General features: G+C 39.0%; 12 protein-coding genes, 1 long non-coding RNA gene and 1 pseudogene across 28 annotated transcripts; 7 read left to right on the top strand and 7 right to left on the bottom strand.

Moving 5' to 3' along the window:
- Nucleotides 1-1,502: 1,502 nt before the first annotated feature.
- On the bottom strand, nt 1,503-24,512 carry LOC127422139 (ubiquitin conjugation factor E4 A-like). Its single transcript, XM_051665486.1, has 20 exons — nt 24,496-24,512; nt 23,225-23,355; nt 22,942-23,112; nt 18,702-18,814; nt 18,424-18,576; nt 17,301-17,460; nt 16,996-17,196; nt 16,605-16,798; nt 16,148-16,481; nt 15,930-16,056; nt 14,915-15,219; nt 12,231-12,363; nt 7,136-7,326; nt 6,950-7,050; nt 6,720-6,833; nt 6,353-6,527; nt 5,977-6,157; nt 5,743-5,890; nt 5,484-5,641; nt 1,503-3,733 (listed from the first exon to the last, which is right to left on the bottom strand). The coding sequence occupies exons 1-20, from the start codon at nt 24,510-24,512 to the stop codon at nt 3,598-3,600; spliced, it is 3,243 nt and encodes a 1,080-aa protein (XP_051521446.1). The 3' UTR covers nt 1,503-3,597.
- Nucleotides 24,513-24,637: 125 nt separating this feature from the next.
- LOC127422140 (5-phosphohydroxy-L-lysine phospho-lyase-like) lies at nt 24,638-35,625 on the top strand (annotated as a pseudogene).
- A 514-nt stretch (nt 35,626-36,139) lies between these two features.
- On the bottom strand, nt 36,140-50,570 carry nherf4a (NHERF family PDZ scaffold protein 4a). The gene is made up of 11 exons (XM_051664800.1): nt 50,408-50,570; nt 49,546-49,573; nt 48,693-48,757; nt 48,350-48,555; nt 46,740-46,944; nt 42,856-42,992; nt 42,353-42,557; nt 40,706-40,902; nt 40,130-40,324; nt 36,520-36,747; nt 36,140-36,443 (listed from the first exon to the last, which is right to left on the bottom strand). The coding sequence occupies exons 1-11, from the start codon at nt 50,469-50,471 to the stop codon at nt 36,411-36,413; spliced, it is 1,563 nt and encodes a 520-aa protein (XP_051520760.1). The 5' UTR covers nt 50,472-50,570; the 3' UTR covers nt 36,140-36,410.
- A 193-nt stretch (nt 50,571-50,763) lies between these two features.
- On the bottom strand, nt 50,764-69,164 carry nlrx1 (NLR family member X1). Its single transcript, XM_051664795.1, has 8 exons — nt 67,770-69,164; nt 67,586-67,655; nt 67,367-67,476; nt 62,419-63,041; nt 60,154-61,577; nt 57,226-57,312; nt 56,680-56,931; nt 50,764-52,210 (listed from the first exon to the last, which is right to left on the bottom strand). Exons 1-8 carry the CDS (start codon nt 67,864-67,866, stop codon nt 51,856-51,858), a joined length of 3,018 nt encoding a protein of 1,005 aa, XP_051520755.1. The 5' UTR covers nt 67,867-69,164; the 3' UTR covers nt 50,764-51,855.
- A 674-nt stretch (nt 69,165-69,838) lies between these two features.
- abcg4b (ATP-binding cassette, sub-family G (WHITE), member 4b) lies at nt 69,839-79,437 on the bottom strand. Its single transcript, XM_051665419.1, has 14 exons — nt 79,034-79,437; nt 77,672-77,789; nt 76,040-76,172; nt 75,810-75,860; nt 75,572-75,717; nt 75,043-75,166; nt 74,841-74,955; nt 74,604-74,746; nt 74,121-74,219; nt 72,687-72,855; nt 71,595-71,695; nt 71,287-71,445; nt 71,084-71,202; nt 69,839-70,996 (listed from the first exon to the last, which is right to left on the bottom strand). The coding sequence occupies exons 1-14, from the start codon at nt 79,263-79,265 to the stop codon at nt 70,771-70,773; spliced, it is 1,935 nt and encodes a 644-aa protein (XP_051521379.1). The 5' UTR covers nt 79,266-79,437; the 3' UTR covers nt 69,839-70,770.
- Nucleotides 79,438-84,844: 5,407 nt separating this feature from the next.
- Nucleotides 84,845-103,148, bottom strand: LOC127422507 (porphobilinogen deaminase-like). Of its 5 annotated transcripts, none has more exons than XM_051666094.1 (15): nt 103,131-103,148; nt 101,173-102,291; nt 95,661-95,714; nt 93,045-93,117; nt 92,827-92,876; nt 91,502-91,557; nt 91,240-91,317; nt 90,875-90,952; nt 90,710-90,785; nt 90,477-90,590; nt 90,229-90,267; nt 89,445-89,564; nt 89,259-89,312; nt 89,063-89,149; nt 84,845-86,780 (listed from the first exon to the last, which is right to left on the bottom strand). In XM_051666094.1, the coding sequence occupies exons 5-15, from the start codon at nt 92,869-92,871 to the stop codon at nt 86,601-86,603; spliced, it is 927 nt and encodes a 308-aa protein (XP_051522054.1). In that variant the 5' UTR covers nt 92,872-92,876; nt 93,045-93,117; nt 95,661-95,714; nt 101,173-102,291; nt 103,131-103,148; the 3' UTR covers nt 84,845-86,600. The 5 variants fall into 5 exon arrangements, with proteins under 5 accessions (XP_051522054.1, XP_051522053.1, XP_051522052.1 ...); XM_051666093.1 differs by lacking the exon at nt 103,131-103,148 and having other exon boundaries at nt 101,173-101,247; nt 102,242-102,441; XM_051666092.1 differs by lacking the exon at nt 103,131-103,148 and having other exon boundaries at nt 101,173-102,441.
- LOC127422502 (zinc finger protein 883-like) lies at nt 96,849-100,909 on the top strand. Its single transcript, XM_051666079.1, has 5 exons — nt 96,849-97,150; nt 97,817-97,970; nt 98,176-98,264; nt 98,382-98,430; nt 98,996-100,909. The coding sequence occupies exons 1-5, from the start codon at nt 96,998-97,000 to the stop codon at nt 100,417-100,419; spliced, it is 1,869 nt and encodes a 622-aa protein (XP_051522039.1). The 5' UTR covers nt 96,849-96,997; the 3' UTR covers nt 100,420-100,909.
- Nucleotides 103,149-103,512: 364 nt separating the features above from the next.
- LOC127422503 (zinc finger protein 883-like) lies at nt 103,513-120,981 on the top strand. Its single transcript, XM_051666080.1, has 6 exons — nt 103,513-103,808; nt 104,381-104,534; nt 104,740-104,837; nt 104,951-104,999; nt 113,699-118,067; nt 120,644-120,981. Exons 1-5 carry the CDS (start codon nt 103,656-103,658, stop codon nt 115,108-115,110), a joined length of 1,866 nt encoding a protein of 621 aa, XP_051522040.1. The 5' UTR covers nt 103,513-103,655; the 3' UTR covers nt 115,111-118,067; nt 120,644-120,981.
- An 834-nt stretch (nt 120,982-121,815) lies between these two features.
- LOC127422499 (uncharacterized) lies at nt 121,816-168,244 on the bottom strand. Of its 7 annotated transcripts, XM_051666070.1 has the most exons (10): nt 166,553-167,368; nt 159,210-159,242; nt 141,433-141,627; nt 133,083-133,687; nt 132,907-132,988; nt 130,423-130,609; nt 124,459-124,580; nt 124,141-124,369; nt 122,162-122,335; nt 121,816-122,044 (listed from the first exon to the last, which is right to left on the bottom strand). In XM_051666070.1, the coding sequence occupies exons 1-10, from the start codon at nt 166,853-166,855 to the stop codon at nt 121,911-121,913; spliced, it is 2,064 nt and encodes a 687-aa protein (XP_051522030.1). In that variant the 5' UTR covers nt 166,856-167,368; the 3' UTR covers nt 121,816-121,910. The 7 variants fall into 7 exon arrangements, with proteins under 7 accessions (XP_051522030.1, XP_051522029.1, XP_051522031.1 ...); XM_051666069.1 differs by lacking the exons at nt 159,210-159,242; nt 166,553-167,368 and adding an exon at nt 167,456-168,243 and having other exon boundaries at nt 141,433-141,660; XM_051666071.1 differs by lacking the exon at nt 159,210-159,242 and having other exon boundaries at nt 141,433-141,660.
- LOC127422509 (uncharacterized) lies at nt 148,907-150,274 on the top strand. Of its 2 annotated transcripts, none has more exons than XR_007894188.1 (3): nt 148,907-148,975; nt 149,132-149,218; nt 150,069-150,274. It is a non-coding gene; the product is annotated as an uncharacterized LOC127422509 (long non-coding RNA). The 2 variants fall into 2 exon arrangements; XR_007894187.1 differs by having other exon boundaries at nt 148,914-148,979.
- LOC127422504 (zinc finger protein 226-like) lies at nt 167,609-186,860 on the top strand. 4 transcript variants are annotated; one of them, XR_007894185.1, is made up of 5 exons: nt 167,609-167,747; nt 172,287-173,589; nt 176,398-176,855; nt 183,036-183,111; nt 184,581-186,860. XR_007894185.1 is itself a non-coding variant. In XM_051666084.1 (3 exons), exons 2-3 carry the CDS (start codon nt 173,191-173,193, stop codon nt 176,761-176,763), a joined length of 765 nt encoding a protein of 254 aa, XP_051522044.1. In that variant the 5' UTR covers nt 167,609-167,747; nt 172,287-173,190; the 3' UTR covers nt 176,764-177,685. The 4 variants fall into 4 exon arrangements, 3 of the variants coding, with proteins under 3 accessions (XP_051522044.1, XP_051522042.1, XP_051522043.1); XM_051666084.1 differs by lacking the exons at nt 183,036-183,111; nt 184,581-186,860 and having other exon boundaries at nt 176,398-177,685; XM_051666082.1 differs by lacking the exons at nt 167,609-167,747; nt 172,287-173,589; nt 176,398-176,855 and adding an exon at nt 181,112-181,894 and having other exon boundaries at nt 184,581-186,859.
- Nucleotides 168,505-170,160, top strand: LOC127422508 (uncharacterized). The gene is made up of 2 exons (XM_051666095.1): nt 168,505-169,006; nt 169,091-170,160. The coding sequence occupies exons 1-2, from the start codon at nt 168,956-168,958 to the stop codon at nt 169,655-169,657; spliced, it is 618 nt and encodes a 205-aa protein (XP_051522055.1). The 5' UTR covers nt 168,505-168,955; the 3' UTR covers nt 169,658-170,160.
- Nucleotides 186,861-194,640: 7,780 nt separating the features above from the next.
- si:dkey-182i3.10 (oocyte zinc finger protein XlCOF6) lies at nt 194,641-204,660 on the top strand. Its single transcript, XM_051666078.1, has 4 exons — nt 194,641-194,903; nt 195,944-196,202; nt 200,864-200,961; nt 201,075-204,660. Exons 1-4 carry the CDS (start codon nt 194,757-194,759, stop codon nt 202,479-202,481), a joined length of 1,911 nt encoding a protein of 636 aa, XP_051522038.1. The 5' UTR covers nt 194,641-194,756; the 3' UTR covers nt 202,482-204,660.
- Nucleotides 204,661-204,813: 153 nt separating this feature from the next.
- Nucleotides 204,814-207,729, bottom strand: LOC127422500 (insulin-like growth factor-binding protein complex acid labile subunit). Of its 2 annotated transcripts, none has more exons than XM_051666077.1 (2): nt 207,710-207,729; nt 204,814-207,324 (listed from the first exon to the last, which is right to left on the bottom strand). In XM_051666077.1, the coding sequence occupies exon 2, from the start codon at nt 207,299-207,301 to the stop codon at nt 205,235-205,237; it is 2,067 nt and encodes a 688-aa protein (XP_051522037.1). In that variant the 5' UTR covers nt 207,302-207,324; nt 207,710-207,729; the 3' UTR covers nt 204,814-205,234. The 2 variants fall into 2 exon arrangements, with proteins under 2 accessions (XP_051522037.1, XP_051522036.1); XM_051666076.1 differs by having other exon boundaries at nt 207,613-207,725.
- Between the last annotated feature and the right edge of the window lie 26,227 nt (nt 207,730-233,956).

The following is a 233,956-nucleotide window of genomic DNA, read 5'->3' on the forward strand; positions in this document are numbered from 1 at the left end:
TACAATTTAACTAGGAAGGCATTCAATATATTTTTATATAGGCCTATATTTAACGGTGCCTGGAATATAGAGTTTTTATAACTTAATTATACAAAATAAATTAGTTTTTAAACGTGTTTATTTATTAGTTTATGTTTAAAGGTGCACTCAGTATTTTTTAATCATTAAAAAAAAAAATGTTAGTCTTAAAGAACTAAAGAAATTAATTGTACTTTTGAAACATATGTTTAAAAAAAAAAATGTAAATGTAAAATCATGACCACCCACATGAGGTTAATGGTGCGTTCAAGTCATGAAGGAATGAACGCCACCACAAAGTCTTAACTAGGATTTTTTGGACTGTGCAATTTAGTTTGTATGCTTTTTTTTTTTTTTTGTACTGTTAATAAGAATAACGTTGAAACTTGCCATAAAATAAGACTCATTTAGCTGGTTCATGCAGCCACAAGCGAATGTAACAAAACTACATTTCCCATCATTATAAAATATAGATAGATGAAGCATTAATTACACACCTAATGCTCTTCATTTTGTTGAATTGGTGCTAAAAAAAAAAGCTTCCTGCCTTTGCTAGTAGGTGAAAAAGAGAGAAAGATGAAATTGCAAAACGCATCCATTCTTTCAGATTAAAATCAGGCATCATATTTACGATTTCCGTAGCCTACGAACTTCCCTGGGAGACTTGAACGCACCATAAGACTCCAGTCATATCTGTAAACTGATAAAAGCTGTTTTATTTACATGGAGAGGGTCCTCGCATGGGGGCTGCCATGTTTGGATCACATGACCAGCCAAATACTACTCGCTTATAGTGCATTAAATTCAATTGGAATTACTGCAATTATGAGATTCCCGCTTGTAAAAAGTGTTTACGTCTTCATAGAACTCATAATTACAAGTTGAAAACACTTAATTCTATAAGCTTCGACTTCGTGACCACGAAAAAGAGCCAATATAGCAGTGGCCTCAACAGTTAATGGTAGTGAACAGTGCTGGGCGGACTACTTGTGAATTGTAATAAGGTACTGATTACAAATTACATGACAAAAATTGCAATCAGTAACGTAATCTCATAGATTACATTTTTGGGGTAATCTAATCTGATTACTTTTGGATTACTTTCTACCTAATTCTATTTTATTTTATGTGACATGCATTTGAGAAGGATAATCATTTGATCATAAGAGGAAGAAAATGTATTCCATTCTTTATTACTAACAAAAAGAGCCTCACAAAAAGAGCTCCTTATGATATTTTTAAAAAAGTCCATTAAACATTATATATGAATGAAATAAACATTAAATCTAACAGCAATGGCTGTGCATGGCCAAAGTTTATCATTCAAAACACTGAGACATCAAGTTCATTTTAAGTGCATTAAATAATAGCAGCATTATGAACATTCATGACCATGAAATCAACATAAAATGATCGACAATTTATGACCATAAAATCAACAGCAACAACATCACCTAAGTCAAAGCTTTCATCTAACACTGAAACACTTTTAACCCTTACTGCTTACTGATAGTCCATCACCTATTCCAAAGCTGAGGTGCAAGATATTATCGTTTGAACAGCAAGAATATTCTAAAAGAGCAGAATATCTGAAAACAGCAGAGTTCCACCGAGTCACACAAGGAACAATTGTGTCAAGTTTTATGTCGTTTCATGCAGTGGACTCCACTGCATCAGCAGCAACAGTAGAGCGATGGGCTTTGTTCAATATTGCTGCACATACATTTAAAACATATCTAGTTCATTTTAAGTGCATAAAACAATAGAAATATTACATGAACAAACAGCAATGAACCTGAAATCGACAGCAATGACATTGCTAAGTCAAAGCTAACAGCTCAAAAGTCTGACACACTTTTAACCTTTACTACTTAGTAATAGTCCATCACCTGTTCCTTAGCTGAGGTGCATATCTTTCTGTTGTAACTTAAAAGGAGCACATGCTCAAAATGTTCATCCGGGAGACTACTGCACTTCAGGTTAAGAATATGATTGATATTGATATGAAAATGATCAATAAATTATTAACAATTTACTGCCGTTGCCTTGTTAATATGTAATCATGTAATCTATAAAAAAAAAGTAACTTTAGTCCTTAATCCAAGTTTTGCTATTATTTACAGTAGTTCAATTTAAGTTGGACCAAACATTTCAGGACAATCAATTAACTAAACCATTCATCCAGTCAGTTGAAGAACATAGTAGAACATCTGGTTGTTGTAAAATCAAGAGGAACATGTTAGCATGTATTTAAATGATAACCATCCATAAAATTATCCAAAACAAATCATTTTATTTTACAAAACTATGTCCAACACAAACATTGCAGTTAAATTAAATCAATGTTTAAAAGAGCCATTAAGGTATTTAAGTGTGCATATGGAAAACTCAACAGGCAGAAATACCACAACAGGCCCTGGAGCATTCTATTTTCTTTATGAATTCATGGGGTCAAATTCATTGTTTGAATTAAACCCAACCAATTCTCACTGAAATGAACCAGTTCAGACGTACTCTACCCCAACTGCTTTTTGATGGCTCAATCTAATGAAAAAGGGAGGACAGTGGCCAGCGTCTTATCAGTGTCATCTTTTAAGACATCCATTTCAGTAGCAAGGTCCAACCACCCAGGGCATGCAGTTTCGCAACTGTTAACAAAAGAGACATGATGTAATTCTAAATGAGAGTAGGTTACTGAGGCTTTGAGCTCTGACTCAGCATTCGAATAAGTCATAACTTGGGACATATTGCACTGTTAAAAAACACACAATGGATTCTTGTAAAATGTAAAGGGGTATTTCCCAACATTTCAACAAGAGCTCAGTATACGTAATGAGTCTCATAAAAATGTGTTATATTATATGTTAAGTTCCAAGCATAAAATGTTTCTAACAGAAGCATTTTGACAAATGGTACAGTTACCAACCAGCCCAAAAAACAAAACAAAAAAAAAATTATAAAAAAGCTGAAATTCTAAATATTTCCAAAAAGCCAAATAGTTTATGACAGTGCAGTCAACACTGGTTTGAATTCATTTTTCTAATCAATACTGCCACAACCCCTTCTTTATTTTCAAATGAGGCATCATGAACACACTGTTTATATTCTAACTTAAAACGTTTATGAATGAGCAATGCATATAAAATATTGTTAGCATATTAATTAAGTTAGAGGTGGGCAAATGCACTGAACAGATAAGCAAACCTAATAATATGTTTTCTGTCTATAAACCCACACAATCCTCATTTCTCACTGTGAACAACTTGAAAAGGCAAAATGTAACAGAAGAAGTGACTCCAATTGTTAGTGATTTAAGTTTTTCCTGCATAGACCTGAAACATTAGAAGATGCTCCAATGAGTTTGAAAGAGCAGATAGCATAATATGTTACTGTGATATGGCATTTGGAAATTTGCATTTGACCTTTGAGGAGAACACTAACACCATAAATGTAAACATGTTCCTCCACGTGTGGTTAAATTTTCACTTTCCAAAGCGCTATATGATAGAGGTCAGAAAAATCTGAATGGCTTAGTCATACAGAGCATGCCTGGGTGCTGGGGGAAGGGAGTAATATGGTTTAGCCACTAGGTCCCATTTGCTGGTTCCTTTGCTTATGCTCAGCAAGCCACTTCATGATCTGTTGCTTGAGCTCTTCATTAGGCCTGATCTGGTCCATGGTAAGTGGACTGCGGTTAAAAGGGTCTGTCTGGTCACTAAAGAAAAAAAGACATGACCATCACTTCTACGCAATCAAATAATCATCAATAAGGAGGCATTAAAGGGACAGTTTGCCCAAAATTTAAATTCTCTCATCCTTTATTCACCCTTATATTGATCCAAACCCATGACTTTTTTCTGAGGAATTACAATGAATAAAGATGGTTGTATTTAAGCTTTAAAAATGAAACAAAAGCACCATAAAAGTAGCCCATATATAACTTTTAGGGCTGGGTAAAAATATAGATTTTCCAATGTATCGCAATCTTCATTTGAAAGATTTAGATATTGGTTCTTATATCCTAAGATCGATCTCTCACACTCTGCACAACCCTCTACAATGTGAGTAAAGCACTTATATATGCAACCAAATTTCTTTCTATGCAACTAAAAATGTCTATGATTAGCCACTGGCTAGTAAATGTTCAGATTTCACTCACCAGTGTTTGAGTTATATAGAGGCAAAGAAGTTATTAGCAGCAAGATACTTTCACTGCGTGTTGAGAGTGAAAGTTTGGTTTAACTACAAAGACGAGATCCACAGATCCATTTGTCATTGAATAATGTCTCTTTTAATATTCTTTCTGTTCTTTACATTCAGATGTTGATTAAAAACAACAAAGAAAGAAACATTTAATTCTAATCACACATGGATGCACTAAAGAAATCAAGCATGTCCTCTCTCATTATTTGTGCTTGTCTTAAAGAGACAGATTTAGCATGTGATATACATCTCAATGTAAATACTTATATATACAAATATAGTACAAATTATGCAAGTAAACAATAAACATGTAACAAAAATATATATGCAACATAATATATGCATTTTCAAGACATTAAATGATGAAATAGACTGAATTTGAACACTATTCAAAAGCTCAAATGTGACCAATTTGATGAAAAACTAATGATAAAATATAATTTGTAAAATGTACCTAGAAGGGTTACCTAGAAGGTTCCTTTATAATTAAAAGCATTAGCTGAGAAAGAATTTCATTCATATGTAAGCAAAATGGACAATGTAATAGAAATGTACCCATATGAATCGATATCGAATCGGAATAGGAATGGATTTAGGAAATCTGTATCAATAATCAGCCCTAATAGCTTTGTGCAAGGAATAGACGGTTATTATTATTATTATTATGATTATTATCAGTTATTATTTACTGAAAATCTTGACAAACCACTAGCTCTCTTGAGTTCATGAGGGATTTAGCAATGAATAATTCAATGACAAATCGTTCTTTTGAGTCAGATCTTTTCGATGCATTCAGACAAAATCGGTCAGAATGATTTGTTCACGAATTGAACTGATCTGATTTTTTTAGTTAAACTCACTATCACTCAATGATCGGTCTGTTTCTCACCCAAAGCAATCATATGACTTCAGACAACTTGGAATATATTGCCTGAAAGCTGTAGTTCCCATTCATTGTAACTGCACAGAAATGGGTGATCAGTACATTCTTTACAATTACACAATGATGACTCTAAGACTTTATATATATATTACGGTTTCATTTTCTGTTAAAGCATGATTTTCTGTAAAGCTGCTTTGAAACAATGTGTCTTCTGAAAAGCGCTATACAAATAAAAATTACTTGAATTACATTCAAAATTTCTCCTTTTGCGAACCACAGAAGTCAGTCATATGGGTTTGGAAGAACATATGGGTGAGTAAATGACAGAATTACAAATTTTAGCTGAACTATTCCTTTTTTGTTTTAAATAACAAATCACCTTAGTAAGTGGCGTGCTATTGTTGAGCGGACCACTGTAACATTTGAAGAAGGTAGCAGCACTGGATCAAGCATCAAGGTAGACATGATAGGATGCAGAAATTCATCTGGAGCATCAGAGTAGGTCTCCTCCTCTTGCTGATGCCTGTCTGCCAAAAACTGAAGGACACAAACAAATCAAATCAACAACATTAACCCTTTGACATTCTTCTAAAGACAGACATGTATCTAGCATAAATAGGTATAGCAATTAGATTAACCTTAATTTTATCTGCTAGGAGACTGAAAGATACAATCATGTCACCGGGATTGTTGATCTTCTTGAGGACACGGACAGTTTGGCAGAAGAGAGTGGGAGAATATGACCTGCCATCTTTTGGGACAGTGGTGCAGAAATTTTCTTCATCCCTGTGGTGGAAACACCCCTACCCCCAGAAATATGTACTTAATATCTTCCATAAATTCAGAGTAAAGGTTATATATAAAGAGCCTACCTCAGGTTTAGGTAAATAGTACAAATGTCTGACACCAACTGCTGAGGCTTGAAGTCAAATTCACTGAAGTCTTTCACCTTCAGGGCACTCATTTTGGGGCCCACCAGGTGCTGCAAAAAGTAACTGAGCATTGAGATGATCCTCTCGGCAAGAAAAGGTTGAACAAAAAGACCTTTTATCTCTGGAGGGGGGAAAAAAATATATAAGAGTCAGTTTCAGTGTGATTTCGCATTTACAAGTATACTAAAAGCCAAGAGGTACACTGAACAATACATTCTATTCATGTCTTAGTCGGGTAGTATATGACCAAAAAAAAAAAATTTAATTCTGTGATGTGTTAATATTTAAGAGCACTTGGTTCTTTCACGTCTCTTACCAGATGTCAGGAAAGCCAAGGTGCCAATGGTCTCATTTGACATTATGTTGTGAAAGCAACCCAGCTGTCCCAACATCTGCAGACTAGATTCTTTCTCTCTGCGGGCATCAGGGGCCAGACTGTCCCACTCCCCGCAATCCCTCTCCAGCTGGAGGATTTTGATCTTACTTAGGTACTGGAAAAAAAAGATGCACATATGTTATGTCACATCTTCACTCATTCAACTAAATATTTCTTTATATTAACCACTCAGAAGTAATATGTTAATTCATGTTTTACATAAGTGTAACATTAGACAACCAAGATAAACTGAACAAAAAACATCTGTGTTAACAATGTAGACAGTTGGAGATAGACATGCAAAAACCTGTATAGCCTCATCAAGTAAGTAGATGGCATCATTCATGAGGAGGATCAAAAACCTCAGGAGGAGTGGTGGATTCATGGCCTCAAGGTTTTCAGATGCATAATCTGCCAGCCGCTGTAAGGTGTAAAAAAAGTGTAAAATGTTTTTTTAATTATTCAGAAAAGTTTGGTTTGGTGAAATTGCAATTCCCTTTAAAGAGCATGTATAACAATATTAGTCAAATATCTCACCTTAATGCTCTCCCTGTAATTCTCTTCTCCCCACATGTACTTCAGAATGGCATACATTGGCCTCCTGTAATTAAACTTCTGCTCAAACTGATGAGGATCGCCTAAGGGATAAGCCATAAATAAAATCTTATACAGGCAGTTACATTCAAATAATAGAAGCACTTCCAAACTACTTTAGACACTGACCAGTGAACTCTATATCCACAAACACTGTAATAAGGGCTTCAGCAAGCTGAGGTGCATGCCGATATGAGCTGAACAACCTTTGTCGCTGGAACATGATAGGCTGGGCAGTGCCAGATGAAACAGACTCCATATGGGGCATCACAGCCTCAAGAACCTCTGCCAGCTTTGCCCGCAAGTGAGGATTCTTCATTCTGTGGGCAAATAATTCAGAGTAAACAAGTCACCATGTAACCCTGGTTCTCTGATAACAGGAGTGAGTTATCTCACTATGGGAAAAGACTTGAGCGTGACCGATCATAAAAGCAATTAATAACACCATGTCTGACCAATGACAGACAAGTCACAGCAGTGACCAGGAAGCCCCACTTTGCCGATAACAGCCGCTGCCACCTGCCTTAATATCATTCACAGCTTATCTCTTCCCCATGCTGCAACAAGGAGGGAACTTTGGTGAGATACCACACTCTTGTTATCAGAGAACTGGGGTTACATACATAACCTAACATTCTATTTTTAGCACCTGTAAGGTATCTCCTGTATTGCAGATATGATGTCCGAAGCAGACCACTGGCTCAGAAATATTGTATACCAATAGTTTCAAACTAATTTGCCACCATAGAATAGTTATGGAATGAAATCTAACAAAGTTGATTAAGGCTAAGCCTGTATGTGTGTGCTTATACATCGAACCTACACTGCCTCGCCAAAAAAAAGTAGCAGTTTGGATTTATATAGGCAGATACTTAAGAGCCGATGACTGGATCATTATTGCAGTGATTAATATGTTTCAGCTGGCAACAATACTTTTAACCCTATCTGATGTAGTAAGTAGCTTCTCATTTCTCAAACAACCATGTCAGAAGACGTATCCCGTGGTCGTGGAAAAGAAGTTACTGTGTTTCAGAAGGGGCAAATTATTGGCCTGCATCAAGCAAAGAAAACAACAAAGGAGATTGCTGAAATCACTGAAAATAGTGCCCACTGTACAAGCCTCTGGAGGCAGTGTTATGATCTGGGGTTGCTTCAGTTGGTCAGGTCTAGGCTCAGCAATGTTATGCAGCAATAAAATGAAGTCAGCTGACTACCTGAATGTACTGAATGACCAGGTTATCCCATTAGTGGATTTTTTCTTCCCTGACAGCACAGGCATATTTTCCTGGACGACAATGCCTCTGCATTAATGCAACTCTGGACAGAAATAAATGTTGTTACATTGCATAAGGTTGTCGAAACAATGCCACTTCAAATGCACACCGTAATCAAAGCTGAAGGCGGTCCAACTAAATATTAGAGTATGCAACTTTTTTTTGGCCAGGAAGTGTATTTACACGAAGGACCGTGTGGGCCAGCAAAGACTCGTTTTCGTCCAGTCTGTAAAATCTTACAAACGTTTTAGGCTACATTCATCTTGCCACAGCACAAATGTCCTGGACTGCAATGCCCTTAAACGGCGCTGACGAGGTGGCCATGCCTTTAGTGGAATGAGCTCTCAAGCCCTCCAGAGGCTGCAGACAGGCACTATTATAACTTAATATAATAGCCTCCACCACCCAATGAGACAAATGCTGGTATTGTATACCAATAGTTTCAAATTAATTCACTACCAGAGAATAGTTATGGAATGAAATCTGACAAACTTGATTAAGACTAAGCCTGTATGTGTGTATTTATACATCAGTAATGGACCTTTTTAAGCGAAGGTCCATGTGTGCCAGCGAAGTCTCCTTTACATCCAGGCTGTAAAATCTCACAAACGTTTAAGGTGACGGCCATCTTGCCGCAGCACAAATGTCCTGGACTGCAATGCCCTTCAATGTCGCCGATGAGGTGGCCATGCCTTTTGTGGAATGAGCTCTCAAGCCCTCCAGAGACTGCAGACAGGCCCTATTATAACTTAATATAATAGCCTCCACCACCCAATGTGACAAATGATGGTGTGATATAGGTTTACCCTTATGGGAGTCAGACCATGATATAAAGACCTGGTTACTCTCTCAGCATCTGCGTCCTTTCCACATTCACACACAAGGCACACAGAGGGCAGAAACAATGAATCTTTCCTTCCTCTAATGAGGAAAACAGCGGCAGGCAAAAAGCCAATAAGTCAGGTGATTGGCCATTGAACCTGGGTTTGTCCTGAGGATCATTCTTGAAAACCCCAAAGCAAAACACATACAAGATTGTTGAACGACAAAGCATGTAGTTCACTCACACGCTTTGCAGTAGAGAGAGCTAACAGTAGTCTATAGTGAAAGATGCTTCATACGAATACTCTCTATGGGTTCCAAAGGGGACTGAGAGAGTGCGTTCAGAACCACGGACAGGTCCCACGGTGGAATCAGTGGTTTTGAACTCGAATGTAACCTCGGAGCACCCTTTATAAACATACATACCAGTGGGTGTTGACCCATTGTTCCTGAGTCAAGCCCGACATGCCATGATGATATTGCTGCAAGGTAAACCTTAACGGTGGAGAATGCTCTGTCCTTATCCAAAATGTCTTGCAGAAAACAGCACGTCCACCACTGAACATAAAAAAGTGGATGATATGTCTCTGTGCACACAACTGTTGAAACACACCACACTTTAAATCAAATAGCGAGCTCATCGAGGCAGCTCACGTGCTCTGAATCATTTCAATCACCCTCGGAGGCAACCCAGTGGCATTTAAATACATCCTGTCATGGGCCAAGCCCAGAGAGCTACCGGGCCGGGTAAGGGTGAAAAAAATCTCACCGTGCGCTTGTGAGAGGACATCTCTGCACAGGGGAAGAGGCCAGGGCTGATCATAAAGGAGCTGAATTATCTCTGCTTACCAAAGTTTCCCTGGCCAGTATGGGGCAATCAGAATTACAGAGTGACTGTGCTCTCTTACTCTTTTTAGTGTTGGGTCTATCAGAGGGGGTAATGTGTATAACAGCGCATTTGGCGATGGGAGTGCCAGTGCATCCACTCCACATCCATAGGTGTTTCTTCGCTCACCAGAGAAAAGAACAGAGGACAATGGGTGTGTTCGCGTGATACAAAAAGATCTAAAAGAAGCCTGCCTGAAAATCTATCACATCTGATTCACCACCTATGGGTGGAGTTTCCACTCCCCATACAGGGGTTTCCCACTGGACAGCAAATCTGCTGGACCGCTACTCTGGAAGTGCACAAATATAAATCTACGATCACGCAAATCTCCTCTTAAGGCCGTGACACACCAAACTGACGTCAAAGAACTAGCGCCAACTAAAGCAGACAGTGGAGTCAGCTCACATCGCCTGTGTCTGGGTCAAAAAGTTGCTCTTGAACACACCGCAAAGACGACACCCAATGGCCAACTAGCACGTCCGTTCTGCACCTGCGCGAGAGGAAATAACTTTCCATACCAGCAGGTGGCAGTAGTCTGTATTTGTTACTCAAAACAGAAAACCGGAAGGGCTAGTGACTGCTGGGATACAAAACATAAACAAAGCAGCACTTGCCTACCATTTTCACACAAATCTCGCTTACCACAGACAGAGTCGTGATATATCGGAAATGTCTGATAAGTTGCAAATGGCACTGGCGTTGTCAGCCCTTGGTCTTTCGCTTGTGGAAGAAGAAAGGAAGAAGCGAAAAATACGGAGAAACCGCACTAAATGGGTGAAATTGTGGATACTCCAGAGACAGGCTCAAAGGGCTCCCTCTTGACTTCGTTGTTTGCTTGCTTCGTCACTTCCATTTTTCTTCTTGTGCACTGGTTCGCTAAGCTGAACAGCCAATCAGAATGATCTGACTCACCAACGAGCTCCGCCGCCGATTCAACATGCTCAATCGGCCAAAAAAGGCAACGGGGACCGACTTCAGCCGATGGTGCGGAACACACCACAAAAACTAGCCCGACAGACGCTCACCGATGGCCCGACATTGGCCGACGGCCGACCGTTGGCTTGGTATGTCAGGGCATTTACAGAGCTGGATTTGGGGTCCCAGCATCAATATGATTCCTCAAGCATCCCAGCGGTGAAGAAGTGACATATATATATATATATATATATATATATATATATATATATATATATATATATATATATATATATATATATACACACATTTATTTTTTAGTCGGAAACTGCAAAGCGATCCATCTTTCCATGCAGAGAGGCCCCCGAGGATGAGAAAGCCGGTTAGGATGTAGGTGGTTTGCCACCAACAATTGTACAGGAGGAGGATCTGACATGCCTAACTCCTCCATGTTATGCATGTGAGAAACCCTTGATGGGCACTCGGTGTGAGAAAGGTTTATTTCAGAACCTCCTCATCTCCACTACACACGCCAGGGCCGCAGGGATGAGAATTTTGACAGAGGGGAGATGCAACGGCAGCCTATTACCATCATAAAGATCTCTCTCAGCCCCTGCCCCATCTGTTGAGATGGTCACTTGATGAACAGTCTGGCCGCTGCCCGTCTGCATAACAGATCAAATTCCACAGGTGTTGGGGAGGGGGTCCCTCCACTCTGTTCACTAGTGGATCTGGACAGCTGAGGTGGGAGAATAGCATCCTCCTCATCATCCTCCTGATCATCTCATCGTCCACCTCTCCCAACCCCGCAACAGAAATGTCAAAAAGAGGGAAAGCTTGGGCAAAGGCCTCCTCCACAATATCCCCCTAAAGTACGGGACTCTTGTTGTGAATTACAATAAAAATTATACTCCTTGAGTATCACCAGCTACGGCGAGTGAAAACTGGATGAAAAAAGACAGTCTCAATGCATTAGTATTACCAGTAAACAAAAGTATGCCTCCTGGATCCAATCATCGCATTTTGTGACTTACCTTTACGGCTTGTCTGTAAAACTGTTAACAAGAAAAAAAATTCCAAGAGCTGCTGAGGACAACTTCCGCAAATCTTCAAGGGAAAGATAGCGATAATAATGTGTAGGCAGGTGACAGTGGCTAATATTAGAAAGGCGGGGCTTCCTGGTCACTGCTGTGACTTGTCTGTCATTGGACAGACGTGGTAAATTATTAAAATGCTTCCATGATTGGTCACGCTCAAGGCGTGTCCTAAAGTGAGATACCGAACAGATGTTAGAAAGAGAACTCAGCATCACAGTGGCACACACCTCTCAGCGTTGCCCATGAACACAGTGATGAAGGTCAGGACATGTTCTAAGCTTTCAGCCGATGACTCCAAGACCTCTTCAGCGAAGCGCCGGAGAAATATGAAGAAATCACCCATGTTTTCTGCAAAGAACTCTGTGAAAAAGGAGACAGAATTTAACAACAGAATGCATTAAAGACCCCATGAAATGGCTTGACGAACGCAGTTTTCTCTCCTGTGCTGACGTACTTCCTACTGCAACAGGAAGTTTGGGTGGGACATATTGATTTTCTTTTCTAGTTTAGGCACAGTCATGAACCATTATTGCCACTTGCAGTCAGTAGTCATTCTAGAAAGCATTTGATTAGACAAAAATCTGAAAAATATTCATCAAAACTTTTGGTCCATTTTCTCGAAAGAGAAAGACATTAGTTGTGTCTAGGGCTGTCCCCTGATTGTCGACCAAACATTAGTCGATGAGAAGAGTCTTGGTCGACCAAGTTTTGATTGGTCGGTCGCAGAAAAAGCTCCACAGGAAACCGACGGACACCGGTATTACCGCTGGTTGGACGCTAGGTGATACTATGGGGTAATTTTCGTTAAGCAGGGTTAGGGTTAAGCCTACACAATAAAGCAAGACACCTTGATTTCAAATTTTGTATTTATTTTAACTAAAAAATCAAATGAAACTGGAAAAAAAAAAAAAAAATTAGTGCAATTAAAATGTGTGTTGTTCAACTTTTTGAAAGATGGTTTTACAACAGTCAACATCTCTCTGGCAAAGAACCAACTTCATCTGTGCATTCTCTACCGGACGGGTATTTCGTTGTTTGTGAAAATACATCATGTGTGTGAATAAACTTGTTTTGTTCCCTCCTTCACAGTATATATAAAAACGAAAAACTTAAATCAAATACATTTCTAAATTCAAATTGCACTCCAAACGAAACGAAAAAGCAATTAAAATAATGGTGATAAAATAATAATAATAATAATATATATATATATATATATATATATATATACACACACACACACACACATACACACACACACACACACCTTTCCATTTACCATCAGGCAAGTATCAGTCTAAACATGCAGGTGGAAAATTACTTACACAAATGAAGACATAAAAACATTATAAATGTAAAAATAATAATTATAATGATGATAATAAAGCACTGAAATATAAATCATGGTTGGAGGTGAATGTGTTTTTATATTATTTTATGTTTTAATCACAGATGTATAGGCTGCAGAGTTGGTCACAATAAACTGCTCTGTGGAAATAAAGTGAACTGAACTCAAAGCACCTCCTGAGCTGAGATGTCTGAGGTCATTTGCAGCACCCATAGATGATACTGTTCTTGCAAAAAAAAAAAATTTTTTTAAATCAGAAGACAGAAACAAAGAAAGAGTGAGAACGTTTTACATGCACGTGTTCCACGAGACTGCACGTCTCCATTCAAACACACATGCGCATAGGCGGCTTTTCTGTCATCTGTTCTTAATAATGTGTCTGTGTGTCTATGGGAAAATTATTTGTAATATTAATTTGATAATAATAGAGCCAAATATCGTCAAAGGCATCAGCTATTGGCGATCACTCTGACAATCATTGATCCCCAAGATCATCATCCATAGGCACAACCCTAATGTGCATTTCTCCCTATAAATTAACAAAATGTTCATTTTTTGAAGGTTTTTCCAACACATTCAGAATCATTACCGCTTTTGCCGGTGTTGCTGCCGCTTGCTTCTTGCGTGTGCTTGTAAAAATTTTATTTTAAAGGCTCATTATTACGGTTTAGTATTTCTCTATAATGTAGAACAGTGTTAGCAATGTTACTTATAACATTCTTTCTCAGCCCTGGAACTCAAACCATTTTCTGATGCCCCCCAAAAAATTATTTAAGTTAAATTAATATCATAAACGTGCGACTAGTCAACTAATGGCTTAAATTAACGCCTACTAGTCGACTATGAAAATCTTTGGTCGGGGGCAGCCCTAGTTGTGTCCGAAATTGCTTACTGTCTTAGTAAGTACTGCATTTGATTGTGGGCTCATTTCTCCCTTTTTTCTCCCCAATTTGGAATTCCCAATGCGCTCTAAGTCCTCGTGGTGACTCACCTCAATCAGTGTGGTGGAGGACGAATCTCAGTTGCCTCTGCGTCTGAGACTGTCAATCCACACATCTTATCACATGGCTTGTCGAGCACGTTACCGCGGAGACATAGTGCGTGTGGAGGCTTCACACTATTCTCCGCAGCATCCACGCACAACTCACCACGCGCCCCACGAGAGCGAGAATCACATTATAGCGACCACGAGGAGGTTACCCCATATGACTCTACCCTCCCTAGCAACCGGGCCAATTTGGTTGCTTAGGAGACCTGGCTGGAGTCACTCAGCATGCCCTGGATTTGAACTAGTGACTCCAGGGGTGGTAGTCAAAAAAAGTACGTTCTTAAGGTATGCAGGTGAGTAATAGAAGTAGATTCTAGATATAATTCATCTGGGAACGTGGGCATTGTCCCACTAAAGTTTAATTTTGTTACTTTAGGTGTATACTAGTTTATACCTGTAGATAACCTCAAAGCTATTAGACATGGATTAACAATCACAAAACTCATGATTTCATACGGTCTTTAGAGACCACTAAGGTGTGTACAGAAATGGAAAATAAAAACGTAGGTAAATACCAGGAACAAAGCATAGCAGACTGTTCTCTAGTGTGGGCAGGGGAAAGGAGACAGGGATGTGCTCAGGGCCCAGGTTGCCCAGGCTGAGCTGAACCAGCAGGGCAGCACAGGAGGCTTGGAGTTTGAGGCAGTTTTGTAGCATGGCAGGCTGCGTGGTTACAGCCTTAATGGAGAGATAGATTGTCATTAGGCATTCAAACAGCTCACGTAGCTCCGCTGCTGGGCCACCGCTGAGCTGTGTGTCCCGCCATGTTCCCTGCAACCGGTGCAGAGACTGATTCATCTTCACCATCTGATCATGAAATCTGACAAATAAAAGCATATTCAGGTTACCTCTAAGTGCTACTAGCAAGATAGAAAGTAGGATTAAAACGTCTACTTGTGGAAGTTATTTATTTTGCATGTTTATAATCTAACTTTTTCATTATAAATAATATTTTTAGCATAACAATTTAAGTGAAATATTGAACTGAAAAATTAACATGAACTTCAGCATTTCTAGTTATTTGTTATGTCCCCCCTTTTGCTTTAATGACAGCATGCACTCAAGTGTGGCATGGTCTTCACAAGTTTGTGCAAAGCCTGATGATCCATTCAGCATGACTTGAGAATGTTCCAGATCTTGTGTGCTTCAATGGAAGCAAGGAAATCTGACCTTTCATGCAAACATTAATGTCTTGAATTTGCTGATTTGAATAAAGACCTAGAAACAGTGATGAATCCTAACATCATAACGTTTCTTTGTTTAAAATTTTTGAAAATCCTGAAACTTTGTTTTTTCCAGGTTTAAATTAGATTTTGATTTCCATATTTTCAATGTGGAATTTTTTTTGAAGATTTTTAAACCTCACTGTAATTGCTGGAAAAAGATGACTAGTGTTCATTAGCATGCAGCTATTAAGTCAACTTTAATTTAGAATTGTGAGAGCTATAGTTGAAGAACAGGAAACAAGGAAGGTCTGGGGCAACAATACATCATGACTTATCCAACTTATGAGCCAAATCCAAATATTACCCATGGAAGCCCAGGTACATGGTAAGCTGTGTAAGGATGAGGTTTTCTGTGAGAAGGCTGTATGATTGGGCAAATTCAATTGTTTGTTGAGGGGGCACAGGTATCAGACATGTCTCCTTGTCCAGACCTGTAGACGGATGTGTAATTAATTTAGTTTATCACGCTTGAAAAGAAAACTAACAAAAGAGTTGCACTGCATGCTTGCACAGGTAGTTCACCTCTGGCATGCACATTTCTGTTCTGCCGCTCTTCTTCACTCAGTTCCTTCAGTAAGCAGTACATGGGGTTGAAGGTAAAGAGTTTGGGGGAGTAGGGGAGAGAAAAAGGCTGGCAGAGTTTGAGCAGTGCAGCTCCCAGATTTAGGAAGAATGCATCAGAAGCATACATTTGGAAGAATATCTCGGGCATCTGGTTTGCCCAGATTATGGTCCGCCCCATGTTGGCCTGCAGGCAGCCACCCAGCCATGAGAGCAGCAGGTGACGAGTCTTGCTGGACTGCTGGAGCAAGTTTTTCAGGATCTGATAGAGCTTCTCATGAAACTGCCCCACAAACTAGCACATGAAAGGAAAGGAAAAAAACAATAACTAAAGGGTTTAGAGGCCATCTTCATGTGATCAAGCTTGAAAACATGATATCACAGGACAATAAAGTATGATTCATGGAACTGTGCTCACCTGGTGTATATCTGACTCTTGAACCCTCATTTCCTGTGGACTGGAGCGAGAAGGATTGAGGAAAAACCCATGGTTATCAACCACTCTAGGGGTTTTCAGCATACAAGAAATATTCAGGATGGTTCCCTGAAGAGTTTTCTGATACTGAAGTCCATTGTTAGGATCTTTGGGTTGAATGTGCTCTATTAATACCTAGAGTCAGTATAGCATATTTGCATTATGCAAAATGCAACATTTTAAGGCATCATAGGCAGAATCCATACATGAAGGCTTTTCCAAAAGGTAGGCAACCCTATGTAGACAGTAGGCAACGAGGCAGTTCATGTAATAAAAGGAATTTACAGTATCCAAATGATTTTAGCATTACTAATAAAGAATCAGATTCTAAATTTAGCAATGTCCTTTTGCCGACTGAAATACAGGAGAATTTCCAGGTAGGAGTATAGCATCAGCTGACAAAGGTCTAAGTCTCTGACCCGGCCTTGGAAAATATCAAACACTGGCACCATCACCTCCCCGAAGGTCTGCACCTCTTGGTCAGCCAACAGACAAGCAATGAGCCCCTCCAAAAACTCCACCACTTCCTCAAACCCTGCAGAGACATAAACACAAACAGAACAAAGTCAAACAAATGGAATCAGTTCAGGATTTTTTAATAAATCTATGACCTCAAATATGATTCTGCAATGGACATACGGGCTCCTCTGACAGCCTCTAGCAACAGGTCCAAAAGTTGCTCATAAATGTTCTGACTGACGTAGATCTCTGGGGTCAGCAGCACCGTGCAGGCATGGGACACAGTCAGGTTTTTACAGCACACAGCATACGACAACAGCTTCTCTGGGACTTTAGTGATCTATGGTGTTTTGAACAATACCTATTTATTACATTCAGACTATTGTAAAGCATGCAGCGACCATGAACCATCAAGTTCCAAAAGGAAAAGTAGTCTTTTGTTTAGGTCTTTTTTGAAGCATGACAGTCCCTGATCACTGTATGCTTTTGCTGAATGGAAAACAGCAACAAACAAAATTTCCCTTTTTGTGTTCCACAGAAGGCAAAGTCATACAGGTTTGAAACGTCATAAGGATAAATACATTTCTTTTTAAGTGAACTATTCATTTAAAGATAAAGGGTACGTCTCAATCAGCTCCCTAGTTTAGTAATCATGGCACTGATCAGGAAGTCGGCCATTTCTAGGGCTGTCTCAATCGTAAAATCGTTCCAGTGCACTAAAATGTTTGCTCCCTAAAAATTCCCAGAATGCACTGTAAAAACAAGAGTGCATCATTTTTCACAGTATGTTCTCTTACCAGAAACACTGTCATATCTGCTGAAGTCTTACAAGTCGTTAAAAGTAAAATCCTTATTTTCACTTTAAAAGAAATGTTGTTTGTCTTTCATCCATAATGACCATGAATGGGAAACAATCTTTTAAATATTGGAGTAGTTAGAAGGTTAAAAATACACTCCTTTACATTTTTATGTAATTTACCTTTCACAATAACACTGTACGTTTGAATATCTACAATGAAAATGCACAACAGTGTCATTTATACAGCGATTATTGTTGATTAATACCAGCTGTGATTTAATGGGCAAACTTGTTATCGTGTCGCAGGTGACTGAATCATAAGTGTCCCAATGTTCAGTGGATGAACACCCTTGCCAGTGCCCAAATTTGTGTTCATGATATACTGATTCACAATATAGGGAGCTGATTGAGACGTACCAATAATCTCTAGTGAACATTACTGAGGCTACTGGTACAAACATACACAGGTCTCACAACAAAGTATAGAGTCTACAGACAGACCACCTCTTCTTTAGCTCTCTGGTAGCAGGCATAAAGGTAAGTTATGGCCCGTTTCTCCCCAGCATCACGATCTGCTGAGAGGTTCACTACACTGCAGGAGGTCATGTAAATTAGATGATTTTCTGGCTCCTGCAAAAGCAGTCTGTTGAACAAAGCCTGAAGGGAACACATTAAGGAATATTATTCTAATTAAAAGTTCATGTTATGCATGTGTCTATAGATTATCTAACATCATACAAATTTCTCATGAGACATCTTGAAAAACACTGAACATATTGTACCTTCCCAATGGTGTCCATGTTCAGCCAGTCCTGGCCATCAAGCTCGGCTGCCATTTCCTCTAGATAAACGCAACATGGTGGGATGCCATTACCACCTCGAAGACTGGGATCACCTGGAAGTTTGTCAACCAACACTAATGATTACTTAAAGTTCAATAGTTGTGTTTTCTGAAAAATGTAATAACACAATAATGACTACAGTGGCCCAAAAAGTATTTGGTCACTGAAGTTACACCTCAATAGATATGAATATCAGCATTATATAACAAAATATAAAACCAATTTGATATAAAGGTTGGCATTTTGAGTAAATGTGCAGTTGAGTACTCCAACACATAAGAATATGAGTAATCGATTACTTGAAATTTAGAATTTAAGTTCAACCTTTGAACCTGTTTTTCTTATATAAAAATGAGCACTATGCATAAACAACAACATCTATTGACAAAGAAACATACATTCCAAGTCTTCTAAAGCTATACAATCACTTTAAATAATGACAGAATTTTCTTTTTGGGTGAACTATTCCTTTAACAACATCATGCATCCACAGCTCCTACCAATGCATTGATTTGTAATGGCAAGATTTAGGAGAGAGAAGCAGTTCCGTTGCTGTCCATGGAAGGCAAATGCACATAGAAAAATCAAATTGCAATATACTAGTAATGCTTTTACTATTCAAATTATTAAAGCTGAATGAGTACTCAATAAATCGATTACTCATGCAAATCCCAACATATAAATATAGCACAAACACTCATTTCAAATAAGACATTTGACAAAAAGAAGTTTCTTAGGTTTAGAATGATAAAACAATAGATATATTTTAACACCTGTGGTTACTTTGCTGGACACCTGTGTGAACTTTATAGCGATATAATAAGTGTGGGTCAGAAACAGATAAATATTTAAGTCCTTTCTTACTATCAATCTCCACTTCCACATTCTTCTTCATCCACATTCTTTTTGTAAATTCACATTCTTGGTGCATACTGCCACCCACTGAGCAGGGAGGAGAATTTATAGTAAAAATGACTTAAATATTGATCAAATCGCCAAAAACAATTGAAGAATGTGAAAGTGAAAGTGGAGACTGCTAGTAAAAAAGGACTTAAATATTTATCTGTTTCTCATCCACACCTTTCATATTACTTCCAAAGACATGGTTTAAAACACTGGAGTCTTATGGATTATTTTATGCTAGCTTTATGTTCTTTTGGAGCTTAATTTTAGTACCCATTCACTTGCATTGTATGGACCTACAGAGCTGAGATATTCTTCTAAAAATCTTCATTTGTGTTCAGCAGTAGAAAGAAAGTCATACACATTTGGGATGGCATGAGGTTAAGTAAATGATGAGAGAACTTTAGTTTTTGGGTGAACTATCCCTTTAACATAGAGATACTAATGTTCATGTGGCTCAGCCTCAGGCATAACATTTTCAAAACTTTTATTTCAGTGTTTGATGTGCCCTGTGTTAAAGATTTGAATGGCAAACGGATCAGCGAGGTAGACAGTAGAAAGATGTGGAGGATAAAGACACACAAATGACAGCAACACAAATGACATAATGTGCCACACTACAGAGGATGAGGTCATCTGTAGTATTGCCGGGAAACTGAATAGCATCACGATATGATCATCTACACTGAGCTCATCAAGTAGGCAAGACATTGTTTATTGAAAATGACTAAATGAATGTGTCTTTCCCCTAAACTTTCATAAGTACATTTTAGGTAATGCATGAAATGAATCAATTCTGGGAAGTGTCGAGGAAATATATTTTCTATTCCTAAACATACACTCACTGAGCACTTTATTAGCAACACCTGTACAACTAATTATGTATGCGATTATCTAATCAGTCAATAGTGTGGCAGCAGTGCAATGCATAAAATCATGCAGATATGGGTCAGGAGCTTCAGTTAATTTTAACATCAACCATCAGAATGGGGAAAAAAATTTGATCTCAGTGATTTCGATCGTGGCATGATTGTTGGTGCTAGACGGGCTGGATTCAGTATTTCTGTAACTGCTGATCTCCTGGGATTTTCACGCACAACAGTCTCTAGAGTTTACTCAGAATGGTGTCAAAAACAAAAAACATCCAGTGAGTGTCAGTTCTGCATATGGAAACACCTTGTTGATGAGAGAGGTTAACCGAGAATGGCCAGACTGGTTCGAGCTGACAGAAAGGCTACAGTAACTCAGATAACCACTCTGTACAATTGTAGTGAGCAGAATAGCATCTCAGAATGCACAACACGTTGAACCTTGAGGCAGATGGGCTACAACAGCAGAAGACCACATTGGGCACTTTATGTGGGAATATGGGAAGTACAATGCAGTGACAAAAATGAAAAACAAACCAGAATTATCTTATATTTTAGCTTCTTCAAAGTAGCCAAACTTTGCTAGAATACAAAATCTGCACATTCTGTTCATTCTCTTAACCTATTTGATAAGGTGCAGTCTGGGATGCTTTTTAAAACAGTACTGATAGAGTTTCCATGTATGCTGGGCACTTGCTGGCTATTTAGTTTTGCAAAGAAAATCAGATGCAATGCAACATTTTCACCGATCAGCCACAACATTAAAACCACCTGCCTAATATTGTGTAGGTTCTCCTTGTGCCGCCAAAACAGCGCCAACCCGCATCTCAGAATAGCATTCTGAGATGATATTCTTTTCACCACAACTGTTCAGAGCAGTTATTTGAGTTACCGTAGAACTTTGTCTACGCCAGTCTGGCCATTGTCTGTTGACCTTTCACACACAACAGTCTCTAGAATTTACTCAAAATGGTGCCAAAAACAAAAAACATCCAGTGAGCTGCAGTTCTGTGGACGGAAATGCCTTGTTGATGAGAGAGGTCAACAGAGGATGTCCAGACTGGTTCGAACGGACAAAGTCTACGGTAACTCAAATAACCGCTCTGTACAATTGTGGTGAGAAGAATATCTGGTTGCCGCTGTTTTGGCGGCACAAGGAGGACCTACACAATATTAGGTAGGTGGTTTTAATGTTGTGGTTGATCAGTGTATATTTGTCTATTTTCAAGCATGCAAGCATAAGCCTTTAGATCAAAAGGTTTTAAAGATTATGAGAAACCTAAATTTAAAAGTGTCTTTTTTTATTTTATCCCCTTTTCTCCCCAGTTTGGTATGCCCAATTCTCACTACTTAGTAGGTCCTCATGGTGGCTCGGTTACTCACCTCAATCCGGGTGGCGGAGGACAAGTCACAGTTGCCTCCGCTTCTGAGACAGTCAATCCGCACCTCTTATCACGTGGCTCGCTGTGCATGACACCGCGGAGACTCACAGCATGTGGAGGCTCATGCTATTACCACACGCCCCATTGAGAGCGAGAACCACTAATCATGACCACAAGGAGGTTACCCCATGTGACTCTACCCTCCCCAGCAATCGGGCCAATTTGGTTAAGGATAAGTTTGTGGGCAATGGAGGAGTCAGGAGACAGCTAACAGTTGAGTGTTTATTCTCACATCAGCTTCACACACACGCACACACACACACAAAGTAAAAACGGCTCTTGGTAGCCAACTCAAAATAGCTTTCTCTCTCTCTTAATGATAGTCTGTGTTGCTCTGGGCCACTCTCTTTTCTTTTTTTTTTTCCTTTATTCTTTTTTCTATAGGGGAAAACGGCAGCGTGCCTCAGATCCTCGGCAGCCGGCAGTGACGTCTCCGTCCCCGGGCGGACGGCCGCAGCTGTTCCTCAGTTGGCTGGTAGTGGCGAGGACTCCACAACAGCACATCCCTCCTCCTTCCTGGGCTTCGGCACCAATGTAGCGAGGTTCACAATGGGAAAGGAGGAGGCGGGAACCAGCTGAACCGTCAAAATAATGGTTTAATGAAAACTTAAACAAAAAGACACAGAACACAAATGCACACACTGCATCTGCGTGTGGCTCTCTCTCTCCCGAACTGCTGCATTCCGCTGCACTTATCCCTCTCCTCGGCTGATTAGCCCGATTGGGGGCCGGGCGTGCGTAGTCACGGCCCGGCCCCGCCGTTCTCCTCATCACAGTTGCTTAAGAGACCTGGCTGGAGTCACTCAGCACACCCTGGATTTGAACTTGAAACTCCAGGGGTTGTAGTCAGCATCAATACTCACTGAGCTACCCAGGCCCCTAAGTGTTTTTTGAATGGTAGTGTTGATGTTAAATGTTGGTAACTGGATAGAACAATGTCATAACTGGTAGGTATTTAGCACTCACTGTTGTCTAGAGTGATGAGGAAGATCCTCTGGATCATGTGGTTGACATAGAGCTGCTCACAGAGCTCCTGTCGTGAGCGGAAAGATCGACTGATCTCTCCCACTGAGTCATCATTGTCATCAGTGCTGTCAGACACAGAGTTGTCTGACTCAGACTGGCTCCCCTGAGAATCTGCAGAAGCCACAGGGTATAATCAATTTCATAGTGCCATGAAAGGAATTTAATTCTGCCAGTTTTATTGATGGAACTGTAAGGCACAGTTTATTAATAATAACTTACTTACATTGTTGCTCAGCTTGATGTCGTTGCTTTTGGTCGGATGCAAACTGGTTGGCATCAGCGAGGGTACTGAAGAGAGCTGCAAACGGGTTTTGTGAGATGTTTTGATTGTTATTGCCCTGGTCTGTCAATTCCCTGGAGCACGTCCTCCATCAACAGGTGCTTTCACAGCCTACATGGAGAAGTGTGCGAATTTAAGGAATAGTTCACCCAAAAATTAAAATTCTTTCATCATTTACTCACCCTCATGCCATCCCAGATGCGTATGACTTTCTTCTGCTGAACACAAATAAAGATTTTTAGAATATTTCGGCTCTGTAAGTCCATATAATATAAGTGAATGGTAATCATAACTCTGAAGCTCCAAAAAGCACATAAATGCAGGAAGTGTAAAAGAGCTTGAAAGCATAATCATGCCATTGCCTACAGCAGTGGTTCTCAATTTTTTGATGCACACCCCCCTACTTCATTCCCTTACCCCCTGGTATCCTTTGAACACACCCGTTGAGTACCTCTGGCCTAGAGACTGCAATGGCAAGATGTACAGTGAAAAATGAGTTATTTTTGGTCTGTTCTCACCCAAAATCTCTGTTTGTGTTCTGCAGAAGAAAGAAAGTCATACACATCTGGGATGGCATGAGGATGAGTAAATGATGAGAGAATTTTCATTATCTTCAGCATACAATTCTCAACCAGTTGTAATCCATTTAGGTGTCTTGAATTATTTTGATCACCATGGGGTTTATTTACACCATATGAAATAAACACTGCACATAAGAGCAACTCTTCTGATGAGTATCATGAAGCAGGATAAATCGATTTTCCATTAGTGAGTCATTGGCAAGAGATTCAAACAATAGGCCAGCTAATAATAGGCGAAATTGAGGCTGATTGCCAAAGGTAACCTCACAAGAACCCAACATGACTTCAAATTAGGTTGTCCGGTATGCTAACTTTAAAATGTGTCATATATTTATCGCAGACTGAAATAAACAAGCAATAAGTGGTCTGAAAAGGCAATAAATGGTGTTTTGAGCTGTCAAAGACACTATGACAGATCTTCCTGCTTACCTGTTTAGTATCTCAAGCTAGATGAATGACTGACTAGCAACATGCTTAGAAACTTACAGCGAGCTGGTAATGTAGTTCAAAAACAGTAGCTGAAGGCAAAGTAAACTAAATAATAAGTCAGATTATAGCATTCGCTGAATGCCAAAACTTGTTTTTTGGTTGGTTTAATTGGGTGGTCTAATCTGAAGTTGTACCAGATCTTACTCAAAGTGTGACGTCATCAACAGAGGACGAGACACTGTTCACGGTTTCTTTCGTATTTTTATAAAGTTCAAAGTCTCTTGGTCTGTCAGATTTCTAGGATATAAACAGTTCTGTGTGTAGCAAAGGAAAGCTGACTGCTGACATGGCTGTAGAAGCTTTCCATTAAGATGAGACTTTTGAAATGTGCAGAAAGTTGATTGGTAAAGCTAGATAAAACGCGCTGTTATTATAAGGCCTAGCGCTGTTTTTAAGTGTAATATTTATAAAATTTCCAACGGTTGCGGCGGTGTGCGCGCACGAGGCCAATATCTGTATGATGAGAATGGAATGCAGTATTTAGATTGCATTAGTAATAAATCTGCAATTATGTTGTGAAATCGCTCCAAATCGCTAATTTAATATTGATATAAATTGAAAAATGTGCCTTTGGTGGGTAAAGGACCATTCGAAAAGTCCACAAATGGTGCTAAAAGTATCAGTAAGATCAAACAATGTATGAATACAACCACTGAGTAATAAAGACAAGTACAGGTGAAGGAAGAAAAAAATACGTATAAACCAACCAAAATGTATACATAAAGGAGACAAATAATCGAGATACACACTCTGTTCATTCTCCTAACCAATTAAAATAAATATATTTTAGATAAAAAAAATATATTTTTAACATAAAAGATGTATGTTTTTTTATAAGTCAGGGGTCAGGAAAGTTCTAATTTGAGCATATAAGGAAGAGTATACAATTTTTATTAATAACGCATATTAACGCATTTATTGCTAAAACTGTGGAGGATATGGTTAGAGACAATTGTTTACAGACAGATTGTTTCACTTTTAATTGACTATATCACAATTCCAGTGGGTCAGAAGTTTACATACACTAAGTTAACTGTGCCTTTAAGCAGCTTGGACAATTTAGGCAATTAGCCAATTTGCTTCTGATAGGAGGTGTACTGAACTGGAGGTGTACCTGTGGATGTATTTTAATGCCTACCTTCAAACTCAGTGCCTCTTTGCTTGACATCATGGGAAAATCTAAAGAAATCAGCCAAGACCTCAGAAAAAAAAAAAAAAGAAAAAAAAAAATTGTGGACCTCCAGAAGTCTGGTTCATCCTTGGGATCAATTTCCAAATGCCTGAATGTACCACGTTCATCTGTACAAACAATAGTACGCAAGTAAAAACACCATGGGACCACGCAGCCATCATACTGCTCAGGAAGGAGACGCATTCTGTCTCATAGAGGTGAATGTAGTTTGGTGCGAAAAGTGCAAATCAATCCCAGAACAACAGCAAAGAACCTTGTGAAGATGCTGGAGGAAACAGGTAGACAAATATCTAAACTCAGCAAAAAAAGAAATGTCCCTTTTTCAGGACACTGTATTTTAAAGATAATTTTGTAAAAATGCAAATAACTTTACAGATCTTTATTGTAAATTATTTAAACAATGTTTTCCATGCTTGTTCAATGAACCATAAACAATTAATGAACATGCACCTGTGGAATGGTCGTTAAGACACTAACAGCTTACAGACGGTAGGCAATTAAGGTCACAGTTATAAAAACTTAGGACACTAAAGAGACATCTCCTCCTAATGGACTGCACCAGATTTGCCAGTTCTTGCTGTGAGATGTTACCCCACTCTTCCACCAAGGCACTTGCAAGTTCCCGGATATTTCTGGGGGAATGGCCCTAGCCCTCACCCTCCAATCCAACAGGTCCCAGACGTACTCAATGGGATTGAGATCCGGGCTCTTTGCTGGCCATGGCAGAACACTGACATTCCTGTCTTGCAGGAAATCACACACAGAACGAGCAGTATGGCTGGTGGCATTGTCATTCTGGAGGGTCATGTCAGGATGAGCCTGCAGGAAGGGTACCACATGAGGGAGGAGGATGTCTTCCCTGTAACGCACAGCGTTGAGATTGGCTGCAATAACAACAAGCTCAGTCCGATGATGCTGTGACACACTGCCCCAGACCGTGACGGACCCTCCACCTCCAAATCGATCCCACTCCAGAGTACAGGTCTCGGTGTAACGCTCATTCCTTTGACGATGCGAGTCCGACCATCACCCCTGGTGAGACAAAACCGCGACTCGTCAGTGAAGAGCACTTTTTGCCAGTCCTGTCTGGTCCAGCGAAGGTGGGTTTGTGTCCATAGGCGATGTTGTTGTTGGTGATGTCTGGTAAGGATCTACCTTACAACAGGCCTACAAGCCCTCAGTCCAGCCTCTCTCAGCCTATTGCGGACAGTCTGAGCACTGATGGAGGGATCGTGCGTTCCTGGTGTAACTCGGGCAGTTGTTGTTGCCATCCTGTACCTGTCCCGCAGGTGTGATATTCGGATGTACCGATCCTGTGCAGGTGTTGTTACATGTGGTCTGCCACTGCGAGGACAATCAGCTGTCCTTTCTGTCTCCCTGTAGCGCTGTCTTATGCGTCTCACAGTACGGACATTACAATTTATTGCCCTGGCCATATCTGCAGTCCTCATGCCTCCATGCAGCATGCCTAAGGCACATTCACGCAGATGAGCAAGGACCCTGGGCATCTTTCTTTTGGTGTTTTTCAGAGTCAGTAGAAAGGTCTCTTCAGTGTCCTATGTTTTTATAACTGTGACCTTAATTGCCTACTGTCTGTAAGCTGTTAGTGTCTTAATGACCGTTCCACAGGTGCATGTTCATTAATTGTTTATGGTTCATTGAACAAGCATGGAAAACTTTGTTTAAACCCTTTACAATAAAGATCTGTAAAGTTATTTGGATTTTTACAAAATTATCTTTAAAATACAGTGTCCTGAAAAAGGGACATTTCTTTTTTTGCTGAGTTTATTTGGCTAAGGTGATTGTAAACTTCTGACTTCAACTGTACATACTTAAAGGACCTTAAATGCTTGAACCCCACTAATTGCTGCTTGCAGCTATATTTATTATTTTTTTATTTTATTTTATATTTATTTCTAGAAAATATGAAATCACACAAATCAGGGTTTTAAACTGTATTTCGATATGTTGTTATTACCATGGCTAGATCTGTGTGCTATGGTATTTGTTATAAAATAAATAGCAACCTAAGCACATTTAATTAGAATCTACAACTACCAACTGCCGTAGTTGTCATAAAAATGAGGTACCAATATATATTCCCTCATTCCCTTTACAGATTTAGTATAAATTGACAACATTTCTTCTACGTACTATAGTTACTACAGCTAGTGTTACTGTAGTTTAACCAAAGTTAATTTTCATTAAGGGGTAAAATCCCTTCTCATTAGTTAGTCCTTCCTCTAAATTTTAAATAGGCTTTTTAGAGGTCTCACAAGCAGTGTCAAATATTATAATTACAGATCACAGACCCATAATGATGTAGTTAATGCATCTTGTCTTTGCAGTGGGACACTGTCATCCCAGCATCACTCAGGCTGCTGCTGCTCAGATGAGACATATCTCTGCAGAACAAAAATGGGCTTTTCCCAATCAGCAGGCATTTTCAAACCATTGAGATTCCCTACTTTCATTGGTTAGTTTAGAAACGCCCATCGTGGTTTGGAAACGCCCACTGATTTCTCTGTGATTCCCTACTTTCATTGGTTAGTTTAGAAACGCCCATCCCGGTTTGAAAACGGCCACAGATTGAAAACACCCATCACTGTACTGCAGAGACCTATACTTTGCTCAGATGGATCTTCTTAATGCAAACACTAGATTCCTCCTTGATTATATAGTGCAATATGCAAATCGGCTGGCAGCCTCTCTGCCAAAAAAGCTTGGTGTCTTTTATTTTGTCAACTCATGGTAAGTATTAGGACATGTCAAGTTCTTTATTGTTATGTACACAGAGAAACAGGTTTACTGTACAAATAAAGTTTAACTCAGACACCTAATAGGTAATCAACAAATAGGAAAATATAAAAATGTGTAGAAGGAAAATATATAACTAAAATATTTTAGTATCTCTACAGGGCTCAACAATAAGGACGGCCCGCTGGCGCTGTGCCAGTGTGAGAGCGTTTCGAGCCACCTGACAGAACTGCCACTTGCCACATTGGGCCAGTGCTGTGTTAACAATATATGTTACAATTGTTGGTCTTGTAAATGTAAACGTTTGTATTTCTGTGATGTTTTTAAAATTTTTGTTACAGCGAGACACTTACAATGGAAGTGAATGGGCCCAATCCGCAAATGTTAAAATGCTCACTGTTTCTAAAGTATAGCCTCAAGACATTAGCATAATACTTGTTAACATGATTTTAGTGCAATGAAATCGCTTTCTGTGTAAATATGTTGTTTCATCCAATTTTACAACTTCGTTGCAATGACGACGTAACACCATGAACCCTAAAATCCTAAAATGATGTAAAATTATTTAAACAACTTTACAGCTCAAATAATACATACGTTTTTACAGAAGAATGAATGTAATTGCTTTTATAAAATTATAAGCTTCACATTTCTGACTTTAAACCCTCCAATAATTGGCCCCATTCACTCCCATCATAAGTGCCTCAATGCAACCTTGATTTTTGCTTCTTCAATTTTTAAAGAAAAGGAGGGATGAGTCAAAATTATTTTTGTGGTAATCAACATTATTAAGCTTAATTTGTATTTTAACGTTGAGCCCTGTCTCTATGTAAATATATACAAATACAGATAATGAGGTAATGGGGTATTGTATGATGTGAAAAATTTGCAATGTGCAAACAATATACATAGTCCTGGTATTTTTGTTCACAATGTTTAAATGAAGTGTTGGTCATTAAATTTAAAATTTTAAAAGTCTGATCATATGTTGTCTGGTGATCTAATACAGAAACATGGAAATGTATACATTTGTACAAATAATTATATAAAAGACTGTTAGTCTATTTCCAAAGTTCAGAAGCTAATGATCTTGCCTTGCGATTGGCCTTTCAAAATACCCAGTTTCAGGAAGTCGTTGTGCTGGATCAGTAAGCATTATGATTTATGATTCTAGTAACAGCTTCTAATAGAAAGCAATTCAGCTTTGAACCCCTTACTGTGGTAACTTCATTTTTATCTGCCTTTCAAATGCAAGTGCATATCATGGCCATCTCACCTCACTTATCAACATCAACCCGTACAAGTTCAGGAAACTGGAGGGTCAAAAAGAGTGGGTTCATGTGGTGTGTACAGGACATAGAAACAGAGTTTTTACCCTATACTTAAAGCTCTTTACTAAATATCACACTTTCTTGGTTATCTTCAGGCACCTCTCCCTGATACCTACTACGGCATTTACCGAGAGGACCATCCAAACCCAGCAAATGCTTATGTCGACACAGTGAAAATTCTTATTGAAGAGGTGCATAAGAAAGGCCACAAAGTATATAGAAGGAAAATGAAAAGTCAAAGTAATAAAAAAAAATAAAATAAAAAAAAAAAAAAAAACTGGCAGCTGTGGTTGCCAGAATAATTATGTAAAATAATACAGTAAAAATTTAAACAACTTTACAGAACAACCTGTACATTTTACAGTTTAAAACTGTTGTAATTTACATGACCACGATGGCACTGTAAAAAAAAACACTTCTGTTAAATTTACAGTAAAAAAAACTTCATAAACTTGATATTAACCTTCTGAAACTGTAAAAATCTACTTTTTACTTTATAATGTATTGTTAATCACTGTAAAAATTACAGACGAGCACATGACGACATGAAGTTCACCAACAGTGGCTCTTCCTGGAGCAATGACCAATAAACATGTAGAGACTCACACAAACACTAAACACCATCAGAGTAACACATGTGAACTTAAAATAATACAATAAACATGAACTGGACTACATTAAATATAAAACAGGACACCCCAATTTACATAACTGACATTAAAAATAAGAAGAAACATAACTATTCCCATAAAGTATAATGAAATATGATGGGTCATGCAGGGAATTGTGGGAACGCCTGATTATTGTGTTTTACTGTAATTTTAACAATAATTTACTGTAAAAAGTACATGTACTCTCTTGTTAAACAATGTTAATTTTTTAACATTAATTATACAGGAAAATCATACTTTTAACAAATAAATTTGTTTTATTGTAAAAACATACAAACTAAAAACTACAGTATTGTCTTAAAATATATTTTAAAAAAATGTACTGTATATTTTACAGTTAATATTCGTTAATCAAATAACGTTTTATTTCTGTAGCATTTTTACAGTCTTTTACTGTTAAAATTACAGAAATGTTTTACAGTGTACTTGTACATTGTAAATCATATACATAAAATGTACATTAAAAGGAAGAGTTCGCCCAAAAATGAAAATTCTCTCATCATTTACTTACCCTTATGCCATCCCAGATGTGTATGACTTTCTTTCTTCTGCAAAACACAAATTAAGATATTTAGAAGAATATCTCAGCTCTGTAAGTCCAAATGCAAGTGAATGCATCATGATCCTGCCATTTTGGTCTTGTTTTATTCTTGTTAAGGCAGGATTGTGGCAGTTTCCTCCACCCATCTCTTAGGTTGTCCCATGTGCTTGTGTTTTCCTCTCTCCCTGGCGTTTCCCCAGGTGCTGCTCAGCAGCAATCAGTGTTGCTATGGCAGCGCTGATTAGCGCTGCTTGTGCTTATGGGCAGCACCTGTTTTCAATCTTTCCTTTCACTTTATATTCTCTCCTTTGTCTTGTCTGTGCTGTCGGATTGTTTTCTTCCCTTGTTCAGCTGGGATTGGGTTTTTTTTTTCCCCTGTTTGTTGGCCTGATGAGTTTAATATTTTTCACTAGCAGCTGTTATAATCAAATGTTGGATAAGGCCTGTGTTCCAGTGAAGCTTGACTCAACCTTTGATGGGAAGCTAGCCCTCTGTTTTGTTCCTTCTAATGATGTCATTGCAGGAATTGTTTGGAGTTTTGAGCTGTACGCTTATGAGAAGAGCCCTCTTGATTCATGATTTACCTCCGACCCATATCAGCTTTTCCTAGGTCTCCAATAACTTAATATTGTTTACCTAGCTTTCACCTTTTCTGACACTCCATATTGTTGACACTCTGAGTTCAGAGTGAATATTGTTCAAAGTTTTAACTGGAGAAAGTACATCTTATCTTTATGTTTTGGAAAAGGCAAAACCAAAGCTTTTTGGCCACAACCTTGAGGTGGGAGCTATATGTTTCTCTCTTTGAGTGTATGTGGGCAGCTGGAATGCAGAGATGGCAAATAACCATACAAAGAAGACCTCTCCTATATGAATGCTGACTTCTTACTGTAATTGGGTCATGTAGTACTTGATTCAGAACTGTAACTGCCAAACCAATATGCTAAGAACAAGAATATCATCTTTGGGAACGTTCTAAATCTATCTATGGTTTCAACCAATCAGAATCATTTTACCTGTAACATGACGTAAAATGCTGACTCCTTTATGAGTATAATTACTGCTGTATTTTGAAATTGGGGGAGAAGCTTTCTACAAACTTGTAGATGATTTTTCTAATGCTGACTTCTGCCTTTGAAACTGCAAACAACCTTTCTTCAGTAAACGCTTCTTCAATTGATTGCAACTTTGACTCCTGGTCTTCATTTCACTCACTGGTACAAAAGGCCTTTACTGTAATTCCCCTACACTTGTTTTCCTGTTTGCTCTTGGTCAGTTATCATTTGTTCCATTTTTGTCTTATTTCTTCTCCCTTGAGTTTTTGTATGTGTAGTTGTTTGTTTTTCTCCATTGTGAGTTTTTGTTTCTGTTTACTTTTGTTTAATAAACTAAAATGTTTATCTCTTTCCTGTGTTTGGGTCCTCCTTCACATTACTAAACCCTGACATAAAGATCCGACCAAACTGGACCCAGCAGGGTCTTTTTACTTTTGCCCCAATTTCCCCTCCACGACTTAGAGCCACGCAGGTCAAAAGGCTCTTTAAGCTTTGGCAGGGAGAGAAGTCAGTGAGGGAGTATGGTATGGAGTTTCTGGTGCTATCTTTGGGTTTGGGCCACAATCAGACCAGCCTTATGCAAAATTTTAGGGCTGGTTTGGTGATAGCCATTCCTGCTGTCGACTGCCAGGAGGTGGCGGCTGTTCCCACTGCAGTGTTTCTACTGCCCGGAAGCGAAGAGTCCTTACTCTTCAGACTCTGCCAGTGGTCATGGCCATGGAGGCTGTTCTCCTGTCACAGCCTGTGCTCACGACCATGGAGGTCATTCCCCTGCCACTACCGGTGCCCAAGGAGGCCGTTTCCCTTTCGCTGCCAGTGCTCATGGACACGGAAGTCGTTTCCCTGGTTGATTCTGCTCCCATCCTGGAGCCGTCTGTCCTCACTTCCATCCTAGTGGCACCTGATCCCACTTATTCCCTTAAGCTATCTCCTGGGTTAATAATGCCTAGTCAAGCCTTCAAGCCAAATCAAACTGCCAAGCCTAGTCAAGCAGTCAAGACAAACAGTCAAGTCAAATTAAGACACCATGCCAAGTCGAGCTGTCAAACCAAGCCAAGCCATCACTCCTAATCAAATTATCACATCAAGTCAAACAGACATGTCAAGTTATCACTTCAAGTCAAGTTAGGGGCAGTGGAGGCTCAGCAGTTAAGGCTGTGGGTTACTGATCAGAAGGTCAGGGGTTCAAGCCCCAGTACTGCCAAGATGCTACTGTTGGGCCCTTGAGCAAGGCCCTTGACCCTATCTGCTCCAGGGGTGCTGTATCATGGCTGACCCTGCACTCTGACCCCAGCTTGGCTGGGATATGTGAAAAAAAAAAGAATTTCACTGTATATGTGATAAATAATTATAATTATTAGTTCTCACCTATTCAAACTTTCAAGCCAAGACAAGCCATCACACCTAGACAAACCATCACGTCAAGTTGTCACTGTCTCACCAAGTCAAATCATCTCTCCTAGTCAAGCTGTCGAGCCATCATGCCAAGTCAAACCGACACACCTAGTGAAGCTGTAAAGTCAAGTTGTCAAGTTAAGCCACCATATCAAGTCAAGCTGCTACACTTTTTCAAGCAGCTAATTCAGACCAAACTGCCACACCAAGTCAAGCTGTCAACCAAAACCATAACATCTAGTCGTACCGACACACCCACTCAAGATGCCTAGCCAAGCCACTTCTTCCCAACTGTCATGATCCTGCCATTTTGGTCTTGTTTTATTCTTGTTAAGGCAGGATTGTGGCAGTTTCCTCCACCCATCTCTCAGGTTGTCCCATGTGCTAGTGTTTTCCTCTCTTTGTTTCTCGTGTTTCCCCAGGTGCTGCTCAGCAGCGCAATCAGCATTGCTATGGCTTGTGATTATGGGCAGCACCTGTTTTCAATCCTTCCTTTTCCTTTTATATTCTCTCCTTTTGTCTTGTCTGTGCTGTCGGATTGTTTTGTTCCCTTGTCTAGTTGGTTTGTCTTATAAGTTCCTTGTTTTCCTGTTTGCTCCTGGTCAGTTATCTTTTGTTCTGTTTTTGTCTGATTTCTTCTCCCTCTTGAGTTTTTGTTTCTGTTTTACTTTTGTTTTGTTTAATAAATATTTTAGTTTCTCATTCCTGCATTTCGGTCCCTTTCACATTCTTAAAGTGAAGATTTATAGTAAAAAAGGATTGAAATATTTATCTGTTTCTCACCCAAAGTGATTGCATCACTTCAGAAGACATATTTTAAACCACTGGAGTCATATGGATTACTTTTATGCTGCATTTGTGATTTTTGGAGCTTCAAAGTTCTGGTCGCCATTCACTTGCACCGAAAGACCTACAAATCTGAGATATTCTTTTAAAATCTTTGGTTGTGTTCAGCAGAAGAAAAAGTCTTACACACCTGGGATTTCAGAAGAGTGAGTAAACGATGAGAGAATTTTCATTTTTGGGTGAACCATCCCTTTAACTTGCTCAAACTATAACCTTTTGGTGGAACCATTTAAGGAAGCTGCATGCAACATCTTTCCGCTACGTTCACACTGCAAGCCTTAGTGCTCAGTTAGGATTTATTGCTCAGATCCGATTTATTTTTTTGTTTGTTTGGCTGTTCACATTATTTTTTAAATGTGGCCAATATCAGATTCCGGTGTGAACTGGTCACGGTCCTGAACTGACCTTCATGTGCAAAAGAACAATAACAAAGTCACATGCAGCATGTTGTCATACGGAAGGAAGAATGGATGTCACTGAAGTCAGCATTTACACATTCATTTATAAGGTGATGTGCAGTGGAAGCCAGAGAAAATTTTCGCTATGCTCTCAAACACAGACCGGTTATGATACGATCCCTCAAGTTTTGCTTGTATAGAGCTGTCACCCCAAATACTTAGTGAGCTGTTAGAACTCATGTTCCTCCACCGATTACCTTCACAGCTGTCTTCCATATTCACAGAGTGACCAAAAAACTACCGGTACGTAAAATCTTTGGAGTGACTCACGCCAGCGCAGCATTGTGACGAATGTCGAGAGTGACGTGAAAGTCGCATGAATTCCAATATGACTGTTCAGACGGAGGTCGCATTGCAAAAAAAATCAGACATGTATCTGATTTAGGACCACATATGGAAGTGGCCCGAATCAGAATCGATAAGATCAGATTCCATGTGGTTTGTGCTTCACACTGTTATGAAAAAATCAGTCATATATGAGCAAACAAATCAGATTTGGGCCACTTTTGCCTGCAGTCTGAACATAGATACATTCATGAGGCAGGGGAAGTTTATGTGGCAGATGAGATTCAGACAGGCTTCGGTCATGTTGGGAGTAATTTCTGGGCTTTTCAGCTTGAAGGTGAAGACTTCTGCCCTGATATTGTGACTATGGGTAAACCAATGGGCAACGGTCACCCATGTGTGGCCACTTCAGAGGAGATGGCTGGTGCTTTCACAGCCAATGTTGTGGAGTACTTCAACACAATGAGAGCCATTTTGCTTAAAATAATTGGTTATTCTGTGATATATTTTGCTTTTACAGTAGATACATTTAAGAGTGAATTTGGTTTTTAAAGTACTACTTAACCCTTTTATCCCATGCAGTTTGGTGGCAACACAGTATCCTGTGCCATTGGTTTGGCAGTATTAGATGTGATTGAGAAAGAAGGCTTGAGGGGCAATCCCCTGCGTGTTGGAGGTCAACTGAAACGGCTTTCTGTCAGCTTCAGACTAAACATCCAATCATAGATGTGCAGTTTGTATGAAATGCAGACAATTAATTATTTTTACTTTGTAATGGAGAAGGATGTGTTCCAGTGCCTCTGCAGACACCGTAGTGACCTGCCGCTGTCGGATATCTGTATTTGCTATCTTTTGCATTTATTCAATTAATTGATTGAATTGAAATACAGTGAATGTGGCATAAATAAATAAAAGTGCCTTGCTCAAGGACACAATGGTAGTGGCTGTGGGGAATGAACTAACAACCTTTTGCTTACCAGTTCAGAGCTTTAGTCCACTACACCACCACATCTTACAGAACTGGAAAATACCCACCAAAAAGCTGACCATGAAAAAAGTTGAGCTGAGAAGAAATTCTTAAAGCACTTTACATTTCAAGTATTAGACTTAATTCTAAATTGACTGAAATAAATAACATCATGTATTCAATAATATAATTGCATTCTTGAATACAATTACATTAAATTAAAAATACTTTGAAAACATTTAAGACAAACATATCAATATGAAATCTCCCCATTACATACAGTTCTGCAGGCAGAGATGTCAACAAATAATGAGCTTAAGATTTTTATATACTTTAATATTGTAGTCATACAAAGATATGAAGCACTTTTTGTGAACTTTTGTTTTCACTCCTCAATATGATTTAGCACAATGAATCCATAATCTTTGTATCATAACACTCAAATAAGTGTTGTGGTTGTATTAAATAATGTACTTGGATATTTACATGCAGAATACATGCGGAGAATTTAAGGCACTTTCAAGGAGTTTACAGCATGGCTGTTTACATGTTCATATCGTTTCATATGAATTTGTCTTGTGAAATATCTGGAACCTGGAAAAGAAATGTACAATTTTAAAATGTAATACTGAAATGATTAAATCTTTGCATGTTTGTGAACATGTCTCACCTTGTTGTTACTGTGAAGAGTGAGTTCTGAACTTATAGGCTGTCCAGTCTTTCTCAGTTTCTCATACCCTGGTCTCTCCAGGACTAAAAGTCTCAAAGGAGTCCCTCCCTCTTTTATCAGCCTCACCACTTCATCAAAATGCTCCTCCTCCACATTCTGTCCATTCACCTCTACAACCACATCCCCCTCACACAACCCAGCCCTCTCTCCAGAGCTCCCAGTCGACACCTATAGACAAGAAGGAGAATTAAATGTTTCATGCTTGCATTGCCAGACTTGGAAATGCTTATTTAAAGCTGAAGTGTGGTGTTGTTGTTGTTTTTTGTTTGTTTATATTGTCTCTTATAGGAGCTTAATATCAGAGACTATTTAGCAGAGATGGGCCACTTTTATTAAAATGAATGAGAGAAATTGGAACGCCCAATGGTCAAAGCATGTAGAAAGGAAGTCCCACCTTACAGGTAAAAGAGCCAATCACCCTTTAGATACAGACATCGCCTGTCAATCAACTCGAGAACACGCATGTGCATTAGCTGTGCAAGCCGGGAAAATTGCGGGGATGTGTTTATTTTTGGTATGTTTTTTCACATAATCTGAGGTAAAGAAAGCACAATTCATGATACCAACATTGTCAGATTTTACTGATGATTTGAAATATGTTTTTTGATTGTTTTGATTTTTTGTTTTGATTTTTTGAGTTTTCGGTCTTTGCCCATTCAAGGTAATAGGAGCTGCACTTGTATGCCGCTTGTTTACATTGAAAATTGATGCCCGGGAGCGTTCCAAAGATGGCCGCCAGTGGACTTACTAAAAAGACTTTGTTAATATGCAGAGACAACTATAAGTAAGCCATTTGTAGGTTGATTTCCTTAAAAAGGATAAACACTGTGGCTCTGTGGTGTTATTAAAACATTTTTATGTTTGTTGGAGCATCCCAAACAGCTTGACATAGCAACATGGCTTTATTAATTGCAAGTGTTTAAGAAGGGACTAGCCGGGGGCCTGGGTAGCTCAGCGAGTATTGACACTGACTACCACCCCTGGAGTCACGAGTTCGAATCCAGGGCGTGCTGAGTGACTCCAGCCAGGTCTCCTAAGCAATCAAATTGGCCCGGTGTCACGTAATGTGGCATCAGAGATGATGAAGTGGCAAGAGGCGATGGATCAATTTGCAGGCTTTAATGAAGAAGATGAAGAAGATATAAAACAACATGTAGAACCATAAACCATATCAATTAAGAACCAAATAAACTACACACTAACATATAAGTGTTACACAGATGAGAACTGACAATCTATGAACAAAACAGGAGGGTATATATACACAAACGGAACTAATGATGGAATGGAAGACAGGTGAGGATGATGGGGAACAGATGGCTGATGAGGGCAGTGTACCATGGGAAATGTAGTCCAGGGGAAAACTTCAAATAAGAGTCCTTGGAAAACATGAGAGAGACTGACAGTGACATTAACTCCCCCTTTACAAGGCAACTCCTGGCGCCTAAAGATGGAGAAGGACAGGAGGAAACAGGTGACTGGGAAGGATCCAGTAGTAGAGTCAGGAGTTCTGAGGGACGGTCTCAGGGTTGGGATTGGATCGGGGGGCTGGGATGGGATCCGGAGGCCTGGGAGGAGGCCTCAGGGCTGGGATGGGATCGGGAGGCGGCCTTAGGGCTGGGATCTGGAGGCCTGGGAGGTGGCCACAGAGCAGGGACAGGGTCAAGAAGCCTGGGAGGCAGAGCCGTGTAAGACTGAGGACTAAGGCAGAGCCGGAGGGAAGGAGGTCCCTGGTAGAGCCAAAGGCGGAGCCAGGTGACCGACGGACCAAGGCGGAGCTGGAGGGACGAGGGACCCTGGTGACGGCGATGGGCTGACGAACCACGGAGGGGATGTAGGGTCAAGGTGAGACTGAGGGAACAAAGGGCCAAGGCGGAGTCCAGGGCTCGGAGGGTCTAGGCGGAGTCGGAGGGTTTGAGGTTCCCCTTGACAATGGTTTCGCAGGGGGCGAAGGTTGAGCCGGTGACGTGGGAGGAGCCGGCTGACCAGGAGGAGGAAATGTCCTGAGTGGAGCCAGCAGAGGAGGAAGGACCAAGGTACTGAAAGGAACTAGGGTGTCCATGATGCTGGGTAGAGCCAGCGGAGGAGGAGTACACTGGGTGGGCATACGGGTGGGAATGGAATCAAGGTCAATAAGCTCCGTTTAAGCAGGCTCTGGGACAAATGGGTCTACAGGCTCTGGCTCTGGGACGGTCAAGGCTACAGGCATAGGCTCTGGCTCGTTGACCGTGGCAGGCGTGGGCACTGGCTCATTGACTGTGGCAGGCTTTGAGGGAGGTGCCGAGGAAGGAGCCGTGGAAAGTTTGGGGGCGTCCACTGTGGGAGGAGATTCAAAGTCCTCATCCTCCACACCCACAGTGAAAGGAGAGCTGCTATGTTGTAGAGCCACCTCCAGGAATTCGAGCAGTGTCCAGTGAAGATCAGCTGGAAGCATTAGCTCCTTTAGTGCACTACTGAGACCAGCCCTGAAGAAAACCACAAGAGAGTGGTCTCCATAGTGCACCAAATTCTCCAGCTGGAGAAACTCACGCATGTGATCCTCAACTGGATGGTCCCCTTGTTCGAGGAGGAGGATTCTCACTGCAGGTATATCCATCTTTGTGGGTCAGATCTTCTGTCACGTAATGTGGTAGTAGAGATGATGAAGAGGCGAGAGGCGAGAGGGGATGGATCAGTTTGCAGGCTTTAATGAAGAATATGAAGAAGATATAAAACAACATGGAGAACCATAAACCATGTCAACAAAGAAACAAATAAACTACACACTAACATATAAGTGTTACACGGACGAGAACTGCCAATCAATGAACAAAACAGGAGGGTATTTATACACAAACAGAACTAATGATGGAATGGAAGACAGGTGAGGATGATGAGGAACAGATGGTTGATGATGGCAGTGTACCATGGGAAATGTAGTCCAGGGGAAAACTTCAAAATAAGAATCCTTGGAAAACATGAGGGAGACAGACTGTGACACCCGGTTGCTAGGGAGGATAGAGTCACATGGGGTAACCTCCTCGTGGTCGCTATAATGTGTGGTTCTCGCTCTCGGTGGGGCATGTGGTGAGTTGTGCGTAGATGCCGTGGAGAATAGCGGTAATGCGCTCAAAAAGCCACGTGATGAGATGCATGGATTGACGGTCTCAGACGCGGAGGCAACTGAGATTCGTTCTCTGCCACCCGGATTGAGATGAGTCACTATGCCACAAGTACTTAGAGTGTACTGGGAATTGGGCATTCCAAATTGGGGAGGGGAAAAAAAAGAAGAGGGGACTAGCCATTTTCCAGGCAAACGGATGACTTTTCCAACAAATTATGATCTGTTTGTATTGTAAATGAACATTATTTTTGTTAAGTGGCACTACTGGTGCAGAAATAATACACTTCAGCATGAATATTACACATATGGCATTTAGCGGATAATCGTATCCAGTTCAATTTACAGATTGCTTTGGTTTGGATTTGAATATAAATAGACTGATAGCAGAAATTCACAATATAGGTAATAAAGTTGTAATAAATAGCTATTTGAACTGAGAAACCGTACCTGGCCGATATAAGCCCCAGGCTTATTCTGAACACAGCCTAGGTTGAAGCCAAATCCTGTGCCCTCCTTGTGAAGTACACAAAGTCGAGGACATGGTGGATTACTGTGTGTCGTCTCATGTGCCTGAGAAGGTGAAGGGAACCGTTCCCTTTTTGGAATATGGTCTTCATAGAACAGCAAAGGAGAAATGGCCAGCTGGAATGCCAAGTGAAACAAGTAAGAAATAATACACCCACTCAGTGATAAATCTAAGCACATGCTGCAACAACACATAATAATGATTTGCCTATATTTTCTGGGTCAGAGCGACCCCACCCATTCCCTGGAGTTCATGTCTATTCCACACACTATATTAATTTTATTTTAAGCACACCTGCTTTAGTGTGTAACAAGCACTATGAGAGTGAGGTGAGCCCTTTGGTTAGCCTTCAAGGTCATATGTCTTCAGTAAGGAAAGAAATGTTGATTCAGCAGCTGTTTGGGAGCTGAATGTTATTGCCCCTCTTATCAGTGCTGTCCAGCCCCGTACGAACATGTGGGTTTGCGTGTGAAAGAGTGTGCATATATTGTACGTACCTGTGTGTAGTAGTCTCTCCCAGGGATGGCAATGGTGGTAAGGGTGACCTGCTGGCCACTTTGCCGTATTTTGCTGACAATGTCCTCATGCTCTGCATCTTCCACCTGCTCACCATTTACAGCTAGCAGAACCTCTCCTTCCTCCATTCCTGCAGTCTCAGCTGGGCTGTAGGGGTCGATCTCTCGTAGCATGTGAGCTGCAGAGCAAACATTTTACAAAGTGATGGCTGTAGTTTAGTTTGTGAACTTAGAACCTGAAAGATAATTAGCATATTCAAGCCATGGGGTCCCTAAGGAATTTCCAATGGGCTAGAAAAGAGATTTGTGATTTATGAGTACAATTAGGTCAGTGGTTAACATTACTTGAAGAGACTTTCATGTTTTGTTCTACAAAATAAATTACACACCATCATCCCTCAAACATGAATTTTAAAACCATTGTGTGCTTCATAAACATAAGTTGCTAAAAAGTTGCTAAATAAAGACTACAACTACCACAAGGACATGAGTTTACGAACTTGACTAATGTGCCCTTAAAGTGGACTCGGAAATATCATAATTACGAGTTCCGAGCACATGAATAACCCAGCGAAGTCGGAAGTACAAGTGGGAAACTCGGAACTCTAGATGTTACCCGAGTTGCCGAGATGGGAGGAGTCGTAAACTTTCAACATGGTCGAGGAGACTATGGTTTCTGTAGTGAATTAAGGTTTTATTAATTTTCTAAATACAGTTAATTGTTAGCATTTACCATTTTGGTCATATTAATTTATGTATATCAGCAACCATTCTGTGCATGTTATACATTTTTACACTGTGAAAATAGCTTGTATTTGACCAAAATTACATTATCATCAGCAAGCTAACTGAGTGATATGTAGTATGGTGTCAAAATAAAGGTTCCTCAAGAAATATGAATGAATGAACCTGGCGTCATCCATGTTTCCTGTTCTTTCCGACAATAAAGCACGCGAACACGACATACTCGTAATTACCACTTCAGAAGTGGGAAGTAGGATAATTCCGATAGCACATGAAGGCAGCATAATTGTACAACCATTGAAGTCATTATTTAGCAACTTGATAAAAAAGTTGCTAAATAAAGACTACATCTACAACAAGGATGTGATTTACGTGCTTGATGAATTGTACAACCTTTGTAGTCCTTATTTATCAACTTGCTAAAAAGTTGCTTAATAAAGACTACAACTACCACAAAGATGTAAGTTTACATGCTTGAGGTATTGGACAACCGTTGTAGTCCTTATTTGGCAACCTGTTAGCAACTCACATTTATAAAGCAGATAACAAATTAAATTTCATTTATGAGGTACGACTGTGTGTAATTTACTGTTTGTTGTAGAACAAAACATAAAAGTCTCTTCAAGTAATGTTACCCACAGACCTTATTTTTTTCGTAAATCAACCACTGCAATTCCACAAGCCCACTGGAAACTCCTGAGGGAACAAATGTTGAGTTAGCCTTCTGGGCTACTGCCTACAAATTGACGTCATGACAGAACATCTCTGTACAGTATACTGTATGCTAATATAGTGCTACCATGTGTTTAGCACTGGTCTTTTTCCTTGACTAAATTACTACAGAAGAATCATTTGTTGATAGTAAATATTTGAATGATTTCTCACCTATACGGCCAGATGATAACTTCTCTTGCTTTAACAGGAACCCGTAGCCCTGCGGTCCCTGAGTTAGGTGCAGTGTTTTTGGTCTGTAGGGAAGATTATGAGTTTTGGCAAAAGCAGGAATTATGGGTAATCTCCTTCGAGTATAGCTCTCTTCACTCCTGCTGTCAATTACCAAGACAGTCACATGGTCTTCACATTTCTTCACCTGATGGAGCAATGAAAGCAGAAAAATCTAGAACACAAATCTGGGGTCTCTTAAGCCACTTCCACAATAATCCGTTTTGGTTTGAAAATGCATTGATTTTGCTATGCCTCTCATCTACACTGGTACAGTGTCTTCCTCCACCTTTCGATATTTTCGATAACACTTTTCATAACCACATTCTTTGGAAAACAATGACGTTAGGATACTGAAAACAGAGGATTAGTGTAGATGTGGCATGAAAACATCAGAAGTACATTGTAAGTAAAGTATCAGAGAGATACCATAAGAGTACACCTACCATCTTTGATAGTGCTGCATGTGTGAGCGTAGAGACCATAGCTCCATTGATCCAAATCAGTCTGTCTCCATTCTGGATCCCTGCTCTTTCAGCTGGACCTTCACTCGCTGGGTTAAGACGATAATGTCCTCGCACACCTGCTCTCACATATTAAATAAAATGAACAAAGACTGTCCAAAATGATCCAGGTATACATACACCATTCTGAAACATTTCTAATGAAATGTATTGTGGATCACCTACTTTCTTTAATATATCTTTGTAGGGGAAATGTTCACCTTTAAGTGTATTTGGATGTTATAAAAATGTTGGATGCATAAATAAATAATAGCCCTATACTTTTTGTTTACTTCCAAGACAAAGACTTTCCCCTTTTATTTGGAATAAAACATTCTTGGAATATTGTCTTTGAAATTAAATTTGGTGAAAGGAGTGCTTACACTGAACTATTAATTTTAATAAAGAAAATTTATTTGATGCAATTATTTGCCCATTTAGTCACCAAACATAAGAATTATAGCAATGTCTCTACACCTAGAAAACACATAATTGAAAACTACATCCAGAATATTACAATTATTTTGCTTTGCCACTTATTACAATGGTTAAAGGGATAGTTCACCCAAAAATGAAAATTCTCTCATCATTAAAGCCCTAGGCATACTTCCATTTTGACACGAATGCTCAGCGTCCACGTACAGTCGAACACGAGCCTGTCAAAATAAACTCCATATAACAGTACACGCATATGCTGCTATGAGACATCAGACTTTCTGTTCAGGAGTTTTGACCCATAAAGATGTCTTTATATTCCTTCAGACTGAAGTTATACAAATGCAGGTATCCAAGGGCATAGATTCCAGGGGGATGGGGGGGAGTAACCCCCCCAATAATCAAAACAAGCAAGTTTTGATTATTCATCTCCTGATGTTTAGCGCTGATTACATCTTTTTCTAGCGCTTCTTCATGTCACAACAGCTAATTAGTGCAAATAATTCCAGGCACATGCGCATTCTGCACGTTCAAAGACGTGCGGTTAGAAAAATCAGGGTGCGAGTTCAGTGCTGCAGGGGCTGTTCTAGACCATTTTGACAGGGGGACCAGGGTGGGGCCAGGTGTGCTTGTAGGGGGGCAACTGTATAATACCTTAAATGTCCCCTGTACACATATAAAACATAATTTGCTGTTTTAATATTTGCGGACATGCAATTTTTTAAAGACAAGCAAAGATTCATCAAATTTGAGTGAAAATGTTACAATTTTAATTTTAAAATATATAAACAAACAGGCTCATGGCAAATGTTTTCAATAAGTCAATACACCCTAACATTCTGATTTTACCCACAAACTTTAAGCCATGTTGCCATGCTGTTCTTTAGAATGACTAATGCAGTAAAAGGAATGGTAGACTGCATCAAGCTTTTAGTTTAGAATTTAATCAGTAGGCTATAATCAGTTTGTACAGGTCTTGTAAATGGTCACCATTTCCTTAAAGAATTGTTAAGCACATTTTTAAATTCACAAGTTCATTTTAAATGGTCCAGTGTAACAAGTGAATTTTTAAATATATATCTAGCTCAATTACTATGAATTTAAAAAAGTTGCATGCATCGTAAGTGACCAGTAAGATGGCTTTAATGTGTTTTTAATCATTTTTAATCATTATTATGTCTGTCAGTGTCTATGCGCATTCCTTATTGACTGCGCTTGGTGTGTGCCTCTTATTAGAGAATGTATGTTGTTCCAGAAATGAAAACCCGACAGATATACATATAAAAAATATTTTATAATGAATGCTTGCCAAATAAGAGCTGGAAACTGAAACTGGAGCTGGCAGGTTCAGTGATGCTAATGCTGAACTTCTACCTTATCTCCAGAAGTTGTTGGCTCGTTATTCGTTTGACATTCGGTTTCTCCTACCCGCGCTCTCTGGTGCCGATATCATTAGCACAGTTAGGTTAAAGAATATATGACCATATCATACAGGCATAAAACATTTAACTCAAATGGTCAACACTTGTTGTAGCTGGAGAATTATGCCTAAAAATGCTCAGATGGGCTTTCAGCGCTTGTAAGGGTCCATCTGCAAATTCCACCCACAGCACAAAAATGTCAGAGGTGTCTAAGGATTCATTAATTAATTCATTTAAAGTGTAAGTTGTGCATACAATTTAGAATGTATAAGTGTTTAAGACAGAACATGCAAGGCAGTTGCATTGAACACTTGGATACCAGTGACGTTTTGGCACAGTGTGTGGACTTTTCAGACGAACTCTTATTAACCATAAGCAAATATATAATCAATATTGAACTTAAATTAAACTTTACCCCGCTAAATATTATTATGCAGTCATAATGCATTGATCTTTTGTTTAAATATAATTTGTTTGGTCTATTTATTATGATATGGGGTCACTGAATTCCCAGTGGGATAGAAAATGAGAATACCACTCTTACCATTCTACCACTCCGATTTTGGGGGGCCAAAATCACTCAGTCTTTGCCTCTGACAGAAGCATACTTTGGGCTTTACTCACCCACATGCCATACCAGATGACTTTCTTTCTGCAGAACTCAAACAGAGATTTTTAGAAGAATATCTCAGCTCTGTAGGTCCATACAATGCAAGTGAATGGTGGCCAGCACTTTAAAATTCCAAAAAGCACATAAAGGTAACATAAAAGTAATCCATACGACTCGAGTGGTTAAATGAATGTCTTCTAAAGCGATACGATTGCTTTGGGTGAGGAAACAGTTCAATATTTATGTCCCTTTTTCACTGTAAATATTTACTTCCAGTGGCTCTCCAATGCACGTTCATGAGAAGACAGAGTTAATGCAGCCTCTCGCTGACATAAGCATGTTGTCATGTTCACGCGAGAACTGATGCATGCACGATACAAACGTCAGTTCTCGTGTGAACATGCCAACGTGCTTGCATCGCTTTAGAAGACATTCATTTAAACACTGGAGCCGTATGGATTACTTTTATGCTGCCTTTATGTGCTTTTTGGAGCTTCAAAGGTCTGGCCACCATTTACTTGCATTGTATGGACCTATAGAGCTGAGATATTTTTGTTCTGCAGAAGAAAAAAGTCACACACCATCTGGGATGGGATGATGGTGAGTAATTAAGAGAATATTCCGTTTTGGGTGAACTATTCCTTTGATGGTAAAAACGAAACTAAAATTCCATAGTTATGCACAGTTACACAGTGGAATAGTATTTTGTTGATACAGTGATATTTTTTCTTCTAATAAGTGATTTCTTTATTATATAATGTTCTCTTCAGTCATTCACTGTGATTATGATTATCATTATTGATTATGGTAAAATGACACAAGGGCTCTCAACTCTGGAACATGTTAACAATTGAAATAAAAATCAATACAAGATATAATAACTTTTGCAATAATAGTTAAGTGCTGGCTTAAAGGAAAAGATGTCCTCATTTATAATTATCAATAAACTTTTAGTCTAATCCTTTTTATTATATGTTACCAGGGTTGAGAGCAACCTCAATTACTTTTATAGGTCAATAAAAAAATGTCCAGATATGTTTAGTTTCCTTTTGTTTACTATTTTTTTAGGGAAAAAAGCCAATCTAGGGACCTGAGATGCAAATTAGTGCTTTAATCTTAATGTGCAGTGCATCTTTTTCAGTTTTTTACTGAAATCATGTTTTATACTGTCCCTATACAAATAAATAAATACAGTCCACCTTATTTGCAATGCTGGTGACACATTTATTACTTAGAAGGAAATCATCAAAATCTTGGAAAATTAGTTGGCCTAAACTTGTATACAGAAAACCCTTTAAAAATGTCTTGACTCTGAGTTTGGAACATATGCTTAGTAAAGAAGGAAAAGTTTGAGGCGGTACCTTCAATAGGGATGATGCTGAGGCCCAACCCATGGTCAGGCTCTTTAATAATGTGACATAAGCGTGGTCGAGAACAGCCCTCTCCACAGTAAGCTCTAGCAAGCAACATGAGATCTCTTCCATCTGATACTGCAAACTCATAATCCTGAGCACTCAGCACTAACAGATACAGCAGCAGCCCAGACGCCTGCACCTTCAGCACCACCTGAAAACAAGGCACAGGATACAGTCAACACTTACACTTTGGAGACTGAATTTGTAAGGCTGGACTATATTCAATCAAATGTGAAGATGATGTCCATATTTTAATTATGCTGGATTCATATTATTACAAAATGCCTTCCCTTTTTGTGGGAAATATTGTATTTTGTAAAAATAATGTAAGAATTTGTTTTTAGGATAATTGGTTTAACAATATATATATATATATATATATATATATTTTTTTAACCAATATTAACACTTTTCCAATTGTTTTGGGTTTTTGGGTCTTAAATATTGGAAATAATGATAAATGGTACCATCTAGTAGGTCTTGTCATTACACCAGAGTGCTTTCAACAGGAAACAAACAGAGTTTCAACGTTAAGTAAAACGTCATATTTGAATATGTTGCTTGCTTTTGATTTTTTATTATTATTTGACACAATATTAGTCTTGTAAAGCATGCTGTTCACCTTAGAGGTTAGTGATAAATGATCCCTGAGGAGATTTTTCATAGCTGGTAAGCTGGTCGTAGTTGGTTTCCCTGACTGGTTAGTGGGCTGGTTTTGGGCACTTTTTGAGAAGGATATAGCTGCATACATTGCTCTAAAATGGGATGGGTGCTCCAAACCGGCATTACAAATATAGGGAGCCCCCTAACCTTAACCGTGAGTAGAAGTGACGCCCCCTTTTGGAATAACCACACCCCTTCTGGAGTAACCCCAGCCTCTTTTGGAGATTCAGCACCCATTTTGAGGTCTCCGGCCTGCAGCTATACCTACATGCACTTTTTAGCTGGTCAGGCTGGAAGACCAGATTGCCGACCGGCTAAACGAGCTGAGCACCAGTATGGCCAGGCTAGGACACCAGCTTAAAGGAATAGTTCACCCAAAAATGAAAATTTAAAAAAATAAATAAATACATAAATTAGAACAGTTTCAAACCCATGCCTATCATAGCTCTTCTGAAGACATGGATTAAACCACTGGAGTCATATGGATGACTTTTATGCTGCCTTTATATGCTTTTAGGAGCTTTAAAATGTTGGTACCCATTCACTTTTATTGTGAGGACCTACAGATCTGAAAGTCAAACACATCTGGGATGGCATGAGGGTGAGTAAATGATGAGAGACTTTTCATTTTTGGGTGAAATATCCCTTTAAAACGATTTTAGGCTGGTTTTAGCTGGTTTTACAAATATCTGTTGTCAGACACTTTAATATAAAAATGATCAGTATCGTACATAAAAGAAAAAAGAAGAGAAAAGCAGTATCGGTTGGCCTTTAATTTTTTAGAAAATTAAATAAAAACAGATTTGTCCATGCAATGTCATTTGTTTTCCACTGTCAATGCATTTGATTCACACAACACAGAGATCTCATTTTGCATGTGGAAGTGCTCTCACAGTCGAGTGGTCCTTGTCATCCACAAAGTCCTCATTGACCTCCAGCACATGGTCTCCCTCTCTCAGCCCACTGCGCTCTGCACTGCTCCAAGGCTCTACCTGGTGCACCACATGTCCCCTGCAGCCAGTGTCTCTGCTCAGGTAGAAGCCAAAGCCCTGTCCCTCATCCCGCCTCAGAGCACACAACCGTGGACGCACATCAGGTTCTGGAGACATTTTATTCAGCACTTAGAATTGTTGCTATCTGAAATCTTAAATTATTTTTCAATGGGTTGCTTGATGATTAATCAGTTAGCTGATTGGCTGAATGTGATTGACTTTGGCTACATATTAAGGAAGTTACCTGTGTCATCTGAGATCACTAAGACTGGGTTGTCAATGCCTTCTTTTGGGTTGAAGGTGAACTTCCTGTGGAAAACATTTGCACTGTGACTGTGCTGTACATATTTTATGCATACAAACCAACGAATTGGTCATTTACTGACTCCAAGGTAAACCAGACTCATGGGCTGTCTCGTTTCGAAGGCTGCATGCTTGGTAGGACGCGTCCTTTGAAGGCTGCAGTATACCGAGCATCCTCCTTTAAACAAGTCTCGTTTAAACGAGACGGCCTTCATAGGACAAACGGAAACGGGACGTAAAATGGTGACAGCACGCCACTCTTTAACAAGCGCGAGCGCTTTGAGTGAGAAGGGAACAAAGTCCCACTGGAAGGGAATGTATGAGGTACATTTTAGGAGAGTTATAAAGATGTAAATAGAAAAGAAAATAAGAGTTTACAGGTGTACTTTTAGTCTAATACTTTATTTTAATTATATATTAATATAATTATACATATTATATACTCTGCACCCATCTACTGAGGTACTTAAACTTGGGAATTAACATTCCTTGCGTTTGAACATCATATATTCGGGCAAATTGGCATTATTTTTTTTTAGACATTTCCGTTTAAGCAAAGAATTGTGGGTTGTGAGTGCCCACGAAGGATACACCTCATGCATCCTCCGCATTCCCGATAAAGAAGGTCGCATTTGAAGTGTCCTACTCGCTTTTCTGAAACGAGACAGCCTCGATGACGTATGCAGCCGAGAAATGCGACCTCCGGAGGACGCATCCTTCCAAACTAGACAGCCATTAAGTAGTAATCTAAATGTAGGCTTAGGAGTAGACAGCTAAATATTCTGGATACTTACTTTGGTAAGTCTGTGGCATCCACTGGTTCTAAAATTATATAACAAAGTATTAAAAATCCAAGTCCAAACCAACTCAAACATGTCACATACTGTTTGTTAACGTTCATAGACATATCATTAGACTTAAACTGTTTAACAGTAACTGTTGTCCAGTTGTGCGTGACTGGCCCAGTTAAGGAGTTATATTTGTTGAAGACTGCAAGATGCACTGCTAGATAACCAAAGTTGTAATCTCATGTATATAAATAACACTTTCCCCATTGAAGTATGTATGGCTGCTTTTCTTAAAAACAATGAACAATAATATGCCTTCCAGGACATGTATGCTCTGAAATCAATCTCAAAGCCGAAAAGACTTGAGTTCAGATGGAAAATCCTCAGCCGAATCAGTCCAGAGCTCATTTTGTCTCTACTTTCAGTTTAAAAACCTCAGGCAAAATTACTGCAGTTTGTTTGTACAAAAAGACAATTAGGAAATCACCTTTATTTATATAATTGACATCTTAATTTGACTATGTTGAAAAATGGTCACTCATTACTAAATGTTCTAACGTAATGTTCCAAATTGTTAAATTCAAGCAATTGTAGGATTTTGCATCCGATTATGGCTCATATCAATAACGTGATCCAACAATTATGACACTGCAAACATGTAAATATATAATAACTATATTAAAGTTTAAGTCTACCACACTTTTTACTCAGAGGCCTTATCTGAACTGAAATGTTCAAAACAGAAATGGTGGATCTTCCACCAGTTTGTAAAAATGTTGTTAAAATGTCTTTCCTGATCTTTACATTATAGGCTGATCAATCACTGCAATGAAGAACAATGGTACATATATATACAGTGGTAAATTACCTGTGTTGAATCTCATGATCCTGCAGGCTGAGCCCTGGGCTTCGTGAGGGTGCAAGGTACACATTTAAATAAAGCATTAAATGGCTTTGTCAGTATGACTCCTCCTTTTTCCACCACAATAACACACTAGAAATTAATATTTAATCTCCGGTTTATGAGACAACTCCTCTGCCTTAGCCTGCCATCATCAGATCTGAAGACACTATTACATAAACATGGCCAATTAATTGTAATTAAGGCCGCATGTAAGATACTGGCTAAAATGTCCTTTGATATGTTTGTTGAGTCAGTAAAAATGTCAGCAAAGAAAGCAGCATTTTATAATAGCAATACAACATTAAAAGTGTGACTAAATAGAACATTTATTTTAAATTTTGCTGTGACTGTACAGCACATTTCAATGGCAATATGCAAGATAAAATAAACATTTTTTTCTAATCACAAATCAGATAAAGAAGCAGTATGATATGTTACTATTGCAGAAGTTTATCATGAAACATTAGTCATAAGCCTCTTAGTTAACCAACCATACCAATTGACACCGAAGCATTGTTTGAAGATGCTGACCATGTACACACAAGTCCGACTGTGTGAACTTTGAACCATATCTTCATTTATATGATAACAAAAGCACCCTAGTTTTTCCCTGAACACACATGCATAGGAAATGACCGCAAATGGCCACACGTCTGACAATGAGCAACAAGCAGCAGTTTTCAAGTAGTTATACAACATATTGTGGAGTTCCAAATATTGATCTTTCCCTCAAACAATGAAATAAACTGCAAATGTCACAGTGGTTTTAAAATAACGTAATGCTAAAGTGGAGCACAATTATGCTGTATACACAGTTGACACACAACGCATAATGGATTTATACTCATAAACAGTCAAATTAACTGTTACAAATGGCAGATCACTGGGAAATATTAAAGGGACAGTTCACCCAAAAATGAAAAAAGTCTCTCTTAATTTACTCACCCTCATTCCATCCCAGATGTATATGACTTTCATTCTTCTGCTGAACACAAAGTTTTTTTAGAAGAATCAGAAACAGATCAAAAGATACCTTTGCCATTCTGTTGGAATACCCCCATCGGACCAGTGGAATGGCCTTTTACACACCCACACCTATCATAGATTCGGAAGATATGGATTTAATCACTGGAGTCATATAGATTACTTTTATGTTGCCTTTATATGCTGTTTGGACCTTCAAAGTTCTGGCCAGCTTTCAATTGCATTTTATGGACCAACAAAGCTGAGATATTCTTCTAAAAATCTTTGTTTGTGTTCTGCAGAAGAAAGAAAGTCATACACATCTGGGATGGAATGAGGGTGAGTAAATGATGAGAGTATTGTCATGTTTGGGTGAACTACCCCTTTAAGGCAAAGAGCACCCTTTGAGAAATGAGTGACCAATTAATTCCACTCCTATGTTAAACTCATCATTTTGTACCAGTCCATGTGCCTGTATCACTGCTCTTCTCCAGTATACGCAGGGTTTGCCTAACTACACTCTCCACTCGCCGGAAGTGCAGCTTCTTCCAAAAACTCGGGTGCTGTTTCCGACCCCATTCCAGGTCTTTCAAGAAGACAAGCAGCTGCTCACGTACACGCTCTCTCTCCCAGGAAAGGGAGTTTTTCCCAATAACATTCAGAATGGGGTGCCAGTCCTCCGAGATGTCCGAGCCCTCGGTCACAGAAGTCAGAACCTTCACGTGTCGGCCCTCCTTCACCCGAGGATTACCACGAGCATATAGTGACTGCTTGCCCACATCAGTAAGCTGATTCAGGTAAAGACTGGGAAGAATAAAATACTCATTAACATGAAATCAGTTTAATATATAAGCAAGCAATATATGATTGGAAAAGGATGATACAATATCAGTAAAATTTTACGATTCTCAATACCTAAAAGCTAATATGCTACTGAACACACTCATTTCTATAAAGTAGAATATAAATAGAAATATTAACAATTTAAATGATCATTGTTTAAGTATTCATGTGTTTCAAGTAATAATTAAGTTGAAATTCAGTAATACAGAACAGAGAAATAAATACATTTTTTCTCTTTTTTTAAAGGTGCTCTTAGTGTTTATTTTTATTAAATGACATGCAGAAAATGTCCCTATTACCTGTCAGATATAACTAAAATAGGTACCATGTAATATATCACACCTGTCTCTGTAACAGCCCTAGGCTCGGTAAACAGTGGGGAAAAAGATGTCCAAGGGGCACGGTCAGATCCTGTTTCTGCTTGTTAAAGGGATAGTTCACCCCAAAATTAAAATTCTCTCATCACTTATTCACCTTCATGCCATCCCAGATGTGTATGACTTTCTTTCTTCTGCTGAACACTAATGGAGATTTTTTAGAAGATTATCTCAGCTCTGGTGGTCCTTTCAATGCAAGTGAGTGGTGACTAGAAATCTGAAGGTCCAAAATGCAGATAAAAGCAGCATAAAGTGGAAATTTATAGTTAAAAAAGGACTTAAATATTGATCTTTTTGTTACGCATACCTATCATATAGTGTTTAAAGATATGGATTTAACCACTGGAGTCATATGGATTATAAACTCAGCAAAAAAATAAACGTCCTCCCACTTTCAACTGCTTTTATGGGATTGAGATCCAGGCTCTTCACTGGCCATGGGAGAACACTTACATTCCTTTGGAAATTCTTGCAGGAAATCACGCACAGAACAAGCAGTATGGCTGGTGGCATTGTCATTCTGGAGGGTCATGTCAGGATGAGCATGCAGGAAGGGTACCACATGAGGGAGGAGGATGTCTTATCTGTAACACACAGCATTGAGATTGCCTGTAATGACAACAAGCTCAGTTCGATGATGCTGTGACACACCACCCCAGACCATGACGGACCCTCCACCTCCAAATCGATCCCACTCTAGAGTACAGGCCTCGGTGTAACGCTCATTCCTTCGATGCTAAACCCAAGTCCGACCATCACTCCTTGTGAGACAAAACCGCAACTCGTCAGTGAAGAGCACTTTTTGCCAGTCCTGTCTGGTCCAGCGAAGGTGGGTTTGTGCCCATAGGTGACGTTGTTGCCGGTGATGTCTAGTAAGGACCTGCCTTACAACAGGCCTACAAGCCCTCAGTCCAGCCTCTCTCAGCCTATTGCAGACAGTCTGAGCACTGATAGAGGGATTGTGCGTTCCTGGTGTAACTCGGGCAGTTGTTGTTGCCATCCTGTACCTGTCCCACAGGTGTGATATTCAGAGGTACCGATCCTGTGCAGGTGTTGTTACACGTGGTCTGCCACTGCGAGGATGATCAGCTGTCCTTGCTGTCTCCCTGTAGCACTGTCTTAGGCGTCTCACAGTACGGACATTACAATTTATTGCCCTGGCCACATCTGCAGTCCTCATGCTTCCATGCAGCATGCCTAAGGCATGTTCACGCAGATGAGCAGGGACCCTGGGCATCTTTCATATGGTGTTTTTCAGAGTCAGTAGAAAGGTCTCGTAGTGTCTTAAGTTTTTATAACTGTGACCTTATTTGCCTATCGTCTGTAAGCTGTTAGTGTCTTAACGACCGTTCCACAGGTGCATGTTCATTAATTGTTTATGGTTCACTGAACAAGCATGGAAAACATTGTTTAAACCCTTTACAATAAATCATCTTTAAAATACAATGTCCTTTTTTGCTGAGTTTATTTATGCTGCTTTTATCTACTTTTTGGACCTTCAGATTTCTGGTCACCATTCACTTGCATTGTATGGACCTACAGAGCTGAAATATTCTTCTACAAATCTTCATTTGTGTTCTGCAGAAGACAGAAAGTCATACACATCTGGGATGGCATGAGCATGAGTAAATGATGAGAGAATTTTTATTTTTGGGAAAACTGTCCCTTTAATCAACGTAAGGTGTCCTGCTTCTGTGAAATGCTCAGGGGGACACTCCTCCCATATCTGCTCCTGTACAACATTCTCTATGTGTTTTAAAGTTGAGACATAACCTAACAATTTTAGTTTTATAATTTGTAGGGGTGCAACCATTCACTCATCCCGTGATTTGGTTCAGTTCAGTTCATGATACTGAACTCACGATTCGATAATTTCATGATGCTTTAAGCAAAGCCTGAATCAAGAAAAGTGCTGTAAGTGATTTCAGCTGTTCTACTTCCACGAGACTGAGCCGTTAAATTAGCCACGCCCCCTCTTTCCAAAACCCCACACTCCAAAGATAACAAATTAAATTTATTGAGACCGACATTGAGCAAAAATGGTTGTTTAAAACAACAGCAGCAAAAAAGAACCTTCAACAGACAACTGTTATGAACAACATGGCTGAAAAATGGCAGTAAGCCTCAATAATTCTCTGCAACTACAATACTATAACAATACGCAAAATGATTGACAGGTCATTTTTTTGGTATTTGCTGTTTACAGAGTCTAGTGCTGTCACAGAGACAGGTGAGATAAACTATATTGCCAAAAGTATTCGCTCACCCATCCAAATAATTGAATTCAGGAGTTCCAATCACTTCCATGGCCACAGGTGTATAAAATGAAGCACCTAGGCATGCAGACTGCTTCTACAAACATTTGTGAAAGAATGGGCCGCTCTCAGGAGCTCAGTGAATTCCAGCGTGGTACTGTGATAGGATGCCACCTGTGCAACAAGTCCAGTCGTGAAATTTCCTCGCTACTAAATATTCCACAGTCAACTGTCAGTGGTATTATAACAAAGTGGAAGCAATTGGGAATGACAGCAACTCAGCCACGAAGTGGCAGGCCACGTAAAATGACAGAGCGGGGTCAGCGGATGCTGAGGCGCATAGTGCGCAGAGGTCGCCAACTTTCTGCAGAGTCAATCGCTACAGACCTCCAAAGTTCATGTGGCCTTCAGATTAGCTCAAGAACAGTGCGTAAAGAGCTTCATGGAATGGGTTTCCATGGCCGAGCAGCTGCATCCAAGCCATACATCACCAAGTGCAATGCAAAGCATCGGATGCAGTGGTGTAAAGCACGCCGCCACTGGACTCTAGAGCAGTGGAGACGCGTTCTCTGGAGTGACGAATCACGCTTCTCCATCTGGCAATCTGATGGACGAGTCTGGGTTTGGCGGTTGCCAGGAGAACGGTACTTGTCTGACTGCATTGTGCCAACTGTGAAGTTTGGTGGAGGGGGGATTATGGTGTGGGGTTGTTTTTCAGGAGCTGGGCTTGGCCCCTTAGTTCCAGTGAAAGGAACTCTGAATGCTTCAGCATACCAAGAGATTTTGGACAATTCCATGCTCCCAACTTTGTGGGAACAGTTTGGGGATGGCCCCTTTCTGTTCCAACGTGACTGCGCACCAGTGCACAAAGCAAGGTCCATAAAGACATGGATGAGCGAGTTTTGTGTGGAAGAACTTGACTGGCCTGCACAGAGTCCTGACCTCAACCTTATAGAGCACCTTTGGGATGAATTAGAGCGAAGACTGCAAGCCAGGCCTTCTCGTCCAACATCAGTGTCTGACCTCACAAATGCGCTTCTGGAAGAATGGTCAAAAATTCCCATAAACACACTCCTAAACCTTGTGGAAAGCCTTCCCAGAATAGTTGAAGCTGTTATAGCTGCAAAGGGTGGGCCGACATCATATTAAACCCTATGGATTAAGAATGGGATGTCACTTAAGTTCATATGCGTCTAAAGGCAGGTGAGCGAATACTTTTGGCAATATAGTGTATCTCATGACACTTATTTAATTAATATCTTTCAGGGAGTAGGAACATTTTTTGCATACCTTTCCATGAAAAAAAATAGCTTACAGCGCTTTTAAGATTCAAAGATTTTATTACTTGTAAGGCATTTGCAAAACAATTCCTTTCCCTTATTAGTACAACTTAACAAAAATACTGTTCATTAAAATGCTAAATAATTCATCAGGGATGAACTATGACTTAAAGAACCATGTTAGATGCTTGCACACTGTCACCCTGATGATTACTGATACTTCTAAAATAGTATTTTTCAAAAATAAACATTTATTATCCAGTTAAATAATGTAGGCCACTTAAACAACACTTCTTAAGACATAACAACTATGTTTACATTAATACCTCGCCATGACGGGTATTTGGACCAAGAAATGTATTTGATTGTTCGAAAGCAGTCAAACAGTGCCCGGGTACCAAATTCAGTCGGTGTCGGGTATTAAAAATATTTTAGTATTTACTTTTGGCATCTCTAGTTTGGACTATTAAAAGGTCAGCACAAACCTATATATGCTGTGTATGTATTATTGTACTCACTGCACTGTGTGGATGCTAGGGTGCTCTCGACAGGCATCGACCAGTGTAAAAGCTGCACTGTCTCCTATGTTGTTGTAGGCCACATTCAGTTCCTTTAACCCATCATGCTGACCCAGTCTCTCAGCCAGCAGCTGTGCTGAACTGTCCCCGAGGCCTGTGTGCATCATAGACAGCTGCTGCAGAGAGTGGTTACCAGACAGAGCATCCAGTAGATGGCTAATGCCTGTGTCCGACAGGTAGTTATCACACAACCTGTAATCAGACCAACAGAAAGTTCATACACGAGGTACTATATAGGAAACACTTTTTCCATTACAAAAACAAACGAATATATCAATGGATTCCATGCCATTTCTTAGCAAAATAAATACATTGCACAGGCAAAGCATTTTTTTCAGCTCCTATTATTGGTGAACAAAATAAATACGCCATATTTAAAACAGTCTTGTCTATAAAACTATGTCTTATTACTTACCTCATCTACTACAAATATAAAATACAAGTACAAATTATGTACTTTATTAAAAGTATTAAAAGTAGCCTTACTGTAATGACTTAATTGTACAGTTGGGCTCATGTAGCAGATCTCGCAGAAGAATGCAGGAGTCAGGACCAAGACTGTTAAACTGGAGACTGAAGACAGTGATAGAAGACACACATTCAACAAACAAAAATACACACGCATGCCATTAGTTTTTTGATTTCCCAGACAGAAAAACAAAACTAATTAGGTAAAGGTGTTTTATTCAATTATTACTGATTGTATTGCAAGCAAAGCAACTTATTATACAATTATACAATCAGCAACAGTTGAATTTATAGTTAAACTGATTGTTAGATGTATAATATTTATTATAATGTTAATACCAACAAGTACTCAGGCTGTTACTTTCACTCAACTGAACGCAGCAAATTCAAGGACATTTGGGTTATTTATAAAACTTGAAGCGAGTGTGCTGTGCCGATTCAATCAATCATATTAGGGATGCGCCAATACCACTTTTCTTCTTCCGATATCTGAAATCTCAGTATCGGCCGATACCAGTGCTATTTTTTTGCATAATCAGTTTAGAACATCTTTACCTCATTGTGTGGAACTAATTGAGAGTACTCTTTAATATGTAAAGAAACACAAACTTCTAACTACACACTATTTCAATATAAATGTATATCTTAAGAAAAATGTTATTGTTAACTAGTCTACTGGATAATGTAGCAGCAAAATTAACAGTAATTCCAGTCAAAGTCTTCAGTAGAAAAGAAGCCTTTTTTTTTTTTTTCTGGAACCCATTCAACTAAAATATTGTTATAATTTGTAAACAAATAATAATAAATTATTATTATTAATATTATTTTTGACTTTTAGAATTTTAAATACAACAATAATATTTCTCAATATGTGCACCTTTAACTTTAAAACCCTTAGGCTTTTATTTTGACATTCTTAACTCTCCATGAAGTCCTGTATGTGTCTGTTTGTAGGCAAGTTCACAGTAGTTTAATTCGCTTCTTATTCAAATTCTGGTAAAATGCACCTCTGGTGCCGTTCTAAATGCATATTATAAGTGAACCAAACTATTGAGCATCTACATCTGAGATGTTGTTCTTGAGTAGCGCTCAAATATTGCGCACCGCGTGAAGGCTAAAAATAGCCGCTAACGCGTGTCAACAGAGCAGCGTCATTCACTGACGCGCTGGAGCCTTTTGTGATTCACAGAGCTATCTGTCTTTAAATGGCTTTGGATAAAATGCACGAGTCATGTGAACTACTTTAAGTGTGTTTTATGTCATTTTTGGAGCTTGACAGTAACGAGCACGACAAACACAGAGAATCGGATTTGGATCGGGCTTGTCGGACTGATTACCGATCCATCTAAAAACGTCAGTATCGGAGCCGATACTGATCCAGGTATTGGATAGGTGCATCCCTAAACCATACATCGATACATCACGATAATTCTTCTGATGATATTGTATTGATATTTTTATTCATCTCGTGTGTATTCATATCATGTCCAGCAGTTCAATATCCCAACAGCGCCCACCCCTTTTTCAGCCATCCTAGTTCCAGAAGTATTTTTCCCATTAATTTTTTCCATAAGGATTTCATAAAGTACTACATAAAAGAGTTCTAAGCCATGAACCAAACCATCCAGCTCTGAGGTAAATCACAAGATTGCAAGCTGTAATTTGAAATAAAAAATATTAGAAAATCAGGCAAAAATACAAATGTACAAAATTGTGTACTTAACATCTTAATTGAGGGAATAAACTACAATCTGATGTAGCATTGCGAATAATGTAATCAAATTAAAAATGTTGGAAAAATAAAAAACGTTAATGTTGTTTATTATAAGTATAGAATCAGTATATTTAAAATATATTGCAAAATAATTAGATATTTACAAATATATAAGTAGTTTGAGAGTGTAGAGAAACCGGCTCGATTGCATCATTCGGCAGTCACTGTGAGGCTCTTTTTCTGCGTTTTATTTACCACAATTATCTGATTATTGGATTCTTTGCCCTCTGGATCATGGGTAGTGTAGTTCTTCACCAGAATTTTCGATATTAAATAAAAAATGTTTAAATGAATTTGAAATTACACAGAATGATAGCATAGGAGTACATACCATTGATGAACAACCTCAGAGCTCACAGTAGGTCTATCTTTAAAGGTTTATAAGTTATTAATCCTCCTATGGAAAACATTTATGGGATTTTTACTTCCGGAACCAGACTGTTGTGCTCTATAATGAAAAAGCAGATCATATAAATAAGTGCAAACTACGAGACTGGCATTTCTCAGTGAGGTCAGAGCCACAACTGAGCGTAAGAGAGTGCAGATTCACTCTTTTTCTCAAGGACACGTTGGGTCTCTCTCGCTAGTAAGGATCTGCAAAACTACCAACTTTCATAATTGACTAGTCCGTCAGTTGTTTGAACGACTATTCTGTGTTCAGGATAATGTATAATTAGGCTCTATTATGTACACGTGACTCCGATCAGATGCGTTTCAGAGGGATATACGGACATTAAGCCCAACACTCCAACATGGTGACTAACGGATATTCAACAAATAAATAGGCTAAAGTATTATTCTAACTCGCTGTGCTTATTAGTGAATAACAGTCAGCATGCAAAAACTCTCTCCCAGAAGTTGCATCTCTCAGTCAGATGTTGGATGATTAGTCGACCACCATGGCACATCCCTACTTGCTAGTTTGCTGCAATTTCAATCGCAATCCAATTATAATATTGTGATGCGTCACAATTTATTTTATACTTTGGCCAAGAGTATACTATGAACTACATTAGTTTCAAACATTTGTTAACATCAGGTCATTTGAGAAATCTAAAGGACTTAAAATTTTCAAAATGTATCAAAAGTATAAAATTTTATGCACAACTCTAAATGTTCAAAGCATGCCAAACATTGACTAGTATGATGATGATGATGAGTGAATGTCTCACTTTAGGTTGCGAGTGTGATGGAAGGCTGGCCAGAGCATTTGCAGTAACTCTGGAGTGATGTGGCAGGAGGAGAGGTTAAGCTCATCCAGGTGGAAGCTGGAGCGTGTGCAGCCCAGCACCGTGCTCAGCACAAAGCACTTGAGTGGGGTCATGCGCACATTTGACAGGTTGATGGTCTTGATGGACTGCAGCACTTCAGCTGTTAGTCGAGGGTTCTGGAACTCATACAGAAGTACCAGCAGGTCCATCAGTTCCTCTGGTGGCTGCTTCTTACGGCTCTCACTGATCAGATGTTTTTTAAGTGCGCGAGTGATCTGAGCAACCGTCTGACTCTTGATGTTGCATCCAAGCTGATCTAACAGTCTCCTGTTCCCATAATGAAGAAGTCCACCCATGAAGATAGGGTAGAGTTCAAAGGCCCTGGTGTAAGTTTCCTGCTGTGGCTGGGGACCGTGCACTCCCAGAAGACTTTGTTCCACCTGGTCCAGGACGTCTTCATTGAAGCTGTCCTCGGAACGAAACATTTCTGCTGCCATGGTGTTAGCGATGCGTCCTTTGCTGTGGCTGCTGACTCGCTCAAAGAGTTTTGGGAACAACTTAAGCAAGTTGAAAATGGCAAAGATTCGAAAAGGTATGACTTTGGACAGAATGCTTAGTAAGCTTGTGATGTCCTCGCCGGCTTGCCCAAAGACCTCCGATACTTGCCTTGTCAACTTCTCCAGGACACTTTTGTTCTCACCAAGAACAACATAAAGAGCAGCCAGATATTCCTGCATGGCAGGGACAGAAAATGCATAGCGTTTTTCACCAGACTCAAGATTTGTACCATTATCATCGCAAGGCACCAGGAAGAAGTCAAGAACATCTGTGCGAAACACTGCCAGTTGCTGGAGCTCTTCATCCGTCTTGGTCTTACCACCGATCCACTGCTCCAGTTCTTCTTCAGAGAACGATGACCGCTTATTGGTGATACCATCAAAAGCCAGCTTTCCGACAGTGCGGACCACATAGAGCATGAGTGAGTTCTGTTGCTCTTGTGAGGATACGTCCCCATCCGCATTTATCACCTCTCCTCCAAAGTTGAGCCTCATGAAACTTGTGTAGATGCCAGTGAGTGTTCGAACTGGAGATTTTGCATCAGTAAAATGCAGTAAATGAAGAGTGGCGCAGGTAAGCCAGCAGTAAGATGGTAAGAAGCAGGCTGTAGCTAACCGACTCTCCCGCTGTAGATTTAGGTACAGCATCTCTATAAGGGTCTCAGCAGCCTTGTCTGGCTTCTCTCCATTCTGTAGCAAGAGTCTGGATGTGAAGTAGGCTCTCTGGCGATCAGGATCATTAAAGCCACAGATCTGCACATAGCGGTTTATATATTTTTTAGGAACTCTGTCTACGGCAGACAGTCTTGTTGTGACCAAAATGCTGGCCTGTAAAACAAATCCATCATATACAATGGTTATAGCAACTGTTAGTTGAAATAAACATTAATCTAAAGGTAAGGTAACACAAATGACATCACAAAATTTCATAATATATACCACCTAGGGAAGTAAAAAGTACCGGTACTTCGGTACCAAGTTGATACTAAAATAAAAGAAAGATGTAACAAAGTTCAATTTGGTACTCGTGCACTTTTTGACTGCTTTCGAACACTTACACGCGTATTTGTGGGCAGGCTCAGGGAAGAGCGATTGCGCCTCAGGTTAATGTATAGTACATTTTTTTTTTTTTTTTTTTTTGTTAAAAAAAAAAAGGATTTTTCCTAAAATATATTTTTTAGGTTCAGTCTCAAAAAATGTAGTTGCATTAAAAAAAGACACAAAATTAACTCCCATATTAATGTATCTCCATGCATGAAGGATTAAATGCACTTCTTCAAAAATTTCTTTTGGCAAGATTCTAATGTAAACACAGCTGGTTATGTCTAAAGTAAATGTGAACAGGCCATCTGTGTCCAAATATTGAATCTGTGCATTAGGCCTTACAGTGTAAATGCAGCTTAATAGGTGCCTAATAGACCACAATTTATTTTTTTTATTGATATTTATATTAATAACTTTTAAAGTGTGTTCATTAACTAATTCGTTTTTGCTGTTTTGTAAAAATTTGTATTAACAAACAGAAGATTTTATTAGTATCGACTACTGAAATTTTGGTATTGTGACAACCCTACTATTAGTAAAACCACAAACAACTGAATTAGGATAATGACATCATGTAACATGTCAGGTCACAGAGTTTCAAACAGAAAAAAGATGAGCCTCATACCTCAGGTAGTAGGTATTTCCTAAGTAGATTAACAACAACAGCTCCTGATGGAAGAACCTCATTGGGATCACTGCATAAATCTGTGGAGCCTATGCGAAAATCCAGCTTCATCTTCTCCATACCATTGAGGATGAAGAGGACATCCTTAGCCTTGTCATTATCTCCACTAAGATAAGGTGTCTTGCGGAGGTGCATGTATTTCCTACCCACAAGGTCTCGGAGGGATGTTGGTTTAGATAAATGGGATAGATCCTCACAGGAGAAGGGCAACACGAGTTTGAACTGGGACAATACAGATCCATCACACCAATCCAGCACCAATTTACGGACAACAGTACTTTTCCCAGTGCCAACTGCCCCATATAGCAAAACGTTTTGTCCTCGTGCCTTGTTTCCATTAGGCCCAGGCTCAAAGAGCTGCTCTGCAGAGAAAGAGGGGCATGTAGATGCCTTTGTCTTGAAGGGATTAACCAAAAGGCCTCTATCCTCATCTGGATGACGCTCTAGAATAAGTGGCTCTACATGCATGGTTTCGGGAGAAAAGTAGCCACCAAACTGCCTCTCCTCTTGAGGAAGGTGATTGAACCATAATGCCAGCTTCTGTTTGTGGATCTCAATGGGATCTGTAGGTTAATTGTAATAACACACGATAAACACTGCTATTTTATGAGCTGACAGTTCACCCAAAAAAGGTAAACTATTTTTTGGCCATCAATTAAAGGTGCAGTATGTAACAATTTTCATGTAATTTTTTTTTTTGCCAATGTGTGAACGGCTTGTAACGCAACTTAGAAAATTAGCCCTTTCCGGACTTCCTAGGTTGCCTATTAAAGCCTGTAGACTGATTTTCATGCAAAGGGAGCAGGCTGGTTTTGCTGGGAAAATCCAAAGGATGTGACGTTTATGCGCGCTCCCGAGAGCCTTGCCTCAGTGCTTCTCTTCCGCTATTAAACAGCGACAACAAACTGCAACACTAGGTAACATTATCTTAGAGATGGAATCCCAGCACAACACCGACTCCTACATAAGAAAGCCAAAAAAAAATAATAAAAACATTTATCTACTGAATCCCGTCTGGCTAAGCGGCAACGTGATCATGGTCGAGCGAAAACTAGAGTGAACATCGGCAGGGCATTTGATTCCTGGAGGGACCTTCGTTCGGTTTTGGGGATCAAAACCGACCCTGAGCTGCTGTTCTTCTTATTGGACAGGTTAGCTTACATAACTGCAAAGCTTGCGAAATATAGTGTCATAAGGATTGATATGTGTAATTTTAACTTAATCTTGCCTGCTAACGCTGACGAATTGCAAGCTACCTTGCTTCGTAACTTTCAAATAATTTCAACAATCTTCTCTTTATACTAAAAGTCAGGTATACAGGATAAACTTAAGCAAATACGCTGGTTTCTTGATCGTAGTACAACATATGACATACAAAACATACAATAGTGCAACATAACAGTGCAGAGCAACAGTAAACTGTCTGGTATAGTTTGGTAGTATGTAGCTGTATGTGTGTATCAGTATGCTATGTTAGCTGATGAGTAGTTTTAGTTTAGTCTCAAAGTTTGTAGTAAAACAATCATAACTGTGTAATTTTAATTATGCTACCTCATCTGTCAGCATGATGCCAGTGAATGACGTTCAGTCTCTTTGTACGTTACGTCATTGTTTTGGCCGATGCTCATTGGTCGCGTCCCTATGGAGTGTGTGCACGAGCAACAGGTAGCTGGCTGCAGTTCATTTAACGGCCACAGGTGTCATTAATAACAAGGGTTTCTGAATCTTACATACTGCATCTTTAAAGGGGTCACATCTTGAGGAATCAAATTTCCTTGATATTTTGATATATAAGAGGTCATTCTACTATAAAATCATACTGTAAATATCAGAACTCAAAACTTAATCCCCAATGCAATAAAAGCATTTATTGAAACCAAGCAAAAACACCTCGTTCTCTACTTCAGCAACTTCCCTACGTCACTAGAGGGCCCATTAATTCCTACTTTACATCATCACAACCTTGGCCCTGCCCACTGGTGCCTCAGTTCGTAATCAGAGAGAGAGAGAGAGAGAGCAGAACAAACAGGCCTATAAACACCAAAGGGGACCCATCTGGATTATTTTGAATTATTTTTGTATACAGTTGTGCTCAAAGTTTGCATACCCTTGGAGAACTGGTAATATATGTACCATTTTTAAAGAAAACATGAGTGAGCAGGCAAAACACATTTATTTCTTATGGGATTCATATTCAACTGTAGGTTATAACAGAATGGCACAATCATAAAACAAAACATGACAACAATGAAAAAAATTAAATGACTCCTGTTCAAAAGTCTGCATACCCTTAGTTCTTAATACTGTGTATTGTCCCGTTTAGCATCAATGACAGCGTGCAGTCTTTTGTAATAGTTGTCTATGAGGCCCCAAATTCTTGCAGGTGGAATAGCTGCCCATTCGTCTTGGCAAAATACCTCCAGGTCATGCAAAGTCTTTGGTCGTCTTGCATGAACCACACGTTTGAGATCTCCCCAGAGTGGCTCGATGATATTAAGGTCAGGAGACTGTGATGGCCACTCCAGAACCTTCACCTTTTTCTGCTGTAACCACTGGAGGGTCAGCTTGGCCTTGTGCTTAGGGTCATTGTCCTGCTGGAAAGTCCAAGAGCATCCCATGCTCAGCTTTCGTGCAGAAGAATGCAAATTGTCTGGCAGTATTTTCTGATAACATGCTGCATTCATCTTGCCATCAATTTTCACAAGATTCCCCGTGCCTTTAGAGCTCACACACCCCCAAAACATCAGTGAGCCACCACCATGCTTCACAGTGGGGATGGTATTATTTTCACTATAGGCCTTGTTGACCCCTCTCCAAACATAGCACTTTGGTTGTGACCATAAAGCTCTATTTTGGTCTCGTCACTCCAAATTACAGTGTGCCAGAAGCTGTGAGGTGTGTCAAGGTGTTGTCGGGCATAATGTAACCAGGCTTTTTTGTGGCATTGGCACAGTAAAGGCTTCTTTCTGGCAACTCGACCATGCAGCTCATTTTTGTTCAATTATCGTCGTATTGTGCTCCTTGAAACAACAACACCGTCTTTTTCCAGAGCAGCCTGTATTTCTCCTGAGGTTACCTGTGGGTTTTTCTTTGTATCCCAAACAATTCTTCTGGCAGTTGTGGCTGAAATCTTTCTTGGTCTACCTGACCTTGGCTTTGTATCAAGAGATCCCCGAATTTTTCATTTCTTAATAAGTGATTGAACAGTACTGACTTTGGATATCTTTTTATATCCTTTTCCATCTTTATAAAGTTCCATTACCTTGTTATGCAGGTCTTTTGACAGTTCTTTTCTGCTCCCCATGGCTCAGTATCTAGCCTGCTCAGTGCATCCATGTGAGAGCTAACAAACTTATTGACTATTTATACACAGACACTAATTGCAATTTAAAAAGCCACAGGTGTGGGAAATTAACCTTTAATTGCCATTTAAACCTGTGTGTGTCACCTTGTGTGTCTGTAACAAGGCCAAACATTCAAGGGTATGTAAACTTTTGATCAGGGCCATTTGGGTGATTTCTGTTATTATGATTTAAAAAGGAGCCAAAAAACTATGTGATAATAAATGGCTTCATATGATCAATATCCTTAAATAAAATAGTTTTTTTGCATGATCAGTCATATTTTCAAAATCAATGCCAAAATTTCACAATTTCTACCAGGGTATGCAAACTTTTGAGCACAACTGTATAAACATGCACTAGACAGATGTCTTTGACCGTTTTCATGTATCTCGCACTGCTTTTAGAGTCAAGTAACCACTCTGAAAAGGAGACCTCATTCTGTTTCATTCAGCTGCGCTGCGTCTTGTTGTTTTATACACAAGCACGTCTTGGAGGCAATCTATTTTTAATTGTTGGTGTTTGAAAACATGCAATAGATGGACGTCTTTGACCCTTTTGATGCATTTCTGGCGCTGTGCACATCAGAGCAGGATGATACTGTATGTGTGTGCATCTTGTTTCATTGTGCTTTGGACAAAGTATGTGCATTTTTCGGCTCATATCAGCGTGGATTGCTTCTGAACCAGTCATGATTAGATTCAAGCTTTACAAAAGAACTTTCATTGAAGGATGGGGCAGTTTAAAACACTACTGGATGTAATCGCAAAACCGTAAGTAAACAGTTTAATTCATGAATATTTAAAATGTCATAACTGTTTGATAGTTAATGGCGGTGCTGTGCTTGTGTGAACAGTTCAATATATTTGGCTGCAATGTGTTGGATTTCTGTTATGTGTAAACCCTGAAATTTAGTTTTATAATGTTGTGGAGCTTGTTAATTCTCTTCCGACTGAGTTTCAAATATGTCTGAATTCGAGGGGCTGCATGATGTTAGCCAATCATAACAGTGGGCGTTTACGTTGAAGTTTAAAGGAGGTGCTTAGGCCAGAACCAAGCGTTTCTGACAGAGGGCCAGAGACAGGGTGGATACTAAAATATAATACTAAATTGACTGTTTTGGTGCAAAAACTACTTTACTAACATTATCAGTGGACTTCAGGAAAGATTATAAAATTATTTAAACAATTAATATGCCATGACCCCTTAAATCAAATGTTTTTCCAAATCCATATGACTTTCTCTTCTCAATGGAACACAGCACTGTCCTGACTGCTCTTTTCCAAACAGTGAAAATAAAGCTTCTGTCAAGCACCAAAAAAATGAAGAAAAAAAAAAGCAGCACCATTAAAGTTCCTTAAAAGTAGTCCATACCACTTGTGTGCTATATTCCAATTCTTATAAAGCCATACTTTCGTGTGAGGAACACACCAAATGTAGGAACTATTACTTTAAGAGGGTGCTAAATCAGATTGAACTTGCAGTTAAACTAGCATGGAACAGAAGTAACCAGCGTCCAAATATAAGTGATTAATGCAAAAACTTACCTGTGACTGGATCACAGGTGCAAAAGACTCTGGGATTGAACCCAGAGATGGCATAATACATTGATGTTCTCAGTTCTTTCCATGTATTATTATAAGAGCTTGTCGTCTTGCTAATGAAACAGCAAAGAAAAACACAGATAATATGGAAATGTATTCACTGAAAACACTAGGCATACATGCCACAACAGGAAACACAGGATTTCTGAGAAATCAACTTACATTGGAAATGAGTAGTGACGTGCCTTTAAGCTACCATAGATACCATCTGTTTGGAGCTTTAAGTTAACAGCTGAAATGTGTAACTGTTAGTTAATGACACAATCCAAAAACTACCATTTTGTTTAAAATAATGTTTATGCTAAATAAAATGATTGAATTTTCTTAATGGTTATTTTTCACTTACTTTTCTGAAGAGCACTGGTACTGAAGACATCTATCGGTGACCCCTGGCATCTCCTTCTTAACACTTCTGTTCCTGATTGCCTTCCAAATCGCCACATTTTGGCATCGTTTAATTATATATTTATCCCCTAATGATTGTCTTCTTGTTATAGTGATCTAAAAGGTTAAACAACCGTGAAGTGGGAAATAAATTCCTCAATAGAGCGTGCCAGAGAAAATCAAGCCAAACCTCATAAGGTCTCTCCTTTGGCTTTGTGTTTCAATGACACATGATGCTTACATGTTTATGTGATACATGTTATTTCAACTACACACCCAGAGTGTTACCTTTGGCAGTGATGCACCACTAAGTGTGTGCAATTTCAATTTAGAAAAACATCCTATTTCATTTCAGCTGCCAGATGAGCAATAGTTGAAATTCAACAATCAAGGTAACATTCATGCACACAAAAAGGTCATGTGATTTAGGTATCAACCCCTGGGATGAGAGTATTGTTGTTTTATCCATGTTTATGTACTTTAACACGCAATAGAACAGGTTTTCCCCCTGACTACTGTGATGATTGCTATTAGCATCACTTTAAAGGTATGTCTTGTCACCACACCTGCAACTAACCCTAAATTCCAATCAAAAACACATTTTCATTAATATTTTTGTTTTCATAATATTTCACAATAAAATAAGTAAAATATGTCACACAATGAAAATAAGTTATAAATTAGCTTTTTTTTTTTAAAGAGCCCTAAAACATTTAAAATAGAAATTGTTGCCCTTTTTTGTTTAGCATTCACACTCACATCTCAAAAACAATCACAATGACAACATGTATTGCAAAAGCTCTATAAAACAATTCAAATTAAATATATATCTATTTACTATTTATTTTTCTTTTTTTACTATTTCACATGGTAGTGCTTCTCCAGATACAGCAGACAATGACTATGTCAACAACTCTCTTGAACCTATTATGACTGCCTCGGTCTAATAATAGTACAGTACAGTAATTTGTTTTTGTTTGGAATTGTAAAGCTCTGACTGAGTATGAACGATTTCATTTCATACGCTATTTGGTCCAACTGCATGTTAAAGCATATCATGTATAGTTCAAATGATTTATCTGTTATTTAAATAGATCATGTAAACGTCGCGACATATGCATGTCAGGCATTTTGGAGTGCAAATGAGAGATTTATTTGGAGCTAGCTGAAGCGAATTTGACAAACTCGATTAACCCCAATACAAATTCTGGGCTCGTTCAGACACGCCGTGGCGTACATTATTATCCCAATACATCTTTATTGTCAACTGTTAGGAGACATCAGAGCTACAGAGCAATACGATATACATTTACAGTGAGATATCAGGCTTAATGGTGACGATGCATGTTAGTAATTACTGTATCATACGGTCTTTACCTAATCTAGTTACGCAGTTATCTTCATTTCTGTTCTTCCACTACCAGCGCTAACAGTCATGACAGCCGAAGAAAGAGTCCATTGCGCGGTGGCAAGACTTCACTGCACCGCACCGACTTCCTGCTACAGTCAGTGAGTACCGCCCACAAAAACTTTTTTCTTTTCTTTTTTTTTTATTTATTTATTTATTTATTTATTTTTTGTTGCATGCCCTCACTTCAATTTACAACAGTTAATTCATTAATAATAATAAAATAAAAAAAATGCATTGAAGTGAGAATAAAAATATGGATGAATATTGTCAATGATGAAAGATTTAGATGCAGTAAATACCCACAAAGTGTCAGTAGTAGGTTTTATTCACTTCTAGTGGCCATTCCTCCAGGGTCGCCCACAGAGAAACACTGAGGAATAAAAATAAAAACTATCGGCATAGATTTTTGCAGATAACCGATAGTTCTAAAAAGCAACTATCAGCACCGATTAATCGGTAGAACCGATATATTAGTCTACCTCTAGTTCTGTCAAGCAGCTTTAAAGTTGACAAACTGTAGAACCAAATGCTACACAAGATACAATATAATATATAATGCAACTGTTTTCTACACAGAAAAGTGTATTGTAATTACAAAAAACTGTATTGCTGATGGGTCTCAGAATTTTATTTCTAAATACATTTAGTAAATTTGGCATTTTGACATATACATAGTATGAAAGTTTGTTGGTCTAAAAAAAATGATAACTTTGTTTTAATACAAAGACTGTAGCACCAGGTAGTTACATACAATCTCTAGTTTAAAAGAAAGAAAAGAAAGAAATCTATAATGAAGTGCATGAAACAACAACAAAAAAAATCTACTACACAAAATTATTGATACAATGGTATTTAATTGAAACACAGGCACTGTGGTATCTTTACAGCCTTCTGATTTGAATTAAAACCCTTTCGCCATTCAGTTATGCCCTATCAGGAGACTTGTGCAATGATACAGAATGTAAACATCCTTTAAAGGTGGTGCTCACCTCAGGCTAAATTTGCTAATGACTACATTTAAGTCAACTCGAAATATAAAACTTTATTCTTATCAGTGTTATTATATAATAAAATCGAATGTGACTTTATCAGCTTTGAGTAAAACATTTACATCAATGTTAGTGATCTTAAAGCCAGAGTTAGAACCGCCACAATAAATTGGGAAAGTTTAGCAAATTACCATTTCCTTATTTAAATGCCGTAGCGAGTGCCGCATTTGAATGTACCATTGCAACCCTGCATGACTTTTTAAACACCTTGTAGTGCAACAATGTAACACTGAAAAACATGATATTTTTTATGTAGGAGCTTGCTACAGGGGTATCTTTTTTTCTAAATTCTGTAGACATTTTACAATGTCAGACTCAGCCAGAGAATTTTAGTTCCCTGTGTTCAAATGAAAGAAAGCACACCACAATGATCAAAAAATACATTTGAACTTCCTGAGCAGACAGTGATACCTTTGGAAAATGGTTTACTGTGTAGTCCGAAAGTAGGCCACAGGAGCTGAAGACCATGCAAGGTCATTGCAAGGTCACGTCTTGAACAAATATTATCGCTCAGACTTTATTTTGTACCGAAGAACTAAGTATGTGGCAAGTCGGAAGATGAGAAAGAAAATCCCCAGGACAATGAAATCCATGTATATCTTGGCATCTTCAACATCCAACAACTGCAGTACTTCTTCAGGTCTCTGGAACTTGCAAACCCTCCCTGGACATTCCAGCTCAGTTCGGTTCATGCCATAAATGGACAAAATCACACCCTCAAACCCATACCTAGCATAAATACAATAAACAAAACATGAAAATGGAGATTCACTCAAATTAAAGCATGCGCAACTCTTTCAGAAATTAGAAGCTTACCGGACATAGGACACATAAGAACTCCATTGTAGGTAATCTGGAATGGTGTCAAAGTTCACAAAGAAGCCTGAGAAGAGTAGGACTGGAATAGCTGTGACTGGACCAACAAAAGTAGCCACCTGTAAAGAAGATGCACAATATGTATGAAATATTTCAGGGTAAAATATGAAAATGGGAAGGAATCCCAATTGCATTTACAGAACCTGAAGGGACGTGGAGGCAGCACCGACTAGAAGCCCAAGAGACTGGGCCACTAAAGCTGTGCAGATCGACAAGGCCAAAAAAAGCAAGTAGCGGCTTGCTTCTGGAGGCTGCTCAGTCATCCAGTACACAATACTGCAGTACATGATGGGACAAATGACCTGAGGAAGAGTGGACAAACCATGACAGACCCATACGAGTCCCTGGTTACCTTTGTCTACAGTTCATTTATATATAACCTTCTGATGCTGTCTGCCTCAACTCATATCAGAAACCGTAGAGAGTCACTAAAGCTTAGGCAGGAACCCACCTGGAATGGAATGTCAGCCATTGTCTTAGCCAGATAGTAAGCCTTCAGGCTATACCAGTAGTTTAGATGTTCTCTCAGAAATACAGCCATTTCCAGAGGAACTGAAAGCAAGACAAAATCAAAAAACACTTCCCCTTAAAGTAGGACATGACTTGTTTCGATTTGATAAACTGTGTGGCATGGCTAACCCTAACCCTTTAGATGCATCCCAATTTGCATACTTACGCACTATTCTGCATCATTTTGTTGTGTAATTAATGTGTAGTGCACTCACACAGAAAATGAATGTGGAAAGTTAGTGGCTTGTCTTGAAGGGGCGGGTTTACCTGGCCACGATGCTAGTCTGACAAAACTGGTGAAACATGCCCTGAAAATGTGAGTTGAATGTTTTACCATCATCCCACGCTAGGGCTGGGCAATAAAATCATATAGATATTTTTCAAGAAAAATAAAATAAAAAATTCTTGATATTGATGATAGATTTTTGAGTAATTTTTTAAAATATTTAGCCTAAGTTCTACATCTAGACAATCAGATCAGGTGCGTGCCACTAAAAATGCAAGTAGTTTGGTAAAGTTATACACAAAACTAGCTAACTGAATCACTGTCATGAAATTAGCCAGTTTAGAAGTATTAGCATGCTAGCAGCTACCTAGCCATGCTGTCATGCAAACAAGTAATGAGGCTAGGTAGCCGCTAGCTATCTAACTATCCAGCTAATATGATATTGTTGGGTACCAAACAAGACAGCACTGACAATGCAATACAGCTATCAACTGAACACAACACTTGGACATCAACACCATTGCTGTTTATGTGTGTACTCTTTAGTTAAGTGTTTAGTTAAATGAAAGTTTTTTGATATATAAGTATTGGACTGAGGTTGGCTAATGTGCAATAGCTAGTGGCAACACATTACCTGTTTCGAAACGTCACATCCGTCAGCTGAAAAATGGAGAATGCTTCTGTGTTGTACAAAACTGTTAGTGTTCCATTTGAGATGATACTACACTTTGAAAATGAACACTGAGCGCATAGTGTGAGTGCATAGTGCATCATTTGGGACACAGCTTATGTTCTTCTCTAACTTACATGTGAGAACTGTAGGCATCAGGGCTCCAAACATGAGAAAGAGCATTGAGAAGAAGAGGAAACCAGTGTTGTTGAAGACTTTGCTGGCATCGTTGCCAATGTTGAGGTATAGCAGTCCAATCAACACTCCAATAGAGATGTGTGACATTAGCCGCAGATGTGTCAAAACCTGGTGCAAAAACAAGAACGATTTCAAACACCCTTATTAACCTAGTAAACTACTGCTTTAAAGGGGTCATGACATACTCTTTGGCTTTGGCCTAAGCACCTTCTTTAAACTTCAACGTAAATGCCTACTGTTCTGATTGGCTAACATCATGCAGCCCCTCGAATACAGCCCTATTTGAAACTCAGTCAGAAGAGAAATAACAAGTTCCACAACATTATAAAACAAAATTTCAGGGTTTACACATAACGCATATCCAACACATTGCACCCAAATATTTCAAACTGTTCACTCAAGCACAGCAGCACCTTAAACTATCAAACAGCCTTGACATTTGAAATATTCATGAATGAAACTGTTTACTTAGAGTTTTGTGATTGAGTCCAATGGTGTTTTTAACTGCCCCATCCTTCAATAACAGTTCCTTTGCAAAACGTGAATCGTATGACTGGTTCACAAGCAATCCCCGTTGATATGTGCCAAAAAAACCCCGCACATTCATAGTCCATAGCACAACGAAACAAGATGCTCGCACATACAGTATACTCCTACACTGAGGCGCACATCACCGGAAACGCATCAAAACGGTCAAAGACGTCCATCTAGTGCATGTTTACATTCACCAACAATTAAAAATAGCACAGATGTGCGCAAGAACACATCCAGGATGTGTTTGTGCTCAAAACAACAAGATGCAGCACAGCTGAATTAAACAGAATGAGGTCTCCTTTTCAGAGTTGTAACTTGACACCGCGTCTTTTAAAAGCGTCACGAGATACATGAGAATGGTCAAAGACATCTGTCTAGTGCATGTTTATATACAAAAATAATTGTAAAAAATCCAGATGGGTCCCCTTTGGTGTCCAGGAATAGTTAGTAGGCCACACTAGGCCTGTCTGTCCTGTTCTCTCTCTGTTTACAAACTGAGCACCAGTGGGCGGGGCCAAGGGTGCGATTATTTAAAGTAGGCGTTATGTTGTTGCTGTAGAAGCAGTCATGAATTAATGAGCCCCCTAGTGATGTAGGGAAGTCACGAAGTAAAGAACAAGGCGTTTTTGCAGCTTAGTTTCAATAAATGCTTTTATTACATTGGGGATTAGGTTTTAAGTTCTGAAATGTTCAGTATTTTTATAATAGAATTACCTTTTATATGTCAAAATATCAAAGAAAATTGTATTCCTCATGACATGGCCCCTTTAATGTTGTCCTAAACACAAAGGGTGAAGGAAAGTATGAAGTATCAAGGACATAAATACAACAGCAAGTACCTGGTCTCTGCATATTGTAATAAGTGTTCTCTTGAAGAGAATGCAGAACTGGGTCAGAGAGCTTGTTGCAAATGAATGGCTCTCAACATGTCCTGAGTCCTGAGCAAAATGCAAGGAAGTAAGAATTTGAAATAATAAATTAAATCAATATAAAAGATTACGTTATGTAGCATAAACCACCTGCCCCAGACAGCTTTTACTACCTAAAGCATGTGTCAGTGACAGTGCATCTACTCTTGTGCCAAGTACTGGCTTGCAATAATATTGTACATAAATCATGTCTTTGGCAGTCATCTGCCATCAAAACATTAATTAAATAGACAGCTACATCATATCAGACAAGTATAGTATTTTCTTGTGCAGAAAATATGCTTTTTGACCACAACGGTTTTCAGGTTTGTCTAACAAACATCCTGACCACAATGTATGCAAGTAAATGTAACAGATGTTATCCACCAGCAGTCTGAAACCAGTATCACTCACTTTGACACATTTTTCAGCACAGGGGTTTAAGGTGGTTTTGTCGGTACAGTTGTTCTTCTCCTCCAGGGCACACATGCCACCCTGGATGGCCTCAAACAACACTGGGTTCAAATCCCCATACTCTCCTGATGCTACTTCAATGACTGAACACAAAACAGAGGGGAAAACCTTAGCATTATGTATGTGTGTGTAGTATATGTATACAACATGGGTACTTCAGTATTTAGGTCAGCTTACTGAAATCTGCAGGGTTGTGGTATGTGGGACAGTGAAGACCCAGTCCTCTCAAGTAAGGAATGAGGTATGGGACACTTCCTTTGTATATGCACTGGCCTTGACTCAAAATATAAAGCTGTGAATGAGAGGAACCAAAGAGTCACATAAAGATTCCCAACAGCTAAAGATTCAGAATTCCAGAAAGATTTGCAGACGCATGTACCTTATCAAACATCTCAAAGAGTTTGGCACTGGGCTGGTGGATGGTGCAAATAATGGTTCGGCCCCCTTGTGCCAGAGACTTCATCAGTGACACGACCTGGAAACAGGATACACTGTCCAAACCACTAAACACAAAAAGCAGCAATTCATCATGTCAAATACAGCCATGCCATACTGCAGCTTTATAGGTACAGTTCATCTAAAAATGAAAATCATGCCATCATTTACTCACTCTCATGTTGTTCCAAACCAAAAAGGGAAAGTTTCAGTCACCATTCACTTTCATTGCATCATTTTCCATACAATGAAAGTCAATGGTGACTGTGGCTAATGGAAAAGATAGTCATACTGGTTTGGAACAACATGAGGGTGAGTAAGTAGACAGAATTTTCATTTTGGGGTTAAGTAATGTTTGAGAGTATTTAAATAGAAGCCTATTATAATTTAATGGTCTTTCACTGTTGCTAACATATAAATAATTCCATTAGGTTTTATTTGTTTCTAAGGATAAAAAAAGATCAAATCTTTACCTAGTGGGTTCATCAAAGAACATAACTGGGGGGTTGTTTACTAGCTCAAGGGCAATAGCCAACCTCTTACACTGCCCTCCAGAGAGAGAGATAGTGTGAGTGTGGACACACTCGTGTAGTCCCAGGGCTGTAAGAATTTCTTTTATCTATGCACCCACAAACACACAGGAAGGAGATAAAGTTCCAGTAGGAAAATGTATTTGTGACAATTATGAATGAGGTTATGAGCTGTACTTACCAGCTCTTTTTTCAGCTCTGTGCTCTCATTGAGCTTCAAGTTGGCTGACACCTTAGAAAACAGTGGACAAATCTATGAGTTGCTATTTGAGTTCAATAGGTTCTCTCTTAGGAATGAAATTTTTTTCTGCATGTGACTGTTCTTAGCACAGTCTGATACAAAAAGGAGTATTAGCATCAAACCAACAGTAGGGGGCATCTTTTAACACATAGTTCACCATGTACACTCACCATCATGGCTTCTTGGACGGTCAGGTGGGGAAGCAATTTGTCCTCTTGCATTATGTAACAGGACATTTTACGAAAGGTTCGGAGGTCTCTGAGCTTTCCATTTACCAGGATCTCCCCAGTCATTCCTGTTTCCCTTTAATAAATATGACATAAAGCTTATAAATCTCAGGGCGTTATCCATAATAAAACGTTTTGCTAACAAAATTCCAGTAACATGAGAAAATATCATCATATGATGATCACCGGGTCCTGACGGAATCTGCATATGTCCATCGTTCACAAAAGTTCTACACATCCCCCACCCCTGTCATGTCTGTTTATTAAATATTTTGAATAACTTATACTAATAAGCATATACTACTCTCAGCTCCATTTTACACATTTTTCTATGTTTAAATCCCTTCGCACAGAATTCTGTAGATTTTCTCTCAAAATCAGTGCAGAAAATTCATCAGGTAGATATTGCTGTGAATTCGGTGACAGTAAGTTGAAAATTCTTCTGATGAAATCAGTCTGTGTTGAGTAAAATTAGAAGTACTTCCCACAGTGGCCAATGCTGGAAGTGTTGTTTAACGCATTACACGTGAGGACCAGTTTCCGGGTGAAATGTCCACAGAGTGGCACCAAAAGGGAGTGGTAAATCAAGTTGTATTTTTTAATTATGCAAAACAGTCAACAGGAAAGCATATTTTTTTAAAGGGATAGTTCACCCAAAAATGAAAATTCTCTCATCATTTACTCACTTTCATGCCATCCCAGATATGTATGACTTTCTTTCTTCTGCTGAACACAAACTAAGATTTTTAGAAGAATATCTCAGCTCTGCAGGTCCATACAATGCAAGTGAGTGGTGGCTAGAACATTTTAAGCTCCAAAAATCACATAAAGGCACCATAAAAGTAATCCATACAACTGCAGTGTTTAAATCCATGTCTTCTGAAGCGATGCAATAACTTTGGATGAGAAACAGATCAATATTTCAATCCTTTTTTTTTTTACTATCTCCAGTTTCACTTTCAGAATGTGAAAGTCAAAGTGGAGATTTATAGTAAAAAAGGACTTCAGTACTGATCTGTTTCTCACCCACACCTATCATATCGCTTCTGAAGACATGGATTTAACCACTAAAGTCATATGGATTACCTTTATGCTGCATTTATGTGATTTTTTTAGTTTGAAAGATATCGTCACCATTCACTTTCATTGTATAGGTCTACAGAGCTGAGATATTCTTCTAAAAATCTTTGTTTGTGTTCAGCAGAAAAATGAAATTCATACACATCTGGGATGGCATGAAAGTGAGTAAATGATGAGAGAATTTTAATTTTTGGGTGAACTATCCCTTTCACTCTACCCCTAACCCAAACCCTATCAGTGGAGGAAAAGTGTAATTACAGAGCAAAAATGCAACCTCGAAATCGCACTCAACATGATTACTTCCTGTTTCCATGCCGTCCACATTAGTGCCACGGGAAAACGTAAATACATTTTAATTGATGCAAAATGTCTGATGAGAAATGGTGCTTGTCAGTAAATCAGCAGAATGGGGCTGATATCAGGGAACTGGAACATTCAGTAGCAACATGTCGATATATCCCATGTGATAATGTTGTGCACCCACTATACCCTCACCTGTATCCTGCCAAGATGTTCATCAAAGTGGACTTGCCAGCCCCAGAGGGGCCCATAATCCCAATAAGTTCCCTACTGCAGAACTTCCCCGATAGACATTTGAGCAAGGCCTTGTAACCTGCAAAGACACAAAATATATGCTTGCCGTCATACTGTTCTCATTTGGAGCACATGGTCCGCTTCCAGTTAATCCCTTCAAATGAGATGTATGGTATAATCTATGAACCCCATGACTGTACTACATATTTTCTCCAAAGCTAAGAAATGTGAGAAAGAGAATGATAAAGGTGATGAGAGAATTAGGCTCCAAAACCTTTAAGTACAGTGGCTAATTAAACCACTCTGCTCAAGTCTGCTCATTGACCTTTCTATGAGTCCACTCAACAGATAGCTTTCAACTACAGTGAAAGACCATAAGGTCTCATGTAAAAAAAATAAAAAATAAAAGGCATTTTGAGGAGTCATTGAAAGAAAAAAATACAATCCCAGGATTGTCAAAGACTGACTTATTTCAAAGATCCTAAGGACCCTAATTAGCAGCTTATTAGCCCAAGTGCTACAGTCATATTACAGGGAAGTCATGTACTGCTAGGTTAGCTCCTTTGCTCTTGGACTTTATTCCCATGTATTTCCACTGAACATTTAGAGCAGTCTTATGATGACTACCATTTTATCATCATTGGTGGCCCAGTTACTTCTGGCGAGACTAGAAGTGTCACAAGTGCTTATCACATTTATATTAAGTGCATATAAAGTGATCCTTAAAGGGATAGCTAAATTAAAAATACAATTTCTGCCATCATTTACTCACCCCGTGTTGTGCCAAATCAGTATATCTGACTTTCTTTCTTCTCTGGACTAAAAAGAGAGAATGTTAGGGCCTGACAGCCTCAGTTACTATTCACTTTTAATGCATCTTTTTATTCCATACACTTAAAGTGAATGGTGATTAAGGCTGCCAATCCCTTACATTCTGCTTAACATCTTTTATGTTCTACAGAAGAAAGTCATACGAGTTTGGAACAATATGAGGGTGAGTAAATGCTGACCGAATTTTTATTTTTTGGGTGAACTTTCTTTAAAAATGAGGGTCTATCTATTGCTCCATTGTTTAGGAAATTTACTGTAAAGATAGTGGAAGTCTTTAGGTGTAAATGTCTTATGATGATGACAATGTAGTATAATGAAGACATTCTGTCCTGGGAGTAAAGAGAAAAATCCCCAAGGTCTCATTTATAATTAAGATGGCTCATAACTACAAAAAGTCATGCAGTGTTTAGTACCAAAGAGAAGTTTGGTAGTTTGCACAATACTGTATGTGTGGTTACATTGATCCAAATGTGTAATAAATGACCTTCTGACCTTTTCTCTTCCACCATGGTCCTTCCCTAATGGTGTAGGAGAGGTCTCTGAACTCCAGGCTCACAGCAGTGCGCTTGGGAAGATGAGAGAAGCGCTGTGCCTCTGTGATGTGGTTCTCCACCTTCTTCAGATGGGTTAGCAATGGAGCTTCCTGTGGCTGTGTTGCTCCATTGCACAGGCTGTCCTCCATATTAAGACAAACTGTCCCAGGATCAGACGTCTTATCTGCCATACCAAAGCTCTAAAGGGATAAAACATGTACACTGTTCAAAACTAAAAGATTCTCAGATGCCACACTGGCAGAACCCACTGGAAGACCTCTTGATACCATTTCAGTTTCTAAAAACACTGAGAAAAAAAAAAAATGATTTTGTGGTCAAGTAAATATAGCAGTAAAGATTAAGTACTTTCTACACTGAGTAAGTTTAAGCATGAACTTGAAAATATTAAGTACATTTTACATTTGTACTCCATTCAAGCATGTAAAAATGAATGCATTAGTTTATAAGTACTGTAAATATTATGTATGATTGTTTGTTACCTTTACAATACGTCATCATGTATCAATCCTAAAGTAGAAAACCTTGACATATTTATTCACTAATTTGAGTAAATTTCACTGGAAAATATAATATAATTTTACTTCACTTTTTAAAGCTGATGTTCCCAGCATTCACCAGGCTTGAATAATTAATGAGCTTGCATGGTTTAACTGTTAACAAGTTTATTAACACCATTTTTATTGTTGATTTTGTTATGTTTTAGTAACTTTTTTTTTTTTTTTTTTGTGAAATTTGAAGCGTTCATGATCAAAAAATTATCTGTTGATTGTTACTTTCATCGTGTTTTGGGCACCAAGTTTTGAGGTCTGCGTCCACAGATCTGTATTTTGTTTCCATTGATAGTAATGCAAGGTGATGTTGTCTAGTAGATTACATAGCATGCAATGAGCTTCACTGTGGAAGGCAGTCATGTGTCAATATGTCATGTGGTACATGATTAAACGTGTGTTTATAAGGAACATTCAGAATGTGAAATGTTCATATCAAATTTTTATTTCACTATGTTTATTTAAGTACCATGTACATCAGATTTGTAAGTAAATGTTATTATAGTAACTGAAATGTTTAAGTTATATTTACTCAATTTAATCAATATTATGTCATGAAGTAGATTTTACTTAATTTTATACCATTAAACTTTTCATAGAAAAACTGTTTGCAAAAACAAATAAATAAATAAACTTAAATATAAATTAAGTAAATCTTACTAGTCAGTTTTTCAGTGTACTCTTAGTTCCTGCAAGAACTCTAAAGGCTGTCAATGGCTCCTTCAGTAAACCCATCATAAGGGAAAGGTTTTGAGGGAATTGAAACAAATATCGAAGTTCCTTGAGTATTTGAGGCTCCTTTATAGGATGCCAAGAGGTTGGCCAGAGGGTTCCACCAGTGTGGCATCTGAGGAACCCCAAATGGTGCCTCAAGTATCTTTAAATATAAATGATCTCATTTAATACATCCTCTATTTTGTGGTGATTTGTTAAACTTGAGGGCTAAATAAGGACACTTTTGCACCCTGGTCATTGAATAATTGTTCAGTTGTTCAAGGCTGTAGCAAAAGAAACGTACAGTACATCCTGATCCACATTCATTGCGATAAACAACATGGTTACATTTTCACAATTAACGTCACAGTTGCTTCTGGTGATCAAAGTATGGCAGTTCTAGACAGAACTGAAGTATATGAGTCATACAGTGTATCACCGTGCATTCAAAATGAGAAATCTTCAAGGAGACTGTCTTCCTATACATTACCCTTGAAACGCAAACTACCCCTATGCTCATTCAGGAAAGACCACTACCTAGTCAAATTGATCTTTTTTAGGATTTGGAGCTCTTGTATAAGGCTGGGATTTGGTTTCCTCGTAGAAGCTGCATTGTTCTGACACATTGAATTGACTGGCTACATGCAAGTCCCAGGAGTCACAGTGAAAGAGGCAAAAGGAAGAGCGAAATCAAGAGAGCAAACGTGAATAGCCAGGTCAGAGACAGACATCATTAACTCAGTCCCACAGAGAACACTAGCTAGGAGGGGATCACTCTACCATTCACATGAGACTTAGTAAATTGTGCCTTGTGGAGACAGCCTGAACAATGGAAATCTTGTTGGAATGTATTGTAACCAGTGAAACATAATCAGAATTTTTAAAAGACGTACTGGTAGAACAAATTACCGCCACTCCTGTGACTTTTACACCTTTTGGTGAGGTACTGTATTTGTTCATGTTTGAATGTAGACTTCTTCCATGTAAAACATACACATTCAGAACAAACCATATCCAGATTGTGTTAGATACATACAGTATGAGGAATTTACTCAAATAATTTTCTATCATTGAAAAAATATCTACCATACTGAGTATTCTCTCATTTGGGGAACTGATCTGATTATTAATGACACTATTTTATTGTAATCAAAAAAGTTTAACAAGCTTACATGCATGGAGATTTGGCTTTGTGGTCTTTATGTTGTGTATGTAGGCTAATCCACAAGTATTGGTGGTTTTATCTCTGTTTCCCTGTATAAAAAAAACTAAACAAAAAAAAACATGTACATACATACTACATGCATACCTCGAAAAGAAATGTATATATTCATAATTTTTTGCATATTTTATTACATGTATATTTATACTTTTTTATATTTTATATATTGTTATATTTATACATATTTTATATACTATATATTTAACTTTTGCTGTTATTAATTGAGACTTAATTGTCATCTTAATTGCCAAATAGTTATAAAGTAACTAATAGCCTATATACACAAACAGTATATATATATATATATATATATATATATATATATATCACAACATAGTCAAATATGATACAGTATATAATAGGGTTTATAGGATAATACAGTATGTAATTGACATTATTAAACATGTATTTTGAAGTTATGTTGCTTAAATGACCTGGTCTGACTGAACTACTGCCCTGACCTAATGAAAATTGTAATACTTAGAATTTGTAAATAAATCACTTACCCAGACTCGCTCTCAAGAGGAAATGTATTTGTTTAATGGCTTTAAATATTGCAATGTATTATTCTCTTCACACTAGTTCGGTCAGATGATGCCGGTGCAAAAGCTCAACTGTACTGTCCAGCGCCACTGTAAATCCTAGAACTGAATGGAAAAAACCGAGTCCAGAAAACGAATGATTCGTGGCGAGGTGTGTGACAAAAAACCTGGGACGGATAAGGAGCTGATGTTCAATGCACTCGGGCTGGATGCACACCTGCACTCTCTGCTGTTACGTTACTTTGCGTGACAAGAAAAACAACAAAGTTGCTAAACCAATTTACTCTTTTGACGCATTTTGATAAGTGGTGTGGGATAGTATGATCTCTTATTCAAATTTGTTAAGGCTAGGCCTATATGAATAGGTGTTTCTTCAACTTCGGCACATTCATGCCCCAAGTTGTTGATTTTTATTCAAACGAACAGATTTTAACATTAAAATTTACTTTTTACCATGCCTTATTTATTTGTTGAATCTTTTCAAATGCTGTTTATGTAGCCTAGATTTCATTGTTTTAGCATTGTCCCAGACCTTGACTTTCAATACTAAAGCTACACTATGTAACTTTTTTTTTTGTTAAAAAAATAACAAAATGTTATTAATGAGAGAAAGTGCAACATAAATCCATCTTCCAAACCATGTCTTTACTTTACCCAAATACACTTTGAAAAACCTGTAACAATGATTTATATTTTAGAGCTGTTGGGACAGATTTCGCGGGAAATTGCATACATGCGTCATATCCGTACACAGAGAAAATAAGCTCCAGCTACTGTAGTGCATGTATGGTGTGGGAGTAGCTGAAGCTGAAAGTTTGTTGTCACAACGAACAAGAAAAATTGACCATGGGTGATTCAAAACGGCAAACCTCCAGGGAATCACCAGTTGTAAAAACAAAGAAACCCTGAACAGAGCAGAAAAGAGTCTACAAGCAAAAAGGGAAATCGACAGAGTTCATAATAAAACCCAAATCAACATCGGCTTGGCTTTTCAGAGGTGGCGACAACTCCGAGATCTGAAAGGATTTAAAAGCGACCCAGAGATGGCTTTTTTCTTACTCATCAGGTAAGATATTTAATTGATATTGTTTATGTATAGTTGGTAATCACACACACACACACACACACACACACACACGTACGTACGTCTGTGTCCATTATCTATTTTTTTTCTCAAAAATTTTGACTGTCACAGAGTTGTGATGCCATTTCTATCACACAAAACAATTTCGCCCCTAATAAAGTTTTTTTCTTTCTTTCAAAAGTTAGTGTCCTTGATTACCAAGTCGACAAAAGTGTCAGTAAAGAACATCTTTGTTTTTTCAAACATTGTCTCATATTTCATCTTGTGAGTATTCCTTGTAAGTAGAATATGTTTATTGTGCATCATTTCCAATCAAGCTGTAATTTTGCCAAATTATGCAAAAAGTGTGGAAGATATTATTTAATTGTGTGTATTTAGAATCTTACTTTGCGGGCCCCCCTGGTGGCTCAGGGGTCCTAAGCAGCAGAAACGGCATTGGTGGTAGAAAGGACACTGCATGTTGTGGGAATTGTTGGAGAAAAACACAAAGAACTGTGTGTTGCACAAATATGTGCATGTTTTTGAAATATTTATTAAAGTAGTATCCGATTGTTGGCATTACACTGCTGAGGACAGTGTGGTATGTAATTTCCTCTGAAAATGAGGGGATGAGATGGCAACATGCCACAACTAGTTGACTGAAGAAGGCACAAGCTCATAAAATGAGTTCATCCTCAGAACACACCTGGACGAGTCTAAGCTTGACATCTGTGGCAGTTCTGCACTATTACACGTTTACACTGTGTGCATCCCTAATTATAAGGATAGGAAAGAGGCTTGTGAGGACCTCGGGACTGAATAAAGCAGGGATATGAAGTACAGAACTGTGAGGCAATTTAAAAATGGACACCGAATTATCCTACAAATAGACTGAATGTGAAAAACCAACTCTTACTCAACAACATCAATTATCTTAAAAGAGCATGCATCTATAATAAATCAAACTGGTTATGACTTTATGATAATTTTTGTGTTAAAAGCCCAGAGAAGAGACAGTTATGTTGACCTTAAACATAATATATTTTCTTTAATTTATCTCCCGATAACCCCTGCCAAATCTCAAATCAAATTTAAAACAATTTAGGAAAATGGTGACACCTTTTGGGACACCTACTGTCAACGAGTGTTCAAGACAATTAAAGTATTGTGAAGTCTCATTCTACTTTTCTGGCAGAAAATTAACCTTTAAAGTTGTACGCAGTCATTTTTTCCCCCATTAAAAACATTTTACTCCTAAAATTTGTAAACATATGTATAAAATCATGAGCACTCACATGAGATCAAGACTCCAGTCATACCAGTAACCTTATAAAAGCTGTTTTATTCTACTTTATTCTATGGAGAGGGTCCGCACATGGGGGCTGCCATGTTAGAATCACATGACCAGCCGAATACTACTCAATCTCAGTAACTGCCCTGTTATATGACACTTTCACTCATGGATTAAATTAATCATAGCTGTCTGTGATTAGTGAATATCTACATCGGTATCTGTAAATTAAAGCTATTGTGTTTGAATGATGCTGCATCCACACCCCTAGCTGTCAGTGTAACTCCAAGATCACACAAAGAAAAAAGATACACCTTTAAGGGAGTATCATACAACTACATTTCAAGAGACAAACCCCACATTATCAAATCTCTGTTGCCTGATTTATTTGGTCTTGGCAAATAAAACTTAAAAACTATGCTCTTAAAACCATCACGCTTAGAACATTTTATGTTCATATAAATATAGATGCTACTTCGCAAAATTAATGACAAATAATATTAATGCTTTAAGTTCAGTTTAACAGCGCAACACCCATGAATCTGAAATTGCAATAACTAAACTAACATTAAACTAAATGTACTTTTGGGAATATAACAATTCAAAGGTCTGAAAATTAGATATGTGCACTTTGGCATCAGTTAAAATGTGGCTCTAAACCATGAACAAACATCAGTGTTAGAATATTACAACAAATTAATACTGGCTAACATTCAACATACTTCATCTGCAGGCACAAGAGGAAGTTTGGCAAAGAAATGTACTCAACTAGAGAAAGCAATGACTTCTATGAATCTGAGTGACTGAAAAAACTATGCATTGCAAAAAGGCATGTATGAGTTGCTCATACAATTCACAGCTCCATCACACCTGCAAATACACAAAAATTTAGATTTTTCAGGCACTGAAAAAGTTAGATCTGACAACTGATTTAAAAGGCTCAATAAGGCATACAATGTGGGGGGCCTAGGTTGAAAGTAAAGACGCTGACTACCACCCCTGGAGTCGTGAGTTTGAATCCAGGGTGTGCTGAGTGACTCCAGCCAGGTCTCCTAAGCAACCAAATTGGCCCAGTTGCTAGGGAGGGTAGAGTCACATGGGGTAACCTCCTCGTGGTCGCTATAATGTGGTTCTCACTCTCAGTGGGGCACGTGGTGAGTTGTGCGTGAATGCTGCGGAGAATAGCATGGGCCTCCAAATGCGCTACGTCTCCACGGTAACAACTGAGACAACTGAGATTCGTCCTCCACCACCCGGATTGAGGCAAGTCACTACGCCATCACGAGGACTAAGAGCGCATTGGGAATTGGGCATACCAAATTGGGGAGAAAAATATAAATAAATAAAATAAAAATGAAGGCATAAAATGTGTCAAATAAATGCCTGAAACTGATTGGTTAAAAACAGTTCCATACTAATTTACACTCTAAATACCATCAAATCTTAAGAGTTATACACATTCATATACAGCATGTATAAAAACAAAAGCTACTACATCATACAAAAAAGCAAAAAAATAAATAACATTTTTGTAGTGGAATTCAGGTTATTATGCTATATAAATTCACTTATGCATATAACCAGTCAGCAAATGGGTTACATAAAAGTGAAATGAAGATGATACTTCAAGCAGCTTCAAAGATTTGTATTCCAGTGTAATTCAAGTTTCAAATGAGCATGTGCTCACATACAACACACATCATCTTGAAAGGCATAATTGTGAGTTCATGACCTAATCTGAGGGAAAATATAATTACCTATTTATATAGCTCTCTGTAATGCAGATATATTCCTTTTTGTATGGCAAGATCACAGACTAAAATGTATACAAGTGTTCTTAGGAAAATAGCTGTTATAAATAATAACTGAGTCATTATTTAGGCATTATTACTGAACTTACTACAATTTTGTAGTTTGCAATATTACCATATTACAATCTTAATACCAACACAAATTATAAAGGTAATCTATATTGGATGACAAATAAACAGTTGTTGACATTGACATTTTTTAAATAAATACTTGTTTATGATAGGTTCATATGGGATGTTAGGAGGAGAAAAGAGCATGATTGTCTGGAAGGGGGTTGTACATATTCATCTATGACTACAGGACAATTATATACCTATCGAGCATCATTAAGCTGTCTTGCTATGGTCAATATCTCTTTGGCCCCTTTGCTGAGCAGCAAATTTCCGAGGTCCACTCCTAACTTCAATGCAGCATCCTGGACTTCTCCTGACAACTTTAGAGCTGTGATGCCCACACGATGGGCCTTCTCATCAACCATCTCCTGCTCCTCAATCTGGTAATAATGAGTTCACACACATGCCAAAATCAGTTTCAAATTCAAAGTTTAAAATCTGATTTTGGAAATAATATGTACAGTGGCCACAAAATATATGTGGATACTGAAGACACTCTTTAAAATGTATGAATGTCTTTGCACTGCACAACAAATTAACAACATAGTGGCATTTATTTTAAAGAAGTATAGCACAAATCTTTCACAAAATGGAAGCTTGTCAGGTTTTACATTTTAAAACATATATATATATACATACAGTTTAAAATTAAGAAGATTAGGACACTTTATGGATCCCAAACTTTGTTGAACTTGTCCAGAGTTATTGTACTGTACTACACTTGTGGATACTAGGACACTTCTATGAACTTGAGGCAAACTGACTTCATACATCCACAAAACATTACATTGAAACCAGTTTGTTACAAGTCATAGCATAAAAAGCTTAGAAAAGTGAAATTAGTTCAGAGAAATGCTCTAGCATCGTTTGTTTATAGATGCCACTTGATTTGATACTTTGTATCTGATGCAGTTACAACTAGACATTAAGTATGACTTAAAGTTCAAAAATAAAAAATGAAAATTCTCTCATAATTTTCTCACCCTCATGCCATCCCAGATGTATGTCTTTCTTTCTTCTACTGAACAAAAATTAAGATTTGTAGAAGAATATCTCAGCTCTGTAGGTCCATACCATGCAAGTGAATGGTGGCCAGAACTTTGAAGGTCCAACAAAAAAAAAGATAAAAGCAGTAGAGGTGTGAATCTTCACTTGCCTCATGATTCGATTATGATTCAGAAGGTAACGATTCGATTATAAAATGATTCTCGATGCATCATGATGCATCTTGTCCTCCAATTCTTTTATTAATAAAGAGCAGTTACTGTTACATGTGAATCTGTTGCGATGGATGTCCAGGAATCGCAGGCGATGGCCACTTGGCTGGCATTACGCATCGACTCCATCACTCTGGATTTTGATAGCAGTGTTTGTGAAAAAATTCTGAGAAGGGATTCTGTATCTTGGCTCCAGGGTATGGAGGAGGAAGCGAAAGCCAGTGTTTTCCATGACCGAGTAAGGGTGGAGATCCTTTGCAATAAATGTGGCAATGGACTGTGTGATCTTCTTTGCCCTTTCGGAGTTCTGAGGTAAATTTGATACCATCGCTTGTTGTATTGTTGGCTGATTAGCTGCGTTTTGCGGGGTTGCTGCTAACTTTAGCTCTGGGTGAAAAAGGGAGATGTCATTCCTCATATTTGTTGTGTTGCCGAAGTATTTAATCTGGGCTCGACATGTCTTGCACACAGCTTATTTTTTATCAAGCTCGTTTTTCTCCTTATCTTCGTAAAAACCGAAATATGCCCAAATACCTGCTTTCAAGAAGTTAGGTGCATTTTTAAGCACCGGCTGCTGCTCTCCCTCCGCCATGTCTCCTATCTACGAACATCAGATGCAAGCGCTTTGTTTCCAGAGGACGTAGGCAACTTTTGAATTAATATTTAATAAGACTACTTACTTTATTTAAAAATATTTATATTATATATATATATATTAAATTTATTACTTTTGTTTTTATGCATCGATGCAGAATCGTTCACGTCAGCATCGCGATGCATCGTAAAAAAGTTTATATTCCACAGCTCTAAAAAGCAGCATAAAAGTAATCCATACATCTCCAGTGGTTAAATCCATGTCTTTAGAAGCAATATGAAAGGTGTGGGTGAAAAATATTAAATACATTTTTTTTTTTTTACTATAAATCTCCACTTTCACATCTGAAGGTCACATGTGGTGCCTGTTTAGTTTCATTTTCACATCTGAAATTGAAAGTGGAGATTTATAGTAAAAAAAGGACATAAATATTGATCTGTTTCTCACCTCCACCGATTATATCACTTCTGAAGACATGGATTTAACCACTTGAGTCGTATGGATTATTTTTATGCTGCTTTTTGTCCCTTCAGATTTCTGGTTACCGAGCTGAGATATTCTTCATTTGTGTACAGCAGAAGAGAGAAAGTTATTTACATCTGAAATGGCATGACAGTGAGTAAATGATATAAGAATTTTTATTTCTGGCTGAACTATCCTTTAAAATGTCCAAAAGTGGCCGAATACATTTTGGGGTCACTGTAAAATCTACTGAATAGACAAATAAAATAATTATGTTGACAAAAGTACATGAGCATATCCTTTAACACTTTTTGACATAGCTGACATGCTGATGGCATATTTTGACACTTTTAAAAGTGTTATCTGATCATATTTTGGGAGTTACAACCTGATTGTCTGAGCTGATGCTTGTCTGCATGGTCTCCTTCAGACTATCTGAGCCATCAAGACTATACACCGCTCCAGTCAGGTAGAGCTGCAAAAAGAACAGTTTCACACATTAAATACAAAAATAATCTTCACATACTCTACTACACACATCTGTCATTCAGCTGAGGGTTATAATCATTTTCTCTCTTCTCTACCTGTGAATTCTTAACTGCACTGTTAACAGCAACTGGAACACTGCAGCCCCCTTCCTATGAAGAAAACAAATGGAAGATAAGATACTACATTCCCACTCTGTCTGCATTTATATACTGAACCATTATGGAGCTAAGCATATAAAGTAGGAAATTGGAGTGAGGGGTTTAATAGAACAGGATTACTACCAGATGTTTGAGAAATGCTCTTTCTGCAATGCAGCTCAGCACAGTGTCCGAGTCATTCAATATCGAAACCATCTCCAGGATGTCTTGGTCCCGAGCTCTCACTTCAACAGCCAGTGCTCCCTTTAAAAACACAGTAAGAGTAGTCTGTATGCTTTGTTTATTCTTATAAAAAAAATTTTTTTTTTTTTTTATTGTGTTACTGCTGCTACCTACAGCAACTAAACTCTTATAATCATTAACAGATACTACAGAATGCAAACTGAGCAGCCGGATTTGAGCTTGTCACCAAGGTTGCATTATCTAGCTGGCTAACACAGAGGTCTAACACATGAGGTTTTGTTGAAATTGTGAAAATGACTTGTGATAGTCTTGGAAGCATCACACAAATCAGTAATTTTTTGCAGGTATGCCATTGTTTTCCAGCTAAATTGTATGAATCCATAGTTTTAATGGAGTTACATTATAGTTGTATAATTTCCAGTTATTTTTGAAAATAATCATTATAAATTACTTAACGTGAAACTAAAATATAAAAATATATTTCTGACACTTAAAAATATGCTATTAAATTTTATAATACTGCGAAAAAAAACATTTATAATTTTTTGTGGTGTGGCCAGTTAAAATGTTGGCAAGGCAAGTAATAAATAGATATTTTTTTTAAAAAGAGTAAAAATAATAAAAATTAACTACTGGCATGAGCAAGCCAGCTACATTTATGCCTCGTATATGAAATTTGTAAATGTAGCAAACCTCTGCTAGTGGGACACCAAATGCTACCCACCTGTCCGACTGCATACATACAGTCCTCAGGCCTGAGGATCTAAAACAAGGAGATAAACAAGAGGTCATATGCAAGAAAGTACCTTGTAGATTGAACAGAGCTGGTTAAAGTGTCCTGAATATATTAGTGTATGTCACTGATTGCTATTATAAGTCTCAATAATCAACTAAATTATGCAATAATATTTAGTGTTTTCCTCATTAGGGAAAACAGTGTTTATTAAGTTTATTAAAGCAACATGGAGGCACCTGGCTAATGCGGTTCTCCCAGCCCATTCTCTCAAGACCCGCTGCTGCCAAAACGATGGCGGAAAAGTCATCCTTTTCGTCCAGCTTCTTCAGACGAGTGTTGAGATTACCCCTCTGAGACATCATTGTTAAGGCAAACTCAAAAAAAAAAAAAAAATCAACATCTTTCACACACTCTGAAATGCACAGTTGGGGCAAGTACTCAGATTTTTTAATTTAAGTACTTAAGATACAATGTCCTTAAACTCCAAGTGGGGAAATCTTTTTTTCAGCTGTGCAGCCCGGCGAAGAGAACTGGTACCTATAACACTGTAAATAAAACATGCAAAAGCTATTTTAAAAATAAATAAAATATGATGTGACATTGAACATTTCTGTGTATTGACCACTGCTTTTACCTCTTGTTGGGGAGGGAATCTAGACATTTGCCTTTATTTTTGGGGTGCAAGACAACAGCATCATGGGGGTTTTCTCGTCTTTCGAGAGAATAAAGATAAACACACAGTCATAATCACAGTGATGGCCTCATATCCAAAATGACTTCCAAATAAATGAGCAATCTAGTGTACGTACATCAATTCATAAACATTAATGATGGTTAATTAAATCACTAGAAAGTATAAGGTTTTAGTTTACTTGTATCCCATATGTAATTTACATCCATGCAAAGTACTTTTAAGATAAAAGGCTCTTTAGATGTCGAGGAAGCATGTCTGCATCACTACATTTCAGAACACAGTGAACCTATTGCCCTTTAACTTACTTCAGCACAGCTCCTATAGTGAAACCCATAGGAAGAGCAGTAGGCAAGTCTTTCAAAGAGTGCACGACCAGGTCTACCCTATGTAGACAAAAATTTTTACAACAGCATTATTCATCCTGAAACATCCAAGCACCAGCACTGAAGCATAAACATCTGAACTTCAAATGAACCAAAAGACCAAAGCAAAAATCTGTGTAGTGTTGATACACTGAATAGAATAAATCAATTTATGTAAAGTAGAGGCAACGAAGGACTGACTTACTCATTTCTTTCCAAAGCACTCTCCAATTCCTTTGTGAAGAGGCTTTTTTCACCAATCTTTAACACACAAGTTTAACGACACTTGATAAATGTTGTTAAAAGCGTTTTCCCAAACACTTGTGCAGCAAGCACTTTACATACAGTACACTGACATTTACAATACAAATTAGTGCTGTCAGTTGATTAAAATCTTTAATCTGATTAATTGTATAATTTTTTAATTATACAATATTTTATTTAATTATTTAATTGTGATTAATCGCAGATTTAAAAAGTGCTGAAATTTGACACAAATGCATTTATTTCCATATTAGGAAAGAAAACAAAACAAAAGGTAACAATATAATGCTTTATTTATATTTTCCAAACAAAGCCTTCCCCAGTATAAAGATAGAAATGCACTAAAATAGAACCAATTCAAGTAACATTAAACGTTTCCCAAAGTCTAAGTGGGAGTTTGACTAATTGAAAGAACTAGTCCTCACATAGGTTGCATATTCATTGCAATGGGCATTAAATCTCTTAAACTCTCATCCTCCACAATATTAATCTGCCAGTAGACTGTGGCTATCTACTTTGCTGCAGCAATCGTGAAGCCGCGTTCATGATTCAAGTCTGAGCGTCAATGCTTTACAAAATGTTCACACATTACAAAGGTTTCGCTCTTTAAACCAGTGTTTATGCTGGTTTATGCTGTATTAACGGTAAATGCTTTATAAATTGATTGCATACATTAATGTGTTAATTCTTACAGCTCTAATACTAATGAATTATAACAATAAAATTACTTTGTTTTTGTCCCCTTTCCTCCCCAATTTGGCATGCCCAATTCCCAATGCGCTCTAAGTCCTCGTGGTTGCGCGGTTACTCACCTCTATTCAGGGTGGCGGAGGACAAGTCTCAGTTGCCTCCGGGTCTGAGATAGTCAATCCGTGCATCTTATCACGTGGCTTGCTGTGCATGACACTGCGGAGACTCCCAGCATGTGGAGGCTCATGCTACTCTCCGCGATCCACACACAACTTACCACGCGCCCCATTGAGAGCGAGAACCACTAATCGCGACCACGAGGAGGATACCCCATGTGACTCTACCCTTCCTAGCAACTGGGCCAATTTGGTTACTTAGAAGACATGTCTGGAGTCACTCAGCACACCCTGGATTCGAACTCGTGACTCCAGGGGTGGTAGTCAACGTCAATACTCTCTGAGCTACCCAGGCCCCTATAACATTAATTTGTTAAAACAACTACTAGGAATTAGTGATGAGAACTACCTGTAAATATAGCCATATATTTCTTTATTTGGGATTTGTATTAGGACTTACTTTGGATAAAGCGGTGTCAAGTATTTTATCTCCTGTTGTTGACATAGCAACTGAAACAAAATTAAAAGATTGTTTGGAGTGGAAAACAGTATAAGCGGAATATACAGTGAAAATGTTATTATATTACACTTGGTAAATCTGCAATGTTTGCAAATTAAGTGTCAAGCAGAACTAAGTGCTGAATTAGATGTTTTGCACATTGGAAAATTATGTCTTACCTATTTCAAAATGCACATTGGGGTGTAACTCCTTGAGTTTCTCAACAACACTGTCTGTCTGAATGCGAGCCAGCTAGAATAGAAGGAAATAACAAAAATGTTCAACAATATCCCATTTCCTGCAAAATGTGAGGTTCCTATCAGGTTCATCTTCTGGTTGAAGGCTGTTACTAGTTTCTTCACTAAAACTGTAAATACTCTTGTACCTACCGTGACAAAGACTGAGACCTTATCAAACTTATCATGGCTGACACACCCAACCAAACTTCCAAAAACCTTGACAAGACCAATATTTGTCCATAGGACACCCAGTGTTCTACTAGGATGATTTTCCAGAAAACTGTCAATAAATGTCTGAATCATTGTTCACCCCAAAATCAAAAATAATAATAAATATAGCTGCAAGCACCAATGCTGATTCCACCTCAAAATGGCAAATCATTTAAAAATTGATCAGTAGAGTGTTGGGGTTAAACCCTCCCGAAGGAGGAATTCTAAAAAACATGTCTTTCAGTCTGAATCCTAAACAAAATGTATGGCTATGGCTGGATTTTAACCTCTGACCCTTCACTTACCAGCACAACATCTTAGCCAAGTTAGCTATTCACATTGCTGAGCATTTCTGCTTTCAGTTTCTGTATAAAAAGAAACCAGTGGCTAGCATTGTCAGATTTGGCACAAGTTCAAACAGCTGTAATTCAGTCATCTTTTGACATATCAAGGTGAAATTTTGTACAGTACTTCAGAGTGATGTTATCTTGAAGCATGTTAGGGTTGAAAAACCATCAGTCAAAATGACGTTTGATTTACTGACACATATCTATTGAGGCAATGTGGACATTTACATAAATACGCCCCTTTCAGCCATTTTGTATTATATTCATTTTTGCAAAGTAACAAATTGAAAGACATCAATTCTACACATGGGTACCAAATTTCAAGTCAATTGGATCTACGTTTCAAGAGAAGAAGATTTTTGTAGGTTTTCCCAAATTTTCACTGTACAGGAAAAGTTGCAGAAGAACTGGACAAATGGGGTGGAAATGCCATCACTGCATGGCCTGTAGCGCTCCCTAAGGGCGAATGTGGGCCATTCTTGGTGTAGGGGTTCCCAGTGGCCTGTAGTATCAATGTGCCAAATTAGAAACTTTTTTACTGGTGACTTTTTGAGAGATTGGTGCGCAAGGAGAATAATAATAATAATAATAATAATAATAATAAAACCACCAATAACAATATGTTTCTCTAATAATAATAAAAAGAAAGAACAAATATATATATATATATATATATATATATATATATTGCCTGAACGAATATGACCTAGACATTTCGTCGTGAGTTTCACTCATTAAAAAAAAAAGTAAGAAATTATTAATATGGAAAACATGACAAAAGTACAGTTGTGCTCAAAAGTTTGCATACCCTGGCAGAAATTTTGAAATTTTGGCATTGATTTTGAAAATATGACTAATCATACAAAAAAAACATTTTTTTTTCATCTTTTATTTAAGGATAGTGATCATATAAAGCCATTTATTATCACATAGTTGTTTGGCTGCTTTTTAAATCATAATGATAACAGAAATCAAATGGCCCTGATCAAAAGTTTACATACCCTTGAATGTTTGGCCTTGATACAGACACACAAGGTGACACACACAGGTTTAAATGGCAATTAAAGGTTAATTTCCCACACCTGTGGCTTTTAAAATTGCAATTAGTGTCTGTGTATAAATAGTCAATAAGTTTGTTAGCTCTCACATGGATGCACTGAGCAGGCTAGATACTGAACCATGGGGAGCAGAAAAGAACTGTCAAAAGACCTGCGTAACAAGGTAATGGAACTTTATAAAGATAGAAAAAGATATAAAAAGATGTCCAAAGCCTTGAAAATGCCAGTCAGTACTGTTCAATCACTTATTAAGAAGTGGAAAATTTGGGGATCTCTTGATACAAAGCCAAGGTCAGGTAGACCAAGAAAGATTTCAGCCACAACTGCCAGAAGAATTGTTCGGGATACAAAGAAAAACCCACAGGTAACCTCAGGAGAAATACAGGCTGTTCTGGAAAAAGACGGTGTGGTTGTTTCAAGGAACACATTACTTGTTGACCCCTCTCCAAACATGGCACTTATGGTTGTGACCATAAAGCTCTATTTTGGTCTCATCACTCCAAATTACAGTGTGCCAGAAGCTGTGAGGCGTGTCAAGGTGTTGTCGGGCATATTGTAACCGGGCTTTTTTGTGGCATTGGCGCAGTAAAGGCTTCTTTCTGGCAAATCAACCATGCAGCTCATTTTTGTTCAAGTATCGTCGTATTGTGCTCCTTGAAACATCCACACCGTCTTTTTCCAGAGCATTTCTAGAATTTATAAATAGGTTATTTTCTGCTAAAATAACAAATTTATCAGATGAAAACATATGCCATTTAATTAGACATTCAAGAAATATCTTAAACAGTTTTTTGTGTGTGGTTGTCAATTATTGTTTATTACGGTAAAAAAAAAAAAAAAAAGAATCTTAGATTGTTATTCATTAGTAGTTTACTTTAAAGGGTATTAAATTATTTTTTTGATAGACTGAACACAAAAAAAATGCACATTAGATAATTTACCTGGCTTTTCCTGGTTCCAACACGGATGACTCTTCTGACGTTGCCATCACCATCCTGTAAAACAAGATCATATTTTAAGAAAAAAGGTCTGTACCTCAATGTTGAACATTTCTCTGGGAATCCCAACACAAACAGCACACAGTAACTTATTAATTTGCAATTTGTTCTGACCCTAATGTATATATAAGGTCCATCTGCCATAGCTGTATTGAAATGAGAGAGTCTTTAGCTATTTGAAGAGACAGAAAGCAATGTATACTGATCAGGAAGTAAGGCACTACGCCCCTGTATCCTGACTTCAGTAGATAAGACCATTATGCCTGTTCATTGTGTCCTTTACAGAGAAGGGAGAAGTGAAAGCACCATTCAATTAGAGAGATTTGACTGAATATGAGACAACAACTATGTGGGTACTTACTCAGAGTAAAATTATATATCTACTCAATCTACTACTATTGTAGAAAGTTAAGTAGAAAGTTATGTAATCACCACATTAACCAGCAGTTGTAAACCAAAAACACCAATAGCAAATGTAATTATCTCAAACTAACTGAACTGCACAATTATAAATGTCGGTGGAATGTAATTTCTTAATCTAAATATTACACCAGCATAAAATATCCAAGTGTCCGTTTATTATTAATCACTGTTACTAATCAAGTACCACAAATATAAGATATTCGTTTTGTGAAACAAACTATGCTCCATACATATTGAACATAATGTACACAATGAACTTAAATTTAAGGTTAAGTTCTCCTAAAAGCATTTTCCCCCAATTTGAATGACGAATGAATGAAAGCATACCTGAAGATCTGTCTCTCCCGACATTAAAGAGTTTAAAGTTATTTAGTAATGGTCTCTTTAAAATATTAGTTAAATCTCATACATGATTCTTAGGGAGATAATATAAAAGTGGGACAAACGTCATTCCCCACAGATAACTAACTTGCGGATGGCCTCCGGAAACGTGCAATAGTTAATTTACAAAATAAAAGTCAGTCTGAGTTTAAACTGTAGCGCCCTGTTCAGATGTAGGCAAACAAGCATTAAACTACTGTACAAAAACAAAGTTGAATTTTTTTAAATATATAAATATACGTCTTATGTATGGTTCGTCATCGTAAATATAAACATTCTCCGACGACTTTTATTATGAAAACAAATGTTGTCCTTCAACTGGAAGTAGTTGCATGTTTCTCAAGGTTGTGAGATGAAAACAACGTGAACGGAAAAACCCGCGGTTCTTATTAAATATATCACGAAATCGTGTGTATTGCAGATTTCCTGCATTCTCAGATTAACAATACAAATCCTGCAAATATTTATCGAGCACAATGGTGGAGTATGAAGTATTTCACCAACAAACAGTGTCTATAATGACTCTGCTGACAGAAACAGCTCGAGAAGAAATTCAGAAAGTTTTTGACTGTGAATGTCCCGCCACATCCCAAACGACGTTTGAAATGAACGAGAGACGGCTCAAACGGGTAATTTTTATATTTACTCTGCTGCTGAATGTCGCTTTGTATGTTTATCACTATTTAAGGGTCAAGTTCAATAAAAAAAATTAAATGTTGTCATTATTTTCTCACCCGCATGTTGTTTCAAACCTGTATTAATTTCGCCCCCGTGGAACACAAAAGGAGATGTTAGGCAGAATGTTAGCGTCAGTCACCATTCATTTTCATTGCATCTTTTTTAACCCCTCTCCATACAATAAAAGTGAATGGTGACTGAGACTGTCATTCCGCCTGACATCTCCTTTTGTGTTTTCAACAGAGAAAGTCAAACTGTGTTTTATATATAATATATATATATATATATATATATATATATATATATATATATATATATAATTGGGGAAAACAGTCCCTTTAATTGTTTGTAAAATAAAAACAATAATTAAAAAAAACTGGAAAAAAAAGTTTTTTGTCGGTTATCCAGATGATCTGTCACATATCCTGTTCATTGAGTTTTGATCTCTATAATCTATTAACTCTTGGTAGATTTTTGTATTATTATTATTATTATTATTATTATTAGAATTTACCTGTATTTTAAGAGTAATGTATATCATCAATTAACTTTATATCATCCAGCTAGTTACAGATTTGTATACAGATGTATTAATCACTAACTAATGTCTGTTGCAGGCGAAGCTCACAGCGGTGATGGAAACCTTTACCAAGGTGGCTGTTCAGAAAATATGCAGACTTTACAGATATTGCTGTGCAACGAAACAAACACATTTGAAGGCCTTAAATTCTGCAGAAAGCAAAAACATGCAAACTGTCGGCGATGTGCCTGGTAAGACATCCTGTCTCGTAAAATGTAATGTTAGTGTTCAGGATCCTCAATCCAATGAAAAGTTGAATTTCTATTGAATTATTTGAAGCTACAAACCACAAATGCAGTTTTGGAAATATAATTTGAGTACATATTTGTCTGTCTTTGCTTATCAAATACTTAACATCTTCATTGTGAATTTCTAGTGATTATTATTCCTCCTCAGATTTTGTAGAAGTAGATGTGACTCTATCAATGAGTCCAGAGAGACCGGATCTGTCACGTGAAGAAAATGTACAACAAGACCCTGTTAAGGTCTGTTCATTGGAATTATTAAACTGTGTATTTACTAAAAATGTTTGCGACAACTTTTGTATGGATTGTTTTGTTTAGTGTTAAAAGGAGGGTAACTTTGTTGAATTTTGTTCTCAGGAGTCGATTGATGGCAAAGAGAAACCAATGCCAACAGTTGTGACAGAGGGTGTGTGCCTCTCAGCTTTGCTGTTCATGTGTAATGACAAGCTAAAATAAAGTTTAGAAATTGATCTAAAACACAATTTGAATTTAATTTGAACCATACTTCAGTATGTTTCGCTACTGCTTGCTACCAAAATATTAGACTCAAGACTTACTAAATTGCCATACTTCTAGCATTCAGTAGCCACAAGAACCCCCCCACCCAAAAAGGTCTATTTTTAAGATTTACACATTTCAATTAAGAAAATGCCCATCTATCTGAATTAATTAATCTTTAAATGCTGTACATATTATAAATTCAAAATAAATGTGCAGTATTGAATTAAAATGAACGAGGAGTATGAAGTATTTCCTAACTTCTAAATGGTACAGTTTGGAAATGGCAAAGCAACTACATTTGCTTTGGCATTAATTTTATGCTTGCACTCAAAGCATTATTTAAGACTTTAACAAATTGACATTCAATTGAATTAATTAAAATATTAATAAAACGTATTTAATTTTGTTAAAAACTTTTTTCAGGATTTTTTTTTTTTCTTCTTTTTTTGTATATTGTTCATGTTTTGCAGCTGAAGAGCGTGACATTGCCTCTATGGAAGACCAGGAACCTGAAGTAAACAAACAGGCAGAGCAAACCACTGCACAGTCCAAGAAAAGACAGAATGATATATCATTTGACTGTAATGAGTGTGGAAAGAAATTCCTCTGGAAACATACACTAAAGCAGCACAGGTGTAGACAAGGCACCCTTCACGAATGTGATGAATGTGGGAAGAAGTTTGCATTTCTTAAAGGACTCAAGAAACACAAATCGAACCACACTGAGATAAAAGGAAGCTGCAAAACATGTGGAAAGACCTTTGTGGATCTTAAGACACATGAACTTGTTCACCTGGAAGTAAAGCCATATGTTTGTGGTGTATGTGGACGCGGCTTCACTGTAAAGTGGAGTTTACAAGCGCACCAGAGAATCCACACAGGTGAAAAACCATACAGCTGTAACACATGTGGGAAAAAGTTTTCAACTTCAGGTAACCTGGCTAGCCATAAAAGAGTTCATTCAAATGAGAAACCATGGAAATGCAGCATGTGTGACAAAACGTTCAAGACTAACAAAAAACTGAAATTACACAAGCTTGAGCATACAGGAGAGAAACCCCATGCGTGTCAAGTGTGTGGCCAAAGGTTTGTGCATCTCATAAGTCTCAGAAGCCACATTCACATTCACAGTGGTGTGAAACGTCATGCATGTGATGTTTGTGGAAAGCAATTTAGTCTGACAAAATATCTGAAGAGGCACATGACGGTACATGGAGCACTGAAATCATTCATGTGTGAAATATGTGGTAAAAGTTTCGCTTTTAATTATGCTTTAAAGAAGCACCAGCTCACACATAGGGATAAAGGGAACGCTTTTCGTTGTGAGATATGTGGGAAGAGCTACGTTACTGCCTCTACACTCAGCATGCATAAGAAGCTCCACACAGACAAGGATCCAAACATGTGTAAAGTGTGTGGTAGAAGCTATAGCAGTACATATTCACTGAAGGAACATGAGAAACTTCATTCAGGTGTGGCGCCGTACAAGTGTGAAGTGTGTGGTAAGGCTTTTGCGCAGGGAGCTGGTTTGACAATGCATGAAGTTGTTCACACCAAAGCAACACCATACAAGTGTTCTGTCTGTGGAAAAATGTTCGGCCTGCAAAATGGTCTTAAACTGCATATGCTCATTCACTCTGGTAAAAAACCACACAAGTGCGAAACTTGTGGAATGTCCTTTCGTTTATCGGGAAGCTTAAGGCGACACAGGCGTGTTCACACTGGAGAGAAGCCCTACAGCTGTGAGGTCTGCGGGAAAAGGTTCGGACAACCCAACAATGTGAAAGCTCATATGCAAATCCATACTGGAGTGAAACCCTACACATGTCAGAAATGTGGGAAGAGTTATGCATATGTTAGAAATTATAATGACCACAAATGCGTACCTGTATGAAGAAAGAAAACCATGGTAGGGACTTGTAACTGAATTTCAGCACCATTTTTATATAGTTTCATTTGTAATATATTTCAAACAAATGTTCAGTAAAACTGTACCTGCTTGTTAGAGAAAGAAAATGTTAATGTTACAGTTGTTAAAGCTGTTAAGAATGAAAAACTACTGTCTGTAAATGGCATTTTAGTAGAACTTTTTTTTTTTTTTACGAATAGAAACGGGAACCTTCACTGACTGTCAAGGTTTATAAGATGTAAAGAACTTAAGTAGGAGTAAGAGTAGTCTGTCCATTTGCTTTACTATTTAATTTTTTTAATTTTTTTATTGATGCTACCTACAGCAACTGCACTCAGTCATTTACACAAATCAGTAATATTTTGCAGCGTGTGCCATCATTTTCAAGAAAAAGTGTTTGAATTCATGGTTTTCTTGGAGTTTGGAGTTATAGTTGTATAATTTATTATTGAAAATTAAAAGGAATAATACATGATTTATAGTATTTTTTTTTTTCTATTAAGAAAACAAGTGAAAAACATTCTGACACATACTGTATAAATATGCTATTGAATGTATAATTTTTTGTGGTGGGGCCTGTGAAAATATTTGCAGGGCAAGTAAAACAAATTGGTAAAAAGAGAAAAATAAACTTCTGGCTTGAGAAGCCGAGCTCAATTAATGCATCGTGTGAAAATTCAGCAAACAATGCAATTCATGTCTTTAACGAGTTTGTCATGTTAAATTTAATGAGTGCACCTTTAAACTCCATGTGAGGAAATCTGTTTTTCAGCTGTGCAGCCCGCCAGGTGATGAGAACTGGTACCTATAACACTGTAAATAAAATATATATGTAAAATATGACATGAACATTTCTGTGTATTGACCACTGCTTTTACCCTTTTGTTTGGCAGGGAGTCTAGACATTTGACTTTATTTTTGTTGTGTTGAGGGCTGTTGTAGTTCCTTTGCTGCAACTTTAATGTAAGTACTTTTGTACCCATCCCGATAAATACTGAGACCATATCAAACTTATCACAGCTGTCATACCCAGTCAAACTAGCAAAAACCTAAACAAGGTTTATCTATAGTACTCAGTCTACTAGGGTGAATTTAATGAAAACCATATATAAATGCCCATGTCATATTTCAATCCCATTATCAAAAGACAATAAAATAAATTATATTTTGCCCAGACATTTCTTCATGAGATTCACCCACTAAGTGGGTGACTGCACACATTATATATAATATGGATAACAAGTGACAATGTACTGTAGGGGAATACAGTCATACTCAGTAATGAGACCAGTATTTACAATGAAGACCAGGAGTCAAAGTTGAAGTTTCAATCAATAGAGTTTACTGAGACAAAGTTCTCCACATTTCAAAAGGCAGAAACAGAAAATATAAACAAGACCGTCAGTCACACCTCAGAGGTCAAATACACAAATGACTTGTAACATTTATAATATATCCTGAATAAATGCACATGATTGAAAACACTTTGATTACGTTTGATTCTAACAATTGTTAGTGAATGTATTCAATAGGCAGAAGAGACTGGGGTGAACCCGCCCCTTCAGTACAAATGTGTTTATTTCAGAAATAATTTGGCCTACTTCATGAAAGGTCAGTAGTACTTAATTCAATTCAACTAATTAATTAAAAGAGACTCAGAAACAATGATGATTCCAGTCATAAAGAACAGGTCATTTGATAAGTATAATAGAGAAGAGAGAGATTGATGAAATGAGTAGTTTCTATAACAGGAATGTGATTTTCTCATAGACTATATACAATAATTTACATATGATAATTTGCCCACCTTTTCCTGGTTCCAGTTTGGATTACTCTGCTGACTTTGCCATCACCGTCCTGTAAAACAAGATAATATTTTACACAAAGAGTACACAATAAATTATTAATTTGCTATTTGTTCTGACCCTTAAGTATATATAAGGTCCATCTGCCATAGTTGTATTGAAATGAGAGAGTCTTTAGCTATTTGAAGAGACAGAAAGCAATGTATACTGATCAGGAAGTAAGGCACTACGCCCCTGTATCCTGACTTCAGTAGATAAGACCATTATGCCTGTTCATTGTGTCCTTTACAGAGAAGGGAGAAGTGAAAGCACCATTCAATTAGAGAGATTTGACTGAATATGAGACAACAACTATGTGGGTAGTGTTAATAGATTCTACTCTTTTTACTACTATATTAGAGATTTAAGAAGTAATCATTCCATTAACCAGAAATATAATTTCTTATTTGCATTGTACATACACGCACGCAATATCCAAAAGCTAATATACTGTATATTATTAATAGCTATTTTGAACATTTAACCTTGCACCCTTCCGGTGTCAGAAATCAGTTGATGAGATTTTACATATGAATTAATGTTACATCTGGGATTTAAAGATGGTCTCTTTGAAATATTAGTAAAATCTCATTCATGATTATTAAAGCCATTCTATCAAGTTGAGCCTACAAGGTTTGCAACACAATTCATAACCCATATAGATATTGTATGGGCGGTACACTGGCGAGGAGACAAGACACTAAACAATCCTTTTTGAATGAACTTTGAATGAATTTTACAATGATAAAATTGCTGTTTTATATGAAAAGACACGGACAATTTTGCGACGGGTAGTTGTCAGTTTACGGATCTGCCCATTCATATGTATGGTATCCGCAAACGGTGACTTACTGTCGTAACACACTAGTTGATCGCCGTCTCCTCTGGTAAAGGCGCGGAGGTTGTTATCTCCAATGCAGTCAACACACTTCAGTCTGGCGGCCGGAAAGTGCGATAGTTAGATTTTCAAAATAAAGGTCACTCTAACTGCATTGGGACAATCGACCTATATCAATGTGGGGTGCCGAATATAAAGTACATCGTCAGATCTAGTCAGACACACATTAAAATAGTGTGCAATAGTTATATATATATATATATGATACGAACATATATATAACTATCAAGTATATCACCGTCAAGTATGGTTCGTCGTCGTAAATAAAATATTATCCGCCGACCGGTAACTTTTATTATGAAAACAAATGTTGTCCTTCAACTGGAAGTAGTTGCATGTTTCTCAAGGTTGTGAGATGAAAACAACGTGAACGGAAAAACCCGCGGTTCTTATTAAATATATCACGAAATCGTGTGTATTGCCGATTTCCTGCATTCTCAGATTAACAATACAAATCCTGCAAATATTTATCGAGCACAATGGTGGAGTATGAAGTATTTCACCAACAAACAGTGTCTATAATGACTCTGCTGACAGAAACAGCTCGAGAAGAAATTCAGAAAGTTTTTGACTGTGAATGTCCCGCCACATCCCAAACGACGTTTGAAATGAACGAGAGACGGCTCAAACGGGTAATTTTTATATTTACTCTGCTGCTGAATGTCGCTTTGTATGTTCATCACTATTTAAAGGAATGGTTCGCCCTAAAATGAAAAGTCGGTCATCATTGACTCACTTTCATGTCGTTCCAAACCTGTATGAATTTTGTTTCGCCATCATGGAAAACATAAGGAGATGTTAGGCAGAATGTTAGCAGCAGTCACCATTTACAACCCCCATACAACGACAGTGAATGGTGACTGAGGCTATCATTCAGCGTAACATTTCCTTTTGTGTTTCACAGAAACAATAAAGTCGAACAGGATTCGAACAACATCAGGGTGAGTAAATACTTACAGAATTGTCATTTTTGGTCGAACTATCCCTTTAGATGTGTATAACAACATTTAGGCAAAAGTGTACACATGTTTTTTGCCAGTAACCAGATGATCTGTCACAAATGCTGCTCCGTGAGGTAGAATAAATGTTGTATGAGATTGTACCTATGTTTTAATAGGTAAATATTTTCAATTAACTTTATATCATCCAGCTAGTTACAGATTTGTATACAGATGTATTAATCACTAACTAATGTCTGTTGCAGGCGAAGCTCACAGCGGTGATGGAAACCTTTACCAAGGTGGCTGTTCAGAAAATATGCAGACTTTACAGATATTGCTGTGCAACGAAACAAACACATTTGAAGGCCTTAAATTCTGCAGAAAGCAAAAACATGCAAACTGTCGGCGATGTGCCTGGTAAGACATCCTGTCTCGTAAAATGTAATGTTAGTGTTCAGGATCCTCAATCCAATGAAAAGTTGAATTTCTATTGAATTATTTGAAGCTACAAACCACAAATGCAGTTTTGGAAATACAATTTGAGTACATATTTGTCTGTCTTTGCTTATCAAATAGATAACATCTTCATTGTGAATTTCTAGTGATTATTTTTCCTCCTCAGATTTTGTAGAAGTAGATGTGACTCTATCAATGAGTCCAGAGAGACCGGATCTGTCACGTGAAGAAAATGTACAACAAGACCCTGTTAATGGGTGGCAGGTCAGCTCACATTTGAAATGATTTGACTATGCATTTACTAAAATATTTGCAACAACTTTTGTATTGATTGTTTTGTTTAGTGTTAAAAGGACTTTTTTGAATGATGTTCTCAGGAGTCGAGTGATGGCAGAGAGAAAACAACGGCAACAGTTTTGACAGAGGGTATGTTTAGAAATTGATCTAAACACAATAATTTTAACCATACTTCACTGTGTTTTGCCACTTAATACCAAAATGCTGAACTCTAGGCTTAAATTGCAATAACACTCTAAACCCTAATGTTGACATTACTGGAAAAATCAAGTTGTCTTAATTAAACATTACTTGAAATTAGGGGTGTAAATATTTGATCTGACTTCGATTTGATTACGATTCTTTACGTAACGATTTCTATGCATCGTGAAATCTCAAATTTGGTCACAGTTCGATTAGACTATTTTGGAACGATTCATAATTATTTTGTATCTGTATCACATTAGGTATTTATTGTAATAATAATCGATTCTTAATCTCCGTAATCAGTATCGAAATGTCTTTTCTTAGATCGATGCATTAATGCATTTTAACACCCCTACTTGAATGTCAAGTTTTGGGCTCATAACTCAAATATCTATGTTCCAACTTAATTTTCTTCAAAATCCATAGAATTAAGATTTTAATTGTTAATACCTCAAACGATTGTGTACGTGCTGTGGGGAATACCCATAATCCTTTGTGCTTAAGTTGTGTCCTTGGTCAAAGTTTTGTTGCATTTTTCAATGTTTCATGTGATGACACCATTAGGACCCCTTTGGTCAAGTTGGACCCTGTTAACTCTTTTTTCAGTTCACATTGTGCATGTGCAACTGAAGTACAGGTGTCTATGCATTTCAGTGGAGTATTAAGTTTATGTAATGATTGACCTAGAATCGGTTATAATCTTCATTATTTGAGCAGCAGCAATATTTAAGTAGCAAATCTGTGTGAAGTCTACTTGCATCTAGTTACCTCTAGTTAAGTTCATTCTAAATGAACAAGTTAAGTGAACTTAAAGTTTTGGAGACACCATTACTCAATTCAACTGAGGGAATGAGTTTACTCAATCATTTTAGTAAAGTCCATTTTTTAGGGTTGTGACTAGAAACCTGTACTCCAGAAAATGTCAGTATATTTTTAAGATTTACGCATTAGTCATATGACCAATTACCATTTATTTGAATTGAGTAATCTGTAAATACTGTACATATGAGTTTAAAATAAATGTAAAGTATTTAATTAAATGAATATGTTAACAAAGTTCTAAACAATAACAGTTTGGTAATTACAAAGCAACTGCATTTGCTTTGGCATTATTTTAACTACATTTATGCTTACACTTTTGCATTTCATTTTTACATTTATAAATTTCAATTTCATTATTAATTACCATTAAATTGAATTGAGCAATCTTTAACAAAATTAAAGTAATAAAACTTAAGTTTACTTAACAGCACATAACACATACAGTATGTATTACACACTCTGTTGGATAAATGGAGGAAGGCAGAGGGACTGCTCGTTCCTCAAATTCATTTGAAAGAGAAGATGAGAGGAGATTATGATGGAAAAAGTGTGTCCCCTGTGGTGTTGAATTGGTTTGGCTTTAGAAAATGTGATACCGAGCAGAAAACAGCGATTTGCAAGGTTTGTACACTGTGTATGTCGAAATATCCATGTGTGCGTATATATCAGTCAGGGCTTCACGTGAGACTGATAGAAATAATGAAACGCTGTTTTTTCACTGACAGCTGCACGTGTCATTAGACGAAAAGCTTGTTTAGTACGCAAGAAAAAATGACACTGGATCTGCTTCTGCGGCATGACATTTTGCTTGAGACACCGTCAAAGCAAATTCAATGACATTCATCCTGTGCTCCAAACATGCCTCCCATCCAAACACGCGTAGCTACGTTTTGTGCGTGTTTTGCACACGCAGTTTGAAACATGCAAGTACGCGCGAGTATTGAAATCATCCCAGTCCCTTCATTTGTGCTCCTGTGACAGAAAAAGTGCAGATCACACCCGTTACTCATTCTGTTTCTCTCGATGTCAGGTGGGTTTTTGAAATACACATCAAAACCCTTTCTAAAATACTGTTTGAATGATGTTTGATATCAGGAAACAAACCAGCCATATTTTCCTTCAGATATTTTATATGTTCTTTATAGAAATTAATAAAAACACAAAGAGCCTAGTTAAGTGTTTTATTTATATGTTATTTTACTTTTTGCATTGCTTTGAGATGTTATGTTATTTGTGGAAAGTTATAACAATAATAATAACAACAACAATAATTATAATAATAAATATAGCTGCAAGCAGCGATTAGCGGGGTTCAAGCCTTTAAGGTCATTTAAGTTCACATGCCACATATATTAAGTATTAATTCGATAGCCTGAAAGCAACTGAAACAATGTTAAAGTGCCTTAATTTTGAGAAACATCAGGTGAGGTATCAGATATAAGTGTCTCAAATATTTTGAAAAAATTTCATTCCATTCAAGAGTTATAACTGTTTTATAATGCCCACTATTTACGTTTTGTGTAGCTTTACAACATTGAATCGAAAGTTAAAACTCTTTTGATATTTATTAATAATGGGACTCCAGAGAATCTTTCTGCACTGGTTTGGTTCCGATTGGGTGAACGGACTAGGACTAGTTCAGATAGCGGCTGAAAGATGTTTTTGTTGATGACGGCCATGTTTTTCAAGTTAAGTGACTGTACTCCTAGACCTTGATGGCACCGTAGACACAGACACTGCATGCAAAATTTCAAGTTGATCGGCCCAAGTGTTCCATAATTAGAGCCATTTTAAAGTTTTTTACTATTATAGCGCCACCAAAAGGTGGAGATGCACAATTGTTTTCGGGTGTCCTTAGAATGACTCCATACATATGTGTACCACATTTGGTGACAATATCTGATTCTGCTCAAGAGTTATAACCATTTTAGTTAAAGTGGCCACAGCCAATACGAACGTTTTGGTGTACCGTTTTACGATAAATCAAAAAATCTAAATTCCTTTGATAACTTTTCATTTTGGGACTCCAGAGAATCTTTCGGCACTGGTTTAGTTCTGATCGGGTGAACGACCTAGGAGTAGTTTGAAAAAGTAATCTTTTAAAATAATCTCAAGTATTTATTGAACGTTTTGTTTCACACCAATGGTCATTACGGCAAAGTTGTTCAGAATGAGGAGATCTACAATATGGTATGAATAAAGTGTTTCTTTGTGAAACACAGCTGTATATACAATGATTTACATGCATGTAAAACACGATAGTGCCTCCCGGTGGCCTTTTTGTTTTTTTTTTTTTTTGCACAGAACTCTTGGGCCAAGAGACAAATAGGCCTACCAAGTTTTGTTCTGCTCGGCCTTATTTAACCCTATATAAAAGCTGCTGAAAGCTGATTGGTCGATGGTGGCCATGTTTTTAAAGATATGTGACTGTCCTCATAGTCCTTGATGGCACCTTGCACAAAGACACTGCATGCAAAATTTCAAGTCGTTCGGACCAACAGTTCCATAGTTATTGCATAGTTATGGAGTTATTATAGCGCCCCCAAGAGGCAAAAATGTTTTTTTTTATTAATTTATTTATTTATTTTTTTTAAATATTTTTTTTTAGAATGACCTCTTACATAAGTGTACCAAATTTGTTGATTTATATCTCATTCCATCCAAGAGTTATAACCATAAAAGTGGCCTGTTCACTACGTACATTTTGGCATACTGTTTAACAATTAATCAAAATTTCAAAAATCCTTTAACAACTTTTCATATTGGAACTCTGCTGAATCTTTCTGCACTGGTTTGGATCTGATTGGACAAACGGCCTAGGGCGAGTTTGTTTAGAATTTTTTTCAAACAATCTAAAATAGCGGGAAAACGAAGGGGCGGAGCAAAAATCTGATGGGGTAAAACTCTTCGGCATGGCGCAAATTTTGTCTCTAGCCCTTACGGTTCAAGAGTTATGGCCCAAAATGTGATTTTTATTATTTTTTTTTTATCACTGTATCGCCACCGTGAGGTCGATCGGGGCGAGACTTTGCGCCGTTGTAGACTGGAGGAGTACTAACTTTCCCTACTACCTAGTTTCAAGTCTCTAGGCCTTATGGTTTGGTCTGCACTATCAGTTTTAGGGCAGAAAAATAATAATAAATATAGCTGCAAGCAGCAGTTATTGGGGTTCAAGCACCGTAGGGCCTTTAACCCTCTGGGTTCTGAGGGTGTTTTGGGCCCTGGAAAAGTTTTGACATGTCTTGACATTTGTGCTTTTTTCAGTTGCTTAAAAACATATTAATGGATAAAGTCTGATAACACTGTATTCAGCACAAACTGGGCTACAATAATATGTGAACAACATGTACATGTTTGTATTTTTGAGAAAATAACGTTTATGCATGGTTTTTGAAAACAAAAAATTTAAGTCACTGAAATAAGGCCATATAACACATACTAAACATTTGTTCACAAGACTTCACAAGAGAACTGGATCTTGTAGCCTCGAGTTTTTGCTACAGAAATGATGTGAAAACCATCCTGATCACTCATTCATACAAAACAATATAGTCATTTAACTTTTGTAAGACACTTTGTGTTAGAAAGGCCATATGCGAGGAGGCGTGGATGATCATGAATATTGATGTGATTCACACCTGAGGAGACAAAGACCCCTCCCCTGAGAGAGAATGAATGTGAGGAGACTTAATGATTGACTGTATCGTTTGTAGCTTATTCACAAAATCAAGTTTAAATTAAAAGAAGTAATCTGACTATACATTTTCTTTACATAAAGACTTCACTTAAAAACTTTAGACATACACTACCATTTAAAAGTTTTAGATCGGTAAGATTTTTTAATGTTTTTAAAAGAAGTCTCTTCTGCTCACCAAGGCTGCATTTATTTGATGCAAAAACAGCGATATTGTGAAATATTTTTCAACTACTTATATTTTGCATGCCGTCGACAATTTTTTTTGTGATAATTATTCATAAATAGACTCCAGAGAATCTTGTGGCACTTATTTCCTTGGGATTGAGCGAAAAACCTAGGACTAGTTTGCAAAAGTAGGTTTTTAATGTAATCTCAAATATTTAACGAACAGTTTGGCGGACGGTTTGGTTCTTGAGGTAAAGTTGTTCAGAATGAGAAGAGCTATCATTTGATATGAATTACTTGTGTTTTTTTAAAACACTGCCTTATATCCAACCGTTAACACGCACAAAAATCGTGATAGTGCCACCCAGTGGCCGTTTTTTTATTTTTTTTTATTTGCACAGACCTCTTAGGCCAAAAGTCAAATAGGTCCACCGAGTTTCATTCCGATCGACCTTTGTTAACCTTGTCTAATAGCTGCTGAAAGATGATTTGTCGATGGCGGCCATGTTTTTCAAGATCCTCAAAGATCTTGATAGTAGCTTGGACAAAGACACTGCATGCAAAATTTCAAGTTGATCAGAGCAACGGTTCCATAGTTACAGCTGTTTTAATATTTTAAATGATTATAGCGCCACCAAGAGGCAGAGCCACGTAATTTTTTTCATGTGTCCTCAGAATGACTCCATACATAACTGTACCGATTTGGGTGAGTATCTCATTCTGTTCAAGAGTTATAACCGTTTTAGCAAAACTCGCCACTCACGCTTAGTACGTTTTAGTGTACCGTTGCGAAGATTAATAGAAATTTCTACATTTTTTTGATAACTTTTCATAATGGGACTCTGCTGAATCTTTCTGCACTGCACTTGGTTCCGATGGGGCAAACGGCCTAGGACTAGTTCATTTTTTATTTTTTTCAAATAATCGCAAATTGCGGAGATAGACATTTTGTTCGTCTCGAGCCAAGGATTCCGAGATAATCCAAGGATTCCTTGACAATATGACAAACGGTTCAGGAGTTATGGTCCAAAATGTGTTTTCCCTTGTTATAGCACCACCATCTGGCCAATCGGGCCGAAACTTTGCGCCGTTGTAGACTGGGGGAGTACTACCTACCCTCAAAGTATCAGTTCTCTACGACATACGATTTGGTCTGCACAATCAGTTTTAAAGCAGAATAATAATAATAATAAAAATTCCTACAAAAACAATAGGGTTTCAGCACTTTGTGCTTGAACCCCTAACAAGAATCCTTACAAAATGTATAGGGTTTCTAGCCCTGCGGGCTTGAACCCCTAATAATAAAAAGAAAAAGAAGAAAATTGGTGCACAGCATCAGATTGAAATGTGGTATTGTTTTATTTTTTACTTTGACTATGTTTGTCAAGTTCAAAATAAAGAGAAAATTATATAAGATGAAAGTTTTCATTTATAAAGTATTTAATTTACTGACTGGATTACTCAAAATTACACATTGCGACATGGCTTAATACATCATACAATTTTATTGATTTTTCAAAACAAATGTAACTATATCGTGATATATATCATTATCATGATGTAAAATTACTCATATCATGATATAGAATTTTGGTCATATCGCCCACCCCTTGGTTTTTTATAATGGCAGTTTAGATTAGACCGGCAGTAGAGATTAACAGGGAGTAGCACAAATAACTAGGGCTGTCACGATTACTCGATTTTATTTAATTACTCGATTAAAAAAAATTCCTCGATTACAAAATTGCCAAATCAACAAAATCAAAAATAAGGCGGAAGTGACACAGTCAACAGACGAGGGTCCAAACACAATGACAAGAGGTGTCGGCTGTGGGAGAGCACTTCACTTTAGATTTGAAAAACAATGCAGGACCTGAAAAACCATAAAATCACTTCAGAAATGCAACAGAACTCAAAAAGAAGACATCCAGTTTCCACAGACCCACTGGACACACGCGGTAATCTCATCTACATGTGATGTGTGGTGCTGTGCGTCTGGATGCGCAAGAGAAGGACATGCTGAACTCAGCAAAATCACATTGGAATGCACTCTTAACCTGTTTATATACACAATCATTTGCAATATATGCTTTTATGAAGCAGCATAAAATATAATGACAAAGACGTCCGTCGGACTTGATTAAAGTTACACAAGCAGTGATGGATGCACAAACACTTTCTGCTCAGTAAATCTGACTGAATCCATATGATCTAAGAAGGTTATATTCTGCAGATTGTAATTTGTGTTCCGTTCTGTGTAAATTCATTACAATTTAAATGTAAATGCAATCTTCCTCACGTAAATTAAATTGCATGATGATTAAGTTTGTAATTGTTTGCAATGCCCCACTTCCAATAAAATTTTCTATAGTTTATAGTCATTACCACAGGTAAAACTCAATGTGGGAACGCAGAACTTTATTTAATGAAAAAAGCCTCAACTCTGTATGCTTTCAGTCAAATATCAACATGAGCCGTTAAAGCCACACAGCTGCGAGTCTCGCCCCACAGACACAATTTAAATACTTTGGCTTACATGAAGGAGAACTGAGTGTAAACATGTATCTCTCATTGACACGATTACTGTTAATATTGCATTCTGTGTTGCATCTAAGGGATATTTAAAACAAACAACAAACAAATAAAATGGCTTTTATATCAAAATAAAGTAGTTCAAACATGAATGGAACTCATCCTCAATAAACAAGATTGGTGGGGAGACATTGTTGCTGAAATTATAAAATGTTTTACTTCTATGGCCTGTTTTCCCATATTTGAGTTCTAAACTGAAATGTCGAGATCATGTTAAAGAAAAAGTACATCTTGGGCACACCTGGATTAGCCAGTCTCTGTCATTTTTTTTTTGTTTTGTTTTTTGTGATATTTCTCCCCAATTTGGTATGCCCAATTCCCAATGCGCTCTAAGTCCTCGAGGTGGCATAGTGACTCGCCTAAATCCGGGTGGCAGAGGACAAATCTCAGGTGCTTCCGTGTCTGAGACCGTCAGTCCGTGCATCTTATCACATGGCTTGTTGAGCACGTTACATAGACATAGCATGTGTGGAGGCTTCTCCGCGGCATCCACGCACAACTCACCACGCACCCCACCGAGAGCGAATCACATTATAGCGACCATGAGGAGGTTACCCCATGTGACTCTACCCTCTCTAGCAACCGGGCCAATTTGGTTGCTTAGGAGACCTGGCTGGAGTTACTCAGCACGCCCTGGATTCAAACTTGCATCTTTACTCGCTGAGCTAACCAGGCCCCCAGTCTCCGTCATCTTGAATTAAATTGTTTATATTATAGATCTGCTTTGGGTGTCTGTTGGTTTTAGATATTGTTTGCAAAATTGTTTTGTGGTTGTTATTCAATTGTAGAGTGCATCAAAACTTAGGCTAATAAATGCATTTTGGCGAACGTGACTCCACCTCGACAACTTTATGCAATCTGAGTTATTAAAGAATTTTTCAGATTTCTCGATTAATCAGAATATTTGTTAGATTACTTGATTACCAAAATAATCGATAGTGACAGCCCTACAGATTTTAAAAAGAACTTTATTAACTGTTCTTTTCATTCTAACCGGTTACCAATTGGAAAGGAGACTGTGGAACACTGGAACCGGAACGAAAAAATACAGTTTCTGCTCAGAACAAACGGAAGTGAAAACATTTATTTTTTTAGTCCTTGTCCAAAGCTGCCATTATAATAACCCATAGCAAAATCCCGAGGGAGCCCATGGCTCAAAAATGCTAATTCTTCTGGGTTTTGTGGACTACAACCTGAACAGATCTATTCAATTTGATGGAAATTTGTGTAAAAAAAAAAAATAAATATATATATATATATTATTTATTTTTAGTGTTAAGCATATTTACATATTTAAACCATTTGTTTAAATCGTACTTTTGGCAGGAATATATTTTCAGGAGTGTATATTCTTAATTTTTTGCAGCTGAAGACCAGGAACCTGAAGTAAACAAACAGGCAGAGCAAAGCACTGCACAATCCAAGAAAACAAAGAAAAGACAGAATAATATATCATTTGACTGTAATGAGTGTGGAAAGAAATACCTCTGGAAACATACACTAAAGCAGCACAGGTGTAGACAAGGCACCCTTCACGAATGTGATGAATGTGGGAAGAAGTTTGCATTTCTTAAAGGACTCAAGAAACACAAATTGAACCACACTGAGATCAATTCAAAGAGAGGAAGCTGCAAAACATGTGGAAAGACCTTTGTGGATCTTAAGACACATGAACTTGTTCACCTGGAAGTAAAGCCATATGTTTGTGGTGTATGTGGACGCGGCTTCACAATAAAGAGGGGTTTACGAGCACACCAGAGAATCCACACAGGTGAAAAACCATACAGCTGTAACACATGTGGGAAAAAGTTTTCATCCTCAGGTAACCTGGCTGCCCATCAAATAATTCATGCAAATGAGGAACCATGGAAATGCAGCATCTGTGACAAAACGTTCAAGACTGAGAGAAAATTGAAATCACACCAACGTGTGCATACAGGAGAGAAACCCCATACATGTCCTATATGTGGCAAAAGGTTTAGCCACATCACAAATATCAAAAGGCACATGCTTATTCACAGTGGTGTGAAACGTCATGCATGTGAAGTTTGCGGCAAGAGATTTTATCAGACAAAATGTTTGAAGAGGCACATGACGGTACATGGAGCTCTGAAATCATTCATGTGTGAAATATGTGGGAAAAGTTTTGTTTTTAATTATGCTTTAAAGAACCACCAGCTCACACACAGTGAAAATGGGAATGCTTTTCGTTGTGAGATATGTGGGAAGAGCTACAGTTGTGCCTCATCGCTCAAAATTCATCAGAAGCTCCACACAGACAAGGATCCAAACATGTGTAAAGTGTGTGGTAAAAGCTATAGCAGTACATATTCACTGAAGGAACATGAGAAACTTCATTCAGGCGTGGCGCCGTACAAGTGTGAAGTGTGTGGTAAGGCTTATGCTCAAAGATCTGGTTTGACAATGCATAAAGTTGTTCATAATGCAACACACAAATGTTCTGTCTGTGGAAAGATGTTAGGCTTGCCAAATCGTCTCAGAGTGCATATGCTCATTCACTCTGGTAAAAAACCACACAAGTGCGAAACTTGTGGAATGTCCTTTCGCTTAGCGGGAAACTTAAGGCGACACAGGCGTGTTCACACTGGAGAGAAGCCCTACAGCTGTGAGGTCTGCGGGAAAAGGTTCGGACAACCCAACAATGTGAAAGCTCATATGCAAATCCATACTGGAGTGAAACCCTACACATGTCAGAAATGTGGGAAGAGTTATGCATATGTTAGAAATTATAATGACCACAAATGCGTACCTGTATGAAGAAAGAAAACCATGGTAGGGACTTGTAACTGAATTTCAGCACCATTTTTATATAGTTTCATTTGTAATATATTTCAGACAAATGTTTGGTAAAACTGTACCTGCTTGTTAGAGAAACATAACTTTGCAGTGCTGTTAAGAGCTGTTAAGAATGTCAAAACAACTACTGTCTGTAAATGGAAGGCATGTATAAGAGGACTTTTTGTGTTGTTACTAACAGAAACAGGAGCCTTCACTGCCTGTACAAGTTGATAAGATGTACAGAGTAAAGACCTTGTTAAGGATAGTTTTATAACATGAAATCTTTATGATACTTAAATGAAGCAGCTGAAATTGTAGGGTAACACTTTACAATAAGGTTGTATTTGTTAACAGTTAATGCATTACGTATCATTAACAATGAGCAATATTTTTCACATTTAATCTTAATGTTAATTTATGAAAATAATGTTTACATTTTGCAGCTAATGTATACAACTTTTTGTTTTAAAAAATGTATTAGTATAGAGTGAAATAAACATTAACCAAGATTAAGAAATGTTGTAAAAGTATTGTTCATTGTTAATTAATGTTAACTAATGTTACCGAATACAGCCTTATTGTAAAGTGTTACCAACTGTTATAAATAGTTGAATTATTCAACAGTTGCATTGTAATTAAAGCTTGACCTTTTGTATCCAGACTGAAACCTTTATGACTTTCTTCTGTGGAACACAAAAGGACCCAAAAGTGTCATAAATTTAGTCCATGCAACTCCTGCATCATAATCAAAGTCTTCTGAAGCCTTATGAAAGTAGTAGTGATTTGTTTAGATTTATATTCAGCTTAAGCAAATGTAAATAGCGGTAAATCTATACTATCGAGGCAAGGGCATTTTATATGAAGTCTTTCAAAATTTGTACAGAATACATAAATGAGTAATCATTTCCATAACTATGAAAACAGAAGGGTGGATACTGTAATATCTAGACTCCGTATTGGACATATATGATTTTAGTGTCAAAATCATTACAACTTCATTGCCATGAAGACCTAATGCTATAAACACTGCAAGTCATTTTAACACTAAAGTCATGTTAACATGTGATGTTTACGTCTTATGGCAACACTTTTGAAACTGTGTATTTTAATGTTTATGAACTGGCCCCATTAGTTTCCATTGCAAGTTTCTAACTGCAATTTGTGCTTTTTTTTTTAATTAAAGGAATATTCCAGATTCAATACAAATTAAGCTCAATCGACAGCATTTGTGGAATAATGTTGAATACCACAAAAAAAAAAAAGAATTCGACTTGCTCCTCCTTTAAAAAAATAAAATAAAAATCGAGGTTCCAGTGAGGCACTTACAATGGGGCCAATCCGTAAATGTTAAAATACTATTTCAAAAATATAGCCACAAGACATAAATAAAATGTGTGATAATTAGTGTGATAAATCACTAACTGACCTTTTCTGTGTAAAGTTATATCCAATTTTACATCTTTACAACATAATGTCAACAAACCCTAAAACGACTATAAAAATGACTATTTAAACAACTTTTTTTAACAGAAGAATTAATGTAAGCACTTTTATGAAATCATAAGCTTCACATGGCCCCATTCACTTCCATTGTAAGTGCCTCACTGTAACCTCGATTTTTGCTTCTTTTTTTTTTTTTTTTAAAGAGAAGGACATTATGCCACAAATGCTGTTGATTGAAACTAACTTGTATTAAACCCGGAATATTCCTTTAAAGCTGGGCGAGTCTGTGATGATCAATATTATGCTTCAGATGCTGTGGATTGAGCCAGAGTGTTTAGCAGAGATGGGCCACTTCTATTAAAATGAATTGGAGAAATTGGAACGGTCAACGGATGTAGAAAAGAAGTCCCGCCTTACAGGTAAAAAGAGCCCTTTAATGTTTTACCTTTGAGATACAGTCGTCGCCGTCAATCAACTCGACAATGCGCATGCGCATTAGCCATACAAGCCGAGAAAATTGCGTTTTTTTTTAGCGTAATCTGAGGTAAAGAAGCACAATTTATGATACCAGTATTGTCAAATTTTACTGCTGATTGTAAATAAGTCCTTTGATCCGTAATCTTGACAAACCGTTTAGTAGATTTCAGTCTTTTCCCATTCCCATTGACTGGAAATAACCTCCCGAGAGCGTTCCAAACATGGCCGACAGTGGACTGACTTGCTAAAATGCCCTTGATTGAGCTTAACTTGCACGGAATCCGGAACATTCATTTAAAAATGTGACAGTTGAACAAGCACGATGTTGCATAATGCTATGAAACATTCAAACATATACAATGCTCTTTTAAGTTATTTAAATGAAATATTTTTTATGTACTGTAGTTTTCCTCCTTGGTTTTCCCCCTACGTCGTCGCTTCACACTCCATTCCAGTAGATGGCGGAAATGCTCCATTAACTGGTTTGACAAAAAGATAAAAAGAAGAAGTTCGTATCTTCCGTTGTTTACATTACATCAGGCTGCGCAGCGCTATTCACAACTGTTAACAGCTGGATACATCTTAGAAAACGCAATTCCAAAGAAGATGTCTGACGATTTCTACATAGAGGAGGAGATGCATTTCTATGCACAGCCTTATTTGTTTGAGCCGGAGTACACGGATGCCGAACTCAGAGAGATGGAAGAAGAGGCAGCGGCCGCAGCACAGACACAGGGCGAAGCTACAGTGAGACAGAGGGCACAGGACACCTGGTGGTGTTCTTGTGGACAGTGCATGGCAATGCCAACAGATGAAGAGAGTCTCTGCTGTAATGAGTGGGATTTTGCCAGACGACCCCTGGAAAATCGTACAACAGCAAGAAACTGTTTAACTTGTGATCCAGAGTTTGCGCCACTATTAAACCGCAGTGTTTTGGAGGTGATGTTTCAATTGCCTAGTGTGAACTGGAAGAATCGCCCCAAACCTCAAGGACCGGATGGCACGCTGTCTGTAGAGTAAGTGTGTGTGTGTATATATATATATATATATATATATATATATATATATATATATATATATATATATATATATATATATATATTGTTTTGTTTGGATTTTCTCCCCAATTTGGAATGCCCAATTCCCAATGCGCTCTTAGGGGCCGTTTAAACGACAACATTTTCAACTAAAAACGGAAAACTTTTTATGCGTTTTGGCTGTTCGTTTACACGACAACGTCGTTTTGGGGTTTGAAAACGGGTTTCAAAGAGCAAGTTTTTAAAAACGATGCCGTTATCGTCTCCGTGTAAACATACAAAAACGCGAATTTGTGAAAAGGATGACGTCATGCGTACGCGTATTAAGTGTTCAGTCTATAGGCATGCGCACTAGTACTTAAAAACAACGCGCGAGACATTCAGAACTACAATGGCGGACTACAGGACTGTGTTTGTGCTGTTCAAGATTTTGAGTTTATTGACGCTTCTCCAGCAAAGGGTAGATTTACTGCATCACTACTACGACCAGCGATCGCCATCTTCATTGTTTGTATTCACCGCTCTGTGGAAGAATTCTTATGTGAGCAGGCGCGTAGTGTTTCTTTACAAAGTGACATCGCCAACTACTGGCCTGGCATGCATAATACAGCGTTTTTAGTCGTTTTCGCAGATCCCTGTGAACGGGATCATTTTGACAAGGTTGTCGTCTGTATGTGAAACTTTTCAAAAACGCAAAAGTAAAACTTCCGTTTTTAGTACATCGTTGTCGTGTAAACTTACCCTAAGTCCTCGTGGTGGCGTAGTGACTCGCCTCAATCCGGGTGGTACCTCCGCGTCTGAGACCGTCAATCCGCGCATCTTATCATGTGGCTTGTTGAGCACGTTACCGCAGAGACGTAGCGCGTGTGGAGGCTTCACGCTATTCTCCGCGGCATCCACGCACAACTCACCAGAGCGAGAACCACATTATAGTGACCACAAGGAGGTAACCCCATGTGACCCTACCCTCCCTAGCAACCGGGCCAATTGGTTGCTTGGGAAGCCTGACTGGAGTCACTCAGCATGCCCTGGATTCAAACTTGCGAACACACAAGTGTGTGTCTTTACTTGCTGAGCTACCTTGGCTCGCCCTGAGTAAGTATATTGTTATGTGTGTAATGTATTTAGGCTAATTAAGCAGAATCCGATGAGCAGGAGCGCTGTTGTTCTGTATATCATCACGGATGTGATTTGACCCTCTGCCGTGCTGATATACGGAACAACAGCACGATTGAGAGTGTGATATTGCTTTTATACAACAGTTCAACAAACAAGTAAATAACTGTATTTTCCGAATTTCCATCTTAAATCATTTCAAAAAAATTTTAAGAACTTAGCTCAATTTATCTCTGCATTGCACTATTACTCTCGTTTTGAGGTTTGAACTTGATGTTCATAAACAAATCAGTGTTTCAAGCTAAAATCTTTAGCGAATGAATAGTTCTCGTTCACTTGAACGGACTTCCGTTCTTATGAAGATCATTCTTGCCAAGTTACCTTGGAAGAACGAACTCTGAAGGACAGGAGGATGTAGAACGCATATATTGCGAGGTTTGAGATGTTCTGCGATCTTCCTGTTGCGCAATTAACTGTCACAGCACATTTGAATCCAGTGTGAGAACTACTGACATTATCACACCAGTGACAGCATTAATATCATCACAGCAGTGAGGTTTTGCAGGACTAGTGACATGTTAAAAGAATAAAGTCTGTAAACACTCGTTTTCTCCATGTTTATTACTGTATTAAAATTATGCCCGACTCTCACAAGCCATCAGACCTTCGCAAGTTTACAGAGGGAAACTCTTGAGGAAAAACAAAACGATAAATGTCCTTCGTCTGCCACTGTAGTACAGAGACACGCCCACAAGTCGTCATCTGATGCATCTTCGATTTCAAGGACACATCCGAGTAAATTCCTGCGTTCTCAGTACTTGTGTTCTTGAGGATTGGAATCGAACTTCGGCAGTGGATGATGACGTAGAACGAGTCCATGAGAATGTAAGAACACAAAAGAACGCGCATTGAGAAAACAGCCTGAGACTCACAAACTGTTAAGGGAAAACATGACAAATGTCCTTCGTCTACTACCGTAGTGCCGCTATGACTTCTGGGACTTCAAATGGGTTCTTGCACACAAGTCACCATCCGATACATCCTCGATATTCTGCCTGATCAAGAACACATCCAGGTAATTTTATGCATTCTAGGTACTTGCATGGTTGAGTATTGGAATTTAACTTCATCAGCGAAAGATGACATCGAATGTGTCCACTAGAATGTAAGAACATTGAGAAACAACCAGTGATTGAGTGACTCATTCATAACAAAGTAGGTGCTTGTTTGTCACCACCTACTGGCATAAACAAGCAATCTTCAGAAATGGTCACTGAACAAAATCCAAGTGAACAATGAGTCAAAAATCCTCTCTCTTCCAATCACATTAGAGTACCAGAACTGTTGTATAATGTCGTTTAGATAATGTTACATCGTTACTGATGCTGTTTGGCTACCGTCATTTTATTCACTCCACGCTTTTGTGTTCTGTTTTACAGTCAGTGCAGGGTGCTGGCATACCGTGTAGTGTTGGAATGGGTGTTGAAAGGAGAAAAACTCAGTAAACAGAACAGTGAAGTTCTTCCATCCTGTGTTGTCAGAGCCGTCCGAGAAAGATACCCCTCCTCCTCAGAAACTTACGTTGGATTCAAAGAGACCGAAGAAGCCTTTGGGCTGATTTAGAATGTTTACTTTTTCTCTCTCTTTTTTTTTTTTTTTTTTAATTTTGCATTGCTGCTTTTTAATATAAAAAAAAACAAATAAAAAAAAAAAAACTTCTTTATAAATGTGTAAAACTTAACTATATGTTTATTAAAGAAAATTCCACTGGACCAGATACATTTGTTGTTTCACTTCCTCAGCTGCTCACTGAAGTATTTTAGCTATTACACCAATAACTTAGGAGTGAGAGTTAAGTCAGCGGTCTTCACCCCTGGGGGGGATCCACCAATTTTTTGGTAAAAAATTGCATTAAACAAAAATACAAAATTAAAGGGATAGTTCACCCAAAAATGAAAGTTCTCTCATTTACTCATCCCATCCCAAATGTGCATTACTTTTTATCTTCTGCTGAACACAAAGATTTTTAGAATATCTCAGCTCTGTAGTTCCTCACAATGCAAGTGAATGCTGTCTTTATATGCTTTTTGGACCATACCCATTCACTTGCATTGTGAGGAACTACAGAGCTAAAATAATCTTCTAAAAATCTTCATTTGTATTCAACAGTAGAAAGGAAGTCATACACATCTGGGATTCGCATGAGGGTGAGTAAATGAGAGAATTTAAATTTTTAGGTTAACTATCCATTTAAGTCAACTTAAGGCAAAGCTAAAGTTCAGCTAAATGGTTAATTGCCTTTCCCATATTGAAATGTATGAAGTAAAATGTAAAACTATATGACTGTATATCAATAATGATTATTTAAAATTGCAGTGTAAGCATCATAATATGCAAATGTAGTAATAGAGTACTATACATGTTATGAAAGGCTAAGCTTCAAATGCACCATTCAATGTTATACAGTTGTGTACTTGGCCTGTAATATGAAGACGACCCACGCCTTGGGTTACCTTTTCACACCACTATAATATATCTGCAACCTCCTGTTTACTATGATGCTCTTACACAAACACACCCGCAGTTCAAGCAATGAAAAGCAGAGACAAAGTAAAAACTAACATGATTCATTTTATTCTGTCTGTTAAACATTTACACATCCATTGCAATTGCTTCTTCCTTGATTCAATTTAGCATTTGTGCTTTTTAAGGTGGCAGTTGGGGAAGAGCCAGCTGAGAGGACTGGTCCTTGAACTCAACAGTGGGGTCCATGCGCCGCTGCAGAACCTTCTGAAAAAGATCATCCCGGAAGTTTTGTGTTGTTGGTTCATGGGGCGTGCCTAAAAAAAAAAAAAAAAAAAATCACCTTAATCAGATCACAACTGGCCTCGCCGTTGTGCGCAACATGGTTTTAACCTCAGTTCAGCTGATGTTTTTTCACAGCTGTATTCACTTACACAAAGCCTTGTGTTGCTGACCGCTGGGTTTGGTGGTTGTGGTCTTTCCACGGTGAACATTTTCATTGTAGTCAAGGACAGCAAGTTTGGTACGAGCTGTCATGGATGAGTAGTGGAAGTGGAGGTTCTTCTGACAATATTTCAGAAGTCTGGAATGGAAGACCTCAAGCTTGCCTAAAAAAATTAAAAAAAATGTTAAGTACAATGAACATTTTCAGTCTGGTGTGTGTCACTTAGCCCTTTTAAACTGCCATGGTTCAGAGCGGGTTCCTGGGCCAGTGCGCATTCTCAAATTGTTACGTAGGTTTCCACCGCAAAAAATGCAGTTTCAGGCGGAAAACATAGTTCCGCACTGGCCCCAAAAACCGATTACATCAGGAGGGCGGGATAATGTGTTGTCACCAGATAAAGTTTTCCCATCAAAAACAGTTTGGATAGTTACCATCTGCAGCAAGGAGTACGTCTTTACCTCAACAATAAAAAAATAAAATGTCAGACTTTTAATTGTTCAGGAAACGCGGACGAAACGAGCACTCTACTTGCGATATGGTATTCTACGGAGATCCATAACAAACTACAGAGATCACAAAGGGGGAAAATGTCTACGAGTAGAGATACAGCAAGAAATGATGCACGTCGGTTTTAGACAGTCAACTGACCAAATCATTAACAAATTGAAAGAATAATAATAATAATAAAAAAAAAACTTAAGAGTACAGTGACCAAAAGAAGGACATGAGCAAAAGTGGCAGTGGACGGAGCAACAATGTGCTCAGAATACAGACCAGCCAGCTTACTAATGGGGACATCGAATTCAGTCAGTCAAGCCAGAGACAAACACAGAACTGCCAGTGTCTTCTGTAGCTGAACTAGGTTGTTAAATTTGCCAACGGTGTTAGCTTTCCTTACACTGTTCTCATCTGATTTTGTACATTGTTTTGTGAATACATTTTGGCCAGCTATTCTGTTAGGAAGATCGCTGCTATCTGTTAAGTAAACCGATGGAGATTCTCCATCAAGATGTAAACGTAATATTATATGCTATGGCAAAAATCCAAAATATAACCATATTCTACACCTAGGTTAATCACGATTCCTCTATTACAGTTTAACGTACTTATCAAGTTAAGCCACATTAAAACGCTTGTACAAAATAATGTAATTACGTCACCTGTCATCTTGAGAATAGATGTCGTCTATAACAAACCTGTTGAGCAATGTTATATCATTGGATTACATTTCTCTCTGTTTAAAGATGTCCTCAAAAACAGGAGTGAAAGATGTAAACAAACACTGTGATGCGCCATATTTGTTTGTGGGCAGGTTAGGTTGCCACGTGACCCGTTATGTCATCGTTCAGTTCTCATGAAGATCTCAAGCAAAGTCTTTCTGGCAAGTCGGTCCACTGTCGGACATCTTTGGAATTTTCTCGGGAGGTTATTTCCAGTCATGCCAGTGCAGGTCCTATCTACTTGAATGGGAAAAAACTGAAATCTCCTAAACAGTTTGTCAAGATTACGATTAAAGAACATACTTCAAATTAGCAGTAAAATCTGAAAACACTGTTATCATAAATTGTGCATCCTAACCTCAGATTATGCTAAAAAAAAATGAAATTTTCTCGGCTTGTATAGCTAAAGCGCATGTGCGTTGTTGAGTTGATTGACAGGCGATGTCTGTGTCTAAAAGGTGATTGGCTCTTTTAACTAAGACGGGACTTCCTTTCTACATCCATTGACCATTGGGCGCTCAGAGCTCCTTGGTTGAGCGTTCCAATTTCTTCCATTCATTTTAATAGATGTGGCCTACCTCTGTTAAATAATCTCCATCTCAAGTCAGTGGAGAAGTGCTCCAGATTGCCCCGGCCGTGAACCAGCCGAACACAGGCTCGACACGAGAACCATCGCCATTGCAGTGGAAAAGGGCTAACTGATCACTCAAAGTGAACTGTAACAAACTGTGTCTGAGGTAAAACTAACCTGTATGCTTGAAAAGTGCCATTTGCCTCAGGTCGTTTAGGAGACCTTTGTTCAGAACAAGGGATGATAGTGATTGGAAAGCAGGTGACTCTTTTCTAAGCCATCTTCTTCTCCGCTGCTGTTCAGGTAGGAGGTCATCATGGTGACATCTGTGCTGTCTTCCATCTTCCATCCAGTGATGTACACCACAAATGTGATGAAGAAGGGACTTCCACTTCTTGGTTAAATCCTGATATAATTTGTGAAATTTACAAACAAATTTACAATCTGCAATTTCAAAACGTCAATAACGTCATTATCAGATATTTTACAACTTACATTGGCATCACCTCCACAGGTTGCACAGGAATACCACAAATGGTTACATATGGATTTGATCCAGGGCTGCAGGTCTTGTTTTCCCTTCTTCCAAGACACTGATAGCAACTTCTTATAAAACCCTGTCAAAAAACAGTATATCTTTCATTCTATTTATTGTACCATGATCAAGGAAGGCCAGGAGAGCACAGACAAAGTTTAATTACAATGTTATCGGGCTTCAGGAAGTATAGAGTTTATGTAAGCTAAAGCCTAATTTACACAATAGAATTTGAAATCTTTTCTCCTGAACAAACTAAAGCACCCTAGGCGAACAAAGCTTGCATTTATACTACACGAAGCGTAATTTAAAAATGTGTGAAGTTTGCATTAAAGTTTTTTCCTCATTTAAAAAGTTTAATTCCTAAAGACATGTATTGTAATTTTGAAATACATGTAGGAAATCATGACCACTCACATCAAAATGAAGACTCCAGTCATATCAGTAACCTTATAAAAACTGTTTTATTATTCTACATGGAGAAGGTCTGCACATGTTAGAATCACACGACCAGCCGAATACTACTCGCTTAATCTCAGTATCCGTCCTGTTATTGGACACTTTCACTCACTGATTAAAGTAATCGTGGCTGATTGTGAATACTAAATTTCTACAATGGCATCTGAAACTGAAAACTATTGATTTGAAATGATGCTGCATCCAAGCCACTAGGTGTCAGTGTAAGTCCAAGATGTCACAAAGACAAAAGTTACTGAGTGCATCTTTATGCATCATATAAAAAAAATGTGAACAACTTTTGAACAACCTTGGAGGGACAGGCTTTGAAGTTGTTCATTTAACGTTAAAATAGAACTTAGCTTGCAACAATCTCCACAGCTGGCTTGCATAATTGTAAATAAAGTATTAATTGATTTCTCCTTGGTCATTTCAGGGAGGTTCACAAACAGAAGGAATATTCTGGCTTCAATACAAATTAAGCTCACTCGACAGCATTTGTGGCATAATGTAGTTTATTACAAAAATATTTAAAGCTGTGTCCAAGGGGGCCTGGGTAGCTTAGCAAGTAAAGACGCTGACTACCACACCTGGAGTCGCGAGTTCCAATCCAGGGTGTGCCGAGTGACTCCAGTCAGGCTTCCTAAGCAACCAATTGGCCCAGTTGCTAGAGTCACGTTGGGTTAACCTCCTCGTGGTTGCTATAATGTGGTTCTCGCTCACGGTGGGGCACGTGGTGAGTTGTGCATGGATGCCACGGAGAATAGTGTGAGCCTCCACACATGCTATGTCTCCGCGGTAACGCGCTCAACAAGCCACATGATAAAATGCGCGGATTGACGGTCTCAGACGCGGAGGCAACTGAGATTCGTCCTCTGTCACCTGGATTGAGGCGAGTCACTACGCCACAACAAGTGATCGCATTGGGAATTGGGCATGCCAAATTGGGGAGAAAAAAAAAAATGCTGTGTCCGAAATGGCCCATATCAACTATATAATGGACTATTTTGGGTGTCAGCCATTTTGTAGTGGTATTTGTTGCCTACATCTCGTTCCCTACATTTGTTCGCTCATTCTTACCCACAATGCACTCTGATTTCAAGTGTACACTCGCCGACGCTATCTTGCCCATAATCCACCACGGGGAGGTTTGACGGGCTGCGAGAGTGTGCGCGAGTGGGTGAGCGATTGAGAGAGCTTTTACAAGAAGCTTTTACATCTTCCTTCGTTCCTGCAACGTTTTATTTCAAGCTGGCGGTAATGTTTTACTTTTTGACATATCAAAACTTGATTAAAATTACATAAAATATAACTATCCAAAATCATACAGATAAACTGAACAATCTGATTTATTTATATAGCTGAAAATATATTTGATATGGATATTATTTTATTTTGCCATTAATGCCAAGTGATTTTTTTCTTCTTATTCACTGAGGTGATAAAATATTTGAATAATTTCCACTGTGTGCAGTCTTCTAAGTTAACAACAAACTTAGAAGACTGCACACAGTGGAAATTATTCAAATATTTTATCATCACATGTACGTATTAGTTTAATAATTAATGAATGTTGTTATTAATAACTAGTACTGCATTAGTCGCATGATGGCACAATGCCCATTTGCGCTCAGAAATGCTGCCCAGTTTGGATGGGAGACGGTCAAGATGCAAAAAAATAATAAATACAATAATCTATGGTTGTTCCAATGTTTTTATTCTTGTTGGCAGTTTTTAGCAGTATTATTTAATCATTATGAAAATATATATTAAACTCGACAAACAGAATGAAATTTTATAAGAATAACAAGTATTGTTGTTGTTATGATTATTCTATATGTAAGAAAAAAGTACGATGTTGTTTCTGCAGCAGCATTAGCACTTTCTCCGACACTCAGTGTATATGTCAGCATCCAAATTCACTCACTCATTTCATTCACTGCTTGTCTGATATAGTGCTCTCACTGACTTCCACTATATAAGAAAGTTATTGAGTGAACAAGTGAGCATGTTCGGACACAGCTTTAGAATTTTTTAAAAAAAATCGTGGATACAGTGAGGCACTTACAATGGTGGGCTTGAAGGCAAAAATTTAAAGCTTATAATTTTATAAAAGCACTTACATATATTTGTGTACTATTTTTTTGAAGTGTATACAGTTGTGCTCAAATGTTTGCATACCCTGGCAGAAATTGTGAAATCTTGGCATTGATTTTGAAAATATGACTGATCATGTCTTTTATTTAAGGATTGTGATCATATGAAGCGATTTATCATCACATAGTTGTTTGGCTCCTTTTTAAATCATAATGATAACAGAAATCACCCAAATGGCCCTGATCAAAAGTTTACATACCCTTGAATGTTTGGCCTTGTTACAGATACACAAGGTGACACACACAGGTTTAAATGGCAATTAAAGGTTAATTTCCCACACCTGTGGCTTTTTAAATTGCAATTAGTGTCTGTGTATAAATAGTCAATGAGTTTGTTAGCTCTCACGTGGATGCACTGAGCAGGCTAGATACTGAGCCATGGGGAGCAGAAAAGAACTGTCAAAAGACCTGCGTAACAAGGTAATGGAACTTTATAAAGATGGAAAAGGATATAAAAAGATATCCAAAGCCTTGAAAATGCCAGTCAGTACGTTCAATCACTTATTAAGAAGTGGAAAATTTGGGGATCTCTTGATACAAAGCCAAGGTCAGGTAGACCAAGAAAGATTTTAGCCACAACTGCCAGAAGAATTGTTCAGGATACAAAGAAAAACCCACAGGTAACCTCAGGAGAAATAAAGGCTGCTCTGGAAAAAGACGGTGTGGTTGTTTCAAGGAGCACAATACGACGATACTTGAACAAAAATGAGCTGCATGGTCGAGTTGCCAGAAAGAAGCCTTTACTGCGCCAATGCCACAAAAAGCCCAGTTACAATATGCCCGACAACACCTTGACACGCCTCACAGCTTCTGGCACACTATAATTTTGAGTGACGTGACCAAAATAGAGCTTTATGGTCACAACCATAAGTGCTATGTTTGGAGAGGGGTCAACAAGTCCTATAGTGAAAATAATACCATCCCCACTGTGAAGCATGGCGGTGGCTCACTGATGTTTTGGGGGTGTGTGAGCTCTAAAGGCACGGGGAATCTTGTGAAAATTGATGGCAAGATGAATGCAGCATGTTATCAGAAAATACTGGCAGACAATTTGCATTCATCTGCACGACAGCTGCGCATGGGACGCTCTTGGACTTTCCAGCACGACAATGACCCTAAGCACAAGGCCAAGTTGACCCTCCAGTGGTTACAGCAGAAAAAGGTGAAGGTTCTGGAGTGGCCGTCACAGTCTCCTGACCTTAATATCATCGAGCCACTCTGGGGAGATCTCAAACGTGCGGTTCATGCAAGACGACCAAAGACTTTGCATGACCTGGAGGCATTTTGCCAAGACGAATGGGCAGCTATACCACCTGCAAGAATTTGGGGCCTCATAGACAACTATTACAAAAGACTGCACGCTGTCATTGATGCTAAAGGGGGCAATACACAGTATTAAGAACTAAGGGTATACAGACTTTTGAACAGGGGTCATTTAATTTTTTTCTTTGTTGCCATGTTTTGTTTTATGATTGTGCCATTCTGTTATAACCTACAGTTGAATATGAATCCCATAAGAAATAAAAGAAATGTGTTTTGCCTGCTCACTCATGTTTTCTTTAAAAATGGTACATATAATGACCAATTCTCCAAGGGTATGTAAACTTTTGAGCACAACTGTATGTGACTGATGGGACTATTCTGCAATTGCCTAAAGTATTGTTTTGCTCTACAAAAGGTAGATACATTTTCTATCAGGTATTGTTTTTAAAGCGATCCAGTTTACTTATTTTATTCTCAAACATTACCCGTTTGTGTGCTAAAAGGGTCATGATACCGATCTCATCAATGGTTTGGCTTTCCATTCAGGACACAACTGAATAAAACAGGCTGCATGACTGATAAATAATTACTGCAAGAGTTAGATTAACAAACAGGTGTGAGGGACTTCAACATTTCTAAATTACACAAATAAAACATACATCTCGCTTGATTTTGCTCGTGTGTTAATGATGCAGAGATCTGTTTATATTTTATTAAAGTTCATCATTGGAAGGTTTGCTCGCAAACTTAGTAGCACCAAACAGCACAAACAGCCACAATAAATGGACACAGAATGGCCGTATAACCCTTTTAAGCAGAATATCGCATTAGAGATCGCCAAGTTTGTTTAAAGTGGGAAGCGAAAGCTAGAAAGAGCGCGTGCATGGTTGCCAGATTACACAAAATAAGTATAACACTAAGCAGAATATTTCCAATTTGCGCAAGTATAAATCTCAAACTCTTATCTCTTTTGCATCTCTTATCTGGCAACCCTGAGAATGTTAAAGAGCATCTATTATTAGGTTTTTTAAACGTGCCTAATTTTATTTTATAGGTCTCATACAATAGATTTACATGCATCCAAGGTCAAAAAACATTCATTCATTCTAAACTCCTCCTTTTAGAGAGCCTACTCTGCTCTGGTTGGTCAGATGTCCCAGTCTGCTGTGATTGGTCTACCGCTTAGTGTAGTATTTGTGGGCGGGTCAAAGCTGTTCGCAAGCAGCCAATGAAGACCAGAGGAGGGTTTTTTGTTACCAAATGATGTAGGTTAGTACAGGAAGTAAGTCTGGAATTACTAACGACTCGTTTCAGGTGTTCAGAATCGGTTCTTTCTTTTGGGAGTCAATAAATCCATTTGTCATGCACTTTGATTTTTGAAACTTTGCAGACTTTTTTACATTCAAAACAGCTATATAACACACTGCATGAAAGATAATATTCAAAAACCATAACAGGTGTTCTTTAAATGCTCTTTAAATTTAAATGGAGGCGTGTTAGGTCCCAATGCAAAATAACTGAAGTATCCAATAAAAATGCTTTTAGGATAAACGAGCCAGATTAAACCATGTGGAGGGCCGGATCTGACCAGAGGGCCGTAAATTGCCCATGTCTGATTTACAGTGTTATGTTGTCATGGCTAAAAAGTTGTAAAATAAAATTTAACTTCATACAGAAAAGGTTAGCAAGTGACTATCACACTAAAATGATGTTAACACATAATGTTTACATCATGTGGCTATACTTTTGAAACAGTGAGTACTTTAAAGTTTAAAGATTGACCCCATTCACTTGCATTGTAGGTGCCTCAATGTAACCCAGATTTTTGATTTTTTTAAAGAAAAGGAGGGACGAGTCAATACAATTTTGTGGTAACCAACATCATTCCACAAATGCTGTCGATTGAGTTAACTTGTATTGAAACCGGAATATTTCTTTAAAGCAGCAGTTGTCAATGTCTGCACAAATACGTGTGCTTTATGTATTATCTAAAGGTTGTGCAACCCCCGACATGTGCCAAGATTAATTAGTGATGCAACATTTACATACCCTTGACCACACTCCTGATGTCAAACTCATGGTGGATATCTGGATAATCCACCTGCATGACCTTCCTTATTGAGGGGGACCGGTCAGTAGTCACAATCTCTACATCAATGCCTTTCTCCAAAAGTTTGTTTAGACCTCTCTTAAAACCTACAGGCTCCATAGCACCTGAACTAGATGCTTCTGTAGCCTAGAAAAGAAAACACGCACACAATACTTTTACTTACAATAGAGCTGTTCAGGTTGTAGTCCAAAAACCTGGGAAGTCGAATTTTGTCATGGGCTCCCTCTGGATTTTCCTATGGGTTTTTGAACTTATGAGAAAAATAAAGTCTGTGGTAAACATTGCTTAATGATATGAGGACGTTTTGTTCTACAACATAACATACAAGTTGTACCTCAAATGTAAATTTTGAAGCTGTACTGAATTGCATACTTTAAAAACAAAACAAACGGTGGCTTCAAAATTCACGTTTCAGGTACAACTTCTGTTATTTATGCTGTAGAACAAAATGTCCACGAATCATCATGTAATGTTAACCACAGACCATATTTAACTCATAAGTTCAAAAACCCCATTATGAAAATCCAGAGGGAACCCACGGCGAATTAGACTTTGATCACTTACAAACTGACATCATGGCTGAACAGCTCTCCATGTAATATGCTAGTGATGAATGACAAGTAATGTCTAAAATATTTCACTTTGGTATATTGTATGTACTGGCACTGCCTGAATAGCCTATTATCATATTAAAAGGAATAGTTCACCCTAAATAAAAATTCTGCCATAATTTAAATCACTCTAATGTCATTCCAAACCCGTATGACTTTTCCTTCTGCAGAACACAAAAAGAGATAATTTAATGGCAATTTAATCCAGTCATGTTGGCTGTACAATGGTAGTAGACAGTGACTCACTTTAAAGTTAAAAAAAGAACCCAAAAGTGGCCATGCATCATATTCCAAGTCTCCAGAACGCATACAATTATTTTGTATGATGAACAGACCAAAACTCAACTCTCAAATTCAATATCGCACCCCGTTGAACACATCAAACCTCATTGGTTCTTACGAATCTCATGACCAAACATTATGACATTATGCTTAGTTTACCAATGATTTGATTTGAAAGTGAAAAACATATTGACTTACTCTCTGTTCATCATAAAAAGTGACTGTCTATCTTCAAAAGACTACATGCCGCAAAGACTACATGTATGACACTTTAGGGTGCTTTTTTAAAGGGATAGTTCACCCTCATTTACTCACCCTCATGCCATTACAGATGTGTGACTTTTTTTCCTGCTGAACACAAAGATTTTTTAAAATAATATCTCAGCTATGTTGGTCCTTTCAATGCAAGTGAATGGTGGCCAGAAATCTGAAGGTCCAAAAAGCCGATAAAAGCAGCATAAAAGTAATCCATAAGACTCCAGTGGTTAAATCCATATATTCAAAAGCAATATGATAGCTGTGGGTGAGAAAAAGTTAAAATATTTGAGTCCTTTTTTTACTAAAAATCTCCACTTTCACATCTGAAAGTCACATGTGGTGCCTGTTTAGTTTCACTTTCACACCTGAAGACATGGATTTAACCACTGGAGTCTTATGGATTACTTTTATGCTTCTTTTATCTACTTTTTGGACCTTCAGATTTCTGGTGACCATTCACTTGCATTGAAAGGACCTACACAGCTGAGATATTATTCTAAATATCTTTGTTTGTGTTCAGCAGAAGAAAGTCATACACATCTGGGATGGCACAAGGGTGAGTAAATGATATGAGAATTGTCATTTTTGGGTGAACTATCCCTTTAAGCATGAAAGTGAGTCACTGTCTATTGCCATTGCATTGAATTCTTCCAACAGGACTGGATAAAATGATCTCCTTTTTTGTTCTGGAGAAGAAACAGAAACAAAAATTCATACTGGTTTGGAACAAAATGAGTGTGAGTAAATAATGATAGAATTGTCATTTTTTGGGGTAAACTAGTCCTTTTTAAGCAAAAGCTATTATAACAGATTCAACTGCCCCTTAAAAGTGCTGTAAGTGATTTTAGTCGTTCTGGAACTTCCACGAGACTAAGACCGTCGAAGCCACGCCCCCTCTTTCCCAAACCCCGCACTCTAAAGATGCCGTTGAGACCGATGGAAAGAAGAGTAGTGCGTCTTCCCACGGTTGTCAAACACAACAGTAGCAAAAAAGAAATACGTCAGAGACTGGTGAGATATCTCAGGACACTTATTTAAGTGATAACTTTCAGAGAGTAGGAACATTTTCTGCATACCATTCCATAAAAATTTAAAATAAAAATGTTTACAGCACTTTTAAGTTAGAAGATAATGTCTAGACCATCTAAATGACTTTAACGCCCAGACATAGCCTAAAACCTTTTGGTTGTTCCTGAGACATAATTTTGTTTGTGGTTAAAAGTGTGATTAAATGAACAAAAACACACACACAAAAAAAACAAAATCACTGACCTGAACCAATTCAAAGTGGACAATCTGATTGGTTGTGTCATCCATGAAACTGTATGTATTATATTTGCCAGAGAACCCTGGGCTGTAAGGAGTAGAGGATGAAGAGGAAAAAGACTGTTGTTATTGTTCCAAGTATTTCATTTACAAGTGCACAAATATTACATACTTCTATCTACCTGTCGGATCTCCCATCCCCTGACAAATGCACTCTCTTCTGGGGCCTATTTTGCATTCGCAAAAGTTGCAGCATGGCTGTTTGCTGTTCTCTGTATGCAGAGTCTATGACAGGGATGAGGTATGATGACTGGATTCCATTGAAAGTAGCTTTATCTGGCACCTGAAGGTTGAGCAGGGCAGCCCAATCAGCAATGTCAACATATGTTGCTCCAGAGAACAGTATAGATGCCGCCACATGCAGGTCATTCTCAGCCATACCCCCAACATCAAAACATGAACTCCACTGCCCTCTATGTCCCATTGAACACTCCCACTGTACAAGGATGAGGCTCCCTGATGTTATTTTTTTTGGTTCCCTGACTGGTGCTCCGCACTGTTGGCAGAACCTAAACAGTTTCATCAAAGAGGATTCGTTAACCAGCCATTTTCTTTCCTTCCAATGCTGGCCTACTACTTTGTCGTCCTCTTGCCCTGCAGTTTGGCTTGAAGTTGAACTTGGAGGAATAAGACTGAGATCCTTCATGCAAGATGGAGGACTTACAGAATGCATGTTGACATCTATGTCAGTACTTTCTATTTTAACCTCCGTTTCCGCTGGTTCACCCTACATGGCAGAAAATTAATGACAGATTAGAAAGTTGTTGAGATGTTCTGAGTAACACATCAATCAAGTTCAATAACTATGGCATTGAAAGGCAGGAAATTGTAGATTTTAAAAGGAATGTTCCAGGTTCAAAACAAGTGGAGCTCAGTCAACAGCACCTGTCAATCAGCATTAATGATGACCCACTAAAAAAAAAAAAAAATTTACTTTTCAAAATAAAAAGTTACAATGGAAGTGAATGGGGCCAGTCCATAAACATTAAAATAGACACAGTTTCAAAAGTATAGCCACAAGACATAAACATTATATACATGTAAACAAGATCTTAGTGAGATAAAATCTGTTCTACGTGATTTTAGTATAAAAGCGCTTACCAGGTTTACCAGTGTTATGCCGTCATGGCAACAAAGTTGTAATATTGTATTATATTTACAAAGATAAGGTTTTATCACACTAACATCATGTTAGCATGCATGTTTACATCTTATGGCTATACTTTTGAAACAGTGTGCATTTTAATGTTTTTTGTTATTAAAGTTATTTATTTATTTAAATATACACAAACAGACAGTATTATTACATTTAGTTAAAAGAAATCCAAAGGCCCATGGTAAATGTACATATTTAGAAAAACAAAATGAACATTTAGCAATTGTAGTAATACAACCAAATCATCACTGTGTCCCAGCAATGCTGAGAGAAAAAGCAGTCACATGACCTCTTGAAGTTCACACCTTCATCATTGACTCTAGCTAACATGTGTTCATATGATACTATTTCTAGCAATGATTCCATCCATTTTTTGAGATCTGGAGAGGATGTACTTTTCCATAATCTGAGGATCATTCGGGCAGCCGTGACAACCCCTACTTTTATCACTGCGAAGTCATATTTTGATATATTGGGCAATTCTGTTTGGTCCCCAATAGGCATAATCTGGGCGATACAGGTACCGTCAAACCCAGCCACCTCCCTATTAGTATTCTAATACTTTTTCCCAAAATGGGTAAACACATTTACACTCCCAGATTGCATGTAAAAATGTTCCTGTTTCTGTCTGACATTTCCAACATAAATTATTGGTCAGCAAGCCCATCCTGTGGAGCTTAGGAGTAAAATAAAACCTATGTATTAACTTATACTGAGTAAATTTCCCCCTAGCCTCCCTTATATATTTCCCGGTATTTGATAGTATTTTTAACCAATCCTCATCCCTCAGATCACACCCTAGGTCCTTCTGCCAAATGGTCCTCAGATTTTTACAAATATCTTTTTGTAACCTGCTGAAGGTTTTGTAAAACACAGCTGCCCTGTGTTCTACACAAGGTAATTCCAAAAATTCCATTACTGGATTCTCGCCCTGAATGAATTGGCCCTTTGTGATACAGTCTCTAATTTGTAAGTACCTCCAAAAATTACCTTTGCTTACCAAATCATATTTTGCACAAGTTCAGAAAAAGATATAAACACTCCATCCAGGTACAGGTCACTTATCTTGTATATCCCTTTTATAAGCCATTGATTCCAGTAGACAGATTTTTTCCCCCATACGTATGGCAGGGTTGTGCCATAGAGAGGCATATGATTGTCTTAAGTGTGACACACCACACATCCTGTGCACTTCTCTCCAGACTGCCTTAGAATGAGCCAGTACTGGGTTAGAAGAGTAATCAAGTCTATTAGTAGTTGAACCATGTGAGAGAACATCCAAAGGTTTGAAAGGCTTTACTAGCTCCTGTTCAATTTTGATCCAGCTCAGTTCTGGGTCTGTTCCCTTCCAGTGCTTAATCAGTCTAGACATTTCAAACGATATATTGTATAACCTTACATTGGGGAGAGCCATACCTCCTATGTCCCTTGGTGACCACATTTTCTTTATATTGATCCTTGGTCTCTTCATGTCCCACAGAAAGTCTTTGATAATTCTATCAACTTGCTTAAACAGCTGTGGTGATATATTAACAGGCAACATCATGGAAACATAATCAAATTGTGGGGCAACCACCATTTTAATCACATTAATTTTTCCCCATAGAGTAAGCTTAAATTTTTCCTATTTATCCAGGTTCATTTTTATCTTCTGGAGGAGTGGTTCCATATTTGAGAGCATTATTTCTTCCAAATTTGGATTTAATTGAATACCTAAATATTTCATACCTGAGGGTATCCATTTGAAATTAAATGAAGTAACATCACTAAAGTGACATGTATTCGATATAGGCATCTCCTCCGACTTGTGCCAATTTATCTTATAACCTAACAATTTATAATGAGTCAATACAATTCAAGTAACACTGGCAAAGTGCAGACAGGATCTGCTGTCACTGCTAAAATATCATCAGCATACATAAACAGCTTATGCTCCCTGCCCCCTGCATGCACACCCTTAATTCTTACATCAGCTCTGATTGCTAAAGCCAGTGGTTCTAGAACTATCATAAAGAGCAATGGAGAGAGAGAGCAACCCTGCCTAATCCCCCTAGAAAGGCAGAAAAAGTTTGATATCAGCCCATTTGTGAGAACAGCTGCTCTCAGGTTGGAATAGAGTACTTTCACCCAATTACAAAAGCCAGGCCCAAACCCAAATTTTGAAAGAGCTAATATAAGTAACCCCCATTCCACCCAGTCAAAAGCCTTCTCGGCATCAAGCGGTTCATATATATATAAGATGAATAAGCCTTCGTATGTTATCAACTTAGGATCTGTTTTTAATGAAACCTACTTGATCACCACTTATGATGTCTGGTAGTACTTGCTCTAAATGTGACGCCAGTGTCTTTGTCAAGATCTTACAATCTACCCCAAGAAGACTTATGGGTCTAAAATTAGATGGATCTGAAGTATCTTTGTCCTTTTTAGGGATAAGAGAAATTAAAGCATCAGTAAATGTACCAGGTAGAGAGCCCGTTTCAAATGCCTCCAAATACACCTTATGTAAAATGGGAGCCAGGGAATCAACATACTTCTTGTAGTATTCAACCGGGAAGCCATCCAAACCTGGTGACTTCCCCATTTTCATGGATAGAATAGTACTTCTAATCTCTCCTTCTGTTATAGGGGCACCCAGATTTCCTTTATGCTCACTAGAGATAGTGGGTAGTTGAAGACCTGAGAAGAATGTCTCCACTTCTTCCGTGCTAGGCGTGTAGGTGGATGTGTAAAGATCCTTATAAAACTTTTCAAAAACCCCATTATTTTACTTTGATGAAATTATTACCCCATTACCCCTCTTAATCATTGGAATGTTGTTAGTTATCCTGTTGTTTCAATTGCCTAGCTAATAATCGAAAAAAAATTTCACCCCCTTCGTAAAAAATTTTTTTTAATCCTAAATAAGGCATACTCAGCTTTTTTGTTATATACAGTTGTGCTCAAAAAATTGCATACCCTGGCAGAAACTGTGCAATTTTGGCACTGATTTTGAAAATATGACTGATCATGCAAAAAAAACTGTCTTTTATTTAAGGATAGTGATCATACGAAGCCATTTATTATCACATAGTTGTTTGGCTCCTTTTTAAATCATAATTATAACAGAAATCACCCAAATGGCCCTGATCAAAAGTTTACATACCCTTGAATGTTTGGCCTTGTTACAGACACACAAGGTGACACACACAGGTTTAAATGGCAATTAAAGGTTAATTTCCCACACCTGTGGCTTTTTAAATTGCAATTAGTGTCTGTGTATAAATAGTCAATGAGTTTGTTAGCTCTCACGTGGATGCACTGAGCAGGCTAGATACTGAACCATGAGGAGCAGAAAAGAACTGTCAAAAGACCTGCGTAACAAGGTAATGGAACTTTATAAAGATGGAAAAGGATATAAAAAGATATCCAAAGCCTTGAAAATGCCAGTCAGTACTGTTCAATCACTTATTATGAAGTGGAAAATTCAGGGATCTCTTGATACAAAGCCAAGGTCAGGTAGACCAAGAAAGATTTCAGCAACAACTGCCAGAAGAATTGTTCGGGATACAAAGAAAAACCCACAAGTAACCTCAGGAGAAATACAGGCTGCTCTGGTAAAAGATGGTGTGGTTGTTTCTAGGAGCACAATACGACAATACTTGAACAAAAATGAGCTGCATGGTCGAGTTGCCAGAAAGAAGCCTTTACTGCGCCAATGCCACAAAAAAAAGCCCGGTTACAATATGCCCGACAACACCTTGACACACCTCACAGCTTCTGGCACACTGTAATTTGGAGTGACGAGACCAAGATAGAGCTTTATGGTCACAACCATAAGCGCTATGTTTGGAGAGGGGTCAACAAGACCTATAGTGAAAATAATATCATCCCCACTGTGAAGCATGGCGGTGGCTCACTGATGGGGGGGGGGGGTGAGCTCTAAAGGCAAGAGGAATCTTGTGAAAATTGATGGCAAGATGAATGCAGCATGTTATCAGAAAATACTGGCAGACAGTTTGCATTCATCTGCACGAAAACTGCGCATGGGACGCTCTTGGACTTTCCAGCACGACAATGACCCTAAGCACAAGGCCAAGTTGACCCTCCAGTGGTTACAGCAGAAAAAGGTGAAGGTTCTGGAGTGGCCATCACAGTCTCCTGACCTTAATATCATCGAGCCACTCTGGGGAGATCTCAAACGTGCGGTTCATGCAAGATGACCAAAGACTTTGCATGACCTGGAGGCATTTTGCCAAGACGAATGGGCAGCTATACCACCTGCAAGAATTTGTGGCCTCATAGACAACTATTACAAAAGACTGCACGCTGTCATTGATGCTAAAGGGGGCAATACACAGTATTAAGAACTAAGGGTATACAGACTTTTGAACAGGGGTCATTTCATTTTTTTCTTTGTTGCCATGTTTTGTTTTATGATTGTGCCATTCTGTTATAACCTACAGTTGAATATGAATCCCATAAAAAATAAAAGAAATGTGTTTTGCCTGCTCACTCATGTTTTCTTTAAAAATGGTACATATATTACCAATTCTCCAAGGGTATGCAAACTTTTGAGCACAACTGTATTTCATGCAACTGATATTTTATATTGCAAATGGTTTGGTATAAATTATCTGAATAGTGTCTTGCCAAATCCTTCTCCAAATTACGTATCTCCCTGTCTAATATGTTTTCTTTCGCTGCATTCTCTTTTTTCACTTTTGAAGAGTGGGCGATGATCTTCCCTCTTATATATGCCTTAGATACTTCCCAACAGAGGATATTTTTTCTGTGGAGTCAATATTAATTTCAAAAAAGGATTTAAGATCTTCTCAAACTGTGTTGCCAAATGACTCATTTTGCAGCAGCATAGTATTGAGCCTCCAACGGCCTCTTTTTACCTTATCTGTATTCAAGTCAACATGCAACTCTACTGCGCCACGGTCACTGAGGGTGATGGCACCTCTCGCAGTCTGCACCTGAGTCTACTAAAGTGTTAGATATCCAGAACAAAATCAATCCTTGAATGTGACTTGTGGCAGTGAGAGTAAAAGGTGTATTCTCTCTCACGTGGATTCACTAACCTCCATATATCCACTAAACTCAAGTCCTCTGCCAACATCTGGATTGCAGCTCTATCCCTGGGTGAATACTTTCCACTGGGCTTGCTCTTATCAATCATCCCATCCATTACCTGGTTGAAATTACCTGCCAGTATAACTTGACCCTCCATGTTTCCTACTATATTCATTTCATGAAAAAAATTAGGCTCTTCCTTGTTAGGTGCATATATATTGCATAGCACCGTCCTAATTCCGTTTATCAAGGCTTCGATACAAATAAGTCAACCTTCCCTGTCACTGTGTTGTTTCAGCATGACAAAGCTTAGATTTTTATTGATAAGAATCATCAACCCATTTCGTTTGCTTGAGTATGAGCTGTGAAAAACTTTCCCTACCCATCCTTTTTTTTTAATTTCACTGCTTCCTCATCCCCTGTTATATGAGACTCCTGAATAAATGCTATATCTGTATTTCTGTATTCAAATATGTCAAAACCTTCCTCCTTTTAATTTGGTTCCCACATCCATTTATGTTCCACAATATTATATTAATGTACCTGTTACCCGTCATTTTCAAACCTGTAAGCACCTTTTGATTGTGACTGCAATTTACCCATCATGGCAGCAAATTTAACAAAACAATTATTCAATAGGTTATCCAAAACATTATTAGGCCTTCTCAAATATACTGTCTTAGTGCGAAAATCAAACATGAACAAACAAAACATAACCCCAAACAGAACAAAACAGAACATGGTGTTGCTAAGCAACCCCCTCCCGCCCTGACTGAACTAAACTAACTTACTCGGTCCGTGGGGCATGTTGACAGTTAACTAGTGGCACAACCACTTCGGCCCCTAATAAACCCATCAAAAAATTACCTTACTTCCATATCTTCACACACACTTCGTTATGTTTTCAATATAGAATCCCATGGTCCTCTATTTAATATCTTGCATAAACTTCTCCGCTGTTTCGGAATGCTTTCTTTTGTCCTTTCCATGTAAAGATAAGCGTTGCAGGGTATGCCAGCCTGTGCCTCACATTAAGCTCGTGCAGGCGTCTCTTAACTGGGATAAATGCCTTCCTTTTCTCCACTAGCTCTCTTGTCAGATCCTCAAAGAAAAACAGCTTACAGCCCTCCCATTCGATTCCACGTTTCTCCTTAGCCACCTGTAGCACTTTGTCTCGAGCCGATGAACATAGGAAGCGCTTAATTATGGTTCTAGGTGGCTCATTCGGGTTAGGCATGGGGGCAAGAGAACGATGTGCGCGTTCAATTTCGAATTCGTTGCCAGTAAGACCAAGCCCCTGAGAGAGAATCTTCTCCACATACTGCATCACTTTGCCCGTCTCCTTGCCTTCTTTCAGTCCCACCATTCTGACATTATTCCTCCGACTTCGATTTTTGAGGTCCTCCACACGTGTCCACAGTGTCTCCAGTCTCGTCACACTTCTCCATGCCTTTCTCCTTCTGAACGTTTACGCCATCCATGTCCGATATCCGTTGTTCTGCCTCTCCAAGCCATGCTTGAATGTTCTCCACAGAGTCTTTGAGCTCTTTCATTGTCTCCTTAATTGAGACAACATCCACCGCCACCACCTGCAAAGTAGCACTCATTTTTCATATTTCCTCAAACAATCTTATCGTCATTCCTTCCAGTGTAAGATTTAGGATCGTCAGTTTCGGGTTTGTTCGGTGGGGGGGGTTACTCTCAGGTAACACCGTCGGCGAGGCGCTCTCAGGCGAGGGGCTGCTTCTCGTAGCTAGCTTGCTTCTCGTTCCCACACCTTTAAAAAATTTTGCTCTGATTTTGCTTGACATTTCACCGGGAAGCTGCAAATTGTCAGCCAATTCCTGACAATAACACTTTACTTTAGTAGTGGACACTAATATTCTGGCGAAGAGTGAAGTGTATGTTTCCGAATTTATATCATTAGCTGATGGTTGTCAAGAGCTCTCCTAGTATGCTGCCATCTTTCTCGGCAGTCCCACGTGACTCCCCTGTGTGTTTTAATGTTTATGAACTGACCTGTCTTACTGTAACTGCAATTTTATTTTAAATAAACAAGGGATGAGCTGAAAATGTAATTTTGGGGTAATTAACTTTATGCCAAAAATGCTGTCAATTAAGCTTACTTGAATTGAACCTGGAATATTCCTTTAACTACCAATTAATTTGTCAAACACTGTTCAAAATGAGACTTGTAATAACAAGAGTCCGACCTGCCCATTTACATCTTGTGACAAAACATGTTTGTAAGGACTTACTGACTGAGAGGACTGTATAGGAGGGAAAGCATAGTATGTCCTAGATGTTGATGAGCGTGTCTGATTTGGATTAGATACAATCAAAATCAGTTTTGATTGTGATTCCTCATTTTGTCCATTGCTGGTTCTGATGGTCTCTGGCTTTTCTGGGATTGATGGTGGAACACCGGCAAAAAACATCCCAGCCCCCAGGACCTCTGTGTCTTCATCTTTTTTACTCACAGCCTCCTGAAAAATACACCAAGTTGTTTTTGATACGAGGATGTACATCAGATGTACTGGATACTAACATGGAATGCATAATGTGGATTACCACAAAAATTAATGTTGGGTTACAGTGAGGCACTTACAATGGAAGTGAATGGGGCCAATCCGTAAACATTAAAATACTCACTGTTTCAAAAGTATAGCCACAAGACATAAACAATATGTGTGTTAACATGATTTTAGTGTGATAAAATCGCTTACTAACCTTTTCTGTGTAAAGTTATAACCAATATTACAACTTTGTTGCCATGACGATGTAACGGCATAAACCCAAAATGACTGTAAAACCACGATTTAATCAACTTTACAGCTCAAATAATACATGAGTTTTAGCAGAATAATTAACAGTATATTTAATGCAAGTTCTTTTATAAAATTATAATCTTCACATTTCTGCCTTTAAACCCTCCAAAAATAGATTTCATTCACTTCCACTGTAAGTGCCTCACGGTAACCTCAATTTGTGCTGTTTCAAAAGTAAAGGAACGAGTAAAAATATTTTTTTTTTGGTAATCAACATCGTCACAAATGTCAGTTGTTGCTGAGGCTGTCGACTGAGCTCAACTTGTATTGAATCCAGAATATTCCTCTAAGGGCAATACTTGCCCCCTGAACAGACCTTTTTCACAGACTGTAATGATGCGTTTCCGCCTTATCAGCGTAAATCACTCCATTTTTTTATATTATACATTTTTTAAATATTGAGTGTAAATGTATAACATTATACTTGTTATAACATAACTGTGTTATATTACCCTGGAATTAGGTTTTAAAAAACGAATTTCCACAGCTGCGAGGGGGTTTCCATTACAGCTGCTGAGAGTGTGACCGTAAATTTGGCATCTTCTCCCATTTTACTGTCTTAATCCACCTCTCTCTATTTTTTTCCTCTTCTGGAAAGTCATTCAAACATAATAGTGGATTTTTTCTTTTGGTCTTGGAGCAAATGGGTAAGTGAAAATGATATTTGCTGTGATCTCCCATTCACTCCCGTTCACCGCTGTCGAAGTTTACTCTGCAAACGTTTACTTCCATGTTCCAAAACCCGGAGTGTGAAAGAGGTCAATTAGATTCTCTGGGGCATATTTTTTTTTTTTTTTTTTTTACCTTTTTGAGGGCAATTTTTTTCTAATTATATGAAAATATAAAGTGTGTCATTCTTTCAGTTTAAATACTTACTATTTCATTAAAATTAACAAGAGGTCAAATGCATAAACAGAATATTAAAAACTATAAGATGCCCCTGGAGTAACGAGTTCGAATCAAGGGTGTGTTGAGTGACTCCAGCAAGGTCTCCTAAGCAACCAAATTGGCCCGGTTGCTAGGAAGGGTAGAGTCACATGGGGTAACCTCCTCATGGTCGCGATTAGTGGTTCTCGCTCTCAATGGGGCGTGTGGTAAGTTGTGAGTGGATCGCGGAGAGTAGCATGAGTCTCCACATGCTGTGAGTCTCCGCGGTGTCATGCAAAACGAGCCACAAGATAAGATGCGTGGTTTGACTGTCTCAGAAGTGGAGGCAACTGAGACTTGTCCTCCGCCACCTGGATTGAGGTAACCGCGCCACCACGAGGACCTACTAAGTAGTGGGAATTGGGCATTCCAAATTGGGAGAAAAGAGTATAAAAACAAAAAACTATAAGATGTTACAAATAAAAAAACTAAGGAGTTCATTACGAGGGCCTTTTTGCCCCAAAATGTAAAATTATGTGGGCATTCTAACAAATTTGTGGCATTTTTTTCCCCAGAGAATCCCTTAATGAAATATTCCAGGTTAAGCTAAATAATATCAAACAAATATATTTCAAACCAGCAGTAAAATCTGACAACACTGGAATGATAAAATGTGCTTCTTACCCTCAGATTATGCTAAAAATGAAGAAAGAAAAAAAAATTACGGCTTGTATAGCTAATGTGCATGCGCGTTCTCGAGTTGATTGCCAGCCGGTGTCCGTTTCGAAAAGGTGATTGGCTCTTTTATCTTTAAGGCAGTCTTCCTTTACACCATTTATCTATCCCATAAATGAATTGATTTTCAATGATAACTTATAAAACTTTAGACAGACCTACTGTTGTTTATCGATGGTATATGCTTCCTTTGAAGCCATCCATCTGCATTCTCAACTTTCGTTGAATTGTTTAAAAATCGTGTTTGATTGTGGAATTCAAAACAACTACATTACCCATGGTACAGCAGAGATAAATACACCAATCAGAGAACAGTGGCCAACAAAAACCACGAAACGTTCCTCAGAGCGACCGCACGCTCCCAAGACGCACTGTGATTGATGTAATCGAGTCAGTCTCCCTTAACCCTTAAACCACTCATATATTTGTACAAAGCGGTATTTTGCAGTAAACGTTAAATACATTGTTTCTATACTTAAACAATTACCTTAAATCAATAGTTTTAAATATCCCCATAGTTTTATATTCAATGATATCATTCGCAATGTTTCATGGCCTTGTACCTTTGTATTAATGTCAAATATTTTTAGCCTCAAAACAAAGTTTGTGATGTTGTGATTAACCTCGGAGCTGACTGGTTTGGTTCATGGCTCACAACTTTTTTTATGAAGGATTTTATTAAAAGTCTATGGAAGAAATTAATGGGGAAAATACTTCCGGAACCCATGTGGCTGAAAAAAAATGGCTGGGCATTGTTGCGCTCTATAGACCTCACTCACAGTAGCGCCATCTTTGATTTTTTTATGGGAATGATAAGGAGGCTGTGAGGGATAGACTTACCATCTTTTCAATGGCATGTACGGTATAAAGCTGTAAAAAGCTCCTAGATCACATCTGAATTTCCACAACTCATGTTGTCTGGAGTTTTTTGTCTACTGAATGTTCTTCGAAAGGATGTTTTTTCAATGTTTTGTCTGTGGAACGATCCAAAAACACTTTAAACTGAGACTGTATGTTTAACCCTCAAAGCCTCGTTGTCAAAAATCAAAAGATGGCGCTGCTGTGAATAAGGTCGATTGGGCGTTCCAATTTATCCCATTCATTTTAATAGAAGTGGCCTGTGTCATCTAAATAGTCTCTGGTTTACAGGCAGAAATGTGAAGCTTATAACTGTATAAAACAGGGCTCCAGACTGCAACTAAAATGGTCGTAAATACAACCAAAAATAATTGATCGCGACAATCATTTAAAATCTAGTCACCATTAGCGAAAGTCGGGTTGTGCGCGTTCATATGCGGTTTCGTCAGATATCATCTTGTGAGTTACTGAACACATCTCTTGCCGCTTTTCACCCGTTCTGTTGTGATGATGTGTCTCTTTCTAATTTGATGATTTTTTTTTATTTTTTATTATAAACTGAATAAATAGTAGTGTCAGTTGATTAAAATATTTAATCGTGATTAATTTCAGATTTTGAGGGCTTACATTTTACACTACATATATTTATTTTACTGTCAAAATACATTTAGTTCCTTAGAAAAGAAAATAACATGTAACAATAATGTTTGAACCCTCATCGTCCACAATATTAATCGTGGCTAATCACTTTGCTACATCACATGATGTGCACCGTTTTGAACTCCACATGAAAAGTGCTGCAGAGAACGTCTTGTTTTGCTCTTGTGGGATTGCAAATTTAAGAACAACTATAAGATCAGGTGGTCTACTGCCTTTCATATAACATCACATGAAAAACTAAAGTGATGCACATTGTATTGAGCTTTCAAGGTATTTGGTATTGTGATTCTGTGAGATCGTCTACACATGGCTGCATCCTGTTTGTCAACTTGAACAAGTGTATGTGAATGAAAATTTGTTTCTCATGCTAACTAAGGCTATCACCTTTTGTCTGTGATGGCTCTAGGTGCCCCAGCCCCATTCTGTGAATCAGTGGCCATTGTTCATGACTCAATCAATAAACAAAGAATCCTGCTGAAGCTTTACCAGAGTCTCCTGGTCTTCTCTGAGAGTTTCCAACTAGAGCTGAAAAGATTAGTCGACGTTATCAACAACATAGACTATAAAAAATTGTCGACAAAAAATGTAATTGTAAATGATCTCATTTAACGTAACATGAGATCACATTAAACTCTAATGATGATGCGCAAGAGACAACAACAACAAATCCTGCACGAGAGAGTAGTGAACAAAGGACTCTTTTGAACAGGGTCTTTTTCATGAATCACCCGAAAAGGACTGAGGGTTTGAACTCAGGAGCTCAGGTTAGCAGTTTGAATCAGATTCAATTTCTCAGCGAATCAGCCGGCAGTGTGTACACAACTGGGAGCACAGACATTTCAAAATAAGAGTCCCATGTGTATTTCGGGCTTCTTTATAATTAAAAGTCACATATTGTGTATCACTTTTTTTCTTCTTCTGGTAATTATTGATTGGGATTGTAGTAGAGCAGTACAAAATAAAAATACAAACTTTTATCTCTTATATTTGTATAAATTATGAAAAGGGTGTGTACATTTATGAGACAAAAGTGAATGCAAACTTACAGATGAAGTCAGAATTTTACATACACTTAGGTTGAAGTCATTAAGTGTCATTTTTTATCCAATCCAAAGATTTAATATTAGCAAACTATAGTTTTGGCAAGTCATTTAGAACATCTACTTTGTGCATGATGAGTAATTTTTCCAACAATTGTTTACAGACAGACTGTTTCACTTTTAATTGACTATATCACAATTCCAGTGGGTCAGAAGTATACATTCACTAAGTTAACTGTGCCTTTAAGCAGCTTGGAAAATTCCAGAAAATGATGTCAAGCCTTTAGACTATTAGCTTCTGATAGGAGGTGTACTGAATTGGAGGTGTATCTGTGGATGTATTTTAAGGTCTACCTTCAAACTCAGTGCCTCTTTGCTTGACATCATGGGAAAATCAAAAGAAATCAGCCAAGACCTCCGAAACAAAATTGTGGACCTCCACACATCTGGTTCATCTTTGGGATCAATTTCCAAATGCCTGAAGGTACCACGTTCATCTGTACAAACAATAGTACACAAGTATAAACACCATGGGACCACGCAGCCATCATACCGCTCAGGGAGGAGACACATTCTGTCTCCTAGAGATGAACGTAGTTTGGTGCGAAAAGTGTAAATCAATCCCAGAACAACAGCAAAGGACCTTGTGAAGATGCTGGTGGAAACAGGTAGACAAGTATCTATATCCACAGTAAAACGAGTCCTATATCAACATAACCTGAAAGGCTGCTCAGCAAGGAAGAAGCCAATACTCCAAAACCACCATAAAAAAAATCCAGACTACAGTTTGCACGTGCACATGGGGACAAAGATCTTACTTTCTGGAGAAATGTCCTCTGGTTTAATGAAACAAAAATTTAACTGTTTGACCATAATGACCATCGTTATGTTTGGAAGAAAAAGGGTGAGGCTTACAAGCTGAAGAACACCATCCCAACCATGAAGCATGGGGGTGGCAGCATCATGTTGTGGGGGTGCTTTGCACCCAGGGACTGGTGCACTTCACAAAATAGATGGCATCATGAGGAAGGAAAATTATGTGGATATATTGAAGCAACATCTCAAAACATCAGCCAGGAAGTTAAAGCTCGGTCACAAATGGGTCTTCCAAATGGACAGTGACCCCAAGCATGCCTCCAAAGTTGGCAAAATGGCTTAAGGACAACAAAGTCAAGGTACTGGAGTGGCCATCACAAAGTCCTTACCTCAATCCGATAGGAAATTTGTGGCCAGAACTGAAAAAGCGTGTGCAAGCAAGGAGGCCTACAAACCTGACTCAGTTACACCAGTTCTGTCTGGAGGAATGGGCCAAAATTCCAAAATTTAGAAGCTTGTGGCAGGCTACACAAAAGATTGACACAAGTTAAACAATTTAAAGGCAATGCTACCAAATACTAACAAAGTGTATGTAAACTTCTGACCCACTGGGAATGTGATGAAAGTAATAAAATCTGAAATAAATAATACTCTCTACTATTATTCTGACATTTCACATTCTTAAAATAAAGTAGTGATCCTAACTGACCTAAGACAGGGAATGTTTTCTACGATTAAATGTCAGGAATTGTGAAAAACTGAGTTTAAATGTATTTGGCTAAGGTGTATGTAAACTTCTGACTTCAGCTGTATCTTCTCAACTATACACCGATCAGCCACAACATTAAAACCACCTGCCTAATATTGTGTAGGTCCCCCTCGTGCTGCCAAAACAGCGCCAACCTGCATCTCAGAATAGCAATCTGAGATTATATTCTTCTCACCACAATTGTACTGAGTGATTATCTGAGTTACAGTAGACTTTGTCAGCAAAGTCTGGCACCAACATTCATGCCACGGTTCAAATCACTGAGATAACCTTTTTTCCCCATTCTGATGGTTGATGTGAACATTAACTGAAGCTCCTGACACATATCCGCCTGATTTTATGCACTGCTGCCACACAATTGGCTGATTAGATAATCACATGGATGATTGTTGGTGCCAGATGGGCTGGTTTGAGTATTTCTATAACTGCTGATCTCCTAGGATTTTCACACACAACAGTCTCTAGAGTTTACTTAGAATGGTGCCAAACACAAAAAACATCCAGTGAGCGGCAGTTCTACAGATGGAAATGTCTTGTTGATGAGAGAGTGCAAAAGAGAATGTCCAGACTGATTCGAACTAACAAAGCCTACAGTAATTCAGATAACCGCTCTGTACAATTGTGGTGAGAAGAACAGCATCTCAGAATGCTATCAGTACAGTAAATATCATGTTTTATTTGTTACTATAGCTACTATATAGAAATATATAGGCTATATGACAAAGTTTTCACACATACCTGAGTTCGCTGGAAAAACATAACGGGCACAGCCGATGAATTCAGATATCGACCCTTTGTTTCTTTCGATGGTCTGAAATCCTCAGGGGTAAAATGTTCACTGCACACCCTCCAATATTGGAGAGAACGTAGGGGTGTACTGATATCCAGTTTCAGCGCGATAAGCCAGAGCTTCAATCGCTCATGATCATGTATAGGCAATCGATGAAAAGTTAATATTTTTCCCGGCGTGCGTTTTCTTTGGGGTTTCTGAAGGTTGAAGCATCCAGGATACACACACCAAACGACCATTTTGAACAATACACTTATACAAATACAAATCTACAGCAAATACAATTAAACTTTTGTACAGCGCTCCTTCTCTTGTAGACAATGACGCGCTTCCTGCCTCCTCCTCCACGTGACTCGTGACCTTACCAACGAGCTTACGTCATCCCTCTCATGAGCGCGCGTCACAGAGATGTACGGAAGCGAACATTTGTAGTTAAAAGTATGTAAGTATTGTTTTGTTTCTCAAAATAATCAATCGTTTGGGTTCAGAAGAACTTTATTTGTCGACTGGAGTCGTGTGGATTATTTTGATGCACCCTAAATATGCATTTTGGACCGTCAAAATAAATGGAGTACATTCACTTGCATTGTTTAGAGGAGGAGGCCTGAAATGAAATCCTAAAAATCTTAAATTCTGTTTTGATGAAGAAAGAAACTCAGATACATCTGTGATGGCCTGAGGGTGAGTAAATTATCAGCAAATTTTCATTTTTGGGTGAACTATTCCTTTAAGACAGGGGTCTTCACATTATTTGGTAAAACAAATTGCATTAAAAAATACAAAATTAAAGGGATAGTTCACCCAAGAGTGAAAATTCTCTCATCCAATCCCAAATGTGCATGACTTTTTATTTTCTGTTGATTTTTTGATTATCTCAGCTCTGTGGGTCCTCACAATGCAAGTGAATGCTGCCTTTATAAGCTTTTTGGACCTTTAACATTTTGGTACCTATTCACTTGCATTGTGAGGAATTACAGAGCTAAAATAATCTTCTAAAAATCTTCGTTTGTATTCAGCAGTAGAAAGGGTGAGTAAATGAGAGAATTTAAATTTTTAGGTTAACTATCCATTTAAGTCAACTTAAGGCAAAGCTAAAGTTCAGCTAAATGGTTAATTGCCTTTCCCATATTGAAATGTATGAAGTAAAATGTAAAACTATATGACTGTATATCAATAATGATTATTTAAAATTGCAGTGTAAGCATCATAATATGCAAATGTAGTAATAGAGTACTATACATGTTATGAAAGGCTAAGCTTCAAATGCACCATTCAATGTTATACAGTTGTGTACTTGGCCTGTAATATGAAGACGACCCACGCCTTGGGTTACCTTTTCACACCACTATAATATATCTGCAACCTCCTGTTTACTATGATGCTCTTACACAAACACACCCGCAGTTCAAGCAATGAAAAGCAGAGACAAAGAAAAAACTAACATGATTCAATTTATTCTGTCTGTTAAACATTTACACATCCATTGCAATTGCTTCTTCCTTGATTCAATTTAGCATTTGTGCTTTTTAAGGTGGCAGTTGGGGAAGAGCCAGCTGAGAGGACTGGTCCTTGAACTCAACAGTGGGGTCCATGCGCCGCTGCAGAACCTTCTGAAAAAGATCATCCCGGAAGTTTTGTGTTGTTGGTTCATGGGGCGTGCCTAAAAAAAAGACAACGAAAATGATAAACATTTATTAGACATATTTGCAAGCTAGATTAAATCATTATTTGACTATTTATATTTGTAAAATTTTACAAACAGGATACTTTTATACAGTTTTTCACAGCATGTCTGTGTGCACTTAAATTTCAGTCGGACTTGACAATAAGTTTCTATTACATATGCCATGTAAACGCTTTAGTCCGACTGAAATCGTACCTAACAGACCTAGATAACGTGATTGTCGCCCTGCTTTGTCCAGCATGTACGTATACACCTTAATCAGATCACAACCGGCCTCGCCGTTGTGCGCAACATGGTTTTAACCTCAGTTCAGCTGATGTTTTTTCACAGCTGTATTCACTTACACAAAGCCTTGTGTTGCTGACCGCTGGGTTTGGTGGTTGTGGTCTTTCCACGGTGAACATTTTCATTGTAGTCAAGGACAGCAAGTTTGGTACGAGCTGTCATGGATGAGTAGTGGAAGTGGAGGTTCTTCTGACAATATTTCAGAAGTCTGGAATGAAAGACTTCAAGCTTGCCTAAAAACAAAAAAAAACAAAAAATGTGTTAAGTACAATGAACATTTTCAGATTCTGTGTTTGTCAAGCCAGAGACAAACACAGAACTGCCAGTGTCTTCTGTAGCTGAACTAGGTTGTTAAATTTGCCAACGGTGTTAGCTTTCCTTACACTGTTCTCATCTGATTTTGTACATTGTTTTGTGAAAAACTTTTTGGCCAGCTATTCTGTTAGGAAGATCGCTGCTATCTGTTAAGTAAACCGATGGAGATTCTCCAAAATGTAAACGTAATATTATATGCTATGTCAAAAATCCAAAATATAACCATATTCTACACCTAGGTTAATCACGATTCCTCTATTACAGTTTAACGTACTTATCAAGTTAAGCCACATTAAAACGCTTGTACAAAATAATGTAATTACGTCACCTGTCATCTTGAGAATAGATGTCGTCTATAACACACTTGTTGAGCAATGTTATATCATTGGATTACATTTCTCTCTGTTTAAAGATGTCCTCAAAAACAGGAGTGAAAGATGTAAACAAACACTGTGATGCGCCATATTTGTTTGTGGGCAGGTTAGGTTGCCACGTGACCCGTTATGTCATCATTCAGTTCTCATGAAGATCTCAAGCAAAGTCTTTCCGGCAAGTCGGTCCACTGTCGGACATCTTTGGAATTTTCTCGGCTTGTATAGCGCATGTGTGTTGTAGAGTTGATTGACAGGCGATGTCTGTATCTAAAAGGTGATTGGCTCTTTTAACTTAGACGGGACTTCCTTTCTACATCCATTGACCATTGGGCGCTCAGAGCTCCTTGGTTGAGCGTTCCAATTTCTTCCATTCATTTTAATAGATGTGGCCTACCTCTGTTAAATAATCTCCATCTCAAGTCAGTGGAGAAGCGCTCCAGATTGCCCCGGCCGTGAACCAGCCGAACACAGGCTCGACACGAGAACCATCGCCATTGCAGTGGAAAAGGGCTAACTGATCACTCAAAGTGAACTGTAACAAACTGTGTCTGAGGTAAAACTAACCTGTATGCTTGAAAAGTGCCATTTGCCTCAGGTCGTTTAGGAGACCTTTGTTCAGAACAAGGGATGATAGTGATTGGAAAGCAGGTGACTCTTTTCTAAGCCATCTTCTTCTCCGCTGCTGTTCAGGTAGGAGGTCATCATGGTGACATCTGTGCTGTCTTCCATCTTCCATCCAGTGATGTACACCACAAATGTGATGAAGAAGGGACTTCCACTTCTTGGTTAAGTCCTGATATAATTTGTGAAATTTACAAACAAATTTACAATCTGCAATTTCAAAACGTCAATAACGTCATTATCAGATATTTTACAACTTACATTGGCATCACCTCCACAGGTTGCACAGGAATACCACAAATGGTTACATATGGATTTGATCCAGGGCTGCAGGTCTTGGTTTCCCTTTTTCCAAGACACTGATAGCAACTTCTTATAAAACCCTGTCAAAAAACAGTATATCTTTCATTCTATTTATTGTACCATGATCAAGGAAGGCCAGGAGAGCACAGACAAAGTTTAATTACAATGTTATCGGGCTTCAGGAAGTATAGAGTTTATGTAAGCTAAAGCCTAATTTACACAATAGAATTTGAAATCTTTTCTCCTGAACAAACTAAAGCACCCTAGGCGAACAAAGCTTGCATTTATACTACACGAAGCGTAATTTAAAAATGTGTGAAGTTTGCATTAAAGTTTTTTCCTCATTTAAAAAGTTTAATTCCTAAAGACATGTATTGTAATTTTGAAATATATGTAGGAAATCATGACCACTCACATCAAAATGAAGACTCCAGTCATATCAGTAACCTTATAAAAGCTGTTTTATTATTCTACATGGAGAAGGTCTGCACATGTTAGAATCACATGACCAGCCAAATACTACTCGCTTAATCTCAGTATCCGTCCTGTTATTGGACACTTTCACTCACTGATTAAAGTAATCGTGGCTGATTGTGAATACTAAATTTCTACAATGGCATCTGAAACTGAAAACTATTGATTTGAAATGATGCTGCATCCAAGCCACTAGGTGTCAGTGTAAGTCCAAGATGTCACAAAGACAAAAGTTACTGAGTGCATCTTTATGCATCATATAAAAAAAATGTGAACAACTTTTGAACAACCTTGGAGGGACAGGCTTTGAAGTTGTTCATTTAACGTTAAAATAGAACTTAGCTTGCAACAATCTCCACAGCTGGCTTGCATAATTGTAAATAAAGTATTAATTGATTTCTCCTTGGTCATTTCAGGGAGGTTCACAAACAGAAGGAATATTCTGGGTTCAATACAAATTAAACTCACTCGACAGCATTTGTGGCATAATGTAGTTTATTACAAAAATATTTAAAGCTGTGTCCAAGGGGGCCTGGGTAGCTTAACAAGTAAAGACGCTGACTACCACACCTGGAGCCTCCACACGCACTATGTCTCCGCGGTAATGCGCTCAAAAAGCCACGTGATAAAATGCGCGGATTTACGGTCTCAGACGCGGAGGCAACTAAGATTTGTCCTCCGCCACCCGTATTGAGGCGAGTCACTAGGCCACCACGAGTGAGCGCATTGGGAACTGGGCATGCCAAACTGGAGAGAAAAAGGGAGGAAAAAAAAAAATGCTTGTCCGAAATGCCCTCTATCAACTATATAATGGACTATTTTAGGTGTCAGCCTTTTTGTAGTGGTATTCGTTGCCTACATTTGTTCGCTCATTCTTACCCACAATGCACTCTGATTTCAAATGTACACTCACCGACGCTATCTTGCCCATAATCCACCACGGGGAGGTTTGACGGGCTGCGAGAGTGTGCGCGAGTGGGTGAGCAATTGAGAGAGCTTTTACAAGAAGCTTTTACAGCTTCCTTCGTTCCTGCAACGTTTTATTTCAAGCTGGCGGTAATGTTTTACTTTTTGACATATCAAAACTTGATTAAAATTACATAAAATATAACTATCCAAAATCATACAGATAAACTGAACAATCTGATTTATTTATATAGCTGAAAATATATTTGATATGGATATTATTTTATTTTGCCATTAATGCCAAGTGATTTTTTTCTTCTTATTCACTGAGGTGATATTGTTTATAACTTAGAAGACTGCACACAGTGGAAATTATTCAAATATTTTATCATCACGTTGTTTCTGCAGCAGCATTAGCACTTTCTCCGACACTCAGTGTATACGTCAGCATCCGAATTCACTCACTCATTTCATTCACTGCTTGTCTGATATAGTGCTCTCACTGACTTCCACTATATAAGAAAGTTATTGAGTGAACAAGTGAGCATGTTCGGACACAGCTTTAGAATTTTTTAAAAAAAAATCGTGGATACAGTGAGGCACTTACAATGGTGGGCTTGAAGGCAAAAATGTAAAGCTTATAATTTTATAAAAGCACTTACATAAATAATTCTGTTAAAACTCATGTATTATTTGAGCTGTAAATTTCAAAGTAGTTTTTACAGTCAATTTAGGGTTTATGGCAGGGGTGGGCAACCATTTTGGTACAGGAGCCACATTGTACTCCTTTTGAGATACAATGTTCTGCATAGATTTGGTTCTTGTAACTTTTAAGCCCAGAAATATTTGTGTACTCATTTTTCTGAAGTGTATACAGTATGTGACTGATGGGACTATTCTGCAATTGCCTAAAGTATTGTTTTGCTCTACAAAGGTAGATACCTTTCTATCAGGCATTTTTTTTTTTAAAACGTGAGACAGTTTACTTATTTTATTCTCAAACATTACCTGTTTATGTGCGAAAAGGGTCATGATGCCGATCTCATCAACAGTCTGGCTTTCCATTCAGGACACAACTGAATGTCAATGATGCAGAGATCTATGTTTATATTTTATTAAAGAAGGTTTGTAGCACCTTCTTTAATAAGTAGCACCTTCTACTTAGTAGCACCAAACAGCCACAATAATGGACAGAGGCCGTATAACACTTTTAAGCAGAATATCGCACTAGAGTATCGCCAAGTTTAAAGTGGGAAGCGAAAGCTAGAAAGAGCGCGTGCATGGTTGCCAGATTGCACAAAATAAGTATAACACTAAGCAGAATATTTCCAATATGCGCAAGTATAAATCTCAAATTGGGGGGTCTGCGTCTCTTATCTGGAAACCCTGAGAATGTTAAATGTTTGTGGAGGCGTGTTAGGTCCCAATGCAAAATAACTGAAGTATCCAATAAAAAAAATGCTTTTAGGATAAACGAGCCAAATTAAACCATGTGGAGGGCCGGATCTGACCAGAGGGCCGTAAATTGCCCATGTCTGATTTACAGTGTTATGTAGTCATGGCTAAAAAGTTGTAAAATAAAATTTAACTTCACACAGAAAAGGTTAGCAAGTGACTATCACACTAAAATGATGTTAACACATAATGTTTACATCATGTGGCTATACTTTTGAAACAGTGAGTACTTTAAAGTTTAAAGATTGACCCCATTCACTTGCATTGTAGGTGCCTCAATGTAACCCAGATTTTTTATTTTTTTTAAAGAAAAGGAGGGACGAGTCAATACAATTTTGTGGTAACCAACATCATTCCACAAATGCTGTCGATTGAGTTAACTTGTATTGAAACCGGAATATTTCTTTAAAGCAGCAGTTGTCAATGTCTGCACAAATACGTGTGCTTTATGTATTATCTAAAGGTTGTGCAACCCCCGACATGTGCCAAGATTAATTAGTGATGCAACATTTACATACCCTTGACCACACTCCAGATGTCAAACTCATGGTGGATATCTGGATAATCCACCTGCATGACCTTCCTTATTGAGGGGGACCGGTCAGTAGTCACAATCTCTACATCAATGCCTTTCTCCAAAAGTTTGTTTAGACCTCTCTTAAAACCTACAGGTTCCATAGCACCTGAACTAGATGCTTCTGTAGCCTAGAAAAGAAAACACACACACAATACTTTTACTTTCAATAGAGCTGTTCAGGTTGTAGTCCAAAAACCTGGGAAGTCGAATTTTGTCATGGGTTCCCTCTGGATTTTCCTATGGGTTTTTGAACTTATGAGAAAAATAAAGTCTGTGGTAAACATTGCTTAATGATATGAGGATGTTTTGTTCTACAACATAACATACAAGTTGTACCTCAAATGTGAATTTTGAAGCTGTACTGAATTGCATACTTTAAAAACAAAAAAAACAAAACAAAAACGGTGGCTTCAAAATTCACGTTTGAGGTACAACTTCTGTTATTTATGCTGTAGAACAAAATGTCCACGAATCATCAAGTAATGTTAACCACAGACCATATTTAACTCATAAGTTCAAAAACCCCATTATGAAAATCCAGAGGGAACCCACGGCGAATTAGACTTTGATCACTTACAAACTGACATCATGGCTGAACAGCTCTCCATGTAATATGCTAGTGATGAATGACAAGTAATGTCTAAAATATTTCACTTTGGTATATTGTATGTACTGGCACTGCCTGAATAGCCTATTATCATATTAAAAGGAATAGTTCAACCTAAATAAAAATTCTGCCATAATTTAAATCACTCTAATGTCATTCCAAACCCGTATGACTTTTCCTTCTGCAGAACACAAAAAGAGATAATTTAATGGCAATTTAATCCAGTCATGTTGGCTGTACAATGGTAGTAGACAGTGACTCACTTTAAAGTTAAAAAAAGAACCCAAAAGTGGCCATGCATCATATTCCAAGTCTCCAGAACGCATACAATTATTTTGTATGATGAACAGACCAAAACTCAACTCTCAAATTCAATATCACACCCCGTTGAACACATCAAACCTCATTGGTTCTTACGAATCTCATGACCAAACATTATGACATTATGCTTAGTTTACCAATGATTTGATTTGAAAGTGAAAAACATATTGACTTACTCTCTGTTCATCATAAAAAGTGACTGTCTATCTTCAAAGACTACATGTATGACACTTTAGGGTGCTTTTTTAAAGGGATAGTTCACCCTCATTTACTCACCCTCATGTCATTACAGATATGTGACTTTTTATCCTGCTGAACACAAAGATGTTTTAAAATAATATCTCAGCTATGTTGGTCCTTTCAATGCAAGTGAATGGTGGCCAGAAATCTGAAGGTCAAAAAGCCGATAAAAGCAGCATAAAAGTAATCCATAAGACTCCAGTGGTTAAATCCATATATTCAAAAGCAATATGATAGCTGTGGGTGAGAAAAAGTTAAAATATTTGAGTCCTTTTTTTACTAAAAATCTCCACTTTCACATCTGAAGACATGGATTTAACCACTGGAGTCTTTTGGACTACTTTTATGCTTCTTTTATGTACTTTTTGGACCTTCAGAGTTCTGGTGACCATTCACTTGCATTGAAAGGACCTACACAGCTGAGATATTATTCTAAAAATCTTTGTTTGTGTTCAGCAGAAGAAAGTCATACACATCTGGGATGGCACGAGGGTGAGTAAATGATATGAGAATTGTCATTTTTGGGTGAACTATCCTTTAAGCATGAAAGTGAGTCACTGTCTATTGCCATTGCATTGAATTCTTCCAACAGGATTGGATAAAATGATCTCCTTTTTTGTTCTGGAGAAGAAACAGAAACAAAAATTCATACTGGTTTGGAACAAAATGAGTGTGAGTAAATGATGATAGAATTGTCATTTTATGGGGTAAACTAGTCCTTTTTAAGCAAAAGCTATTTTAACAGATTCAGCTGCCCCTTAAAAGTGCTGTAAGTGATTTTAGTCGTTCTGGAACTTCCACGAGACTAAGACCGTCGAAGCCACGCCCCCTCTTTCCCAAACCCCGCACTCCAAAGATGCCGTTGAGACCGATGGAAAGAAGAGTAGTGCGTCTTCCCACGGTTGTCAAACACAACAGTAGCAAAAAAGAAATACGTCAGAGACTGGTGAGATATCTCAGGACACTTATTTAAGTGATAACTTTCAGAGAGTAGGAACATTTTCTGCATACCATTCCATAAAAATGTAAAATAAAAACGCTTACAGCACTTTTAAGTTAGAAGATAATGTCTAGACCATCTAAATGACTTTAACAGCCAGACATAGCCTAAAACCTTTTGGTTGCTCCTGAGACATAATTGTGTTTGTGGTTAAAAGTGTGATTAAATGAACAAAAACACACACACAAAAAAAAAAAAATCACTGACCTGAACCAATTCAAAGTGGACAATCTGATTGGTTGTGTCATCCATGAAACTGTATGTATTATATTTGCCAGAGAACCCTGGGCTGTAAGGAGTAGAGGATGAAGAGGAAAAAGACTGTTGTTATTGTTCTAAGTATTTCATTTACAAGTGCACAAATATTACATACATCTATCTACCTGTCGGATCTCCCATCCCCTGACAAATGCACTCTCTTCTGGGGCCTATTTTGCAATCGCAAAAGTTGCAGCAGTGCTGTTTGCTGTTCTTTGTATGCAGAGTCTATGACAGGGATGAGGTATGATGACTGGATTCCATTGAAAGTAGCTTTATCTGGCACCTGAAGGTTGAGCAGGGCAGCCCAATCGGCAATGTCAACATATGTTGCTCCAGAGAACAGTATAGATGCCGCCACATGCAGGTCATTCTCAGCCATACCCCCAACATCAAAACATGAACTCCACTGCCCTCTATGTCCCATTGAACACTCCCACTGTACAAGGATGAGGCTCCCTGATGTTATTTTTTTTGGTTCCCTGACTGGTGCTCCGCATTGATGGCAGAACCTAAACAGTTTCATCAAAGAGGATTCGTTAACCAGCCATTTTCTTTCCTTCCAATGCTGGCCTACTACTTTGTCCTCCTCTTGCCCTGCAGTTTGGCTTGAAGTTGAACTTGGAGGAATAAGACTGAGATCCTTCATGCATGATGGAGGACTTACAGAATGCATGTTGACATCTATGTCAGTACTTTCTATTTTAACCTCCGTTTCCACTGGTTCACCCTACATGGCAGAAATTAATGACAGATTAGGAAGTTTTTGAGATGTTTTTAGTAACACATCAATCAAGTTCAATAACTATGGCATTGAAAGGCAGGAAATTGTAGATTTTAAAAGGAATGTTCCAGGTTCAAAACAAGTGGAGCTCAATCAACAGCACTTGTCGAATAGCATTAATGTTGATCAATTAAGCTTAACTTGAATTGAACCTGGAATATTCCTTTAACTACCAATTAATTTGTCAAACACTGTTCAAAATGAGACTTATAATAACAAGAGTCCGACCTGCCCATTTACAACTTGTGACAAAACGTGTTTGTAAGGACTTACTGACTGAGAGGACTGTATAGGAGGGAAAGCATAGTATGTCCTAGATGTTGATGGGCGTGTCTGATTTGGATTAGATACAATCAAAATCAGTTTTGACTGTGATTCCTCATTTTGTCCATTGCTGGTTCTGATGGTCTCTGGCTTTTCTGGGATTGATGGTGAAACACCGGCAAAAAACATCTCAGCCCCCAGGACCTCTGTGTCTCCATCTTTTTCACTCACAGCCTCCTGAAAAATACACCAAGTTGTTTTTGATACGAGGATGTACATCAGATGTACTGGATACTAACATGGAATGCATAATGTGGATTACCACAAAAATTAATGTTGGGTTACAGTGAGGCACTTACAATGGAAGTGAATGGGGCCAATCCGTAAACATTAAAATACTCACTGTTTCAAAAGTATAGCCACAAGACAAACAATATGTGTGTTAACATGATTTTAGTGATAAAATTGCTTTCTAACCTTTTCTGTGTAAAGTTATAACCAATATTACAACTTCGTTGCCATGACGATATAACGGCATAAACCCTAAAATGACTGTAAAACCACGATTTAATCAACTTTACAGCTCAAATAATACATGAGTTTCAGCAGAATAATTAACAGTATATTTAATGCAAGTTCTTTTATAAAATTATAATCTTCACATTTCTGCCTTTAAACCCTCCAAAAATAGATTTCATTCACTTCCACTGTAAGTGCCTCACGGTAACCTCAATTTGTGCTGTTTCAAAAATAAAGGAACTTTTGTTGAATTGTTTAAAAATCATGTTTGATTGTGGAATTCATGGTAAACAACTACATTACCCATGGTACAGCAGAGATACAGTTATGCTCAAAAGTTTGCATGCCCTGGCAGAAAATTGTGACTGATCATGCGAAAAAATCTTTTAAGGATAGTGATCATATGAAGCCATTTATCATCACATAGTTGTTTGGCTCCTTTTTAAATCATAATGATAACAGAAATCACCCAAATGGCCCTGATCAAAAGTTTACATACCCTTGAATGTTTGGCCTTGTTACAGACACACAAGGTGACACACACAGGTTTAAATGGCAATTAAAGGTTAATTTCCCACACCTGTGGCTTTTAAAATTGCAATTAGTGTCTGTGTATAAGTAGTCAAAGATTTTGTTAGCTCTCACGTGGATGCACTGAGCAGGCTAGATACTGAGCCATGGGGAGCAGAAAAGAACTGTCAAAAGACCTGCGTAACAAGGTAATGGAACTTTATAAAGATGGAAAAGGATATAAAAATATATCCAAAGCCTTGAAAATGCCAGTCAGTACTGTTCAATCACTTATTAAGAAGTGGAAAATTCAGGGATCTCTTGATACCAAGCCAAGGTCAGGTAGACCAAGAAAGATTTCAGCCACAACTGCCAGAAGAATTGTTCGGGATACAAAGAAAAACCCACAGGTAACCTCAGGAGAAATACAGGCTGCTCTGGAAAAAGACGGTGTGGTTGTTTCAAGGAGCACAATACGACGATACTTGAACAAAAATGAGCTGCATGGTCGAGTTGCCAGAAAGAAGCCTTTACTGCACCAAATGCCAAAAAAAAAGCCCGGTTACAATATGCCCGACAACACCTTGACACACCTCACAGCTTCTGGCACACTGTAATTTGGAGCGACAAGACCAAAATAGAGCTTTATGGTCACAACCATAAGTGCTATGTTTGGAGAGGGGTCAAAAAGGCCTATAGTAAAAAGAATACCATCCCCACTGTGAAGCATGGTGGTGGCTCACTGATGTTTTGGGGGGTGTGTGAGCTCTAAAGGCACGGGGAATCTTGTGAAAATTGATGGCAAAATGAATGCAGCATGTTATCAGAAAATACTGGCAGACAATTTGCATTCATCTGCACGAAAGCTGTGCATGGGACACTCTTGGACATTCCAGCAAGACAATGACCCTAAGCACAAGGCCAAGTTGACCCTCCAGTGGTTACAGCAGAAAAAGGTGAAGGTTCTGGAGTGGCCATCACAGTCTCCTGACCTTAATATCATCGAGCCACTCTGGGGAGATCTCAAACATGCGGTTCATGCAAGACGACCAAAGACTTTGCATGACCTGGAGGCATTTTGCCAAGACGAATGGGCAGCTATACCACCTGCAAGAATTCGGGGCCTCATAGACAACTATTACAAAAGACTGCACGCTGTCATTGATGCTAAAGGGGGCAATACACAGTATTAAGAACTAAGGGTGTGCAGACTTTTGAACAGGAGTCATTTAATTTTTTTCTTTGTTGCCATGTTTTGTTTTATGATTGTGCCATTCTGTTATAACCTACAGTTGAATATGAATCCCATAAGAAATAAAAGAAATGTGTTTTGCCTGCTCATGTTTTCTTTAAAAATGGTACATATATTACCAATTCTTCAAGGGTATGCAAACTTTTGAGCACAACTGTAAATCCACCAATCAGAGAACAGCGGCCAACAAAAACCATGAAACGTTCCTCAGAGCGACCGCACGCTCCCAAGACACACTGTGAATGATGTAATCGAGTCGGCCTTCCTTCACCCTTAAACCACTTATATATTTGTACACAGCGATATTTTGCAATAAACGTTAAATACATTGTTTCTATACTTATAAACAATCACCTTAAATCAATAGTTTTATATATCCCCATAGTTTTTTCAATTATATCATTTGCAATGGCCTTGTACCTTTTTATTTACAGTTGAAGTCATTAGTTAACATACACCTTAGACAAATACATTTAAACTTAGTTTTTCACAAGTCCTGACATTTATTTGTAGAAAAAGACCTACATCTTAGGTCAGTTAGGATCACTACTTTATTTTAAGAATGTGTAATGTCAGGATAATAGTAGAGAGAATGATTTATTTCAGCTTTTATTTCTTTCATCACATTCCCAGTGGGTCAGAAGTTAACATACACTTTGTTAGTATTTGGTAGCATTGCCTTTAAATTGTTTAACTTGGGTCAGACGTTTTGGGTAGCCTTCTGCAAGCTTCTCACAATAAATTGCTGGAATTTTGGCCCATAACTCCAGACAGAACTGGTGTAACTGAGTCAGGATTGTAGGCCTCTTTGCTCACACATGCTTTTTCAGTTCTGCCCTCAAATTTTCTATCGAACTGAGGTCAGGGCTTTGTGATGGCCACTCCAATACCTTGACTTTGTTGTCCTTAAGCCATTTTGCCACAACAGTGGAGGTATGCCTGGGGTCATGGTCCATTTGGAAGACCCATTTGTGACCGAGCTTTAACTTTATGGCTGATGTCTTGAAATGTTGCTTCAATATATCCACATAATTTTCCTTCCTCATGATGCCATCTATTTTGTGAAGTGCACCAGTCCCTGGGTGCAAAGCACCCCTACAACATGATGCTGCTACCCCCATGCTTCATGGTTGGGATGGTGTTCTTCAGCTTGCCAGCCTCACCCTTTTTCCTCCAAACATAACGATGGTCATTATGGCTAAACAGTTACATTTTTGTTTTATCAGACCAGAGGAAATTTCTCCAAAAAGTAAGATCTTTGTCCCCATGTGCACTTGCATACTGTTTTCTGGCTTTTTTATGGCAGTTTTGGAGCACTGGCTTCTTCCTTGCTGAGCAGCCTTTCAGGTTATGTCGATATAGGACTTGTTTTACTGTGGATATAGATACTTGTCTACCTGTTTCCTCCAGCATCTTCACAAGGTCCTTTGCTGTTGTTCTGGGATTGATTTGCACTTTTCACACCAAACTACATTCATCTCTAGGAGACAGAATGGGTATTCTTCCTGAGCAGTATGATGGCTGCGTGGTCCCATGGTGTTTATACTTGCGTACTGTTGTTTCTACAGATGAACGTGGTACCTTCAGGCATTTGGAAATTGCTCCCAAGGATGAACCAAACTTGTGGAGGTCCACAATTATTTTTTCTGAGGTCTTGGCTGATTTCTTTTGATTTTCCCATGATGTCAAGCAAAGAGGCACTGAGTTTGAAAGTAGGCCTTAATATACACTACCATTCAAAAGTTTAGGGTCACTTATTTTTTTTATTTTTATTTTTTTCACATTTTAGAATAATAGTAAAGTCATCACAACTATGGAATAATAGAAATGGAAATATGGGAATTATGTTGTGACTAAAAAAATCCAAAATAAATCAAAACTGTGTTATATTTTAGCATCTTCAAAGTGGCCACACTTTGCCTAGATTTTGCAGAAATGTACTCTTAGCATTTTCTCAACCAACTTCTTGAGGTATCACCCTGGGATTCTTTTTAAACAGTATTGAAGGAGTTCCCATCTATATGCTGGGCACTTAGTGGCTGCTTTTCATAATTATTCGGTCCAAGTCATCCATTACAAAAAATTTTTTTTTTTTTTTTAAATAAAATTTTAGTTTTGTAATTAAATTAATATGTTGGCACAATTATATTTTTGTCTACAAAACTAATTTCAAACATTTAAGCATATGCCTTCAGATCAAAAGGTTTTTAAGATCATGAGAAACATTTCAGGCAAGTGACCCCAAACTTTTGAACAGTAGTGTACATCCACAGGTAAACCTCCAACTGACTACAATTAGCCTATCAGAAGCTCATTGGCTAATTGCCTAAAGGCTTGACATAATTTTCTGGAATTTTCCAAGCTGCTTAAAGGCACAGTTAACTTAGTGAATGTAAACTTCTGACCCACTGGAATTGTGATATAGTCAATTAAAAGTGAAACAGTCTGTCTGTAAACAATTGTACAAAGTAGATATCCTAAACGACTTGCCAAAACTATAGTTTACTAATATTAAATCTGTTGAGTGGTTAAAAAAAATGAGTTTTAATGACTTCAACCTAAGTGTATTCTATGTAAACTTCTGACTTCAACTGTTTGTCTGATTTTCAAATACTTCTTAGCCTCAAAACAAAGTTTGTGATGTTGTGATTAACCTCAGAGCTGTTTGGTTCATGGCTCACAACCCTTTTATGAAGAATTTTATTAGAATTCTATGGAAGATGGGGGCCTGGGTAGCTCAGTGGTAAAAGACGCTGGCTACCACCTCTGTAGTTCGCTAGTTCATATCCCAGGGTGTGCTGGGTGACTCCAGCCAGGTCTCCTAAGCAACCAAATTGACCCGGTTGCTAGGGAGGGTAGAGTCACATGGGGTAACCTCCTCGTGGTCGCTATAATGTGGTTCATTCTCGGTGGGGCGCGTGGATGCTGCGGTGGATGGTATGAAGCCTCCACAAGTGCTGTGTCTCTGTGGCAACGAGCTCAACAAGCCACGTGATAAGATGCGTGGGTTGACGGTCTCAGACACAGAGGCAACTGAGATTCGTCCTCCACCACCTGGATTGAGGCGAATCACTACGTGACCATGAGGACTTAAAAGCACAATGGGAATTGGGCATTCCAAATTGGGAGAAAAAGGGGGAAAATAAATAAATAAATAAAAATAAAAAGTCTATGGAAGAAATTAATGGGGAAAATACTTACGGAACCCATGCAGCTGAAAAAATGGCTGGGCGTTGTTGCGCTCTATAGACGTTTTTCACAGTAGCGCCATCTTTGATTTTTTTATGGGAATGATAAGGAGGCTGTGAGGGATAGACTTACCATCTCTTCAATGGCATGTACGGTATAAAGCTGTAAAAAGCTCCTAGATCACATCTGAATTTCCACAACTCATGCTGTCTGGAGTTTTTTGTCTACTGAATGTTCTTGGAAGGATGATTGTTCAATGTTTTGTCTGTGGAACGCTCCAAAAACACTTTAAACTGAGACTGTACATTTATCCCTCAAAGCCATGTTGTCATTCCTGTCAAAAATCAAAGATGGTGCTGCTGTGAATAAGGTATTTTATGTGAATAAGGCGTTCCAACTTATCCCATTCATTTTAATAGAAGTGGCCTGTGTCATCTAAATAGTCTCTGGTTTACAGGCAGAAATGTGAAGCTTATAATTTTATAAAACAGGGCTCCAGACTGCAACTAAAATGGTCGCAAATGTGACCAAAAATAATTGATTGCGACAATAATTTAAAATCTATTCACCACTGGTGACAGTCGGGTTGTGTGCGGTTTCGTCAGATATCTTGTGAGTTACTGAATACATTTTTAGAACGCGCACCAGTGTGTCTTGTGCCACTTTTCATCCGTTCTGTTGTGATGACGAGCTCACTACAGCACCAGAGTCGTGAACAAATGACCGGGTCTTTTGAGGGTTTGATCTCAGGTTAGCAGTTTGAATCAGATTCACTTTCTCAGCAAATCAGCCGTCAGTGAGCTCACAACTGGGAGCACAGACATTTCAAAATAAGAGTCCCATGTGTATTTCGGGCTTCTTTATAATTAAGTCAATATTGTGTATCACTTTTTTTCTTCTTCAGGTAATTATCGTTTGGGATTGTAGCAGAGCAGTGCTAAATAAATTTTTTTTTTATCTCTTATATTTGTAGAAATTATTAAAAGGGTGTGAACATTTATGAGACAAAAGGGAATGCAAACTTATCTTCTCAACTACACATCGATCAGCCACAACATTAAAACCACCTGCCTAATATTGTGTAGGTCCCCCTTGTGCCGCCAAAACAGCGCCAACCCGCATCTCAGAATAGCATTCTGAGATGCTATTCTTCTCACCACAATTGTACAGAGCGGTTAATTGAGTTACCGTAGACTTTGTCATTTCAAACCAGTCTGGCCATTCTCTGTTGACCCGGCTCATCAACAAGGCATTTCCTTCCACAGGTTGCGGGTTGGTGCTGTTTTGGCAGCACGAGGGGGACCTACACAATATTAGGCAGGTGGTTTTAATGTTGTGGCTGATCGATGTATATACTGTTTATTAAACCTTCGATTAATGGGTTATCACTTATCAGCTGTCTTCCTTTTCTTCGGCTTTCTATCTTCTTTCTAAACAGCAATCTAAATTGAGCAATTCTGTGATTTGGCGACTAAAAACTGCCATTTGGCTCTTTAATGTTTCAGTTTAGGAGCCAATGGCTACTAAGTTATTTTTTTAGTCTGGAGCCCTGTAAAAGCACTTAAATTAAATTTTCTGTTAAAATTGTGTATTATTTGAGCTGTAAAAGTTGTTTAAATAGTTGTTTTTACAGTCATTTTAAGCTTTACGGCATTACGTTGTCATGTCAACAAAGTTGTAAAATTGGATATAACTTTACACAGAAAAGGTTAGTAAGCTATTTAATCACAAATTGTTTAGGTCTTGTGGCTATACTTTTGAAACAGTGATTATTTTAATGTTTACGGATTGGCCCCATTTAATTCCATTGTAAGTGCTTCACTGTAACCCAGAGGAGGAAAGAGTCGATATTATTTTTTTGTGGTAATTAACTTTATGCCACAAATTCTGTCGATTGAGCTTAACTTGTTTTCAACTCGGAATCATTTCTGACCCTGAATAATGGTCGATAACACTCCACCCCCGTGTCCGTAAAACATGATCTTTATGCTAAACTTTCAATTAATAAAAAGTAACATAAATATACATATACTAGTACATTTTAAGTAATAAATGTCAAAACGGCTTGCCATATTACCTCTGTTTTTGGTACGAGCATGGGCACTGCTGTTGATTTTAGAACTCGTCTTCCTGTGCTCCCGTTTTCAATTAAATCGTCTGGTGAAAAATGTTCACTGCACACCTTCAGTCCACGGACAATTTTAGTGGGTGTGCTGGGATCAAGGCGAAGAGCGAGAAGCCACAGCTTCAATCTCTGTGGATCATGCCTTGGAAATCTGTGGAAAGTCAAACTTTCCCCCTGCGATTTTGATCCCGAATGACGGAGTCTCACTAGTTTCTCTCGGTTGAAGCATCCAGGAAAAGCACATATGCGCACCATTTTGAAAAACAAACTAATAATAATAATAATAATAAACTATATCAACAAATATAGATGTAAAACAGTTCGGAACGGGCTTCTCTACATGCACTGCCGTGAGCGCGCAAAAGCGAGCAATGGCGCAAGTCAAGATTTTAAATGTAAACCAATTTAAGAGTTGAATAGTTCATCCAAAAAATGAAAATTCTCTCATCATTTACTCTCCCTCATGCCATCCCAGATGTGTATGACTTTCTTTCTTCTGCTGAACACAAACGAAGATTTTTTTTAGAAAAATGTCTCTGTATGTCCATTCAATTCAAGTAAACAGGTACCAAAACTTTGAAGCTCCAAAACCCACATAAAGGCTGCATAAGAGTAATCCATACGAATCCAGGTGATTAATTGATGTCTTCTGAATCGATACGATATGCGTGTGTGTAAGAAACAGATCAATATTTAAAACATTTAACTATAAATATTCGCTTCCGGACAGTTGTCGCATGCAAGTCCACTAGAGGGGCGGAATCACGTGGCCTCTCGCGTGACGTAAGCGCGTTGGCATGTTCACGTGAGAAGTGACGGCCGCGAAAGCGCAGAGAGACATACACACAGACATACCTCAGTTCGCTGTGAAAACGGCATAGGCACAGCTGATGATTTCAGATATCGTCGGATTTTCCCCTCGTCTGGTCTGAAATCGGCAGGGGAAAAATGCTCACTACACACCCTCAATATTTTGAGTGACTCAGTGGGTGTATTGATATTCCGGTGACAAGCGAGCAGCCACAGCTTCAGTCGTTCAGGATCATTGATAGGGAATCTGTGAAAAGTTAGTCTTTCCTCTTGCGATGATGCCCGCGGACGTAATCTAACGATTTTCACTAGGTTGAGGCATCCAGGATAAGCACAAGTAAGCACCATTTTGGAAAACAAAAAAACAGATACTAATACAAAGCTATAGCAAAACCAATTCAGCTTCTGTACAGCATTCCTCCACCTATGTTGTAAACAATCCCGCATTTCACGCACGCGTCTTCTTCTTTTAGTTTTCTGGCGGGTTACAGACCATCGTAAAATGTGCATACCGCCACCTACTGTATTGGAGTGTAGCGGCATGGCTTAGTATCTTGTAAAAACTTAAAGCCCTGCCTACTTCCAACTGTTTATTTCCTATTTCTAGTAGTCCCCTGATATTCCAGTCGCTCCCATTTTTTCATATAACTTCCTTCAGTTCAGTTCTTTCTGCATATTTTTTTGTACATTAAATTAGCACATGCTCCACATTTTCTTTACATTTACATAGCTCACATTTGTCTGTTATCTGTTTTATTAATGAGAAATGGTGTATTATTTGCAGGGTTGGGGAGTAACGGAATACATGTGTCGGGATTACATATTTAAAATACAAAATATAAGTAACTGTATTCCACTACAGTTACACTTTAAATAATTGATATTTATAATACAGTTACATTCATAAAGTATTTTGATTACTGAAGAGATTTCTTTGCATTTTATTGTCATTTGTTTCATTTAATCCTTTCAGATGGAAAACATTTATACATATAAATGATGCGATCCAAAATGCATTTGAACAGAGGTGAAACACTTTTTTTATGATGTGTTACATTCATACGAGCAGACAGAGAAGTAAGTTTGAAGTAAGTTTGCAGCAGTAAAAATAGAAATGAACCTTGTGTAAATTGTTATGTGAACATTTAGCTTTGTGCTAAGCTAAAATGCTGTTTCTAGCCATTTTACGTTCGCCTGTTAGCAGGCACGATCATATCAAGAAAATCCACATTAAATCATAATTTTTCTTTCTCTAGTAAGACCTTTGATATAAGGGCAAAATCTGATGAGAATTTTCTGTATTGTTTTTCTGTAAAAATATCTTAAAATCCTTAAAACAAGATCAGCTTTCTTGGTTTAGAAGCTACACTGCAAAAAATATGTAGGCCTATTTCAGAGAATGTATTTTTAATTTAAGTGTATTTTGTCTTACTGTACTGGCAGATTTTCTTTCACTTGTTATTAACTTGTTGTGATGAGGAGTGGGGCGTGGCTGGGCCGTGATGGTGCATGCCTGGCGCTGAGTGACTAATCAGTGGGAGAGAGATGGGGGGGGGCGGAGACGCCAGTTTGAGAGAGAGAGAGACGCACGAAGCTGTGTGTTAGCTTCTTTGTTTGTTTTGTAGTTTATTTTATGTTTGAGTTTCAGTTTGTTATTAAAGTTTTATGTTATCTGTTCAGCTGGTTCCTGCCTCCTCTTTGCCCATCTTAAGAACCATGTTACATTGGTGCCGAAGCCCGGGAGGGAGGAGGGATGCGCTGTCAGAGAGCTCTCGCCACTGTTGGACGTCGCGACGCAGAGGAGATATGGTGCGGTGGAACTGGAGCGGTTCGCCGGGAGACAGAGGAGCCGTTGACGGCCACCAGGAGGCAGAGGATCTGCTGATGTCTGCCGGGAGCCAGAGGAGCCTGCTGCCGTCCGCCAGGAGGCAAAGTTCAGTGTCATTGCCCGGTGTCGCGGAGGACCGCTACCCTGCTGGCCGAGGACCAGGCGACAGCGTGTCCGGGGACCGGCGAGCCACTTTCTCTCTCTCTCTCTCTTGTTCTGTCTCTCCCACTCACTTTTTCTCTCTTCCCTCTCCCTCCCCTCGTCTCTCTCAGTTTCCCAAGAGGCGGGGAAGGACGGCCGAAAGGGCAGCACCTCCCCTCCAGGAAAGGAGGTGGGGAGTAAGTCAGGCCGGAGGTCTCCCTGGCCTGAATCTGGTGGTGGAGGAGTGTGACGAGGAGTGGGGCGTGGCCGGGCCGTGATGACGCACGCCTGGCGCTAAGTTGACTAATCAGCGGGAGAGAGATAAGGGGGGGCCGGAGACGCCAGTTCGAGAGAGAGAGGGAGAGAGACGCATGAAGCTGTGTGTGTGCGTCTTTGTTTGTTTTGCAGTTTATGTTATGTTTGAGTTCAGTTTGTTATTAAAGTTTTATGTTGACTGTTCAGCTGGTTCCCGCCTCCTCCTTGCCCATCTTAAGAACCTTGTTACACTTGTTTATAGTCAAAACAAAAATCTGCCAGTGCTGAAGAAGTAATCAAATGTATTCAGATTACATTACTGACCATAACTAATCTAACGGAATATGTTACAAATGACATTTTACAGGATGTAATCTGTAGTGGAACACAAGTAACCCTCCCAACCCTGATTATTTAATCGTGTATGTCCTAACTGTAGTCTAGTGAATATTATATCCCCTCTTCTGTTTCTACATCTGAAGAGTTTAGCTTTGATTTTTGAATTTTGTAATATTCTCGACCTTTTTATTTTATCTGTATCCCAACTCTTGCCATTTTTATCTATATTGCATTTAATTAGAGATTTCCCTTCATTTTTTCAAAGAGGAATCTGTATTTTGTCATTAACTGTAAAAGCTGATTCATTTCCTTTTAATCATGCGGATATCTAGAAGAATTTAACATCTATTCCAAGTTTTTACATTTAAACTCAGTTTTTCACAATTCCTGTCATTTAATCGTAGAAAATATTCTCTGTCTTAGGTCAGTTAGGATCACTATTTTAAGAATGTGTAATGTCAGAATAATAGTAGAGAGAATTATTTATTTCAGCTTTTATTTCTTTCATCATATTCCCAGTGGGTCAGAAGTTTACATGCACTTTTTTAGTATTTGGTAGCATTGCCTTTAAATTGTTTAACTTGGGTCAAATGTTTTGGGTAGCCTTCCACAACCTTCTCACAATAAGTTGCTGGAATTTTGGCCCATTCCTCCAGACAGAACTGGTGTAACTGAGTCAGGTTTGAAGGCCTCCTTGCTCGCACACACTTTTTCTGTTCTGCCCACAAATTTTCTGTCAGATTGAGGTCAGGGCTTTGTGATGGCCACTCCAAAACCTTGACTTTGTTGTCCTCAAGTCATTTTGCCACAACTTTGGAGCTATGCTTGGGGTCATTGTCCATTTGGAAGACCCATTTGTGACCAAGCTTTAATTTCCTGGCTGATGTCTTGAGATGTTGCTTCAATATATCCACATAATTTTCCTTCTTCATGATGCCATCTATTTTGTGAAGTGCAGCAGTCCGTCCTGCAGCAAAGCACCCCCAAAACATGATGCTGCCGCCCCCATGCTTCACGGTTGGGATAGTGTTCTTCGGCTTGCAAGCCTCACCCTTTTTCCTCCAAACATAACGATGGTCATTATGGCCAAAAAGCCTTTCAGGTTATGTCAATATAGGACTCGTTTTACTGTGGATATAGATACTTGTCTACATGTTTCCTTTAGCATCTTCACAAGGTTCTTTGGTGGTGTTCTGGGATTGATTTGCACTTTTCACACCAAACTACGTTCACCTCTAGGAGACAGAATGAGTCTCCTTCCTGAGCAGTATGATGGCTGCGTGGTCCTATGGTGTTTATACTTGCATACTATTGTTTGTACAGATGAACGTGGTACCTTCAGGCATTTGAAAATTGCTCCCAAGGATGAACAAGACTTGTGGAAGTCCACAATTGTTTTTCTGAGGTCTTGGCTGATTTTGTTTTTTTTCCCATGATGTCAAGCAAAGAGGCACTGAGTTTGAAGGTAGGCCTTAAAATATATCCACAGGTACACCTCCAATTCAGTACACCTCCTATCAGAAGCTAACTGGCTAATTGTCTAAAGGCTTGACATCATTTTCTTGAATTTTCCAATCTGCTTAAAGGCACAGTTAACTTTGTGTATGTAAACTTCTGACCCACTAGAATTCTGATATAGTCAATTAAATGTGAAACAACCTGTCTGTAAACAATTGTTGGAAAAATTAATCGTCATGCTCAAAGTAGATGTCCTAAATGACTTGCCAAAACTATAGTTTGCAAATATGAAATCTGTGGAGTGGTTAAAAAATGAGTTTTAATGACTTCAACCTAAGTGTAAGTAAACATCTGACTTCAACTGTATCATGTGGATTAACTTCCTCCACCTATTGCAAACTCAGAGTTATTGCCACTAATTCAGCTGTGTACTGTATATCTCTACATTGCTAGTAATTATTTTATTAAATTCTGGGATACATTTTTTGAACCATCTGTGAATATTGTTAGTTGTAGTAGTGTCTTTTGATGTATTCTTGCACCAAATGACAGATATTGTCATTTCCATCCTCTTACCATTCTTTTTTCTTTTCTATTATTTCTAAATTTACCTTAGGTTAAGGGAATATCCAAGGAGGTATATAACTCATATTCTATATTATTCAATCCAAACTTCCACTCTCTTACCTAGATTCCATCCAAATCCTCTACTTACATATTTTTCATATTCCAAGCAGTCTTCAAGAACAGTGTGGCACGAGGCTGTGGTCGAGCATCCGTCGAGAGAGTGAGAGAGAGCGGTAAGGGTGCATACACCTGAGCCAAATTATGACTAACACCTGTCTCTAATTGTAGTGAGATTGGGGAGAGTGGCATAAAAGGACCATGCCAGCGCCAGATCGAGAGAGAGAGACTGGGTCAAGAACTTTACTGTGAAGCTGATGAGTTATTGTGAAGCTATAAACCAGAGAAGTGGTCAATTAAAAGTTCCCTACCTGTGTTTGAAGAATCCAGTTCCCGGTGTCCTTCCTTGTTACACTGGTGCCGAAACCCGGGATCTGATTTGAAGACTGTACGCTCCATGGAGTCCTTCCCGCTGACCGACATCATCAAGTCCCTTGCCGACCTACATCACACCCACCAACAGGCTCTGCTTGAACTCCACCAAAATCAGGAATGCCGCTTCTATGAGGTCCTTAGAGTTCAGGCAGAGGACCGGCAGGTCATTCGGAGCCTCCTCACCCAGGAGAAAGCCCCGGCAGTGACCTCGGACAACAGCAGCCCCCTGCCCCCGCTGTTGAAGATGGGGGCGGAAGACAACCCTGAAGCCTTCCTTGACATATTTGAGCAAACCGCTGAAATCTGGGGCTGGCCGCATGCTCAGTGGGTAGCCCGGCTTATCCCTCTGCTGTCAGGGGAAGCCCAGCTTGCAGCACAACATCTGCCGGCGGCCAATCTTCTGGTCTATGGCGATCTGAGGAAGACCATCCTGCAGCGGGTCGGCCGGAGCCCAGAGCAATTCCGTCAACTGTTCCGCTTGATGAAGTTGGAAGGAGCCGGTCACCCGTTTGCCTTTTCTCAGCGGCTCCGTGATGCCTGCCGGAACTGTCTGCGGGCGGGGGACCGCGACGTCGAGGGAGTGGTCGACTAAGTGGTGCTGGAACAGCTGATTCATCGGCTTCCTGAAGGGATGGCGGAGTGGGTCCAGTGCCATCGCCTGGCGTTGCTGGAGGAAGCGGTCTAGCTGGCGGAGGACCATATGGTGGTGTGCCCAAGCGTGGAGGAGCCCTCCCTCTCTCTCTCCCCTCCCCCTGTGTTTTCTCCCATCTCTTCCCACTCCCCTCTCCCCTCTCACTCTGTCCTCTCTCCAGGCCCTGTTCCTGCACTCCGGAGGCATGGAAACCCACCACCGAAGCCGGCTCCTTGCTTGCGCCGGTTTATCCCTTTCCTGGCAACTTCAGGGTCTACCCGCTCTCCCCCTCAGGCAGATGTACCCGCCCCCACAAGTGCGAGTGTAGCACCTGGACCTGCCTGCTGGTGTTGCAGGGATCCAGAACACTTCCGGGATCAGTGTCCTGTGATGGACCTGGGAACTGTAGTCCAGATCCCCGACGCACCACGGGCTGCCCCCGATCGGGCTGGAGGGTACAGGATACCGGTAAGAATCAAGGGGAGTACACACCAAGCCTTGGTGGACACAGGTTGTAACCAGACCACTATCTGCCAATGCTTGGTCCAACATGAGGCTTTGGGCACAGCTAAAATGGTGAGGGTGAAGTGTGTGCATGGGGATATTCACAACTACCCTGTGGTGACTCTTGTGATTAAATTTCAGGGAACTAAGCATAGAGTGGAGGCCGCGGTAAGTTCCCGCCTCACCCATCCGCTGATTTTGGGGACTAATTGGCCTGAATTTAGAAATTTATTAAAGGGAATATGCACGGATGCGCTTTTGTCCTGCACAAAAGTGATGAGATATGAAATGTCCGATGCTCTGGCAGGGGAGGCGGAGCCGGGGCCACCTTCATCAGCTCCACTTCGGGATGACGTGAGTGGGGGAGAGGCTGCAGCCCCTCCCATCCTCGGGGGATTTCCCAAAGAGGATGCTCCTTTGGAGCAGTCGCAAGACGAAACCCTCAAGCATGCCTTCGACCAAGTGAGAATGATCGATGGTCAACACCTCCAGCCGAATGTCGCACTTTCATATCCCTATTTCTCAATTATAAATGAGCGGTTGTATAGAGTGATGCAGGACGCTCAAACAAAGGAAGATACAACCCAGCTCTTAATACCGCGGAGCCGCTGGGAAATGGTGTTCCAGGCGGCTCATTATAATCCCATGGCGGGGCATCTAGAGGAAAGAAAAACAATGAACCGACTAATAGCCCTTTTCTATTGGCCGGGCATTGGTGGCGATGTTCTCAGGTGGTGTGCGGCTTGCCGTGAATGTCAGCTGGTGAATCCACCGGCCACCCCAAAAGCACCATTGCGCCCCCTTACACTGATCGAGGTCCCCTTCGAGAGAATTGGCATGGACCTCGTCGGGCCATAAGAGCAGTCAAAACGCGGACATCGCTTTGTATTGGTCCTAGTGGACTATGCAATGCGATATCCGGAAGTAGTGCCCCTGCGCAACATCAGCATGCAATGTTACGGAGGCACTCTTCAAAATAATCTCCCGGGTGGGGATTCTGAAAGAAATCCTCACTGATCAGGGCACAACCTTTATGTCACGGACACTACACGAGCTTTACGAATTATTGGGCATTAAGTCAATACACACCAGCGTTTACCATCCACAAACAGATGGCCTGGTGGAGTGATTTAATAAAACCCTTAAAAATATGATTTGCAAGTTCGTGCACAAGGATGCTAGAAATTGGGACAAGTGGCTCGATCCCCTGTTATTTGCAGTGCGAGAAGTCCCGCAAGTCTCCACTGGGTTTTCCCCATTCGAGCTGCTGTATGGGTGGTGCCCGCACGGTGTGCTTGATGTCATATGCAAAGCTTGGGAGGAGGGACCTTCAACCATTAAGAATGAAATACAATATGTTCTTGATCTTAGAGCAAAACTCCACACCTTGGGGCAACTAACAGGAGAATTTGTTCCAAGCTCAAGAACGACAGAGCCGACTGTATAACAGGGGAACTCGGCTACGGGAATTTGCACCAGGAGATAAGGTACTCGTATTACTCCCCACATCGAGCTCCAAATTACTTGCCAAGTGGCAAGGACCCTTTGAGGTCACATGACGAGTGGGGGATCTCAATTATGAGGTAAAGCGAACCGATAGAGTGGGTGCGCGTCAAATTTATCACCTCAACCTTCTGAAATTGTGGAGGGCCCCTGTGACGTTGGCTACGGTAGTTCCGGAGAGGGCGGAGCTCAGGCCGGAGGTAAACACAAAACACAATCACGTCACCCCGGTCACTTGCGGAGACCATCTCTCACCATACCAACTCGCAGAGGTTGCCAAACAACAACAAGAATTCACAGATGTGTTTTCCCTTCTACCGGGTTGCACGAACCTCATCCAGCACCACATCGCTACTGAGCCGGCGGTGGTGGTACGTTCCTGTCCCTACTGATGGCCCGAACATAAAAAAAAAATAATCCAGGAAGAACTGGATGCAATGCTCGATATGGTAGTAATAGAGGAATCCCACAGCAACTGGTCCAGCCCGGTTGTTCTGGTGCCTAAGAGCGGCGGGTCTGTACGGTTCTGTGTGGATTATAGAAAAGTCAACGCGGTGTCTAAATTTGATGCATATCCAATGCCTCATATTGATGAGTTGCTCGATCGGTTGGGCACTGCTCATTTTTACTCGACACTGGATTTGACAAAGGGTTATTGGCAGATCCCCTTGACACCAATTTCCCGTGAAAAAATGACTTTCTCCACTCCATTCGGATTACACCAATTTGTGACACTTCTGTTCGGTTTGTTTGGGGGCTTCGGCCACGTTTCAGCACCTCATGGACCGAATCCTCAGACTGCATTTGGCTTACGCCGCTTCCTATTTGGATGACTTCATCATTTATAGCAATGATTGGCAGCGGCATATGCAGCATCTAAGGGCGGTTCTGAGGGCAGTTCTGAGGTCGCTGCAATGGGCTGGGCTTACAGCATTGGATGGGTGGAGGTACGGTATCTGGGGTTCCACAGGGGCCACAGGCAAGTGCGTCCCCAAATTGACAAGACGGCGGCGATTGCGACCTGCCCAAGACCCAAGACCAAAAAGGGGGTGAGACAGTTCTTGGGGCTGGCTGGCTGGCTGTTATAGGAGATTTGTGCCTAACTATTCAGATGTCACCAGCCCGCTGACTGATCTCACTAAAAAGGGAGCTCCAGACCCGGTCCAGTGGACGGAGCATTGCCAACAGGCATTTATGCAGGTTAAAGCCGCACTTTGCGGGGGGCCGTTTTTACATGCACCTAATTTCTCTCTCCCTTTTGTATTGCAGATGGACGCTTCAGACAGGGGGCTGGTGGCCATACTCTCACAGGTGGTGGAGGGGGAGGAGCGCCCAGTGCTGTACATCAGCCGCAAGCTCTCCTTGAGGGAAACTAAGTACAGCACCGTAGAAAAGGAGTGTCTGGCCATCAAGTGGGCAGTCCTCACTCTCTGTTACTGCCTGCTGGGGCGGGCCTTCACTCTCTGCTCAGATCACGGCCCACTCCAATGGCTCCATCGCATGAAGAATACCAATGCGCGGATCACCCGGTGGTATCTGGCACTCCAGCCCTTTAAATTCAAGGTGGTCCACAGGCCGGGAACGCAGATGGCTGTCGTCGACTTCCTGTCCAGAAATGGGGGGGGGGAGTGGTAGGCAGTCCGGATGTCTCCCCAGCCTGAGTCGGGCGGTGGGGATATGTGGCAGCGGGGGCGTGGTCGAGCGTCCATCGAGAGAGAGAGAAAGCGGTAAGGGTGCATACACCTGAGCCAAATTATGACTAACACCTGTCTCTAATTGTAGTGAGATTGGGGAGAGCGGCATAAAAGGACCATGCCAGCGCCAGATCGAGAGAGAGAGACTGGGTCAAGAACTTTACTGTGAAGCTGATGAGTTATTGTGAAGCTGTAAACCAGAGAAGTGGTCAAATTTTTACAGTTTACAGTTGAGTTGGTGGCAATATATTTGGCTCTCCAGTGGGAAGAAGTAAGACTTGACAAAGTAGTCATTTGCACAGACTCTCTAACAGCCCTGAAAAGTCTGCAGTTTGCACATTCTGACTGTAGACAAGATATAATATATGAAATTTTACAACTCTTGTACACACTGCATAATCAAGGAAACATTATTATTTTTCTCTGGGTTCCTGCACATGTAGGAGTAGAAGGAATTGAGACTGTGGACAAACTGAAAAAACTCATTAAAATGTAATAATGTCGAACTAATAATTCACATGAGCAAATCGGAAGCCAAGGCACTTATTTGTAAAGCTACAAATAATATCTGGCAGAAATTTGGGATGAAGAAATAAAGGGGAGACACTTATATAAGATACAGGAAAATGTGGGTACAGGAGGAGGAACCGCAGCTTTATTAAGAAGAAGAGAAGAATCATTAATAACAAGAATATGCATAGTTCACACTGGATTTAATTAAAATTTGTACATAAATAAAAAAGCACCATAATGGATTATGCAGTCACTGTGATGATGTAGAGACAGTTGAACATGTTATTCTACATTGCACAGCCTACAACAATGAAAGACAAGTATTACACTCAAAATTGCAGGCAAAGGGAATCCAAGGCATGTCATTAAAAAGTCTTTTGGCAGAAAAACAAGTGATGTTAGATATGACAGATGATGTTTTGAGGTATATGAAAGCAACAGGATTATATTGGAGAATATACGTTTTTATATATGTATGTGTGTGTGTGTGTGTGTGTGTATATATATATATATATATATATATATACAGGTGCTGGTCATATAATTAGAATATCATCAAAAAGTTGATTTATTTCACTAATTCCATTCAAAAAGTGAAACTTGTATATTATATTCATTCATTACACACAGACTGATATATTTCAAATGTTTATTTCTTTTAATTTTGATGATTATAACTGACAACTAAGGAAAATCCCAAATTCAGTATCTCAGAAAATTAGAATATTGTGAAAAGGTTCAATATTGAAGACACCTGGTGCCACACTCTAATCAGCTAATTAACTCAAAACACCTGCAAAGGCATTTAAATGGTCTCTCAGTCTAGTTCTGTACGCTACACAATCATGGGGAAGACTGCTGACTTGACAGTTGTCCAAAAGACGACCATTGACATGTTGCACAAGGAGGGCAAGACACAAAAGGTCATTGCAAAAGAGTCTGGCTGTTCACAGAGCTCTGTGTCCAAGCACATTAATAGAGAGGTGAAGGGAAGGAAAAGATGTGGTAGAAAAAAGTGTACAAGCAATAGGGATAACCGTACCCTGGAGAGGATTGTGAAACAAAACCCATTCAAAAATGTGGGGGAGAACCACTACGCACAGACGTATGCAAGACATGGGTTTCAGCTGTCGCATTCCTTGTGTCAAGCCACTCTTGAACAACAGACAGCGTCTGAAGCGTCTCGCCTGGGCTAAAGACAAAAAGGACTGGACTGCTGCTGAGTGGTCCAAAGTTATGTTCCCTGATGAAAGTAAATTTTGCATTTCCTTTGGAAATCAGGGTCCCAGAGTCTGGAGGAAGAGAGGAGAGGCACACAATCCACGTTGCTTGAGGTCCAGTGTAAAGTTTCCACAGTCAGTGATGGTTTGGGGTGCCATGTCATCTGCTGGTGTTGGTTCACTGTGTTTTCTGAGGTCCAAGGTCAACGCAGCCGTATACCAGGAAGTTTTAGAGCATTTCATGCTTCCTGCTGCTGACCAACTTTATGGAGATGCAGATTTCATTTTCCAACAGGACTTGGCACCTGCACACAGTGCCAAAGCAACCAGTATCTGGTTTAAGGACCATGGTATCCCTGTTCTTAATTGGCCAGCAAACTCGCCTGACCTTAACCCCATAGAAAATCTATGGGGTATTGTGAAGAGGAAGATGTGATATGCCAGACCCAACAATGCAGAAGAGCTGAAGGCCACTATCAGAGCAACCTGGGCTCTCATAACACCTGAGCAGTGCCACAGACTGATCGACTCCATGCCACACCGCATTGCTGCAGTAATTCAGGCAAAAGGAGCCCCAACTAAGTATTGAGTGCTGTACATGCTCATACTTTTCAGTTGGCCAAGATTTCTAAAAATCCTTTCTTTGTATTGGTCTTAAGTAATATTCTAATTTTCTGAGATACTGAATTTGGGATTTTCCTTAGTTGTCAATTATAATCATCAAAATTAAAAGAAATAAACATTTGAAATATATCAGTCTGTGTGTAATGAATGAATATAATATACAAGTTTCACTTTTTGAATGGAATTAGTGAAATAAATCAACTTTTTGATGATATTCTAATTATATGACCAGCACCTGTGTATATATACAGGTGCATCTCAATAAATTAGAATGTCATGGAAAAGTTCATTTATTTCAGTAATTCAACACAAATTGTGAAACTCGTGTATTAAATAAATTCAGTGCACACAGACTGAAGTAGTTTAAGTCTTTGGTTCTTTTAATTGTGATGATTTTGCTCACATTTAACAAAAACCCACCAATTCACCATCTCAAAATTAGAATACATCATAAGACCAATAAAAAAAAACATTTTTAGTGAATTGTTGGCCTTCTGGAAAGTATGTTCATTTACTGTATATGTACTCAATACTTGGTAGGGGCTCCTTTTGCTTTAATTACTGCCTCAATTCGGTGTGGCATGGAGGTGATCAGTTTGTGGCACTGCTGAGGTGGTATGGAAGCCCAGGTTTCTTTGACAGTGGCCTTCAGCTCATCTGCACTTTTTGGTCTCTTGTTTCTCATTTTCCTCTTGACAATACCCCATAGATTCTCTATGGGGTTCAGGTCTGGGGAGTTTGCTGGCCAGTCAAGCACACCAACACCATGGTCATTTAACCAACTTTTGGTGCTTTTGGCAGTGTGGGCAGGTGCCAAATCCTGCTGGAAAATGAAATCAGCATCTTTAAAAAGCTGGTCAGCAGAAGGAAGCATGAAGTGCTCCAAAATTTCTTGGTAATCGGGTGCAGTGACTTTGGTTTTCAAAAAACACAATGGACCAACACCAGCAGATGACATTGCACCCCAAATCATCACAGACTGTGGAAATTTAACACTGGACTTCAAGCAACTTGGGCTATGAGCTTCTCCACCCTTCCTCCAGACTCTAGGACCTTGGTTTCCAAATGAAATACAAAACTTGCTCTCATCTGAAAAGAGGACTTTGGACCACTGGGCATCAGTCCAGTTTTTCTTCTCCTTAGCCCAGGTAAGACGCCTCTGATGTTGTCTGTGGTTCAGGAGTGGCTTAACAAGAGGAATACGACAACTGTAGCCAAATTTCTTGACATGTCTGTGTGTGGTTGATGCCTTGACCCCAGCCTCAGTCCATTCCTTGTGAAGTTCACCCAAAATCTTGAATCGATTTTGCTTGACAATCCTCATAAGGCTGCGGTTCTCTCGGTTGGTTGTGCATCTTTTTCTTCCACACTTTTTCCTTCCACTCAACTTTCTGTTTACATGCTTGGATACAGCACTCTGTGAACAGCCAGCTTCTTTGGCAATGAATGTTTGTGGCTTACCCTCCTTGTGAAGGGTGTCAATGATTGTCTTCTGGACAACTGTCAGATCAGCAGTCTTCCCCATGATTGTGTAGCCTAGTGAACCAAAGTGAGAGACCATTTTGAAGGCTCAGGAAACCTTTGCAGGTGTTTTGAGTTGATTAGCTGATTGGCATGTCACCATATTCTAATTTTTTGAGATAGTGAATTGGTGGGTTTTTGTTAAATGTGAGCCAAAATCATCACAATTAAAAGAACCAAAGACTTAAACTACTTCAGTCTGTGTGCATTGAATTTATTTAATACACGAGTTTCACAATTTGAGTTGAATTACTGAAATAAATGAACTTTTCCACGACATTCTAATTTATTGAGATGCACCTGTATATAAGTAAGAGCTGTCCTTCCGCATAGCTGTTCCACACTCCAGTTCAGTTGGTGGCGGTAATGCGCCAAAAGCTGGTTTGCCAACCGACAATAAATAAGAGAAGAAGCGATCCTTTCTTATTTTCCCGGAAATACATCTGTTCTAACAACTTGATCATTACACGATCGAAAACATTGTCCTAATAACATTTAACTGCTAAAATTTGTACGACAATAAAAGATTAACAAACAAACTTAAAATAAAATTTAGAAATGGCTCTGTTTAGTCACTACTTATTGAGCAACAGCCCATGAATTTTTAAAAGTCTGAAGCATAGTAATTTTAGCAGCTGTCGGAATTATAATAATAAATAGTATAAGCCTTATATAATGTTGATCTGTTTCAACAGATAACTATTTTTTATTTAAATACTTTTATTTTGAAACCCGCTTTGAAAACAAGAGGAAGGACCGCTCTGCGCAACTTTTCTGATAAGAATCTGATGTAAAATTACAACAGCATGTTTTGGCTTCATTTTAACAGCAGTTGTTTTTCACGATCTCTGATGCATACGTAACCACTGATGCTTATTTAAATGTTCTGTTTGCACCTATTCAAACAGTTTATACAAGTGCTAGAACTGCCAATGCTTGATGCGTCGTTGTCGTGAATCTTGTTGAATTATTATATTGTACCAGCCGCCCAACACAAATTAAGTTAGTTTGCTGCACATCTCTTAACTATCAGTGGTCACTATGTTTAGGTATCAGTCTTTTCAGAGTCAACCGACTCTTGTCATCTTATTACTGGCTGACACGCGTAACCAGCCTCAGGCCTTTACCACAAGCAACTTTGTAGGTGAATCTTCTCATCTCACCATGAAACCAAATGACTCTCAAATTCCGCTGGTAAGAATGCATGATTGCAAGTTTGCATCCTCATTCATCAGTGCATTCTTATAAGAAAATAGACGCATGTGTTTATAGAAGCTTATGTTTTCTGTGCTCCTTGATATAAAGTAATCATATGAATTAAGTACCTACCAAATGTATTTCCACTAACATGGCAGCAAATAAAAAGTGTATAGAGGAGGGTGACATTTGAACGAGATCTCAACATTAGAGAGTGAAGTGTAGCCTTTATTTTTGTGTATTAGTTTCAAGGCTTTAAAGGGATAGTTCACCCCAAAATAAAAATTCTCCCATCATTTACTCACCCTCACGCCATCCCAAGTGTGCATTAATTTCTCTCTTCTGCTGAACACAAACTAAGATTTTTAGAATAATATTTCAGCTCTTTAGGTCCATACAATGGAAGTGAATGGGTAACAAAAATGTGAAGCTCCAGAAAGCATATAAAGGCATCATAAAAGTAATCCATAAGACTCCAGTGTATAATGGATCCATGTCTTCAGAATTAATATGATAGGTGTGAGAAACAGGTCAATATCTACATGTTTTTTTTTTATTTTTTCGTTTTTTTTATTTATTTTTTTTACTATCAATTCTCCTCCCTGCCCAGTAGGTGGTGATATGCACGAAGAAGGCGAATCACCAAAAACAAAAGATGAAGAATGTGAAAGTGGATATTTATAGTAAAATAGGACTTAAATATTGATCTCTTTCTCACCCACACCTCATATTGCTTCTGAATATGTAGATTTAACCACTGTAGTCATATGGATTACTTCTATGCTGCCTTTATGAGCTTCAAGATTTTGGTACCCAATCACTTGAAATTGTGTGGACCTACAGAGCTGAAATATTCTTCTGTTCAGCATAAGAAAGGAAGTCATACACGTCTTGGATGGCATGAGAGCGAGTAAATGATGAGAGAATTTTCAATTTTGAGTGAATTCTCACTTTAAGGTCAAATTAAAGAGCCATCTGTATACTGTAGCCCTGCAGATTTTCTTGAATGTAATTACTCCAATAGAAAGCAAGCATGGGAACTGAAGTAAACATAATGTTACTTGATAAATACCTATGTTTGTTTAGTCAGTGCTTGCACTTGAAACATTTACATTTACATGTGATGTGAATTTTATAGCCTGTACAGGAGAGTAATGCAAGCCTTTTGGTGGAGGACAGAGCAGAAGAAGCCATCCAGACAATATTCTGTGATGGTAAGATTCATTGTGTGGTCGCCCTCCCATTCACAGTCATTTACTGTCTCTAAATGTATAACATCTACATGAGCTGTTGGTAGTACATTGTTAGACTATATTTTGCGATGACTGCTTTAACATTTTATGCTTTCCTTAGGAAATGTATTCCTTTCTAAACTGAGGAATTTTCATCTTTATTGACACATACACTGGCGGCCAACAGTTTGGAGTAATGTACAGATTTTGCTGTTTTGGAAGAAAATTGGTACTTTAATTCACCAAAGTGTCATTCAACTGATCACAAAGTATAGTCAGGACATTACTGATGTAAAAAAACAGCACCATCACTATTTAAAAAAAAAAAAAAAAAATCTTTTTGATCAAATCTAGACAGGCCCCATTTCCAGCAGCCATCACTCCAACACCTTATCCTTGAGTAATCATGTTAAATTGCTAATTTGGAACTAGAAAATCACTTTATATCAAACACAGTTGAAAGCTATTTGGTTCATTAAATGAAGCTTAACATTGTCTTTGTGTTTGTTTTTGAGTTGCCACAGTACGCAATAGACTGACATGTCTTAAGGACAATATTAGGTCAAAAATGGCAAAAAAGAAACAGCTTTCTCTAGAAACTCATCAGTCAATCATTGTTTTGAGGAATGAAGGCTATACAATGCTTGACATTGCCAAAAAACTGAAGATTTCATACAAAGGTGTACACTACAGTCTTCAAAGACAAAGGACAACTGGCTCTAACAAGGACAGGAAGAGATGTGGAAGGCCAGATGTACAACTAAACAAGAGGATAAGTACATCAGAGTCTCTAGTTTGAGAAATAGACGCCTCACATGTCCTCAGCTGACAGCTTCATTGAATTCTACCCGCTCAACACCAGTTTCATGTACAACAGTAAAGAGAAGACTCAGGGGTGCAGGCCTTATGGGAAGAATTGCAAAGAAAAAGCCACTTTTGAAACAGAAAAGCAAAAAGAAATGGTTAGAGTGGGCAAAGAAATACAGACATTGGACAACAGATAATTGGAAAAGAGTGTTATGGATCTTAACCCCATTGAGCTTTTGTGGGATCAGCTAGACTGTAAGGTGCGTGAGAAGTGCCCTACAAGACAGCCACATCAATGGCAAGTGCTACAGGAAGCGTGGGGTGAAATGTCACTTGAGTATCTAGACAAACTGACAGCTAGAATGCCAAGGATCTGCAAAGCTGTCATTGCTGCACGTGGATGATTTTTTTGATGAGAACTCTTTGAAGTAGTTTAAGAAGTTCTGAATTTTTATTTTATTTTTTATTATAATAGTAATTTGTCACATTATTAATGTCCTGACTATACATTGTGATCAGTTTGGTGAATAAAAGTACTAATTTATTTTCATAAGAGCAAAATCTGTACATTATTCCAAACTTTTGGCCACCAGTGTATGTATAATATAATGTAAAACAAATTGTGATATGCCTTATTTTGTCAGATAATGATGAGAGGGGCTGGTCTGAAAATCAGGAAGGCTTGTTGCAGACATCAACTGATCAACCTGAAATGCCACGAGAGAAAGAGTCCTTTGAATGTGAGCAGTGTGGAAAGGTCTTTCCAAAGATGCATGGTCTTGCACACCACAAGCATGTACATTCAAGCATAAAGCGACACAGTTGTGAAAAGTGCGGGAAGAAGTTCAAACAGTTCAGAGCGCTAGAGACTCATCTCCGTACACATATGCCGAAGAATGAGAAGAAGAAATTCCCCTGTAGTACCTGTGGAAAAAGCTTTAAACATCTTACATTACATCAACTGGTTCATGCTGAAGTCAGGCCTTTTACTTGTGATATATGTGGACAAGGATTTACAGTCAAAGGAAATTTAAACAAGCACCAAAGGGTGCATACGGGCGAAAAGCCATATGAATGTGAGACGTGTGGAAAATGTTTCGCCGAAATGGGGACCCTAAACATGCACAAGAAATTTCATTCAAGTGACAGGCCGATAAAATGCAGCTACTGCAATAAGAGTTTCAAGAGCCGCAATCATTTGCAACGGCACCTCCCTGTGCACACAGGTGAGAGGCGACATGCATGTCAATTCTGTGGAAAAAAATTTGCACAACACGAGGCTATGAGACGCCACATACTCATTCACACCGGTGAAAAGCCGTACATCTGTGAGGTGTGTGGTGTTCGATTCAGACAGAGAAGCAATTTGAAAATTCATTTGCGGATGCATGGAAATGCGCAGTTTACGTGTGAAGTGTGTGGAAAAACATTCCAGCATGATTTTTTGCTACAGGATCACATTCTAACACACAATCAGACTGGAAATTCATCAGATAAGAAAGTTGCTTATGGCTGTGATGTGTGTGGGAAGTTTCTGAGCTCTGCCTATGGGTTGAAAATTCATCTGCAACTTCATTCATATAACTGCAAACCTTTTCCTTGCAAGTTATGCGAGAGGAGGTACAACAGCGCATATAGCCTTCGGATACATGAGCAGCTTCATACAGGAGAGAAACCTTTCAAATGTGAGATATGTGGAAAGGGCTTTGTACGCAAGGGGTCCTATAAAACCCATGTGTTTAGCCATTCAGGAGAAAGACCTCACAAATGCATAGTGTGTGGGAAAACATTTAAATGGTCCACCTCTCTGAAAATCCATAAACTTATTCATACTGATAAAAAACCTCACAAGTGTGAGACATGTGGAAAGTCCTTTCAGTTATCTGGAAACTTAAAGCGACACATGTGTGTTCACTCTGCGGAGGAGCCATTCAGCTGTGAGGTCTGTGGGGAAAGGTTTGTAAAACTCAGTAATATGAAGGAACATATGCAAATCCACACTGGGGTGAAGCCCTACACTTGTCAGACATGTGGGAAGACTTATGCATATCTTCGACACTACAATGATCACAAATGTAAACCTGCATGAAAAAAAAAATATTTGAAGCATAGTAGGAAATTGAATTGCATTACCCCTTTCTTATTGCTGTTTTATCTTAACATTTCTAGTTAGTCCTAAAGCTTTAAACAGTTAAATCGATGTGGCCAAAATCATATGAGTAATTTGTATTGTAATGAATGATCTGTTAAAAAGAGCTACACTCACTGAGCACTTTATAAGGAACACCTGTACAGCTACTTATTCATGCAATTATCTAATCAGCCAATCGTGTTGCAGCAGTGCAGTGCTTCAGTTTATGTTCACATCAACCATCAGTATGGGGAAAAAATGTGATCTCAGTCATTTAGACCTTGGCATGATTGTTGGTGCCAGATGGGCTGGTTTGAGCATTTCTGTAACTGCTGATCTCCTGGGATTTTCACACACAACAGTCTCTAGAGGTTACTTAGAATGGTGCCAAAAACAAAAAACATCCAGTGAGTGGCAGTTCTGCGGACGGAAATACCTTATTGATGAGAAAGGTCAATGGAGAACGACCAGACTGGTTCGAGCTGACAGAAAGGCTACGGTAACTCGGATAACCACTCTGTACAGTTGTAGTGAGCAGAATAGCATCTCAGAATGCACAACATTTCAAACCTTGGGGCCTATTAGTGTTCCTTTTAAAGTGCTCAGTGAGTGTATATTGTGCTATTATCTGTCATAAGCACTTCTTGTAATTAGGAATGCTGTCTGAGGGAATAAAACCTTCATGGCACTTTTTAATGACCTTTCGTTTGCAAACTGTAATCAGTAGTCAGACTGGACTCTGCATCCTTTGATAGACTTAATACCCAATAAAAAAATATATATTTTCTAAATTGTTTCTTATCCTTCCTGGAAGTGTATCTGTCTGAGCAACTGACCAATGTATTATCAAATCCATGGTATAAATCAAATTGACCTAAAAAGTCAATAGAAGATTCACACAATTTAGCATTTAACGTCACAAAATGACACATCAAATTATTTAGATATATTAGAGAGGGCTCATTATTTATTTATAGTCTTTTGAATTGCTAACCATTGTATTTGTAAAGTTCAGAGCATAGATACTGGTATTTTAATGGAAACTATAGTAATTTTTAAACAGTATAAGCCCTATGTTTTATTTGGTGACCAGAACAAAAATGATTCAAACAGTGAACCTCTGGCAGTCAGATGCTTTTATTTTGAAAATATCATGAAAGAGGAAGTACTTCTTTAAGAGCTAGTTTTGTTATCCAAGGGATTTTCCAAGTTCAGCGAATTTATGTTTTGACAGCTGTTTAACCTAAATTTACTGGAAACTTTCTTATTTTTTAAACAGTATATGCCCCTTGTTTTTTATTTTTTATTTTTAATAATTATCAAAATTATTTATACAGCGAATCTCGGGCAGTCAGATACCTTGATTTTGAAATTGTATAAATGAGTAAAAATACTTCCTGCATAACTTGTATCGTTATCCGTTGGATTTTCAGCGTTTTAGCTTTAATTTTACTGGAAACTATAAAATAGTTTGTTTAAACAGTATAAGCCCAATGTTTTTAACCATTACTACAATTATTTATACGGCTAACCGCGGGCATTCAGTTACTTTTATTTAGAAAGTTTCATAAACAAAAGAGGAAGTACTTGCTGTAAAGTGAACTTTTGTTTTAGCGTTTGCAAACCCGACATAAAATTACAGAAGCTTGCTTTGGCTTGTAAGAGACAGTTGTCATCGACGACTTGTAATGCAGCCACATATGCTTATTAAGATGTTAATCAATGCTTAAGATGTTCCAAATCGCATCTATTCAAACGAGATTAGGATTGCCTGCCTTTGAGCAAGTTCATATCTTCTGTCTTGTGAAGCTGTCTGAAACATCATTTTGAACCAACTATAACACACAAGTTCTGTTAGTTTGTTGTACATCTCCTAACTTGGGACACTATGTCCATGTATGAGCTTTTTCAGAGTCAAACGACTCTCGTCATCTCATTACTGGCGAAACAGGAAGTCTAAAAAGCTTTTATATGCAACTCTGTTGCATCCTATACTTATCATCTCACCATGAAACCAATCGACACTCAAACTCAGCTGGTAAGAAGGTCTTTTAACAAAGGACTTTAACTTGCATTGTACTTGACTTGTTATTAAATTATACCAATAATTATCCCCTTGTATTTGTTATTTTTTGTCTGCACGGGTAGGGAATTATGTAATGTGATAAAAGCTAAAATGGTTACACACCTAAAAATGAATTCTCATCATTTACTCATCCTCATGCCATCCCAGATGTGTATGTCTTTCTTTCTTCTGCTAAGAAGATTTTTAGAAGAATATCTCAGCTCTGCAGTTCCGTACAGTGGAAGTAAATGGTGGCCAGAACTTTGAAGCTCCAAAAAACACACAACAGCAGCATAAAAGTAATCCATAAGACTCCGGTGCTTAAATCAATATCTTCAGAAGTGACATGATAGGTGTGGGTGAGAAACAGATCAATATTTAAGTGTTTTTTACTATCAATCTCCACTTTCACTTTAACATTCTTCTTCTTTTGTTTTTGGCAATTCACATACTTTGTGCATATCGCCACCTACTGTGCAGGGAGGAGAATTTGTTGTAAAAAAGGACTTAAATATTGATCTGTTTCTCACCCACACCTATCATGTCACTTCTGAAGATATGGATTTAACCACTGGAGTCTTATGGATTACTTTTATGCTGCCTTTATGTGCTTTTTGGAGCATCAAGATTTTGGGACCCATTCCCTTCAATTGTATGGACCTACAAAGCTGAAATATTCTTCTAAAAATATTCATTTATGTTCAGCAGAAGAATGTCATGCACATCTGGGATGGTATGAGGGTGAGTAAATGATGAAAGAATTTTAATTTTTGGGTGAACTATCCCTTTAAATGCTTACTGCATGTTTGTAGTCACTGTTTAATAGCGGAAGAGGAGCACTGAGGCAAGGCTCTCAGGAGCGCGCATAAACGTCACATCCTTTGGATTTTCCCGGCAAAAGCGACCCGCTCCCTTCGCATGAAAATTAGTCTACAGGCTTTAATAGGCAACCTAGGAAGTCCGGGAAGGGCTTTAATTTTTCGTTCACACATTGACAAAAAAAGGTTTGTTGAATATTACATGAAACTTGTTACATAAGGATGTTACCTGAAGCTTTACTGCAGTAACCATTTGAGCTGTTTCTGGGATCGGGCTCTCCTAATAGTGCCTATAGAATTTCTTCACACCCCTTTGGAATAGTCACTTTATATTTTACTTACAGACTGAAATCAAAACCCATAAACAAATAAAAATAAAACAAATCCAGCTTTATTTGCAAAATTTGCCTTAACATTCCAGTAATGAAAAAAAGGCAACCGTTCCAAAACTTTTTAAAGGATGAAAAACTTGAATAACAGGGTTTGAAAAGTAATCATACACCTGGATTTAATACTTCGTTGAGCTACCTTTTGCTTTAATGACAGCCATCAGTCTGTTTGGATATGTCTCTACTAGCATCGCGCATCTAGATTGGGGAATATTTGCCCATTGTTCGAGTTCAGTCAAATTGCATGGTGAGCGGCAGTGAAATGCTCTCCAAGTCCATCCAAAAGTTTTCGATTGGATTGTAGGTCAGGGATCTGACTTGGCCACTCAGGTACTTTGACCTTCCTATCCTTAAACCACTGGCTTTTTTGGCGGTGTGTTTAGGGCCATTGTACTTGAAGCAAAGGAACAATTTGTAAATAAAGCTGGACATTTTATTTTTTTTTATGGGATTTGATTTCAAGCTGTAAGATAAAAAAAAAAAAAACGGACTATTCCAAAAGGGGTATGATGATTTTCTATAGCCACTGTATTTATTAAATCTTTATTTTATGTCAGATGCAACACCAGCAGGCAGTACTTTAATCAATAAACTGTTTTTTTTGTTTTTTTTTAACTTTAAAGTTGGCAAAAATATCTAAATTCTTAGTGGAGGTGCACCAGGCACTCAAGATTTGCACTCAGTGCGAAAATTTGCTTTAGTTTTGGTGTTTGACAAAGATATAAGTAAAGGAGAAGCTTTGAGGAAATAAAATATTCGCAAACACATTCCTGTCTGGACTGAATTAGGGGATGTTTTTCCGTCCATCTGCTCTTTCAATTGTTTTCCTGTGTAGACGTGCTAGATGGACATCTTTTGCGTTTGCGCCCTGTCTCACTGTTTTTGTCATTTTTAGACGTCGAGTTATAAAGAACTTCATTTACACTTGTGTGAACTTCAACTGCTGAAAACACGTCTCAAGACACTTGTCCTTGGTGCAGCGTTTAGCTCCTTTTTTTTTTTTTTTTTTTTTTTTAAAACAAGTACACGTCCGGCAGTGTTGGGTGTAAACTGATTACAAAGTAATTAAGTAATGTAATCTAATTACTTGTAAAAAAAAATAAATAAATTAAAATAAAATTGTGTAACACTACATTTAAAAAATTTGTAATCAGATTAAATTTACTTGCGGTCAATAAAATGAAATATTTTTAAGTACATTACTTTGGTTGCACATTTCTCAAATAATATTATTTATGTAGAATACATTTTAAACATGAATTATTTTAATATGTACATCTGTTTGTATTTCTGTGACAGCTGTAGGCCCATAACAAGAACATTTAAAGCATTATTTTGAATTCATTGAGTGGAAAAACAAAACTTTTCTATGGAAAGTAACTTTAAAGTAATGTGATTAGTAATGTGATTAATTTATCGATGATGTAATTAGTTAATTATCTTATTAAAATTTGTGATGGGTAATTTGTAATGGATTACTTTTTTTTTTTTTATGTAACTTATCCAACACTGGCGTTCTGTGTGAACGGCCCCTTAGATTTCTCAGTGGATGCCCGAGCTAGCAGAAGAAACAGTAGGTCATTTGCTTCATAATTTTTTACAGAGTTTGTGCGAGGAAAAACTCCAATGTCTTTGATTCGGACGGGATTGAAATCACAAATTATGTCTGTAAAATGCATTCGCCTAACCTTCTTAGGGAAAACTAGTCCAGTCCAAAGCTAGGTATTTGCTATGTGTACTAATACTGATTGTTTTTTTGCTTCATTTTGTTAGCTTTTGATGACAGGAGCTGGTCTGAAGATCAGGAGGTTATGATGCGGACATCGACAGAGCAACCTGAAATTGCACAAGAGGAAGAGTCTTTTGAATGTGAGCAGTGTTGAAAGGCCTTTCCAAAGATGCTGTCGCTTCTGCATCACAAACGTGTCCATTCAATCGTCAGGCCGCACAGTTGTGAAAAGTGTGGGAAAAAATTAACGCTGTTAAGAGCACTAGAAAATCATTTCCGCAAACATTCGCAGAACATCGAGAAGAAGAAATTTCCCTGCAGTAAATGTGGAAAGAGCTTTCGAGATCTTGCAGAGCACGAACTGGTTCATGCGGAAGTCAAACCATTTACTTGTGATATATGTGGACAAGGATTTACAGTCAAAAGAAGTTTATACATGCACCAAAGTGTGCATACAGGTGAAAAGCCATACAAATGTGTTACTTGCGGAAAATGTTTCTCTCTCATAGGCACCCTGAACTACCACAAGAGAATTCATTCAAATGACCGGCCAATAAAATGAGGCCACTGCAACGAGCTTCAAGTACCACAAACTTTTGAAACATCACCTCCATGTGCACACAGGAGAGAAGCCACACACGTATGAAATCAGTGGCAAAAGTTTTGCGCTTTCCGGTACTCTCAAACGCCACATTCTCACTCACACCGGTGATAAGCCATACGTCTGTGAAGTGTGTGGTAGAAGATTCAATCAGAAAAGTATTCTCAACGGCCATATGCGAGTGCATGGAGAGAAGCGAGTTATGAGTGAAGTGTGTGGGAAAACGTTTCAGTATAATTATGTCCTGAGGAATCACATTCTAACACACAATCTGATTGGAAATTCAGGAGATAAGAGCAATGCTCAGCGCTGTGATGTGTGAGGGAAGTTTCTGAGCTCTGCCTATGCATTGAAAACTCATATGCAGCTACATTCAGATAACAGCAAACCCTTTTCTTGCAAGTTGTGTGAGAAGAGGTACAGCAGTGTGCATTCCCTTCAGATGCATGAGCAGTTTCATACAGGAGAGAAACCTTTCAAGTGTGAGCTCTGTGGGGAGGCCTTTTCTCTGAGGGCTTCTTATAAAACCCATATATTTTGCCATTCTGGAGAAAGACCTCACAAATGCATATTATGTGAGAAAGGATTCAAGTTGTCAAGCTCTCTGAAAATGCATTTTCGCACTCATACTGGTGAAAAACCTCAAGTGTGAAACATGCGGAAGGCCTTTCATCTATCTGCGAATCTGAAAAGACACAAGCTTGTGCTCACTTGGGAAAAGCCATTTACCTGTGGTTTTTGTTTCAAGAGTTTCACACAGCCAAACAATTTAAAGGCACACATGCTGGCAAAAAGCCATACACGTGCACCAAGTGTTGGAAAAGTTTTGCCTATCAAAGAAATGACAAAAATCACAAATGTGCACCTGTTTTAGAGAATCTTCAGACCACTGAATTCCAAGAAGACCTTAAGGCTGCAATATCATCCTAACATATGTATATATTTTTAAATGTTTGATGACTTCGGGATAATGTTGCATCCATTTTCTTTTCTATGATTTGAAATCAGCAAGAGTTAGCGGGGGGGGGGTGCGGTAATAAAGTGTCAAATAAATATATATTACAACATTTAAATGGAGTAAAGCCTGCCTAAAATTCTCTGGTTTTCATGTATGATTGCAAAACACTTTTTTTCTTGCGGAAGTAACTAAAATTCTGGACTGTATATTAATTTATGCATTTAAAATAAATTGGATGTTTTCCTTGTATTTTTCTAGGATTGGTCTGTTTAATTATGTCTAAAAAGCCTTTCATGTTGTGGAATGTTACATGCAATGTCTTGTGTGTTTTGGTTTTCCCTACATTGTGGGGAACATGGAAATCTTCATGGAAAAGTTTGTGTTAGGGTATAAGGTTTATGGGTTAGGGGTACAGTTAGGGGAGAGAAAAAGCCATATAATTTATCCTAAAGGAATAGATAACTTAAAAATTAACATTTATTCACCCTTGTGTTGTTCTTAACCTGTATGACTTTTTTCCATTGAATTGTGTATATATAAAAAAGAAAGATGCAATTAAAGTGAATAGTGGCTGTCAGTCCCTATGTTTTCCACAGAAGAAAGTAATACAGGTTTGAGACAAACAGAACCCCTCTACCAAGGTGGAGCCTTCAAGGTTAGCAAAACAAAGCTTAACGCGGCGGTTTACTGGCGAGGAGTCCAGATGCCGTTTTTTTTTTAAATGGATCTCTATGGAGGAGATGCTTCAGTGCGCTGAATAAACTGCTTTTGTGAGAAAACAGCTCATCATTTAATGAATTGACCACTGTCTGCTAATCTTTTACATGTTTTACTCCAAACAACCCTTTTGGAATTAATTATAATAATAATTTAATAATTGTATTTATTTATCACACATTTGCACATATACAGTGAAATTCTTTTTTTTTCACATATCCCAGCTAAGCTGGGGTCAGAGTGCAGGGTCAGCCATGATATGGTGCTCCTGAAGCAGATAGGGTCAAGGGCCCAACAGTGGCTCTTGGCAGTACTGGGGCTTGAACTCCTGACCATCTAGCCAGTGACCCAGAGCCTTAACCACCAAGCCACCACTGCCCCTCTGAATTAACTGTGTATAGTTTACTATGATAAAATAGCTTCTCATATAAGAAGTCACAGACAATTCTGCGACAGGGAGGTGTCAGTTTACGGCTCTCCCCATTGATTTATGTTATCTGCAGAAGGTGACTTAGTCGTAACATTCTAGTTGAGTGTTACGCTCTCTCCTATGGTAGAGCTGCAGAGGTTGTTTTCTCAGTATATCTCTGAAACAGCATGGGGGTGAGTAAATTATGCGAATTTTTATTTTGAATGAATTATCCCTTTAAGCTGTGTCTATTTCTTTGATTAAACTGTGTCTAAACAAGTCTAGTCAGTCCACTGTCGGCCATCTTTGGAACACTCTCGGGAGGCTATTTCCAGTCATGAAAGTGCAGCTCCTATCTACTTGAATGGGGAAACACTGAAATACCCAACACGGTTGGTCAAGATTACGATTAAAGGACATATTTGAAATCAGCAGTGAAATCTGACAACAATGCTATCATAAATTGTGATTCTTAACGCCAGATTACGCTAAAAACGCTATTTTCCCGGCTTTTTCAGTTAATGCGCATGCTCGTTCTCGAGTTGATTGACAGGTGATGTCTGTATCTAAAGGGTGATTGGCTCGTTTACCTTTAAGGCGGGACTTCCTTTCTACATCCGTTGGGCGTTCCAATTTTTCCATTCGTTTTAATAGAAGTGGCCCATCTCTGCTAAATACTATCTGGGCTAAACTAATGGCACTACAGTTTCCCTTCAAAGTGGAAATATCTCAATAAAACTTACATTTTGTTTAAAAATATTTTAACATGTATAGAATTTTATTTATTTTTCAAACGTATTTTACCAATGAATTTCACGTCAAGTTGGCTAATTGCGGCACTGTTTGAACGCCAGCCCAGTGAGGGGCAGCACTGAGCCACACTGCATCACAACGCGATGAAGTCTGTATTGGCTTTATCGTAATCTTACCTATGCTTTCTTTCTAAAGTGTGAAATATCTATGTCATCAGTAGTAACAGACTAAATCAAATAAATTAATCACAATGATTTCGTTAGAGTCTCAGGTCGTCTCTATTTTGGAGACGCTTGTAAAGGCCACGGTAAATGAAATGACTAAAGTTGTGGATTCATCAGGCAAGTCTCGACTGACACATGCAACAACAAACGAGTCTGCAAACCTGGAGTTTACAGTAAGTGTACAGCAATTCTGGTAACGAAGTGAGCACGCTTTTGGCATGCTGCGTTTGTTTGGTAAACCATCCCTGCTGACGAAACGACTAAAACCAGCCTAAACTTGTTGGCTGGATTAAGATGGTTTTAGCTGGATGACACACACACACACACACACACACACACACACACACACACACACAGGGAGTCCAAAAAATTATTTCATATTTACTCACTTTCATGCCATCCCACATGTTTATGACTTTCTTCTGCAGAACACAATCAAAGATTTTTAGAAGAATATTTCAGCTCTGTAGGTCCTCACAATGAAAGTGAATGGTGACCAGACCTTTCGAGGTCCTAAAGACACATAAAGGCAGCATAAAAGTAATCCATATGACTCTATATAGGTGTGAGAAACAGATCAATATTTAAGACTGTTTTTTTTTTTTTTCATTTAAATCTCCACTTTCATATTCTGAAAGTGGATATTAATTATTTATCTGTTTCTCAACCAAAGTGATTGCATCGCTTCAGAATATATATATTAAACCACTGGAGTCATATTGATTACTTTTATGATGTTTTTATGTGATTTTTGGAAATTCAAAGTTTTGGACCCCATTCACTTGTATTGAAAGGACCTACAGATCTGAAAAAATTCTTCTAAAAATCTTTGTTTTTGTTCAGCAGAAGAAAGAAAGTCACACATCTGGGATGGCATGACGGTGAGAAAATGATGAGAGAATTTTCATTTTTGGGTTAATACTTTAATATACAGAGGTGTCTTTGCAGGACTCTCACTATGGCCATAACTTGAGTTGCAGATACAGATGTTTACATTTTAAATCTGCACTTCCTTTCCATTTGTTTTTGGAGCACCCATTTATAAACAAGATTAGATTTGTTTTAAAGGAAGCAGTTTTGCTTTTGTGTGATTATTCTTCGAACAGAGTATCTTATGTAGGTGGTAAGTGTATTTAATGACTTGCTTGAATCTCAATTTCAAAATATTATTGTATTTCTCACAATTATAAATTGATTTGTTCTTATATTTCAGACCCAGCTGAATTGTGTGTTAGAAGTGCAGGCAAAGGAAGCTGTGGAAAAAATATGCCGGCTTTTCTCTGCGCTTCAGCATCTTGAATTGACTCCTGGTCAGATTGCACAGGATGCTGAGAAAACAAGATTGAAGCAAGTTGAGAAACAGAAGAAGATTGTACAGAAAGATCAAACAAACAACAGGCTCAAGAAACAACAGGCTTATTTAACAGACGTTGGTCCCCACAGAAGTCCGTCCACTGACCAGCTTACTCAAGGTGAGATTCATTAACAGGGTTCAAAATTAACTTTTTATGCCCAATTTTGGTGAATGCCCAATTTTAGCTGTGACTGATTTTTATTTTTAAATTTATTTTTACCACTTTTATTTTTCATTTATAGATTTTGTTTTCCTCTCTCTCTCTCTCTCTATATATATATATATATATATATATACACATACACACACATACACACACACACGCACACACGCATATATACAGCTCTGGAAAAAATTAAGAGACTAAATCAAATCACTTTTATTGTCAAACAACCATATACACAAGTGCAATAGTGTGTGAAATTCTTGGGTGCAGTTCCGATCAACATAGCAGTCGTGACAGTGATGAGACATATACCAATTTACAATAAACATCAGATTAACACAACACAATTTAAAATCTAATATACACATAATTACACACAACACAGTATACAATGTACAGTATACAATACACACAATATAGAATACACATTATACGATAAAAAATAGTATATATAAAATGTACAGTAGGTTGTATTGTACTATATTGACATTCAGGCTGTCGGTTGATAGTCAGTTGCCAGTGTGTTGTTAAGAGAATATGAAGTGCAGTGCTGATGTATTTTGATCGTGAGAGATCAAGAGTTCAAAAGTCTGATTGCTTGGGGGAAGAAGCTATCATGGAGTCGGCTGGTGCGAGTCCTGATGCTGCGATACCGCCTACCTGATGGTAGCAGTGAGAACAGCCCATGGCTCAGGTGGCTGGAGTCTCTGATGATCCTCCGAGCTTTTTTCACACACTGCCTTGTATATATTTCCTGGAGGGCGGGAAGCTCACCTCCGATGATGTGTCTGGCAGTTCGCACCACCCTTTGCAGTGCTTTGCAGTTGAGGACAGTGCTGTTGCCGTAATATGCAGACCACTGCAAAATTATCAGTTTCTCTGGATTTACTATTAAAGGTTTTTTTTATTATAGGTATGTATTTGAGTAAAATGAACATTTTTTTTTTTTATTCTATAAAGTACTGACAAATCAAAATATTGTCATTTAGAGCATTTATTTACAGAAAATGACAACTGGTCAAAATAACAAAAAGATGCAGTGTTTCCAGACCTCGAATAATGCAAAGAAAACAAGTTCATATTCATTTCTAAACAACACAGTACTAATGTTTTAACTTAGGAAGAGTTCAGAAATCAGTATTTGGTGGAATAACCCTGATTTTCAATCTCAGCTTTCATGCGTCTTGGCATGCTCTCTACCAGTCTTTCACATTGCTGTTGGGTGACTTTATGCCACCCCTGGCGCAAAAATTCAAGCAGCTCGGCTTTGTTTGATGGCTTGTGGCTATCCATCTTCCTCTTGATCACATTCCAGAGGTTTTCAATGGGGTTCAGGTCTGGAGATTGGGCTGGCCATGACAGGGTCTTGATCCAGTGGTCCTCCATCCACACCTTGATTGACCTGGCTGTGTGACATGGAGCAATGTCCTACTGGAAAAACCAATCCTTAGAGTTGGGGAACATTGTCAGAGCAGAAGGGAGCAATTTTTCTTCCTAGATAACGTTGTATGTGGCTTGAATCATGTGTCCTTCACAAAGACAAATCTGCCCGATTCCAGCCTTGCTGAAGCACCCCCAGATCATCACCGATCCTCCAACTAATTTCACAGTGGGTGCGAGACACTGTGGCTTGAAGGCTTCTCCAGGTCTCCGTCTAACCATTAGATGACCAGGTGGAGGATTGGTGATGATCTGGGGTTGCTTCAGCAAGGCTGGAATCGGGCAGATTCGTCTCTGTGATGGACACATGAATCAAGCCATGTGCAATATTTTTATTTGGAATTTGGGAAAATTGTTGTCAGTAATTTATAGAATAAAACAAAAATGTTCATTTTACTCAAACACATGAAGATTGAGAAACAGAAGACACACTGGTGTCAGGAGCACAACCTCTCCTTCAACGTCAGTAAGACAAAGGAGCTTGTGGTGGACTTCAGGAGAAGAGAGAGAGAACACAGTCCCATCACCATCAATGGAGCACCAGTGGAGAGAGTCAGCAGCTTCAAGTTCCTGGGTGTCCACATCACTGAGGAACTCACATGGTCCGTCCACACTGAGGCTGTTGTGAAGAAGGCTCACCAGTGCCTCTTCTTCCTGAGACGGCTGAGGAAGTTTGGAATGAACCGCCACATCCTCACACGGTTCTACACCTGCACTGTAGAGAGCATCCTGACTGGCTGCATCTCCGCCTGGTACGGCAATAGCACCGCCCACAACTGCAAAGCCCTGCAAAGGGTGGTGCGAACTGCCAGACACATCATCGGAGGTGAGCTTCCCTCTCTCCAGGACATATATACCAGGCGGTGTGTGAAAAAAGCTCGGAGGATCATCAGAGACTCCAGCCATGGGCTGTTCTCACTGCTACCATCAGGCAAGCGGTATCGCAGCATCAGGACCCGCACCAGCCGACTACATGATAGCTTCTTCCCCCAAGCAATCAGACTGAGAACTCTTGATCTCTCACGATCAAAATACATCAGCACTGCACTTTATTACTCTTATTATCTCACACCGGACTGTCATAAATTATATTCTCTCTTAACAACACACCGGCAACTGACTATCAGCCGACAGCCTGAATGTCAATACAGTACAATACAACCTACTGTATATTTTATATATACTATTTTTATTGTATTGTGTGTATTGTATACTGTACATTGTATGTTATTATTTGTATATTGTGTTGTAATTATGTGTATATTACATTTTAAATTGTGTTGTGTTAATCTGATGTTTATTGTAAATTGGTATATGTCTCATCACTGTCACGACTACTATGTTGCTCGGAACTGCACCCAAGAATTTCACACATTATTGTACTTGTGTATATGGTTGTTTGACAATAAAAGTGATTTGATTTTGATTTGAACACATACCTATAAATAGTAAATCCAGAGAAACTGATAATTTTGCAGTGGTCTCTTAATTTATTCCAGAGCTGTAAATACACTATATATAAACAATATTTAGTGGAAATTAACATATTTAGAACAAATATATATACAAGAGTATATAACACATAATAATACCATAAAACTATTATTATCATAAAGGTAAATTTGCAACACACACATAGAGGCTAAAGAGTAGACAAGCACAGAAGAAAAACTTATTGTTCAAGCAAGAATTTCTGAGGCTGTACTGAATTATTATGACTACACATGACAATTCACCTGAAGTAAAAAAGTCGCTGCATGCCCATTGCTTTGTACGGTAATATATACAGCCACAAATACCCCAAATTATTGGAATTATAATATCAAAATACAGTGAACCTGAGAGTTGCGTTCACAATGCATGTAAAACACGAACTGTTACGTGGAAATAAAGTGAACTAAACTGATCGTCGGCGATCATTTGCAGCGTTCAACTTCACATACAACACTATTCATTAACGTGCGCATGAGCCCAGAGAAGATATGTGTGCTTAGTGCCCTCTTGTGACTAATACAGTACTAAAACACATAACATCCATTTATTAGATGGATAAATTAACTACCTGTGTGTAACACATCAATGGAAAGGAGGAGGCGAGAACCGGCTTGATAATATAAATAATAGTTTAATTATAAACTGAACCAAAAAGACAAACACAGGTGTCGGACAGCTGTCCGTAACTCTCTCTCTGTCACACTGCCGTCTCCAGTCGGCCTTTATCCCTCTCGGGCTAAGCAGCCTGATTAGGAGCCGGGTGTGTGGAATCATGACCCGGCCCCGCCTTCCGCCCTGCCACACTGTGATAACCAAATATTTGAAAAATCCTCCCAATCATTTCCACTTTCCACAGTCTTCTGAGTTAACAATTTTATAAACAATATCATAATCTATACAATGTCTTCTTTAATGTTATTTTTAATCACGTAATTAGCAACAAGTAAAACACTAAAGTTAGTAGGCCTATGAAATAAAACATTGCAAGAGTGAAGGAAGCTGCAAACTGCATCTCTCTCTGTCTCTCTCTCCCGCTCGCGCTGTCTCTTCCAGCTCGTCAGTCCTCCCCACTGTGGATTATGGCCAATATAGCATCAGCGAGTGCACATCGGCTGTACACTCAAAATCAGAGTGCATTGTAAGAAAGAGTGAACAAATGTAAGGAATGAGTTGTTTACTCAGAACAAAATGTCCGACACCCAAAATAATGCACTATATAGTGGATAGAGGGCGATTACGGACACAGCTTGTGTGTCTCAAGGCTTTTCTTGTCATATGTCACTCCGGGACGTCTTACAGGTCACTGGCCACAGTGGCAGGCAGATGACCAAAATTACACGGCACTACACAAAAAGTACCTGCATTTGGCATGTGGTGGGTGCTGATTGCATACACTGTTTATAACTATTGTTTCATCCACACTAATATATCCCTTAGAGCAGTGGTTCCCAACCCTGTTCCTGGAGGCCCCCCAGCACTGCACATTTTGTAGTAGACGTAGCGCAGGATCGTAGCGCATGGATGTAATGTGTAGCACTCACAAAAATAGAGTCCTTAATTCTTCTGTTTTCCATGGTAGAAAGAAAGTCAGATTGGTTTGCAACAACATGAGATTAAGTAAATTATTACAGAATTTTCATTTCTGGACGAACTAGCCCTTGTCTGTTATGAATTTGCAGCCTCTGAGGAGAAAACTGCTGTCCTTGTGAGCTGTGAACAGGAGATCATAGATGTAGAGAAAGAGAAAACAGTATCTCATTCAGACATAAAACAAGAGGTGGGTTGTATTTTTGACTATGCATAACCTTGATTAATCTCTGTAGTTTATTTGTTACTCAGCATGTTAATTATAAATTGATGTATATGGTTATCTTTTTCTTTTTTTAAAAGCCCTCTAAAACAAAGAATACAGTGATCAACATGGAAGAGGGGTCAACAGATTGCTTAGAAAACAGCAATTATAAAGTCAGTGATGCATCAATACAAAACCATCCTCCGCTTGTGCCATCAGAGAAGAATGGTGTTGCGGAAGACATCGGCTGTTCAACTCTGGATGATGCAGAAAAATCTAGAAGTTTCAGAGTTTCAAAAAGCACAAGGGCGCTAGCAAGTTGTAGAAGGAGAGGTAAACAGTTTAGCTGTAAAAACTGTAGAAAAAAATTTGACACCCTTATTCTATTAAAAGCTCATCAGGTTGTTCATGCAGCAGCTGGGAAACCCTTTAGCTGTTCACAGTGTGGTAAGTGTTTTACCCGTAAACTCAATTTGGATGTACACTCCCAGCTTCATGCTGACAGGGGACCTTTTATTTGCAATCCGTGTGGCGAGACTTTCACCGAACACAAACAGCTTAAGAATCACCAGAGGATTCATCACCCAAACAAAACTTTTACTTGTAAAGTTTGTGGCAAGTCTTTTCCTCAAGCTTATTATCTCACAAAGCATCTAATCGTGCATTCAGGAGAGAAGCTGCATACATGCGATGTTTGTGGAAAGAGCTTTGGCATTCACAACAATCTACGTCGCCACCAGAGAATCCATACAGGGGAGAAGCCATTCACCTGCCAGACATGCGGACGAAGTTTCAACCAGCTTGATTCACTGAAGGCACACAAACTTACTCACACTGGTGAGAAACCACACAAATGCAAAACGTGTGCTCAGGGCTTTGTACAGAAATGGTTGCTTAAGTTGCATGAGGGACAGCATGCAGGACAAAATGGACACAGCTGTGTTGTATGCGGGGTGGTCTCAGGTTGCATAAATACAACGAAAACACATCTCCAAACTCATGTGGGGCAGCTGCCTGTCCCCTGTACAGTGTGTGGAGAGACCTTTGGCTCTATCAGCACCTTGAAATCTCACCAGCAGAAACACGGCATGAGCACCAAACACAGGTGTTGTGTGTGTGGAAAGACCTTTCAGAGTGCTGGCAGTGTGAAAATTCATGAGAGGACTCATACAGGAGAAAAGCCCTTTAGCTGCTCAGTGTGTGGGAAAAAATTCAGTCAACAGACTTGCCTTAAGACTCACCAGATCTCACATACTGGCAAAAGACCATTTAGTTGCGACGTGTGTGGCAAAGGTTTTTGCACCTTAGGAAACCTTCGTAGACACCAGCGCATACATACTGGAGAAAAGCCCTTCAGCTGTGACGTGTGTGGGCGAGGATTTAACCAGTCTAATGCCCTCAAAGCTCATAAGCACATACACACGGGGGAGAAGGAATACATGTGTGACAAGTGTGGAAAGAGTTTTGCTTATCCACGAAATCTGAGGTGCCATAAATGTGTGTAAGTACACTGATGTGTATAAGTACACTGTTAGATTAAAAAGGTTATGTGTCTTGGGATATCTGTATGCTTTTTGTAAATTTACAGATGCTGAAGTTCCCCGGTCAGATATTAGTATTTCAGTTTACAGGCTGCCTGTAAAATTGTTGGTGTCTTCAAAAATAATTCAGAAATGCTGAATTAACTGTAAAGCGCCTTATTATGGCAAATAAAAGTCGTCATGTTGAAATATAGGTGATCCGCTCTTTTATCAATCTGAAAGGTGGGTAAGAACAGCACTTAACATCTGATTTTGGTGGGTGATGGATAAAAGTGAAAAAGTAACCAGTAAAATGTAATTTAGATTTTGATGTTTCTGCCCAGAGATTTCCTTATGTTCCACACATCCTTCTCCAGTATAGCCCTTAAACTCTGTTGGACCCACCGGCGGGTACAAAGGGGGGCGCTGTATCGTAAATAAATTTACGTTTAAAACATTAAAGTTTCTGTATAAATAAGTCAGGCATGTGAGGTATCATTTTAAAGCTTAGAATCTGAACTTTTCAGAGGTAACTTCTGCATTTATGTTACTTAAAATAACAAAATAAGGCCATGAAACATTCGTGTTGAAAATTAGAAATAATTATATGAAAATAAAAGTCCTTCACTCAGCATCTAAATGGACAAGTCCTGTACCAAATGAAAGCTCTCATTCTCTTGCCCTAATACCACAGTTCAAAAGATTTTCAAAAGAATCACAAAGTGAAATAGGATTTCTGTAAGCCATCAGGTACAAACGTCTCTGTTATGTGCCAATCACTGCTGCTGTAAGCCCCAAATTGATAACATTTTTATATCTGCTTTTACCTTAGTTTTCTAAAAATTTAGCCATTGTTTTACTTGTCTGTGAGCTTGCTTAGCTGAATAATCCAATGTTATATCTTAGATGTCCAGAACAAGATATGTCATCCAGAAAAGGAAAAGCATGCTAAACAAATCTTCAGAAATATGTTTTTGACTATTGATGATAAAATGTTATACAACATCACAAAGGGGAGGATCTCAGCTTTATAGTGACTTTTAATGACACTTCTAGTCAACTCAGAGGCCAAGATATTCATTGAAATAATGAGGGTGGTGCATGAACAGAAAATTAGACTGAATGTCTATGGACAAGCACATCTTTGAAGGCTAAAATACGTTAGAGCGCCACCTACATCAGGGCTCCAGACTGCGACTAAAAATAATTGATTGCTAAATATAAATCTAGTCACCACTGGCGACAGTCAGGTTGTGTGTGTTCATATGCAGTTTCATCAGATATCATCTTGTGAGTTATAGAATATATTTTTAGAATGCGCACAACCAGTGTGTCCTCTCTTGTAGTCTCTGTGTCTGGGGCCATCTGGTAACAGTAAAGAAAGACTAAGTCAATATTTTAAAACAATTAAAATGTTTATTTTATTGCACAAGATGCAAACATTCATTGATGCTCAAGAAGACAACACACAACTATATGCATACTATATTTTATGTAATTATCTGTAATGTAGATTGTGAAGAGGAGTACTAAATAAAAAAAAAATGTTTATCTCTTATATTTTATAAATTATGAAAGGGGTGTGAGTGTTTATGAGACAAAAGGGAATGCAAACGTATCTTCTCAACTATATTTACTTGTATTAAACATCTGATTAATGGGTTATCAGCTGTCTTCCTCTCTTCTGGCTTTCTATCTTGTTTCTGAACAGCAATCTAAATCGAGCAATTCGGTGATTTGGCGACTAAAAACAACCATTTGGCTCCTTAATGTTTCAGTTTAGGAGCCAATGGCTCCTAAGTCATTTTTTAAGTCTGGAGCCCTTATACATTTCAGATTTGTATATTGTGATGGAATGTAATAGAGAGAAAAAAAAAGATTTTATTAAAAAAAACAACCTTTTTAAAGATAATAAACATATGCAATATTATAAATATGAATAATTGGAGATTTAAAAAAAATTAGATCAATTTTTTTTTTTTAATTAGTCCACAGTATGCAGGCAGCAGCCCAAAAATGCACCAGAGTCTCACGCAGGGGGTACTTGGCATTGAAAAGTTTGAAAATTCATGGTTTATGTGGATTAAACAGATTGTCCAAATGCGTGATACATTTGTCAGATGTACTTCATTTACTTCAGTTTTATCCAAGCACTTTTATGCAAATTAATTTAAGAATTTGAATTAGTATCCCATGAATTAGCCATTTTTATTTACTTCAATAACAAAAGGAGAACAGTAATAAAGTACTCTTGTTTATCAGAGGAATCTGAACCAGCAGTTTCACATAAACGCAAACACAACCACATATTGCATCTGGTTTTACATCCTGATTATGAAATCAATTCAAGGTTCTTAGAAACACTCAGATGAGTGAATGCAAGTTGTGTGATTCTATAGGTTGTGAAATGAGTAAGTGGAATTTCCCTTTAACCACAGCATGTGGCCTCATTAAAACTCATCCTTTTGCACGCTCTCTGAGAAGTAAAGAGTATAAATATTTGTGAAAGCCTTTTATTTAAAGGAATACAAAGGTATAACAATAAATCTCAGATATATTTTCAGTGTTTTATGGAACATTTTCCTGTAAATTGTTTCTCTGATGCAATCATTGACTTTCCAGATATATGTAAATGTATAAGTAATTTGCACAGAAGCACAGACTAGTTTCTTGTCTTAACATTTCAACCATGCATATGGCTGGCTAGCATAGCACAGAATTCTAGGCAATGAAAGATCTCAGAGGAAATGAAAAGCTAGGGAGAAAGCGATGAGAACTGTTAGTTTCTCCATGTTATGCTGGTGTAAAGAGAAAAAGGCAGATGCAATGCTTGTACAATGCTCTGATAATGAGAATGGAAATTGAGCTGGATAGGAAAGATCTCTACCTCGGCCAGAGGAGCACATGGGTCTAGTTTTTACCAACCTAGTATTGTTATTGAACCACTGACTTATATACAGAATGGACTTACAAGAGCAATCCCAGGGATTATGATCAAGATCTATGTGTTTCAGGGCTCTTAAAGGCATCAGTGTCCCATTTTCCATTGAGCGCAGTTGATTAGATTTAATATCGAGTTCTCGTAATTTCACTAAGCCTTCAAACTGTGCAAGATCAAAGTGAAGAAGCTGGTTACTGTCCAAATGGAGCTCTTCCAAGTTGGTTAGAGCAGAAAACACTTTGGTGGGTAAGTGTGTGAGCCGGTTGTTTTGCAAGTGGAGCCATTGAAGATTTCCCAAGGATGTGAGGAGGTCGTCTGGAAGCTTGTCAAGTTTATTGAAGCTCAAATCCAGCTCTTTCAATGTGAACAGATCTTTGAAGATATCAGAGGACACGGAATGCAGATTATTGTTGGACATATCGAGAGTACTCAAGTTTTTAAGTTGTGTAAAAAAACCATTAGGGATGGTTTTTATCTGGTTCTCATTCAGCCATAACTCCCGTAAACTACTAAGATTTGTCAGGAGCTCTGTATGGAGAATTGACAAGTGGTTGTTGCTGAGCCTCAGAGTGCGCAGTCTGTTCAGGCTTCTAAAGGATGACTTGGAAATCGAGTGGATATGATTTTTCTCCAGGTTTAGATCCCTCAGATTATGTGTCTTTTGGAAGAGGTGCATTTGTATCCTCACAAGGTTATTGTTGCTGAGGTCAAGATACTTAACTTTTCTCATCTTCATAAATGTGTGCAAGTTGAGCTCAGAAATGTGATTGCTGTTCAACTGTAAATCAAATAATGCTGAAAGTGGATGAAATACATCTGGTGGAATAGCAGAGATGTTATTGCTATCCAGCTGGAGCTCCGTTAACCTGCTTAAATTGTTGAACACACCATTCGGAAGTGACATCAGATGATTATGATACAATTTAAGTTTCATGAGTTTCCCCAAGTCTTGAAACACTTGTGAAGTTAGGGACTGCAACTGATTGCAACTCAAATCCAATTCTTTCAACTGGGAAAGTCCTCTTAGGGAACCATCAGTCAAAGAAACAAGATCATTATGACTCAAGTACAAATGCTTCAGTGCAGGAATCACAGAGAAAACTTCATCAGGAATGTTGGTTATGTAATTTTCCTTGAGGTTGAGGATAGTGAGATTAGTGGTGTCCTGTAGGACACCAATAGGTATGTCAACTAGCCCATTTCGACTAAGATCAAGGTGATCCAGCCCGGTGGCACCCCTGAAACTCCCATTGCCTACACATTTCAAATTGTTTTCAGAAAGATAGAGTCTAGATAGTTTGGTGCTGTTTTCAAATACATTTACCTCTATCATTTCGATCTTATTACTTTTCAGTTGGAGCTCCACAAGAGCAGGAGCTCCGTCTAGGACCCCATAGGTAAATCTGAATATTTGGTTAAAATTCAGATTAAGGGTCTGAAGGTTGGTCAGACCATAAAGAAACTTCTGAGGAAGAGTCCTAATGTAGTTGTTACTGAGGTCTAATACTTGAAGATATACTAGGCCCTGAAATTGTCCTGGCATTAATGTCTGAATTAGATTTCCACTTAGATATAGCTTGATAAGATTACTCATGTTCTGCCAAATGGTTTCAGAAGTCAGTGACAAATTTAAGCAATTGTCGGTGAGATCCAGTACCGACAATTCTTCCAAACCTTCACTGGGCATAGCCTGGATCATATTATGTCTAGCATACAATATCTTGGTACCCTGAGGAAGATTAGGGAGCTTTGGAAGTTTTTTGTCTGAACACAATATGGTAGCAGTATCTTGACATATACAGGGTGTTGGACAGCCACCAACCACTGCGATGAGGGACAAAACCACTGACAGAGTCCAAAACATTTTGAAATTGTGATCCACAAGACCTATGGAAAGCCACAAATTACATTGTGACTATGTGAAACTTGAAGTATTAATAAATATAAATTCATATGTTCTCATTTTCATTTTACACAATCTGTGAGTTATGAGAGAATGGATAATGAATGAACTAAGAAAGTCTCTTTGATACTCTTATCCTGAGATGCAACATTTTAACAAAATAAAACAGGTGAATATTCATTGTTAGCCACCCATTTCTAATTTGTTTATAAGTGTGACAATTATTAACTATGTATCAATTAAAAACAATATCAAATTCTGGAAAAACTTACCAGCCAAAAAGCTGTGAGCCACATGCAAAACAAAAATGATTGTAAAAGTAAAATGTCCCTATGTATAGCATCACAAAAGCAGAACTTGAAAAATTACCTGTCAGCAGAACAACTGAGGTTTACAGGCCCCATTTGTGATGTCAAATGCATTCTTTTATGAGAGAAAAAAAACCACATAGATGCACAAAAAATCTCACCTCAAGTAAGCTTTGGGGGAGTTAAAAGAGACATGGTAGACATGAAATGGAGAATTCAAAGAACTCATAAGACCGAGAGAATGAAAACATATGAATACTTAAAGGAATAGTTCACCCAAAAATAAAAATTATCTCATAATTTATTCAAACATGTGCCATCCCAGATGTCTATGACTTTCTTCTGCTGAATACAAATGAAGATTTTTAGAAGAATATCTCAGCTCTGTAGGTCCATACAATGCATGAATGGTGGCCAGAACTTTGAAGCTCCAAAAATCACATGAAGGCAGCATAAAATTAATCCATATGACTCCAGTGGTATAATTTATGTCTTCAGAAGCGATATGATAGGTGAGGGTGAGAAACAGATAAATATTTAAGTCCTTTAACTATAAATGTCCACTTTCACTTCCATATTCTTCTTCCTTTCTTCCCATAGACCTATGTACTTGACTAATGCTTAAAAACTCTAAATTCTAAGGGGTCATTTAAGGTACCTCAGAATGCGTTTTGGGGTCATGAGGAATAAAATGTCCCATGATCTCTTGATAAATTAGAGGTCATTGTACTAAAAACATACTGTAAGTTTCAGAACTCAAAACTTAATCTTTGCTGCAAAAATAGTATTTGTTGAAACCAAGCTGCCAAAATGACTCGTTTTCTACTTACTCCACATTGTGATGTCACACTAACCACGTTTACATGCACTTAAGAAATCGCTTAATTCCAAGGTTTTAGCAGAAATTGGCGTTCTGAAACGTCGTGTAAATGAAAATACTGATTGATTTCCTTACGCCTCTTAATGGATTAAGGTAAAGCAGTTTAACACATCCAGGTTTCTTCTGGAGATTGCAAATTATCTGGCAATGTAAACACATTAGCAGCATTCTTACAGGTTTTTGAGGAACGCACATGTGCATGAACAGACCAAATCAACAAAGGTCATAAGATGGAGCCCAATAACAAGTCAACACAGAATTAAGAATTCAACATTTCTGGGAGTAAATTGGGAAAAGCACATAAGCTGTAAACTATACCCATTTACACACGCCAATGTAAACTATAGACGGTCCCTCACGTTCACTTATATTCGCTCATACATTGGGATAGTCCCAGAGTTTTACGTAAGAGGAAAGCATCTCGGTTATGTACATAACCTCGGTTCCCTGAGACGAAGGGAACGAGACATTGCGTTTATTAATGCATATGCGAGTGCCTTCTACACTACCTAGTTGAAACCTCTCTATGATAACGCGAATATTCTAATATTGGCTTTGGTGTTTGAGCCCTACCTGTTTTGGCACGAAGCTGTCTGCTATAAAAGCAGGTGCACAGACACCATTTCTTCAGAATTTCTGACTGAGAACAAGGAGCGCATTGCTTGTACCTCAAGAACCCTGAGTCTTATAGTGCGGCTAGCGTTCACAATGTCTCGTTCCCTTCGTCTCAGGGAACCGAGGTTACACATGTAACCGAAAGACATTCCCTTTCGACTCAGTACACTTGGCATTGCATTTATTAATGCAAATGGGGAACAGAATCCCATCATGCCGCACTACACGACATAACCTCCCAGAAGCATGACACTGCAGTCTCGTGGGACAGCGACCGACATGAGTATGCCGCAGTGAGTGACCCTCGTGTTGGGCCAGGAGGGGAGCACTCAGGACGAATATATGAATTATAGTCATATAGTGTGAATTAACTCCTTAACCCAGTCGGCAAGGGAGTTTATTTATAATGTAAGTGCTTGTGACTTACAAGGCCTAAGTTGTGTAAAAGATGGGGAGCTCGTCCTAAAAGGAAGGAGCATAAGTATATATATTTGGCCAACGGATAGCAAAGAGGACTTGTGAAGAGAGAGACATTACGTCTAGGTTGTAAAACCTTGTGAATGTGTTTTGAGAGGGCCATCCTGCTGCAAAACTTATGTCTTGTAAGGACACACCATTCGTCCATGCCCATGAGGAGGCCATGCCTCTAGTTGAGTGTGCTTTAACACCAATTGGGCAAGTCTTACCCTGCGACTCATAAGCCAGGGCAATTGCATCGACAATCCAGTGAGAAAGTCTTTGCTTGGAGACAGACATTCCTTTTGTGCGTCCTCCATAGCACACAAAGAGCTGATCAGACAATCTGAACTGGCATATACGCTCAACATATGCATGTAGTGCCCGCACAGGGAATAAAAAAGGCAATGATTGTTCCTCATCCAAATTAAATGGTTGAGGGAAGAAGGCCTGAAGGTGAACCACCTGTGCTCTGAAGGGCATGGTTAGGATCTTAGGCACATAGCCTTTTCTGGGTTTGACAGTGGCACTTGAAAGTCTGGGGCCAAACTCCAGACATGAATTGTCAATTGATAGTGCATGTAAGCCACCGACCCATTTTACTGAGGCTATAGCCAGCAGTAGTGCGGTCTTAACGGAGAGTATTTTAGGACTAAAGTTAAGTCCCAACTTAGGACTGTAGCCGGCCGAGGTGGGTTTAATCGTCTTGCTCCTTTAAGGAACTTTAAGATTAAATCATGCTTGCCTATAGAGGTGCCGGCTTCATGTGCGTGATATGCAGATACATTTGCCACATATACTTTGAGCGTTGATGGAATGTGTCCTGCATCTAATCGCTCTTATTTGCGCTCTTAAGTCCTCGTGGTGGCGTAGTGACTCGCCTCCATCTGGGTGGCTTTTTTCTGATTAACACTTTTTATTGATTCACACAATTGACAAAGAAAAGCACAACATATATTCACAGAATCAGCATTTAACTCCCATTATTCCCTTTCCCCCTCCCAATCCCCAAATCCACTCTGACCCTCTACAAATATCCCTGTGGTCACACTTGAATATACACACAAAAAAAGAAAGAAAGAAAGAAAAAAAAAAGAAACAAAAAAAAAAAATATATATATATATATATATATATATATATATATATATATATATATATATATATATATATATATAAAATAATCACACACATTTAAAACTACATTTCTCTCTCCACTGCCCCTTCCTGAGAGCCCTCCAAGAAGGCCAATTAACTGCCCCATTTTTTATTAAATGTTGCCTATCCTTCTACATGACATTTCCTCGAATGCAGCCACCCTTCCCAGCTCTTTGCACTACTCTTGAAATGAGGCCATTCCAGCCGCCTTCCATCCTCTAAGAACAATCTGTCTGCCGATCATAACACTGGCTAAGACCCAATTTTTTATGTATTTATCCCCTATATTAATGACCGCACCATCGCCTAAAATACAGAGTCTGGGGCTAAATGAAATCTGAGTGCCCAATACATCACACATAAAACTGAACCCTCAACCAATATTCATGGATCTTAACACACCACCAAAAAACATGGTTTGTGTCCCCATCTTCTGATTGGCATCACCAGCAGGTGGGTGTGTATTTCAGACCAAGCCTAAACAATCTAGAGGGGAGTGGAGTATTGAGATCCTTTGAAAATATGGTTCAACATTTTGGGAGTCCCAGATCTCAGTTCTTTAGGTATTTACAGCTGCACCACCTGCTCTGTACTATTTTTGGGAGTAGCATACACCCCCCTTGAGCGGCGGATACTCTGATAGTGGTGATTACTGCTTTTGGAAAAGGTCATGAGGCATCAGTGTATTACTCCCTGCTATTTCAGAGTCTGGAGGACAGAGCTTCGGCTTCTCTCAAGATATTATGGGAGAAAGATCTAAACTTGGTATTGGAGGAGGGAGTGTGGGCTAGAACTCTAAAAAACGTCAAGTCTACATCTAGAGATGCAAGGGTGCAACTTATGCAGTTTAAGATTTTACATCGTTCTATTGGATCTCATATACAGGTGCATCTCAATAAATTAGAATGTCGTGGAAAAGTTCATTTATTTCAGTAATTCAACTCAAATTGTGAAACTCGTGTATTAAATAAATTCAATGCACACAGACTGAAGTAGTTTAAGTCTTTGGTTCTTTTAATTGTGATGATTTTGCTCACATTTAACAAAAACCCACCAATTCACCATCTCAAAAAATTAGAATACATCATAAGACCAATGTAAAAAAAAACATTTTTAGTGAATTGTTGGCCTTCTGGAAAGTATGTTAATTTACTGTATATGTACTCAATACTTGGTAGGGGCTCCTTTTGCTTTAATTACTGCCTCAATTCGGCATGGCATGGAGGTGATCAGTTTGTGGCACTGCTGAGGTGGTATGGAAGCCCAGGTTTCTTTGACAGTGGCCTTCAGCTCATCTGAATTTTTTGGTCTCTTGTTTCTCATTTTCCTCTTGACAATACCCCATAGATTCTCTATGGGGTTCAGGTCTGGGGAGTTTGCTGGCCAGTCAAGCACACCAACACCATGGTCATTTAACCAACTTTTGGTGCTTTTGGCAGTGTGGGCAGGTGCCAAATCCTGCTGGAAAATGAAATCAGCATCTTTAAAAAGCTGGTCAGCAGAAGGAAGCATGGAGTGCTCCAAAATTTCTTGGTAAACGGGTGCAGTGACTTTGGTTTTCAAAAAACACAAAGGACCAACACCAGCAGATGACATTGCACCCCAAATCATCACAGACTGTGGAAACTTAACACTGGACTTCAAGCAACTTGGGCTATGAGCTTCTCCACCCTTCCTCCAGACTCTAGGACCTTGGTTTCCAAATGAAATACAAAACTTGCTCTCATCTGAAAAGAGGACTTTGGAACACTGGGCAACAGTCCAGTTTTTCTTCTCCTTAGCCCAGGTAAGATGCCTCTGACATTGTCTGTGGTTCAGGAGTGGCTTAACAAGAGGAATACGACAACTGTAGCCAAATTCCTTGACATGTCTGTGTGTGGTTGATGCCTTGACCCCAGCCTCAGTCCATTCCTTGTGAAGTTCACCCAAATTCTTGAATCGATTTTGCTTGACAATCCTCATAAGGCTGCGGTTCTCTCGGTTGGTTGTGCATCTTTTTCTTCCACACTTTTTCCTTCCACTCAACTTTCTGTTTACATGCTTGGATACAGCACTCTGTGAACAGCCAGCTTCTTTGGCAATGAATGTTTGTGGCTTACCCTCCTTGTGAAGGGTGTCAATGATTGTCTTCTGGACAACTGTCAGATCAGCAGTCTTCCCCATGATTGTGTAGCCTAGTGAACCAAACTGAGAGACCATTTTGAAGGCTCAGGAAACCTTTGCAGGTGTTTTGAGTTGATTAGCTGATTGGCATGTCACCATATTCTGATTTTTTGAGATAGTGAATTGGTGGGTTTTTGTTAAATGTGAGCCAAAATCATCACAATTAAAAGAACCAAAGACTTAAACTACTTCAGTCTGTGTGCATTGAATTTATTTAATACACGAGTTTCACAATTTGAGTTGAATTACTGAAATAAATGAACTTTTCCACGACATTCTAATTTATTGAGATGCACCTGTAGGTCACCGAGCGTATTAACCTCCCTCTCAATCCACTCTGTCCAGCAGAAAAGGTACATATTAATACATAATTTTGGGTTCAGCCATGTGCTCGAGGCTACATTTAAATAAATGTCCGAATTAAACACTCTGGACACTTTTGTCCATACCGAGTGCAAATGCGAGATAACAGGGTGTAAATTAACTCCTCCAGTTAGTTTGATAAAAAGACTTTGCAATGGCGAAATAGGGGAAAGAACTTCCTGTTCAATACAAAACCAGGGAGGGGCTCTTTTAAGTGAAAGCGACCAATGAGCCAAATGTCTGAGACCGCATAATAATAAAAAATAAAATCTTGGGTAGGCCTAGCCCACCTTTGTCAATTGGCCTATGTAACTTACTGGCATGTTTACCATTCCAAATGAAGGACTTCACTATGCTATCAAATTGCTTGAAATAAGAGAGGGAGACATCTATAGGGAGAGATTGTAGCAGGTAGTTGAATTTTGAAATACAATTCATTTTAATAACATTAACCTTCCCAATCATAGATTAATAATAAAGCCCACCTGCCCACATCGCTCGAAGATCTTTTTATTAAAGGGTCAAAATTTACTCTAACTAAATCACACAAATTTGCTGGGAATAAAATACCCAAATACTTATTGCCCTGTTTGGGCCACTGGAAGGCACCTGGCTGAAAAGCCGTTACCAGGCAGTACGCTGTCAGAGCCAAAGCTTCGGATTTAGACCAATTAACTCTGTATCCTGAGAACTCAGAAAAGGAATTAATAATTCTGTGGAGGCAAGGCATAGATCTAGTGGGGTCGGAGATGAATAATAAAATATAATCTGCATAAAGTGAAAGTTTATGCGCCACACCTCCCTCCATCACCCCTGGAAAATCATCCTCCTTTCTTATGGCGGCTGCTAATGGTTCAAGGGCAAGACAGAACAATAATGGGGAATGAGTGCAACCCTGCTGGGTGCCCTTATCCAGAGTAAAATAATCTGAAATTAATCCATTTGTTTGTACCACCGCTACTGGTTTTATATAAAGTAACTTAATCCATCCAATAAAAGTATTCCCGAGTATTTCCAAAATCTTAAAAAGATAATCCCATGCTACCATATCAAATGCCTTTTCAGCGTCAAGTGAGATGGCAGCGACCAGAGTCTGATCATTCACCACTGACCACATGATATTGATAAAACGCCTAATGTTATCAGAAGAGCTATGGCTCTGAATAAACCCCACCTGATCTATATCTATAAGAGGTGTCATAACTCAGTCAATAATCAGTTAGCCAAAATTTTTGACAAAATGTTAACATCTAGCTGGATCAGGGAAATTGGATGGTAACGCTTACACTCACTTGGACCTTTGTCCTTTTTAAGAATCAGACTGATCCGGGCTTGTGTCATCGTTGGTGGAAGCTTTCCATTCTTTAATGATTCTGTAAAAACTTCTAGCAAAAGTGGAGCCAGTTCTGTAGCATAAGATCTAAAAAATTCAGCGGCAAAGCCATCTGGCCCTGGAGGCTTGCCTGTAGGCAAGGCCTTAATTCCCTCACCAAGCTCCTCCAAGTTTATCTAAGAATCAAGATCATTTTTTTGCTCAGCCGACAGTTTAGGAAGTTCTAATGGTTCCACAAAATTTCTAATATCCTCTTCAGTAGATGAAGATGTGGAACTATAAAGATCAAGATAGAATGCTTTAAAAGCATTACTAATATCAGTGGCTGAGGTAAATATTTCACCACTAGCAGATTTCACTGAGGGAATGGTAGAAAAAGACTCTCTCTGTTTTACATATTTAGCCAAAAGCTTCCCTGCTGTGTCCCCCGACTCAAAGTATGACTGTCTTGCCCTGAATAGCCAAAACTCCACTTGCCGTGACAAAATAGTATTATATCTATACTTCAATCGGGTTAATTCTCTGAGGCCATTAGATGACATTCGGCGCTTCAGCTCTGCCTCGGCACTTTTAATATTCCCTTCCAATTCCACGAGTTCTTGTGCTTTGGATTTTTTTGGTGAATGTGGCATACTGTATAATCCGGCCCCTTAGAACCGCCTTAAGTGCCTCCCAAGGATACTGAGGACCAGTTGTTCTCCATATAGACATTGATTTCAGCCTTTAGCATTTGTTGGAATTCAGGATTTTGCAAGAGGGATACATTAAAACGCCAACTATATGATTTCCTTTTCTTCATATGTGGCAACACCTCTAAACACACCAGGGCGTGATCTGAGACTAAAATGTTTCCAATTGAGCAATCAACGACAGATGAAATGAGGGATTTATATATATATAAAAAAAAATAATTCTGGATTAAATCTTATGGACTGATTAAAAAAATGTATAGTATCTGTAAGACCAAGATTTTTACACATCCTGTGAAGCGTCAGTGTTGCTCTAGGGGGCTTGCACACTGGAGTCCATCAGGACTGAGTCCATCAAAAGATTAAAATCTCTTCCCAATATTATATCATGAGGGGTATATCAAGATCAATAAAAAATCCCTGATCATCAACGTTAGGTGCATATATATTAGCCAAAATAAGATTTTGTCCCTGAATTCAATAATGACTCTTCCTAATTTATCTTTACTCTGTTTGAGACATTTGAATTGTAGATGTTTAGTTATTAGTTTAATGACTCCCCTGCTCTTACTCGAGCCAGCACTATAAAAAAAAATGCCCACCCCATATCTTGCCAGATTTTTATGCTTCCTGCGGAGAAAGGTGCGTTTCTTGAAGAAACACTATATCATATTTCTTACGCTAAAGAAGAGAAATAACCTTCCTTCTTTTTATGGGGTGCCCCAACCCATTCACATTCCACGTGGAGAGAGAAAATCCACTCATATTAACATTTGACATTTTTACATATAAGAAAAAATAGATTGTGTGTCAAAGACAAGATTATAAAGACCACATTCCAACATTAGTGCAACATTTGCGCATTAACCCCGCGCACGACAGCACCAAGTGGCGTCTATCCCTCCAAATTCAAACAGTCCATGCATGCCTACGAGAGCCCCCGTGACAACCTTGCAGTCGGATTGCTCAAGACTGGTGTTTCTATACACATATTGTGAGACAGAATTACACATCAAAAGATATTCTATAAAACAAACTCCAGCCAATAGGCAGAACAAACAAAAAGAATGCGCAGATTCTTCAAACAGTCAAGCGAATGTTCAGAGAGCCCGTCCACTTGGCTGCAACATGAGTACAAGCAAATGACTTACTCCAATGACTTTGCAAGAAATTCTCCACAAAATAAACTCCAGCCGATAGGCGGCACCAGCACACAAAAAAAAAACATGCAGGTTCCTCAAACTGTCAAACAGATGTTCAGTGAGCCGGTCCACTCGGCTGCAACATGAGTACAAGCAAATTACTTACTCCAATGACTTTGCCAGAAATACTCCACAAAATAAACTGCAGCCGATAGGCGGAATAAGCACAAAGATTGGGGCCTGTCTCCTTCCACGGATTGCCTAGTCGGAACCCTGTGAGCTCACTCGATTTCCAGCTTATGGCATGCTATGTCGAGCAGACTCAGAAAGAGCCCATCCAGGAATTCCACCATATCCTGTCCCTCCACTTCCTCCGGGACTCCCATGATAGGACATTATTCCGCCGGCTACTGTTTTCCATGTCCTCCAACTTCTCCCAGACACGCTCCAAATCCACCATGGTCGCTAGCGGATTAGCGGATAATTCACTCTCCAATGACTCCAGATCGATCCATTTCTCGACATCCCCCACTCTTGTGACCACATCAGTAAACTTCACCTCCATGGCAGTGATCGATCGACATATCACAACAAGATCCTCCAAGTCAGCAACGACCTTCGTCAGCATTGCCGTCATCTTCAGCATCTCTCGCCGCATTTCCCACATCTCTCCGACCAAATCGACTCCCAGGCCTGCAGCCTCCTCAGGGGTGTCAGCTTGAGCACATAAGTGTCTTTTAATGTCTCCAGAGCCCGAGGATTTTGAATTCTTTGACATATTTTCCTCCTAGAACAGAGTGTATCGAATCTCACCGGTTTATGTCATAAAAGGTATTAAAACTAGCAAAGTGCGCAGAGCTCGCCGTTCACACGTCCGATCCTCGCATGCCGTCACGTGACCACCGAAAAGATCAGTTTCTGAGTAATCATTTTGAATGGGCGCTTTGTTAGTGCGTGATTTAAATGTCTCAGATCCAGCATCGGCCGAAGCCCACCATCCTTATTTGGGACAAGAAAATAATGGCTGTAAAACCCTTTTTGGGCTTGACAATTTGGCACAATCTCTATTGCGCTTTTCCCAAGGAGATTGTGTATTTTGGCTCGTAACACTGGTGACACTGGATCATATAACCATGTTCGATCGTTTTTGCTGTATTCTTTTTGGCACTGATTGCATTTGTTATTGCATTTATTTGAGTGCAAGACACAGAAACAACATTTTGAACAATTTTGTGAAAAACAATATTCCTTTCCCGACAAACAGTAGTGGGGAGATGGGGAACAGTGTTTTGTGTCTCCAATCGAGCCTTTTTTGGAGCAGACCTGGAGGGAACCTCGGGATCTGCTTTCTGCTTCAAAGGGTTATGTCCGTCAGGAGCACTTTTGCTGTGCGTGCTGATACGTAGGTGCCGGTGAGGCAGCAGGTATGAGGCTTTTAGACGAGCGCTGGCTCGAAACAGAGTGAGGGTAAACCTGTCCTGCCGCTGAGTAAGCTTTTCTCGCCAGTGTTTGTCGACACGGTTTGGAAGGATGTATGGGGCGTGATTTCCACGGCCTGTTACTCGCTGTGCAGAGGTGGCAAGACTGTTGCGAACATCCTAAGTGAAAATGTTATATATATAAATAAAAATATATTTATATTTTTATCACACAATATACATACAATTGCTTTGTAAGGATACACAAACCCTGCCGAAGTGCTGTGGGAAATCAGGATGCTGAGGCCCATTCACCAGCTAAGCGTCAAGTGGCGAGGCAGTGTGATGTTCACCGGAGCACTGCAGGGGAGCGGAAAGTCTTCCCGTGAAGATTCCGCCTGCTGACCCGTGTATATCTACGGGAAAGGTAGCGGGCTTCTAGACAAGATGATCGCTGTCTTGAAGGAAGAAATTCTGAGGAAATGGTGTATATACCCTAATGGTGTCTATACTTTTATAGCAGACAGCTTCGCACCAACATGGGCGGGGCTCAAACACCATAGCCAATATTAGAATATTGGCATTATTGTAGAGAGGTTTCAACTAGGTCGTGTGGAAGGCACTCCCATATGCGTTAATAAACGCAATGTCAAGTGTAATGAGTCGTAAAGGAACCCCACTATTGTAGAGCAAATCCACTGCAGGTCGTGATAGAAAGTTAAGGAAACAAACACAGCAACATCTCTGGAATATCTGGAAATAAAGCAAAGCTACAGAGAATAAATAACAAAGTCTTCCACGGATACTATGTTTGTTATTTACACAAGCGTCACAGGTAAATTCTGTTGCTATGGAGAAAGCTGCTTTCTGACCTATCCGCTTGTGTACGGGCAGGGACGGAGTAACCACCGGGCCGATTGGGTCATTGTCCAGGGGCCTCTAAACCCAAAGTTCCCCGAGCTCTAAATCAATTCTTTATTTATTTTGAGATACCTATTATAAATCCACGTTAATGTCAGCATCATGTGAAATACCATTTGTTCGGCCAAATGTGTGCTGGACGACAGCAGCGCGAGCACAGACACTCGAGTGCACGCACAAGGAATCTGCGTCTCACAGGTGCAGCGCGTTTATATGAAGGACTACAGAGAACATCGTCTGATTTACAAAATGCTTCCAAACACAAAGATAAGGTACAGTTTACCCTGGCTGTGTACAAAGCTGATGGTTTAAATTCATATAAGAGACAGAGTTCGTGCAACAGTATTCAAACACAATCTCAGATAGCAGGGAATAAAGTGCACAGTGAGCTATGAGCCTAAATAGTACAATACATAGATCTTCAAATGATAAAAACACATTAAAGTCGAGCAAAAAATAATCTCTGTCACTGCCTGCAACATAGTAGACCTATTCTTAATCAATGGAAAATGTGTATTCTGGCCGGGCAGGTTCACTTTCCACGAGGCAGCGAACGCGATGGATTGTAAGACTTCTTTGGGATACTTTGATTTTTAAATGATTCAGCATTTAACTTGTGTAATTATTGCCTGCACATCAGAGCAAAAAGGGGAAAAAACGTTGACTCACCGTTTATCAAGCGCTGAAACTTTGCCAGGTGAAAAAAAATCTGGAATCACGTGTAACAGTCACATTAAGTCCTCTTTGCATTCTGAACTTCATCAGAATGTGGCTTTGTGACACCAGCGCTGAAAAAGCTTAATGCAGCACAACAAATGGTGAAACAGAATACAGGTGTGTCGAGATGCGGTAATAAATATTGAAATTATTTTTAAGTTAACAGTGTCTAAAAAAATGTGACAGTCCTGCACATCGAATTTTAAAACAGAACGCAGTTCTTGACTGTCTTGAGATGCATTTATAAATATTAAAGTTCTTAACAGTGATTCAAGCAATTTGATAGCATAGTGAAGTCCTTCATTTGGAATGGTAAACATCTTAGATTACATTTCAATAAGTTACATAGGCCAATTGAAAAATGTGGGCTAGGCCTACCCAAGATTTTGTTTTATTATTATGCATTCGGTCTCAGACATTTGGCTCATTGGTCGCTTCCACCTGAGAGAGCCCCTGCCTGGTTTTGTATTGAACAGGAAGTTCTTACCCCTATTTCGGCATTGCATAGCCTTTCGATCAAACTAACCGGAGAGGTTAAGTTACACCCCGTTATCTCGCATTTGCACTCGGTATGGACAAAAGTGTCCGGAGCGTTTAATTTGGACATTTACTTAAATGTTGCCTCAAGCATATGGCTGTACCCTAAATTATGTATTAATAAGTCCCCTTTCAGCTGGTCAGACTGGACTGTGAGGGGGGTTACTACACTCGGTGACCTATATGAGAGTGGAGTATTGATATCTTTTAAAAATTTGGTTCAGCATTTTGGGATTCCCAGATCTCAGTTCTATAGGTATTAACAGCTGCGCCACCTGCTCTGTATTGTTTTTGGGAGTAGCATACACCCCCCTAAAGTGGCTGATTACTGCTTTTGGAAAAGGTCATGAGGCATCAGTGTATTGCTCCCTGCTAATTCAGAGTCTGGGGGATGGAGCTTTAACCTCTATCAAGAGATTATGGGAGAAAGATTTTAATTTGGTATTGGAGGAGGGAGTGTGGGTTAGGATTCTAAAAAACATCAAGTCTGTATCTAGAGATGCAAAGGTTCGCCTTATGGAATTCAAGAGTTTACATAGATTCTATTGGACACCCTCTAGATTGTATAGACTTGGTCTTAAAGACACACCCACCTGCTGGTGATGCCAATCAGAAGATGGAGACACAACCCATGTTTTTGGGGGTGTGTTAAGATCCAAGAGTTTTGGTTGAAGGTTCAGAGATTTTTGTGTTTGCTGGGATTCAAGGAAATCTGCTTGCCAATTTACAGTATTAGTTTTACATATTCAATTGAGCAGGTGTGTGCAGTTATTTTGGTACAGGGGCCACATCAGTCGTTAAGTAGAACATGGAAGAGAGAAGATAAAAAGTTCTACATAGTTGAATCTTTTAAGCCCAGAAGTATTAACGATGTAAGATTTTCTGAACTGCATACTGATGGGACCGTTCTGTGATTACTTGAAGTTTTGCTGCTACTTTTCTATCATGTGTTAATAAAACTGAATAAAGGCTGAGTATAATTATAAATTATTTATTTTACCATACTTCAATGCAGTGGTAATTTAGTATTAATTTTAACACTCTACATCAGGAGTCTGGTTTAATAGTAAAATAAAATATTCGGAAATAATAGATTCTAAAAGCTTATTTTAAAGTTGGCCGCAAAGTGGACCTGTTTACTTGTTTTATTCTGAAAGCATTGTCAACTTGTTTACACGCTCATGGGTCACGATGTGGGTCTTTTCAATGTTTTGTTTGGCATTCCATTCAGCACACAACTGAATAAAACAGGCTGCATGACAATGATAAATGATTACTGCCAGAGTAACATTCGCATACAGGTGTGTGTCACAAATAACACAAAGAACAAACATATTCCTTTCTCACTTGGTTTTACTCGCGTGTCCCCTCCATGTGCGAATGATAAGAAGATCTATTGGGATTTTACTAAAGTTCATCACTGAAAAGGTTTTCTCGCAGACTTGGCACTAAACAGCATGCACGGCATCACGAATGGACACGGAGTGGCTGCATCACACTTTTCTTTGTCATAATATTGCACTATTGAGCGCTATGTATTTATTCTTTTTATCGAAGAGGAGAGAGAGAGCGCACACTCGCATGCATGGTTGCCAGATTGCATAAATTAAGGATGACATAAGGCAAAATATTTCCTATTTGTGCATTTATAAATCTCTGCTTGGGGTGTTGCACCTATTATCTGGCAACCCTGAGCATATTACAAGCTTGTGGATGCACGATAGGTCCCAAAGCCAGATAAATGAAAGCTCTAATAAAAAACGTTCATAATAAATCGACCCACGGGCAGTAGTTTGCCCTGATCTGCAATTGAGGGTGCTCTAAGGTTCGTTTGAGGGTGCTTAGCACCCTCAAGCACCCCCGTAGAACCGGGCCTGCTCTAAACATGTGCAGAATAACCGAATAGTGATTTTGGTATTTGAATAACATGCACATCCCTATTAATAATGCATGATTTTGGATCAGTTCATAATTAAAAAGTACATATAACTGGCCATGTAACTGGCCTGCTACGAACTTTTCTTCCGTCAATTTGAAAAATCCAGCTAATAACTGGCAAGCGTCCTGTAGCACATAAAAGTGAACGTTGTCACGTGACATGTCATGGGAGGCCTCCACAAATGTAAGGGTGCCCTTTTAAGCGTGTGAGGTGCCTTTAAGAGTGTGGAGATTTAAGCAGAGGTGTCATTACTACAGCACAAATCAAATCAAAATCAGTATGTTTGAGCATGTTTGGACTAAATTTTATGCTGGCAGAATTATTTTATTTTAAACATGTAATAATTATTTAATAATTATTTTGTTGGGGGCCTGGATAGCTCAGCAAGTATTGACGCTGACTACCACCCCTGGAGTCACAAGTTTGAATCCAGGTTGTGCTGAGTGACTCTAGCCAGTTCCCTATCTGTCACTCACTCGACGTTGTGTCGATATAGTGACACTAGGGGTCACTCTTGGGAGCCCGAGACACCTCTGGTCTTTGATAAAAGGCCAATGAAAATTGGCGAGTGGTATTTGCATGCCACTCCCCTGGACATACGGGTATAAAAGCTGGTATACAACCACTCATTCAGATTTTCTCTTCGGAGCCGAATGGTCATGCTCATTGAGCTGAATATTACTGTTCATTCAACTCTGCTGGATCTGACGGTGCATTTCAGCGGCTTCTCCCTCCTCTGCACTGGTGCACTGCAGAGAATGCCCCTGGGCGCTTCGGCAGAAAACCAAGAGAGTATATTTTCTGAAAGAGCTTTTCCTCCTCCAAAAGAGTATATATTTCTCTAAAAGAGCGGCACACATGGAACGTCTTTTTAAAGATGCCTTTCCGATTGTGTGTTATTCCTTCTTTTTTTTTCTTTTTTTCTATTAAATTTTTTTTATTGATTCCTATATTAACACATACAAGCAAGAACATATACAAACAGAATCAATACTTAACCCCCTCTATTACTACCCCCCCCCCCCCCAATCCTACCCAAAACAACATCCTAGTGGTCCCACATAATTATAGACACACAAAAACAAATATAAAAAAATAAAAGAATTAATAAAATATATTTATTCACACACATAAACTCTACATCTCTCTCTCCACTGTCCCTCCCCGAGAGCCCTCCAAAAATGGCAAATATTTGCTCCATTTTCCCATAAACAAGTCCAAATTACCCAATCCTCTAGATACCCCTTCTTCAAACGCTGCCACCCTCCCCATCTCTGTACACCACTCTAGAAATGATGGCGCTCCGTCGGACTTCCAATCCCTTAAAATGACTTGTCTGCCAATCATAACACTTGTTAAAACCCAATTTTTTTATACATTTGTCCCCCAAATTTATGACAGCTCTGTCACCCAAAATACAAAGTCTGGGGCAAAGCAAACCTTGAGTGCCCAAAACATCAAACAAATAGCTCTGCACCTTCATCCAAAAATCTTGAATCTTAACACACCCCCAAAAGGCATGAGTTGTGTCTCCTTCTGATTGACAACGCCTGCAGTTGGGTGTGTCTTTAAGACCAAACCTATATAATCTAGAGGGGGTCCAGTAAAATCTATGTAGAATCTTAAATTGCATAAGGCGATCTCTTGCATCTCTAGATGCAGACTTGACATTTTTTAGAATCCTAGTCCATACTTCTTCCTCCAATACCAAATTCAAATCTTTTTCCCATAATCTCTTGATAGAAGCTAAAGCTCCATCCCCCAGACTCCGAACCAGCAGGGAGTAATACACTGATGCCTCATGACCTTTTCCAAAAGCAGTAATCACCTCTCCCAAAGCATCTGCCTCTTTGGGGGGGGGGGGTGTGCTACTCCCAAAAATAGTATAGAGCATGTGGCGCAGCTGTAAATACCTATAAAACTGAGATCTGGGAATCCCAAAATGATGACCTAGATTCTCAAAAGATCTCAACACTCCACTCTCATACAGGTCGCCAAGTGTAACAACCCCTCTCACAATCCACTCTGACCAACAGAAAGGGGACTTATTGATACATAATTTTGGGTTCACCCATATGCTTGAGGCAACATTTAAATAAACGTCCAAATTAAATACTCTGGCCACTCTTGTCCAAATCATGTGCAAATGTGAAATAACGGGGTGTGACTTAACTTCTCCGGTTAGTTTAATAGAAAGACTTTGCAATGGTGAAATAGGGGCAAGGACTTCTTGTTCAATAGAAAACCAGGGAGGGGCTCTTTCAGGTGGAAGCGACCAATGAGCCAAATGCCTGAGACAGAATGCGTAATAATAAAACAAAATCTTGGGTAAGCCTAACCCACCTTTGTCAATCGGCCTATGTAATTTGTTGGATTGTAGTCTGGGACGTTTACCATTCCAAATGAAGGACTTCGCTATGCTATCAAATTGCTTAAAATAAGAGAGGGGGACATCTACAGGGAGAGACTGTAGCAAGTAGTTGAATTTTGGAATACAATTCATTTTAATAACATTAAAATTTATCATCGATAAATGTAATGAAGCCCATCTGTCCACATCGCTCGAAAAACTTTTTATTAAAGGGTCAAAATTAACTCTAACTAAATCAGACAAATTTGCTGAGAATAAAATACCAAAATACTTAATGCCCTGTTTGGGCCACTGAAAGGCGCCCGGCTGGAAAGCCATTACTGGGCAGTATGCTGTCAGAGCCAAAGCTTCGGATTTAGACCAATTGACTTTGTATCCCGAGAACTTGGAAAAGGAATTAATAATTCTGTGGAGGGCAGGCATAGATCTAGTGGGGTTGGAGACGAATAATAAAATATCATCTGCGTAAAGCAGAAGCTTATGCACCATACCTCCCGCCTCCACCCCTGGAAAATCATCCTCCTTTCTTATCGCAACTGCTAATGGTTCCAGGGCAAGACAGAACAATAATGGGGAAAAAGGGCAACCCTGCCGAGTGCCCCTATCCAGAGTAAAATAATCTGAAATTAGTTCATTTGTTTGTACCGCTGCAACAGTGTGTCTATAAAGTAACTTAATCCAACCAATGAATGTACTCCTGAACCCATACATTTCTAAAATCTTAAAAAGATAATCCCATTCTACCATGTCAAATGCCTTTTCGGCATCAAGTGAAATGGCAGCGACCAGAGATTGATCATTCGCTACTGACCACATGATATTAATGAAATGCCTGATGTTATCAGAAGAGCTGCGGCCCCGAATAAACCCCACCTGATCTATATGTATAAGAAATGTCATAACCTTACTTAAACGATTAGCCAAAATTTTGGACAAAATTTTTACATCTAGCTGGATCAGAGAAATTGGTCGGTAACTTTTACACATACACGGATCTTTGTCCTTTTTAAGAATCAGACTGATCCGGGCTTGTGTCATGGTTGGAGGAAGCTTTCCGTTCTTTAATGATTCTGTATAATCTTCAAACAAAAGTGGAGCCAGTTCTGTAGTATAAGATCTAACAAATTCAGCAGCAAAACCATCTGGCCCTGGAGCTTTGCCTGTAGGTAAGGCCTTAATTACCTCGTCAGTTCCTCCAAGGTTATCTCAGAATCAAGATAATTTCTTTGCTCAGTCGTCAGTTTAGGAAGTTTTAATGGTTCCACAAAGTTTCTAATATCTTCATCAGTAGACGAAGATGTAGAACTATAAAGATCAATATAGAATTCTTTAAAAGCATTATTAATATCAGTGGCCGAGGTAAATATTTCACCACCAGCAGATTTCACTGAGGGAATGGTAGAAAAAGACTCTCTCTGCTTTATATATCTAGCCAAAAGCTTCCCTGCTTTGTCCCCTGACTCAAAGTATGACTGTCTTGCCCTGAATAACCAAAACTCCACTTTCCGTGACAAAACAGCATTATATCTGTATTTCAGTCTAGTCAATTCTCTGAGGCCATCAGATGACATTCTGCGCTTCAGCTCTGCCTCTGCACTTTTAATATTCTCTTCCAACTCCACAAGTTCTCGTGCTTTGGATTTTTTGGTGGATGTGGCATACTGTATGATCCGACCCCTAAGAACTGCCTTAAGTGCCTCCCAAGCCATGCCCACAGAGGATACTGAGGACCAGTTGGTCTCCATATAAACTTTGATTTTGGTCTTTAACATTTGTTGGAAATCAGCGGTGGCCTTTCCGCCCCTGAGCGCCCAGTTGTGGCACACAGCCGCCCCCGATGTGGCAGTCTCCACGGGTTACGAGGACAGGCCTCTTCCTCCCCCATCCCAGACTGTTCCGGGGGTGGTCACAAGGAGCCAGGTAAGTGCTTCGATGTCCCTAGACTCAGCACGGCCACGACATGGTGTGGCACCTCGAGCCCCACCGCGAGGCCCCACCTGCCGGTACGTCCGACGACGTTGTCCCCTTGGTCCCCCTTGCGTGGAACTTGGATGCGTGGCTCGCGCTCTCCAATCCGTCGCGATGGCTGATCCGGACCGTCCAACTCGGCTCTGCGATTCAGTTCACCAGGTGCCCGCCCAGGTTCAGCGGTATTCACTTCACCTTGGTCAAGAGCGAAAACGCTGCCACCTTGCGCACGGAGATCGCTACCCTCCTACGGAAGGACGCAATAGAACCTGTCCCTCTAGCCGAGATGAAGAAAGGGTTTTACAGCCCCTACTTCATCGTACCGACAAAAGGCGGTGGGTTGCGGCCAATCTTGGACCTGCGAGTACTGAACCGGGCTTTACACAGACTCCCGTTCAAGATGCTGATGCAAAAACGCATTCTGGCGAGCGTCCGGCATCAAGATTTGTTCGCGGCAGTAGACCTGAAGGATGCGTACTTCCACATCTCGATCCTTCCTCGACACAGACCCTTCCTGTGGTTTGCATTCGAGGGTCAGGCATATCAGTACAAAGTCCTCCCTTTCGGCCTATCCCTGTCTCCTCGCATCTTTACGAAGATCGCAGAGGCTGTCCTTGCCCCGTTAAGGGAGGTGGGCATTCGCATTCTCAACTATCTCGACGACTGGCTAATCCTAGCTCACTTTCGAGACATGTTGTGCGCACATAGGGACCTGGTGCTATCACACCTCAGCCGACTAGGGCTTCGGGTCAACTGGAAAAAGAGCAAGCTCCTCTCAGTTCAGAGCATCTCTTTTCTCGGTTTGGAGTTGAACTCAGTCTCCTTGACGGTGCGCCTTACAAATGAGCACGCCCAGTCGGTGCTGGCCTGTTTGAAGGCGTTCAAACAGAAAACAGCAGTTCCACTGAAACTTTTTCGGCTCCTGGGGCATATGGTGTCCTCGGCGGTGGCCACCCCGCTCGGGTTGATGCATATGAGACCGCTTCAGCACTGGCTCCAGACTCAAGTCCCGAGATGGGCATGGCGCCACGGGACACATCGCGTGGCCATCACGCCGGTCTGTCACCGTCTTTTCAGCCCTTGGACCGACCTCTCAGTATGGGCTGGTGTTCCTTTAGAACTGGTCTTCAGACGCGTTGTGGTCACGACAAACACCTCCAAAACAGGCTGGGGTGCTGTTTGCAATGGGCACACAGCCGCCAGCCTCTGGACAGGCCCGCGACTGCATTAGCACATCAACTGCCTTGAGTTTTTGGCAATTCTGCTCACCCTGCGGAGGTTCCGGCCGTTGATCCAGGGCAAGCACGTGTTGGTTCGGACAGACAACACGGCAATGGTAGCATATGTCAACCGCCAAGACGGTCTGCGCTCTCGTTGTATGTCACAACTCGCCCGCCGTCTCCTCCTCTGGAGTCAGCAGCATTTCAAGTCGCTGCGAGCCACTCACATCCCGGGCAACCTCAACACTACAGCGGACGTGCTGTCACGGCAGGTTACCCTCAGGGGAGAGTGGAGACTCCACCCTCAGGTGGTCCAGCTGATTCGGAGTCGATTCAGATGGGCACAGGTTGACCTGTTCGCCTCCCAAGATCCTCCCACTGCCGCTCTGGTACGCCCTCACTGAGGCTCCCCTCGGCATAGATGCGCTGGCACACAGCTGGCCCCCTGGCCTACGCAAATATGCGTTTCCCCCAGTGAGCCTGCTTGCACAGACCCTGTGCAAGGTCAGGGAGGATGAGGAGCAGGTCGTCCTGGTAGCACCCTACTGGCCTACCCAGACATGGTTCTTGGACCTCATGCTCCTCGCGACAGCTCCCCCCTGGCAAATTTCCCTGAGGAAGGACCTTCTTTCTCAGGGACGGGGCACCCTCTGGCACCCGCGCCCAGACCTCTGGAATCTCCATGTCTGGCCCCTGGACGGGACGCGGAAGACCTAAGCAGTGGTAGACACGATCACTCAGGCTAGGGCCCCCTCTACGAGGCACCTATATGCCTTTAAGCGGCGTCTGTTCGCTAAGTGGTGTTCTTCCCGACGCGAAGACCCCCAGAGATGCGCAGTCGGATCAGTGCTTTCCTTCCTGCAGGAGAGGTTGGAAGGGAGGCTGTCCCCTTCCACCTTGAAGGTGTACATTGCCACCATAGCAGCACACCACGATGCAGTCGACGGTAAGTCCTTAGGGAAGCACGACTTGATCATTAGTTTCCTATGAGGCGCCAGGAGGCTGAACCCTTCCAGACCGTGCCTCGTTCCCTCATGGGACCTCTCTGTAGTTCTTCAGGGTCTACAGAGAGCCCCCTTTGAGCCTTTGCATTCAGCCAAGCTTAAGGCACTCTCCTTGAAGACTGCCCTCCTGACTGCACTCACTTCCATCAAGAGGGTAGGAGACCTACAAGCGTTCTCTGTTAGCGAAACGTGCCTGGAGTTCGGTCCGGGTTACTCTAATGTGATCCTGAGACCCCGACCGGGCTATGTGCCCAAGGTTCCCACCACCCCTTTTAGGGACCAGGTGGTGAACCTGTAAGTGCTGCCCCAGGAGGAGGCAGACCCAGCCCTTTCATCACTGTGTCTGGTGCACGCTTTACGCATCTATTTGGATCGCACGCAGAGCTTTAGAACCTCTGAGCAGCTCTTTGTCTGCTTTGGTGCACAGAGGAAAGGAAGCGCTGTCTCCAAGCAGAGGAACGCCCACTGGCTCATTGACACCATAACTATGGCATATGTCGCCCAGGACATGCCGCCCCCGGTAGGGCTTCAAGCCCATTCTACCAGGGATGTAGCGGCTTCCTGGGCCCTGGCCAGGGGTGCCTCTCTAACAGACATTTGCAGAGCAGTGGGCTGGGCAACACCCAACACCTTTGCAAGCTTCTACAACCTCCGGGTGGAACCGGTTTCGTCCCAGGTAGTGGCACGCAACACAAGGGGATAAGCCCGGAATAGCCGGCCGGGTGTATTGCTTGCACATAGCACCTTCCACCTCCTTTTGAGCTGAAGACATGCGCCATTAATTCCCAGTAGTGTTCACAAGTTTGTTTCCTGGTTGACTTCCTCCGAGCCCTGTGGCAATCGAGTTTTCGGAGAGATTCACTGCCAGCCCAGTACACGCGCTAACTAAGAGTCCTGTTCTGGGGTAGGTGCTCCGCACGTGGCGGTTCCTTGTAAGGCTAACCCCATGCGATATATATCTTCCGCTAATTAATTTTTTATTTGTTTTATTTACAGATCTGCTTCTCGGTCAGAATCCGGCAGCATCAAATCTATACCAGTGCATCATACACTGGCGGCCAAAAGTTTGGAATAATGTACAGATTTTGCTCTTATGGAAAGAAATTGGTACTTTTATTCACCAAATTATTCATCTGATCACAATGTATAGTCAGGACATTAATAACATGAACAATTACTATTACAATTTGAAAAAAAAAATTCAAAACTTCTTAAACTACTTCAAAGAGTTCTCATCAAAAAATCCTTGGCATTCTAGCTGTCAGTTGTCCAGATACTCAGGTGACATTTCACCTTATGCTTCCTGTAGCACTTGCCATAGATGTGGCTGTCTTGTTGGGCACTTCTCACGCACCTTACAGTCTAGTTTCTTTTTTTGCCATTTGTGACCTAATGTTGACTGTAAGACATGCCAGTCTATTGCATACTGTGGCAACTCAAAAACAAACACAAAGATGTTTAAGCTTTAAACGAACCAAACAGCTTTCAGCAGTGTTTATAATGGCAAGTGATTTTTCTAGTACCATATTAGCAATTTAGCATGATTATTCAAGGATAAGGTGTTGGAGTGATGGCTGCTGGAAATGTTTTGTTTTTTGTTTTTTTATACATCAGTAATGTCCTGACTTTGTGATCAGTTGAATGCCTCTTTAGTGAATTACATTACCAAATTTCCTTCCGAAACAGCAAAATCTGTACATTATTCCAAACTTTTGGCTGCCAGTGTATCTAACAACAATTCAGTGCACACTTGGAAACAACAGAGAAATTTACTTTTTACCTAAATATTTTTCCATGTATCTGGATTAACTGTGCATGTATACCTAGTAATTATATATAGTTGTCTAAAAGGTCTTCAGCATGTCACGGAAGGCTACATCCACAACGTGCAATTAGGCAAAGAAATGTGTGATGCAGTACAACAGGTGGATAGGAATGACACCTACATAAAACAGGAAAGATTTAAGGTCTCATTAAGGCCAAGAGGTTGTTCTGTTTTAACTAGAAAAATCCATTGACTTTCACACTGCAATAATCTTTGTTCCAGATTTGAGTACGGGACAAGGTAACTATCAATGCCACAAAGGAGAGAGTGTGGACAGGGTGACTGGCTTCCTTAAAATGTCTGGCAACCGGAGATTTTGGGTCACCTGTGTAGATGGAACTACAATGTTCATTAATGCGGGTGTGGGTCTGTTGGATTTGCCAATGTACTGCAAGCCACAAGGACAAGTCAAAAGGTAAACAACATTAGTAGAACTACAAGTAACAAAACAAGTAATTACATATTGCTTTTTAGTAACAAAAATATTAATCTTTTTGGAGTTGTGACAAGAATGACAATGTCTGCAGAGAAAAAAAACATTTGGATCTTCCAGACTCAATCCCAACCACCTGTTGTTGTTGCTGTTGTGTATACAATAGATTACTCCACCTATGTGGGCGGTACTTGTGTATCATTCACTTATTGGTTAAGTGATTAACTAGTCTCTTGTTATCCCAATCAGTGTCTGTAATCAATGTTGCCCTTGATTTGTGTGTGTGTGTATATATATATGCTATCTACATTGAAGATGTTAAGCATCTAGCTGTCTTGGACTTTGAACCTCATTTTTTCTTGTTTTGCCAATTTTATGGCCTGGTGTGCAGATTCCTTTTTGCCTTTTTTTTTTTTTATTATTTTATTTTATTTTTTTCATTTTTCTTCCCAATTTGGAATGCCCAATTCCCAATGCGCTCTACAGTGCATCCGGAAAGTATTCACAGCGCTTCACTTTTTCCACATTTTGTTATGTTACAGCCTTATTCCAAAATGGATTAAATTCAAAATTCTTCAAACAATACCCCATAATGACAACGTGAAAGAAGTTTGTTTGAAATCTTTGCAAATTTATTAAAAATAAAAAACGAAAGAAAAGCACATGTACATAAGTATTCACAGCCTTTGCCATGCCACTCAAAATTGAGCTCAGTTGCATCCTGTTTCCACTGATCATCCTTGAGATGTTTCTACAACTTGATTGGAGTCCACCTGGGTAAATTCAGTTGATTGGACATGATTTGGAAAGGCACACACCTGTCTATATAAGGTCCCACTGTAACAGTGCATGTCAGAGCACAAACCAAGCCATGAAGTCCAAGGAATTGTCTGTAGACCTCCGAGACAGGATTGTATCGAGGCACAGATCTGAGGAAGGGTACAGAAAAATTTCTGCAGCATTGAAGGCACAATGAGCACAGTGGCCTCCATCATCCATAAATGAATAAAGTTTGGAACCACCAGGACTCTTCCTAGAGCTGGCCGCCCGGCCAAACTGAGCAATTGGGGGAGAAGGGCCTTAGTCAGGGAGGTGACCAAGAACCCGATGGTCACTCTGACAGAGCTCCAGCGTTTCTCTGTGGAGAAAGGAGAAACTTTCAAAAGAACAACCATCAGGCCTGTATGGTAGAGTGGCCAGACGGAAGCCACTCCTCAGTAAAAGGCACATGATAACCCGCCTGGAGTTTGCCAAAAGGCACCTGAAGGACTCTCAGACCATGAGAAACAAAATTCTCTGGTCTCTTTGGCCTGAATGGTAAGCGTCATGTCTGGAGGAAACCAGGTACCGCTCATCACCTGGCCAATACCATCCCTACAGTGAAGCATGGTGGTGGCAGCATCATGCTGTGGGGATGTTTTCAGTGGCAGGAACTGGGAGACTAGTCAGGATCGAGGGAAAGATGAATGCAGCAATGTACAGAGACATCCTTGATGAAAACCTGCTCCAGAGCGCTCTGGACATCAGACTGGGGCGAAGGTTCATCTTCCAACAGGACAACGACTCTAAGCACACAGCCAAGATAACAAAGGAGTGGCTCCGGGACAACTCTGTGAGTGTCCTTGAGTGGCTCAGCCAGAGCCCAGACTTGAACCCGATTGAACATCTCTGGAGAGATCTGAAAATGGCTGTGCACCGACACTCCCCATCCAACCTGATGGAGCTTGAGAGGTCCTGCAAAGAAGAATGGGAGAAACTGCCCAAAAATAGGTGTGCCAAGCTTGTAGCATCATACTCAAAAAGACTTGAGGCTGTAATTGGTGCCAAAGGTGCTTCAACAAAGTATTGAGCAAAGGCTGTGAATACTTATGTACATGTGATTTTTTTCGTTTTCTATTTTTAATAAATTTGCAAAGATTTCAAACAAACTTCTTTCACGTTGTCATTATGGGGTATTGTTTGTAGAATTTTGAGGAAAATAATGAATTTAATCAATTTTGGAATAAGGCTGTAACATAACAAAATGTGGAAAAAGTGAAAAGCTGTGAATACTTTCCAGATGCACTGTAAGTCCTCATGGTGGCGTAGTGACTCGCCTCACTCTGGGTGGCGGAGGATGAATCTCAGTTGCCTCCACGTCTGAGACCGTCAATTCGCGCATCTTATCACATGGCTTGTTTGAGCACATTACCACGGAGACATAGTGCGTGTGGAGGCTTCACACTATTCTCCGCGGCATCCATGCACAACTGGGCCAATTTGGTTGCTTAGGAGACCTGGCTGGGGTCACTCAGCACGTCCTGGATTCGAACTTGTGACTCCAGGTGTGGTAGTCAGCATCTTTACTTGCTGAGCTACCCAGGCCCCACATTTTGCTTTCTTTGATCTATCTGAATTGAATTGATGCACCCACGTAATACTTGTGACTTTATAAATTGGCGCAAGACTTCTTTTGTATTTTCAACTAAAAAGAAAGAAACCAAATTTTTTGGACAACAGGAAGTGGCGTAATTCTGAAAATGTACTGTAATAAACCATTTATACCTTGGTTTCATGAAAAAGGTTAGGAATTAAATTAACCGGTTACCAACATTTAAAAATAACAGTTTTACTTAAAAATTTGAACATTTTTGTTCCTTTTCGGTTTTTTTCCCTTGGAACGTTTTGATTTTTGGTTAGTTCCTGGAACATTAAGTATTGGTTTCTAGAACTGACATTTTAATGTTCTCTTGAGATCCACACTGGTCCATTAGCAAATATTTATGGTCATTATTGAACTAAAAGCATCCACAAAACTTTTCTAAAGCTTTAGGTAAACATTTTACAGTGCTTCGACATTACAGATACATGATATCTAAATCAGAATGAGCTTTATTGCCAAGTATGCTTACACGTACAAGGAATTTGTCTTGATGACAGAAGCTTTCAGTGCACAAACAATACAACAAGAAAAAATAGAATAAAAATAAAAAGTGAATAGAAAATATAAGTATATATAGAAATACACAATAAGACATATATACATATATACACACGTATGTACAAATATGTTATATACAGATGCAAGGGAATGCATGGCAGAAGAGGTAAGGTATGCTGGATGAATATAAATAGACTAAGCTGTGTATTGCACATTAATTATTGTTCAGTGGGGCAGT

This window comes from Myxocyprinus asiaticus, chromosome 31 (assembly GCF_019703515.2).
Source record: "Myxocyprinus asiaticus isolate MX2 ecotype Aquarium Trade chromosome 31, UBuf_Myxa_2, whole genome shotgun sequence".
Classification (NCBI taxonomy): Eukaryota; Metazoa; Chordata; class Actinopteri; order Cypriniformes; family Catostomidae; genus Myxocyprinus; species Myxocyprinus asiaticus.

Bases quoted from the DNA above. Each gene is read 5' to 3' on its own strand.
- abcg4b (XM_051665419.1), bottom strand. From the start codon at position 79,265: ATGGCAGATAAGACGTCTGATCCTGGGACAGTTTGTCTTAATATGGAG. The intron at 75,718-75,809 runs GTAAGTACAGCT...GTGGGTGCATAG, and splicing joins CAGAGCTGAAAAAAGAGCTG to ATAAAAGAAATTCTTACAGC. The intron at 72,856-74,120 runs GTACTTGCTGTT...TTTTTGCACCAG, and splicing joins TTACAATATGCAGAGACCAG to GTTTTGACACATCTGCGGCT.
- LOC127422504 (XM_051666082.1), top strand. From the start codon at position 181,742: ATGTTTAGGTATCAGTCTTTTCAGAGTCAACCGACTCTTGTCATCTTA. The intron at 181,895-183,035 runs GTAAGAATGCAT...TGAATTTTATAG, and splicing joins ATGACTCTCAAATTCCGCTG to CCTGTACAGGAGAGTAATGC. The intron at 183,112-184,580 runs GTAAGATTCATT...TTATTTTGTCAG, and splicing joins CCAGACAATATTCTGTGATG to ATAATGATGAGAGGGGCTGG.
- LOC127422508 (XM_051666095.1), top strand. From the start codon at position 168,956: ATGGGGGGGGGCGGAGACGCCAGTTTGAGAGAGAGAGAGACGCACGAA. The intron at 169,007-169,090 runs GTGTGTTAGCTT...TTATCTGTTCAG, and splicing joins AGAGAGAGACGCACGAAGCT to CTGGTTCCTGCCTCCTCTTT.
- LOC127422499 (XM_051666069.1), bottom strand. From the start codon at position 167,953: ATGCCGCTACACTCCAATACAGTAGGTGGCGGTATGCACATTTTACGA. The intron at 141,661-167,455 runs GTATGTCTGTGT...TGTATTTTTCAG, and splicing joins CGTTTTCACAGCGAACTGAG to GAGGCTGTGAGTAAAAAAGA. The intron at 122,336-124,140 runs GTTAGTTTTACC...TAATTTTTTTAG, and splicing joins GGCACTTTTCAAGCATACAG to GCAAGCTTGAGGTCTTCCAT.
- nlrx1 (XM_051664795.1), bottom strand. From the start codon at position 67,866: ATGTGGCGATTTGGAAGGCAATCAGGAACAGAAGTGTTAAGAAGGAGA. The intron at 67,477-67,585 runs GTAAGTTGATTT...CTGTTTCATTAG, and splicing joins CGTCACTACTCATTTCCAAT to CAAGACGACAAGCTCTTATA. The intron at 57,313-60,153 runs GTGAGACATTCA...CACTGTCTTCAG, and splicing joins CATCACACTCGCAACCTAAA to TCTCCAGTTTAACAGTCTTG.
- LOC127422503 (XM_051666080.1), top strand. From the start codon at position 103,656: ATGGTGGAGTATGAAGTATTTCACCAACAAACAGTGTCTATAATGACT. The intron at 103,809-104,380 runs GTAATTTTTATA...TGTCTGTTGCAG, and splicing joins ACGAGAGACGGCTCAAACGG to GCGAAGCTCACAGCGGTGAT. The intron at 105,000-113,698 runs GTATGTTTAGAA...AATTTTTTGCAG, and splicing joins GGCAACAGTTTTGACAGAGG to CTGAAGACCAGGAACCTGAA.
- LOC127422139 (XM_051665486.1), bottom strand. The intron at 17,197-17,300 runs GTATGTCCATTG...ATGTCTCTGCAG, and splicing joins AGAGGCTGTCAGAGGAGCCC to GGTTTGAGGAAGTGGTGGAG. The intron at 6,158-6,352 runs GTAAGAGACGTG...TCCCCCCTCCAG, and splicing joins CTTGGCTTTCCTGACATCTG to AGATAAAAGGTCTTTTTGTT.
- nherf4a (XM_051664800.1), bottom strand. From the start codon at position 50,471: ATGTGTACCTTGCACCCTCACGAAGCCCAGGGCTCAGCCTGCAGGATC. The intron at 46,945-48,349 runs GTGAGAGCACTT...CCTTGTTTTCAG, and splicing joins ATGACAAGGACCACTCGACT to GTGGTGCTGAAGGTGCAGGC. The intron at 42,993-46,739 runs GTACCGCCTCAA...ATGTGAGAGCAG, and splicing joins CAGCATCATCCCTATTGAAG to GTGTGCGAGGACATTATCGT.
- LOC127422507 (XM_051666090.1), bottom strand. From the start codon at position 95,861: ATGGCAGATGGACCTTATATATACATTAGG. The intron at 91,558-92,826 runs GTAAGTCCTAAT...TGTGTGTTAAAG, and splicing joins TTGACACCGCTTTATCCAAA to ATTGGTGAAAAAAGCCTCTT. The intron at 86,781-89,062 runs GTTGTAACTCCC...CATTATTACCAG, and splicing joins GCATCAGCTCAGACAATCAG to ATTGAGGAGCAGGAGATGGT.
- si:dkey-182i3.10 (XM_051666078.1), top strand. From the start codon at position 194,757: ATGATTTCGTTAGAGTCTCAGGTCGTCTCTATTTTGGAGACGCTTGTA. The intron at 194,904-195,943 runs GTAAGTGTACAG...CTTATATTTCAG, and splicing joins CTGCAAACCTGGAGTTTACA to ACCCAGCTGAATTGTGTGTT. The intron at 196,203-200,863 runs GTGAGATTCATT...ATGAATTTGCAG, and splicing joins CACTGACCAGCTTACTCAAG to CCTCTGAGGAGAAAACTGCT.
- LOC127422500 (XM_051666077.1), bottom strand. From the start codon at position 207,301: ATGTTTTGGACTCTGTCAGTGGTTTTGTCCCTCATCGCAGTGGTTGGT.
- LOC127422502 (XM_051666079.1), top strand. From the start codon at position 96,998: ATGGTGGAGTATGAAGTATTTCACCAACAAACAGTGTCTATAATGACT. The intron at 97,971-98,175 runs GTAAGACATCCT...ATTCCTCCTCAG, and splicing joins AACTGTCGGCGATGTGCCTG to ATTTTGTAGAAGTAGATGTG. The intron at 98,265-98,381 runs GTCTGTTCATTG...TTTTGTTCTCAG, and splicing joins TACAACAAGACCCTGTTAAG to GAGTCGATTGATGGCAAAGA.